A 288,358-nucleotide genomic window follows, 5' to 3' on the forward strand; every position below is an offset into this window, starting at 1 on the left:
TGGAGCAGGTCTGGGTACCAAGCTCGCCTGGGCCAGTCTGGAGCAATGAGGATGACTCGACGGCCCTCCATTCTGATCTTGCGCAGGACTCTGGGCAAGAGAGCTAGAGGGGGAAACACGTAGGACAGACGAAACTGGGACCAGTCTTGAACCAGAGCGTCCGCGGCGAATGCCTGAGGATCGTGGGAGCGAGCCACGTAAACAGGAACTTTGTTGTTGTGACGGGATGCCATTAGGTCCACGTCCGGAGTGCCCCATTTGCGGCAGATTGACAAACACTGCCGGGTGCAGGGACCACTCGCCACTGTCCACGGTTTGACGGCTGAGATAATCTGCCTCCCAGTTTTCCACGCCTGGGATGTGGACTGCGGATATAGTGGACTTGGAGTCCTCCGCCCATTGAAGGATGCGTTGTACCTCCAACATTGCCAGGCGAGCTTTTTTTAATTTTTCTTCGAGGGGGAGCTGTAGTTCTTTTCCAAGGCCTTTGTTACCAGAAAACCTCCTATATTTCCATTGACAGATGAAAGAGGTGAGTGTGGCCTTTTTTTCGTGGATTCAGTTGATGCTTTTATTGGAAAAATTTTTCATAAAATTTTGGATCACATTTATCCAGTGCTTTACGCTGAGCAATTACATCAGGGTTTCAATCTAAAGCGCCGAAGGACATGATTCAAATGAAACCCCCAAGAAAGCGATTCACTATAAGGCAGCAGAGTTAGGGGTACTTTACACGCTGCGACATCGCTAGCAATAGCTAGCGATGTCAAGCGCGATAGCTCCTGCCCTCGTCGCTCGTGCGACATTTGGTGCTCGCTGCCGTAGCGAACATTATCAGCGTCAGACGCACATACCTGGTCAGCGACGTCGCTGTGACCGCCGAACAATCCCTCCCTCAAGGGGGAGGGGCGATCGGAGTCATCGCGACGTCACTGCATCGTCACTAAGCGGCCGGCCAATAGAAGCGAAGGGGCGGAGATGAGCGGAACATCCCGCCCACCTCCTTCCTTCCGCATTGCCGGTGAACGCAGGTAAGGAGATGTTAGTCGATTCCGCGTGATGCCGCAGGAACGACGAACAACATCGTACCGGTGGCAGCAGCGATATTAAGGAAATGAACGACGTGTCAACGATCACCGTTTTGGAACGATTTTGCGATCGTTGATCGTCGCTCATTAGTGTTACACGCTGCGATGTCGCTACCGACGCTGGATGTGCGTCACTAACGACGTGACCCCGACGATATATCGGTAGCGATGTCGCAGCGTGTAAAGTACCCCTTATTCTGGATTCTCTTCAGCGGTGTCTGCCTTCTCAGAAGTGCACAAAACTAACCGAGCGAGCTTGTGTCAGTGTTTAAAATATGGACACCCATGGATTATAGGCCAGAAAAAGGCCAAAATTTACTCCCTATGCTCAAATAAAGTGAATGTTTTATCAGGGTTACGGTTGTTCACAGATTTACAAGTAAACCCCGATGTAAGCACCCAGCATAGAATGCAAGATAAATGTGAATAGAGGCTTACTGCGATCTTTGGGAGGGGCAATGAGCAAATAAACAGTAGGTCAATAATATGTTTTAATTTTTTATGCTGTTCACTATGCGGTATAAGTGATTAGATGACTTTATTCTTCAGGTCAGTGCGGTTAGGTTACAGCGATACCAGATTCACAATCATGGATGAAAGTGTTGACATCCTTCGAATTGTTCTAGAAAAATAAGTATTTCTCCAAGTGGGCAAGACAAAATTGTTGGCACCTCTCCCAAATTGTGAGTAAACAACTTTGTTTCAAGAATGTCATGGCAAACTCATCTGTGGCAAGTAACATGTGTGGGCAATATGAAAGTCTCACCTGAGACCAATCTTTGCATTGTATGTCTGCGTGTGCAACACTTAGGCCTAAGCCACACGGTGAGAAAAACGGTGCGAGTGTAATGCGATAAAACATCGCACTCCACTCGGACCAATTTTAGCCTGTGTGTCAGCACACATGAGCTATTGTTTTCTCGGTTCGATTAGGGCTGAGAAAATAATCGCAGCATGCTGCGATTGTAATGCGACACACTTTCTCTCGCACCCATTCAAATGTATGGGGCGAGAGAAAAATCGCACTGCACTAACTGTACACCGGTGTACCGCGAGTGCAGAGCGAGAATCGCAATAGCCGGCTACGGAGGAGAGAGGGAGAGAAATCCCTCCCTCCCCTCCGCAGCACCGGTCCGCCCCTCCTCAGCGCCAGCCCGCCCCCTGCAGCTGAGGTCCGCTCGCATGACACTCTGCTCTGCTGTACTGCCAGCGTGAGGCCAGTGTCATGCGAGGATCGCACTAGTACCCTGTGTGACCCCGGCCTTAGAACAGAAAGAGGAGAACTGTCAGAGGATTTGAGAACCAAAATTGTAAAAAAAAAAAAAAAAAAAAAAAAAAAGAAGGGAATTTTGTTACTTACCGTAAATTCCTTTTCTTCTAGCTCTTATTGGGAGACCCAGACGATTGGGTGTATAGCACTGCCTCCGGAGGCCACACAAAGCAATTACACTAAAAAGTGTAAGGCCCCTCCCCTTCTGGCTATACACCCCCAGTGGGATCACTGGCTCACCAGTTTTAGTGCAAAAGCAAGAAGGAGGAAAGCCAATAACTGGTTTAAACAATTCACTCCGAGTAACATCGGAGAACTGAAAACCGTTCAACATGAACAACATGTGTACCCGCAAACAAACCAAAAATCCCGAAGGACAACAGGGCGGGTGCTGGGTCTCCCAATAAGAGCTAGAAGAAAAGGAATTTACGGTAAGTAACAAAATTCCCTTCTTCTTCGGCGCTCTATTGGGAGACCCAGACGATTGGGACGTCCAAAAGCTGTCCCTGGGTGGGTAAAGAAATACCTCATGTTAGAGCTGCAAGACAGCCCTCCCCTACGGGGAGGCAACTGCCGCCTGCAGGACTCTTCTACCTAGGCTGGCGTCCGCCGAAGCATAGGTATGCACCTGATAATGTTTGGTGAAAGTGTGCAGACTCGACCAGGTAGCCGCCTGGCACACCTGTTGAGCCGTAGCCTGGTGTCGCAATGCCCAGGACGCACCCACGGCTCTGGTAGAATGGGCCTTTAGCCCTGATGGAACCTGAAGCCCCGCAGAACGGTAGGCTTCAAGAATTGGTTCTTTGATCCATCGAGCCAGGGTGGCCTTAGAAGCCTGCGACCCCTTGCGCTTACCAGCGACAAGGACAAAAAGTGCATCCGAACGGCGCAGGGGCGTTGTGCGGGAAATGTAGATTCTGAGTGCTCTCACCAGATCTAACAAATGTAAATCCTTCTCATACCGATGAACTGCATGAGGACAAAACGAAGGCAAAAAGATATCCTGATTAAGATGAAAAGAGGATACCACCTTCGGGAGAAACTCCTGAATGGGGCGCAGCACTACCTTGTCCTGGTGGAAGACCAGGAAGGGAGCCTTGGAAGACAACGCTGCTAGCTCAGACACTCTCCGAAGAGATGTGATCGCTACCAGAAAAGCCACTTTCTGTGATAGTCTAGAAAGTGAAACCTCCTTCAGAGGCTCGAAGGGCGGCTTCTGGAGGGCAACTAGTACCCTGTTCAGATCCCATGGATCTAACGGCCGCTTGTACGGGGGAACTATATGGCAAACCCCCTGTAGGAACGTGCGCACCTTAGAAAGTCGTGCTAGACGCTTCTGAAAAAAGACGGATAGCGCCGAGACTTGCCCTTTAAGGGAGCCGAGCGACAAACCTTTTTCTAACCCAGATTGGAGGAAAGAAAGAAGGGTAGGTAATGCAAATGGCCAGGGAGACACTCTCTGAGCAGAGCACCAGGATAAGAATATCCTCCACGTTCTGTGGTAGATCTTAGCAGACGTGGGCTTCCTAGCCTGTCTCATGGTGGCAACGACCCCTTGGGATAAGCCTGAAGACGCTAGGATCCAGGACTCAATGGCCACGCAGTCAGGTTGAGGGCCGCAGAATTCCGATGGAAAAACGGCCCTTGGGACAGTAAGTCTGGTCGGTCTGGTAGTGCCCATGGTTGGCCGACCGTGAGATGCCACAGATCCGGATACCACGCCCTCCTCGGCCAGTCTGGAGCGACGAGTATGACGCGGCTGCAGTCGGATCTGATTTTGCGTAGCACTCTGGGCAAGAGTGCCAGAGGTGGAAACACATAAGGGAGCCGGAACTGCGACCAATCTTGCACTAGGGCGTCTGCTGCTAGAGCTCTTTGATCGCGAGACCGTGCCATGAATGTTGGGACCTTGTTGTTGTGCCGGGACGCCATTAGGTCGACGTCTGGCCTTCCCCATCGGCGACAGATTTCCTGAAACACGTCCGGGTGAAGGGACCATTCCCCTGCGTCCATGCCCTGGCGACTGAGGAAGTCTGCTTCCCAGTTTTCTACGCCGGGGATGTGAACTGCGGATATGGTGGAGGCCGTGGCTTCCACCCACATCATAATGCGCCGGACTTCCTGGAAGGCTTGCCGACTGCGAGTCCCTCCTTGGTGATTGATGTATGCCACCGCTGTGGAGTTGTCCGATTGAATTCGGATCTGCTTCCCTTCCAGCCACTGCTGGAAGGCTAGTAGGGCAAGAAACACTGCTCTGATTTCCAGAACATTGATCTGAAGGCTGGACTCCTGCTGAGTCCACGTACCCTGAGCCCTGTGGTGGAGAAACACTGCTCCCCACCCTGACAGACTCGCGTCTGTCGTGACCACCGCCCAGGACGGTGGTAGGAAGGATCTTCCCTGTGATAATTAGGTGGAAAGGAGCCACCACTGCAGAGAGTCCTTGGCCGTCTGGGAAAGGGAGACTTTCCTGTCCAGGGACGTCGACTTCCCGTCCCATTGGCGGAGAATGTCCCATTGAAGTGGACGCAGATGAAACTACGCAAACGGAACCGCCTCTATTGCCGCCACCATCTTCCCGAGGAAGTGCATGAGGCGTCTTAAGGAGTGCGACTGACCTTGAAGGAGAGCCTGCACCCCTGTCTGTAGTGACCGCTGCTTGCTCAGCGGAAGCTTCACTATCGCTGAGAGAGTATGAAACTCCATGCCAAGATACGTTAGTGATTGGGTCGGTGACAGATTTGACTTTGGGAAGTTGATGATCCACCCGAACGCCTGGAGAGTCTCCAGTGCAAAATTCAGGCTGAGTTGGCATGCCTCCTGAGAGGGTGCCTTGACCAGTAGATCGTCCAAGTAAGGGATCACAGAGTGTCCGTGAGAGTGCAAGACTGCTACCACTGCTGCCATGATCTTGGTGAACACCCGGGGGGCTGTCGCCAGACCAAATGGCAGAGCCACGAACTGAAGATGTTCGTCTCCTATCACGAAACGCAGAAAGCGTTGGTGCTCCGTAGCAATCGGCACGTGGAGATAAGCATCTTTGATGTCTATTGATGCTAGGAAATCTCCTTGGGACATTGAGGCAATGACTGAGCGGAGGGATTCCATCCGGAACCGCCTGGCGTTCACATGCTTGTTGAGCAGTTTTAGGTCCAGAACAGGACGGAAGGAGCCGTCCTTTTTTGGAACCACAAAGAGATTGGAGTAAAATCCTCGCCCCCGTTCCAGAGGGGGAACAGGGATCACGACTCCTTCTGCTCTTAGAGAGTCCACCGCCTGCAGCAGGGCATCTGCTCGGTTGGGGTGTGGGGAGGTTCTGAAGAACCGAAGTGGAGGCCGAGAACTGAACTCGATTCTGTACCCGCGAGACAAAATGTCTGTTACCCACCGGTCTTTGACCTGTGACAGCCAAATGTCGCAAAAGCGGGAGAGCCTGCCACCGACCGAGGATGCGGAGGGAGGAGGCCGAAAGTCATGAGGTAGCCGCCTTGGAAGCGGTTCCTCCATTTGCTTTCCTGGGGCGTGAGTGAGCCCGCCAGGAATCTGAGTCCCTTTGGACGAGGAGAATTGGGGCTTGCCCGAGCCTCGAAAGGACCGAAACCTCGACTGCCACTTTTTCTGTTGAGGTTTACTTGCTCTGGGCTGTGGCAAGGAAGAGTCCTTACCCTTGGACTGTTTTATGATTTCAGCCAATGGCTCACCAAACAGTCTGTCTCTAGATAATGGCAAGCTGGTTAAGCATTTTTTGGAACCAGCATCTGCTTTCCAGTCCTTTAACCATAAGGCTCTGCGCAAAACCACAGAATTGGCGGCCGCCATAGAGGTACGGCTCGTAGATTCTAGGACAGCATTGATAGCATAGGTCGCAAACGCAGACATTTGCGAAGTTAGGGACGCCACCTGTGGCACTGCTGGATGCATGATAGCATCCACCTGTGCTAAACCAGCTGAAATAGCTTGTAGTGCCCACACGGCCGCGAATGCTGGAGCAAACGACGCGCCGATAGCTTCATAGACAGATTTCAACCAAAGGTCCATCTGTCTGTCGTTGGCATCTTTAAGTGAAGCGCCATCCTCTACTGCGACTATGGATCTAGCCGCAAGCTTGGAAATTGGGGGATCCACCTTTGGGCACTGGGTCCAGCGTTTGGCCACTTCAGCGGGAAAAGGATAACGGGTATCCTTAGAACGCTTAGAGAAACGCTTGTCTGGATGAGCGTCGTGCTTCTGGATTGATTCTCTGAAGTCAGAGTGGTCCAAAAAAGCACTTAATTTACGCTTGGGATACAGGAAATGGAACTTCTCCTGCTGTGCAGCTGCCTCCTCTGCAGAAGGGGCTGGGGGAGAAATATCCAACAGCCTATTAATTGCCGATATAAGGTCATTAACCATGGCGTCACCATCAGGGGCATCCAGATTGAGAGGGGCCTCAGGATTAGAATCCTGATCACCGTCCTCAGTCTCATCACAGAGAGACTCTTCTCGCTGAGACCCTGAGCAGTGTGATGACGTGGAGGGTCTTTCCCAGCGAGCTCGCTTAGGCTGCCTGGGACTGTCATCTGAGTCAGAGACTTCAGCTTGTGATGCTTGAGACCCCCTTAAAGTACGGATTAGTTCCAACTGAGGGGGACTAGAGAGCATAGCCACAGCAGTGTCCATGGTCTGAGGAACTGGCCTGGCCTGCAAGGTCTCCAGGATTTTTGTCATAGCCTCAGACATTTTATCAGCAAACACTGCAAAGTCTGTCCCCGTCACCGGGGCAGGGTTCACAGGCGTCTCTGCCTGGGCTACCACCACATTAGGCTCTGGCTGACGAAGTGCCACTGGGACTGAACATTGCACACAATGTGAATCATTGGAGCCTGCCGGTAGATCAGCCCCACATGCAGTACAAACAGTGTACACAGCCCGTGCCTTGGCAGCCTTGCGTTTTGCGGATGACATGTTGCTGCCTCCTCAGAGCAGTACAGGGTGTCCAGCCAAGAAGCGACCTTACAGTGCAACTATATATATATATATATGGTACCAAGAAAAAAGTACACTAATATATCACTGAGGCACTAGTGGGGCCAGCACTACTGTGCAGCTTACCGCCCGCTTAGGAGCGGTGTGTGGTCGCCAGAAATCCCTCTAGTCTGGGTCTCCCAGAGCCTGCTGCCTCTCCCCAGCCAGATCGCATGTGTAATGGCTGCCGGCGTCCTTGTGGAGAGGGGGGGCGGGCCCTGGGCGTACACCGACGAAGAGCGGGAAGTCTGCTTCCCCTTGTGCCTAGTGAGAGGGCTGGAGCATGTAAATAAAGCTCCAGCCCTCGGCGCTGCCATTGAGCAGCGTCTCTCCCCTACCCTGATTGACAGGGTGGGGGCGGGAACGAAGCGGCGCTAGGCCGCAGAAGCCGGGGGCTAAAGTTAAAAGCGCCGCCGCCGTAAAAGCGCGGTCGGCGCAAAGCCCCCGGCGCACCACAAGTCGCAGCTGCGCCGCCGCTCCAGGAGCGGTCGGCGCAGCAGTTCCCAACACACCGCGTCACTCAGCAAAGCTGCAGTGACCTAACCCCCAGCGTACAGCGCCACTGTCCCCGGCGCACTACAACGCTCAGCAAGCCCTGAGAGTGTCCGTGCCTGCCGGGGACACAGAGTACCTGAAAGTTGCAGGGCCTTGTCCCTGAACGGCACTCCCGCTCCCAATCCAGCAGGTTCTATGGGTCTGTGGATGGAGCCCGGCCCCAGGGCTTGGGGGCCGGCAAGATCCCACTTCCACAGAGCCCTCCAGGGGATGTGGAAGGAAAACAGCATGTGGGCTCCAGCCTCTGTACCAGCAATAGGTACCTCAACCTTACAAGCACCAACCGCGGGTGAGAAGGGAGCATGCTGGGGGCCCTATATGGGCCCTCTTTTCTTCCATCCGATAGAGCCAGCAGCTACTGCTGACTACAAACAGTGGAGCTATGCGTGGATGTCTGACCTCCTTCGCACAAAGCAGAAAACTGGTGAGCCAGTGATCCCACTGGGGGTGTATAGCCAGAAGGGGAGGGGCCTTACACTTTTTAGTGTAATTGCTTTGTGTGGCCTCCGGAGGCAGTGCTATACACCCAATCGTCTGGGTCTCCCAATAGAGCGCCGAAGAAAAAATCAAATCAAGGTTACATGTTAATCTCTAGTTTATTTGTCCATGGTGCACAACATAATCAAGACGTTTACAACCCATGGCACTGTAGGTATTTCTCTGGACGTGAATGGCAGAGAAAAATTGATGAAATGTTGCAGCGCAGGATAGTCCTGATGGTGGATAAGGAGCCCCAATCAAGTTCTAAAGAAATTCAAGATGTCCTGCAGGCTCAGGGTGCATCGGTGTCAGCACAAACTATGCAGTGACATGTGAAATCCTATGGCAGGAAACCCAAGAGGACACCACTGCTGACAGACTTAAAAAGTTATAATAGTTTGTCAAAATGGATGCAAGCCAAAATCATTCTGGGAAAGTGTCTTATGGACAGATGAGACAAAGATAGAGCATTTTGGTAAAGCCCATCATTCCACTGTTTACCAAAAACTGAATGAGGCCTACAAAGAAAATAACAACAGTACCTACAGTCAAATATGATGAGGCTGAAAGAAGTTTTGCGGTTGTTTTGCTGCCTCTGGCACTGACTGCCTTGACTGTGTGCAAGGCATCATGAAATATGAAGATTACAAAAGGAATTTGGGTCAGAATTCAGTAAATTACATTGCAGGGGTGTAGATCGGGTGGGAGAGGGAGTGTGAAACAGCCGAGGCAACACGCCTGCTTTGAGAGTTAACGTTCGGCCATCACTTACGCCAAGCTCTCGACGGCTATCGTGAGGGCACAGCCATGATTACCATAGAGTCATGGGTCGGAAACACCTTTCCTTCCATGATGTATAAGTACATCAAATGTTGTGAAGTAGTTAATCACTGCGAATGTTCTGCTGTATAGCAGTGGTGGTTGGTCTCCAAAGCAATGAGCTATAACTGTTGATTTCAAGAACTTTATTAAGAAAAAATAGCAAACTTGTTAACATTTTGAAGAACTGACAATACCCATTTATGAAGCTGGGAATAATCTTTTAATATTGTTTTACTCTCCTCGCTCAAGTTTAATGTGCGACATGCATCAGAGTATAGCCATGTATGTCCGAGTAGGTCTATGCCAGTACAGGCTGCTTCGTGATTAGTGCTGTTGCTTTAGCGCTGGGGCCTTGAATTAATATCCCTTCAAGGTCAGTATCTGTATGGAATAAAAGTCTTAATCTGTAAATTTGCTTTGGAGGGAAAAATAAAAACCCTGTAAAAAAGCCCTACAAAACAAATGCCCGATAGCCCTAGCGGAGATAAACCTAATATGCTTACGATGGTGTGATGAGACCTGATACTTGGGTTTTTCAATCTTTTATGCATTTGACTCATGAATGATGACAATGTATAATCATAAATTTAAGCGTTTTATTACATTATTGTGTTACATTAAAATTAATCTGCCACCTACAAGGTGATAAAAGGCACTTGACATTTAGCTCAACCAATTTCTACACAAATTTACAAGAAAAAAAATTATGGCATTTTAAATGACCGTGTACATAAGAAAACAAAACAAAAATGTAATGCACAGAATGACGACAGAAAGAAGAACGAAACAACGGGGAAATAAAAAAAAAATCAAGCAAAACGGCATATGCTGATATTACAATTAGGAAATGGCCAAGTACAGTATGATTTAGTATCATCAATACTACATGGAAAAAGTCATCTGACGTCGAGGTCATCACGATACAGAAAGCAACACCTCGGCCATTAGAGGTACAGAGTGTTCACATGTTGGAGGTTTATATACTAAATAAAACCATAAAAACATATGTTCATTATTGAAAATACCTTATTTTCAGGCTCACATGTAATTTAGAAGTGGATTTCTCACTTTCAAGTAATATTTTCATCATTTGAATGTGCTTTTGAAAATACTTTTATTCTTGCAACTTGAAACTGTATAAATCATAACAAGGTGTATGCCCGTTATGATACATGTAGCCAATGACCAATGCCAGGTTAGGGCTCGTGTTCATGGCCCCTTTGTGCATCTTCCCCATGAGGTTTATGCTTGTATGGAGCCATAATGGTTTGCTGCCCAGTTTGGAAGGAATCTCATATCGGTTTAGCCGCATTAGAGATGTTAAAGTGGAGTATACATTAAATGATATTTGTGACATATCAGACGACAGATTATCTATGCAGCAACCTGTACGATGGACAACACAATGAGCCTAAGGGTATGTTCACATATAGCGGCATTATTGTGGAAAATTTGTGTAGCAATTTCCAAAATATTGCAGATTTGTCTGTTAATTTGACACGGAGTAGCGCAAAATAATAGCTTTATACTCACCTCTTCTGATAACGATAGCCAGGTCCTTTGTACACCCCAGCATACTACAATGAAGGGTTTCCCATGTGTAAGTTGCAAAGCTTGAATTATACCTCTAGAACTTTTATTGGCTTTACTGTTACTGTAATTTGCTGTGAATTTTCTGATTGCAGCTCCAATGCCAAAAAAAAAAATTCAGCAGAATATACCTTATGTGTGAACATACCCAAAACTGCCCAATCTGTGGACCACGAGAAGGAGCGGAGCAGAATAGGTTTCTTGGAAAAGATTCAGGGTAGCTTGTTCTACAAACACTAGGCTTTCAATACCTAAAACACAAGTCCAGTGGGTGGTCCGACTATGCTGGGAAGACTATTAGGCCCTGTGCGCAATAGAAAAAGGATTTTTCTTAAGAAATTTCTTGAGAGTTAAAGATTAGCGCACCTGTGTTCAAGAAACGCACCAAAAACGCATGCGTTTTTGGTGTGTTTTTTCCGCAGGTTGGTCCCTATGTTTTTTTACCATTATCTATGGCAAAAAACGCAGGTACCTGCAGAAAAGAAGTGACATGCACATTCTTTTTCTCAAGAAATTCTGCAGAAAAAATTTTCTTGAAAAAAATGCAGTGTGCACAGCTATTTTTTTCCATAGGTTTTGCTGGGGAATGTCTGCAGAAAGGTTACAATCATTTTCTCAAGAAATTTCTGCAGCAAAACCACGGGTAAAAAACGCAATGTGCGCACAGGGCCTTAACCCGCAATAAAACGGCCCACTGAACCCATATACATAAAATCACCAGGGATTTCAATAAATAAAATACAAGTGTTACTGACCCTTTTCCCATAATGGCTATCATTCAGCTCCACTCCTCTGGTTCTATAACATCCAGTCTGCACATCCGATTCATTTTCAACATGACAGGTTCCCTTTAAAGCCAATTAGCAATAGATGTCTGGTAGAAGCCAGCTACAATAAATGCACCACATTGCACAAATTGACAGTACAGTGTTTCTTCCCTAACCGTTCATTTAATTCCATTCATTCCCCATAGAGTTTTCAGACAAAGTCATTGTGCCGGGTTTAGAAAATGTTAAAACAGCTGCTCAGAAAACAGTAATTCAGAAGGCATTTTCACACATACTACTGACTATTAATATAAAAAAGTACAAGAAAAGACCCTACTAAGTGCACTTGTCTATTTCCCAGTGATGGCTCCCTTACTGCGTGCCCTATGGTGTAGACTTCACCTTCGTTACTTATCTTCACGTCCTGACTAAAAGTTCACTCTGTATAATAGGGACCCTAAAGTTATGAATAAGTTCCCTTTATTAACCCTAAAATTATTGGTTCTGCTGTACAGAACGTGGTTAAAAGAATCTCAACTGGAGCACCCGGGTGACCTGAATAAGCAGAGATGTGTTACAATTGGTCAGATTTCCCTAGAATAATCCTCTGATTTATAATACGCGTGATCTTGAATGGGAAATCTTGAAGGGTTGTCTGCACCCATCTAACAATATCTGTGGAAAAAAAATAGGCTAGTACATTGCCCTCTTCCTGATGGTGAAAGATCTATCATCTGTCTATTGTGGCCGATAAGAATTGACTTAAACTATGGAATAATGCATTTCCCTTTTTTCATGCTATTAAAGTATGGATTGGGGCGCTGACGTTCCTGGGCTTCAATATAAAGCTCTAACACGGTCTCCCCACGTCATTTATAAAAGTGCTGTCTTCTTATCCGGCAAAGGGACTTTGTGGCCCCCACAGGTCCCAGTGTGACCTCTACCTCTGCAATCCATGCATAGAACATTTGCCTGTAACTAATGGTTTATTTAGAAGGGCCCCGTTACGAGCACTGGCAGACTATATACCCAAGTCAACTGACATTCGTTTACCGACCTGATTACAAAGGCTGAAAATTTCTGGTGGGAAGAGAAAGATAGTTATGACGAGCGTTCCATCGTGATCAGCAGAACATCGCCTGATTACATGGGGTGACGTGCTTTTATGGTGGTATAAATGGTCCGATCATCAAGTGAACGCCTGTTGGCTCGTCTAAATCCAGCTCACCTCATGCAGTTAATAGCATTGTGCATGTAAGGTTTCATCCCCATTGTTTTGTCCAACAACTCTAAAATCTGACCTGAAACGACTAAAACATGTACGGAACGTTATCGGACATCTGAGCATTCATATACCATGTCCTAAGAAACGTGTGTGGAGCCAGTTTTGGGATTGTCCTTGATAGGAAGTACACACAATCAATATTAACCGTTGCAAAACCAAGTTTGATAACTAAAAAAAGAAAGAAAAAATGTAGAACAATTGTCAAGTTTGTCTACATTTACAATAATACTACCTGGAATTACCACTTGGAAAAGTCAACTATTGGCTGCTCTCTTCCCCACTATGTTCCAGATTGACACTGGCGGTACAATCCTAGGAAATAGACATCAATGTCTGGTTAAGCTTGACAACGGTGACCCCTAAATAAACTCCATCACTGCATAAAACTGTCCCATTTTGGGGCCTTCCAGTTAATTTTCTAGCAGCATCATGTTCTTCTCTTGATGTCCTGTGTTGCATTTTCCGAGTATTGAGTCCGAACATAATGGTTGTGTCACATTTCTATGATTTCAACAAGCAGACAGGAACACATTGGTAAACAGATCAGAGGACAGATGGTGTTCAACCATCAGCAGATTTCTACCAACAATTCTCAGATCTTACGAGGCACAGAAATTACTCACATTTTATTCTGTAGGAAAGTGAAAATATATTTCTAGGCAATAAGTACCTTGCTCATTAGGCATCAAAATAGCAAAAAACACATGTCCCTTAAAAGTCATCAAAAGTAAAAAGTAATAAAAAGCAGTCTCTGAGATTCTGCTGCCCTGTGGAACCATACTGAATAGTACCGCTTAAAAGGAAAGGAGTCATGTCTAGTGCTGTCCGTGCGAGCCATTTATCTGTTGGGCACTAGGAGGCAATTCTGTGAGATACAAGCAGTCCAAGAAGGCTTTGGATATTTCCGTGATCAAGGACCGGTCAGGAATCGTCTGTGCCATTCCATATATTGCACCCTTAAAAGAAAAGAAACAATGTTCAAGTGAAAATGAGAATTTTCAGATTTCATTCTACTTTGATGCTTAATAACAAGCCCACTCTGACCACTTATGGAACGATTTACAGAATATACAGTTCGGTCCAGAAATATTTGGACAGTGACACAATTTTCGCGAGTTGGGCTCTGCATGCCACCACATTGGATTTGAAATGAAACCTCTACAACAGAATTCAAGTGCAGATTGTAACGTTTAATTTGAAGGTTTGAACAAAAGAAGGGAATTTTGTTTACTTACCGTAAATTCCTTTTCTTCTAGCTCCTATTGGGAGACCCAGACAATTGGGTGTATAGCTTCTGCCTCCGGAGGCCACACAAAGTATTACACTTTAAAAAGTGTAACCCCTCCCCTCTGCTATACACCCTCCCGTGCATCACGGGCTCATCAGTTTTGGTGCCAAAGCAGGAAGGAGGAAACTTATAAATTGGTCTAAGGTAAATTCAATCCGAAGGATGTTCGGAGAACTGAAACCATGAACCAACAGAACAATTCAACATGAACAACATGTGTACACAAAAGAACAACAGCCCGAAGGGAACAGGGGCGGGTGCTGGGTCTCCCAATAGGAGCTAGAAGAAAAGGAATTTACGGTAAGTAAACAAAATTCCCTTCTTTGTCGCTCCATTGGGAGACCCAGACAATTGGGATGTCCAAAAGCAATCCCTGGGTGGGTAAAAGAATACCTCGATAAAAAGAGCCGAAAAACGGCCCCCTCTTACAGGTGGGCAACTGCCACCTGAAGGAGTCGCCTACCTAGGCTGGCATCTGCCGAATCATCGGCATGCACCTGATATTGTTTCGTGAAAGTGTGCAGACTCGACCAGGTAGCCGCCTGACACACCTGCTAAGCCGTAGCCTGGTGTCGCAATGCCCAGGAAGCACCGACGGCTCTGGTAGAATGGGCTTTCAGCCCTGCAGGAATCGGAAGCCCAAAAGAACGGTAGGCTTCAAGAATCGGTTCCTTGATCCACCGAGCCAAGGTTGACTTGAAAACCTGAAATCCCTTACTCTGGCCCGCGATAAGGACAAGAGCGCATCAGACCGGCGCAGGGGCGCCGTGCGAGAAATGTAGAGCCGGAGTGCTCTCACCAGATCTAATAAATGCAAATCCTATTCACATTGGTGAACTGGATGCGGACACAAAAGAGAGTAAGAAGATATCCTGATTGAGATGAAACGGGGATACCTTAGGGAGAAAGTCCGGGACCGGACTTTGCGAAAGGCGAGATAGAGAGATCCCGCATCGGCTCGAAAAGTGACTTCTGAAGAGTCGTCAGCACCCTGTTAAGATCCGAGGGTGCTAACGGACGCTTGTAAGGTGGGACTATGTGGCCAACCCCCTGCAGGAACGTGCGGACCTGCGGAAGTCTGGCTAGACGCTTTTGAAAAAACACGGAAAGCGCCGATACTTGTCCCTTGAGAGAGCCGAGAGACAAGCCCTTGTCCATTCCAGATTGAAGGAAAGAAAGAAAAGTGGGCAAGGCAAACGGCCAGGGAGTAAAACCCTGATCAGAGCACCAGGATAAGAAGATCCTCCAAGTCCTGTGATAGATCTTGGTGGACGTTGGTTTCCTGGCCTGTCTCATGATGTCAATGACATCTGGAGATATCCCTGATGACACTAGGAGCCAGGACTCAATGGCCACCCAGTCAGGTTTAGGGCCGCAGAATTCAGAAGGAAAAATGGCCCTTGAGACAGCAAGTCTGGTCGGTCTGGGAGTGCCCACGGTTGACCCACCGTGAGGTGCCACAGATCCGGGTACCACGATCACCTCGGCCAGTCTGGAGCGACGAGGATGGCGCGGCGACAGTCAGACCCGATCTTGCGTAACACTTTGGGCAGTAGTGCCAGAGGAGGAAATACATAAGGCAGTCGAAACTGCGACCAGTCCTGAACTAGCGCGTCCGCCGCCAGAGCTCTGTGATCCTTGGACCGAGCCATGAATGCCGGGACTTTGTTGTTGTGCCGAGACGCCATTAGATCGACGTCCGGCGTTCCCCAGCGGCAACAGATCTCTAGAAACACGTCCGGGTGAAGAGACCATTCCCCTGCGTCCATGCCCTGGCGACTGAGAAATCTGCTTCCCAGTTTTCTACGCCCGGGATGTGAACTGCGGAGATGGTGGAGGCTGTGGCTTCCGCCCACAGCAGAATCCGCCGAACTTCTCGGAAGGCTTGACGACTGCGTGTGCCGCCCTGGTGGTTGATGTACGCAACCGCCGCGGCGTTGTCCGACTTAATTCGGATCTGCCTGCCCTCCAGCCACCGCTGGAACGCCTTTAGGGCTAGATACACTGCCCTTATCTCCAGAACATTGATCTGAAGGGAGGACTCTGTCGGAGTCCAGGTTCCCTGGGCCGAGTGGTGGAGGAAGACCGCTCCCCACCCTGACAGACTCGTGTCCGTCGTGACCACAGCCCCGGCTGGGGGCCGGAAGGATTTTTCCTTCGCCCAGGAAGTGGAAAGAAGACACCACTGAAGAGAGGTTTTGCTGCAAAGGAAAGAGAGACGTTCTTGTCTAGGGACGTCGACCTCCTGTCCCATTTGCGGTGTCCGATAGAAGCGGACTCAGACGAAACTGCGCAAGGGAACTGCCTCCCTTGCTGCCACCATCTTCCTTAGAAAGTGCATGAGGCGCCTCAAGGGGTGTGACTGGGCCCGAAGGAGAGAGTGCACCCCTGTCTGTAGTGAACGCTGATTATGCAGCGGAAGCTTCACTATCGCTGAGAAAGTATGAAACTCCATCCCGAGGTAAGTCAGTGATTGGGTCGGTGTCAGTTTTGACCTTGGAAATTTGATGATCCACCCGAACCCCTGGAGAGTCTCCAGAGCAATGGTCAGGTTGTGTTGACATGCCACCCAGGAGGGTGTCTTGACTAGAAGATAGTCTAGGTAGGTGATCACCGAGTGGTCCTGAGAGTGTAGGACCGCCACCACTGCTGCCATGACCTTGGTGAAGACCCGTGGGGCTGTTTCCAGGCCTAAGGCAGTGCCCCGAACTGAAGGAGTTCGTCCCCGATGGCGAAACGCAGGAAGCGTTGATGCTCTGGTGCAATTGGCACATGGAGATAAGCATCCCTGATGTCGATTGATGCTAGGAAGTCTCCTTGTGCCATCGAGGCGATGACAAAGCGGAGAGATTCCATCCGGAACCGTCAGGTTCTCACATGTCTGTTGAGCAGTGTGAAGTCCAGAACGGGGCGGAATGATCCGTCCTTTCTTGGTACCACGAACAAGTTGGAGTAAAAACCGCGACTACGTTCTTGAAGGGGAACGGGTAACGCAACTCCTCCTGCCTTCAGAGTGTTCACCGCCTGAAAACGTGCATCAGCTCGCTCGGAGGGCGGAGATGTTGTGAAGAAACGAGTCGGGGGACGAGAACTGAGCTCTATCCTGTAACCGTGAGACAGAATGTCTCTCATCCAACGGTCTTGGACATGTGGAGACCGCTCCCCTGACCTGGACCGCCATGCAGAAGAGTTTCTCTGGCTCTTCTGTGGCCTGTTGGACGATAAGGATGGGGACCTAGCTGAGGGTGCTAAGGTCTCTTTGGTATGGGCTGGGTAAGCACGAGTCCGTTCCTTTGGAATGCTCAATCGATTCATCCAATTGTGCGCCAAACAATCGGTCGCCAGAAAATGGCAAACCGGACAAGAGCTTCTTGGAAGCAGAGTCTGCCTTCCATTCTCGTAGCCACATGGCCCTGCCACCGGATTGGCGGATGCTACCGCTGTACGGCAAGCCGAGTCCAGGACAGCATTCATGGCGTAGGATGAAAATACCGACGCCTGGGACGTCAAAGACGCTAATTGCGGAGCAGAGTATGACCGCATTAATCTCAGACAGAGCAGCTGAGATAGCCTGGAGTGCCCACACTGCTGCAAAGGCTGGGGCAACGGACGCGCCTATGGCTTCATAGATGGATTTCATTAGGAGCTCTGTCTGCCTGTCCGTGGCATTCTTGAGCGTTGAACCGTCAGCCACTGCTACTACGGATCTAGCCGCCCGTCTAGAGACTGGAGGGCCACCTTGGAACACTGAGCCCAACCCTTAACAACGTCAGAGGGGAAGGGATAACGTGTGTTATTAAGGCGTTTAGTAAAACGCTAGTCCGGGAAAGCCCTGTGCTTCTGGACAGCATCTCTGAAGCATTGAGAGCCACGTCCGGACAGAGTCCTGGGCTGCGACCTCCGCCTCATCCTCTAGAGAGTCCTCAAGCTGAGACCCTTGATGAAGTCGGGGAAGATTCTAAGCAAGCCAGCTTAGCTGGTCTGGGACTGCAGTCCGTGCCGGAGTCCCCCACGTAATAACTAGAGGCCCCCCCAGGAGCACGCCGCGTCGCGGACCGAGAGGGGCCTGTGAGCGATCCCGCAGTGCCCGGGGCCTGTGTAAGGGGCCGGTCTGTGCAAGCTTCTAGTATCTTAGCAGACCATATGTCCATAGACTGAGCCCTGGATTGTGAAAGTTCCAACCAGTGCCCCAGGCTCCGGCTGAGCGAGTGCCACATGGCCCAAGCAATGCTCACATTGATCACTGAGTATGTACAGCCGAACTGTGAAAATGCATACAATATTATATATATATATATACATACACACACACAGTTCAGCACTCTAGGTGGCCCAGCCCGATGGTAAGAAGCCACCTGGCTTACCGACCGCTCAAGCAGTGTGTGCTGCTTAAAAACATGGCTGTCGGCGTTTACAGGGGAAGAGGGGGCCGTGGGCGTAACCACAAAAGTGCGGGAATCTGGTGTCCCGGAGTGAAAAGTGAGGGGGGCGGAGGACAGCCAAGTGTGCTCCAGCCCTCACTGTCGGCGTCAGACCGACCGTCCCGCCCCTCCCCCTGACTGGCAGGTCCGGGGGCGGGAGTTTAAGGCACTAGGCCGCAAAAGCCGGGGGCTAAAGTTAAAAACCGCGGCCGGTCAGCAGGCACGGTCGGCGCGGTAGTCCCGTACCAACCCCGCAATCGCTGCCAAGTCTAAGGCCAAGGTGCTCCATGCACCGTCCCCAAGGGGACACTGAGTACCTGTGCGGGGATCTGTGCCATAGAGTGATTAGTGAGGGGGGGGGGGGGGGGGGGGGAGGACAGCCAAGTGTGCTCCAGCCCTCACTGTCGGCGTCCGACCGACCGTCCCGCCCTACCCCCTGACTGGCAGGGCCGGGGGCGGGAGTTTAAGGCACTAGGCCGCAAAAGCCGGGGACTAAAGTTAAAACCGCGGCCGGCAAGCAGGCGCGGTCGGCGCGGTAGTCCCGGCGTCATACCAATCACTGCAGTCGCTGCAGCGTCTGAGGTCCAGGTGCTCTATGCACCGTCCCCAAGGGGACACACAGAGTACCTGTAGATGCAGGGCCCTGTCCCTGATGATACTCAGTCTCCTGTCCGTCAGAATCCCACAGGGGCTGCGGAGGGAGCCCGGTCCCAGTGCCTGGATGACCGGATAGGATCCCACTTCCCCAGAGCCCCTAAGGGATGGGGAAGGAAAACGGCATGTGGCTCCTGCCTGTGTACCCGCAATGGGTACCTCAACCTTAACAACACCGCCGACTTAGTGGGGTGAGAAGGGAGCATGCCGGGGGCCCTGTTAGGGCCCTCTTTTCTTCCATCCGATATAATCAGCAGCTGCTGCTGACTAAAATGGGAGCATGAGTGCATGTGTGCCTCCTTCAACACAAAGCATAAAACTGATGAGCCCGTGATGCACGGGAGGGTGTATAGCAGAGGGGAGGGGTTACACTTTTTAAAGTGTAATACTTTGTGTGGCCTCCGGAGGCAGAAGCTATACACCCAATTGTCTGGGTCTCCCAATGGAGCGACAAATAAATATCTGATAGAAATTGTAGGAATTGTACACATTTCTTTACAAACACTCCACATTTTAGAAGGTCAAAAGTAATTGGACAAATAAACCAAACCCAAACAAAATATTTTTATTTTCAATATTTTGTTGCGAATCCTTTGGAGGCAATCACTGCCTTAAGTCTGGAACCCATGGACATCACCAAATGCTGGGTTTCCTCCTTCTTAATGCTTTGCCAGGCCTTTACAGCCGCAGCCTTCAGGTCTTGCTTGTTTGTGGCTCTTTCCGTCTTAAGTCTGGATTTGAGCAAGTGAAATGCATGCTCAATTGGGTTAAGATCTGGTGATTGACTTGGCCATGGCAGAATGTTCCACTTTTTGCACTCATGAACTCCTGGGTAGCTTTGGCTGGATGCTTGGGGTCATTGTCCATCTGTACTATGAAGCACCGTCCGATCAACTTTGCGGCATTTGGCTGAATCTGGGCTGAAAGTATATCCCGGTACACTTCAGAATTCATCCGGCTACTCTTGTCTGCTGTTATGTCATCAATAAACACAAGTGACCCAGTGCCATTGAAAGCCATGCATGCCCATGCCATCACGTTGCCTCCACCATGTTTTACAGAGGATGTGGTGTGCCTTGGATCATGTGCCGTTCCCTTTCTTCTCCAAACTTTTTTCTTCCCATCATTCTGGTACAGGTTGATCTTTGTCTCATCTGTCCATAGAATACTTTTCCAGAACTGAGCTGGCTTCATGAGGTGTTTTTCAGCAAATTTAATTCTGGCCTGTCTATTTTTGGAATTGATGAATGGTTTGCATCTAGATGTGAACCCTTTGTATTTACTTTCATGGAGTCTTCTCTTTACTGTTGACTTAGAGACAGATACACCTACTTCACTGAGAGTGTTCTGGACTTCAGTTGATGTTGTGAATGGGTTCTTCTTCACCAAAGAAAGTATGCGCCGATCATCCACCACTGTTGTCATCCGTGGACGCCCAGGCCTTTTTGAGTTCCCAAGCTCACCAGTCAATTCCTTTTTTCTCAGAATGTATCCGACTGTTGATTTTGCTACTCCAAGCATGTCTGCTATCTCTCTGATGGATTTTTTCTTTTTTTTCAGCCTCAGGATGTTCTGCTTCACCTCAATTGAGAGTTCCTTAGACCGCATGTTGTCTGGTCACAGCAACAGCTTCCAAATGCAAAACCACACACCTGTAATCAACCCCAGACCTTTTAACTACTTCATTGATTACAGGTTAACGAGGGAGACGCCTTCAGAGTTAATTGCAGCCCTTAGAGTCCCTTGTCCAATTACTTTTGGTCCCTTGAAAAAGAGGAGGCTATGCATTACAGAGCTATGATTCCTAAACCCTTTCTCCGATTTGGATGTGAAAACTCTCATTGCAGCTGGGAGTGTGCACTTTCAGCCCATATTATATATATATAATTGTATTTCTGAACATGTTTTTGTAAACAGCTAAAATAACAAAACTTGTGTCACTGTCCAAATATTTCTAGACCTAACTGTATATCCTCATTAAATGCTTCTTATAATATCAAAAAGTACCGAAATGAAATCAAGTTACCGCTCCAGTGGTTTTGGCTCCTGGATCTTCCATTATCACCGACAAAGATTCTTGAACATCCTTCACAAAGAGTTGGGCTACTCCAGGTTTTGTGTGCAGCAATGTAAGACATATGTGGATACTAAGGAAAGAAATAATGATAATGGTTGTAAATGTCCTACTTACACATACATTTACTAAGCAATTCACACAATTAGGTAAAAATGGTGCTGTAGCTAAAACTATCTAAATGCAAAAAACTTGGGACACTATGTAAAATGTAGAGACCAAGAATGCAATGATTTGGAAATCTCAAAGCCATATTTTATTCACAGATCGGAAGCTGAAAAAGACAGTTTTCTATTTCATGTGAAAAAAATAACTCATTTAGAAATTGATGGCAGAAACATATCTTAAAACAGTTGGGACATTGTTAACAAAAGGCCGGAAAAGTGAATGGTACAATTGTAAAATTGCTGGAGGGTCAATGCTCAGCTGTCACATCACTGTGCATAAAAACAACATGTTAGAGGCAGAGTCTAAGTAGCAAAGATGGTCAGAAATGCGCTAATCTGAACTGGGTCAAAAAATTGTAGACCAATTTCAGAATAATAATAACATATCAAAAGATTCACACAATCCATGTGCACATGCAACATGGCTGACTGTCAATATTGGATGCTTGTGTTCTACGGCTCTCAGGCACTGCATTAAAAACTGGGATGATACAATTGAATCAATAGCAAAATAAAAAAATAAGAAAATATTTCATTAAAAAGAACTGTGGTCAGCAGAAAGGTGGGAGGGGAAAAAGAAAATTATATATATTACATACACCCACACTAATCTATCTCTGGGTGTATGTATATATATATATATATATATATATATATATATATATATATATATATATATATATATATATATATATATATATATATATATATATATATATATATATATATATATATATATATATATAAACACATACATACACACATAGACATACATATATTACACACACTAATATGTATACGCGTCTGTGTGTGTGTGTGTGCAATATATGTATGTATACGCGTGCGTGTGTATATATATATATATATATATATATATATATATATATATATATATATATATATATATATATATATATATATATTATATATACACACACGCGTATACATACATATATTACACACACACACACACGCGTATACATATTAGTGTGTGTAATGAAGGGAATTTTGTTTACTTACCGTAAATTCCTTTTCTTCTAGCTCCAATTGGGAGACCCAGACAATTGGGTGTATAGCTACTGCCTCCGGAGGCCACACAAAGTATTACACTTAAAAGTGTAAGGCCCCTCCCCTTCTGGCTATACACCCTCCCGTGGGATCACGGGCTCCTCAGTTTTAGTGCAAAAGCAAGAAGGAGGAAAGCCAATAACAGGTTTAAAGACAAATTCAATCCGAAGAAACATCGGAGAACTGAAACCATTCAACATGAACAACATGTGTACTCGAAAAAACCAAAAATCCCTAAGAAAACAGGGCGGGTGCTGGGTCTCCCAATTGGAGCTAGAAGAAAAGGAATTTACGGTAAGTAAACAAAATTCCCTTCTTCTTTTTCGCTCCTAATTGGGAGACCCAGACAATTGGGACGTCCAAAAGCAGTCCCTGGGTGGGTAAAAGAATACCTCGTGATAGGGCCGTCAAACAGCCCTGTCCTACAGGTGGGCAACCGCCGCCTGAAGGACTTGTCTACCTAGGCTGGCGTCCGCCGAAGCGTAGGTATGCACCTGATAATGCTTGGTAAAGGTGTGCAGACTCGACCAGGTAGCCGCCTGGCACACCTGCTGAGCCGTAGCCTGGTGCCGTAATGCCCAGGACGCACCCACGGCTCTGGTAGAATGGGCCTTCAGCCCTGAAGGAACCGGAAGCCCCGCAGAACGGTAGGTTTCAAGAATTGGTTCCTTGATCCACCGAGCCAGGGTGGATTTGGAAGCTTGCGATCCTTTACGCTGACCAGCGACAAGGACAAAGAGTGCATCCGAGCGGCGTAAGGGCGCCGTGCGGGAAATGTAGATCCTGAGTGCTCTGACCAGATCCAACAAATGCAAACCTTTCTCAAATTGATGAACTGGATGAGGACACAAGGAAGGTAATGTGACATCCTGATTGAGATGAAAGGGGGATACCACCTTAGGGAGAAACTCAGGAACCGGGCGTAGAACCACCTTGTCCTGGTGAAACACCAGGAAGGGAGATTTGCATGAGAGCGCCGCCAGCTCGGACACTCTCCGAAGAGACGTGACCGCCACTAGAAAAGCCACTTTCTGTGAAAGACGAGAAAGGGAAACATCCTTCATAGGCTCGAAAGGCGGCTTCTGGAGAGCAATTAGAACCTTGTTCAGATCCCAGGGCTCTAACGGCCGCTTGTAAGGAGGGACGATATGACCAACTCCTTGCAGGAACGTGCGCACCTGAGTAAGTCGTGCTAGGCGTTTCTGAAAAAATACAGATAGCGCTGAGACTTGTCCTTTAAGGGAGCTGAGCGACAAACCTTTTTTCAACCCGGATTGCAGGAAGGAAAGAAAAGTAGGCAATGCAAAAGGCCAGGGAGGAACTCCCTGAGCCGCGCACCAAGATAAGAATATCTTCCACGTCCTGTGGTAGATCTTGGCGGAGGATGGTTTTCTAGCCTGCCTCATAGTGGTAATAACATTTCCAGATAATCCTGAAGACGCTAGGATCCAGGACTCAATGGCCACACAGTCAGGTTCAGGGCCGCAGAATTCAGGTGGAAAAACGGCCCTTGAGATAGCAAGTCTGGTCGTTCTGGTAGTGCCCATGGTTGGCCTACCGTGAGGTGCCACAGATCTGGGTACCACGATCTCCTCGGCCAGTCTGGAGCGACGAGGATGGCAGTCGACCCTGATCTTGCGCAGCACTCTGGGTAACAATGCCAGAGGTGGGAACACATAAGGTAGTCGGAATTGCGACCAATCTTGAACTAAGGTGTCTGCCGCCAGAGCTCGGTGATCGTGAGACCGTGCCATGAAAACCGGGACCTTGTTGTTGTACCGTGACGCCATCAGGTCGACGTCCGGCATCCCCCAGCGGCGACAGATCTCCTGAAACACGTCCGGGTGAAGGGACCATTCCCCTGCGTCCATACCCTGGCGACTGAGGAAGTCTGCTTCCCAGTTTTCCACGCCTGGGATGTGAACTGCGGAAATGGTGGAAGCCGTGTCTTCCACCCACGTTAGAATCCGTCGGACTTCCTGGAAGGCTTGCCGACTGCGTGTGCCACCTTGGTGGTTGATGTATGCTACCGCTGTGGAGTTGTCCGACTGAATTCGGACCTGCTTGCCTTCCAGCCACTGCTGGAAGGCTTGTAGGGCAAGATACACTGCTCTGATTTCCAGAACATTGATCTGAAGGGTGGACTCTTGCTGAGTCCACGTACCTTGAGCCCTGTGGTGGAGAAAAACTGCTCCCCACCCTGACAGGCTCGCGTCCGTCGTGACCACCGCCCAGGATGGGGGTAGGAAGGACTTTCCCTTTGACAATGAGGTGGGAAGAAGCCACCACTGAAGAGATTCCTTGGCCGCCTGAGAAAGGGAGACGTTCCTGTCGAGGGACGTCGACTTCCCGTCCCATTGACGGAGAATGTCCCATTGTAGTGGACGCAGATGAACTGCGCGAAAGGGACTGCCTCTATTGCTGCAACCATCTTCCCTAGGAAGTGCATGAGGCGTCTCAAGGGGTGTGACTGGCCTTGAAGGAGAGATTGCACCCCTGTCTGCAGTGAACGCTGTTTGTCCAGCGGAAGCATCACTATCGCTGAGAGAGTATGAAACTCCATGCCAAGGTATGTTATCGATTGGGTCGGGGTGAGATTTGACTTTGAAAAGTTGATGATCCACCCGAAACTCTGGAGAGTCTCCAGCGCAACGTTCAGGCTGTTTTGGCATGCCTCTTGAGAGGGTGCCTTGACAAGTAGATCGTCCAAGTAAGGGATCACAGAGTGACCCTGAGAGTGCAGGACTGCTACTACTGCTGCCATGACCTTGGTGAAGACCCTTGGGGCTGTCGCCAAACCGAAAGGCAGGGCTACGAACTGAAGTTGTTCGTCTCCTATAACGAAGCGTAGAAAACGCTGGTGCTCTGGAGCAATCGGCACGTGGAGATAAGCATCTTTGATGTCTATTGATGCTAGGAAATCTCCTTGAGACATTGAGGCGATGACGGAACGGAGGGATTCCATCCGGAACCAACTGGTTTTCACATACTTGTTGAGCAGTTTTAGGTCCAGAACAGGACGGAAAGACCCGTCCTTTTTTGGCACCACAAACAAATTGGAGTAAAAACCGTGACCTTGTTCCAGAAGAGGAACGGGGGTCACCACTCCTTCCGCTTTTAGAGTGGACACCGCTAGCCGCAGAGCATCGGCTCGGTCGGGAGGTGGAGAAGTTCTGAAGAAGCGAGTTGGAGGACGAGAGCTGAACTCTATCCTGTACCCGTGAGACAATGTCTCTCACCCAACGGTCTGTGACCTGTGGCAGCCAAATGTCGCCAAAGCGGGAGAGCCTGCCACCGACCGAGGATGCGGAGAGAGGAGGCCGAAAGTCATGTGGAAGCCGCCTTGGTAGCGGGTCTTCCGGCTGTCTTTTTTGGCCGTGACTGAGTTCGCCAAGAATCTGAGCTCCTCTGATCCTTTTGAGTCCTTTTGGACGAGGAGAATTGGGACCTGCCTGAGCCTCGAAAGGACCGAAACCCCGACTGTCCTCTCCTCTGTTGGGGTTTATTTTGTCTGGGCTGAGGTAAAGATGAATCTTTACCCTTGGAGTGCTTAATGATTTCATCTAAGCGCTCCCCAAACAGTCGGTCACGAGAAAATGGCAAACTGGTTAAACACTTTTTGGAAGCAGAATCTGCCTTCCATTCTCTTAACCACAAGGCTCTGCGTAAAACTACGGAGTTGGCGGACGCCACTGCCGTACGGCTCGTAGAGTCTAGGACAGCATTGATCGCGTAAGACGCAAATGCAGACATTTGAGAGGTTAAGGGTGCCACCTGCGGAGCAGATGTACGTGTGACCGTGTCCATCTGTGTAAGACCAGCTGAAATAGCTTGGAGTGCCCATACGGCTGCGAATGCTGGAGCAAACGACGCGCCGATAGCTTCATAGATGGATTTCAACCAGAGCTCCATCTGCCTGTCAGTGGCATCTTTAAGTGCCGCCCCATCTTCCACTGCAACTAAGGATCTAGCTGCGAGCCTGGAGATTGGAGGATCCACCTTGGGACACTGGGTCCAGCCCTTGACCACGTCTGGGGGAAAAGGATAACGTGTATCCTTAAGCCGCTTGGAAAAACGCTTATCCGGATAAGCATGGTGTTTCTGGATTGCTTCTCTAAAGTCAGAGTGGTCCAGAAAAACACTTAATTTACGCTTGGGATACCTGAAATGGAATTTCTCCTGCTGTGAAGCTGTCTCCTCCACAGGAGGAGCAGGGGGAGAAATGTCCAACATTTTATTGATGGACGCTATAAGATCATTCACTATGGCGTCACCATCTGGTGTATCCAAATTGAGAGCGGTCTCAGGATCAGAATCCTGATCAGCCATCTCCACCTCATCATACAAAGAGTCCTCCTGCTGGGACCCTGACCAGTGTGATGAAGTCGAGGGCCGCTCATAGCGAGCTCGTTTAGGCTGTCTGGGACTGTCGTCCGAGTCAGAGCCATCACCCTGGGATGCAAGAGACACCCCCGGATCCCGGAGCTGTTGCGACAGAGGGGGACCAGGGAGCAATGAGTTAACAGTGTCCATGGCCTGAGGTACTGGTCTAGACTGCAATGTTTCAAGAATTTTAGTCATAGTCACAGACAATCTGTCAGCAAAGACTGCAAACTCCGTCCCTGTCACCTGAACAGTATTTACAGGAGGTTCTGCCTGGGTCACCTCCAGCAGAGGCCCCGGCCGAGCAAGTGCCACAGGGGCCGAGCACTGCACACAGTGGGGGTCAGTGGAACCTGCCGGTAGAACAGCCCCACAAGCGGTACAAGCAGCATAGAAAGCCTGTGCCTTGGCACCTTTGCTTTTTGCGGTCGACATGCTGTTGTGTCCTCTGAGAATCTAGGAGGGTATATAGCAGAGGATCCCCAGCGACCGTACAGTGCAATATAAAGCTGCAAGCATAAAATACAATATACACTTCGGCACCAGTGGGGTCAGCCCTTGAGGGCAGCTTACCGCCCGCTGAAAAGCGGGTGTGTGGGCACCAGAATCCCGTGTCTGGGTCTCCCAGTCTCCTCTCTCCAGCTCAGACTGCACACAGGAATGGCTGCCGGCGTCCTGTGAAGAGAGGGATCGTGGGCGTGCCTCAAACAAAGTGCGGGAAACTGGCGTCCCACTGTGCCCAGTGTGAGGGCTGGAGTATGCAAAGCAGACTCCAGCCCTCTGCGCTGACATTCTATACAGCGTCCCGCCCTTCCCGACTGGCAGGCCTGGGGGCGGGAACGAAACGAAACTAGGCCGCAGAAAGCCGGGGACTCGAGTAATAAGCGCGGCCGTGATATATGCACGGCCAGCGCGGAAGTCCCCGGCGCACCACAAGTCCCAGCCGCGCCGCAGCGCTGACAACAGTGGCCGCGCGGCAGTTTCAATACGTCCCCTCTCAGCAAGCTGTAGATAGGAATGGCACCAGCGCGCAGCGCTGTTGTCCCCGGCGCACTAACACACCCAGCAATGCTGCAGTGTGCGCGCGGATTGTACGGGGACACAGAGTACCTTGTCGTAGCAGGGCCCTGTCCCTGACGATACTCCGCTCCATATCCAGCAGATTCCCCAGGGGCTGTGGACGGAGCACGGTCTCTGTGCCTGGAGACCGGTAAATCCCACTTCACCCAGAGCCCTAAGGGGGATGGGGGAAGGATGCAGCATGTGGGCTCCAGCCTATTGCCTCCTTCGCACAAAGCATGAAAACTGAGGAGCCCGTGATCCCACGGGAGGGTGTATAGCCAGAAGGGGAGGGGCCTTACACTTTTAAGTGTAATACTTTGTGTGGCCTCCGGAGGCAGTAGCTATACACCCAATTGTCTGGGTCTCCCAATTAGGAGCGAAAAAGAAATATGTATGTATATGTGTGTGTGTGTGTATGTATGTGTTATATGTGTATATATATATATATATATATATATATATATATATATATATATATATATATATATATATATATATATATATATATATATATATATATATATATATATACACACACACACACGCGTATATATACACATACACACACACACGCATGTGTACATGCATATATATACACACACACACACATCATAAAATATGGTAAGGTGTTTGGGGCAGTGTGCAGACATTGGCATAGGATGAACATGATCATGATCACCATGCATGATGATGGCCATTTTGAACAATTATGCTGTGGAACAATTGTGTCATCTCCAATTATTGGCACACTGTTTCTGTGCCTCTCGCTCACTGTACAGTGTCACTTTTTCGCCTGGTGGGGAGTTTTGGTATACTTTTTTTTTTTTTTTTTTAAAGATGTCTTCTGTTTCACCATGCCTTGAATAGCATACATACCAAATTTCAGCCAATTCTGTCCACTGGATCAGTCTGCACACGGCTCCAAACACCTTAGGTTATTTTACGGCCTCCTTGTATATAGGCAGTTTTTCCAAATGGGATTCTTCTAAAGTTTCTTGATTATTGTTTGGTTACATGCTTTGTCAAGGGACATGTTTTATGTTCTAATTAAGTGATCATACATAGACTTTTACCTTGTAATAGGTGTGCTAGGGGTTACAACTATATTGTCAAATATAGCACACCTAATTTTTGTGCCTTTTTAGTTGTTTTTTAGAATTAAATGTCTTTATTATGTGAAAAAAATCTTACATTTTGCAATGAAAAAAAGGTTTTCTTTTAGAATGATTTTTCCTGGATGCCCTCTAAACACACGGTCTTATGTGATCTGTGCCATGGAATTTCTTTTGCAGGTGTTCTGTATTTCAGCGCTGCTCTGTAAATCACTTACCTGGGTGGAAATTGCAGCGTATTCAGATTCCAGCCTTTTGCTGTCAAAGAGTTAGACAATCGATAGATATCGAAAACCTTGGAACCAATAGCGATCACCGACACCTCAGGATTTCCAAATATAAAGATTTCTTTCATTTTTTGCAACCTTGAATTAAAAATAAAGAAAACTATAGTCTGAAAAACATTACACCATATGCCTGCATTCACAGACAATATAGAACAGCAAAAAATTATATAAGGCACATGTAAATTAGACAGATGCCAAAGTAAGGGTCCTTTTCTTATTCGGCAGGCAAAAACAGCTTTCAGGCAAGAAAAGGTTTCAAAAAGTTTTTTTTCTTAAGTTGTGAAGGGAAGTACAATCTGCGGAGCTTTCCTAAAGTGGGAAAAAGGCACGGAGAAAAAAAATAAGTAGTAAATTGAAGGTGTAACATGGTCACTAGTAAACTCCTGGAGAGGAGATGCTTCACTGAGGCTGTCAGGATGGGAACCTGGAGGCATGTTCTAACATGTTATATGTTGTGAGGTTTAATCAGCCATGATAAAGGCTGGGTTTATGAACAGCTAGGGTTTGGTGGGATGGCTGTTCACATATCACCGCCCTAGGGTGTAGTCCAGCAGGTAAAATGAAGGTCTCTGGATTCATGCAGCCTCTATATAGGGAGGTGAGCCGAACTCTAGAGCTGTGTTCATTGTGTTCATACTGAAGGAGCTTAACCTTTTTCTTGAGTGGGCAGACCCTGCAGTTGTATGGACTGTTAAGAGCGGTGTGTTTTCTTTATGCCGGATCGGCTATGTTTGTGTGTTTTAGTTTTTTTTTGTTCTGGATTAAAGAAGTCTTAATAAACCAGTGGAAGATTTAAAGAAAACCATTCCAGTGTCTAACTCGTTAAACTGCCAAGTGAGCCGATCTACCACACAGGCTACAGATAAGTAATGCCAGTGTGGTACATAGCACATACACTGGGAGGTTTCCCAAAGGGTGTACAGTTGAATGTGGCTTGTACGTGGAATGTGAACAGAGCCTAATAAAGTTCCAGTATTAATAGATCATCTTCAATGACAGATCTTACAGTGAATATCCATTGTAGAGGCTTCATGAATAATTGAGCCTTTCCATTACCAAAAAGCTCATTATCCAGTAGTGCATTAGGTTTTAACACCAGTCTGTTCATCAAATATACTCCAAAATATACAGCAGTATATATTTAAGATGTGCCATTTGTACTCGCATTATATATATAAAAACTTGCATTTTCTAAGAAAAAAAAGCAATACCGGAGCATCTTACCACAGTTCCAACTTGGTGCTCTGCCCCAAAATATTCAAATAAATTATCAGCTGGGTGGTACTATTGCCCTCGTCAATGGGATTTGTCCCTAAATTCAATGCCCTTGGTAATTGAGGGATGAAAGCATAAGATTGTAGGGACATACCAAGTAGGTATCCTATTTTTTTCCAGAATGTGAGACTATAGGCAATGTGTAAAGCGCTGCGAAATATGTTGGCGCTATAGAAATAAAGATTTATTATTATTATTATGTACCACAGTATGAATATATACTTGTAGGTATACATCAGGAGCTTTTCAAGGGTATACATTACATCAAAGTTCAAAAAATGATGAACAGGACCTAACAGATTACATTTTAAAACAAAGGAAAAGAAAAATTCAAAAAATTACCACTATGACAATGATAGCTCTCCTACATAATTGCTGTTTTGGTATTTGACATCCCTTGTATACTGGATTTTTTCCATCCAGGTCTCTGACCTTGTTCAGATTGACTCTTTTTGGGGTGTTTCTGGTGATATTTTTTCCCTCCCTTTACTTGTGGGACTACTATTCAGCGATTTTCTAGTATTTGAGCAGCCTTATGTGCCTTGCATGTGGCCATACGTGGGGATTTTTTTCACCCTTCTTGTCATTGTCCTGTCTAAACATTTCTGTACATCATATTCCTTGCATTTTTTTGATACGATTAATAAATTATAACCTTTATTACTCTAGTGCTGCTTTGTGTCATTTTTTGACTTAAAGGTGTATTTATGCATACAGGCAAATATAAAGACGTTCTGGTCCTGTTGTTTTTCATATGCCTATAAAATCCTCAGAATAAAACTGGTTTCAATTTTGGCTACATTCACACCACAATGGGGTAAACATGTGCACTGTTTAGGCCAGGGAAGCTCCCAATGTATAAGCCCCTATTTATGCAATGGATCCCAAGTCTCCTTTTTGCCTTGTGGTCAGTGGTTCACTTATTCCACTATATATACTGGGGCATAAATCAGAGGTATACTTTGGGGAACAGCACGGGTGAATACCCTTAAAGCAAATCGTAACTGCGATAACATGGCCTAAGTCTGTAGAGTCAAGAGTGTACTGGGAGTGAAGAAAACAAATATAAAAAAATCAATCCATGTAATAGAAAAGAAAATGCCTTTTGTGCACAAGTTGACATACTCTTTTATGATGAATCGTGCATTTGAAATAATATTCTTGGTGGCTTCTATATATCCGTCTTCCCCAATGTGCATCATTGTCGCCCAGCAACCAGCTACAATCCCACCAGGCCGAGAGCCGGCTATAGAAGGAGAAGCATACAATCCGCCTGGCCAGTCTGAAGTGACAAAGAACTGGTACTGTCTGTAGTCCTTGTGGCTATACAGTATCACTGAAGACCCTTTAGGAGCATAGCCATACTGGAAAGAAGGCAGAAGAACAATATCAGTTCAGTTACTTTGGGTCTCAGGACCCGAACAATAGGGAGGACTTTTAAGTGGCTATAACTAGTGATGAGCAAGTACTAAGATGCTCAAGTGCTCGGTACTCAAAATGAGCAGGTTGGACTCTTGACTCTAGTACTGAGTATCATAGAAGTTAATAGGAAACTAGAGCATTTTTGTGGACAAGTCTTCTGGAAAAATGCTAACGTTTCCAATTGATGTCCACCATACTACGTACTAGAGTTAAGCCCATCTGAGCAGCCAACCTGCTCGTTTTGAGTACTGAGCATCTTCGTGCTCGCTCATCACTAGCTATAACATAACCAAATACACTTAGAAGTTATATCTATTCAATTTCTAAGAATGCTGTAAAGCATAGTAATCTCTAACCACTATTAGCACAGACCCCAAGACTACATACCCATCACATGATAGGATAAAATATCTGCCTAGCTAAAATGTGGTACGCACTGCATTTATTTATCATACCTTATGAGTGTCGGCTGAGATACTGGTCACTCCTTTGACCCTAAAGTCAAATGGCCTAAGAGGGAAACCAGCTTTTTTCATGAAAACAATGAGAAATCCACCTAAGCAGGCATCCACATGAAACGGGATGTTGTACTTTACTGCCAGCTAAGAAAAACAAAAAACACAACATTAAAAAGGACAAAAAAAGCCTACACATTGACAATTGTAATGGATTTAAAGGGTTATGCCTATCTTAATAGATTGATATTGTTGGATAGTTCTAGAATGAACAAGCACTTTTGCAACATACTGCTTATTAAAAGTTACAGATGTAACTAAGAAATAAACACTTTCCTTTGTTTACAGCTCGTTGCCTCGGAGACTGACCACTGATGCGGTCAAAAGTTTGTGAATGTGGACGCTGGCTAGGATTAGCGAGCAACAGTGCTCTGCGGCCAGCATCAAAAGTATGCTTACAAGCTCGACAGAGAAGAGTTTGTAAGCAGTGCATTTGTTCTGCTGTCTAGCAGTGGTCAGCCTGCTTTGTAACGAGCTGTAGAGTGACTATCTTATGAATGACTGTAAATTTTAATAAACAGTAAATTGGAAGATTATTTTTATTTTCAAGCAATATCTGATAATAACCATTTCTAAAGATGGATATGACAACATTACACCTTCTAGTCGCTGACCTCATTACCACTGCAGAAGAATTTAGAAATTAAGTTCAAAATAGACAGGGAGGGAGAAGGGGAATTGACACTTCTCAAATGCAAGTTCCCGGTGGAAGTTTAATAAAGATTACGTACGTGGTAACAGTATGGCATTGAACAATGCACATTTAGCTTCACTTTATATGCAATGTTGTAATCACATTGAGATTTGGTTGTCAAACTTTCACAAGAAGGGAATTTTGTTACTTACCGTAAATTCCTTTTCTTCTAGCTCTTATTGGGAGACCCAGACGATTGGGGTATAGCTACTGCCCTCTGGAGGCCACACAAAGCACTACATTAAAAGTGCAAGGCCCCTCCCCCTCTGGCTATACCCCCCCCGTGGTATCACGGGTTCTCCAGTTTTAGTGCCAAAGCAAGAAGGAGGAAGCCAATAACTGGTTTAAACAAATTAACTCCGAATAACATCGGAGAACTGAAAAACCGTTCAACATGAACAACATGTGTACCCGCAAACAACAAAAAAACATCCCGAAGGACAACAGGGCGGGTGCTGGGTCTCCCAATAAGAGCTAGAAGAAAAGGAATTTACGGTAAGTAACAAAATTCCCTTCTTCTTCAGCGCTCTATTGGGAGACCCAGACGATTGGGACGTCCAAAAGCTGTCCCTGGGTGGGTAAATAAATACCTCATGTTAGAGCTGCAAAACAGCCCTCCCCTACGGGGGTGTCACTGCCGCCTGCAGGACTCTTCTACCTAAGCTGGCATCCGCCGAAGCATAGGTATGCACCTGATAATGCTTGGTGAAAGTGTGCAGACTGGACCAGGTAGCCGCCTGGCACACCTGTTGAGCCGAAGCCTGGTGACGTAATGCCCAGGACGCACCCACGGCTCTGGTGGAGTGGGCTTTTAGCCCTGAAGGAACCGGAAGCCCCGCAGAACGGTAGGCCTCTAGAATTGGTTCTTTGATCCATCGAGCCAGGGTGGCTTTAGAAGCCTGCAACCCCTTGCGCGGACCAGCGACAAGGACGAAAAGTGCATCGGCACGGCGTATGGGCGCCGTGCGGGAAATGTAGATTCTGAGTGCTCTCACCAGATCTAGCAAACGTAAGGCCTTTTCATACCGGTGAACCGGATGAGGGCAAAAAGAAGGCAAGGAAATATCCTGATTAAGATGAAAAGAGGATACGACCTTAGGAAGAAACTCCGGAATGGGGCGCAGCACAACCTTGTCCTGGTGGAACACCAGGAAGGGAGCCTTAGATGACAGAGCTGCCAGCTCAGACACTCGCCGAAGCGATGTGATCGCAACAAGAAACGCCACTTTCTGCGACAGCCGAGAAAAGGAAACTTCCTTCAGAGGCTCGAAGGGCGGCTTCTGGAGAGCAACTAGTACCCTGTTCAGATCCCATGGATCTAACGGTCGCTTGTACGGGGGCACAATATGACAGACCCCCTGCAGGAACGTGCGCACCTTAGGAAGACGTGCTAGACGCTTCTGAAAAAACACGGATAGTGCCGAAACTTGCCCTTTAAGGGAGCTGAGCGACAAGCCCTTTTCTAACCCCGATTGCAGGAAGGAAAGAAACTTGGGCAATGCAACTGGCCAGGGAGACACTCCCTGAGCAGAGCACCAGGACAAGAAAATCTTCCACGTTCTGTGGTAGATCTTAGCCGAATTCGACTTTCTAGCTTGTCTCATTGTGGCAACGACTCCCTGAGATAATCCAGCAGATGCTAGGATCCAGGACTCAATGGCCACACAGTCAGGTTCAGGGCCGCAGAATTCTGATGGAAAAACGGCCCTTGGGACAGTAAGTCTGGTCGGTCTGGCAGTGACCACGGTCGACCGATCGTGAGATGCCACAGATCCGGATACCACGACCTCCTCGGCCAGTCTGGAGCGACGAGTATGACGCGGCTGCACTCGGATCTGATCTTGCGTAGCACTCTGGGCAAGAGCGCCAGAGGCGGAAACACGTATGGGAGCTGAAACTGCGACCAATCTTGAACCAAGGCGTCTGCCGCCAGAGCTCTTTGATCGCGCGACCTCGCCATGAATGCCGGGACCTTGTTGTTGTGCCGGGATGCCATTAGGTCGACGTCCGGCACTCCCCAGCGGCGACAGATTTCCTGAAACACGTCCGGGTGAAGGGACCATTCCCCTGCGTCCATGCCCTGGCGACTGAGGAAGTCTGCTTCCCAGTTTTCTACGCCTGGGATGTGAACCGCGGATATGGTGGATGCTCTGTCCTCCACCCACATTAGAATGCGCCGGACTTCTTGGAAGGCTTGCCGACTGCGCGTCCCTCCTTGGTGGTTGATGTATGCCACCGCTGTGGAGTTGTCCGATTGGATTCGGATCTGCTTTCCTTCCAGCCACTGTTGGAAGGCCAGTAGAGCAAGATACACTGCTCTGATCTCCAGAACATTGATCTGAAGGGTGGACTCCTGCGGAGTCCACGTCCCCTGAGCCCTGTGGTGGAGAAATACTGCTCCCCACCCTGACAGACTCGCATCTGTCGTGACTACTGCCCAGGATGGGGGCAGGAAGGATCTTCCCTGAGACAATGAGGTGGGAAGGAGCCACCATTGTAGAGAGTCTTTGGCCGTCTGGGAAAGCGAGACTTTCCTGTCCAGGGACGTTGACTTCCCGTCCCATTGGCGGAGAATGTCCCATTGAAGTGGAAGCAGATGAAACTGCGCAAAGGGAACTGCTTCCATGGCTGCCACCATCTTCCCTAGGAAATGCATGAGGCGCCGCAAGGGATGCAACTGGCCCTGCAGAAGAGATTGCACCCCTGTCTGTAGTGACCGCTGCTTGTCCAGCGGAAGCTTCACTATCGCTGCTAGAGTATGAAACTCCATGCCAAGATACGTTAGTGACTGAGTCGGTGATAGGATCGACTTTGGAAAGTTGATGATCCATCCGAAAGACTGTAGAGTCTCCAGCGTAGCATTCAGGCTGTGCTGACATGCCTCCTGAGAGGGAGCTTTGACCAATAAGTCGTCTAGGTAAGGGATCACCGAGTGTCCCTGAGAGTGCAAGACTGCTACCACCGCCGCCATGACCTTGGTGAAGACCCGTGGGGCTGTCGCCAGACCAAATGGAAGAGCTACGAACTGAAAATGGTCGTCTCCTATCACAAAACGTAGAAAACGTTGATGTTCTGTAGCAATTGGCACGTGGAGATAAGCATCTTTGATGTCTATTGAGGCAAGGAAGTCTCCTCTGGACATTGAGGCAATGACAGAGCGGAGGGTTTCCATCCGGAACCTCCTGGCGTGCACATGTTTGTTGAGCCGTTTTAGGTCCAGAACAGGACGGAACGAGCCGTCCTTTTTTGGAACCACAAAGAGATTGGAGTAAAACCCTTGCCCTTGTTCCTGAGGAGGGACTGGGATAACCACTCCTTCCGCTTTTAGGGAATCCACCGCCTGCAGCAGAGCATCTGCTCGGTCTGGACGTGGGGAGGTTCTGAAGAACCGAGCTGGAGGACGAGAATTGAACTCGATTCTGTACCCGCGAGACAAAATGTCCGTCACCCACCGGTCTTTGACCTGTGACATCCAAATGCCGGAAAAGCGGGAGAGCCTGCCCCCGACCGGCGATGCGGAGGGGGGGGGCTGGAAGTCATGAGGTAGCCGCTTTGGAAGCGGTACCTCCATTTGCTTTCTTGGGGCGTGTGTGAGTCCGCCACGAATCTGAGTTTCTTTGCGTCCTCTGAGTCCCTTTGGACGAGGTAAATGGTGTCTTGCCCGAACCTCGAAAGGACTGAAACCTCTGCTGCCACTTTTTCTGCTGAGGTTTGGATGTTCTGGGTTGTGGTAAAGAGGAGTCTTTACCCTTGGACTGCTTAATGATGTCAGCCAATGGCTCGCCAAACAGTCTATCTCTAGACAAAGGCAAACTGGTTAAACATTTTTTGGAACCAGCATCTGCTTTCCAGTCCTTTAACCACAAGGCTCTGCGCAAAACTACCGAATTGGCGGACGCCATTGAGGTGCGACTGGTAGATTCTAGGACCGCATTGATAGCGTAAGACGCAAACGCCGACATCTGCGTGGTAAGGTGCGCCACTTGCGGCACTGCTGGATGCATGATAGCATCCACTTTTGCTAAGCCAGCTGAAATAGCCTGGAGTGCCCATACGGCTGCGAATGCCGGAGCAAACGACGCGCCGATAGCTTCATAGACAGATTTTAACCAAAGGTCCATCTGTCTGTCATTGGCATCTTTAAGTGAAGCGCCATCCTCCACTGCAACTATGGATCTAGCTGCAAGTTTGGAAATCGGGGGGTCTACCTTTGGACACTGGGTCCAGCGCTTGACCACCTCAGGGGGGAAAGGGAAACGCGTATCTTTAGATCGTTTAGAGAAACGCCTTTCTGGGTGAGCGTCGTGCTTCTGGATTGATTCTCTGAAGTCAGAGTGATCTAACAAAGCACTCAATTTACGCTTGGGATAAAGGAAACGAAACTTTTCCTGCTCCGCAGCCGCCTCTTCTGCTGAAGGGGCTGGGGGAGAAATATCCAACAGCCTATTGATGGCTGAGATAAGGTCGTTTACCATGGCATCCCCATCCGGGGTATCCAGGTTGAGAGGGGTTCCAGGAGTGGATTCCTGATCACTCTCATCAGACACATCACAGGGAGACTGATTGCGCTGAGACCCTGAGCAGTGTGAAGACGTCGAGGGTCTTTCCCAGCGAGCTCGCTTAGGGTGGCTGGGGCCATCATCTGAGTCATAATCCTCGGCCTGTGAAGCCGGGGACCCCCCTGTGGGCTGGATACATTCCAAGTAAGGGGGACCTGAGGACAGAGGCCTCGCCGTGCCCAGGGACTGAGCCCCATGCATAGATTGCAAGGTTTCAAGGATTTTTGCCATAGATACAGACATGTTATCTGCAAAAACTGCAAAGTCCGTCCCTGTCACCGGGGCAGAACTTACAAGCGTCTCAGCCTGGGTCGCTACCTCTCCCGACTCCGGCTGGCGAAGCAGCACCGGGTCGGAGCATTGCACACAATGGGGGTCATCGGAGCCTGCTGGTAGATTAGCCCCACATGCAGCACACGCAGTATACACAGCCCTTTTTGCCTTGGCCGCCTTGCGTTTTGAGGATGACATGTTGCTGCTTCCACAGAGTGATCTGGGAGATGCAGCCAGAAGCGCACCTCACAGCGCAAGAAATACAATATCTATATATCTGTACCCAGTACACTAATACACAGTGAGGCACTAGAGGGACCAGCACAGAAAAATCGCTTACCGCCCGCTTAAAAAGCGGGTGTGTGGTCGCCAGATAGCCCCTAGTCCAGGTCTCCCAGAGCCTTGCGTCCTTCCTCCAGCCAGGCATGCATGTAATGGCTGCCGGCGTCTCGAGAGAGGAAGGGGGGCGGGCCCTGGGCGTTCCTGGCCAAGAGCGGGAAGCCTGCTTCCCTCTGTGCCAAGTGAGAGGGCTGGAGCATGTAAAACAGGCTCCAGCCCTCGTCGCTGCTAGCGAACAGCGTCTCTCCCCTACCCTGAATGACAGGGTGGGGGCGGGAACGAAACGGAGCTGCCGGCGTCCTAGGCCCAAAAAGCCGGGGACTAAATTTATAACCGCCGCCGCCGTAAAAGCGCGGACGGCGGATCCCCGGCGCACCACAAGTCACAGCAGCGCCGCCCGGTCCAGAGGGGGTCGGCGCTGCGTTCCCAAACACAAACAATCCCCCAGTAATCTGTAGGGACACTAACTCCACGTTGCGGTCCCCGGCGCACTACAACACCCAGCCAGCCCGGAGTGTGTCTGTGCCTGCCGGGGACACAGAGTACCTGTATGATGCAGGGCCTGTCCCTGATCGTACTCCTGCTCCGAATCCATCAGGTTCTAATGGGTCTGTGGATGGAGCCCGGCGTCAGAGCTGAGAGGCCGGCAGGATCCCACTTCCACAGAGCCCTACCAGGGGATGTGGAAGGAAAACAGCATGTCAGGCTCCAGCCCTGTACCAGCAATAGGTACCTCAACCTTACAACACCATCCAGGGGTGAGAAGGGAGCATGCTGGGGACACTATATGTGTCCTCTTTTCTTCCATCCGAAACAGTCAGCAGCTACTGCTGACTAAAATCTGTGGAGCTATGCATGGAATGTCTGACCTCCTTCGCACACAAAGCTAAAACTGGAGAACCCGTGATACCACGGGGGGGGTATAGCCAGAGGGGGAGGGGCCTTGCACTTTTAATGTAGTGCTTTGTGTGGCCTCCAGAGGGCAGTAGCTATACCCCAATCGTCTGGGTCTCCCAATAGAGCGCTGAAGAAAGATCATTTAGTCCTCGATACAGAAGGAGTACTTACCTTTGCTACCTCTTCTACGGGGTCAATAATGCCATGTGGAAACTGAGGAGCTGAACAAACCAGCATTGCAGTGTTTTTAGAGATTGCTCTTCTCATAGCCTGTAATAAAAAAGGATATGCTACAGATATAAATAGTCTATAAGAAGTCAAGCATATACGATACGTGCAATTTCATCTCCTTCCCTCATCTCCTCTTCCTACAATAGAATACAATATTTCTCCCATGCCTCCTCCATCCATGAACACTGTATCCCAAAATATCAGACCTACCACGGAAACCACAAAAACCTTCAAAAGGGAACTGAAGACCCACCTTTTCCAACAAGCTTTCAACCTGCAGTAACCCACAGTCCACTATACCGCTGCCGGACCAGCTCTACCCTCACATACTGTATCCTCACCATCCCCTGTACTATCTGTTGTAAAATCCAGAAGGAGCTACAATTAGAAATGGGACCAGTCTTCAACAATACCAATAATGAGAACAATGCAGTAAGTGCCACACTTTTAAGCAACAAAAAGATTAAAGGGGTTATCTAGGCTTGTCACAATCTGCAGTCACTCTGTCTGACCAAGCAATATGCAAACCCCTGGCCACATTCTGACTAGACGTCCGCTACCTGAATTGAGAAAGGCCGTGCATGTCTAGTCAGAGACCGGCCGGGTGTGGACATATTGCATACTTGTGGTCACATAACTGCTCAGTCTCGCTGCTGCTACCAGAGAATCCTCAGAGAGTGAAAGTAGACTTTTGTGAAAAGCCTGGACAACCTCTTTAAAGGAGAGATTTGGCACAAATGTAGTCCTGACTTTTCATTTTACAAAGAGTAATAGGATTAAATGGACCTCAGACTTTGCTTAGAATTTCTCCAACACCTCAGCAATACCTCATATGTGGCCGGAAACTACTGTTTGGGCACAGGGCAAGGCTCGGAACAGTTATTTGACTTTTGGTGCAAAAATTTTACAAAAACACCATGTGGTATTTCCAAAGCCTGTGAGCTGCCAAGATTTGAAACTTCACCACTCGAGGAATTTATTTGGCGGTGTGGTGACCATTTTTACCCCACGTGTTCAGGAAATTAATGCACAGTATATTTTAGAAAGTGAAAATTGCAATTTTTCCACAAATATTCCCTTTTTAGTGCCTAATATATTGTGCCCAGCTTGAGCTACTGTGAATAAACCGCTTTAGTTACTACACTGGGCTTCCTGATTTTTAGAAAGGCCATATGTAGGTGACCCTAATGTTTTGCCTAGACATACAACATAGGTAAGGTGTGAGAGAACCATGCGCACGTTAGGCCTTAATTAGTGATTGGCACAGTATAGGCCAACAATTGCAAAAGTTAGGAGGTGAAATAGGAAAGAAACCCCATTTTGGAATTCCATTCCTTGAAGCATTTATCAAAAGGGAATTTGCCATTTTTTAAACTACTGGCAACTCTTGATTGAGAATAGATTGAGAACACCATGATGGTGATGCACATTTCATCACTACCACCACATTGGGGGTAGTGCAATACAGAAAAATGAGGCGACAGGTTCCCTTTATTCCTAAATGTTTTTCAGGGCTCACTGCACAGAAAAAAAACAGTATCAAATTGATTGTTACAGACCCAGCGATGCCAATTCTGCACATTTTATCACAGCCACCATTGGGGGTAGTGCAATATAGAAAAATGACGTGACAGGTTCCCTTTAATCCTAAATATTTTTCAGGGCTCACCGCACAGAATAAACAATACCAAAATTGATTATTACAGACCCGGTGATGACAATTGTGCACATTTTTTGAATTTTTTTTCCTGCTAAAATACACTGAAAAAAAGGCAATTTTTTGTTGTACTTGAGTGTTTCCTCTATCTATATATATCATATATTTTTTTTTTTTTTTTAAATGTGCAGAACTTGAATCTTTAAGTCTATAATACTTTTGAAGAAAGTGTCGTGAATCCGATAGTGCCATGATTTGGTTCAGGTCCCAATCAATTCCTGATCAGGTCTCCTGGACCGGAGTAGCTTGATTTGGGTCCTAGTGGCAATGTGTAGGAATCGTCCTGCTGGTAAAAGAAGCACTGTAAATATATGCCGGCAATGCTCAAAGCCTACCAAGTACCAACATTAATTACTGGCAGCAAGCTGTTAAACATCTTCTATGTTTTTTGGAAATACTGAGTCTTTATGGGTGCCATCTAAATACAAATCTTTTTTAGTCTAACCCTAAATTCATACCTTCACCTGTTCACCGGTACCTACCTATAGAAAACATGTGTTTGGTCATTTGGCATGACAGGATTGCAAGGTTAATCACTACACGGAGTTATAGACCCAAATAATAAATTTTTAAAAGTTGTATATACTTTATAGTATATTCCATTAGGACATATTGGCAGCAGACGTTCAACAGCGGTATTATGTGCACAAGATTGTGCAGATGTCCCTGCTGTTTCTGTGGCCCAAATGCGGTGCGTCCTGCTCAAATGTACTTAAATGGGTAACTAACGTATCTTAATTTTTTTGCTATCTGCAGGAAAGAAGGGAATTTTGTTACTTACCGTAAATTCCTTTTCTTCTAGCTCTTATTGGGAGACCCAGACGATTGGGGTGTATAGCACTGCCTCCGGAGGCCACACAAAGCAATTACACTAAAAAGTGTAAGGCCCCTCCCCTTCTGGCTATACACCCCCAGTGGGATCACTGGCTCACCAGTTTTAGTGCAAAAGCAAGAAGGAGGAAAGCCAATAACTGGTTTAAACAAATTCACTCCGAGTAACATCGGAGAACTGAAAACCGTTCAACATGAACAACATGTGTACCCGCAAACAAACCAAAAATCCCGAAGGACAACAGGGCGGGTGCTGGGTCTCCCAATAAGAGCTAGAAGAAAAGGAATTTACGGTAAGTAACAAAATTCCCTTCTTCGGCGCTCTATTGGGAGACCCAGACGATTGGGACGTCCAAAAGCTGTCCCAGGGTGGGTAAAGAAATACCTCATGTTAGAGCTGCAAGACAGCCCTCCCCTACGGGGAGGCAACTGCCGCCTGCAGGACTCTTCTACCTAGGCTGGCGTCCGCCGAAGCATAGGTATGCACCTGATAATGTTTGGTGAAAGTGTGCAGACTCGACCAGGTAGCTGCCTGGCACACCTGTTGAGCCGTAGCCTGGTGTCGCAATGCCCAGGACGCACCCACGGCTCTGGTAGAATGGGCCTTTAGCCCTGATGGAACCTGAAGCCCCGCAGAACGGTAGGCTTCAAGAATTGGTTCTTTGATCCATCGAGCCAGGGTGGCCTTAGAAGCCTGCGACCCCTTGCGCTTACCAGCGACAAGGACAAAGAGTGCATCCGAACGGCGCAGGGGCGCTGTGCGGGAAATGTAGATTCTGAGTGCTCTCACCAGATCTAACAAATGTAAATCCTTCTCATACCGATGAACTGCATGAGGACAAAACGAAGGCAAAAAGATATCCTGATTAAGATGAAAAGAGGATACCACCTTCGGGAGAAACTCCTGAATGGGGCGCAGCACTACCTTGTCCTGGTGGAAGACCAGGAAGGGAGCCTTGGAAGACAACGCTGCTAGCTCAGACACTCTCCGAAGAGATGTGATCGCTACCAGAAAAGCCACTTTCTGTGATAGTCTAGAAAGTGAAACCTCCTTCAGAGGCTCGAAGGGCGGCTTCTGGAGGGCAACTAGTACCCTGTTCAGATCCCATGGATCTAACGGCCGCTTGTACGGGGGAACTATATGGCAAACCCCCTGTAGGAACGTGCGCACCTTAGGAAGTCGTGCTAGACGCTTCTGAAAAAAGACGGATAGCGCCGAGACTTGCCCTTTAAGGGAGCCGAGCGACAAACCTTTTTCTAACCCAGATTGGAGGAAAGAAAGAAGGGTAGGTAATGCAAATGGCCAGGGAGACACTCTCTGAGCAGAGCACCAGGATAAGAATATCCTCCACGTTCTGTGGTAGATCTTAGCAGACGTGGGCTTCCTAGCCTGTCTCATGGTGGCAACGACCCCTTGGGATAAGCCTGAAGACGCTAGGATCCAGGACTCAATGGCCACGCAGTCAGGTTGAGGGCCGCAGAATTCCGATGGAAAAACGGCCCTTGGGACAGTAAGTCTGGTCGGTCTGGTAGTGCCCACGGTTGGCCGACCGTGAGATGCCACAGATCCGGATACCACGCCCTCCTCGGCCAGTCTGGAGCGACGAGTATGACGCGGCTGCATTCGGATCTGATCTTGCGTAGCACTCTGAGCAAGAGTGCCAGAGGTGGAAACACATAAGGGAGCCGGAACTGCGACCAATCTTGCACTAGGGCGTCTGCCGCCAGCGCTCTTTGATCGCGAGACCGTGCCATGAATGTTGGGACCTTGTTGTTGTGCCGGGACGCCATTAGATCGACGTCCGGCCTTCCCCATCGGTGACAGATTTCCTGAAACACGTCCGGGTGAAGGGACCATTCCCCTGCGTCCATGCCCTGGCGACTGAGGAAGTCTGCTTCCCAGTTTTCTACGCCGGGGATGTGAACTGCGGATATGGTGGAGGCCGTGGCTTCCACCCACATCATAATGCGCCGGACTTCCTGGAAGGCTTGCCGACTGCGAGTCCCTCCTTGGTGATTGATGTATGCCACCGCTGTGGAGTTGTCCGATTGAATTCGGATCTGCTTCCCTTCCAGCCACTGCTGGAAGGCTAGTAGGGCAAGAAACACTGCTCTGATTTCCAGAACATTGATCTGAAGGCTGGACTCCTGCTGAGTCCACGTACCCTGAGCCCTGTGGTGGAGAAACACTGCTCCCCACCCTGACAGACTCGCGTCTGTCGTGACCACCGCCCAGGACGGTGGTAGGAAGGATCTTCCCTGTGATAACGAGGTGGAAAGGAGCCACCACTGCAGAGAGTCCTTGGCCGTCTGGGAAAGGGAGACTTTCCTGTCCAGGGATGTCGACTTCCCGTCCCATTGGCGGAGAATGTCCCATTGAAGTGGACGCAGATGAAACTGCGCAAACGGAACCGCCTCTATTGCCGCCACCATCTTCCCGAGGAAGTGCATGAGGCGTCTTAAGGAGTGCGACTGACCTTGAAGGAGAGCCTGCACCCCTGTCTGTAGTGACCGCTGCTTGCTCAGCGGAAGCTTCACTATCGCTGAGAGAGTATGAAACTCCATGCCAAGATACGTTAGTGATTGGGTCGGTGACAGATTTGACTTTGGGAAGTTGATGATCCACCCGAACGCCTGGAGAGTCTCCAGTGCAAAATTCAGGCTGAGTTGGCATGCCTCCTGAGAGGGTGCCTTGACCAGTAGATCGTCCAAGTAAGGGATCACAGAGTGTCCGTGAGAGTGCAAGACTGCTACCACTGCTGCCATGATCTTGGTGAACACCCGGGGGGGTGTCGCCAGACCAAATGGCAGAGCCACGAACTGAAGATGTTCGTCTCCTATCACGAAGCGCAGAAAGCGTTGGTGCTCCGTAGCAATCGGCACGTGGAGATAAGCATCTTTGATGTCTATTGATGCTAGGAAATCTCCTTGGGACATTGAGGCAATGACTGAGCGGAGGGATTCCATCCGGAACCGCCTGGCGTTCACATGCTTGTTGAGCAGTTTTAGGTCCAGAACAGGACGGAAGGAGCCGTCCTTTTTTGGAACCACAAAGAGATTGGAGTAAAATCCTCGCCCCCGTTCCAGAGGGGGAACAGGGATCACGACTCCTTCTGCTCTTAGAGAGTCCACCGCCTGCAGCAGGGCATCTGCTCGGTTGGGGTGTGGGGAGGTTCTGAAGAACCGAAGTGGAGGCCGAGAACTGAACTCGATTCTGTACCCGCGAGACAAAATGTCTGTTACCCACCGGTCTTTGACCTGTGACAGCCAAATGTCGCAAAAGCGGGAGAGCCTGCCACCGATCGAGGATGCGGAGGGAGGAGGCCGAAAGTCATGAGGTAGCCGCCTTGGAAGCGGTTCCTCCATTTGCTTTCCTGGGGCGTGAGTGAGCCCGCCAGGAATCTGAGCTCCCTTGTCCTTTCTGAGTCCCTTTGGACGAGGAGAATTGGGGTTTGCCCGAGCCTCGAAAGGACCGAAACCTCGACTGCCACTTTTTCTGTTGAGGTTTACTTGCTCTGGGCTGTGGCAAGGAAGAGTCCTTACCCTTGGACTGTTTTATGATTTCAGCCAATGGCTCACCAAACAGTCTGTCCCTAGATAATGGCAAGCTGGTTAAGCATTTTTTGGAACCAGCATCTGCTTTCCAGTCCTTTAACCATAAGGCTCTGCGCAAAACCACAGAATTGGCGGCCGCCATAGAGGTACGGCTCGTAGATTCTAGGACAGCATTGATAGCATAGGTCGCAAACGCAGACATTTGCGAGGTTAGGGACGCCACCTGCGGCACTGCTGGATGCATGATAGCATCCACCTGTGCTAAACCAGCTGAAATAGCTTGTAGTGCCCACACGGCCGCGAATGCTGGAGCAAAGGACGCGCCGATAGCTTCATAGACAGATTTCAACCAAAGGTCCATCTGTCTGTCGTTGGCATCTTTAAGTGAAGCGCCATCCTCTACTGCGACTATGGATCTAGCCGCAAGCTTGGAAATTGGGGGATCCACCTTTGGGCACTGGGTCCAGCGTTTGGCCACTTCAGCGGGAAAAGGATAACGGGTATCCTTAGAACGCTTAGAGAAACGCTTGTCTGGATGAGCGTCGTGCTTCTGGATTGATTCTCTGAAGTCAGAGTGGTCCAAAAAAGCACTTAATTTACGCTTGGGATACAGGAAATGGAACTTCTCCTGCTGTGCAGCTGCCTCCTCTGCAGAAGGGGCTGGGGGAGAAATATCCAACAGCCTATTAATCGCCGATATAAGGTCATTAACCATGGCGTCACCATCAGGGGCATCCAGATTGAGAGGGGCCTCAGGATTAGAATCCTGATCACCGTCCTCAGTCTCATCACAGAGAGATTCTTCTCGCTGAGACCCTGAGCAGTGTGATGACGTGGAGGGTCTTTCCCAGCGAGCTCGCTTAGGCTGCCTGGGACTGTCATCTGAGTCAGAGACTTCAGCTTGTGATGCTTGAGACCCCCTTGAAGTACGGACTAGTTCCAACTGAGGGGGACCAGAGAGCATAGCCACAGCAGTGTCCATGGTCTGAGGAACTGGCCTGGCCTGCAAGGTCTCCAGGATTTTTGTCATAGCCTCAGACATTTTATCAGCAAACACTGCAAAGTCTGTCCCCGTCACCGGTGCAGGGTTCACAGGCGTCTCTGCCTGGGCTACCACCACCATAGGCTCTGGCTGACGAAGTGCCACTGGGACTGAACATTGCACACAATGTGGATCATTGGAGCCTGCCGGTAGATCAGCCCCACATGCAGTACAAACAGTGTACACAGCCCGTGCCTTGGCAGCCTTGCGTTTTGCGGATGACATGTTGCTGCCTCCTCAGAGCAGTACAGGGTGTCCAGCCAAGAAGCGACCTTACAGTGCAACTATATATATATATATATATGGTACCAAGAAAAAAGTACACTAATATATCCCTGAGGCACTAGTGGGGCCAGCACTACTGTGCAGCTTACCGCCCGCTTAGGAGCGGTGTGTGGTCGCCAGAAATCCCTCTAGTCTGGGTCTCCCAGAGCCTGCTGCCTCTCCCCAGCCAGATCGCATGTGTAATGGCTGCCGGCGTCCTTGTGGAGAGGGGGGGCGGGCCCTGGGCGTACACCGACGAAGAGCGGGAAGTCTGCTTCCCCTTGTGCCTAGTGAGAGGGCTGGAGCATGTAAATAAGGCTCCAGCCCTCGGCGCTGCCATTGAGCAGCGTCTCTCCCCTACCCTGATTGACAGGGTGGGGGCGGGAACGAAGCGGCGCTAGGCCGCAGAAGCCGGGGGCTAAAGTTAAAAGCGCCGCCGCCGTAAAAGCGCGGTCGGCGCAAAGCCCCCGGCGCACCACAAGTCGCAGCTGCGCCGCCGCTCCAGGAGCGGTCGGCGCAGTAGTTCCCAACACACAACGTCACTCAGCAAAGCTGCAGTGACCTAACCCCCAGCGTACAGCGCCACTGTCCCCGGCGCACTACAACGCTCAGCAAGCCCTGAGCGTGTCCGTGCCTGCCGGGGACACAGAGTACCTGACAGTTGCAGGGCCTTGTCCCTGAATGGCACTCCCGCTCCCAATCCAGCAGGTTCTATGGGTCTGTGGATGGAGCCCGGCCCCAGGGCTTGGGGGCCGGCAAGATCCCACTTCCACAGAGCCCTCCAGGGGATGTGGAAGGAAAACAGCATGTGGGCTCCAGCCTCTGTACCAGCAATAGGTACCTCAACCTTACAAGCACCAACCGCGGGTGAGAAGGGAGCATGCTGGGGGCCCTATATGGGCCCTCTTTTCTTCCATCCGATAGAGCCAGCAGCTACTGCTGACTACAAACAGTGGAGCTATGCGTGGATGTCTGACCTCCTTCGCACAAAGCCGAAAACTGGTGAGCCAGTGATCCCACTGGGGGTGTATAGCCAGAAGGGGAGGGGCCTTACTTTTTAGTGTAATTGCTTTGTGTGGCCTCCGGAGGCAGTGCTATACACCCCAATCGTCTGGGTCTCCCAATAGAGCGCCGAAGAAAGAAAGTTTGAAAAATACTCTATAATAAATAGTATACCTTAACATCCACTCTCATTGTTTTCTTATCCAGAGGAATGTGAACCATCTTCATTCCAAAATAACTTGCGGCTTTGTCAAATGCTGCGTGTGCGCTCACCGGGGCCACTCTACAATAAACAATGCTGCAGGGTTACACTTGTACAGACATAAAAACCAGGTAATGAGAACAAATGTGATAATAAAAAGCCCCACCTGAAATTAAAAGGGGATGTTTGCTTTTTTTCCCCAAGCAAAAAATAAAAATAAAAAAGCCCTAGAAGCCATGTCCTGTGACCAGCAGCTGTGTAACTGCAGCTCACACCCGTTCACATGTGACCAGCAGCTGTGTAGCTGCAGCTCACACCCGGTCACATGGCCATAGGAGGAGGATCTTTTGGCACAAAAAGTTATAACTTGTAATACGGAATCTTATAAATGGCTGCTCCTTCTATAACTAGGAATCCAGTGGGCAGTCCGACTTAAGTAAATGACAGCCGTCTCTGTATGAACACTTATACTGGGATGATAGGAGGTCGCCCACTGGACTCCTAAGATTAGAAGAAATGATGTAAATCAATAAAATACAAGTTCTACTGAGCCATTCTCCACAAAACTGTACATCAACCTCATAGGTAATGGAATGGAGGATAGGCGTTAGAACTCAATCAGGTGAGCAGCATCTCACCCCCTAACTACCAGATCACCCTATGGGCAATTGACTTTTTTTTCCGATTTTCTTACAGCGAGCTTATAATCTTTTCTTCTACAACCCACCACTCATATATAGGACAGCACATGACCGTTTTGCTTTGGCACTATGGCTGTATGTCATTAGTGCGAGGTCGCGTCTACCTTCTCCGCATTTCTATGTCAAAAGATAGTTCCTTTTTAGGAGAAGTCATCAAATGGGTCGGTGAATGGCTTCTAAATGTAAGCATCAACCAGTAATTACATTTTATTTTTCTAGCTTCTATAATTACAGTTGTCTTTCTTCGAAGCTTCTACATTCACTACAATCAAGGAGTTGCTGCTATTCTGTACTGCTAGACGGAATCAGCCTATTCTTCAGGACACAACAAGCAGTCTTCTAAGTCATACAAACCTGCCACTGCCATGGATATGCGCAGTCTCTCGTGTGGGAAAGTGTTATACACTTTGAACACCAGGTGGTGCCATTCTCTATATATAAAAGTTCTGAAATTATTTTTCCTACTATGATTTTTCTAAAAGTCAAAAACCTGGCACTGAAATAGGGGTATGTAGACTTTTTATATCCACTGTATTTTATATCAAATTCAATGTCACCCAAAATTTGTATAAATCTATTAGGAAACAAAATGAAATCATGTTGAGGAGGAAAATAGAAAATTAAAATAATGCAGTTCATAAGTTGTGAGCACCTTATAATTGGGGATGTGGTTGTGTTCAGACTTAACTACATTTAAACTCATAGTAAATAGCAATAAGTAGACAGCTGCCATTATTTACAGCGATACGGATTAACCTCATATGAAAGGTTAGCTGTTCTACTAATATTTTACTGACATTTTACAGCAAAAGCCATGGTCTGTAAACAGCTTGCAACACAGTACAATTTTTTTCTCCAAGGCATTAGATATAGAACAGAACACTCCGAAGACCGTAATCTAGAAGTGGCTTAAACATGGCACAAACCGTAACATTACACAGAACTGGACGCCCTTCAAATATCGAGGAAAAGGCAAGAAAATTGGTCCTGGTGGTTGCCAAAAGTTCTAGAGTAAAATTAATTGAGCTGCAGGAATTCCCATCAGAGTGTATTCTTCTAATGTCTGGCCAGGGGGTATGGTGGCAGAACAGAAGTCTTTTCTTACAAAAGGAAAACATCCAAGCCCGGCTAGGTTTTGCCAAAACCTACATCAAAATCTGTCTAAAGCATGTGGGAAACCGTGTTATGGTCTGAAGACACCAAAGTTGAACTTTTTGGCCAGATTTCCCAAAAATATATTTGGCACAAAGCCAACACTGCTCATTAGCAAAAGAAAACTATACCCCAAGTAAAACATGTTGGAGGTACATTATGCTTTGGGTTATTTTTCGTCATTTGGAACTAGGGCTTTAGTCAAAGAAGACTAAATTATGAACAGTTGCAAAGATCAGTCAATTTTCCATAAAACCTTTAGGCCTCTGCTAAAAAAGCTGAAGATCAATTTTATCTTTCAGCATGACAACGGGCCTAAGCATACCTCCATGACCCAGCCAAAGCCCAGACCTGAATCTGATTGAAACTCTGTGGGTGACCTGAAGAACGCGCTGTACACAGGAGATTCCTTCCCAGATTTGGAGCTACTGTTATGAAGAGTGGGCAAAGATTGCAAGTTCTACATGTGTCTTGCAAATAGACTCATACCCAGATAAACTGAATGCGATCAAATTCAAAGGGTAGTTTGAGGGTAATTTATGCAACCACATTACTTTAGTACTTTATTTTTTCCACCCAAAAGATATCAGTGTATTTTTCAATTAAGGTCAGTTAATGACACTTCTTGAAATTATTATTTTTCTTTTTTTACATGACAAAAATCTGGCATTTTAACACAAAGGCTCTCCCTGGGTTATGGACTAGATTCTGTAGGCTTGTTTTTAAAGGGAACCAGTCATGAAATTTTTCTATATTAAAATTGCCCCAAATGTCTTGTTAGTGATGGTAGGTGCAGCCCTCACAGGGTTCTCAAAAAAGGTTCACAGTATTTATTTAAATAAAAACACTTAGGCTATGTGCCCACGCTACAGGATTTACCGCGGATTTACCGCGGATTTTGCCGCGGATTTACCGCGGATTTGCCGAAAATCTGCAGCAGCAGCACTTCCAAGCCATTTCAATGGCATTTTGGAAATGCTGTGCCCATGCTGCGGATTTTTCCGCGGCGGATTTGCCGCGGATTTTGATCCGGAAAAATCTGCAGCATGTCAATTGTTTGGTGCAGATTTGGTGCGGATTTTTGGCTTTGAATGGGGGAAAAAAAAAAAAAAAAATCCGCATCAAAATCCGCGGCAAATCCGCGGTAAATCCGCGGCAAATCCGCGGGTGCGGATTTGCCGCGAAAGTCGCGGATTTTCAGGCAAAAAAATCCGCAGGGACATTCTAGCGTGGGCACATAGCCTTATTCATTAGGTGACTGCATCTCAGACATTCTCTTGGTCACCAGGGTGGCACTTTGTAGTGATTCAGTCACGGTTCAAAGTATTGACGCCCCCCCAGTCTGATTGCTGTGACTGGCCTGACATCACAGTTAATCTACTACCGGTAGTAAATCCCACGTTTACACACTGCCCATCAGCATCCTAGCCATGCGCACTGAATCTGGCTGGGTGTCTGCAGCTTTATTTCATATCGGCGCAGGCTCTGGAGCATGTGCACATATTAGATGAACCGGGGACATACACCAAGATTCAGGGAGCATGCCCAAAGTGCATTCCCGGCAATCAGACTGATGGGCATGCATAATTTGAAGGGGACCATGAATGAAACGCTACAAAGTGCCACCCCGATGATGACCGAAAGACGTGTTCTGTGGTGAATTCACCTAATGATAGAAAGTGTTCATTTTAGATATATACTGGGAACTTTTGATTGAGAACACCGTGTACGTTATGCACATTGGATCACTAACAAGACATTGGAGGCAGTTTAGTATAGAGAAATGACATAACAGGTTCCCTTTAAGTTGAATTTGTATACAAGTTGGAATAGGTGCAGGGCCAGTAAAAAAAAAAAAAAAAAAAAAACTGCAATTGATCAGTTTTCTGGCTGCCCCGTTGCTCGACGTCCGGTCCTTTTCTTTTTGCTGTCACTCGCCATTCTTGCAGCCTCTACTCAATAGACCAGGCCTTACAGCCGCATGGTAACAATGTAACGACCTTATGATGCTGACTGACCTGTGTGGCCAAAAGTCCTGGTCTATGGTGAAGAGAGGACCAGACAATGAGCAGCAACGCAGCCGTAGAGGTATTGGGTCTTTTTTTTTTATATCTTATGTTTGTATTTAGTCATATGCAAGTAACATTTTAAAAAAAAAAACAAAAAAAAAAAAAAACACAAACACCCCTTCTTTCCACAGTTTAAGACCCCCTTCTGTGTCTCCGGTACATGTTTGGACCGTTTCCTCATGTGCCAGAGACACGGGCACACGTAGACTCATTAAAATCAATGGGTCTGCGCTCACGTCCGTGTTTTCCCATGCAGTGTGCTCCACACGTAGACATGTCAGTTTTTCTCCGACATCACGGGTATCACACAGACCGCACACAGACCGCACTGTTCTGATCCCTGTGACATGCACCGGAGAAAACACACGTGCCTGTGAAATAAAAGGAATTTCTTTACTCGTCTTCTCCAGCCCTGCTGTCTCTGCCGCTGCCGTCACTCGCTTCCGACCCCCGCTCACTATGCTCATCGCACATTCACTCCACTGTGGCCGGAAGCTGCAGCAGCGGGGAGACAGCAGGACTGGAGACTGAAGATCAGCACCACGCACATCAACGCCAGGGACAGGTGAGCAGAAAGTTCCCGTTCTCTGTGTGTTATCACGAATAGCACACAGAGAAAACACGTGTGCCATAAACACGGCACATTTGGAGGGCAATACGCAACTTTAACACATCCGTGAAAGCGTGCGTGATTTTCAAGGACGTGTGAAAGAGGCCCAAGAAATATACATGTGTCCTCTGATGACTGTATGGCACTGGGATTTCTAGTAGAAGACCGATACATACATCTCTGGGTACTTGATTCCCTTTTCATACGCCAGATCTCTGTAGGCTTTGCAGGCCATCAAGATGCTTTCTGTTCCTCCAGATGTCATCTGGCAATAAAATAGACAATATTTAAAAGTTACTGTTGATCCACTGAGGCAAGGACAATGATAATTCAACAACGAATGAGGCTCTAAAAGGGAGAAAGACTGGGAAAACAATAGAAAACTGGAAAAAAAAAAATAATCAATTCCATCCATTGGTTTTCATTGCTAGCCATGGGGTTGAGTTTCAGCATTTCCTCACTATGTAGGTATCGGGCTGACAGTCCTGCTGGGGGCACGGATAGCCGATATTTGTTAGAGACCAGACCCAACATGCTAAAACAAAACCTGAGACAATGCATATATGTTAAGTTCCTAGTGGCCTCAGAATAAAAGCAGGATCCACCTCCTAAAAATCTCATGTGAAAAAGTGTAAAGGTAGCAAATGTGGTCATAGAACTCAAAGATTTCCAAATGTCTGCACGAGTGTTGCTCAATACACAGCGGCTGTCATACATTGTGTAACGTCACTGCACAGCTGTGTCTGACTGCCCGAGTGTCCTCAGATCACTACAAAAAAAGCCTGCCATGACCTTCACAGACACACAAGCTCAACACCAGAAAACGATCCTGCACAAGTGCAACACAGCTTATCACCTTGATTTCTCTGGTTTTCTTCTAATTTTTCTCCTTCGCCCTTTGAGAAGGTCTTCAGAAATAAGATACAGAAAAAGCTGGAGTTGCAGCTGGCATTTTAGGAATCGAGATTTAAGTTTCAGGGTGGAAAATCTCGATAAGCAGAGGTCATCTACCAAACTTCACATTCCCATGGTTTACATTTTTTGGTGATGGTTTTTAATCCCTGTTTATAAATGGTTTATTACAAAGAAAAATAGAAATCTTGCAATCTTCATGCAGGACACTAGGTTATTTTTCAAGGGGGGGTGGGGGGGATTTTAACTTGCGTACTATGTAACCATGATGGTCAGACCTCGACCCTGTCTTTTGTATGAAAGCATCTAGTGAGCATGTGCAAAGGTCATTGTGAAGGGAGCAGGGTGAGGAGTGACAGCTAAATAACCAATATAATCCAGTTCAACCCTTCCAAAGTCGATCCAATCAGTGGGGAAGCTCGGAGAATACATCACTGCATGGTGCTCACATAAGCATATCCAAGAGGGGGAGGACATCCAGCATGCAAGATAGATTACAATGGAAAATCTTTACTCATAAGCCATTAAGACAAAGTGGTCTACATACTGTGCAAAAAAACAAGATAAAAACCCTGCATAGAAAACAATTTGTTTCATACACAATAGTGTGCTTCGTCCTGGTATATGATAAGTGGACAGAGATGGCTGCCTTCTATATTTGTTTGCTCACAGATGGGCGGTGCAGGGACAGGTGATATATATGTAATTTACTACCAAGCACCTGGGATAATTCACATACATTCAGGATATAACGTAATCATAAAAACATAAAACACTGACAGACATTAGAAAATAATAAAAATCAATAATCATACATACTTTGCAACCTTCCAAAAGATCCTATGGGCTTACATTTATTTAAAGGGAAGCAGTCACCAGGTTTTCACCGTATCAAAGAGGACCGGCACCTGTGAGCCCTGTTACCGCACACTAGAATACTGTATATATGTCACCAATGCACTCTGCAGGGCACAATAGCTTTTATTATACTTAGACGATGCAGTCCAGTCCGATAGGAGTCTCTAGTCTTTATGTGGCGCCTACGCTCTTGTGATCGCCGTCCTCCTTGCCTGCTCCGTTTGGATGAAACATCCCATGCACAGGCATATTTCTCTCTGCCTTACAAAGGCTAGAGCAAAGTATCGTAGTGTGAATGAGCCAGCGTTCTTTGGCCTGCGCATTACTGTACTTTGCTCTGGCCTCAGCAGGTCAGACAGAAGTGCGCCTGCACAGGAGCGCTATGGAGGACACGGTGTAAATGACGTAGGATGCATCATCCACACGAAGCAGGGAAAGAGGGCGGCGATCGCAAGAAGAGAGGAAGCCGGATCGAGACCAGAGATGCCCATTGGGCCGGGTCGCACTTTCTAAGTAAAATAAAGGCTATTTTTTGTGCCTTGCAGAGAGGATTGGTGACATACAGTATTCTAGTGTGCTGTAACAGAGGGATAACAGGTGCTGGTCGTACTTTATATGGGGAAAACGTGACAACAGGTTCCCTTAAAACAGTAGATTACAAAAGCCTCTATATGGTGGAGAGATGGTTCTCCATCTCCTCCACAGATATCTGAATACATTAAACAGCATAACTAATAAATAGTGACTGGAGAATAGTGAAATATTTGGATTATTCGTCTCGAATATTTTGCACTATTTGTCACGAAAAACAAATCTACAAATGGGAAACTTGAATAATTTTCAGGCGGAGCCTCTCAGGACGTCTGGCAGAGCTGCAAAAATGATGAAATGTACGGAAAAGTGCTGAAATTGAATTAGAACAATATGGGGAAGATGCCTGGATGCATCTCTGACACTCAGGTCACTTTTGGGAAAATTATTATAAGAGTATTAAGCCACTTTGACATGCAGTTCCGCACTTATTTGTGATAACCGACGCAGGTAAAGTAGACAGCTGTGGGCTGCAGTCTCCAGCAGTGTGCTTTATCTTGGCTTGTTATCAAAAATAGAGTCTCCCCACAACGTTTAATTAAATAAAAATTTAAAATTAATTAAAAATAAAGAAAAAATAAAAATTACGTGGGTTCCTGCTCATTTTTTTTTTTTTTTATAACCAGACAAGATAAAGTTGACAGCTGGGGACTGATTATTCTCAGGCTGGGAGGGTCAATGGAATATTGGGCACTCCTCAGCCTAAAAACAGCAGCCCACAGCCACCCCACAACTGGCACATCATGGAATTACGTTAGATCTGCAAGTCGGCAAGAGTGTTTTTGGGGCTAATAAATTGGTGAAAGTGTGTGTTTTTTTTTTTTTTTTAATTATTATTATAATTATTATTTCAAATAAGGGATCTCCATTACCAACCATGGGCTTGATGGCAGCTGTGATTATTCACAAATCAGAGCTGATATCAACCCCATAAAACCCAGATTGCCACTGTACCAGGGCAATAGGGAGGAGACGGAAGTGTAAAATGTTTGGATGCATTTAATGCTTGTACAATATCGTACAGGTGTTCTCCAATTCTAGTTTCTGCTTGTAGATCCCATGTATTTTAAATTGCATTTTTTGCACTCAAAGTACAGAACATGATTGTTGCAGTTTGAAAAAAAATCTCTACTAGAAAACATTCTGCTGCCATCATGAATAGAAAAATAGTGTGGGGTTTTTTTTTTATTTTTTTTAAGCATGTGAACAAATCTTACATTAGGTGAAGGACACACTGGTAGAAACCCATTACCAATAGGCAAGTATTCCCATATTCAGCACTTTTCTAGAGGCTACCCTATTGCCACTTTTCAGAATTGAATCCAATCTATCATCACCTCTTAAAGGGAACCGGTCACCATTTTTTTGGCCTATAAGCTGCAGCCACCACCACCGGGCTCTTATATACAGCATTCTAACATGCTGTATATAAGAGCCCAGGCCGGGGGTTTAACATAAACACTTTATACTACTTACCTAATGGTCGCGCGGTGGGCCTTATGGGTGTCTCCGTTGTCCGGTGCCGCCTCTTTTGGCCATCTTTGTTCTCCTCTAGCCGCGGTGCATGACAGGTCCGACGTCATACACATTCGCCGGCATTCAGGTCCTGAGCAGGCACACTTTGCAGGGCAGATCAAAGTATTGTAGTGCGCCTGCGCAGGATCAGCGAGTGTGTATGACGTAGCCGTGTCATGCACACAGGCTTTAGAAAGAGTATGAAGATGGCCGAAAGAGGAGAATTTTCTATAGCAATTAATTTGTGATTAATTGTATAGAGATTTGCAATCATCATTTTCAGTAGAAACATCCAAGGAGTCCACGGTTAACTTTAAATAAGGAATTTATGTATCATTATTGATTTTCATTATTTTCTAATATCTGACAGTGTTTATTATTGGTACATTATATTCTGAATATATGTGAATTATCCCAGGTGCTTGGTAACATGTAATTACGCATGATATATAAGGCTACTTATCATACACCAGGACTAAGAAAAGTATTGCATTGGAATCACACTGGTCTCTACAGAGGGTTTTTATCTCACTTTTTGGCAAAGTATGAAGACCACTGTCTCATGAAGACTTTACATTTTAATCCATCTTGGAAGCTGGATGTCCACGCCTCTTGGATATACCAAGGTACTTGAGGGATAATCAGTGTCAAACTATTTCCTCTTCGAGGCCTGAGACTGGTCAATATTCATGAGAAAATACAAAATACTTTACTTACGGCTCCACAGGTCTCGGGGCCACCATTGAAAAGGTTACAGGCCATTCTGACTATTTCTGCTTCCATTTTACGCACACCAGGGAAAACATCAGGATGTAGAGGGTTGCTCCATGCAAATTCTCCATATACCTGCACAAAGTACAGAAAAGGTTTCATTTATGAGAATCCAACTTTGTGGATAAACCATGTCACAAACCATTAAGGAAGCAGGGCATGAAGAAGAAGTCATCAGCTGCACCCCTCACTGTGTGTGATAAAAATCAGATTCATGTATTATACAAATATGAATACAAGGGGTGCAGAATGCGCAATGGGGGACCCTCTGATCAATCAAAATGGCATATATATGTGAGAGTGCAATATGATCATAATTGTTAATACTACATTAGTAGAATAGGAAATTGACTTTTAAAAAACAGGCCGTCCTCAGACTATAGGAAAACAATGTCCATGCTCAGAACGCCGGTTACTGAATAGCCATGTATTATATACTCCTCCATTCATTTAATACATTTTCGTTGCAGCTTCCATACATTGATATTACTGGTCGTATTTGCCATAAGAAAGGGTAAAGAGCAACAGCAAACAAATATTTTCATCTTTACATGTTGCATTTTGCCTATTTTTGATATGTTTTGTAAGCCTGCCTCCTACAACAAGGTTATGTCACTCAGATGGGTTTCTGGAGTAAAGTTATGGCTACAGGTTGGGCCTAAAGCCTGTTTTACACGTTGCAATTTGGCATACGATATCGTATGCGATTTGCAACGCCCCCATCGTATGTGTGGCACATTCAATTTGTTGAACGTGCCGCACAAACGATTAACCCCGTCACACGTACTTACCCGTCCATACGACCTCTATGTGGGCGGCGAACATACACTTCCTGGAGTGGTAGGGACGTTCGCCGTCACATCGACGTCACGCGGCAGCCGGCCAATAGAAGCGGAGGGGCGGAGATGAGCGGGAGGTAAACATCCCGCCCACCTCATTCTTTCCGCATTGCCGGCTGGAGCCGCGGGACGCAGGTAAGATCTGTTCAATGTTCCTGGGGTGTCACACACTGCGATGTGTGCTGCCTCGGGAACATTGAACAACCCGACATGCAATTCGTCAGGATTCAACGACGTGTATGCGATGAACGTTTTAACGTTCAATCGCACGTAGTAGTCACAGTAACAGTAAGCTACAATGTACCTTACGATGCCGGATGTGCGTCACTTACGACGTGACCCCGCCGACACATCATAAGATATATTGTACCGTGTAAAGCGGGCTTAAGAAAGTCCTAGACGAGATATGGGATCAAAAACATTTGTCCATGAAGAGTCAAATTTAGAATGGTACTATTGATATAAAAAAAAATTATATATATATATATATATATATATATATATATATATATAGGTCAAGGAGTCAGACGTGATTCGTTCTCGGATTAACGATGGTAAAGTCATATGCGATTTGTAATCAACTAACAAAAGTGTAAGAGGTTTGGATATTTTACAACTGTTGTGCCACGTGCATAGTGGTGTTAGTGACATGACACCATGCAGGCCTGCCCTGTGCCCGTACCATCTGGCTGTTCCTTTATACAGGGTAAAGCTACCTCTAGAACGGCGTATTTCTGACCATAAACGAGTGCCCCTCACCCATACACAGATCAGTCACCTATCCTTTATTGGCCTGTTCACATGAGAAAATACAAACTGTATCGGAACAGAAGGACAGCCAATAAACGTTCTGAAGGTATATTGTCGGCCATCCCATTTACACGCGGTTATTGCTGCCGATAAGGATGCCTGCATTAACAATCCAATTAGTCGGGCATTTTATGCAATTGTCAGCTGATGAGAGGTATGATAAAAATGATCAATTATCAGCAGATGAATGTTCATGGTCATCAGCTGTGGTCAGTGGACCATGACCCCTTTTCCCACCCGGCCTGTGTTCCCCTTCATACATAGCTAAGGATGATTGACCTCGGGGAGATCAACATCCAACACCGCAGAGACACCATCACGTATTTCTCAACGCAGTGACACTAGAACAAGGCCCCCTGGGAAAATATGCAAAACAAGAATGCTACGGAGACACTATCACATGTTTCATGTTTCTCAACGCTGGCAGGAAACTAGCCAGGTCTTTCACCGGGAAGGAACAACCACGGGAAGGGCAGTCTCCAGTCAAGGAAACTGCCTATACCAAACATGGTGTCCATCCACAGACAGCTGTGATGCTGTCTCCGTGGTGTTGGATGTTGATCTCCCCGAGGTCAACCATCCTTACCTATGTAGTCTACTACTAGGCATTGCTCCCACTAGCCAGTTTCCTACTCCACACTGATGAGGGGCAAATACCCCGAAACAGCTGTCTGTGGATGGATACCATGTTTGGCATAGGTGGATTCCTTGACTGGAGACTGCCCTTCCCGAAGTTGTTCCTTCCCGGTGAAAGACCTGGCTAGTTTCCTGCCAGCGTTGAGAAAAATGTGATGGTGCCTCCGCGGCATTCTTGTGTTCACCTTCATGACCAGGCCAAATTTTACAATTCTGACCAGTGTCCCTTTATGAGGTTATACCTCTGGAACGTTCAGCGGATCCCGGTGAATCAGAGACTGTTTTTCTCGTGACATATTGTACTTCCTGTTAGTGGCAAGTTTAGGATGGTATTTTTTGTATTTGTGACAATATCACAAGTTTGATGAAAATTTTGTAATTGCCAAACTTTTAATTTTTATGCCTTTAACTCCTTCCCGGCAGGCGATTTTCCGTTTTCGTTTTAAGCTCCATTTCTTCTAAGGCGGGCTTTACACGTAGTTTCCGACATCGCAGCTTGTAAACCTTAGGAGCGATGATCACTGATTGCAAAAACGTCAAAAATCGTTGATCGGTGACATGTCGCTCCTTTTCATATCGCTGCTGCTGCTCGTACGATGTTGTTTGTCGTTCCTGCAGCACCACACATCGCTGTGTGTGACACCGCAGGAACGACAAACATCTCCTCACCCGCCTCCACCGACAATGCGGAAGGGAGAAGGTGGGCGGGATGTTATGTCCCGCTCATCTCCGCCCCTCCGTTTCTATTGGCCGGCTAGTGACGTCGCGGTGACGCCGGACGCACCTACGTCTTGAAGGAGGGATTGTTCGGCAGTCACAGCGACGTCGCCGACCAGGTATGTGCGCGTGAAGCTGCCATACCGATAATGTTCGCTACGGCAGCAATCACCATATATCGCATGTGCGACGGGGGCGGGTGCTATCACGCTCGACATCGCTAGCAATTGCTAGTGATGTCGCAATGTGTAAAGCCCGCCTAAGAGCTATACCTTTTTATAGAAATATGAGGGCTTATTTTTTGTGGGACGTGTTGTACTTTTGAATGACACCATTCATTCTGCCCCATATTGCACTTATTTTTTGAGCCTTGAGCTGACTGTTTTAATTATACAATTTATTTAAGAGATGTGAGGTTTTCATCGCCTGTTATTGCATTAAAATGCAATGTTGTAAAGACGAAAAAATCATGATCGCGTCAGAGCTGCCGAAGCCAGCAGGGAATAGCAAAATCCCTGGCGAACCAAGTTAGATCGTACCTGTTACCTGCACGTCTGGTGATCGGATCAGCAGACATGTGCGGGGAATAACGACGAGCCTGCATTAAAGGGACAGACACAGCCAAGAATCTATATATATGTCCTAGTTGTGAAGAGGTTAAACCAGAGAGTTATGTCACATAAAATAGTTAAAAGGGAAGCAGTCTCTAGGTTTTTGCTCCCCCATCTGAGAGCAGCATAATGTAGAGAGAGACCCTGATTCCAGCGATGTGTCACTTACTGAGCTGCTTGCTGTCATTTTGATAAAATCAATGTTTTCTCTAATGCAGATCTAGCAGTTATACAGAGCTCATGAATATGCTGGACTACCTGTCAGCATGCCAAGTAGTCCTCTAATGATAATCTACTGCTGATTAATCAATGATTTTATGAACATTACACTAAGCAGCCCAGTAAGTGATACGCCACTGGAATCAGGATCTCTGCCCCCACATTATGCTGCTCTTAGATTAGGTGGCAAAAACCTGGTGACAGATTCCCTTTAATATATAACTAAAATTTAAAATTCCACTTGTCTAATCCAAACCACCATATCGTGTGGGGGGGGGGGGGGGGGGGAAGGGGGGAGTCGCTGGGACCCGCCTGTATGACTAGTCAATAGTGCGGCTCGGTCCCCAGCAGCTATTAGAGGTGCATTTTCCTCTGAAACGTGGCAGAGTTTCAGAATGACGTATACATGGCTGTGATGGTAGAGACAGTGGCTGGTACAGGTTGCTCACGGTTTGGCATCAGCTGACAGGTTGACTATAAAGACACGATTGCGGAACTTTTCATCCAATGCAAATTTATTAAAATATACTTTGTTTGTGAAACAACTACTTTTAGTAACAAGAGGAGGGAGAAACAAGAAACAAAAAGCACAGCACACATTGTACTTGTGCGTATCTACCTTCACAAGAAGCTGGGTAAGCCGCTCATCTCCACTATAAACCGTTCCAGACACTTTGCCTTTTTCCCACGATACCTCTCCTGAAACAGAAAATGGAAGCGGTCATCACACGTCCTGCACAACACACAGCAAGCGTAAAACTGCAACATTACAGCATATGCCCAATATAACAGCCATGACCCTCACTAAGGAGGTAGTAAAGGGGCTGTCTGATCTAAATCCACAGGTCTGCATTGAGCGACGCTGGTAGTGGGTACACACATCGCATACTCGAGGCCACGTCACTGCCATTCCAGATTCAGACACTGGTGAATAAATCAGAGTGACGGCAAACGTATAGATTTATACTGGACAATCCCTTTAAAAAGGAAGAAGTGGCTCTAATACATCTAGAATGAAGGGCCCGCTGGTCAGTTGGCACGAGGCATATTTTATCACTACATGCCTGCAGTTTTCTAGCGCTCAGGCCAAATGCCATTATGTTCTGCATCATCTCCTATTTAGTGCTGCACTGTGTGAGACTGGGGCGCTGCTCAGGGGAATTAATGGAAATCTGTCACCAGGTTTTTTGCTTCCTAATCGGAGAGCAGCATAAGGCTATGTGCGCACAGTGCATTTTTCGCGCATTTTTTGGGTGCGTTTTTGGCCTCAAAACTGCATGACTTTGCTTCCCCAGCAAAGTCTATGAGTTTTCATTTTTGCTGTCCGCACACAACTTTTTTTTTTAAGCTGCGTTTTTGAGCTTGAAAAAGAAAAAAAAAAAAAAAAAAAAAAAAAAAAAAATGGACATGTCAATTCTTTCCTGCGTTTTTCGTCCATGCAATGCATTGGAAAAACGCAGCAAAACGCAGAGATCAAAAACGCAGCAAAACGCAGCCAAAAATGCACCAAATCGCAGTAAAAACACATGCGTTTTTTGACGCATTTTTTCGACGCAAGTGCGTTTTTATCGGCCAAAAACACACAAAAACGCAGCGTCAAAAAAACGCAGCATGCGCACATAGCCTTAATGTAGGGGATGATATCCTGATTACAGCTGTGTGTCACTTATAGGGCTGTTTTTTGTAGTTTTGATAAAAGCAATTATCAGGAAATTATTGCTAAATGACTAGTAAACCTGCTGCCAGGTGGTCCTCCATACTCCTGAACGGTTCATAACCCCACCACTGATTGTCAGCTTTCTGCCAATGCACAGTATACACGGAAAGCTGCCAATCCGTGGTGGGGACGAGGTTATGAACAGTTCAGCATCCAGAGAATGGGTAAATCTGCTGCAGATAAAACGAGTAAGCAGCTCAGTAAGTGTTCTATCCCTGGAATCAGGGTATCTGCCCCTATATCATACTGCTCGTAGATTACATAGCAAAAACCTGTGACAGATTTCCATCAATTCCACTGAGCAGCGTGCCAGTCTCACACAGTGCAGCATTAAGTAGGAGATGATGCATTAAAATATGGCATTTGGCCCGAGCTCTAGAAAGCTGCAGGAATGCCCTGGTAAAATATGCCTTGTGCCAACTGACCAGTGGGCCCTTCAATCAGATGCATTAGAGCCACTTTTTAGCTCCATTATCAGTAGCATCTCTATTACAGTAGATATACTTTATAAAGTGTCACAAATACAACTATAGAATATTACAGTGTCCACAAATGTATCTGTGATAAAATATACTGCAGATTTCTTCCCAATACTAGAAAGTGTCGTTGTATAACATGTTCTGTCAGCTACAAGACACCGCCATGTCCGGATGGCACAATCCCGCTTTCTCTCACACTGCACTATTCTGCATGTACTTTCTAGCTTTTGTCTATGGCCAGATGGTGCGGTGGCTGCACAGTGGCACCGTGCCAAAGCTCTGCCCACTCGTGTGGCAGATGGCCATTGCAGTGGGCGGCCACATGAAGGCGGCTGCATCGCCCGGCAGTGCCCGAAGGCAGCCATGGTCAGAATAAGCTAACCGGCAGCTAGATAACAGCAGGATGTGCTGGCAGAAAAACTGTGTAAAATACTTTTCTTATGCGTTTCTCCAATTCATTTGCAAGGGTGAAAAACGCTGTAAAAACGCTGAAAGAATTGACCTGCTACAGATCCGAACGTGCAAGGAAGAACTATTCACGTTCCTAGGATAGGAAAATGCTGCGTTTTTCACGGCAGAAAAGCAACGTGTATACATAGCCTTAGCAGAGTTCACACAAGCACCTAAATCATCAGCTACTTTTTTTTTTTTCCTCTGGATCAGAATTGTCATCAGTATGCAATCCATTCGGAATGTGTTGCCCAACAAAGCAGAGAGTGCAGCACCAGAGATCCACAAAAAAGCCAAACCGCTAAGGCTGCTTTCACACATCCAGCTTTTGCAATGCGGCACAATCCGGCACTTTGCAGGAAAACCGCAACCGTTTTTTTTTTTTGCTGCCGGTTGCGTTTTTCCTGCATAGACTTTAATTAGTGCCGCATTGTGCCGCATGGGCTTGCGTTCGGTCCGGTTTTTGCCGCATGCGGCAGATTTAGCCGATGCGGCAGCCGGATGGAACGTTCCCTGGCACGTTTTTTGCTCTGGCAAAAAAAACCGCATCGCGCCGCATCCGGCCGATGCGGCGCTTTTCCCAATGCATCCCTATGGATGCCGGATGCGGCGCGATGCGGTAAAAACCGCATCCGGCCGCCGCATGCGGTTTTTGCCACTGCGCATGCTCAGTAGCATGCCGCAAGCGGCAAAAACCAGACCGGCCGCATGTAAAAAACTTATGCAAAGGATGCGGTGTTTTCACCACATCCGTTGCATAGGCTTCACAGCCGGATTGAGCCGCAGAGCTCAAGCCGGATGTGGGAAAGTAGCCTAAAGCAACTAGCCGGGATAGAGAACTAGGAATGATCACAGGGGATGCCAACCAAAAAGTCCGAGGAAGCAATCGCTCACTAATAGGAATTAGAAGAGGGGCGCTCACCCTAGGTAGTGACAATCCTTTATTTTATTTGGATGAAAGGAACAGCGGAGTATGCGTGAAGCAAGGACGGCTGCAGTTTCACTCTTAAGAGTAGTGCTTCTACGGGTCCACCATAGTGAACCCGTAGAAGCACTACTCTAAGTGCGTCAGCCGTCGTCCTTGCGTCCCGCATACTCAGCTGTTCCTATCGTCCAAATTCTAAGCGCGAAACAGCAGCCGCTGTCCTTGCTTCCCACTGTTCTTTTCGTCCAAATGAAATAAAGGATTGTTTGTCACTACGTAGGGCGAGTGCCCCTCTTCTTCCTATTTATGAGCATTCGGCATGTGTGTTTACACATCAGCTATTAGAATGTCATTGAATATCTAGTGGTGTCATCATGGCCTCACAGAGGGCACAATCATGGCAAAACTGCATGTATACAATCCCACATAGCTGTTTCATGTGTGCCAAGACAATTTTCACATGTAGTTTTACATTTTTTACTCCTGCATGAAAAAAAAACAAAAAACTAGATTATACCAAGAAAACTGTTGACAAAATTAGCTGCATTAATGTTACTTTTTTTTGCCACTTACCAATTATAATATATATATATATAATTATAATATCTCAAATAGGGATACTAAAACTGTAGTAATAATGCAAAACAATATATTGACAAGCTGTGTTTTTCTAAAAACCACCTGGGGAGAGGGGAAAATAGAAGCACGCTAATGAGCGAGCTACCATTGCTCAGTACTCGCAAAACATGCTTGAGTTCCCCATCGACTTTTATTATACTCTTGTACTAGAGTCGCGCCTATCAAAGCCCCAACTGCTCGTTATGAGTACAGAGTCCCTGGGCATGGTAGTGCCCGCTCATCACTAGTTACGAGTGCCGAGCCCCCGGGCATAGTAGTGCTCGCTCATTACTAGTTACGAGTACCGAGCCCCCAGGCATAGTAGTGCTTGCTCATCACTAGTTACGAGTACCGAGCCCCCAGGCATAGTAGTGCTTGCTCATCACTAGTTACGAGTACCGAGCCCCCAGGCATAGTAGCGCTCGCTCATCACTAGTTACGAGTACCGAGCCCCCGGGCATAGTAGTGCTCGCTCATCACTAGTTACGAGTACCGAGCCCCCAGGCATAGTAGTGCTCGCTCATCACTAGTTACGAGTACCGAGCCCCCAGGCATAGTAGTGCTCGCTCATCACTAGTTACGAGTACCGAGCCCCCAGGCATAGTAGTGCTTGCTCATCACTAGTTACGAGTACCGAGCCCCCGGGCATAGTAGTGCTCGCTCATCACTAGTTACGAGTGCCGAGCCCCCAGGCATAGTAGTGCTTGCTCATCACTAGTTACGAGTACCGAGCCCCCAGGCATAGTAGTGCTCGCTCATCACTAGTTACGAGTACCGAGCCCCCAGGCATAGTAGTGCTCGCTCATCACTAGTTACGAGTACCGAGCCCCCAGGCATAGTAGTGCTTGCTCATCACTAGTTACGAGTACCGAGCCCCCAGGCATAGTAGTGCTCGCTCATCACTAGTTACGAGTACCGAGCCCCCAGGCATAGTAGTGCTCGCTCATCACTAGTTACGAGTACCGAGCCCCCAGGCATAGTAGTGCTCACTCATCACTAGTTACGAGTACCGAGCCCCCAGGCATAGTAGTGCTCACTCACGTACTGTAAGAATTACATTTTTTTTTTTTTAAATCTCATTCATTAAATTTCATTAAAGCGCTCATGAAAAATACAAGGTATGAGCAAGCTGTTATAATGCAAATTATTAACTCTGATGCTTTCACATATTGGGCCCTTTAAACGAATTTGTCACAGCAGAATTTTGCTATTTAATCTAAGAAAAAGCATAAATGTAGGGGCAGAGACCCCGATTCCTGAGATAGATCATTTATCAGGCTGGGAGCTGTAATTTCAATACAATCAATGTTTTATCAGCTAAAGGTTATCACTACAGGACTAGGTCTCATGTGCAGGGCAGTCAGGCTAATATGTATAACCCACCCCTTACACTGATTGGCAGCTTGCTGACAATGCACAGTGTGCATAGGAAATGGTCAATCAGTGGTATGGGCAGGTTATGGAGCAGAAGCATACTAACCACTACTACATCTACAGTAGAGCAATCAGGGATTTATCAAATCTGCCCCAAGTAATCCATTAAGTGACACATTGCTGCATCAGGGTCTCTATAACTACATCATGCTGCGCTCAGATTGCACAGCAAAAACCTGATTACATTCCCTTTAAATCCTTGAAACCACAAAATTTGATCTGGATCAACCGTAGTCTCATTTTATATACAAATATTCTGTCTCATGTCCTGGACGTTATACCTAGAGTAGAGTATTCTTTCAACTTCTCCATCACTTTGTCTTGCTTCAGTCCATTGCGCGGGAGAGTCTTCACAAAGCTGATTCCATCTTTGGCCTTTAGCAGTCGATGAGCCATTTCATCCAAAGCCTTATCCAGTTCCTTCTGGATCTGTGAAAATAAAGTGTAGACATGAGACTCCTGCCTGTAATAGACATGGTTGACCCGTTCAATCATCCTAGCGCTCCAGCTTATAAATGGAGTAATGCAGATCTAAACTTTTACACGCACCGTAAATATACAGGCTACAATTTACCTTACCCGTTCACAATGACCATCCAACAGTCTATGCGGGTCATGTGCGAACCAGTTAATACGAGGGGCTGCTGATAAGTCTTTGGCTTTGTAATTTTTTTGTTTCTATGGTAACAAATGTTACATCACATGAAAGCCTTGTGTATCTAATATAGGTTTTCAAAATGTTTGTGTTTGTTGCTTGAGTAATAAAATTCTTGCTTCTGCAAGGAAAGTCCACGAAGGATATTCATGGTGATATGTCGCAGACATTGGGGGATCAATGCCCTTCATATTCCACAGTTAATAACTGGGTTGCCAAATTTAAAACAGGCCACTTCAGCACCAATGATGAGTAACGTCCTGTACGACCGAGAGTGGTTGTTGTTGTTGTTCCGGAGATCGTCGATGCTGTGCACAACCTCATAGTGGAGAATCGACAAATTTCAGCCAAAACAATAGCAGACATCATGGAGATTTCCTGTGAATGTGTTTGTGTCATTATCCTTGAACATTTGAACATGAGGAAGCTATCTGCAAAGTGGCTCCACAAATGTTTGACGACAGATCAGAAAAGCACGAGAGTGAAAACTTCCCGGTCCATTTGTCAGCGTTTCCAGACTGATCGGAACTTCCTAGATCGACTGGTCACTTCCTAGATGAGATTGTTTTGTATGACCCTGAAAACAAGGAGTAGTCAAGAGTGGAGGTCCAGTCGTTCTCCTCATCCAAAAGTTCAGGGTGAAAAAATCAGCCACTAAGGTGATGGCACCTGTGTTCTGGGATAAGGAGGGCGTGCGGATAGTGAACTACCTTCAAAAGGGTTCTATTATCAATGCAAGGTATTACACTGAACTTTTGGACCAACTAAAGGCAGTTCTGAAGGCCAAAAAACGCAGCAAGCTGTCCAAAGGAATCTTGTTCCTGCAAGACAATGCCTCCACTCACACTGCAGAAGTGACCACCGCAAAACTGGCAGAGCTATAGACTGAGCCCTCGTGGGCAGGGTCCTCTCTCCTCCTATACCAGTCTGTTATATACTGTTAATGATTGTTGTATGTATACCCTCTTTCACTGTAAAGCACCATGGAATAAATGGCGCTATAAAAATAAATATAATAATAACAATAATAATAGCTTGACATTTAGCTGGTTGACCACCCACCTTATTCATCAGATCTAGCTCCCTCCGACTATAATCTGTTTTCAGACCAGAAGAAACACCTCAAGGGTACCACATTTCACACCATTTCTAATGCCATGGCTTCTACGGATGCCTGTTTTGAAGCACAACCGTAATCCTTTTTGCTAGGTTTACAGAACTTGGAATACTGATGTAAGAAGTGTGTTGACATCAGTGCAGAGTATGTGGAATAAATGTAAAGTTTCATCATCCTCTTGTTTCTTTCTGGGTAAAGCCAAAGACTTAGCAGCTCCTCGTATTACTACCTGGTAATAGCACACATCTTAAAATGAAAATTTCTGCAAATCATTTTAAATCTTTTTTTTTTTTTTGTCTACAGCACCCATTGAGAAGATTGTGCCCCGGGACCAGGGCTGTGGAGTTGGAGTGTCCATTTGGGTGGAGTTGGAGTCGATATAGACTCCTAAAATACAGTTGAAATCAGAAGTTTCCATCCACTATCTATAAAGACACATCTGCAGGTTTTTCTCACTATCTGACATGAAATCAGAATAAACCTTTCCCATTTTAGGTCAGTTAGGAGCCAAAATTGTTTATATTTTCTAAATGTCAGAATAATGAGAGAAAGACTGTTTTAATGCATTTTTATTACTTTCTGCAAAGTCAAAAATGTCCATCCACTTTATTATTTGGTACCATTACCCTTACACTGTATGACTTGGGTGAAACATTTTAGATAACCTTCCACAAGCTTCTTACAATAGTTGGTAGGAATTTGGGCCCATTCCTCCTGACAGAACTGGTGTAACTGAGCCATGTTTGTAGGTCACTTTGCTCACAGTGGCCTTTACAGCTTTGCCCATAAATTTTCAATAGGATTGAGATCAGGGCTTTGTGATGGCCACTCCAAATTCAAACTCCATTGATTTTGTTATCGTTAAGCTACTTTGTAACCAGTTTGGCAGTATGCTTCGCGTCATTGTTTATTTGGAAGACCCATTTCCGCCCAAGCTTTAAATTCCTGGCTGATGTGTTGAGATGTGGCTTCAGTATTGCCACATAATCCTCTTTCCTCATGATGCCATCTATTTTGTGAACTGCACCAGTGCCTCCTACATCAATACTTCCCCACAACATCATGCTTCCACCTCAGTGTTTCACAGTTGGCATGGTGTTCTTAGGCTTCAACTTTTTTTGTCCAAACGTAACAATTGTCATTATGACCAAACAGTTCAATTTTAGTTTTGTCAGACCACAGGACAGGTCTCCAAAACTTAAGGTGTTTGTTTCTTTGTGCATTTGCAAATATTAATCTGGCATTTTTTTCGTTTCTTTTGGAGGAATGGCTTCTTACTGGCAGAGTGACCTTTTAGGTCATGTTGATATAGTACTTGTTTCACTGTGGATAACACAATCTTACCAGCTTCTGCCAGCATCTTCACAAGGTCTTTTACTTTTGTTCTTGGGTTGATATGCACATGTCTGACCAAAGCACATTTATCTCTGGTACACAAAACCTGTCTGTCTCCTTCCTGAGGGGTATGATGGCTGGACATTTCCATCTTGTTTCTACTTGCGTATATTTGTTTGTACAAATAAACGAGGCACCTTCAAGTATCTGCATGCAAGGATGAACCAGTCTTGTGCAAGTCCACAATTCTCTTCCTGAGATCTTGGCTGATTTCTTTTGACTTTCCCATGATTCTACACAATGAAGCAGTGTGTGTCAGGTGTGCATTAAATACATCCACAGGTGTCTCTCTAATTAAGAATCTTCCAAACACATGGCATCATCATATGGGCTGTCCCATGTTTAGGCTTAGTACTCAGTGTATGTTAACTTTTGACATTGAAATTAGAAAAAAAAAGCCTTAAAATATTCTGTCTCTCCTTAAGGCCCCGTCACACTAAGCAACATCGCTAGCAACATCGCTGCTAACGAACAACTTTTGTGACGTTGCTAGCGATGTTGCTGTGTGTGACATCCAGCAACAACCTGGCCCCTGCTGTGAGGTCGTTGGTTGTTGCTGAATGTCCTGGGCCATTTTTTAATTGTTGCTGTCCCGCTGTGAAGCACAGATCGCTGTGTGTGACAGCGAGACAGCAACAACTAAATGTGCAGGCAGCAGGAGCCGGCTTCTGCGGAGGCTGGTAACCACAGTAAACATCGGGTAACCAAGAAGCCCTGTCCTTGGTTACCCGATATTTACCTTCGTTACCAGCCTCCGCCGCTCTCACTGTCAGTGCCGGCTCCTGCTCTGTGCACATGTAGCTGCAGGACACATCGGGTTAATTAACCCGATGTGTGCTGTAACTAGGAGAGCAAGGAGCCAGCGCTAAGCAGTGTGCGCTGCTCCCTGCTCTGTGCACATGTAGCTGCAGTACACATCGGGTAATTAACCCCATGTGTGCTGTAGCTAGGAGAGCAGGGAGCCAGCGCTAAGCGGTGTGCGCTGCTCCCTGCTCATGTAGCTGCAGCATACATCGGGTAATTAACCCGATGTGTGCTGTACTAGGAGAGCAGGGAGCCAGCGCTCAGTGTGCGCTGCTCCCTGCTCTCTGCACGTGTAGCTGCGTGAGCTGGTAACCAAGGTAAATATCGGGTTGGTTACCCGATATTTACCTTAGTTACCAAGCGCAGCATCTTCCACGCGGCGCTGGGGGCTGGTCACTGGTTGCTGGTGAGCTCACCAGCAACTTGTGTAGCCACGCTCCAGCGATCCCTGCCAGGTCAGGTTGCTGGTGGGATCGCTGGAGCGTCGCAGTGTGACATCTCACCAGCAACCTCCTAGCAACTTACCAGCGATCCCTATGGTTGTTGGGATCGCTGGTAAGTTGTTTAGTGTGACTGGACCTTTATTCTGGCATTTGGCAAATATAAATAATTTTGGTACCTAATTGACCTAAAATGAGAAAGGTTTATTCTGATTTCACATCAGATAGTGAAAAAAACCTGCAGATGTGTCTATTTAGATAGTGTGTAAACATCTGGTTTCAACTGTATATAATAAATTGGGTACAGCGGTTCAATGCAGTATGTGATGAATATTTTTTCATAAGAATTTGGGAAAGTTATGATTTATAGAATATATGTCTGTTCTATTCCTGATCAAAGAATCTTGGCTTTTAGTTGAGATGAATCTGTGCTGCACTTCAGCCACATAAAATATGTAGTGATGTTACCATTTTAGGCCCCCTTCACACGTCCGTGAAAAACACGCACGTGTGTTATGGGCCGTTTTTCGGGTCCGTGTCCCGTTTTTGTGTCCGTTTTTATGGTCCGTGTGGCACCTGTGTGAATTGCGTATGCTAGCCGTGTTTGTGTGCAGAACGTCCGTGTGTGCGTGTGGAATTAACGTGTATGTGTACGTGTAATGTCCGTGTGTAATGTCCGTGTGTGTGATGCACAATGTCGTTTATAAATGTCGGCTGACAGCAGACAGAGTTGCGCGATGAGAATGAACTCGGGTGAACTTCACCCGACTTCATCCTCATACCGCGGCTCTGTCTGTGTCGAGTACTGATTAGCGGTCACCTGTGAAGGATTCACCGGTGACCGCTAATCCCCCGAGTGACTGAAGTGTCCCCCCCTCTCTCATACTCACCGATCCCCGATCACCGGCTCTGCACGGCATTCACACTGCTGCGGCGGCTTTTACTATTTTGAAAAAGCCGGCCGCTCATTAAACAATCTCCTATTCCCTGCTTTCCCCGCCCACCGGCGCCTATGATTGGTTACAGTGAGACACGCCCCCACGCTGAGTGACAGGTGTCACACTGCACCCAATCACAGCAGCCGGTGGGCGTGTCTATACTGTGCAGTAAAATAAATAAATAAATTAAAAAAAAACGGCGTGCGGTCCCCCCCAATTTTAATGCCAGCCAGATAAAGCCATACGGCTGAAGGCTGGTATTCTCAGGATGGGGAGCTCCACGTTATGGGGAGCCCCCCACCCTAACAATATCAGTCAGCAGCCGCCCAGAATTGCCGCATACATTATATGCGACAGTTCTGGGACAGTACCCGGCTCTTCCCGATTTGCCCTGGTGCCGTTGGCAAATCGGGGTAATAAGGAGTTATTGGCAGCCCATAGCTGCCAATAAGTCCTAGATTAATCATGTCAGGCGTCTATGAGACACCCTCCATGATTAATCTGTAAGTTACAGTAAATAAACACACACACACCAGAAAAAATCCTTTATTAGAAATAAAAACACACACACATTCCCTGGTTCACCACTTTAATCATCCCCGAAAAAGCCCTCCATGTCCGGCGTCCTCCAGGATGCTCCAGCGTCGCATCCAGCGCTGCTGCATGGAGGTGACAGGAGCTGCAGAAGACACCACCGCTCCGGTCACCTCCACGCAGCTAATGAAGACAGCCGCGCGATCAGCTGAGCTGTCACAGAGGTTACCCGCTGTCACTGGATACAGCGGGTAACCTCTGTGACAGCTCAGCTGATCGCGCGGCTGTCTTCATTAGCTGCGTGGAGGTGACCGGAGCGGTGGTGTCTTCTGCAGCTCCTGTCACCTCCATGCAGCAGCGCTGGATGCGACGCTGGAGCATCCTGGAGGACGCCGGACATGGAGGGCTTTTTCGGGGATGATTAAAGTGGTGAACCAGGGAATGTGTGTGTGTTTTTATTTCTAATAAAGGATTTTTTCTGGTGTGTGTGTGTTTATTTACTGTAACTTACAGATTAATCATGGAGGGTGTCTCATAGACGCCTGACATGATTAATCTAGGACTTATTGGCAGCTATGGGCTGCCAATAACTCCTTATTACCCCGATTTGCCAACGGCACCAGGGCAAATCGGGAAGAGCCGGGTACTGTCCCAGAACTGTCGCATATAATGTATGCGGCAATTCTGGGCGGCTGCTGACTGATATTGTTAGGGTGGGGGGCTCCCCATAACGTGGAGCTCCCCATCCTGAGAATACCAGCCTTCAGCCGTATGGCTTTATCTGGCTGGCATTAAAATTGGGGGGGACCGCACGCCGTTTTTTTTTAATTATTTATTTATTTATTTTACTGCACAGTATAGACACGCCCACCGGCTGCTGTGATTGGGTGCAGTGTGACACCTGTCACTCAGCGTGGGGGCGTGTCTCACTGTAACCAATCATAGGCGCCGGTGGGCGGGGAAAGCAGGGAATACGAGATTGTTTAATGGGCGGCCGGCTTTTTCAAAATAGTAAAAGCCGCCGCAGCAGTGTGAATGCCGTGCAGCGCTGCGCCGGAGATCGGGGAACGGTAAGTATGAGAGAGGGGGGGAAACTGACCGACAGACTGTGAGAGAGGGACAGACAGACAGAGAGACCGACAGAGAGACTGACCGACGGACTCAGGGAGATTGACGGACATACACAGAAATAGAAAGAATAGCCGACATCACTAGAAATAAAAACACCAAACGGACACGGACTATAGGTATATGCATACGTGTTTACTAACGTGTGTGCACATACCCATAGACTTTCATTGTGTCCACGTGTGCGTGCTCCGTGCAGATAACGGACATGCATCCGTGCCAAACGCAAACACATACGGATCACGGACACGCACACACGGACATAATGAAATAACGGACGTGTGACCACAATCATAGATTAACATTGGTGCACGTTTGGCCGTGTCTCCGGTATATACGGAAACGGACCAAACACGCACGTGTATCACGGACGTGTGAAGGGGGCCTTATACAGTAAATTTATCACAAACATGAGTCAAGTATGAAGGAGTCGTACTCGGGGAAATTGAGGAGTCGGAGGTTTGGCTTACCGACTCCACAGCCCTGCCCAGGACACAGTCTGCTCCTACGTTCCTATTGCTTTCCATCTGTAATCCACTTCTTGCTAAAATACGTTAGTGAGAATTATTGGACAGACTGGAGACAGAATGACCTTACAGGGCCTCCTTGTAATGTAACTTGGAGGCACATAGGTGTGCATAGTAGACAGAATAAACACCATTTGCAAAGTAGCTTTATATTTCACTTTATATACATCGGACACAAACCCAGATTTGACTGCAGACGTGTACATGACCTATAATAAGACTATCGGAGGAGACTTTCTTCAGAGTTGTTTGAATTCTCTGCTGAATTATGGTGGAGATAAAGGATACTTTGTTACACTTATCTTATCGGTCTATTAGGACACTGGTCATCTGAGGAGGTTTATAGGCATGTGTGGGTTCAAAGTCTACAGTTCAGTTTAGAGATCATGGACCCCATTTGCGTTTTTTTTTTTTTTTTTTTTCTAGTGATGTTGCCTTTTCCTGTGAAGATATTCAAAAAGGTGCACATGGCTCATGAATTTGTGCAAAATAAAAAAAATGCCCTTTTAAATTTTGTTTCTTGCAACTTTTTAGAGCAAAAATAAATAATGTTCCAATGTTACAAAATTTGTGCAAAAATTGCAGACACATTCTTTCTGGGGGAAAGAACGTTTGTGCAAAAATGTTGTCCCTTTTTAAAAAGTTGAAGAGTCAGTTGAAAACCTCCAAAAAGTGATTTAGTATGTAATGTCAGATGCAGTGTGTGTGTGATTGTGTCGGATGCAGTGTGTGTGTGTGTGTGTGTGTGTGTGTGTGTGTGTGTGTGTGTGTGTGTGTGTGTGTGTGTGTGTGTGTGTGTGTGTGTGTGTGTGTGTATATATAGTGTCAGATGCAGTGTGTGTGTGTCAGATGCAGTGTGTAATATATATATATATATATATATATATATATATATATATATATATATATATATATATATATATATATATATATATATACACACACACACACACATTATATATAATTGCCTTATTCTGTCTGTCTGTCATGCTCCGAAATTGTGTCCTTACCATGACACAAAGCTGATTGGCCGCTGGGCTCGCCATGGCCCCGCCCCCCCACACGGATTGGCCTCTCGCCCCGGCTCTCTGCAGGCCCCGCCCCCCTCACGCAATGCACGCTCGCTCTGGCCCAACTGACACGGAGCTCCGATTCCCAGGTGCGTACACACACACACATCAGATCACACTCACTCTCACACACACCTCACACATCACAACATGCTGGGATATCGCTTGCTTCTACACCGGCTCCGTCAGGATCCCGGCAGCGCCAGACATAACCTTGCGATGCTGGGATCTTGACGGAGGCCGTGAAAGCTCCCTTAGGTCCCTTAGTTACCCGATGTGTATCATAGTTACCAGTGTACACCGGCTCACACTCACTCTCACACACACCTCACACACACCTCACATCAAGGTCCTGCAGCTGCGGAACATACACACATAACAGCACACACACACACACACACATCAGATCACACATCAAATCGCATCCACATACTCACAACATCCTAGGATATCGCTTGCTTCTCGGCGGCGATACTGTGCTGTTGTGAGCTTCCAGGACCAGCCGGGGGATCACATGGCCAGAAGCATGTGATATCCCCGGATGTTGTGAGTATCAGCGCGTATGTGCAATATCGTCAGTGTGTGTGTCTTTGTGTGTGAGTGTATGCGATCGGGTGGGGGTGTGTGGGTGTGTGTGAGTGTATGCGATCGGGTGTGTGTGAGTGTATGCGATCGGGTGTGTGTGAGTGTATGCGATCGGGTGTGTGTGAGTGTATGCGATCGGGTGGGTGTGAGTGTATGCGATCGGGTGGGTGTGTGTGAGTGTATGCGATCGGATCTGTGAGTGTCGGCAGAGGAGCACGGCGTGCTGGAGGAGGCTGAGAGGACAGAGGCTGATCCTGGTGAAGGCTGGGATGGGGAGGCTGATGCTGGGGACAGAGAGGCTGATGCTGGAGACAGAGAGGCTGATGCTGGAGACAGAGAGGCTGATGCTGGAGACAGAGAGGCTGATGCTGGAGACAGAGAGGCTGATGCTGGAGACAGAGAGGCTGATGCTGGAGACAGAGAGGCTGATGCTGGAGACAGAGAGGCTGATGCTGGAGACAGAGAGGCTGATGCTGGAGACAGAGAGGCTGATGCTGGGGACAGAGAGGCTGATGCTGGGGACAGAGAGGCTGATGCTGGGGACAGAGAGGCTGATGCTGGGGACAGAGAGGCTGATGCTGGGGACAGAGAGGCTGATGCTGGGGACAGAGAGGCTGATGCTGGGGACAGAGAGGCTGATGCTGGGGACAGAGAGGCTGATGCTGGGGACAGAGAGGCTGATGCTGGGGACAGAGAGGCTGATGCTGGGGACAGAGAGGCTGATGCTGGGGACAGAGAGGCTGATGCTGGGGACAGAGAGGCTGATGCTGGGGACAGAGAGGCTGATGCTGGGGACAGAGAGGCTGATGCTGGGGACAGAGAGGCTGATGCTGGGGACAGAGAGGCTGATGCTGGGGACAGAGAGGCTGATGCTGGGGACAGAGAGGCTGATGCTGGGGACAGAGAGGCTGATGCTGGGGACAGAGAGGCTGATGCTGGGGACAGAGAGGCTGATGCTGGGGACAGAGAGGCTGATGCTGGGGACAGAGAGGCTGATGCTGGGGACAGAGAGGCTGATGCTGGGGACAGAGAGGCTGATGCTGGGGACAGAGAGGCTGATGCTGGGGACAGAGAGGCTGATGCTGGGGACAGAGAGGCTGATGCTGGGGACAGAGAGGCTGATGCTGGAGACAGAGAGGCTGATGCTGGAGACAGAGAGGCTGATGCTGGAGACAGAGAGGCTGATGCTGGAGACAGAGAGGCTGATGCTGGAGACAGAGAGGCTGATGCTGGAGACAGAGAGGCTGATGCTGGAGACAGAGAGGCTGATGCTGGAGACAGAGAGGCTGATGCTGGAGACAGAGAGGCTGATGCTGGAGACAGAGAGGCTGATGCTGGAGACAGAGAGGCTGATGCTGGAGACAGAGAGGCTGATGCTGGAGACAGAGAGGCTGATGCTGGAGACAGAGAGGCTGATGCTGGAGACAGAGAGGCTGATGCTGGAGACAGAGAGGCTGATGCTGGAGACAGAGAGGCTGATGCTGGAGACAGAGAGGCTGATGCTGGAGACAGAGAGGCTGATGCTGGCGCAGCATGGCGGATGGAGCACGCTTGGGAGTGCGCAGCATGGCGGATGGAGCACGTTTGGGAGTGCGCAGCATGGCGGATGGAGCACGTTTGGGAGTGCGCAGCATGGCGGATGGAGCACGTTTGGGAGTGCGCAGCATGGCGGATGGAGCACGTTTGGGAGTGCGCAGCATGGCGGATGGAGCACGTTTGGGAGTGCGCAGCATGGCGGATGGAGCACGTTTGGGAGTGCGCAGCATGGCGGATGGAGCACGTTTGGGAGTGCGCAGCATGGCGGATGGAGCACGTTTGGGAGTGCGCAGCATGGCGGATGGAGCACGTTTGGGAGTGCGCAGCATGGCGGATGGAGCACGTTTGGGAGTGCGCAGCATGGCGGATGGAGCACGTTTGGGAGTGCGCAGCATGGCGGATGGAGCACGTTTGGAAATGTGCAGCATGGCGGATGGAGCACGTTTGGGAGTGCGCAGCATGGGGGATGCAGCACGATGGGGAGTGCGCAGCATGGAGGATGCAGCACGTTTGGGAGTGCGCAGCATGGCGGATGGACCACGTTTGGGAGTGCGCAGCATGGCGGATGGACCACGTTTGGGAGTGCGCAGCATGGCGGATGGAGCACGATGGGGAGTGCGCAGCATGGCGGATGGAGCACGATGGGGAGTGCGCAGCATGGCGGATGGAGCACGTTTGGGAGTGCGAGCACGATGGGGAGTGCGCAGCATGGCGGATGGAGCACGATGGGGAGTGCGCTGCATGGGGGATGGAGCACGATGGGGAGTGCGCAGCATGGCGGATGGAGCACGATGGGGAGTGCGCAGCATGGCGGATGGAGCACGATGGGGAGTGCGCAGCATGGCGGATGGAGCACGTTTGGGAGTGCGCAGCATGGCGGATGGAGCACGTTTGGGAGTGCGCAGCATGGCGGATGGAGCACGTTTGGGAGTGCGCAGCATGGCGGATGGAGCACGTTTGGGAGTGCGCAGCATGGCGGATGGAGCACGTTTGGGAGTGCGCAGCATGGCGGATGGAGCACGTTTGGGAGTGCGCAGCATGGCGGATGGAGCACGTTTGGGAGTGCGCAGCATGGCGGATGGAGCACGTTTGGGAGTGCGCAGCATGGCGGATGGAGCACGTTTGGGAGTGCGCAGCATGGCGGATGGAGCACGTTTGGGAGTGCGCAGCATGGCGGATGGAGCACGTTTGGGAGTGCGCAGCATGGCGGATGGAGCACGTTTGGGAGTGCGCAGCATGGCGGATGGAGCACGTTTGGAAATGCGCAGCATGGCGGATGGAGCACGTTTGGGAGTGCGCAGCATGGGGGATGCAGCACGATGGGGAGTGCGGAGTATGGCGGATGGAGTACTTTGGGAGTGCGCAGCATGGAGGATGCAGCACGATGGGGAGTGCGGAGTATGGCGGATGGACCACGTTTGGGAGTGCGCAGCATGGCGGATGGAGCACGTTTGGGAGTGCGCAGCATGGCGGATGGAGCACGTTTGGGAGTGCGCAGCATGGCGGATGGAGCACGTTTGGGAGTGCGCAGGATGGGAGATGGAGCACGATGGGGGGTGCGCAGCATAGGGGATAGAGCACGTTTGGGAGTGCGCAGCATGGCGGATGGAGCACGATGGGGAGTGCGCAGCATGGCGGATGGAGCACGATGGGGAGTGCGCAGCATGGGAGATGGAGCACGATGGGGAGTGCGCAGCATGGGGGATGGAGCACGATGGGGAGTGCGCTGCATGGCGGATGGAGCACGATGGGGAGTGCGCTGCATGGCGGATGGAGCACGTTTGGGAGTGCGCAGCATGGCGGATGGAGCACATTTGGGAGTGCGCAGGATGGGAGATGGAGCACGATGGGGGGTGCGCAGCATACGGGATGGAGCACGATGGGGAGTGCGCTGCATGGGGGATGGAGCACGATGGGGAGTGCACACCTCCCCCCAACACACACACACACGCGCACTGCACAACACACCACAACACACACACACACACACACACACACACACAACTGCCCTACACAGACACCCACACACACAGACAACGCTGCACACACAAATATACGCACATACCGCACAACACGCACATTGCATAAAACATACCTCCCCCCAAAACACACAAACTGCGCAACACACACACAACGCTACAGACACACAGCGCTCCACAAACAACGCAACACACGAACAACACCGCTCTCACCCCCCATCACACCCAGACAACACCCAGAACATGTACAGCGCCCTACACAAACACTTGGTAACTACACACAACATCTATATCTATATAACAAAAATCATACATGAACTACACAATACGTAAATTCTAGAATACCCGATGCGTAGAATCGGGCCACCTTCTAGTATATATATATATATATATATATTATATATATATTATATATATATTTATATATATATATATAGTGTCAGATGCAGTGTGTGTGTGTGTGTGTGTGTGTGTGTGTGTGTGTGTGTGTATGTATGTATGTATGTATGTATGTATGTATGTGTGTGTGTGTGTTTGTTGCCTGGTGCGGTGTATGTAAATTGGAAGCAAAAAGGAGAGAATAAATTGTAGCAATCTATGAGAAAAGGTAAATATTCTCCAAGTAAGCAATTCTCCATTATTTAGGTGCAGAATAGTTAAATAGTAGTACCATATGTACACATCTCTTACTTTACTCAGAAACATGCATTCTACAGGTTTTTAGATCTTTTGCTTCTTAATCATGTGTAGCTAGTCCATGGACAGTTATATGATGCCCAAAGACAAGAGGCAGTCATGGCTTTGGCTTTATATATGGATGGAGGTGCTGGGAATCCTGCATCATAGAACATTCCATATACCACCTTAGCAAGGAGGTGAAGATAAGTCTAGAAGCCCACCTGGGCACCAATATATGGGAAACCAGTATAACAACAAAAGGTATTAAGATGCCCATTCAGATTTAAGGAAAGTCAGGCGGACCACCGATCTCAGAGACTGGACTACTATCCAATGTGTCATTACAGATGATGCAGGGGAAAAGAAACACGGAGCATGTTCAATTTCAATGTGCCAAATCAGTGGTTCCTATAGGAGATAAGCCGTGCACAAAGTAGTCACCCCCATTGGGTGTGCAGGATGAAAGGATGTATAGTAACTATCTCCAGTGTATGGGCATCTTCAGAGATAAAGGAAGCATAAAGAAATAGAGGAATTCACACTAACAAAACAATGAAGCAGAACGTCCACGAATACCCCTAACACATTGCAGAGGAATCTGAGTGCACTGTACTCATACAGCCGCTGTCAGTAACAATGACCTGGAGTAAACTCTGAGCAGGGAACGAGACACGAGAACGGACGGAGCGTCCCGTGATCATGAAGTCACCAGTGTCCTGTACAGTGAGATTGATGGGGTGAGATTACAATGCAGCTTCCTATTCTTACCATAGAGCGGCTGCACCGTGGCCTAAAATAATCCTGAAGACTCCGCTTATCAATCTACTTACAAGATACAAGGAGAATTTCAGCTCCACTGTACTTACTTTTGAACCGATAATGGGCAATCTTCTGACCAGGCGGAAAAACTGTTTCTTACATCGAGACTTTAGACCTGTAAGAAGGAATTCACAGAGAACACTTATGTCTGAACGCCATGGGTAGGGATAAAGCAAGACAAATACATCAGGAAGGGATTTAAAGAGAACCAAGAAGCAGCAGATTCTGTCTGGAGGAACTGCACATACATCCAACATGCCAAGTAACATACATAGACTTTACATAGCTCCTGCAGCTGGCGGCAGTCTCGCCCATACACCCGCTATGCCGCTATGCAGAGCGCTTCTGTGCTCTAGGACAGAGCCGCAGCCAGAAGTCTCTACCGGTGGCTTATCTCAGAGAACGGAAGGATCAGCGGTATAGAATTGGACAATCTGGCTGCTCATCTCCCTGATAGGAAAAGGCTTAAGGCCATGTTCACACGCTGCTTTATTGCTGCAGCAAAACCTGCTCTCTTGGCAGTAAAAAAAAAAAAAAAAGCTTTCAAAAGCAGGCTTTGCTGTGCTTTTTGGTGTGTCAGTTCTCTACAGTACATGTTTAAAGTTAGTTTAATTCATAAAGAAAAATGAAAAAAAAGCAGAGAAAAAAAATGCAAAAAAAATCCCCCTAACAAAAAAAAAAAAAAAAGCTGTGTTTTTGCACTCCTGGTTTTCAATGGTGTTGACAAAATTAACATCACACTTCATGCAGCAGTTTTCTAGTTCACTTAGGAAAAAAAAAAAAAAAAAAAAATTGTGTGGATGAGGTTTGTGAAATCTCGTTGGTTTTGCTGGTACTGTAAAATACAGCTTCTAAATTGCATAAAACTCTTGAAAAAAAACATGCAAAAAACACTGAAAAAAGGCAAGGTGTGAACATAGTCTAAGACCCCATATATTTAGACAATCCCCCGAACCTCTTGATATATTAGTAGTTTCAACCAATCTTAATTTAAAGTGCTCCAATCACCAGGATTTTCCAATATAACCTAAAGCCAGTGCTATACTGGCACTATCCGGCTGATTCTATACATACCTTTAGTTGTCAGCTGGGATGTATAGTTTTTGAACCACAAGCAAGTAAAGTTTGCAAAATGAACAGTTTTTTGATTGACAGCAGCTGCAGATCAGCTAATAGCTGGGGAGGGATTTGATAGATAAGGGGAGGATGGACAGGCAGAGCGGCGGGAATCTATTATTTATGCCAATTCCATTATAGAAGGTTGTGGCTATAAATCATGGTGACTAGAAGGACCTCTGCTGATGTCATACCCATGTGCCCAGAAGGGGCGGTGCCTCAGCCATCAAAAATAATGTTGTTTCCTGGTATTAGCTATGTTGGCTAAGGTCCCACCCCTTCTGGTCACATGGGTATGACGTCAGCAAGGTCCTTCTAGCCACCATGATTTATAGCCACAACCATTAGTAAAACACTTCTATAATGGAATTAGGGGGATTATGTACGGGCAGGGGGTGGGAATCCTTATCAAATCCCACCCCAGCTATTGGCAGCTGCTGTCAAAAAAAAAAAAAAAACTGTTAATTTTACAAGCTTTACTTGCTAATGTTTCAAAACCTATACATCCGAGCTGCCCACTAAAGGCATGTATAGAATCAGCATGATAGTGCCAGTATAGCACTGGCTTCAGGTTATATAGGAAACTCCTGGTGATTTCTGCGCTTTAATGTGTAAGGTGGCCTGGAGGATTTATATTGAAAACCGGTAACCAAAAAGTGTACTCAATATGGCAGCTCATCCTAAACTTAGTATGTAATCAAGTAAAAAAAGGAAACTACTGGCAGCATGTACCATCTGCAACTAAAATGGGCCAAGTCTACTGATAATTATATATTAAATAAAAAGAAGAATCCAATGCTTTGCTATGGACTGAATAAAAAGTAACATGGTGGTGGTCAACACACCAGAATGTAAACACAGCAAAAAGGCAATAAAAGAACACAAATGAAATGGTAACATAAGTGATAATGGAGGCTACAGAGCAGCGGAGGTCACATTCTACACAAGTAGCAGGACGTGTAGATCCTGTGCGGCTTTATGCAGTCAGCCGCCACTGGCTGGGCCCATTCATTATTCAGAGCCTGGGCTGAACACAGCCACATAATGCAGATATCACAGGTGGCTGCTGAGAGGTCTCTGAAGTAGAGGAACAGGGCGGACATTTCCTCTTTGTTAATACAAAGGTTATAAAACAATAAGTCTCCAGGAGATAACAAGTCCCCACACAGGCGCTGAATAAATAGTCCATCAACTACTGCTCACTGCAGGCCTTGCATGCAATTATTCTTAAAGGAATTGTCCAGGTTTGAGGCGCAAGTGACCGCGGTCTTCTGAATCTGCACATAGCGCGCTGTGCTTCTTCCAGACACCTTCCGACTAAACTGTATCTCGCTCAATTCACAGGTATAGAGCGAGGACGCGCACATCTAGATAGCACGTGACCGAGTGTACGTAAATCACATTGTTACGGTCACACGTCCACCTGCTCCCGACACTGCGCGCTGTGAAGATTCACACAGACTGCAGACTTGCACCGCCAGCCTGGACAACCCCTTATTTATTCATTGCTCATCCTCATTCACAGGTGAATTTTGTTTCATTTCTCGCTCAGAAGTGGCAAGTGGTAACCCCCCGACTGCCCCAAAAGCCACCTGTAGAGATCAATGGTAGAGTAAAGGTGCATTTAGTGTGCAAAATCATTGAGAATGAGAAATGAACAATAATATGGGCACTTGTTTCTCGAGAATCAGGCAGGCTCAACATGCTGACGATCACCTGATAAATGAGCAAAAGGCTTGCTCGTCAGGTGAAACGAGCGTACGATCTGCATAAGAGATTATCATTTTTAGCAGCGCATCGTCCTGTGTAAACCAAACTCATGCTGCTGAGAATGGCAGCTTATGTGCAGCAAGCAATTGACAATCAGGACAATCAGTGCACGCCTGAATTTTGCCGGTTGATAATAACTTAAAGGAAACCTGTCAGTTCAAATATACACCCAGAACCATGAGCCGCTCTGTGCATATTACTAATCCCTGCCTAACCGCCCCTGTATACACTAGCATAGATAAAGAGAGCTTTAGAAAAAGTATTTCTAAAGATCTTTTATCGTATGCTAATGAGTGAGGGGGACTAGTCCCAAGGGTGTTGCTTCCCTGGCTAGTCAACTCTTGTAGCATCTTAGTACACCCCTGGGGGTGTGCTAACATGCTAATGAATGTGCAGCGTCAGAGGATGATCTCACTCACTCCGCTGCCAACTCACTCCGCTGCCAACGCCGCGACTAGCAATGGAAGAAAAGCTCAGGGGACTCGTCCCCACACTCATTAGAATACGATAAAAGATCTTTAGAAATACTTTTTCTAAAGATCTCTTTATCTATGCTAGTGTATACAGGGACAGTTAGACAGGGATTAGCAATATACATTCAAGCACCGCTCATGGTTCTGGGTGCATATTCCACCTGACAGGTTCCCTTTAACGCTGTGCATCGCGCAGTGTAAACAGATTCTTCATCCCTCTCTTTTTACTTCTTGTAAAATCACTTTATACATAGTTTGTCTTTTTTTTTTTTTTTCAACTATACTATGTCCATCAACTTCAAACAACAAAGAGACAAATCAGAAGGAGCGAAAAAAAATTTTTGTTAAAGGGAATCTGTCAGCAGGTTTTTGCTATGTAAGCTTAGGTCAGCATGCTGCAAGGTTAAAAAACAAAAAGCAACTGTGCTTCTCTTATCAGTGTGTGTGCAATTGTTTATGTAAACTAAGCGGTTTATTACCGTGTGATTATCATTACAAGAGTAGAATCTAATGCACACTGCAGTTGAACACACTCCCTGCTGTGACTGACACCTCACAATGCTCAATCTTTATTGAGAGCCTGGTGCGTGTCGGGGGCAGTTCTGCTGTGTTCCTGAATCTAAATGCTATGATTGTTTCAGAACGGCTTCAGCCAGTAATCTATGTAATACATCATTGGATTCATAATCTGCTTGTCTATATTATGCTGCTGACAAAAACATGCTGACAGATTCCCTTTAAGTCCAGAAAGTCCCACTAGTCTATGCTCCCAATTCTCAGCACTACTACTGAGCTGCAATACAATGGCACAAATAAACCTGCCAGCAAAAAGTAAACTTATTATCCTGGTCGCCTGTTTATATGGATGTAGTCAATTTTTTTTAGCTGGAAATTCACTTTGGGCTTGATGGGCTGTACAGAATTGTGATTTTATTGTGCATATACTATATTTACTGCAGTAATAAAAATATCCTTCTGAATAAGGTCAAAGAACAACAGAAGTTAACTTTTTTCAAAATTTAGACATTCATTTTTTGTTATTAATAACTAAGACTATAAATACTTACTCTCCCGCTGAAATATGAAGTTGTAAACCCATACGGTCACCATTGTAGATGCGAATGTCAGCATGATCAGATGGCATGGTTCAAGATGTTTGAAGGAATCATTTACAAAGCTTCGAATGTCGAGCACATATTGTACAGCAATTTCTTTATAATCCATTAAAGTTTTCTGAGGAAAAAAAGAAAGAAAAGGAAAAGCATAAAACAGCTAGAAATGAGCACATGGAAATAAAACATCCTCTGCATTCCTTTCCCCAGTCTACACAGTAAAGCACCATCACTGGTCTTAAAAATCAGAATAATCGTGGGGCCACAATATACTATTACATAAAAGATTTGGATGAAATGTATTAAAGGGAATCTGTCACCAGGTTTTTGCTCCCCCATCTTAGAGCACCATAATGTAGAGACAGAGACCCTGATTCCAGCGATGTGTCACTTTCTGAGTTGCTTGCTGTCATTTTGATCAAATCAATGTTTTTTTCTGCTGCAGATATAGCAGTTATACAGAGCTCATGAATATCTGGTCTACCTGCAGCATGCCAAGTATTGCTCTAATGATAATCTCCTGCTGATTAAACGGTGATTTTAGCAAAACTACACTAAGCAGCTCAGTGACAGATCGCTGGAATCAGGATCTCTACCCCTACGTTATGCTGATCTCAGATTAGGTGTCAAAAACCCGGTGACAGATTCCCTTTAACAGATGAGGCCTACAGAAAAACTTGGTTACTTATTAATACATTTGTGAAGGTAGATGGCTTATAAAAACGGTGGCCTACATGATGGGAAAACTAGATGAAGGTAAAGAGCCGTTATGGAAGTCAAAAGCCTCATAAAAAAGTAGATAAGAGAATGTGATCTACTACATAATAGAGATTTCAGGTGACCATTACTATCAAGAACGCCTTTCTGGATTTATAAAACTTTATCCAAGCTCCTGTCACATAATCTATCTCCAGATGAGATCATAGGTATGCAAAAACAAAAAACCACAAAAGTCTACATATAAGAGGCCACAAACAAGTCCGAGAACAGTTTTCAATCCAAGACGCAGTAATGCCAAAGCTCGAAGTGTGGCAAAATGGACAGAGGAACTGCAAACAGGTAGAAGAGAATACAAGGACAAAGGTGAGGTGCTCAAGAACAAAAAGCCTTTAATAGCCTCATGGCTCCGGTGTTACACAGCTCGGTGACAGACACGAGTGTCCACTCCATAACGTATTCTATTGATTTGAACAATGAAGCTTGGAGGACAGAACCACTAAAACAAGTGTCACCCGGTGGCTGAAAGGTCTACAGTAGCCCAACATAGTGAAGGCTCTGATCAGGCCGTGGGCTCAGGATGGAGACGTCACTAGCATTTACCAGGGAATAGGCTGTGCGATTTATGCCGCTGTATAGGCCCAAAGTCACCCATTGGTAGCCTAAGGCCCTAATCAATTAATTGACCCCAGATATACACAGAATGGATGTTATGATGGATACCTAAGGGTGTTTGCACACTGAATTTAAAGGGATGGTTCACTGTTTAGTTTTCCAAGCCACATCGATATAATGTTGTAAAGCAAGGCTCATCTCAAATACCTTGTGTTGACAATAGTGTCTGTAAGTGGGGCTATTGTCCGCTCATCCCCATGGCACGACCCTCGGGCTTCATGACCTCTGATGTCTGGTGATGTCATGTATTTACCTGACACCACTGAGGCGGCCCCAGTCTCTGTGAGTGACATGGCTGTGGGTTTCACCGCTCATCACAGCCCAGCATCTCTCGGCTTGCAGTGCTCTGCAGTGAAGGAGAGAGCAGGGAGACGCTGGGCCGTGACGCTGGGCCGTGACGCTGGGCCGTGACGCTGGGCCGTGACGCTGGGCCGTGACGCTGGGCCGTGACGAGCAGTGAAACGTCACCCATAGCCTAGTCACTCACAGAGATAGATGTCAGTGGTGTCAGGTCAAGTGGAAGTTGACGTGACATCACTGGATATTGGAGGTCATGCGATGAAGGTGACCGGACTGCAATAGTGCCGCTCACAGGCACTATTGTCAACACAAGGCATTTGAGAGAAGACTTGTTTCTCAACGTTATATTGATGTGGACAGTAATGCTAACTGGTGAATGACGCCTTTAAGGAAATTTTTGAGTAGAAACACTCTCCAAATCCTCCTGAAAAATGACTTGCAGTGGAGTATGTAGCACAGGTTCTGGTGACCGGCTCCTCAGACTCCCTGCAATCCCATACAATGAGACAGGCACATGACAAGTTTTGTCTACCGCACCTTTAGCCTAAAGAACATCCGATCTTCATTTCTTAGAATAAGCAAAAAGATAAAACCTCAAAATGAGAACAACACGGCCTGTGCTGTGCACTACTTCCTGGCACACACGAGCGCAGTCTCACCGCACACACGCCCGATGATACTTCTACTGGTACACTGGCACCAAGCCATGACACGACAACTGCCAACAGTTGCTATACGATATTTGTAAGACTTGTGATTTCATCTTATCTTGTGCAACAACAAGTAAATCCCAACGCTCAGGAAGGTAAAGGTGATCGGGAGATGAAGAGCAGCACTGATCAGTGTGCAGAGCGGCCGTGTTCTGCTCCATACATTGGTCAGACTCTACAGCCATAACCGATATGTGCTGATCGGTAATCTCCTATTGATTACCTATCCCACAGATAGCACATCAACACAAGTCCTGGACAACACCTTTAATTGGATGCATTTTCAGTAGGAACCGCAGGTGCAGGTGTCTAGGTCCTGGCCACAGCTCTGTACACAAGAATATTCCGTAACGCATATCTCCAATGGAAAGCTATATAAAGTGACGTACTGTAAAAACATGCAATTCCTCGATTGTTTTTTGGGTTTTTCATCTTAGGCTGCATGCCCAAGATCAGTGTTCACAGTGTTTTGGATGCAGTGTGCCTTCGCTGCGTCCATAATTATGCGTTGTGCATTATAAGCACAGTGGATGGGATTTCTAATAATCTCCTGCTCACTGCTTGTTTTTCCTGCAGCGTAAACTGAGATGTGGTGCAGCTTCCAGAGCAGCAGCATGTCAATTCTTTGCTGTGGAGACGTAAGTGTTCTCAGCGGGGAAAACACACCGAGAGACAGCAGCGCACCAAACCCTGGTCATGGGCACAAGCAGCTGTGATCTCCTGCGGAGGAGACTAGCAGCCCCGCAGGTCAGGACTCGCCGCGTTAATGATGCAGTGGGTCCAGATAGTGTGTACATACCCTAAAACATTCATTGTACAGTAAACCTGACCTAACAGGCAGCACCTGAGCCCACTCAACACACCCTTCATGACTGATGTATAGAGAGCATGAAACACACACACACAAGCATCGGATGCGATATGCTAATGACCCCCTGTGAGCGTGAGCCGAGTGTCATGCGACTGTGATCCGATCTTGCGATCGGGTCACAACTGTGAAGCTGAGGGCGGACGCTGCAGAGGAGAGGGAGAGGTTAATCCCCCCCCTCCCAATTGTCAGCCTGTGCGTATATCGCACTGCACAAGGATAATATCCGAGTACAGTCCAAGGTATCTCTCGCACCTATTCACTTGAATGGGTGCGAGTGATACGGCTGTAGCAGACAATTGCAGTGTGCTGCCGCTTCTCTTACATCCAGAATCTGGATGAGATAAAAGCTGCCCAACTGCTCTCCTTCATTGACTGAAATTGGTCAGAGTGCAATGCAAGATTTTCTCGCATTGCACTCATCCGATGATTTTCACGCTCGTGTGAGCGTATCCTTAAAGTCCCGTCACACACAGAGATAAATCTTTGGCAGATCTGTGGTTGCTGTGAAATCATGGACATATTGTTCCATTTGTACACAGCCACAAACCTGGCACTGATTGTCCACAATTTCACTGCAACCACAGATTTATCTCTGTGCGAGGGCCATTAGGCTATGCGCACACAGTGCATTTTTATCACTTTATGCGTTGAGTGCCGATTTGTCACAAAACTGCATGCAAAGCCTTATTCAAGCAAAGTCAATGAGAATTCTGAAGTTTGTGTGCATATTGCTTTTTTTTCCCCTTGCAGATGAAAATTCTTGGAAAACACATGGTAAAAACGCATGCAAAATTACACTTACCAGTCCCCCAAACAACTACAGCTGGCAAGTGCCGAGGGTGGATGGGCTCTCCCACAGAGATCTTCATCGCTGTCAGGTCCCTCGTTATTCCGCTCACACATACACACACATTGGGTCCAGTATACACACAAACAGTCGCAGTAACACTCGTCTCTCACTTAGGCCATGTGCCCACGGGAGTTTTTTGCTGCGGAGTTTGCCGCGGAAAACCTGCAGATTTTTCTGGATTTTCCAGATAAATCCGCAGGTTCTAGCATGTACAGGCACTCCCCATGTTACCCTATGGGACATGGGGAGTGTCTGTGTCCACACTGCGGAAAGTGCGGCTGTGGAATCTCCTGCGGAGATCCCTCAGCCGCACCTAACTGCATGTCAATTATTCATGCGGATTTACTTGCGGAGATCCCGGCCCTCCGCTATGGCGATAGAGGCTGGGACGTCCGCAGGTAAATTGCGTGAAAGTCCGCATGTTTCCCGCAGGTATTCCGCTGGAAACTCGCAGCTAAAAATAGATGCTGATGCCGGCGGGCAGCTGCGGGAAACATGTGGCCGTACCTGCGAATATATCTGCAGGTACAAACTCCCGTGGGCACATGGCCTAAGGCTATGTGTGCACGTGTGTGCGTTTTGCACCGCAGCGTTTAAGTCACTGCCTGTGCGTTTCACAACGCAGCTTTTTCCAAGTTTGCATACTGCATAATTCATGCGTTCTGGATGCTGCCTCTCCCATAGACAGAGTGGAGAAAGCATCCAGAACAAAAGAATTGACATGTTGCTTTTTACAACGCAGCATTTTGGCAGCATGCAAAACGCTGCGTTATAAAACGCAACGCGCGGATGGAATTTGCACATAGATTGTGCAGGGGGCGCAGGACGCATGCTTTCACGTTGCAGTCCTAGACGCAGCGTAAATGCATGAAATTACGCAACGTGCGCACATGCCCTACCTCTGCGCAAGTGATACTGCTTCCCACCAGCAGAGGGAGCGACTGTTGTGGAACGCAGAAGAACCAGACAGCAACGCAGATCTGCATGTGGGAGGAGCCCATTCTTGTGCCCGCTCTACATGGACAGGGTTTGGTAAATGCGATTCTCCTGGGGACGATCTGCCTTCCCAAGGGGATAAACTTTGCTGTGTTTCCCCAACAATAAGATATACTCCAAAAATAAGCCTTATTAGTTTTTGCCCCAAAAAATGTGCTAAGACTTGTCTTGTTTTCAGGGAAACATAGTACTCACCATTCACACAGAGCCGTAATGTCACCCAAAGTCTGTACAAATCCATTGAGAAACAAACTGAAATCATGTGGAGTGGGGGAAATAAAAATAAAACCTAAAACAATGCGGTTGCACAAGTTTGTACAACCTTTTATAATTGGCTAATTGTGAACACAACAAAATCTCCAACATTAGGGATAAAACTGCTTCATGAAAACCAAGGAACAAACCAGACAGGACAGTGATAAAGTTGTGGAGAAGAGAAAAGCAGGGTTAAGTACAGTCCATCATCCAAAAATGGAAGGTGTATGGCACAACTGCAAACCTACGAAGACATGGTTGTCCACCTAAACTGGCATCCCAAGCAAGGTACGCACTAATTAGAGAAGGAGCCAAGAGGTCCTTGGTCACTATGGAGGAGCTGCAGAAATCCATAACTCAGCTGGAAGAATCTGTCCACAGGACAATTATTAGGGCTCGCTCACACCACCGTATAACACAGATGAGTGCTATCCGTTGTTTCATTGGAGAACACTCGCTCTAATGTTATACCATGGGGCACTGCCGATCAGCAGGGGTTTTTTCTCATGAAAAAAACATTGCCGCATGCTGCGATTGGCAGTATATCTTGGTCGGCGTGCACTCAATCATGTCATCCGATATATGTTGGAACAAACATGGGAGAATCTCTCCATCTTCACCTCACCCGTGATCTGATACTCGCATGAGGGAGAATCAGAGCACAGTATAATGACACTTGGTTCACGCTCACAGCAAAGGATGAGCCAAGTGTCATAAGCATATGGCATCTAATTCTCTAGCATTGGATGTTATACGCCAGTGTGACCCTGGCCAAAAGGCCCTGTTACACGCAGTGACGTATCTAACGATACATCGCCGGTGTCACAGATTCCGTGACGCACATCCGGCATCGTTAGCGACATCGTTGCGTGTGACACCAACGAGCGGCCGTTAACGATGGAAAATACTTACCATATCGTCCATCGTTTACACGTCGTTCATTTTCAAAAAATCGTTGCTGTTGCAGGTTGTTTGTCGTTCCCGAGGCAGCATACAACGCTATGTGAGACACTTCGGGAACGACAAGCTACAGCTTACCTGTGGCCGCCGGCAATGAGGAAGGTGGGCGGGATGTTACGGCCGCTCATCTCCGCCCCTCCGCTTCTATATTGGGCGGCCGCTTAGAGGCGCCGCACAAACCGCCCCCTTAGAAAGGAGGCGGTTCGTCGGCCACAGCAACGTCGCTAGGCAAGTAAGTCTGTGTGACGGCTCCTAACGATATTGTGCGCCACGGGCAGCGATTTGCCAGTGACGCACAAACGACGGGGGCGGATACGCTAGCGATATCGCTGCGTGTAAAGCCCCCTTTAGTTGTATAATCCACAAATCTGGCCATTTCGGAAGAGTGGCAAGAAGAAAGCCATTTTTTTTAGAGCAAATCATAAGAAGATTTGTTTGTAGTTTGCAAAAAGCCCTATAGGGGACATAGCTAGAATCTGGAAGAAGATGGTATTGTCAGATGAAAACAAAGTAGAACTTTTGGGTTAAATGCAAAACACTATGTGTGGCAAAATACTAACACTGTACATCACCCTGAAAACACCATCCCCACCGTCAAACATGGTGGTGACAGCATCATGATGGAGGGGGTCTTTTCTTCAGCAGGGACAGGGAAGCTAGTCATAATTCATGGGAAGATGGATAAAGCTAAATATAGGGCAATACTGGAGGAAAACTTGTTAGAGGCTGCAAAACATTTGAGAGTGGGGTGTAGGTTCCAACAGGGAAACTATGCTAAGCAAACAGCAAGAGCTACAAAAGAATGGTCTTGATCAAAGCATATTCATGTGTGTGAATGGCCCAGTCACAGTCTAGACCTAAAGCCCATTGAAAATCTGTGACAAGACTTAAAAAAATTGCTATTCACAAACTGTATCCATCCATGTTTCTAGGCTACAGCTATTTTACAAATAATAATTAGCAAAAATTTCAGACATGAGACGTGGAAAGCTGGTAGAGCCATACCAAAAAAGACTTGCAGTGACCGGTGGTCCTACAAAGTATTGACTCGGGCCTGAGTAAAAATGCAGATTTATATATTTTAAAATATGTATCATTTCCCTTACTTTGTGTTGGTATCCTTCATAACATCCCAGTAAAATACATATAAGTTTGTGGATGTATAGTGAAGAAAATGTGGAAAAGTAGAAAGGGTGAGATGTGACGTCACTGGCCGAGTCTGGGAGAAATGTGAGTAGGACCCGTTCTGAGTCTGGAGGACCAGAGACGCCGACTGCCTATACACTGATGTGTACAGATCAAAAAATATTTGCATGCAAAAAAATCCCCTTCTTTGCTTCAGGCCAAATCAGCAAATGGGACTTTCTGCGGGACTGACGGTTTTCTGAGTCACAAAATGATGATTTGAAAGGTTTTGAGCCTGACGGCTGCAGCTTTGAGGAGAGGGAGGAGGTGGAGGCAGAGCGGTCATGTAACCACAGCTCAGGAGGAAGTTCTGGGCTACAAGGCACGAACATGACCTGACACTTCTGTACAGGGCTTACAGGAACCTGAGGAAGGGCTCATCATAGCTCCAGAACATAAGGCTTTTGATAGGTTTATCTAGAGAGGTTGAGCGATTCCATATATTTACAACCCAGACCGACAGTGTGGTAAGCAGAGCAGATAAGAGCACAAAGGTCATGAACTTCGACCAAGGTTCACAGTTCAGATGTGGAAGTGATATCCGGATTTATCAGCACCTTTATACTGCAGGTGTATAATCTGATCGCTGTACACAGGGGAGCTGATAAGGAAACATGCTACCCACAGACAGAGCGCTGGAAGACCCCAGACTACAGCCAACATACTGACATACACAACGTGTGCAGCGATCAGAAAATAGCAACTCCTAAAGGACACATTATCAGCTATCTGTAGTGTAGGACGGGCGATACCTCTAGACCTGCTGGGACCCGCACTGATCTGCAGGGCACTGTTATCCCTATTAGTATGGAGGGCACTGCGCACAATTGCCCTGTGCTCCATTCATTCTCTAAGGGGCTACCTAGTGCGGTGTTCTATTTTTTCCAACTGTGCCACAGAGAATGAATGGAGCGGGGTTTGGGGGTCCAACACGCTGCACCATCTTGTGACAGGGATAAACGTTTCCTGCTCTGCAGAGCCGTGAGTCCCGGTGGTGGGACACCCACTCACCACCACATTATTACTTCTACCAGGACTCTTACAAGTTTTCAAAGTAAGAACGCCAGCCTCTTCAGGTCTATTTAATAATGTCTGCAGTTTGGATTGTGAAATCATAGAATGGTAGAGTTGGAAGGGACCTCAAGGGCCATCGGGTCTAACCCCTGCGAGTGCAGGCTTTCCTAAATCATCCCAGCTATATGTTCATCCAGCTCCCGCAATCTACTTGTATTCATAAGTCACTTTTCTTACAGTTCTCGAGAGATGGAAGAACCTACCTAGGAGGGATCCCATCTATTATACGTTATAAAGAAGAGAACTTTCCAGCTCACCTCCCATATACTTGTTCAGGAGTAAATTTACAAGGATCCAGCACGGAACTCCTCAGGCGCAAAAAGCTCACAGTGTAGGCAAGAATACAGAATCCAGCGGATCCAGGTATGGGTAAATTCATTAAAACTCACTGTTTATTGTTCCATTAAAACATTTTTTCAAGGTCACAGAAATTCCACAGTGTTACAGATTGAGTCATCTGATGCATTTCGACATAACTTGTAGTTCTATTGTCTTATTCATGGATGTTATCCATCCATGAATCAGACACATCCATGAATAAGACAGTATAACTACAAGTTATGTCGAAACGCGTCAGCGACTATCTGTAACGCTGTGGAACCTTGAAAAAAATGTTTTAATGGAAAAATAAACAGTGAGTTTTAATGAATTTCCCCATACCTGGATCCGCTGGATTTTGTATTCTTGCTCCATTATACCTCCTGCCTCTCCCCAATAGATGATGTCAGGTGTCAGAAGCAGGAGTCTGGCATCGGCCCTCCTAGAGAACATTGGAAGCTGGACTGAGCGATAGTTCCTATGTATTCGGGGGGTAAGAGAAGAGAAGTCAGGCAGCAGTTATCTGATGTGTATGGCCAGCTTCAATTGTTAAGGTCCAATGATAAAGAGAAGACCTCGCATCAGCTCATGTAGGTGCTCAGGAGACAGGACAGGACGTGTGGTTCACCCCCACATGCTACCTGGACTCCTACTACCATAACCAGGGACCCTTATCCAGACTATAACCAGTGGAGTCTCAGTCAGGTAGTTACCTGGACCAGCACCTATCTGCCACATCATCATCCATTTCTTTGACCAATTGTGGCTCCTCTCTCCTTTTGGCTTCCACATATTACCCCAGGAATCACCACATTCCTCAGGCTATCTCAGACTCCCGACCACGTCAGAGACGTGTCCACACACAGAAGACTATTGAGATATCGGTTCTGACGTAATCCTGTATATCTGTGCATGACTGTGAACCATCATATTGTCGCTTAGACACAATGACTGGATCTGATGTGTTTTCAAAACAGAGCAATTCGAAATTGAATATCACACATACCTCGATGAACGCAATAATCCAGCATTTGGTACGTCCCTACAATTAACAATTAACTATGGTATCCTGGTGCGATTTTTTCTAACACGACCAACTCCATTATACTATAGGTCAAGCAATAGTGTCCTACACATATTCACCCACTCTGTGTCCTGTTATCCTTAAGCCTGTCCGACCTGAAGAAGGCCAAACCGGCCGAAACGTTGTTACTGGCGGACTTTGTACAGCACTTATTGCACATTTTTTTTTCACCACAAAAGAAAAAGAAAAGGATTTTTTACATCAATTCTACGCTCTTGTTTTTGTGTGTCTCCATGGGTGATAGTGTGCCGGAGTTCTCGTACAGTCAATTGTTAAGGTCAACTGATAGAAGAGAAACCAAAGAGACATACACTGGATTAATAATGGCCAAAGAGCGGCATCAAAAGATAAAAGTAAGGGAAAGCGCGTCCCGCCGGACAGCTGGCCACCTCGTGCGCCCCCCGCCGGACAGCTGGCCACCCCGCGTGCCCCCCGCCGGACAGCTGGCCACCCCGCGTGCCCCCCGCCGGACAGCCGGCCACCCCGCGTGCCCCCCGCCGGACAGCTGGCCACCCCGCGCTTCTGGCCTTGCAGCACAGGCTTGTCTTCATGCCATGTGTCACAGATACCCGAGATCAGGGAAAGTAACTCTAAGGGCAGTGACCTGCACTTTTCATGCCCATTGCCCTTCCATGCAGGGATCGGAGCAGCCAAGGAGAGATCAGCTTTTAGGTCCAGAAATGGAAGCTCTGGGCAGAAAGTCCTCTTGTGTGAGGCCCACACACCGCGCTGCTGGCCTTGTGGTCATTTCGGAGCAGCAGGGCCAGTTCTTCATACAGAAGCCATTATTAGGAGGCATCACAATGTCCGCACGGCTGCGCAGGCAGTGTCACCCCCATACACCGCATTCTCACAGACCCGTCACCATGACTAGACTCGAATAAATCAGGGATCCCAAAACATCCCGTCTACTGCAGCTCAGCACAGCGGAAAAACCTGCTGGGTTACTGTGCGCACAAGGGGACAAGAGTGAGGAGAGGGGAGCCCCGAGGAGCAGAAACGTGCGGACCCCCATCCTGCCCCGGGGTACCCACCTCTATGATGGTGCAGTCACTTTTAGAAAGGTCTCCCTTCTGATTACAACTTCCCCATTACAGTGAAGGAAATCAGAAATCCTCCATAGGAAACAATGAGAAGAACCCAGCTGATGGAGCTCAGAGGACGTCCCTGCCCCCACTGTGCTGCCAGCCTGCTGGAGTACTACATGTCCCAGCACACACGCCGGGGGTCTGGCACTACACCTCACTAATAGCATTGTGTGACCCCCTTTAACACTTCCCAACTGCACTGAAACTACAACTCCCAGCATGCCCTAAAGCTATTCACGACAGCAGCAGAATCCCCGATCGTTGCTTTGCGGTGTAAGCACTGGCTGGAATGTGCGCTCACCTGTAAGTCCATGTCGGCACGTCAGTCAGGACGCAGGAGGGCGACAGGGCAGGACAACGTCTTCCTCTCTCCGCCGGCCGCTCTCCTCCCCTGATTTAAAGCTCTGCTGCTCATTGCCGACCGGCTCCTCCAGCTCCTCCTGCCTCCCGCCCCTCTCCGCCTTCACAGCCGGCCGGAAATGGCGTGTCAGCCTCCTCCTGCCCTTGTCTCACGCTTAGAAACGACGCCATCTCACATAGCAACGGCGTAAGGCGTAAGGCAGGGGTTATTAACGGCTGCAGGTTGTAGCGACATCTAGTGCTGGAGCGACGGCGGTGCAGGCCCAAGCGCTGCCTACGAGTGGTGACACCGCAGCCGCACGTCTGTGCAGAGGTATCGGACACGGAGCATCTCCATAGTAACCAATTCCCAATCCCCGGAAGAGGGCAGAGAATACAAGTCCCATAGTAATGTACAGTGTGACGGCTGCTTCTGGGGCCAATAGGTGGATATATATATATATATATATATATATATATATATATATATATATATATATATATATATATACAGGGGCGTAACTAGAGTTTGATGGGCCCCGGTGCAAAGTTCGGACCTGGGCCCCCCCTCCACGTACATCGACATTTAGGGTACAGGATAATGACACTGACACTCGGGGTACAGGATAATGACACTGACACTCGGGGTACAGGATAATGATGCTGACACTTGGCTCTTTCCCTCAGCACCCAGATTTCCCATGATCTGAAATCCCTCTATCAGCACCCAGCTTTCCTATTTTCTGATATCCATCTTGTCCTCGGCACACTGCTTCCCCATGCTCTGCTATACAGCTTTCCCTCAGCACCCAGATTTCCCATATCAGAGCATGGGAAAGCTGGGTGCTGAGACATGATGTATAGCAGAGCATGGGAAAGCTGGGTGCTGAGAGAAGATGTATAGCAGAGCATGGGAAAGCTGGGTGCTGAGGGAAAGAGCCTTTTTCCCTCAGCACAAAACATTCCCATCCCCTGCTTGTATCTTTGTCCCCCCTTGTATATAGTTCTCCAAATACAATAATGGCACCCACATAGCCTTCCATATAGTATAAAGGGTCCCACATAACCCTTCATATATTAGAATACACTTCCATAGTCCTCCATGTATTATAATGCATTTCCCATAGTTCTCCATGCATTATAATTCACCCCATAGTACTCAATATATAATACTGCACCACATAGTCCTCCATATATTATAATTCACCCCATAGTCCTCCATATATTATAATGCACCCGCATAATCCTCCATGTATAAAGTAGCCCTCCAATTATTATAATGAATTTCTCATAGTTCTCCATATATTATAATTCACCCCATAGTTCTCCATATATTATACTGCACCACATAGTCCCCAATGTTTTATAATGCACCCCCATAGTCCATGTATAAGGTAGCCTCCATAGTCCTCCATATATTATAATGTAGCCCCCATAGTCCTATATGTATTATAACGCAACCCCATAAAACTTCATATTGCATTATGCAGCCCCATACTCCTCCATGCATAAGGCACCCCTATATTCCATGTATAAGGTGTCCTTCATTTTGTATTATGCAGCCCTCCCAGACCTCCATATATAATTATGCAGCCAGCCTCTCCAGGCCTCCATGTATAATAATGCAGCCAGCCTCCTCAGGCCTCCATGTATTATGTAGCATCCAGCTTCTCCAGGCCTCCATGTATAACAATGCACCCAGCCTCCTCAGGCCTCCATGTATAATATAGCACCCAGTCTCTCCAGACCACCTCCATGTATAACAATGCACCCAGCCTCCTCAGGCCTCCATGTATAATGCAGTATCTCCAGGCCTCCATGTATAATGCAGTATCTCCAGGCCTCCATGTATAATAATGCAGCCACCCCAGACCTCCATATATAATGCAGCCTCCCCAGACCTCCATATATAATGCAGCCTCCCCAGACCTCCATATATAATGCAGCCTCCCCAGACCTCCATGTATAAAGCAGCCTCTACAGGCCTCCATGTATAAAGCAGCCTCTCCAGGCCTCCATATATAATGCAGCCTCCTCAGACCTCCATGTATAAAGCAGCCTCTCCAGGCCTCCATGTATAATAATGCAGCTACCCCAGACCTCCACATATAATGCAGCCTCCTCAGACCTCCATGTATAAAGCAGCCTCTCCAGGCTTCCATGTACAATAATGCAGCTTCCCCAGAACTGCCTTCCCAAGCCTCTGGCCACCGTTTACTCACTTATATTAAAAAAAAAACAAGTACTCACCTTCTCTCTTCCTTCCACCGCTGCTGTCCTCCCCGCTGCTCGTTCTCCCGGTGCTGCGGTCGGCGTCCTCCTGTCCTGCACTCTGTGCACTCAGCACAGCAGTCGCTCGGGAGTGACGTCATCGCACAGGGGGAGAATGGTGATGCATAGTGAGGCACCGGCCGCGCTATGCTTCATCATTACTGTGCGCGGTGACGGGGGAGACACCGTAGCCGCTGACACCAGGTAGGGGGCCCCGGTGCCGCCGCTGACATCAGGCAGGGGGGCCCGGTGTCGGCGGCGGCAGTGGGTCAAATAGCGGCCGCGAGGTCTGTGACAGATCAGCGCAGCTCCTCTCACACTGACAGGAGCTGGCTGCTGATCTGCCTGACGGCCGCCGGGTCCCTAACCTCCCGGGCCCGGTCGCGATCGCGACCGCTGCGACCGCGGTAGTTACGCCACTGTATATATATATATATATAGCGCCGATACTAGGAATTTCAGGGCCCCATACTGGCAACATTTCCTGGCCCCCTTGAGACTCCACCCAGTCTCCCCCCAGCTCCTCCTCCACCCGATATTTCACTCAAAAATTAAGGTCATGTGCGCACGGTGCGTTTTTGTCTTGTGTTTTGGTTGCATTTTAAACTGCTCCGTGTCAATGCCAAAATGCATGCATTGTGCTCCCCAGCAAAGTCTATGAGAAGTCAGAATTTCCATCCCCATGTGGCTTTTTTTCGTCAGTGCTTTGTTTGACAAATATTTGTCGAAATCATTTACTAAAAGTCTCTTCTTCATTGCGTTTTGTGAACATTTTCCACCCATTGAAATGAATGAGATGTTTCAACACCAAAATGTTTCGCTGTGCGTTTACACTGCATTTTTGTTGTATTTTGAATCCGTTTTTGTCAACAAAAACGCAGGTCTCTCGGTCTCTCTCTGTCGGTCTCACTCTCTCTGTCGGTCTCTCCATCGGTCTCTCCTCCCCTTTCTCTCTCTCCTTCATACTCACCAATCACCAGCGTGGCTGTCATACTGCTTCGCGGCCGTTCATTTGGCTTATCTCATATTCACTGCTTCCCCCGCCCACCGGTGCCTATGATTAGTTGCAGTCAGACACACCCCCATGCTGAGTGACAGCTGTCTCACTGCAACCAATCACAGCCGACGTGCAGTACAATAAAAAAATAAATAATTTAAAAAAACTGGCATGTGGTCCCCCCAATTTTCATACCAGCCAAGATAAAGTCTCACAGCTAGGGGAGACTTACGTTATTGGGAGCCCCCCAGCCTTAAAATAGCCATCAGCCACCCGGAATTGCCCGATCCATTAGATGCGAGAGTCCCCGGACTCTACCCGGCTCATCCCGACTGCCCTGGTGCGGTGGCAATCAGGCTAATAAGGAGTTAATTGCAGCCCATAGCTGCCACTAAGTCCAAATGGAGGGTCTGCACGCCTAGAAAATGGGGGATACGTTCCCTGAACGTGCCCCCCATATTCTAGAAGGTCCAGAATCGCCGCGGGACTTTCACAATGGATTACAGCAGGGACCCGATTTTTTTTTTTTTTCAATAAATTGGCCAAAGAGGGAATGTTTTTGGGGAGTGTTTATTCAAATAAATTTTTTTTTGTTGTCAATTTTTTTTTTATTACTGTCAATTAGTTATGTCTGGTATCAAATAGACGCCGTGACATCACTAATTGCTGGGCTTGATGCCAGGTGACATTACACATCTGGTATCAACCCCATTTATTACCCCGTTTGCCACCGCACCAGGGCGCGGGATGAGCTGGGGCGAAGCGCCAGGATTGGCGCATCTAATGGATGCGCCACTTCTGGGGCAGTTGCGGCCTGCTATTTTTAGGCTGGGAAGAGTCCAATAACCATGGCTCTTCCCACCCTGAGAATACCAGACCCCAGCTGTCAGCTTCACCTTGGCTGGTGATCTAATTTGGGGGGACCCTATGTTTGTTTTTGTTTTTTTATTTATTTATTTATTTATAAATAATTAAAAAAAAACAGCTTGGGGAGCCCTCCAAATTGATTACCAGCCAAGGTGAAGCTGTCAGCTGTGGTTTGCAGGCTACAGCTGTCTGCTTTACCCTAGCTGGCTATCAAAAATAGGGGGGACCCCACGTCATTTATTTTAATTATTTTTTTTCTTTTTGGGCTAAATACAAGGCTAGGCACCCTTTAGTGCCACATGAAAGGCACTAAAGGGAGCCAGCTTAGAATATGCAGGGGGTGGGACGTTATATATGTTTGACTTCTATCCATTCATCCATTGTAGCATTTTAGGCTATGTGCCCACAATCAGGGTTTGCAGCGTTTTGAGCGCAGAGTGTTTTCCCTGCGTCCATAACGCTGTGTTGTGCAGTAGAAGCACAGTGGAAGGATTTTTAGAAATCCCATGCCCACTGTGCTTCTTTTCTCCGCAGCATAAACCGACCTGTGGCGCAGCTTCCCGAGCCTCAGCATGTCAATTTATGCTGCGGAGACTAGAGTGCTCTCTGCAGGTAGAATAGAGCTAAAGTCCACAGCAGCCTGAACCCAAATCGTGGGCATGGGCAGCTGCGTTCTCCCATGGACAACACTCACATCTCTGCAGGAAGGCTGGCACTGTGTACTAGACGCCGTGTCGCTGGATCATGGCCACATAGCCTAACAGTGAGAAATTTGTTGCACAGCAACATTTTTGTGAAGTACCTGTGGATTCAAAATGCTTACTATACTCCTAAATAAAATCCTTGAGGGGTCCAGTTTCCAAAATGGAGTCACTTGTGGGGGGTTTCTAATGTACAGTTAGGTCCAGAAATATTTGGACAGTGACACAATTTTCGCGAGTTGGGCTCTGCATGCCACCACATTGGATTTGAAATGAAACCTCTACAACAGAAATCAAGTGCAGATTGTAACGTTTAATTTGAAGGTTTGAACAAAAATATCTGATAGAAATTGTAGGAATTGTACACATTTCTTTACAAACACTCCACATTTTAGGAGGTCAAAAGTAATTGGACAAATAAACCAAACCCAAACAAAATATTTTTATTTTCAATATTTTGTTGCGAATCCTTTGGAGGCAATCACTGCCTTAAGTCTGGAACCCATAGATATCACCAAACGCTGGGTTTCCTCCTTCTTAATGCTTTGCCAGGCCTTTACAGCCGCAGCCTTCAGGTCTTGCTTGTTTGTGGGTCTTTCCGTCTTAAGTCTGGATTTGAGCAAGTGAAATGCATGCTCAATTGGGTTAAGATCTGGTGATTGACTTGGCCATTGCAGAATGTTCCACTTTTTTGAACTCATGAACTCCTGGGTAGCTTTGGCTGTATGCTTGGGGTCATTGTCCATCTGTACTATGAAGCGCCGTCCGATCAACTTTGCGGCATTTGGCTGAATCTGGGCTGAAAGTATATCCCGGTACACTTCAGAATTCATCCGGCTACTCTTGTCTGCTGTTATGTCATCAATAAACACAAGTGACCCAGTGACATTGAAAGCCATGCATGCCCATGCCATCATGTTGCCTCCACCATGTTTTACAGAGGATGTGGTGTGCCTTGGATCATGTGCCGTTCCCTTTCTTCTCCAAACTTTTTTCTTCCCATCATTCTGGTACAGGTTGATCTTTGTCTCATCTGTCCATAGAATACTTTTCCAGAACTGAGCTGGCTTCATGAGGTGTTTTTCAGCAAATTTAACTCTGGCCTGTCTATTTTTGGAATTGATGAATGGTTTGCATCTAGATGTGAACCCTTTGTATTTACTTTCATGGAGTCTTCTCTTTACTGTTGACTTAGAGACAGATACACCTACTTCACTGAGAGTGTTCTGGACTTCAGTTGATGTTGTGAACGGGTTCTTCTTCACCAAAGAAAGTATGCGGCGATCATCCACCACTGTTATCATCCGTGGACGCCCAGGCCTTTTTGAGTTCCCAAGCTCACCAGTCAATTCCTTTTTTCTCAGAATGTACCCGACTGTTGATTTTGCTACTCCAAGCATGTCTGCTATCTCTCTGATGGATTTTTTCTTTTTTTTCAGCCTCAGGATGTTCTGCTTCACCTCAATTGAGAGTTCCTTAGACCGCATGTTGTCTGGTCACAGTAACAGCTTCCAAATGCAAAACCACACACCTGTAATCAACCCCAGACCTTTTAACTACTTCATTGATTACAGGTTAACGAGGGAGACGCCTTCAGAGTTAATTGCAGCCCTTAGAGTCCCTTGTCCAATTACTTTTGGTCCCTTGAAAAAGAGGAGGCTATGCATTACAGAGCTATGATTCCTAAACCCTTTCTCCGATTTGGATGTGAAAACTCTCATATTGCAGCTGGGAGTGTGCACTTTCAGCCCATATTATATATATAATTGTATTTCTGAACATGTTTTTGTAAACAGCTAAAATAACAAAACTTGTGTCACTGTCCAAATATTTCTGGACCTAACTGTATAGGTGCCCAAGAGGCCCTGCTAATGTGACAGGGTGCGCGCAATTTATTTCAACTTTTCCAAAATTCAAATGGTGCTCCTTCCATTCCAAGCTCTCCCATTAATCCAAACAGAGGATTTTGGCCACATATGGGGTATCCCTGCGCTCACAAGAAATTGGATAACAACCTGTGGGGTCCACGATTTGTTGTTGCCTCTTGAAAAAGTGAGGAATGTGATGCTAAAGAAACATTTTTGTGAAAAAAATGAAAATTTTCAATATGGCAACCTAAGCTTATCAAATTCTGTGAAGTATTCGTGGATTCAAAATGCTCAATATACACCTAGATAAAAGCCTTGAGGTGTCTTGTTTCCAGAATGGGGTCACTTGTGGGGGACCTCCACTGTTTAGGCAATTTAGGGGCTTTCCAAATGCGACATAGCGTCCACTAATTATTCCAGCCAAATGTTCAGTCAAATAGCACTTTTTCCCTTCCGAGCCCTGCTGTGCACCCAAACAGTTGATTTCCACCACACATAAGGTATCAGCATACTCAGGAGAAATTGCACAATAAATTTTATGCTCCTTTTTTTCCTTTTACTCTTGTTAAAAAAAAAAGCTATGTGGTTGAAGTAACAATTTTGTGGTAAAAATGTATTTTTTTTATTTTCACAGCTCAACATTATAAACGTCTGTGAAGCACCTGGGGGTTCAGGGTACTCACCAAACATCTAGATAAATTCCTTGAGGGGTCTATTTTCCAGAATGGGGTCACTTGTGGGGGACATCCACTGCTTAGGCACCTCAGGGGCTCTCCTAATGCAACATGGTGTCCGCTATTGATTCCAGCCAATTTTGCAGTCAAATTGCACTCCTTCCCTTCCAAGACCTGCCGTGTGCCCAAACAGTTGATTTCCACCACATATAAAATATCACCAAACTCAGGAGAAATTGCACAATAAATTTCATGGTGATTTTTTTTCCTGTTACCCTTGTGAAAAAAAGCTACCTGGTTGAAGTAACAATTTTGTGGTAAAATTTTATTTTTTTATTTTCATGGCTCAACGTTATAAACTTCTGTGAAGCACCTGGGGGTTCAGGGTACTCACCAAACATCTAGATAAATTCCTTGAAAAGGCCTAGTTTCCAATATGGGGTCACTTGTGGTGTTTTTTTGCTGTTTGTGTACCTTAGGGGTCCTCCAAATGCAACATGGTGCCCGCAATCTTTTTCAGCCAAATTTCCTTTCCAAAATTCAAATATTGCTCCTTTCGTTCCAAGCCCTCCCGTTTGTCCATACAAAGGTTTCAGACCACATGTGAGGTATCACCGCGCTCATAAAAAAGTGGGTAACAAACATTTGGGTCAAATTTTTGGAATTACCTCTTGAAAAAGTGAGAGAATTGATGCTAAAGCAACATTTTTGAGAAAAAAATGACAATTTTCAATATGACAACGTAACGTTATCAAAATCTGTGAAGTACCTGTGGGTCCAAAATGCTCACTATACCCCTCGATAGAAGCCTTAAGGGGTCTAGTTTCCAAAATGGGGTCACTTGGGTTCCTGCTGTTTAGGTACCTTAGGGGATCTGTAAATGCAACATGGTGCCCGCAATCTGTTTCAGCCAACTTTGCTTTCCAAAATTCAAATATTGCTCCTTTCATTCCAAGCCCTCCCATTTACCCAAACAAAGGTTGCTGACCACATGTGGGGTATCGGCGCGCTCATAAGAAAGTGGGTAACAAAGTGTGATGTCCAATGTTTGGTGTTACCTCTTGAAAAAGTAAGAAAATTAGTGCTAAAGCAACATTTTTAGGTAAAATGTAAATTTTTATTTTTTTTCATTCCACATTACTTTAGTTCCTGTGAAGCACCTGAAGGGTTAATAAACTTCTTGGATGTGGTTTTGAGTACCTTGAGGGGTGCAGGTTTTAGAATTGTGTCACTTTTGGGTATTTTCTGTCACCTAGGCCTCTCAAAGTCACTTCAAATGGGATGTGGTCCCTAAAGAAATGGTTTTGTAAATTTTGTTGAAAAAATGGGAAATTGCTGATGAACTTTGAACCCTTCTAACTTCCTAACCCCAAAAAATTTTGTTTGAAAAATGGCGCTGATCTAAAGTAGACAAGTGGGAAATGTTATTTATTAACTATTTTGTGTGACATAACTCTCTGGTTTATGGGCATAAAAATTAAAAGTTTGAAAATTGCAAAATTTTTAATTTTTTTGTCAAATTTCAGATTTTTTCACAAATAAAATAAAAAAAATCATCCTAAATTTACCTCTAACATGAAGCCCAATATGTCACGAAAAAACAGTCTCAGAATCACCAGGATCCATTGAAGTGTTCCAGAGTTATAACCTTATAAAGTGACACTGGTCAAAATTGCAAAAAATGGCCTGGGCATTAAGTACAAAACTGGCTTCGTCCTTAAGGGGTTAAAGGGAAGGTATCGTCAAAAAAAAAATAATAATAACTGAAAAAAATGTAAAGTTATAATGTTTAAATGTTTGTTTAAATATTATTATTTTTTTTTTAATTGTGCAAAATATAAAAAAAAAATTAAAAAGTTTGATATTTTCCATTGTTAAACACTAGGGGGAGCAGCTTCTGAAATCCTACTGAATTTCCACTGTATAAAAAGCTCAGATTACAGCCTGCCGTAAAGTGGGCGGAGTCTGCTCTCCTGTGTGTGATGTCGCCTCCCCCCTCCTAATCTGAGTGTTTACAACAGATAACAGAGAATGACATGTAGGGACACAGTGCACAGCCATTTTCATGGTGACTAGTGATGAGCGAGCATGCTTGTAACTACTCGGTACTCGCACGAGTATCACTGTACTCGGGCTGCTCGGCGGGGTACCGAGTAATTTTGCAATACTCGTGCTTTACTCGTGGTCTTCATCCCTGCATGTTGGCGCTCTTTTGAGAGCCAGCCCTCATGCAGGGATTGGCTGGCAGACCACTGCAATGCCACAGCCCTGTTAGTTGTGGAATTGCAGTGATTGGCCGGCCTGCACAGCGTGACCGAGCCTTTATACCGGCCGGCGCGCTGTGCTCTGTACACAGCCATCTCATATTCCCTGCTTTCCACGCCCACAGGCGCCTATGATTGGTTGCAGTGAGACACGCCCCCACGCTGAGTGACAGGTGTCACACTGCACCCAATCACAGCAGCCGGTGGGCGTGTCTATACTGTGCAGTAAAATAAATAAATAAATAATTAAAAAAACGGCGTGCGGTTCCCCCCAATTTTAATACCAGCCAGATAAAGCCATACAGCTGAAGGCTGGTATTCTCAGGATGGGGAGCTCCACGTTATGGGGAGCCCCCCACCCTAACAATATCAGTCAGCAGCTGGCCAGAATTGCCGCATACATTATATGCGACAATTCTGGGGCTGTACCCGGCTCTTCCCGATTTACCCTGGTGCGTTGGCAAATCGGGGTAATAAGGAGTTATTGGAAGCCCATAGCTGCCAATAAGTCCTAGATTAATCATGTCATGCGTCTATGAGACACCCTCCATGATTAATCTGTAAGTTACAGTAAATAAACCCACACACCCGAAAAAATCCTTTATTAGAAATAAAAAACACACACATATACCCTGGTTCACCACTTTAATCAGCCCGAAAAAGCCCTCCTTGTCCGGCGTACTCCAGGATGATCCAGCGTCGCATCCTGCGCTGCTGCATGGAGGTGACCGGAGCTGCAGAAGACACCGCCGCTCCGGTCACCTCCACACAGCAAATGAACACAGCCGCGCGATCAGCTGCTGTCACTGAGGTTACCCGCTGTCACCGCTGCATCCACCGGTGGCCGCGGGTAACCTCAGTGACAGCAGCTGATCGCGCGGCTGTGTTCATTTGCTGTGTGGAGGTGACCGGAGCGGCTGTGTGTGCTGCGGCTCCGGTCACCTCCATGCAGCAGCGCTGGATGCGACGCTGGATCATCCTGGATTACGCCGGACATGGAGGGCTTTTTCGGGCTGATTAAAGTGGTGAACCAGGGTATATGTGTGTGTTTTTATTTCTAATAAAGGATTTTTTCTGGTGTGTGTGTGTGTTTATTTACTGTAACTTACAGATTAATCATGGAGGGTGTCTCATAGACGCCTGACATGATTAATCTAGGGTTTAGTGGCAGCTATGGGCTGCCAATAACTCCTTATTACCCCGATTTGCCAACGCACCAGGGCAAATCGGGAAGAGCCGGGTACAGTCCCAGAACTGTCGCATATAATGTATGCGGCAATTCTGGGCGGCTGTTGGCTGATATTGTTAGGGTGGGGGGCTCCCCATAACGTGGAGCTCCCCATCCTGAGAATACCAGCCTTCAGCCGTATGGCTTTATCTGACTGGTTTTAAAAATGGGGGGAACCGCACGCCGTTTTTTTAAATTATTTATTAATTTTAATTATTAATTTTAATTATTTATTAAATAATTAAAAAAAACGGCGTGCGGTTCCCCCCATTTTTAAAACCAGCCAGATAAAGCCATACGGCTGAAGGCTGGTATTCTCAGGATGGGGAGCTCCACGTTATGGGGAGCCCCCCACCCTAACAATATCAGCCAACAGCTGCCCAGAATTGCCGCATACATTATATGCGACAGTTCTGGGACTGTACCCGGCTCTTCCCGATTTACCCTGGTGCGTTGGCAAATCGGGGTAATAAGGAGTTAATGGCAGCCCATAGCTGCCACTAAATCCTAGATTAATCATGTCAGGCGTCTCCCCGAGATTCCTTCCATGATTAATCTGTAAATTACAGTTAAAAAACACACACACCCGAAAAATCCTTTATTAGAAATAAAAAACACTAACAAAGTCCCTCATTACCAATTTATTAACCCCGACAAACCCTCCATGTCCGGCGTACTCCACGGACTCCGGCGTCGCGTCCAGCTCTGCTGCATGGAAGTGACAGGAGCTGCAGAAGACACCGCCGCTCCGGTCACCTCCACGCAGCTAATGAAGACAGCCGTGCGATCAGCTGAGCTGTCACTGAGGTTACCCGCTGTCACTGGATCCAGTGACGGCGGGTAACCTCAGTGACAGCTCAGCTGATCGCGCTACTCACCTCATTTGCTGCGTGGAAGTGACCGGAGCGGCGGTGTCTTCTGCGGCTCCGGTCACCTCCATGCAGCAGCGCTGGAAGCGACGCTGGAACATCCTGGATGACGCCGGACATGGAGGGCTTTTTGGGGCTGATTAAAGTGGTGAACCAGGGAATGTGTGTGTGTTTTTTATTTCTAATAAAGGATTTTTTCGGGTGTGTGTGTTTATTTACTGTAACTTACAGATTAATCATGGAGGGTGTCTCATAGACGCCTGACATGATTAATCTAGGATTTAGTGGCAGCTATGGGCTGCCATTAACTCCTTATTACCCCGATTTGCCAAAGCACCAGGGCAAATCGGGAAGAGCCGGGTACAGCCCCAGAACTGTCGCATATAATGTATGCGGCAATTCTGGGCGGCTGCTGACTGATATTGTTAGGCTGGGGGGCTCCCCATAACGTGGAGCTCCCCATCCTGAGAATACCAGCCTTCAGCCGTATGGCTTTATCTGGCTGGCATTAAAATGGGGGGGACCGCACGCCGTTTTTTTTTAATTATTTATTAATTTATTTTACTGCACAGTATAGACACGCCCACCGGCTGCTGTGATTGGGTGCAGTGTGACACCTGTCACTCAGCGTGGGGGCGTGTCTCACTGCAACCAATCATAGGCACCGGTGGGCGGGGAAAGCAGGGAATAGGAGATTGTTTAATGAGCGGCCGGCTTTTTCAAAATAGTAAAAGCCGCCGGTCACCTCCACGCAGCTAATGAAGGGAATAGCGCGATCAGCTGCTGTCAGTCAGGTAACTCCCGGCCACCGCTGGATCCAGCGGTGCCGCGATTAACCTCAGTGACAGCAGCTGATCGCTATACTCACCTCAGTTGGTGCATGGAGCTGACTGGAGCGGCGGTGAGTAGCGCGATCAGCTGAGCTGTCACTGAGGTTACCCGCGGCCACCGCTGCATCCACCGCTGGATCCAGGTAACCTCAGTGACAGCTCAGCTGATCGCGCTACTCATCTCATTAGCTGCGTGGAGGTGACCGGAGCGGCGGTGTCTTCTGCAGCTCCTGTCACTTCCATGCAGCAGAGCTGGACGCGACGCTGGAGGACTGTGGAGTACGCCGGACATGGAGGGTTTGTCGGGGTTAATAAATTGGTAATGAGGGACTTTGTTAGTGTTTTTTATTTCTAATAAAGGATTTTTCGGGTGTGTGTGTTTTTTAACTGTAATTTACAGATTAATCATGGAAGGAATCTCGGGGAGACGCCTGACATGATTAATCTAGGATTTAGTGGCAGCTATGGGCTGCCATTAACTCCTTATTACCCCGATTTGCCAACGCACCAGGGTAAATCGGGAAGAGCCGGGTACAGCCCCAGAACTGTCGCATATAATGTATGCGGCAATTCTGGGCGGCTGCTGACTGATATTGTTAGGGTGGGGGGCTCCCCATAACGTGGAGCTCCCCATCCTGAGAATACCAGCCTTCAGCCGTATGGCTTTATCTGGCTGGTATTAAAATTGGGGGGACCGCATGCCGTTTTTTTTAATTATTTAATTATTTATTTCACTGCACAGTATACACACACCGGCTGCTGTGATTGGTTGCAGTGAGACAGCTGTCACTCAGTGTGGGAGCGTGTCTCACTGCAACCAATCATAGGCGCCGAAAAGCAGGACAGCAGGGAATAGGAGATTGATTAATGAGCGGCCGGCTTTTTCAAAAGAGGAAAAGCCACCGGAGTTTGAACAGCTGTGCAGCGCCGCGGCAGTGATCGGGGAACGGTAAGTAAGAGAGAGGGGGGGGAACTGACCGACAGACTGTGAGAGGGGGACAGACAAGACAGAGAGAGACAGACCGACGGACTGAGGGAGATAGAATAAAAAAAAAAAAATGACCGACATCGCTAGTAAAAAGCACAAAACGTGCGTTTTGGACATCGGAGTGCCACACAAGGTTTTCATGTAAAATCTTTCATGTATTAATCTCAAAAAGTAACATACACCAGCTCTATCTCACTATTGAGTATGTGCCCTTAACATTTCCGCCATGAAAATTCATTTTGGTGTCATTTTGGAAGGTTTTCTGGTGAGTCCGTAAAAATGGCGTAAAACTCGGACAAAATTGTTCACATCTGTGACTTTTGAGTGATAAATGCTTCAAGGGGTCTTCCCCATGCTGATGCCATGTCATTTGAGCACTCTTCTGAGACTTTTGTGACATTTTTAGGGTTTCTCCATGCTGCCGGGGGGTCATTTCACAAAAATACTCGGGTCTCCCATAGGATAACATTGGGCTCGGTGCTCGGGCCGAGTACACGAGTATCTTGGGAGGCTCGGCCCGAGCTTCGAGCACCCGAGCTTTTTAGTACTCGCTCATCACTAATGGTGACCAGAAATGCCTAAAGTGTCACCAAGGACAGCATGAGTATCACATAGGATAGGATTAGATACACAGCTCAGCAGACAATATCACAGGAGAGGATTAGATACACAGCTCAGCAGACAGCATCACCCAGGACAGGATTAGATACACGGCTCAGCAGACAGTATCACAGAGGATAGGATTAGATACACAGCTCAGCAGACAGTAATACACAGTAGAGGATTAGATACACAGCTCAGCAGACAGTATCACACAGGAGAGGATTAGATACACGGCTCAGCAGACAGCATCACCCAGGACAGGATTAGATACACAGCTCAGCAGACAGTATCACACAGGATAGGATTAGATACACAGCTCAGCAGACAGTATCACACAGGAGAGGATTAGATACACAGCTCAGCAGACAGTATCACACAGGAGAGGATTAGATACACGGCTCAGCAGACAGCAACACCCAGGACAGGATTAGATACACGGCTCAGCAGACAGTATCACACAGGATAGGATTAGATACACAGCTCAGTAGACAGTATCACACAGGAGAGGATTAGATACACAGCTCAGCAGACAGTGTCACACAGGATAGGATTCGATACACAGCTCAGCAGACAGTATCACACAGGATAAGATTAGATACACAGCTCAGCAGACAGTATCACACAGGATAGGATTAGATACACAGCTCAGCAGACAGTATCACACAGGATAGGATTAGATACACAGCTCAGCAGACAGTATCACACAGGATAGAATTAGATACACGGCTCAGCAGACAGCATCACCCAGGAGAGGATTAGATACACGGCTCAGCAGACAGTATCACACAGGACAGGATTAGATACACGGCTCAGCAGACAGTATCACACAGGAGAGGATTAGATACACGGCTCAGCAGATAGCATCACCCAGGACAGGATTAGATACACGGCTCAGCAGACAGTATCACAGATGATAGGATTAGATACACAGCTCAGCAGATAGTATCACACAGGATAGGATTAGATGCACAACCCTGCAGACAGTATCACCGGTACACACACAGGTACTCACATGCAGTGGCGCGCGCGTGCACACACACACACAATCACCCCTGATGGGGACCTTGTGCCAACCACATACAATCACCCCTGATGGGGACCTTGTGCCACACACACACACACACACACACACACACACACACACACACCTTTCACATCATTCCTCTCTGTGACCTCCGGAGGGCACTCCAGGCAGCTGTGCTGCATGCCATCCTCCCCTGCGTCCAGCCGACATTTCACACATCCGATCGCATACACTCACACATCCGATCGCATACACTCACACATCCGATCGCATACACTCACACATCCGATCGCATACACTCACACATCCGATCACATACACTCACACACACTCACGATATCGCACATACCTGTACAATCGCGTGCACACACACACACACAGCAGCGGCGGACAGAGCTGGGGGAGCTGCGGCAGCGGGCAGAGCGGGGACTTGGGAGAACGGAGGGAGGGGGGTGTCATTGGAGACGGTAACGGCGGCGGCAGTAGCTGGGGCAGAGCAGGGGCTGGGGAGAACGGAAGGATGGAATGTCATCGGAGACAGTAAGGAGGGGAGGAAAGGGGAGTCGGCCCGTACTCACACATCCCGGCGGTTGACAGGTGTAAAGTGGAGCAAACAGCACACGCTGTGAGCTCCACAATAATGGCACTAAACTCCTCCCTCTTGTGTTCTGGACAGCCCAGGGGGTGCGTCCACGTCACAGCAGACGCCCACTGTAACGTATGGCAAGGGGTCGGAGCCCGACTATCAGAGTCTATGGACAGGGGCTGCCATAAAGGAAGGAGTTACTGTCGTTACACACAAGGCAAATCCAGCATGGCAGCCCCCAGTGCCTCCAGTAAAATAAGAATTACATAAAAACTAAATAAGCTGCGATTTTCATTTTGTATTAGAAATACTTGATTTCATAATCACTATTTTTAATACAAAAATAAAAAACCGCGATACCTTCCCTTTAAGGATTTATAGCAATGAGAAATGACACAGGAAAAAAGTATTGAACACACTTAGTGAAATTCATTTAAAGGGGTTATCTGGCTTATTTTGTTTATTTTTTTATTTCACTATTGGGCTACATAGGGGCATGTAGGTAGATAGCAACTACCTACCTGCCCTGCTGTCAGCCCCTCTCCCCCTGTTCAGAGTGGTCATGTGACCACTCCTGCTGGCATTTTACTACTTCCTGTGATGTCACATCGACAGGGGCAGGAGCTTGTTGACGGGCATCACAGCCGACGCCATGTTGCCGCCCTGTTGCCGACCATGTACTGCACAACGCAGTCCCCGCCCCCTCTCATCCTCCCTTGCACCCTCCCCACATTCTGTACTTTCCCCCACCCCCTGTGCACTGCTATCTTCTCCCCTGCCCTGTATGTGTCGGGGCCTTGGACAATCAGGGTGTCCACACGCTGTCAGGGACACCATCAGCGCTGTTTGCCCAACGGTGTCCCCAGCCCATTATGATGTAACTGTTTCCCCTCTCCCCCGTGCACTATATCCCTGCACTATGTGATGAGCGCAGCATTCTGAGGCCAGGAGCTTTTTGAATACTACCGGGAACAGAGACCAGGGGCATCACCTGAAACTAGCGGTCAGCACTTATCTCTGCATCGCTTGGACACCGCTCAGCTGTAAGGACGCTGCGCTCATCACAGTGTACGGGAGAGAACAGAGAGCACGGGGTGAGAGACTGCACAGGGGGAGAGGAGACAGCGCTGGGGGGCAGCAGAGACAGCACAGGGGGAGAAGAGAGATCACAGGGTTGAGAAGAGACAATCAAAAAGACTGCTGGAACACCATTGCAAATGTGATCAGAGTGCTAGCTACAAAATACACAATTTATATAAAGTGAAAGCTGCACATTAAATTCAGAGAAATATGAATAAGCATAACTGCTCTATGATATATAAAGAAATGAAAAACACAATTAGCCATATGAAAAATTAGAAAAATTGAAAATGTGACATTGCATGACTGCTAAGGATTATTTGAAAAAAAAAGGGATATTTTGCTAATGTATTGATCAATTCATTACTGCCCGACAACCACTTCCCGGTAACCTCTTTTTTATGGGGTCCCTGACCAAATGTTACCACTATATGTGGTTAAAACCTACTTGTGCGTATGGGTACCTAACCAAATAACCAAATGTACCTTTATGTGCGGTTAAAACCTACTTGTGTATGGGAAGCCAGGGACCTGGCTATATAGGAAATTGAATAAACATGTATTTTTTAGCTAGCACCCTGTTCACATTTGCAGTGGTGTTCCAGCAGTCTTTTTGATTGTTATGCAGTTTTTTCTTTTTGGGAACCCAGACCCGCCCTTCAGCCATGTTTATTCCAAAACAGCCCCACTGAAAAAGAGCACCACACCATTATGTTCCCACCTCTAAAATTCCCTGTTGGTATGGTCTTTTTTGGGTGATATGCAGTGGCTTTTGGCCTCCAAACATGGGTTGTATTATGGCATCCAAAGAGTTCAATTTTGTTCTCATCTGACCAGTCTTTATTCTCCTAGTATTTGACAGGCTTGTCTAAATGTTGTTGAGGAAACTTTAAACATACTTGAACATGCTTTTTGTTCAGCAAAGGAGTCTTGCGTGGTGTGTGTGCAGACAGACCGTGAAGGTTAAGTGCATTACTTATTGTTTTCTTTGAAACAATTGTACTTGCTGATTCCAGGTCTTTGTGTTACTCTCCACATGTGATCCTTGGCTCTTGGACAACTCGTCTAATTATTTTAACTCCTTTGTCTGAGATCTTGAGAGGAGCACCTGGTTTTGGCTGATTTTTGGTGAAATAATGTTCTTTCCACTTACGGATTATGGCCCTAACAGTGCTCACTGCAACAATAAGGCTGTGAAGGTCTTGTGACAGCTCACTGGGTTTACCCATCATGAGATGTTTCTTGTGTGGCATTTTGGTAATGAGATCTTTTTATAGGCCATCAATTGAACCAGCTGATACTATTTTTCACTAAGTGGTAGTATTGCTTTCTAATTACTGATAAATTTCATCTGGTGTCATGACTTTCTACCTTTTTGTACCTCTCTTTCCTTTTCTTTAGGTGCTCAATACTTTTTCACTGTGTCATTTCTCATTCTTACACTTTACAAAATTTATAGATATCTGTGGTTTAATTTCTTTCGCTGTGTGGATTGGATGGGTTGACATCTGGTGAGAAATTTCTGTCAATATCATCTTTAGAAATATATATGCTCAGAAAATTGGTGATGGGTCCAGTAGTTATTTCACCCGCTATATATATATATATATATATATATATATATATAATATATATATACTGTATATATACATATATATATATATATATATATATATATACATATATTGTTAATCTTATTTTTTCCTCAGAAGTGTGATAGTATTCAAAATTATGTATTGTTAATCTACACTTAATAGCCATATACTGATCTTTAGAAGCATCCAGTACTATGATCTGTACAGTAATTATATTACTGCATTTGTAATGCTGGTTAGTTAGATGAAATAATCATACAATTATCCATTCAATCAAAATGAATGTGTCTTTAATTAAAAAATCCCCTACTGTGAGCGCGGCCGTCTCATCCGTCACTCTCTTTGATGTATTCATACATTGCTGGCATAGATGAAATGTAGGATTATATTAATGTAAAGAAAGATCTGCAACATCAAAGAAATAATCCTCTTGAGATGAGATGCTAAATACAATCTGATACACTAATGTCATATATTTATTTATATACCCATATTCTTATAATAGTAAGTAATTGCATAATTTCCATCGGCAGGGGCCTAAATACTAATGTCCTCAGAATGTAGGGTCACAGCACTAGTTAAAGGGGTTTTCTTGGATTACAATATTGGTGGCCAATACTTTATAGAGGTCATCAGTAACAGACTGGTAGGGGGGCGGATTGCCCTTTGTTGCTTTACCATACAGATTTCAGCTCTGTCCCAGACAGACCCAGTGCCAAAGATAGGTGGCATTGCCTGGTAAACAATGAAGGAAACTCTGTGCTCTCTGGAACTGTTGGATGATTGTGATGGTGACAAGAGTCAGATCCCACCAGTCTGATATTGATGACCTATCCTTTTCAAAAAGTTCTTTACTTTTATAGCTTCCCAAAAAATCTTTTAAAAGGGTATTTCACCTCTCCGATGGAGAGGTGAAATAGGTTAAAGCAACTGGAACCCAACCAATCACCAGAATGGCAGACCTCTGTCCCCCCCAACCCAAAGACACCAATCAGAAGGAGTTTGAATGGCTCAGTGTTGGATCGTGTACCCTGCCAGCCCACTTAAAGTGTATTGCACTGACTGAAGGAGCTGAGCGGACACCAGGATGAACCATAACATTAAATGAACCTACCTCTTTAAACGGACATCTTTAATACAGGGATCAATATTTATTACATTCAATATCGTGCCAAGATGTCGTGTCAGATTAAGAACAGGGATGGTAAAAGCTTTCTTGATGCCAAAAAATGGTGTGTGGGCACCTCTCTGAGCTTTATATACTGATTCCCTCTTCAGTATTGATCGGTTATGGTCTGTCCCGGTAGCCAAAGCTTGTTTTCATCTTTCTATTCCTTAAACTGCTTCGTTTTTTTAATGGAGCCTAGGGGCTGTCTATTTTACCTTTGGCTTACATCATTCTTGGATATCTAAAATTTGCTTCACTGCTAAACCCAGGGCCTCATGTAACAAAAAAAAAAAACTAATCCAGACAGAACCTGGTGTAATTGTGGATAGTAAGTAAATGATCCTTGTATGTTTGCAATGCAGGTTAGAAACATTATCAGATTTGTTACTCTGATGTCTGTTCCACTTTTTGTTTGCACTGATTGAAGTAGGTGATGACGCAGAAGCTTGAAATCTTGAAGTGTTGCTTCCTGTGAAGTCTCACCGGAGCCTGGGAGCTTTGCCAACTGTCTTGTGTGTTTGGAATTCTCCCCTATTTCCGGAAGATTTTTGGATGTTTTGGGCCACACAATAATATCCATAGGTATCAAGATAAACTAAAATCATTAGTCTAGGTACACATGTTATGGATTTTGTTCCGATTTTATGTGCATATTTTTTTTTTGTAAAGTCTGCAGCATTTTTGCAGCACTAAAGTGGATACGTTTTAAAGTGAACTTGACAGTAGATACATGTTGCCCATGGATTGGGCAGAACCTATCGTACAATGCCTGCATGATCTCAGCCAGGTATGTTTTACTCTGAAATGCTGTATTGTTTCAGAGAAAAACATACTTTAAAAGCAACCAGTTACCGAGCTGCACTGGAGACTAGTCGGACTGGAGGGTTCTTCCCACCCGGAGAGACCTGTCAATCCAAGAACAACAAATTATTGGCCCAATCACAGTAGTGCTAACTCTAGAATCCAGAAAAACCAATGAAGTAACCAGAGTAAATAGCAAGAATAAAATCAAATAATTTTATTGAAAGCATTATTTTTTAAAAGACATTTTTTTAAAAAAACATTATATGAATATATAGAACGATAAAGGGGATGTCTGCCAAAAAAACACCATTCCAATCACTGCTTCACTTCACGTATGTGTGTAACACAGATGAACCACTGATATTCACTTATAAATGTGCAACAAAAAAGAGGGGAATTAAATAACATGCTCCACGCAAGAAAATCTCCCATAAGGTATTGCACTATCCCAGAGAAAGTTATTGCACAGCCCCAGGAAACATGAACAAACAGCGGTTTAGAAAACCTCAGAATGACAATAAATAAATTAATATTGCACTCTCCCATCAATACAGCAAAAATTCACAAACCAGTACATGTTATAGAGCTCATTTCAGATGTGACTTCCTTGTGGACAGAAATTATGTTAAAGATAAGGATGAAAGTTCACTTGCCCACATAAACAAAGATAAGAATGCCCAGAGGGAATATATAAATAAGAGGGTAGTGATAACACAATTCATAAAGAGATAATCCTGTCCAAAAAGAAGTACTGGGTAGAAAAATGCATGGAGAGAATACCAGCCAAGGATAGATGCAGAAAGGAGAGAGCAGGATACACAAGCAGTCAATATAGAGCAGATGCCTGACTGCCAAATACCATACTGGAAGTGGATGGAAAGGACAAATACCCTGACGGCCGTTTCGCCTAGGGCTTCTTCGTGACCCTTGTGTTATCACTACCCTGGAGCATGTTATTTAATCCCCCTCTTTTTTGATGCACATTTATAAGTGAATATGAGTGGTTCATCTGTGTTACATACATACGTGAAGTGAAGCAGTGATTGGAATGGTGGTTTTTTGGCAGACATCCCCTTTATCGTTCTATATATTCATATAATGTTTTTCTAAAAAAATGTCTTTTAAAAAATAATACTTTCAATAAAATTATTTGATTTTATTTTTGCTATTTACTCTGGTTACTTCATTGGTTTTTCTGTCAATCCAAGGCAGTGGGCGGGGAGAAGCTTTTAAAGTATGTTTTCCTCTGCATCGTTTCAGAGTCAAACATACCTAGCTGAGATCATACAGCCCCAATCTGATACAGGGTGCCCGTGGTTTAGGCTGCTGGTATCAGACATTAGGCTGCCTGTAACTTAAATGGGTTGTCTGAATTAGGTTAAGCACACATGGCAAGAAAAACGGAGCACGTGGAATGCAATAAAAAAAAATAGCATTCCACCCGCACCCATGTTACTCTATGGGGCATCTCTCATTAGCAATTTTTTCTCTGCCCTAATCGGACTGAGAAAACAATTGCAGCATACTGCGGGTGGAATTCGATTCATTTTCACTCACATCCATACAAGTCTATGGGTGCAAGAGAAACATCGCATTGCACTCACATTACACCAGTGTAATGCAAGTGCAGTGCGATATATGCATCAGCTGACAATGGAGGAGATGGGGAGATTACTACCTCCCTCTCCTCCGCAGAGCCCACCCCCTTCCTCCGAGGCTGTGCTGTGATCACAGGATCGCAGCACAGTGACGAGACAATCGCATGACACTCGGCTTATACTCCAGTAGAGCCGGAGCTGAGTGTCAATGCGATTCAATCTCATTAATGACCATGTGGCCACAGCCTTAAAGGGTACCTCCAGTTTTACAAGAACATAACTAGGACTCTGCAGTGTAATAATTTTTCTAAACTAATCTACAGTATTGGCAATTTTTTCTGATAACCCATGGTCCGGCCAACCAAAAGTCGGTGCTGCTGACTGCACTAAATTAATCAGCGACCTGCGTGTCTCTCTCAGATACTGTCTCCAGTGCAGGAGCGAGCGTTATAGTATTATACAGCACTGATTCCTGCAATAAAGACAGTATCTGAGAGACACGCAGGACAAAGCCAAGAAGGTATCCAAGGAGCCGGAGAAGGACGCTGCTTGTGTAGTACAGCCAACAGCATAGAGCTTGGGGAATATGTGCTGTGGGTTTATCATTAAAAAACAGTAATTAAGATTTAGAAAAATGATTACACTGCAGAGTCCTGCACTTGCATCATGTTCTTGTGAAATTCGAGTTATGCTTTAACAACTGATGTCCCATCCAATGGATATGTTGTCAATATGAGATTGTGGGGGATTGAAACCTGACATCCCCAGTAATTAGATGAAATATTCTTCGGGAGTGGCCAGAAGTAAGTAATTTTTGGGGTAAAATACATACAAGAGAATCAGAGTAGTTCTGCAGCAGGTGACAATCACCACTACACAATGAATATTGTGTATTGACGATCTGTTCAGAATGTTTATATCTGGCTGAGACTGAATCTTATTACAGCTGAGTGTAAGAGGTGCCGGGAGCCGAACCCATATAATTTCGATTTAGATGACCTTTTTGAAGGATAGGTCTTATAAAATTCATTTATACCTTTAGGGCTAGCACACACAGCGAGTAATACGTAGCGAGTGGAATGCGATAAAAAAATCGCATTCCACTCGGACCAATATAACTCTATGGGGCAGCTCTCATGAGCAATTTTTTTTTCAGTCTTAATCGGACCGAGAAAACAATCACATCATGCTGCGGGTGGAATGCGATCCTGTTTCACTCGTACCCATTCAAGTCTATAGGGGAGAGAGAAATATCGCATTGCACTCGCATTACAACGGAGTGCAGTGCGATTCTCACATCAACCGGCAATGGAGGGGATAGGGTGATAAATCCCTCCCTCTCCTCCGCAGTGCTGACCCTCCCCTCCGCAGCGCTGGCCCTCCCCTCCGCAGCTGTGGTCTGATCGCAGGATCGAACCACAGTCGCATGACACTCAGCTCCGGCTGTGCTCCAAGTGTGAGCCGAGTGTCATACGAGGTCTGGCACTAATCCCTTTGTGGCCTCAGCCTTAAGGACCGAGTCACAATGGCATATATTCTGTCATGTGAGATAATCGGATGGATTATGCTAATCACTGCTGCGAGTATGAGCCGAGTGTCATTTACTGTGCTCCCATTCTCTCACATGCGGGAATAGGAGCACAGGTGAGGAGAAGATGGAGAACGTAATCTCTCCAGCTTCTCCATTGCTTGTCTCATGTATATCGGATTGAGTGCAGTCTGATGTTTCATATGCATCCATACACTTGTATGGGTGCACGTGATCCCATGATCAAATCACGTGATCCAGTCGCAGCACGGTGCAATTTTTTTCTTATGCAGCATCCATAGAATAACATTGGAGTGAGTGCCTTTCAATAAACCATCAGCTAGCAAACATCCAGGGGTGTGAGTGAGCCCTTAGGGATGTTCCTGACAAGTAGGAGAACACTTAAGGAGTTTTCACACTGTGTTTAAGAGATCCAGTCTCACATGCTTAAAAATTTGGAAAATTTCCCTGCACAAAAGGAGAACAAGCATTTCTGGATTTTTAACATTTTTTCTAAGAAATAAATAGTAACTTACTGTGGATGCCACTTCCAAATCACATGATTTTCAAGCAACTTTCATATTGAGGGGGGAAAAGTTGCTCAATAAAAAATACATCAAAAAACAGAAAACAGTGAAGCTGATATGAGGTGAATTAATGAACAATGCATGGTCAATATGATTTTAAGCTCACCCATGTGTTATTGGTGACCAAGACATTGGAGCCAATGAGATAAGTATGACCAGAGGGGTTAAGTAATGCTCCTAAATTCTGTGTAAAAAATTATCTGCCTCTCTGGGCACACAGTTATGCTGGAGAGGAGGAATGGGGTTTTCTGTTCATCTGAGAGCCCCAGATGTGGATCTGAAGTGGATGAAACTATGAAAGGTTCCCTTTGTTTTGTGATCAGTTGAGGTCTATTTCTTGTGATCATACATTAATGGGGTATTGCATAAAACATGTGTGTCATTACATTTCTAGTTTATTCAACTTTTTTATTTACTTGATGTCTGATTTCCAGCTTCAGACCCTGGTCACAGGTCCTTGTAGGTCATCTTCTGGTTTTTGCCTAACATGGTTTGTGATTTGAGCTGGGTGTGAAGGTGGCTGCCTTAATGTTTATTTCAATAGCCAATCCAACTCCCCTTTTCTGTCTATATATGATAAATATCAGGGTTTAGTTATTAAAATTGGCATTCAGCCAGCCCCCTCCACATATAGTCATGTAGTGACACCTGATAATCAGGCTAGTGATGAGTGAGCTCTATCAAGCTCGGGTGCTCGGTACTCGGTTATAGCAGTTAGATGCTCGAATGGGCGTGACTCGAGTACCCGGTAATAATATAAGTTAATGGGGTACTCAAGCATTTTTCCGTAAAATCTTCCGGAGAAATATTTGAGTCCTCCACTTATGTTCATTATACTTGGGTGCTCAAGTGTCGCCCATCCGAGCATCCAACTGCTCTTAACGAGTACAGAGCACCCGAGCATGGTACTGATCAGTCAACACAAATTGCACACAAACTGAAGAGCACTTGCGAGAACCAGAGCTCGCGGCTGAAGATCAGGGCACCTTTTAGACATCGAGTATATCAGGAAACTGTAGTAACTTAAGCAGCTTTAATTTTTTTTATTAACAACTCACTTTAATGTCCACACCACAGGATAACCCTTTTACAGAAGCAATATAAAACCTAATCCTAAACTTTATTTACACAGGGAGTTTCTGGTTTTTCATGTGGATAGAGATGCAGGATGGGGTTAAATAAACCAGAAACATCTCAGTAGGTAATTTATTGGAAAACAATATTGTATTGTTTTTTGGAAGTGTATACACAGTAACACAGTAAACATTTATACCATTCACTAAGCAGGTTTTACAAGGTGTGCGCCCAGCACCTCCCACTGATGGCTCATGCCAAAAGCAAACCTGTTATTAGAAGACACTGTGGCAATCCTTTTGTAGAAGAGTGAGGACCTCTCATGTTTTGCAAATAGGGCTGGTCTGTCTGTGATACTTATTTTAAGTAATATGTTACATGGTCATGATTTATTTATTTATTTATTTTTTTTTTTTAAATCTCCATTATTGGGCATTTTCTAGTGTACAATATAGTTCCTGACTTCTTGATTCTTTAACTGAAACATTCTATGCAGTTAAAATGAATTGACTTCTTTTCCCATTTGGCAAAGGTAACCAAAGGTAACTATAGTCTATCAGATGGTGTTGAATGGGAAAACCGGAAGGGACACGGCCAATACACTTAAGATAGTTATCGGCTAGACAATGTTTTGGCCAATTATTTGACTGGAAGCCATCTCAGTTTGCTCTCCCATACACAGGAGCCCATGCTTGACCGAACGCTCCTGTGTTCTCTATGGGCGAGCCACCACCAGACATGTCTTGGGGAGAACAAAAAGCTTGGCAATTTGATATCAGACACGTCAAATGGATATCTTCCATGACAATAAGTTATCTAGGACCCAGTAATAGTTGTGGAGGGATTTTACAGTGTCTTGAAAAAGAATTCATACCCTATGACCTTTTCATAGTTTGTCATGTTGCGCACACAAATGTAAATGTATTTTATTGTGATTTTATGCAATATACCAACACTAAGTAACAAGAATTTTTGAGGTTTATAGGAATTGATACATGGTTTTCTAAATAATTTAAACATGTAAATCTGAAAAGTTGATGTGCATTTTTATTCATCCCCCTGAGTGAATACCTTGTAGGACTACCTTTTGTTGCAGTTACTGCTGCAAGTCTTTTGAGTTATGTCTCTACATGCTTTGGACATCTAGAGGCTGTCATTAAGGCCTAAGACACATGGCATGAAAATCGGACCGAGTGGAATGCGATAAAACATCGCATTCCACTCGGACCAATATTAAGCTATTTGTCAGCACCCATAAACGATTATTTATCTCGGCCCCAATCAGACCGAGAAAACAATCGCAGCATGCTGCAACTGTAATGCGAGACTCTTTCTCTCGCACCCATTCAAGTCTATGGGCGAGAGAAAGATCGCACTGCACTCGTAGTACACCGGTGTCACGCGAGTGCAGGACGAGCATGGCAATAGCCGGCTACGGAAGAGAGAGGGAGATAAATCCCTCCCTCTCCTCCTCCGTGCCGGCCAGCCCTTCCTCAGCACTGGCCCGCTCCTCCTCAGTTCCGGCCCGCCCCCCGCAGTTGAGGATCGCATTAGTCCCCATGTGGCCCCGGCCTTCTGTCCATTCTTTGCAAATTAGCTCTACGTCAGTGAGCTTAGATAGAGAGCACCTCTGAACAGAAATTTTCAAGTCGTGTCACAGATTCTCAATGCTATTTAGGTCTGGACTGTGACTTGGCCATTCACACTCATGAATATGATTTGATCTAAACTATTCCATTGTAGCTCTGGCAGAATGTTTTGGTGTCGTTGTTCTGTTGGAAGGTGAACCTATGCCCAGTCTCAAGTCTTTTACAGCCTCTAACAGATTATCCTCTAGAATTGCCCTGTATTTAGCTGCATCCATTTTCCCATCAACTCTGACCAGTTTCCCTGTTTCTGCTGAAGAAAATCATCCTTACAGCATGATGCTGCCACGACAATGTTTGATGGTGGGGATGGTGTTTTCAGGGTGATGTGCAGTTAGTTTTCTGCCACATATAGCATTTTGCATTTAGCTCGAAAAGTTCTACGTTGGTCTCATGTGACCGGAGCACTTTCTTTTACATACTAGCTGTGTCCTCTACATGGTCTCCTTATGGCTTGCTTTCAAAAATGGCTTTCTTCTTGTCACTATTCTATAAAGGCCAGATTTGTGGAGTATATGACTAATAGTTGTCTTATGGACAGATTGCCTCACCTTAGCTGTGAATTTCTGCAGCATTTCCAGTGACAGTGGGCCTCTTGGCTGCTTCTCTAATTTGTGCTCTCCTTGCTTTGGAAGTCAGTTTAGGTGGACAGCCATGTCTTGATAGGTTTGCAGTAATACAATACTCCTTCCATGTTTGGATGATTAACTGAGCAGTATGTCACATAAAATCACAATGATATATATACATTCAAGTTTGTTGGTATAACATGAAAAAATGTGGAAAGGTTCACAGGTTATGAATACTTTTTCAAGGCACTGTATTTGCACAAACCTACCATATTGATCTGTCTAATAATACATGACTTCCAGATTGGCTTCATGGCTAAAGAGTAATATGCTTGAAGAAAAATAGGAGGTGCTCTGTGACTGCCCCTAGGCCCCCGTGACCCAGCCTGACCCCAATTACGTTTTTATAGTTGGAATTCTGTGTTTTTCTATGGACCACCATGATTTCTGTGCACACTCCCACAATCCAATGTTTAATCTGAATATTTTGTTATCATAAAAAGATAAACTGAAATATTTGCTACCCTGTTTTTGAATTTTTTTTGACAGAAGCTGTCATGGAGGCTCTATAAAAAACGACAACCCCCTGATTATAAAGATTTATGACTGTCACTCCCTGTGTCTATAAGGAAGTGAGGAGTCTAATTTGCAAATGAGCCACTCAGATAAGATCTTTCTGTAGAAATACATTGGAAAAGCCAAGTGTGGAAGCTACTGGAAATGAGTGTGACGCCCCTGGACTATCAGGTCGTCACAGGGTATTGCACTATCTTCCCTCCCGTGCAATATCCACCTCCTTCTTGGTTATGAGTCCCTAACTACATGGTGTTGCCTACATCAGCTAATTAAATCCTAGGTACACTCTGCACCACACCCACCAAGCACACCAGTGGACGGCCTGAGTGGAATAGGGTCGCCCTCTTGGGGGGTTGGTTAGGGGAGGTCAGGAGAGTGGAGAAGTGTGTTGGAAGTGAAGGAGAGAGGAGGTCAGGAGCAGGGCTCCTAGGAAGCTATCTAGGTAGTGTGACGCCCTGGCAAAACCAGGTAGTCACAGATAGGCCCCCCCATAACACCATCCCTCACTTAGGAAACACACAGCCGACCTGAAATCCTAGTCACCCCCCCTTAGGGAAAGACAGACACACCAGTGGGCGTGACCAGGCGGTTGGACACACCCACCCAGGGGTCTAAACCCGGGGTACGAAAACAAACAGTCTAATCTAGAGTTCAAGTTGAGAGGAGTGTGGGCTGGAGCTAGGTGTAGCACACCCCGAAACTTGGCGTCATGAACAGGATACTTACCCATCCACTTACCTTGGTGACTCGTTGAGAAATTTTCAGAAGTCGCCATTTTTGCCACCATTTTTAGGCGCAAAAAACTGCAGCCCAGTGTCTTCTTCCCCGAGAAAAGAGCGCGAAAGCCGAAGCCCCGCCCCTTGGGAACACGGCCGGAATGTGAACCCCAAGGTCATAAAACAAAACTAACAAGCCACATGAAGGAGTGCCGGCAAAAGACCGAGGGGGAGAAGCGGGAAGATTTCGGCGCCAAATATGGACGGCGGTGCAGCGCCCGTCGCTGGAGAGGCGGCGCCCGTAAGTGAAGCAGTTGGTGAGGAAGCTGCAGCTCCCGTTCCGGTCGCAAGAGCGGTGGACCCCTGGACTCCGGTAGTGACTCCCGTGTAGCAGCTGGCGGTGACCCGCCTACCACAGGAAGAATGTCGGCTCTGGCAGTCCGCCCGGCCGCAACGGGAATGGCGCCCCGCCTAGAAGACCCCTTAGCCGCCAGCTCAGAATCGGAGGAGACGGATGAGAGCAGCCCCGGTGTCGACGCTTCAGTAGCTGCGTATATCCTGCGATGTGGTGGGAATAGATACCGAATGGCTCTATCGACCCGTACGTACCATGTGCTGGAGGCGTACGAGGCTGAGGCAGAGTCCACCTCCGAGGATGAGGTCCCGTTTGCCGTCGGGGGTGTGATAGTGCCAATCTGCCGGCACTGCGAGCTGTGTGGGCACTTTACCAGTATGTGCCCCGGGAATGCCCGGCCTTGAAGGGGCCGAAGCCCGCCAAAAGTTTTAAAGTTTGAACTTGCTGCCTGTCACCCCTGTTGAACGTCCTCATGTTCCCCGGAGGGGGCCATCTGCACAGCAGGTGGGGATTGGCAGGCAGTTGAAAAGTTACAAAGCCACAGCACTCCGTTATTGTTGAACGTCTTCATCCCTGCAAGTTACAAGTGAAGAGACCATCTGGGGTCGGAGCTCCAGGTGGAGGATGGAGCCCGTTCCGGAGGAGCAGTCGTACCCGCACCGTCGGCAGCTGAAGACGGAGTCTTTTGGACAGTGCTGCCTGTGAGCGAAGATGGCATTGAGGACTCTTGCTGTCCGGTGGTGGTCCGGGGAAAAGCTGCAAGAGGAGGCTGTTCCGTCAGCGGAGTTTAAGTGTTACAATTGACCAACCTTCTCACCAGCCGCAGTCTCTGGAGAGGCTGATTGGAGGATGGGCTTGCGGTAGAGTCGGCCGAGGCCCTGTCACCAGCAAAACCTGTGACTAACTTCCGGGTCAGGGGTTCCCTGGATGTGGGGCCCTTGAAAAAGCACTGCCGGGTAAGGAACATTTTACCTGGTCCGTTTGGGCAACACCCGGACCTACCCTGGACTTGGGCAAGGGGTGCCAGCCTGTGTTTTAGAGGTGGCATCAGGGCTAGGTTGTTTTGGGTGGGTGAGGTGAGAAGGACCCGGTCCATCCTGTCCCGGTTTTATTGTGCAACGTTTAAGAAAAATGCCTCCCGTAAGGGAAGAAACCACATATGCTTGAATGTAAATATGTTAACATACGTGTATTGGGTTTTACCCCCTTTTTCATCTTTTTCAGTTCCTGTTCAATAAATGTTGGTGGTTGGACAGCCCGCGGACGGTCTGTATTAAATCAAGGGGCAATGTGACACTCTGGCAAAACCAGGTAGCCACAGATAGACCCCCCCATAACACCATCCCTCACTTAGGAAACACACGGCCGACCTGAAACCCTAGACACCCCCCTTAGGGAAAGACAGACACACCAGTGGGTGTGACCAGGCGGTTGAACACACCCACCCAGGAGTCTAGACAGGAAAACAAACAGTCTAATCTAGAGTTCAAGTTGAGAGGGGTGTGGGCAGGAGCTAGGTGTAGCTCCAGCAGAGGAGGTTCAAGTTGAACGGTACCAGGGTTGGAGCCCTGGTGCCTCTGGCTAGGTGGCAGACGGTGGTCTCTGTCAGCAGGAGACGGGAAGACGACTTGGCAGAACCGAGGTGGACCGGGACAGGGTTGTAGCCCGCCAGTACCGACACGTGGAACCGACCCGGAAACCGGAGCACACAGGGGGGTACTCGGACCCTGAAGCCAGAACCGGAAACCAGGGGCCTGGTTAATTAACCGATTGAGGCCAGGACTAGAGGTCCTGTCCCACCCAAAGTCCCTCATAGAAGACAACAGCCCACCGATAGGGATAAGAGGTCACCGCCAGGGCCCATAGATCCCGCGGGCCAGTGTCTGCGGGCATGGCTCCTTAGCCCAAATCCAGCCGGGAGCGGACTACTGAGTTCCAGACTAGGAAGTCCATCTTACATAAAGTCAGTGCAGAGGAAAAAGATAGAGACCACCAGCCCGAGTGGGGGATCCGAATGCAACCGGCCGCGCCGCCAGCCACCAGCACCTTGGTTTACCAGAGACTCGTGTGATTTATTGACTGTGAGTAATCAAGCATCCCCTTGCCGTCACTATACCCTGCACCAGACACTGGGTCCCGGGGCGACCATCCCTTCCCACGGAGGGGTTAACATCTAGACAGACCCAGAACTTGGGGAGGGGTTCAAAGGTGGTTGGAACTTTCCCTTGTGGGGATTGCACGGTGTGCCAATTCATAGTTGCAGGAAACCAATTCCTTCTACCTATTCCTCCTGGGCAGGTTTCCTGTCGGTCGTATTACAATTGCCGGTCGAAGAATGTGGTCTATGTGTTGAAATGTGATTGCCCTAAACTCTATGTGGCTCAAACCACCCAGGAGCTACGACGCAGACTACAGCAACACATATCCAATATCAACACAGCAAAAGAGGATCTGAGAAAGGGTAAGACCGTGTCATCTGTGGCTATGCACTTTCTCACATATCATGGTGGTCGTACCAGAAGTCTCAAAGTCCTTGTGGTTGATGCTGTCAATCAGGCCATCAGGGGGGGTGATGTGGTCAAGGAGTTGCTACGAAGGGAATCAAAATGGATTTACACACTCAACAGCCTTGCACCACATGTCATCAATGAGGAAATTTTGTTCAATGGTTTCTATGAAACCTTCTAATCTTTGTTTGTCCATTATTGTTTCAGGTTCATCCCCTCTGGCTGTGGATACTCCTTTTTCCTCCCGCCGCCCCCCCCTCCATCTTTGTTTACTGTGGTGCTGTCCCGATCACCGACCACAAGGACGTGTTTATGACCAGTGGCATTTTCCTCTCCAGATGCTGCATTGAATGGAGTACTACCCTTGGCCTGGGAATGATTAATCAAACTTTGATCCAATTTCTTGAAGAATTTCAAAAGACTGCACATCAAGCCACCATGGTCGCCTTTTGAATGGCTCATTTGCTCTACTCACAGGACTTTTTTGCTGTCGCCTACCAATGTCTATTGGTGCCCTGCATCTCTGTGTATAATGGATGCGCCATTTGCAGGATTTTAATGGGGTACCTCCCTTTTTTCCACTCTCAGCATGTACCAGTGTGGTACACTCCTAAAATATTGTAGCCTGCCTTATTTTTCTCCCAACAGGTTGTACAAAATACAAAAAACAAAAAAACAGCAGAAAGCAAAAATTAATTTAATTAAAAATTATTATTATTATTTTTTTTCCCCTGTTGCCCACTAATGTCTATTGGTGCCGTGCCCTGCATCTCTGTCCATAATGGATGCGCCATTTGCAGGATCTTAATGGGGTACCTCCGTTCTTTCACTCTCAGCATGTACCAGTGCCAGTACCAATTTTTTTTTTTTTTTCGTGATCAACCTTTTTTCCCTCTCTTGGGTCTCCAAATACACTCTGCTGCAATATGCCTGAATCTATATATACCATATACCTAACTTCATGGGCGTGAAATTTGTGAGAAAAATTTGTGTGTTTTTTGTAGGGGCCCCTCCATTTTGGAAGTTGTGCGTTTGTTGTGACTCTGAATGGGATCATTGATATATGACAATTTCTGGTGCATCCACTTACCAACACAGTGTTTACTGCTTGTGATCATTCAAATAAGGTTATGTGAAACCTGATATGCTGCCTGCATGGCATTACCTATTTCTGACACATGTGCAGACTATATACTGTTGTAGTTATTTTTATTCGGCATTTGTCTTTAGTCTGCTCATGAGTCCTAACATTAGCGTATCCCTTTATACAAGTCAGCCCTCTGTTCCCACAGACACCGCTCTTTATTGAGAACCTTCATCCCCCCCCCTTTTTTCGGCCGGCCATGACGAGCGCTCCCCATACTTTCCACGCATGCGTTTGACCGTGGGCCTAAACGCATGCGTGGTTTGTTTCAGCGTTGTTGGTATTTGTTAGCAACGCTCTTTCACTTCTTTCTGTTTCTAGATTGCATGCTGGGTCCTACCTCCTTGCTGCTCACACAGGTGATTCATATTGTCTATTTAACATTTTACCCTTTAAATAGTACACACATATGTCTTAGTGGTGTTAATGTCTGCCCTTGAGAAAGATACCAAGAGGTAGCGATACGCGTGGGGCCACCCATATCTGGTCCACCACCCTTCCTTTGCCCTGCCCCGGATGGTTTTTTAGCATTTTTTGCTGCACCCTCCTTGAGGTTTTGGTCATCCTGAGGGATTTTCCTTAGTTGCTCTCTGGGCTTTTCTTTATTACTTTAGCCCGCTTGCTTGATTATCTAAAACCTGTTTGAAATGCCTGCTGGGTGTCCTGCTCAGGTCTTTGTGAATTTGTGAACTGTACAATTTTTGATCTTGTTCATTTATTTTCTGCTGCTCACTTTGCCATGGGCCAGCCAGTTAAAGGAGTTGTCCGACATTAGCGTAACAAAAATGTTTGAGTTTATCTGTGCTGTATTGTCATATAAATCACACCTACATTGTTATTTTCTGTCTTCTAACTTTTGTTCCTCTTGAATTATACCTTTATTCTCTGCAGCTTCTTGTTTACATTCAGATCCAGCAAACATGACCACTTCCTGTGCAAAACCTCAGTCAGAGCTGTCACCGCCCAGCCTCAGTGTCCAGCCCCACCCCAGTGTCCAGCCTCGCCCCCTGCCCGCCCCCTGCACACACAGTCCCTGTCAGTATATTCTTCCCCAGCACCTGACCTGGTATCACTACAGCATTGCAAATAACAGCCTCACATCGGGGTCTGCACCGCACACATATGTCTCTGCACACGCACACACATGGCTCTGCACCGTACACATGGCTCTGCACACGCATGGCTCTGCACCGTACACATGGCTCTGCACCGTACACATGGCTCTGCACCGTACACATGGCTCTGCACCGTACACATGGCTCTGCACCGTACACATGGCTCTGCACACGCATGGCTCTGCACCGTACACATGGCTCTGCACCGTACACACATGGCTCTGCACCGTACACATGGCTCTGCACCGTACACATGGCTCTGCACCGTACACACATGGCTCTGCACCGTACACATGGCTCTGCACCGTACACACATGGCTCTGCACCGTACACACATGGCTCTGCACCGTACACATGGCTCTGCACCGTACACATGGCTCTGCACATGCATGGCTCTGCACCGTACACATGGCTCTGCACCGTACACACATGGCTCTGCACCGTACACATGGCTCTGCACACGCATGGCTCTGCACTGTACACGCACACACATGGCTCTGCACACGCACACACATGGCTCTGCAACCCCCCCATCCCCATTGGGAACACATGTGGAGTACATACTCACCCGTCCTCGGTCCCCGCCGCTCCTGCACGTTCGTCCGCTGTCTGTGCTCTCTTCAGCACAGTAGTGACGTCACTGCTGTGCTGCAGAGCGCACAGACAGCGGGAGGGACAGTGACTTCTCATCAGCACATTCAAATGTACCGGCATCGGTGATCTGTGATGCCGGTATATTTGAATGTGCGATCCTGGGCAGGGGGCCCGGTGCTGGAGCTGACACTACGGCAGCTGCCGCCAGGCCCCGCCCCCAAATCACGGACCCCACAGCAGTGCAGGGGGAGGTGTGGGAGGGTGCAGGGAAGGGGGGCGGTGACTCCTCGCACTGTAGTCGCCCAGCAGGGAGGTGACATGCTGCTCCACATTTGCATGTCAACATGGCCCTGCCCATGTAGACGTGCAAAGACCGGAAGCAGCAAAATCGCGGCAGGAGCGGTCACATGACCGCTCTGAGCCGGGGGAGAGGGGGCTGACAGCGGGGCAGGTAAGTGGTCTCTATCTACTTACCTGCCCCAATGTAGCCCAATAGGGAAATAAAAAAAAAAAGTCAAAGAAGCCGGATAACCCCTTTAATTTCATTTGAGTACCTGTGGGATCCTCGGCATAAGCTGCTATTCTATTTTGTGGAAATTCCTGTCCTTGTGGCATAAATATAGGGGCATTTCAGGGTTTGTTCAATATTGACTACAGTCTATTGGCATTGGACCAAGAATATACATTTTTCAATGTGGGTATCTCTCAAGTGCATTAGTGCTTTTAATTGATTTTAGATGCCCGTATTTGTCTGTGTGTATTCGTTCATCGGTATTTTTTCACTTTCACTATGTGTTTTTATGTGTGTTCTATTGACAATAAAATATTGATGATTCTTAATAATACTTCATAAGGGGTGATCCCATTTTTTAGGTATGTCTTTTTCTTGTTCTTGCCAACATCTAGCTGCCACTACATCTCCCCCGGGTGCCCCATAACAGCAGCGGTGGTGTCCCAACTCACCACACACCGTGGGTGGCGTCACAAACTTAATACGGCTTAGCCTGTACATCTACGTCCCCCCATTTATTCGGCGTGTCCGCGAGACCCCCGGGTCCGGAGGCCCTCGAGCCACCACCCCAGAAGGCCCGGATCCGAGCGGCTGCTGGCACGGGGGCGGCACAGTAGCAGGCGGTGGTCTGGGCCTATAGGAGCTGGACCCCTGGTCGCAGGGGATCGTGGCAGGGGGCACGAAACTGTCGAGGAGGACAACCGGCGGCCTTGCACCATCACCGAGTCCCGGGGAATTCCCCTTGCCTGTGAAGGGTTCTAACTCCTGGCTGCCCCATTCCATCACCCCCGGGTACTCCCAACTGCAGTGGTGGTACTCCAAATTACCACATACCACGGGTGGCGTCACAAACTCTAACACAATCCCCTGTAAATACCCTCTTCATTTGAGTGGCTGCACGACCCCTGGGTCCGGAGACCCCTTGAGCCACCGCGGATCCGTATCCGAGCAGCCCGGCTGCTGACACTGGGGCGGCACATGAACAACTACAAAAACCTACGACCTAAAACGACGAAAAGATTAATAAATTATGTATAAGCAAAAAAAGATAATTTGTTATGAAATATTTAAACTACTCCATATTAGAGAACAGTTTGATTAGAATAACAGCAAAAACTGGAAACTTTTGACCTGACAGATCCTATTCCTATGTGCAATTTTTTTCACAGCGTTTTTTTTTCCACAAGTGTTGCACCAAATACACAATATCTCTAGTGATTCTTGAATTTTTTGCTGTCTTTTTCTGTATTTTCCCTTTTTTTTATACGTTTTTGGTACAGATTTGATGCAGAGTTTTGAATGCGTTTTTAGTACCAAAACGCTAGGAATTTGCAATTAAAAAAGTAATTTTGGTCTTTACATACAATGTTTTTAAGCAAGCTTATTTTTTTTGCAATTTGTGTTGCTGTCATTGAATAGATCTCCTCCTTTTCAGTTCTAGAGGATGAATATTTGTCCTGGTCACGTCATGACAACATAGGTGTAGTGATGGCAGGAGTTAAATCGGATACTGGCTCCGAACTGTTCCCTGTGTAATCATCACATGGTCAGTACAGATTCTCACCCACTGGAGATAAATAATATAGGTTTGCGTTGACTGACAAGAAATAAAGTGGCATGTAAAAGTTTGCATCCCTGGTCAAAATTACTGTTGTTGTGAACAGTTAAGCAAAATGAAATGATCTCTAAAAGGCATAAATTTAAAAATGACACATTTCCCCTGTATTGTAGACAAAAAAAAACCTTTTACATTTTAAATTTAATTAAAAAAGGAAACTGCGGCGATGCAAAAGTTTGGACACCCTGCATAGTTAGTATCTAATAGCACCCTCTTTGGCAACTATCACAGCTTGAAAATGCTTTTTGTAGCCAGTCAAGAGTCTTTCAACTCTTGTTTGAGGGATGTTCTTCCTTAAAGTCTTCCAGTTCTGCGAGATTCCTGGCTCGTCTTGCATGCACTGCACTTTTGAGGTCTAGCCACACATTTTCAATGATATTCAGATCAGGGGACTGTGAGGGCCGTTGCAATACCTGCAGCTTGCGCCTCTTGAGGTAGTCTATTTTGGATTTTGACCTGTGTTTGTTATCCATTTGTAGACACCATCCTCTTCAACTTCAGCTTTTTTACACCTGGTGTTATATTTTATGATGCAGTAAAGGGTTCGGTGGTAGATGGGAGTTATATTTCTCCCAGCATGTGCCTTTTGCACTATTGAGAAGCAGAGAAAAGGTTAATTCCTGGCCTGGGTCTTCTCTGTTAGTTCAGGTTTTAAGGCAACGCTCAATGTGCACAGGTGCATGATTAGCACAGCATAAATATTCAGCCAGACCTGAGTGTGTGGGTGGTTGGGCTGGAAAACTAATGCAGTCTATCTGTTGCAAAAGAAAAAAAAATATCTAAATGGACTGGTATGTCCTAGAATTTTTTTCAGTGCTGGATGCCAAGCAGGACTTTTTCCTTTATGTTCCTGTTTTGAAGTAAGACTGTACACTTATGTTTTTGTGAATAGTGTGAATAAATCACTGACCCCTTTTTGAAGTGTAAACCTGTGTGTGCCTCTTTAATGCGTCCCTCCCATCACCTGAATCCCTACAGTTTATCAAGTATTTGTTGAAATTTCATGAATCCATTCTTCCATCTAGACCGAGAAATGTTTCCAGTGCCGTTGGCTGCAACACAACTACAAATCATGATTGATCCAGCCCCATGTTTAATGGCTGGGGAGATGTTCGCTTCCAGCAGAGTGAAGGCAGATAGCCGTAACGTACATGACTGAGGCAGTGATAGATCCAGGAAAGGGTTAAGGAGTAAGGGATGGGGTTTTTACCTAAGGAATGTGGTGGGGGGTCAGCGAGCAGGAGGAGAGACGGGGGGCAGGGGCCATATAAGAAATAGGTCCCATGTTAAGGTGTCATTCCTTTGTCCTGAACTCAAAGACTGAACCAGCAGTATGGATGCCTTGCTGAGGAGGGTTCAGGCTGCGGCTTTGACGTGTAGGCCCGAATGGATTCAGGCCCAGCTAGACGAATTGCTGAAGAGTGCCCGGGATACAGCATCTGTCCCTTCTGAACTTTCTGAACATCAAACTCTAAGAAGATCAAGACCTCCAGAGAGACTAACTTCTGAAATGGCCAATAGGACTCACAATAGGATCATAAGTCCTTCTGTTACTTCTAGGAAAAGAGCAAAGCGCAGCACGGCCTCTGATCCTTCTTACAAACCAGGAAGGAAACTACAGTACCAGAAGAACAAGGGACAGAGAAAAGAGCCAGACCATCTAACCAGAGAGACACTAAGAAGTCCAAGGAGAAAGTCCAGCTCTACTGATGTGCCAGCCAGAGAAGCAGCCACACAAGCTACAACTGACGTGACGACAGCCCACCATGAATCCTTAGAACTTCCTCAACAAACTTTGCTTCATTCTAGAGGACATCATACGGCCTCACCCCAGGAACTGAACCAACACGGGGGGATGGGCTTAGGACACACAACATTTCCGGATCCGGGTTCTCATTACACGAGGAGTGGTAGGAATCCAAAAAGACAACTGCGCAAAAGTACTTTAACCAGACAAAGACTTCATCGGCCGGCTCAGGAGTGGAGTCAGGCAATAAATCTATAGCTACAAGACTCAGCAGAGATTCCAGACAATGACTATGACACAGATAACGACTCCCCACTAGAGGGCAGCAGCACGCAGCACTTCAATAATGGAGGGGCTGTAGAGACTATAACTAATACGTCACGGACGGCTGGTCAACCTAGGACGCAGCCAGGTAATGATGAGAACAATTTTTCTTGTCCTATATCTAGTGTAACAACACCTGTAATAAGTCCAGTGGGCGCAGTTGGGGGTACAGTTCCCGGCAATGTAGGATGGGATCTTAATTCAGTAGTACAGCAATTAGTGTCAGGGGTTAAGGAGGCTTTGAGTCAGTCTAGCTTACCCATTACTTCTCCTATTGCTGCATGGTGTGGAAATGGTCGCCGGACATCGGAGGTGGTAAGTCAGTCGTGTGCTGATCCAGAGACACAGGAGGACGCAGTAAATTCACAAGGGGTTACATTATCTGATGCAGCAAAAGGAGAATTATATGTATGTTTTGAGGGTCCTCTAGGAATTCATTTGAAACAGGAGGTTAGGGAGAAGATTTGGGCCGACGAATATGTGGAAATATTTTCATTATTGCCCTTAGAAAAATATAACTTGGATAGAGTAAGGTTTGATGAGAGGAAAAGAGAGGAACAAGAAAGACGGTATTGTCTCATCCCCCAAACATTTAGCAATTGGTTCCAGGCCTTTGCCATATTAGCAAGTGTAATAGGCCAAAAAACTCCTGAACATTGCTCTGCCTTATTTTGTTACATGAATTCTATCGGGGAGGCGCACCGTGTGTATGGAGGTTTAGCATGGCTGCGCTATGATGAGCAGTTTCGCCAACGAAAGGCTGGTCGCCAAGGGATTCGTTGGGATCACAAAGATATTGGTTTATGGATGCGTCTCATGACAGCGCCACGTGGGGTTAATCAGCCCTTTCAGGGCTATGTCGGCAGATCATCAGCAATCGGATTGTCGGCAGCAAACAGAAAAGGTTGCTGCTGGCAGTTCAATGATAGCCAGTGCAGATTCGGAAACACATGCAGGTACAAACATGAATGCACCTTCTGTAGTGGAAACCATAGCCTATCAAAATGCTTTAAACGAAATAAAACCCCAACAGCAGAGATTAACCAAAAAGGGGGAAACCCCAATTAGACTCGGGGAGATGGTCGGCTATCTAAGCAGGTACCCAGATAGAAAAGCAGCACAATTGCTGGGGGAGGGTTTCTCAGAAGGTTTTAAGATCCCATCTACTTCAGGCCCATTAACCTGTTCTCGTAACCTTGCTTCAGCTTATACATATTCTCACATTGTCTCCACAAAACTAAACAAAGAAATTGACCTGGGCCGCATGGCAGGCCCATTCCCCAAAATGCCAATAGAAAACTTAAGGGTCTCTCCATTGGGAGTGGTCCCAAAGAAGGAACCCAATAAGTTTAGGCTGATCCATCATCTGTCCTTCCCTCATGGAAGCTCAGTTAATGATGGAATCGATCAGGAACTTTGCACAGTCTCGTATACTTCATTTGATACAGCGATTGCATGGGTTCAGAAGTACGGCAGAGGAGCTTTAATGGCAAAAACAGACATTGAAGCTGCCTTTAGACTCTTACCAGTCCATCCAGAAAGCTTCCATCTCTTGGGTTGTCAGTGGCAGGGAATGTTTTATGTAGACTTGTGTTTTACCCATGGGCTGCTCCATCTCATGCTCCTTGTTTGAATCATTTAGTACATTTTTGGAGTCGGTAGTAAAGAAGGAAGCCGGCGTGCGTTCTGTCCTGCATTATCTAGATGATTTCCTATGTATTGGTCCACCAAAGTCATTTGTTTGTGCTTCATTATTGGCAGCGATTCAGTCGGTTTTTAAGTGTTTTGGAGTACCGTTAGCATCAGATAAAACAGAAGGCCCGTCTACACTTATCAAGTTTTTAGGAATTTTGATTGACAGTGAGGCCATGGAGTGCAGATTACCGGATGACAAAGTCAGTGATCTGCTGGAGGCAGTCAGAGAAGCTAGATCTCACCGTAAGATCAGATTAAAGGATCTACAATCGCTGTTAGGAAAAATGAACTTTGCGTGTCGCATTATTCCAATGGGTAGAGTTTTTTGTAGGCGCCTAGCTGCAGCTACCTCAGGCATAACCTTTCCACATCACTTTGTGCGGCTGGCTAGAACATTAAAGGACGATCTGGCGGTATGGGAACAGTTCTTAATGGAGTTTAATGGGAGGTCATTGTGGATCAGACCACCGGTTTCAAATTTTGATCTAGACATCCACACTGATGCAGCGGGGTCAACTGGTTTTGGTGCATATTGTTCTGGACAGTGGTGTGCAGATAGGTGGCCAGAGAGTTGGAGAAACAATGGGTTAACACGAAACTTAGTCCTCCTTGAATTGTTCCCCATAGTGGTTGCTTGTGAAATTTGGTGCAATATTTTCCAAAACCGAAAAGTGGGATTTCATTGTGATAACTTGGGAGTTGTAGAAGTCATCAACAAACAATCAGCTTCTTCCCTGCCTGTTGTTACGTTGCTGCGTCATCTAGTGCTGCGCTGTTTAAAGTCAAATTGTCAGATTACAGCTGTGCATGTCCCCGGTGTTTGCAATTCTGTGGCTGATGCTCTGTCTCGTTTTCAGTGGGACAGATTCCGTTCGTTAGCCCCGATGGCAGAGGTACAAGGCAAGAAGTGTCCGGATTTTCTGTGGTCACTGCCAGTGACACCGCATACGCTCTGATAGAACGGTCTGTGGGTGTAAGCACATGGCAGAGGTACCAGTCAGCATGGAGGGAATGGGAAGACTTGTGTGCTCTAGTGGGACATGATGCCAGGTTACATGATAATGTTTCCTTGTTGTTATTTTACATTAGCAGGGCCTTTGTAGACGGTACTTCATTGTCCAGTATTGATAGTAAAATGTCTGGATTAGCTTTTTGGTTTTAAGTTGCATGACTTCACTGATTACACAAAGCATTTTTTAGTTAAGCAGGCCCTAAAGGGTTACAGGAAAAGTTGTAAGAAGACCAGAGATAAACGGCGTCCGATTTCTTTCCAGTTATTGCAGCAGATACTGAGTGTACTAGGCCGAGTCTGTAGCAGTCCGTTTGAAGTGTTACTCTTTAGTTGTGCATTCACACTGGCCTTTTTTGGAGCTTTTAGAATCAGCGAGTTAGTGTCGAGTAGCTCCACCAGAAGTGGGGGTCTACAAGCCGAGGACATACATCAGTACACAGACAGATTGGAATGTTTTCTGGCAAAGTCAAAAACTGATCAACAGGGTAGAGGAAAATGGATCACATTGTTTCCTTTAAGCGGTTCCAGGGCCTGCCCGGTCATCTGTTTTAGAAACTATGTCTCAAGAAGGCCAAATATCCAAGGTTCATTACTAATTCATGAGGATTGTAAGTCATTGTCACAATTTCAATTCACAGCAGTTCTTAAAAAATGCCTGACAATATTGGGAGAGTCTCCAAACGCATTCACGTCACACTCATTTAGGATAGGAGCAGCCACAGAAGCTGCTAGATGGGGCTTAGGGCCTGACATAGTTAAAAAAATCGGGAGATGGGAATCGAGCAGATTTAAGAGTTACATTAGATTACATTTATTATAAATGGCGTACATGTGTATATATATATGTGTACATTTTGGTAATCTTATAGTAGTTGTGTCTTCATTTAGACAATTGTGTGATAATTGTGTTTTGTTTTTTGTTTTAGCTGAACAGCAATGCCTGGTTTGGATCATGGGACATTCATTTGTTTTTTGGGGGGCCTTACGTGCAGCAGTCAGGCCTAATGGTAAACAGTTGGGGTTGCCCAGTTCCTTGGCACGGGTGACATGGATAGGAAAGAGGGGAATGCAGTGGCATCAGCTGTTAAAAGAAATCCAGTATCATGTGGAGTTCTACCGCCCCCCGGACGTCTTACTTATCCATTTAGGTGGTAATGATTTAGCAATAAGAACATCAAGACATTTAGTTAGGAACATAAAGCTCGATATGTTGAATTTATGGAGGTCTTACCCAGAAACAGTGGTGGTCTGGTCGGATATAGTAGCTAGACAAATGTGGAGAACAGCGCGATCAGTGGCTCGCATCAATAATACAAGGATAAAGGTTAATAAAAAAATAACAAAATTTGTGTTGGAAAACGGAGGGGTGGCCATACGTCACCAGATGCTTGAAAATACAAAGGAACATTTTTGGAGAGATGATAAGGTACATCTTAATGACATTGGCATTGATATATGGATGTTGGGAATACAAGAAGGAGTAGAACGAGCCATTAAGTTGTGGAGGAACTCACTCTTGTAAGGTGTCACAAGAGCGAGTCTTGGCGGGATGTGGTTGTTTAAACCCCCTCTTTGTTGGTTGGAGAATTATGTTTTTAATGGGGTCCCTGGGCCAGAGCTCAGCGGACAGTGGAATATGGGTCCCTGGGGAGGAGCTCAGTGGACAGTGGAATAGATGGGTCCCTGGGGAGGAGCTCAGCGGACACAAGGAAAATGATCAAGGGGTATACCCAGATTCCCCCTTGAGCTAGGTGTACACGGCGGAGGGGGATATGGGGCTGGGATTTATAACAACCACATCTCTGGGCTGATAATCTTGTTTTTTCTTGTTGATGTTTTTTCTTATAAAAAATAAAGGGCTGCTGTGGCCAAAATTTTAATCCATGTCACGCAGTGTGTGGTGTCTTATTTATTAGGTTACCAGGAGCGCAATTCACTAGTCCATCAGTCAAGCAGAGTGAAGGCAGATAGCCGTAACGTACATGACTGAGGCAGTGATAGATCCAGGAAAGGGTTAAGGAGTAAGGGATGGGGTTTTTACCTAAGGAATGTGGTGGGGGGTCAGCGAGCAGGAGGAGAGACGGGGGGTAGGGGGGGGGGCAGGGGCCATATAAGAAATAGGTCCCATGTTAAGGTGTCATTCCTTTGTCCTGAACTCAAAGACTGAACCAGCAGTTGTCCCACCCACCCTCCCTATAATAAAGGGAAATGTATCAATATCAGGACTTTGCAACACTGTCAATATTCTAACAATGTTTTGGTATTCAACATCATCGGTATTTTATCAACATTATTAGTATTGTATCAATTGTTATCAGTAATGTATCCAAATTGTCAATGTCATATCAACATATTAATATTGTATTAACATTTTAATATTGTATGTTACAGCAGCATTTGGCGGCGGGATGTGGTTGTTTAAACCCCCTCTTTGTTGGTTGGAGAATTATGTTTTTAATGGGGTCCCTGGGCCAGAGCTCAGCGGACAGTGGAATATGGGTCCCTGGGGAGGAGCTCAGTGGACAGTGGAATAGATGGGTCCCTGGGGAGGAGCTCAGCGGACACAAGGAAAATGATCAAGGGGTATACCGAGATTCCCCCTTGAGCTAGGTGTACACGGCGGAGGGGGATATGGGGCTGGGATTTATAACAACTACATCTCTGGGCTGATAATCTTGTTTTTTCTTGTTGATGTTTTTTCTTATAAAAAATAAAGGGCTGCTGTGGCCAAAATTTTAATCCATGTCACGCAGTGTGTGGTGTCTTATTTATTAGGTTACCAGGAGCGCAATTCACTAGTCCATCAGTCATGAAATTTTAGCCCTTTTTTCTCTACACATACCTTTGATCATTGTGGCCAAAGAGTTCTATGTTAACCTCCTCGGTCTACAGGACTTGTTTCCAAGATGCATAAGGCTTGTTTAGATGTTATTTTGCATGCTTCCAAGGTTGAATTTGATGGTGAGGGTGCAGTAGAGGTTGTTTTCTGACGACTCTTCCAAGAAAGCCATATTTGTTCAGGTTTCTCCGAACAGTAGAACGATGTACCACAACTCCAGAGTCTGGTAAATCTTCCTGAATGTGTTTTGCAGTCAAGTAGGGATTCTGCTTTGCCTCTCTAGCAATCCTACGAGTAGCTCTCACAGGAATTTGCTTGGTCTTCCAGACCTTTATCTTGACCTTCAATGTTCCTGTTAATTGCCACCTCTTAAGGCCCAGTCACACTAAACAACATCGCTAGCAACATCGCTAGCAACATCGCTGCTAACGAACAACTTTTGTGACGTAACAGCGATGTTGCTAGTGATGTTGCTGTGTGTGACATCCAGCAACAACCCGGCCCCTGCTGAGAGGTCGTTGGTTGTTGCTGAATGTCCTGGGCCATTTTTTAGTTGTTGCTCTCCCGCTGTGAAGCGCACATCACTGTGTGTGACAGCGACAGAGCAACAACTAAATGTGCAGGCAGCAGGAGCCGGCTTCTGCGGACGCTGGTAACCACAGTAAACATCGGGTAACCAAGAAGCCCTTACCTTGGTTACCCGATATTTACCTTCCTTACCAGCATCCGCCGCTCTCAGCTGTCAGTGCCGGCTCCTGCTCTGTGCACATGTAGCTGCAGTACACATCGGGAAATTAACCCCATGTGTACTGTAGCTAGGAGAGCAGGGAGCCAGCGCTAAGCAGTGTGCGCGGCTCCCTGCTCTCTGCACATGTAGCTGCAGTACACATTGGGTAATTAACCCCATGTGTACTGTAGCTAGGAGAGCATGGAGCCAGCGCTAAGCGGTGTGCGCTGGTAACCAAGGTAAATATCGGGTTGGTTACCCGATATTTACCTTAGTTACCAAGCGCAGCATCGCTTCCACGCGGCGCTGCTGGCTGGGGGCTGGTCACTGGTTGCTGGTGAGCTCACCAGCAACTCGTGTAGCCACACTCCAGCGATCCCTGCTAGGTCAGGTTGCTGGTGGGATCGCTGGAGCGTCGCAGTGTGACATCTCACCAGCAACCTCCTAGCAACTTACCAGCGATCCCTATCAGGTTGGGATCGCTGGTAAGTTGTTTAGTGTGACTGGGCCTTTAATTACATTTTGAACTGAGGAAAAGTCAACTTGAAAATACTTTGCTATCTCCTTATAGTCTTCTCCTGCTTTGTGGGCCTCCACCATTTTAATTTTTAGATTTCTAGGTAGCTGCTTAGAAGAACCCATGACTGCTGTTTTTTTTGGCACAAGGTTAGAAGAGGCTGAGTTTTTTTCAAGCTGTGAAATTTGCATCACCTGGTCTTTCCTAACAATGATAATGAGCAAGCCATAACCCTAGCAGGATAATGAACCACTTCATCCCCGGGCGATTTTCCATTTTTCGTTTGTTTTTTTTTTTTTTTTTGCTCCCCATCTTCCGAGAGCTGTAATTGATTATATATTTTGATAGATCGGGTGTTTCTGAACGCGATAATACCAAATGTGTGTATATATTTTGAAATTTTTAACCCTTTAATTTATAATGGCGTGAATGGGGGGTGATTTGAACTTTTAGGGGTTTTTTTCAATTCTTTAAAAGTTTTTTTTAATTTTACTAGTCCTCCTAGGGTACTATAAGGATCATTATTCTGATTGTTCGTTCATTTCTCCTGAGCAGAGCAGCATCGCTCTGATCAAGAGAAATGCTGAGTTCTTGTTACAGCCAGAGCTGTGTTGGCTGTAACAGGAACTACGTCATGATAGCGACAGGAGTCAATGATCCCGTGCTACCATGACAACTAACGGCTCCCCATGATCGCATCACGGGGCCTCCAATGGAGGCGGGTAAAGGAGCTTTCCCCGCTGCGACGCTTTACATCAGGCTGTCACATTTTGACAGCGCGATTTAACAGGCACAGGTGAATTTTTCTTTTTTTAATTTTTCAAATGTAAAACATGAAAATATATGGGGGGTTTTGCCTAAAATACAAAGGAAATATGTAATCTTTAACTTTATGCAGTTATGCAGTAATTTTGACCAGGGTTGCCCAAACTTTTAAATGCCACTGTATGTGAAGAATCACAACATAGTATTTCATATAATAAAGATATAGTATATTGTTAGATAATGAATAATCTTTATTTGCAGACACCAGAATATGACTTTTTTCCTTTCCTTTAATTATTATTTAGGTTATACAGAAAATAAGACTTTGCTTGTATGAACTTGTGTCTCCAAATAAAGAACACATCAGACATGCTTGGAGGGGCACTTTTTGCTATTGCAGGTAGAGTATCTATTTAGCTTTACTTACAGTAATTAACAGCTAAGACTTCAAAAATCATAACTATGCAATACCTGCAATGCCAAAGGAGGGCACCACAAGCCAGATGAATAATCTTGTTACAACACTGGATTCATTGCAGAACATTACCTCCGCAATGTCTCCAAATATCTCTAAAAGGGTCTATAAATGGGACACTAACCAATACAACCCATGACAGTTCCAGGAGGGATTTGTCCGGTCGTTGATTCCTCTATTACTCCCCATTACCCCCTACCTTGTATAATTAACACACAGACACTGCTTATGACTTGGTTGAATTGGCCACAGCAGCCCTTTATTGCCTATTGTTTACACACTAACACAAGGGGGCGCCGTCCAACGGGCGTCCCCAACATTTAACAATAGGTAATACCATAATAATACAGTACGTAATCCAATACGTAACCCTGGGTAGGGCCGGTCCAGAAACCACCTTCCACCACCAAAACATGATCCCTGGCCGCAACACACACTGGGCCGGAGATGAGGTATTAATCACCTACAGATCAATACTCCAACCTTGCAGGACCTCATGCCTGCAAGATCCTTGTAACCGGAGCCACTATATCCTACAAGTGACTCTCCAATCAAATAACATTATCCGTTAAACCGCCTCTGGACCAGACCTAACCCCCGCCATAAGTCCGGTCCAGAAGCCATACTCCACCACCAGAACACAATCCCTGGCCGCAACACACCGATCCAGAGATACGAGGCATTAATCACCTACAGATCAATACCCCAACCTTGCAGGACCCCATGCCTGCAAGATCCCTGTAACCAACACCACTGTATTCCGCAAGTGACTCCTCCATCAAATAATATTATCCAGTAAACCGCCTCTGGACCAAACCTACTCCTGCCGCAAATCCGGTTCAGAAGCCATATTCCACCATCAGAACACGATCCCTGGCCGCAACACACCGACCCAGAGATACGAGGCATTAATCACCTACGGATCAATACTCCAACCTTGCAGGACCCCATGCCTGCAAGATCCCTGTAACCGAAGCCACTGTATATATATATTCCCCCACCAGAACACGATCCGCGGCCGCAACACACCGACCCAGAGATCTGAGGTATTAATTACCTACGGATTAAACCCCCAAGTTGCATCAATTATAAACTGAGCCTCAAATCCGACACCTTAAGTCCCCTTTACACACTGAGACTTTCTAGCGATCATGCTGCACAGCGGGAAACAAAGGACCAAAGAAAGATCCTGAACGATTTGTAGCGATCAGCAACTTCACAGCAGGGGCCAGGTCGCTGATGTGTTTCACACACTGCAATGTCGCTAGGGAGGTCGCTATACCGTCACAAAACCGGTGACGTTATAGCGATGTCGTTTGCAATGTTGCAGTGTGTAAAGCCACCTTTACTCTTCACCCCCAACCCCATGTCATCCCCGGCCGCAAACCTCCAGCCCAGAGATATGAGGCATCAATAACCTACGGATCAATCCCCCATGTGCATAACAGTAACTGTGACCTCAACACTTAAATCCTGTTAGCGACTTTAATGTAACAACATCCCCGGCTGCAACCAGCCCAGAGATACGGATCAAAACCCCCATGCCGTGCAGAACCCCGTGCCTGCACTGCGCTTGGATCCAGAACCAGAAACCCAACTAGTGACTCCTCCTGTGATTACCATGTCACCAAAAGGATCACTGACCATAACAACGATCCCATATATATATATATATATATCTATATGAGGTAATACTCACCAAAGGAGTAATCCCTTACCCCGACAAAAAAAAACCCTGTGCTTCCGAGTACCTGTAACCTGAGCCACTGTACCCACCTATGACTCCCTGGCAACCATCAACTCTTTAATATATAACCCTTGGCAACAACCCTGACCCATATATGAGGCATTGATCACCAACGGAGCAATACCTCCTCCCTGCAGACAACCTTGTACCTGCAACTCACCAGTAACCGGAGCCACTGTACCTTCCCCAATGGCTCTCCATCCAGACACCAGTAACCATTAGAGCTCCTCTGGACCTACCTCGCTGCTGTGACAAAGGACATACACAGTATTCATATTGACCATTCACATATACATCATATAAATAAACCATTACTCCCACTTTGCCAACCAACGTATTCACCCCACTTACAATAATCCCCAAATAACAGTATACATCACAATCCACAAAGAAATACTCTTTCCTTTTTCCTGTTTTGTTCTTTGGTTTTTTTTTGTTTTTTTTTTCTATATACAACACACTTTCCCCAATCCTTTCTTTTCACACTATTATTATTTTTTTTTTATTTTTATTTTTTACATAAAGCCTCTTTAAAAGTTACTAATTATACATGCATATAAACATAACAATACACAATAGAAGGGAGGGTGGGTGGGAAGCTGTCGTCCAGGAAGTGCAAGAGAAGGTAACTGGCTCCCACCTCCTCCTATATATCCATGCAGCTCCTCCTTTTCCTCCCACCATACTCCCCTCCCTAACCAATCATCATCTTCTTCCACCTTCCTATGATATCACCATTTAACCCCATAAACTCCCTACCCTCCAGACTGTCATGTCGCCCCTACACCCTATGGGTTCCATGGCTTTCTTGACAGTTTCAGGAGGGATTTGTCCGGTCGTTGATTCCTGTATTACTCCCCATTTCCCCCTACCTTGTATAATTAACACACCGACACTGCTTATGACTTGGTTGAATTGGCCACAGCAGCCCTTTACTACCTTCCACCACCAAAACATGATCCCTGGCCGCAACACACACCGGGCCGGAGATGAGGTATTAATCACCTACGGATCAATACTCCAACCTTGCAGGACCTCATGCCTGCAAGATCCCTGTAACCGGAGCCACTATATCCTACAAGTAACTCTCCAATCAAATAACATCCGTTAAACCGCCTCTGGACCAGACCTATCCCCGCCACAGGACAGGCCACGTGACACCTTGCGTGGCCTGGACCCCCACACACCCAAAGGTTGCTTCTCTAACCTGCAAGCCGAAACCAACCGTTAAACCCTTCCATCCATCAACTTAAGCTCTGGGCCTCCCATATGCACCAGCCAACGTTACCAGCTCACCTTACCGCACTACCATCATCCTTGGTGACCGCACATGCCACCTCAAATCTCTTCGAACCTACCCGTATCCCAATTTATTCATTCTTTTTTTTTTTTTTTTTTTTTTTTTAAATCGCCCTTCAATACGGGCCACGACACCATGGCCACCCCATAACAAGGCCACCACCATGTATCAATCACCCCTGATACCACGACTCGGTACCCAAAACAACATACAGGAATCCACCTCATTCCTTTCCACACCATCCTACTTATAAGCCAGTACCACCCCGTAGTACTAAACCACTTTTAAGTAACCCTGTCTCCTCCTCAACAGAGACCCAGCCCTATCACTGGCTCCCTCGGACGGCCACTCAGGCACACCCCGACACACCGTGCCACGAGCTCCCAAACCATGCCTGGATCACTGTTATGCCCCACCGGCATCAGTTAAACCAAGTAACTGCAACACTGACAGTACCATCGGCCTACCCATTACTGACCAAATAAACTACCATACCGTCACCCCGCCCCTCCTCCTGTCTCCAGCTGAATTCAACTGCAACTGGGGTTAATATATTCCAAACAGGATCACACTTACACTGCCTACGTACACTGGTCACCTCGTACCCTGAACCAGGTTCCCCCCCGGGAAACGGCTAAAGTGACCCCCACGTGGCAATAATTCTGATCTATAACCTCCAAATTTCCCGAAACGTCGTCCTAGCAGCCTAACCAAGAGGCGAGGGAATAAACCGCCCTCGGCCTTCCCCCAGACTCATAACACATGCATTAGACATACCACTCCCTAGAGCAATAAATCACTACCGGTCTCCCCTGACCGATGTAGCCCGTCATCCAAACCCTCTGAAAACAACAAGGCTCAATCTGCCATACCCAGAAAAGTTCTAAGACCTTCCCACGTACTCAACCACCACACTATTGGACAACCATCATCCGAATTTGGGCCCCTTTAACTTTCCAGGAAGCCCACCCGACCTAACGGAACCATGTCCACCAAAGTTAACACGCCTACAAAACCACCACACAATCACAACCCTCGCCCTGCACCCATGGCTGAAGCAAAGATGCAGAAGCATTACTTTCAATCCCCAAGGTCCCCAACAACCTCTCCAAACAATAATTTGCGTCCCACTTCCTTCCGCAAACCACACCAACAACAAGTTGCCTGCACTACAAAGTACACCATAAAATTGCCCCCCATACCACTATCCTGATAACACCATATCCAAACATATTGTTCCTAAAGGAAACCTTGTAACACACAACCCCCTGCGAGCCCTCATATCAGAGGTCCAAACCCAACTTGCATCGCCCCCCATCCTCACGGGTATACGAGGAATGCCATCATTACATCTGCAGCCCCCCATTGCTGATTACCGAGTTCAACCGCCCAAAGCTGCCCACCACCTACAGGAACCCCAATTCAGGCCCGCCGGGCCCTCAGTCCCCCCAGCACCAAACTCCATAATGGGATAATAAGAGAACTAACCACAAAGTAGCCACTAGGCTACCATCCACCAACTTAATCCATCCAGCGCCCAGGACCAAGCCATACTGCCCTCGAACTAACGATACCCCAAACTGTACCAAACACGCCGCACCCAAGATGCGGTTCCAAACCCACAAGAAAAAACCATGACACCAACCAACGCCTCACCAGCTCCCACAATTCCGCTCTCCTTACTCCACTTATCCACAGAAACCCTAACGCCATACCGGAGTCCTGCCCTCACACTCATCACTCACAAAATCCCCCGAAAACTCCCCGCACACTCCGAACTGCGGGACCTCTTTGCCTAGTAACCTCGGCCGGCATAATCCAACCAATTTGAACTACCATGCAGAATAAGATTCCTCATAAAACCCGACCAATGAACCTTCAAATAAATGCTCCGTCTCCCCTGCTTGCGCAAGCCGAGATCATCAGCATCCGTAACCAATCCTCAATGACCTAAAATTGCATCCCCCACCCTGAACTGTGACCACCGGCCTGACACCACATGCACCCCCATGGCTATACAGCCATTGCACCTGTGAAGCCCCACAGGTGTAGTGTCGGTGCATTACCTTCAGGGACTCCACTCGGCTGGATCTTGTCACAGGTAGGAGATCTTCTTTTTGTCGTGACGCCACTCTCAAAATTGCGGTCAGTGGGGACCGCCACTGCAGATTAAGGGATGCCTGGGGCTGATGGTGGGTGCAGTTAGTTGTAATAGCCTCCTGAGAGTGAGGCAAGCCCCAGGGCCCTGTGTAGGCGCGTAGTACCACAAGGCGCAGAATAACTCCACACACGCAGAGTGTCTTTCAGGGTTTTTACTCACTTCGGATGGCAGGGTGAGTAACCCGGGCGTAGCTGGGATGAACCAGGCGGGAACCAGGTATCCTTCAGGCTGACTTCTGATGGTGACTACCAACTCGCCTTCCTTAGCCCTTGGTGGTTTGGGGTAACCCCGACTTTTAGTCCCTATGGGGGTCACCCAGGGAAGTTGCTGAAGCCTCTCTCCCCTTCGTTTGCCGTGTGCTTGTTGCCTGGGCCAGATCACTCCAGCTTCTTGCCTCCTGTGAACTGTGGGCCCTAACTGTGGCTACGTGGCTGCGGCTTTTAGGTGTTGTGGTGTGGGCTTTGAGGGCCCCACACCGGCAGGTTTAGCAGGGAAAGGTGGATCTATCCCCGCTCCGGGATCTGCCGCCCGTTTGGGCCTGGTACTCCCTAGCAGTCTCCTTACTTCCCACTCTGTGCTCTCTCTCTAGCTGGAGATGGGTTTCGGGTAGCACTCCTAGGTGACCGTTCTCCCCCGTCGGTAGCCACTGCGCGGACGCTGTCAGACTGCAACAGCTCCAGGGGAAGGGGTCAGCTCTCCTCGGAGCTCCCTGGACTCTGCTCTGAACCGGCTCACATCTGGGACCTTCACTGCTGCTCCTGTCAGAGCTTCACTTTCCTGCTCCTCACTCCTCCACACTCTGCTGCAGACTCTTTACTCCTCCTTCTCTTTTCCCTTTTGTGCCTGCCTACGCCACCTAGCAACCAGACTCTCTTACCACACCCCTTGAGAGGAGATGGAGGCTTTTGGCCCCCTCCACTATTCCAGTGGAGGTGAAGGCTTTTCCCCCTCCTGGGATCCCCAGGGGTCCTCTCATAGGTACATGTGTGAGACCTGATCACTATGCGCCTGTGTAGTCACACCTCGGTCAGCCTTCTGGATTACCTGTATTGTACTGTCCCCAGCATGGGTGCAGTACTCAGTGGTGCCTGACCAGGTCAGGGGCGCCACACACCACCTCGTCCCTAACTCTGGCCCGGCCTCTACTACATGACCCAAACCCCCCGAGGCCCAAGTCTCACACCCAACTGCAGCTCAGCGTCCCCTCGGAACCGCCGCCCCATTGTCCTCTGTCATCCATCTGTCCGAATGTTACTGACATCCTGATGTCCTTCTCCCTCCCCGCCGTCCACTTCCATCTTGGATACGTGAGGCAGCTCCGCCACGCCTCCCCCACCACGGCCACCCATGCAAGCCGCCGCGTGGGCATAGTCATCTTCCGCTCCGTTGCTTGTCCCGCGGTGACAGCCCCAGGAGACCGTCCTGTCCCCCGTGCCGCCACCCCGGGTCTCGACGTCTTGCGACTGCGCCCCTCCCCCTCGCCAATTGCCAGGGAGGGGGGGCTCCACACCCGACCTCACTGACGCCCGGCTCTGGACCGCAGCCGTCGCCGTTCCCGGCCCTCCAGGGTCACCGAAGGCCTCCTGTCACCGGGTGCTCCCTCCCCAAGGGAGACCGCCGCTACCGGGGTGCTGCACGATCGACGTACATGACCAGGCGGTCCCTCAGAGTTCCCACCGTCAGGCTCACTCACCGCCACCAGGGACCGGCACACCCGACCTTCTCCTGGCACCCGATCTCCTGCCGTTCGCAGCCCTGCGGTCCCCCCGCCGACTGCGAGGGGTTCTGCTGGCCTCACTCTGCCGCCGGACGCGCTCCCAGCCAGGAGCCGCCGCAGTCACTCCTACTCCAGCCGGAGGCCCGGGACCGGAAGTAGGCCCCCGTGTTGGCCACTCTCACCTCCCGGTCGTCGCGGCCGGAACGCAGATTCCTTCCGCCAGCCGGAGCAGCCGCCAGATTCTGATGCTGCTCGGCCCGCCGCGGAGGGTCCCCGGAGGGGCTCTGACATCACCTCCTCGCCCCCCCCTGCGCCCGGGGAATACCTGCGGGGGGGGCCGTAACCGCCACCCGCTGCTACTGGGGGAGCGAGGGGAAGGCGCCAACGGGTAAGCCCGGCAGCCCTGATGTGGGACTGCACTGCCAGGGGCCCGTGCGCCGCTACAGCTGATCACCTGGAGATCCTCTCTGCAATCCCTGTTCCGTTCAAGCTGCAGATCTGCAATGTCCGGATCCATCAGGCTGGATGTCATGATGGAGGTTCCCCAGCCCGTCCAAGCTGCAGATCTGCGATGTCCGGATCCATCAGGCTGGATGTCATGATGGAGGTTCCCCAGCCCATCCAAGCTGTCGTCCAGGAAGTGCAAGAGAAGGTAACTGGCTCCCACCTCCTCCTATATATCCATGCAGCTCCTCCTTTTCCTCCCACCATACTCCCCTCCCTAACCAATCATCATCTTCTTCCACCTTCCTATGATATCACCATTTAACCCCATAAACTCCCTACCCTCCAGACTGTCATGTCGCCCCTACACCCTATGGGTTCCATGGCTTTCTTGAATTAAAGTGGAAGAAAGCAATCAGTTTTCTCAAAATTTTATAAAACCCCATTTATTGGGAACGTATTGCATTATCTTTACTATTTATAACTATAACTAGATGCATGTTGTTATTTGTTGCTGTTTTTATTTCAAGATATAACATCAAAATAAAAATGTGTCATCGATGTGGTCAAAACCGCACACTGTTGTTACAGATGCTGAAATTTTCAAATGGATTGGAAAAAATGTAGTATAAAATGATTTATTGCTAGTTTGCAAAACCACACAGCCATCATTTAATATTCAGTTTTTAATAAATCATATGAAAATGATGATGATTTGTGTAATCTTGTGGCTGTGTCTAAAGGTACCGTCACACAAAGCGACACTCCAGCGATCCCACCAGCAACCTGACCTGGCAGGGATCGCTGGAGCGTCGCTACACAGGTTGCTGGTGAGCTGTCACACAGGCAGATCTCACCAGCAACCAGTGACCAGCCCCCAGCCAGCAGCGACGCGTGGAAGCGATGCTGCGCTTGGTAACTAAGGTAAATATCGGGTAACCAACCCGATATTTACCTTGGTTACCAGCGCACACCGCTTAGCGCTGGCTCCCTGCACTCCTAGCCAGAGTACAGTACACATCGGGTTAATTACCCAATGTGTAGTCTGGCTATGTGTGAAGTGAGCAGGGAGCTGGCACTGACAGCGTGAGAGCGGCGGACGCTGGTAACGAAGGTAAATATCGGGTAACCAAGGAAAGGGCTTCTTGGTTACCCGATATTTACATTGGTTACCAGCGTCCGCAGAAGCCGGCTCCTGCTGCCTGCACATTCAGTTGTTGCTCTCTCGCTGTCACACACAGCGATGTGTGTTTCACAGCGGGAAAGCAACAACTAAAAAATGGTCCAGGACATTCAGCAACAACCAGCGACCTCACAGCAAGGGCCAGGTTGTTGCTGGATGTCACACACAGCAACATCGCTAGCAAGTCGTGCCTCAGCAGCGATGTTGCTAGCGATGTTGCTTAGTTGATGTGGCCTTTAGCCAAGCATGAACTGAATGATGGCCACTATGTGGGACCATGCCCTTTAATTGTGTGCAAATTAAGTGACATTAGCTCTTAAGACCATCAATACAGGTAAGATAAAAGTTCATTTTCACCTTGTCCGCTGAATCAAAACACCAATCAGAAATGTTGGAAGAAGAGAAGCCCTGAGAAGGTTCTTCTTGATGCCACCAACCAATCATTTAACCAACTAATGATAGGTAGTCGCTGATCTATGTTTAAAGCCCTCGATGCATACTAGACAGCTGTTTGCCTAACACTCATCTCTCTCAAGTCCCCCATGAATAGGATCACTCGTTCGTCTGAGTGTCCATATGTTGTTTGAGAGCCGATGCCAGAGTACTGTAGCGGTGACTTATTTCCCAAAAAAATAAAAGGATTGAGCATTGGAAATCCAACGTACCAAATCCTTCTTGCTCCCAATACAATCTGGAGGGCTGCAAACACAGACCATCATACAGATATTGGAAGGTTCAGCCTCCTTGACCATTATGTGCTTTAAAGAGATATTACACCGTGTGCAGAATTATTAGGCAAGTTGTATTTTAGAGATTTTTTTTTATTATTGCTCAACAACTATGTTCTCAATCAACCCGAAAGACTCATAAATATCAAAGCTTAATATTTTTGGAAGTTGGAGTGTTTTTTTTTTAGATTTGGCTATCTTAGGCCTGCAACACACATCCGTGCCGCCGGTTCGTGTTTGGGACTTTTTTTCATGTACCGGCGGCATGAACACATGTGCACCAATGTTACCCTATGGTAACAGGCACACACACGTAAAGCCACACGGAACGTGTGTCCGTGTGGTTTGTACGTGTGTGCGTTATTTTAACACGGATGACATGTTCGCGTTTTACCGGTATCATGCAGACACGGACCCGCTAAAGTCAATGGGTCCGTGTCTGCACGTACGTGACACAGACGTGTGTTTTCCGTACGGTCCGTGTGTTTTTTTTTTTTTTTTTTGTAAATGGTGAAACGGCTCAAGACACACAGACTGCACACGGACATGCCACGTACGTATCTCACGCATACACGGACATTCAACACGCACGCACAGCAAGCATACGCCATCACACTCATGTCACATGAAACGGACATCCAAAACGGAACACTGACCCGAAAAACGGACCGTGAGACACGAACGTGTTTTTTGCGGACGTGTGTTTCAGGCCTAAGGAGGATATCTGTTTTTGCAGGTAACTCTTACTGTGCAGAATTATTAGGCAACTTAATAAAAACCAAATATTTTCCCATCTCACATGTTTATTTTTACCAGGTAAACCAAAATAACGGCTCAAAATTTAGAAATAAACATTTCTGACATGCAAAAACAAAACCCAAAATAATTAGTGGCCAATATAGCCACCTTTCTTTCTCATGACACTCAACAGCCTACCATCCATAGATTCTGTCAGTTGCTTGATCTGTTTACTATCAACATTGCGTGCAGCAGCCACCACAGCCTCCCAGACACTGTTCCGAGACGTGTACTGTTTTCCCTCCCTGTAGATCTTACATTTTATGAGGGACCACAGGTTCTCTATGGGGTTCAGATCAGGTGAACAAGGAGGCCATGTCATTATTTTTTCATCTTTTAGACCTTTACTGGCCAGCCACGCTGTAGAGTAGTTGGATGCATGTGATGGAGCATTGTCCTGCATGAAAATCATGTTTTTCTTGAACGATTCCGATTTCTTCTTGTACCACTGCTTGAAGAAGTTGTCTTCCAGAAACTGGCAGTAGGTCTGGGAGTTGAGCTTCACTCCATCCTCAACCCGAAAAGGTCCCAAAAAATCCATCTTTGAGGATACCAGCCCATACCAGTACCCCACCCCCACCTTGCTGGCGTCTGAGTCGGAGTGGAGCTCTCTGCCCTTTACTGATCCAGCCTCTGGCCCATCCATCTGGCCCATCAAGAGTCACTCTCATTTCATCAGTCCATAAAACCTTTGAAAAATCAGTCTTAAGATATTTCTTGGCGCAGTCTTGACGTTTTATCTTATGTTTCTTGTTCAAAGGTGGTCGTTTTTCAGCCTTCCTTACCTTGGCCATGTCCCTGAGTATGGCACACCTTGTGCTTTTTGATACTCCAGTAACGTTGCAGCTCGGAAATATGTCCAAATTGGTGGGAAATGGCATCTTGGCAGCTTCACGCTTGATTTTCCTTAATTCATGGGCGGTTATTTTGCGCCTTTTTGCACAACACGCTTCCTGCAACCCTGTTGGCTATTTGCCATGAAACGCTTGATTGTTCTGTGATCACGCTTCAAAATTTTGGCAATATCAAGACTGCTGCATCCCTCTGCAAGACATCTCACAATTTTGGACTTTTCAGAGCCCGTCAAATCTCTCTTCTGACCCATTTTGCCAAAGGAAATGAAGTTTCCTAATAATTACGCACACCTTATATAGGGTGTTGATGTCATTACACCACAGCCCTCCTCATTACAGAGATTCACATCACCTGATTTACTTAATTGGTAGTTGGCTCTCAAGCCTATACAGCTTGGAGTAAGACAGCATTTATAAAAAGTATAATGTGATCAAAATACTCATTTGCCTAATAATTCTGCACACAGTATATGCACAGAGTCCCATCTGTGGACCACTTGGTATAGGAGAAGGAGAAGCTGAGCAGAATGATGTATGGGTTTGTAGGAAATCATTAAGCATAACTTATTACTCATTGAAATCCCTGTGTTTGTATGTATAAGAGTCCAGCGAGTGGTCGTACTAGTGATTGACAGCTATTGCTGCATGCCTAGTCCTACAGGGAAGAGTATCAATCACAGAGTATGATCGCTCACTGGACTTATATGCTTATAAACCAGGGGTGTACTACCAATGGCAACAGACCATATGGCAGCTGAGATTCGAGGGGGCCCAGTTCCATCGCCAACAATGGGCCCCCTGTCATTGCACTTCCAACTATATCGATATCATGGATACAGATACAGTTGAGAGCAATGATCAAAGAGGGAGCACACCGCTCCCTCCTCCATCACTCTTCCTCGGCATCTGAGATCTGATGTTGCAGCGCAGCAAGTGTGATGACGTCACTACTGGACACCCACTATGCTGAGATATACAAGAGCTGCAGAACACACACCACTGCACAGACCGGAGCAGCGAAGAAAAGAGGAGAGGTAAATATTTATTTAGTTATTTTCTTTAAATCAGTAAACTGGTGGCTAATGGTCCTAAAACTATATGGATGACTATGGGATGTGCATTATACTGTTTGGAGGACTATGCGAGTGCATTCTAATATATGGAAGACTTTGGGGGTGCATGATAATAAATAGAGAACCATGTTGTGCATTACAATATATGCAGGACTATGGGGAATGCATTATACTATATGGAGTACTATTGTGGTGCGTTATAATATATGGAGGACTATGGTATACATTATATAAGGAGGACTATGGGGTGTATTATACTATATGGAGGATTATGGGGGGCATTATATTATATGGAGGACTATTTAGAGCCCATTATAGCGTCGCGGGCAGAGGAGGGGACGCGGCGCTCTCCCACTGCTCGGGTCCAGCCGCTGCTGCTGCGGCTGCTGCTCGGTGGTGGCTCGAGCGGTGGGCCGGATCCCGGGGACTCAAGCGGCGTTCCTCGCCCGTGAGTGAAAAGGGGAGTTTGATTGTGGGGATTAGATATTGTCCGTGACGCCACCCACGGTTGTGGTGAGATTGGTGACACCACCGCTGCTCTGGACGGGGATCCCGGGAGCGATGACAGGGAGCAGCTTGAATGTTAGTCCTCCCCTCCGTGGGTAGGGGGATTGGTTGTCCCGGGGCCCGGTGAGGGAGTAGGGATTGATGACAGGTGGGTTACGGGGCCTGGTGAGGTGCAGGGTCGCGGGGGCAGCGCTGTGCCGCACGGCACGGTGGTACTCACTCAGCCAATGATAAACACAAAGTCTCCGGTCAAACAAACGGCTGGATGGACGGGTCCCACAGGCGGCTGCAGTGTTTCTCCTCCTGGCAGGTTGATGGTGACTGCTTTCCCTGCACCTGTGTAGTGTGTACGGTTCCGATGGGTTCCCACCGGTAACCCGCTCCCCAGCTTGAAGGATGCTGAAGGAGCCCCTTTTGCCCGCAGGCTCTGTCCCTGGGAAATTTAGCCTTGGCGGTGACTGTTTCCCTCTCTCAGTTGGACTGTTGCCTTCTGTCGGGACTTGGCTGCTGAGAAACCCATGAGGTTCCCTTCGCTAACGGATTTGACAAATTCACAGCGACTACTAGCCTTGTCAGGGTCCGTAAGCCCCTGCCGGATGGTGCTGGCTTCTCTTTGCGTACCGGTCCGGTACCGCCGGGCCACCGCCTGTCCACGGTCCTTACGGCTTGCTCCAATAGGCCACTCCTGCAGACGATCACCACCGTCTGCCAACCTTGCTGTTCTGTCCGGGCCACACACCCAGACCACTTTCTGTCTGCTCCTTTTCCACTTCAATCTCCAACTCTAACTCTCTCTTTTTCCCGCCTCCAGGACTGTGAACTCCTCGGTGGGCGGGATCAACCACCTGGCCCACCCCCTGGTGTGGACATCAGCCCCTGGAGGAAGGCAACAAGGGTTTTTGTCTGACTTTGGTGTGCCTGACCGGGAGTGTGGAGTGTGTTGGTGTAGTACCTGTGACGACCTGGCTTGTCCAGGGTGCCACAATAGCATATAGAGGACTATGGGAGTGCCTTACACTATATGGAAGGCAATGTGAGGCCAATTATACTATATGGAGGACTATGGAGTGCATTATAATACTATATGAAAGACAACATAGGGCCCATTATTCTACATGGAGAACTATCGGATGCATTATACTATATAGAAGGCAATGTGGGGCCCATTATACTATACGGAGGACTATAAAAAGCCCATTATACTATATGGAGGACTATAGGGGTGCATAATAGTAATCCGGGTCGGACGGATCCGGATCGGGTTGCCGCCGAAGTACGGATCCGATCCGGAATCCGCGGCTATGTAAATGAATGGGGAGCCGGATCCGGGACGAGAGAGAGAGAGACTTTATGGAGGGCTATTTGAGGGTCGTTATGCTGTATGCAAGCAATTATACAGTGTGAAGATTTGTGTGTAGTCAATCATACTACTGTGTGGGGGCCTTTATACTGTTTGGAGGGCTTGTGGAGCCCATTTTACAGTGTGAAGAGGTGTAGGGGCCATTATACGCATGGAGGGCTGTGTGGGAGTCACAGTTGGGGATTATACTGTGTTTAGGTCACCATACTTTGCTGGGGTAGTTGAGGGTTGGTAAAGTAGGGTCACCACACTGCGCATGTGCATCGTACCGTGGGGGAATTTACTGTGGGAGTATCATACAGTGTTTCTGAGGCACTTTTGTTGGCATCATACTTTATAGATGGAATGAAAGGGGAATCTAGGGGTGTCCATTGGAGAAAAATTACTTTGTAGGGCTGCAAAGTGAAATCTATTCATAGGTGACCCAGCCGAGTATTAATTCATTACATTTTTTAAGTGGGGAAAATTAGAACTTCTGCTATGGGGCCCCATGTTTTCTATGTACTCCCCTGCTATGAACACTAGTGAATTAATACAATACAAGTTTCCTACAAACTCCTCGGACAATTATCAGTCTGATCAGCTCCTCCTGCTCTATCACATCCAGCATGCACATTAGTTAAAATCTTCAACATGACGGGTTCCCTTTTACATGTACCCGAGCCTGTAGACTTTGTATACAAGTACTTTCTTGATTTATGCAAAGTGATTCTGTGGTTTTTCTGCTCTTATCTTGCATGTTCAGTACATAGATGTGTAAGCTGATTATAGCTTCAAATTAGAGGTTCAGATTCTAGCGCATTGAATCCCCACAGCTCAAATTACAAAGTAAGCGATGCAGAAGTATAACCTGGCCAAATGTTCTCACTAGTGTACAGTATGCTTATATTTTTAGGGTATTAAATTGCATTCGAATTTGTAAAGCGATTTCTACATTTTACAGCTTTCTTTGTGGCAGCTGCATCATCTGAGATTTTATTTGCCGATTGTCCGGATACATACACTCATTTTTGTTTCCATGGTACATGCCGGTTTTTGGTATCAGAATGGACAGCCTCTTGCATGTAAGTATATATAAAAGGTGATAAAGTATAAATTCAGTGTTTGCCGTTTCTGACCCTCATTGAGATGCCTACAGTGGATGTGATACACACTGCTGTCACAATACACAGAGAGCAACCCTTTCACATATTATTATGTTATGGTAAGTGGCTTATTCCTTTAATGCTGTGGACACAGGAGTAGAGATGAGTCAACTCGAAAAAGTTTGGTTGGCGGGTTCAGCCAAACATTAGATAAAGTTTTGTTTGACATCCAGACTTCACCTGAACACCATTGGAAGTGTCATGATTGTCTCCCTGTTTTTAGAGACTAGTAACAACTTTCAGACTGGAGCCTCTCATCTCCATCTGGCTGTCTACATTTAAATGTGGTTTTGTTTCTTTTTGCACTGAAATGGTTAATGTCAGTTTTGCTGTTAGCAGCTTTTTCAGCAGTCCCTACCTGAGTGATTCAGCTGCAGTAGCTTTGTAGTCATGCCCTTTAGGTATAAATAGAGGTGTTACCCAGCAATCCTTGTTGAAGACACAAATCCATTTTTATACTGGCCCACTTGGTGGAAGGAGCTGAGTTGGAGCATTCCAGAAGCTGTAGGTTATCCTTTTGTATTGCAGGTTTTTCCCCTGTTTGTCTCCCCTACTCTCTTGTGTTATTAATGCAGTGTTTAGTGAACCTCTCACTAGTCAGGACATCTATAGAGTTTCCCAGGGTCTCAGGGTGTTGCACGGCGACAGTTTCAGAGACTGTACAGGGGCTGGCTAGGCAATTAGACAGTTACAGGTGAGAATAGGAGGTGTCCATCTACCGACTCACTAGCACCAGGGCCTACCATTGTTATTGTGTCCCCTGTGTCTCTCCCCCTAATTAGGGTGTTGTTTTGGTGTTTTTTTCGTTGTGCATCAGGATCCTTTTGGTCTGAATGCTCTCATCAAGCTTGAAAGCGTGACATTATCTTCAGCCTGTGTTACTATGGCTCAGGGTGCAGCACTTGCACATGTAGTGCAGACTCTGTGGTGATAAGGGTCATTATATCAGGGCTTGTCCACTAAAACCTAAGCCAAGTCTATCTGGCAATAAGCCACGTCCTCCTGGTCGGGTGGAGGGACACGAACAGGCCGTGTACATCTCCATTTATATGTCTTAATTCACCATTACAGAAGAGGTGGTTATTTGCAGAAAAACTGAGACTATCTTTGTGCTGGTGGACAGTGGAGCCAGTACCATTTTGGTGGATTCTTGCTCTGCTCAGACTCAGTGTCTGATTTGTAGTGCACTGACAAGATCCATTCCCATTCAGGCTATCGACTCAGCTCTGCTCTGCCAGACAAAGTTCACCCATACTATGCCTAATATCAACCTGCGAGTGGGCTCGGTGCATAATTAACGTCTGTCCTGTTATGTCTTGGAGTGTTTGCCCACTCCCATCATGTTGGGTCTTTCCTGGTTAAGGAGACATAACCCTTTGATTGGCCGGCAGTCAGGGGAAATAGTCAGTTTATGTGAAACTAAGTGCCTGTGTGCTACCATCTCTGCGGTACTCATTAAAAACTCGCCACCTTGTCCACCAGTAATCACCACTAAGGTGTCTAAAAAAAATGAAGTAAACATGCGCTACCCCCACCTAAGGGGAAGAGTAGGCCACACTGCGGCCTCAACAGAGATGATTGGGGGAGGGTAGTCATTCCCACTAAGTATGTGGTACCGAAACAAAAGTTGTTGGATGGATTGAAAGACTGTTCTGTTGTTGGTTCTGCCAGGAGTTTTTTCTCATCTACCCTGTGCATGAAAATAAAAGTCCAGGTCCGGACCTGTGTAAGAATGAATTTGTAAGGTTGTACACTAAGAACACTAGGTGTAAGTGTGAGTCTGGGACTCTAGGCTCAAGGTTTATCAGTCCCTTTAGGGTAGCTAATATTCTTAATCCTATGGCTGTACGGCTGGAGCTACCTCCAGCACTTAACACCTGTAGTGCTTGCTCCTGGTCCCAGCGTGGTAGCTCCACATGTCCCTGCTCTCAGGCCCTGGCGGGAGCATTCCCCCTCTCACCTGCCCAGTTCCAGCATGGCTTCCTCGCGCACCCTTGCTCCCAGGCTCCGTCAGGGGCTTCCTCCTTCCCACCTGCCCAGCAGCTCCGTAGACTCCTCTCCTGCCCCGGGGTCTGCTGCGGTCTCCTCATCCTTTCAGGCCACGCACACTTCTTCTGTATCTGCCCGTAGGATGCACGCCCCCTTTCTTAAAGGGCCAGCGTCCCATTACCCGGAAGCTGTTCCAGAGATCACCTATTATCCGAAAGGTATTTAAGCCCACCTTCCCTGACAGGAGGCACCGGAGCAATATTGCTTATAGTGCATTGCTAGTTGTCAGGTCCCTGTGCGTTACTGTGTTGCATCCTAGCACCAGTCGTCTATTCCTAACCTCTGTCTCGTCTTAGTGCCATCCCTGCTGTGACGCCACATCTGAGCCATCCCTGCTGTGATGCCACACCTGAGCCATCCCTGCTGTGATGTCACACCTGAACCATCCCTGCTGTGACGACACATCGTAAGCCAACACCACAGTGCCATATCGTCTCAGTCTTCACCTCTGTGCACACCTGCCATGGACAATAAGAGACTGTACACGCCTGTAGAGACTACCACCTCCGGTACCTGGCTGCCGTGGATGTAGGCCTTCTATTGGAGCACCACACTATCCCTGTATAGCGGTTCACTGCTGGTTGCTTCTTCAGGGGAGTCTGATGCATGATCCAGTGGGTCCACCCCCGGATGGTTATTACCCCTTGGTGACCATAACAACACCCATCACATAGTCCACAGGTCCTTGCTCCAGAAATATGTGTTGCCTCCTACGAGTAACCTGGAGGGACCTGTTCACATTTGAGGTGAACGATATTGCCAGTCTTGAGAGTTTGGAGGCCTCTCATTAAAGGGGGAACTGTCACGGTCGTCTTCCTGTTTTTGGAGACTAGTGACAGCTTTCGGACTGTAGCCCCTCATCTTCATCTGGCTATCTACATTTAAATGTGGTTTTGTTTCTTTTTGCACTGAAATGGTTGATGTCAGTTTTGCTGTTAGCAGCTTTTTCAGCAGTCCCTAGCTGAGTGCTTCAGCTGCAGTAGCTTTGTAGTCATACCTTTCAGGTTTAAATAAAGGTGTTACTCAGTCCTTGCTGAAGATGTCAATCCATTGTATATTGGCCCCATGGTGGAAGGAGCTAAGTTGGAGTCTTCCAGAAGCTGATCTTTATCCTTTTATATTGCAGTTTTTCCCCTGTTTGTCTCCCCCACCCTCTTGTATTATTAGTAAGGTGGTGGGTTTAGTGAACTTCACCTGCTTCTCACTAGTCAGGGCATATATAGGGTTTCTCAGCGTCTCAGGGTGCTGCTCGGCGACAGTTGCGGAGCTGTATAAGGACTGGCTAGGTGATTAGAGACGGCTACAGGTGAGGATAGGAGGTATCCATCTTCCCTCCCACTAGCGGCAATGCCCACCATTGTTCTTGTGTTTCCGGTGTCTCCCCCCTGTTTTGTGGTGTTTTTTTTTTTTTTTTGCTTTGCATCAGGCTTCTTTTGGTGTGAACGTGCTCGCCACACTTGAAACTGTGACAGGAAGTGACTAATTGGGCAATTCGGGTCTCCGCCCACATGCAGCCAGCCATAAACACTTCTGGGGGCAGTTGGGTGGGGTTTTTCCATTTTTTTTTGCTTGGTGCACACTACATCCGAACACGCTGTTGTTACCCCCAGTGCAAGCCATTCAGACACAGCAAGAAGCTCACACTGGGCTGAGGACCTAGTGTACCCAAGCACAGCGATATACACGCGAGTGGTTTGCAAACGTAAAGCACCTGAACTCCAAACCCAGACTCTGTTTTTTTTTTCTATAGTCTGTGTTTGGCACTAACACCAAACACCGAACTTTGGGTTAGCTCATCTCTACACAGGAGTAGAGATGAGCGGATCTGTGGAAATTTGGGTTCGGCGGGTTCAACCCAACGATACATAAAGTTGAGTTCTGGACCCGAACTTGGCCTGAACCCCACTGGAAGTCACTGATTGGGCAGTTCGGGTCTCCGCCCACATGTACACGGAAGCAGAACACTTCCAGGAGAGGGCTGGTGTTTTTTTTCATGTTATTATTTATTTATTTTTACACACTACATTCGATTATGCTGTTTTTACCCCTGGTAATAACCATTTAAACACTACAAGCGGCTCACACTGGGAGAGAACCAAGCATTCCCAAACACATCGATGCTCGATCGAGTGACGTTCATACCTAAAGACCCGAACTCTGATTTTGTTTCTTGTAACGTCTGTATTCGATACGAACACAGAACTTTACTGTTCGGTCCGCTCATCTCTACGCAGGATCTTGCTATATATTATAGGTTTTTGCTGTATAATGCAGCTGACACCCCTTTGATGATGAGTCCAATGCAGCCTGTGGCATATAAGCTGTTATGCTGGGTTTACACACTGAGACTTTCTAGCGATCCAACCTGCGATCTCAACCTAGCCGGGATCGCTACAAAGTCTCTGGTGAGCTGTCAAACAGGCAGACCTGGCCAACGACCTAACAGCGATCCGGACCTGCAAAGCGACTAGCTGGTCGTTGGGGACAGCAGGTGAACTTCACCCGACTTCATTTAATGCCGCGCGGCTCTGTGTGCCGTGTAAATAAATAAATAATTAAAAAATCCGGCGTGCGGTCCCCCCCTATTTTAATACCAGCCAGATAAAGCCATACGGCTGCAGGCTGGTATTCTCAGGATGGGGAGCCCTACGTTATGGGGAGCCCCCCAGCCTAACAATATCAGCCAGCAGACGCCCAGAATTGCCGCATACATTAGATGCGACAGTTCTGGGACTGTACCCGGCTCTTCCCGATTTCCCCTGGTGCGTTGGCAAATCGGGGTAATAAGGAGTTATTGGCAGCCAATAGCTGCCAATAAGTCCTAGATTAATCATGTCAGGCGTCTCCCCGAGATTCCTTCCATGATTAATCTGTAAGTGACAGTAAATAAACACACACACACACCCGAAAAAATCCTTTATTAGAAATTAAAAACACAAACACATTCCCTCATTACCAATTTATTACCCACAACAAAGCCCTCCTTGTCCGGCGCAATCCACGGTCCTCCAACGTCGCATCCAGCTCTGCTGCATGCAGGTGACAGGAGCAGCAGAAGACACAGCCGCTCCTGTCACCTGCACGCAGCTAATGAAGAGAGCCGTGTGATCGGCTGAGCTGTCACTGAGGTTACCTGGATCCAGCGGTGGATGCAGCGGTGGCCGCGGGTAACCTCAGTGACAGCTCAGCTGATCGCGCTACTCACCTAATTTGCTGCGTGGAGCTGACCGGAGCGGCGGTGAGTAGCGCGATCAGCTGAGCTGTCACTGAGGTTACCCTCGGCCACCGCTGGATCCAGGTAACCTCAGTGACAGCTCAGCCGATCACACGGCTCTCTTCATTAGCTGCGTGCAGGTGACAGGAGCGGCTGTGTCTTCTGCTGCTCCTGTCACCTGCATGCAGCAGAGCTGGAAGCGACGCTGGAGGTCCGTGGATTACGCCGGACAAGGAGGGCTTTGTTGTGGATAATAAATTGGTAATGAGGGAATTTGTTAGTGTTTTTTATTTCTAATAAAGGATTTTTCGGGTGTGTGTGTTTTTTAACTGTAATTTACAGATTAATCATGGACGGTATCTCGGGGAGACGCCTGACATGATTAATCTAGGACTTATTGGCAGCTATGGGCTGCCAATAACTCCTTATTACCCCGATTTGCCAACGCACCAGGGCAAATCGGGAAGAGCCGGGTACAGTCCCAGAACTGTCGCATCTAATGTATGCGGCAATTCTGGGCGGCTGCTGGCTGATATTGTTAGGCTGGGGGGCTCCCCATAACGTGGAGCTCCCCATCCTGAGAATACCAGCCTTTAGCCGTATGGCTTTATCTGGCTGGTATTAAAATTGGGGGGACCTCACGCCGGATTTTTTAATTATTTATTTATTTATTTTACTGCACAGTATAGACACGCCCACCGGCTGCTGTGATTGGGTGCAGTGACACAGCTGTCACTCAGCGTGTGGGCGTGTCTCACTGCAACCAATCATATTTGCCGGTGGGCGGGGAAAAGCAGGGAATACGAGATTGTTTAATGAGCGGCCGGCTTTTTCAAAAAAGGAAAAGCCGCTGGAGCAGAGTGAACGCCGTGCAGCGCCGCGCCGGGGATCGGTGAGTATGAGAGAGGGGGGGGGACACTTCAGTCACTCGGGGGATTAGCGGTCACCGGTGAATCCTTCACCGGTGACCGCTAATCAGGACGCTACACAGACAGAGCCGCGGAGTCGCTGTAAAGTCCCCTTTACACACTGAAACTTGCTAGCGATGCATGCTGCACAGCGGGAAACAAAGGACCTAGGAATGGTCCTGAACGATTTGTAGCGATCACAACTTCACAGCAGGGGCCAGGTTGCAGATAGGTTTCACACACTGCAATGTCGCTGGGGAGGTCGCTGTAACGTCACAAAACCGGTGACGTTACAGCGATGTCGTTTGCGATGTTGCAGTGTGTAAACCCAGCTTTAGACAGTGGGAGGTAGCTTCCTTTATCACTCCACTTGCACCCCAGTTGCTGGGTGCTAATATCTTACCGTGGAAGCTGATGTATCATATTGCCCCTCATATCTGCTTTGTGCATGAACCTACTAGGATCTGCAGTAATGTATTGACAGGAAATAATATACTACATACGCTACAGAAGTTTTCTGGTGCCTTATATCAAATGTTCAAGTCTCTTACTGAATTAGATAAAAACAAAAGTTTGTTTTTTAAAAAAACAGAATAGAAAATGAAAAGAAAAACCATCAATCAAAACCTTTTTCCATTACAAAGTCCATTATTATGAGTTTTGAGTAAGGTTTATGACATTTTTGTTACTAGATTTTATACAAATGTATTGATCTACTGTATGTTTTTATTCACTCTTTCGGTTGTAGATTTTATTTGCTTTCCTCTGATGCCAAATTTTGAAGAGTTTTGTTCACCATACTATGTTCTCAAAACATCAAGCAGTGTCCACCAGATTTCTGGGCAGCGTTTACATAGCTTGTAGTTGTGCATACATTCAAAGGAGTACTTTGCACGCTGTGACATCGCTAGCCGATGATAGCGATGCCGAGCGCGATAGTACCCGCCCTCGTCGCACATGTGATATCTTGTGATAGCTGCCGTAGCGAACATTATCGCTACGGCAGCTTCACACGCACTTACCTGTCCTGCGACGTCGCTCTGGCCGGCGACCCGCCTCCTTCCTAAGGGGGCAGGTCGTGCGGCGTCACAGAGACGTCACACGGCAGGCGGCCAATAGAAGCGGAGGGGCGGAAATGAGCAGGACGTAAACATCCCGCCCACCTCCTTCCTTCCACATAGCCGGTGGAGGCAGGTAAGGAGATGTTCCTCGCTCCTACGGCTTCATACACAGCGATGTGTGCTGCCGCAGGAACGAGGAACTACATCGTACCTGTCACTGCAGCGAAATTATGAAAATGGCCGACACTACACAGATCACCGATTTACGACACTTTTGCGATCGTTTATCGGTGCATCTAGGCTTTACACGTTGCGACGTCGTTACTGGCGCCGGATGTGCTTCACTTTCGATTTGACCCCGACGAGATCGCAGTAGCGATGTCACAATGTGCAAAGTACCCCTAAGACTTTTGCCATTGTTATGTCAATCTCAGCCAGCTCCATTCTCTTTTTATAAAGTGGGTGGAGCTCAGGTAGAAGGGTCATGGCCAAACGCTGACAATAATTTTTGATAATTTACTCCACAATACTGGCACAGTTTACAGTAGAAATGTATTGCAGCCCCTGACTGGAGTAAAATTCTTGGCAGTGGCGCACAAACATTGAAATATGCACCAAATTCATTAGGACATGTCGTAGAAATTAATATTATGTAACTTATTCAAGTGCTTACTTTATCAAGATTGACATATAAAATGTCAGTCTTGATGAATTGGGGCCTATGTGAGGTTTGTAAAAAGTTGTTATAAATTTAAAAAGAATTTCACTCCTTCACTCCCCCCCACCAGCTATTTTCTGTTTTCGATTTTTCCTTCCCTTCTTCCAAGAGCCATAACTTTTATATTTTTCCAGAAATATAGTCATATGAGGACTTGTTCGTTGCGGGCGGAATGAGTTGTACTTTTGAATAACTCCATTGATTTGGTGATATATTGTACTGGAGAACGGGGAAAAAATTCCAAGTGCGGTGAAATTGCAAAAAAAGTGCAATTTCACAATATTATTGTTTTTTTTTTTATTTACCATGTTCACTATATGGTAAAATGTACCTAGCATTATGATTCTCCAGGTCAGTGCCAATTCATAGATACCAAACATTTATAGTTTTATTTTAAGTGGTGAAAAACAAAATCAGAAATTGGTCAAAAGAAAATAATAGTGCTATTTTTCAGGATCTAGGGCTGTGTGAGGGCTTATTTTTTGCGTCTCGAGCTGACATTTTTAAAAATACCATTTTGTGTAGATGGGAGGTTTTGATTGCTTGTTATTGCATTTTATTGCGGCAACTAAAAAAACTAAATTCTGGCATTTTGATGTTTTTCTTGCTACATCTTCTACAGATTAATTTATTTGATATTTTGATATTTTGATAGATCGGGCATTTGTGAACATAGCAATGCCAAATATATGTTTTTTTATTGTTTTATTTTCAAGACAGCAAAAGGGGAGTAATTTGAACTTGTGTTTTTTTATTTTTTCATATTTTTCAAAACTTTTTTTTACTTTTTATTAATTTTTTCTAGTCCCCTTAGGGGATTTAAAGCTCACAGTGTCCTATTGCTTCTGCTTTTCAGAGTGGTGCTTCAGCATCACTCTGAACAGCAGAAAAGCTGATCTCCTGTGAATGCTGGCCCTTTACCGACATTCACAGGAACTTTGTCATGGCAGTGACCGAGGTCATCAGTTGACCCCTGGCTATTATGACAACCCATTGGTGTCCCGTGATCATGTCACAGGGCTTCCAATGGTGGTGGAGAACAGTGCACTTCCCGCCGGAGTGTGTTAAATCCCACTGTCCAAGATTGACAGCGGGATTCAAATAGGAAACAGACATAGGTGGATCCACCGGCACCTGTTAGCTGCACATGTCGGCTCATCAGATACGCCGACATGTTAGGGTAAAAATAGGGGCTCATCGCTAGGCACGTCCAAGGTCGTAAAGAGGTTAAAAAAACCAGCAACATATCTTTGGGTATCACATTAGTAATAACCCAAACTATTACAATTTATTACATTATTTTTTCAACTTGTTGAGTGCTATAAAAAAACAAAAAATTAACAACATCAGATTTTACTATTTATTTATTGTTCCCCATTCCTGAAAAGAAAAACTGAAAAAAAATGATCAAAAAAGTCAAATGTATGCCAATATTGTATCAATGAGAAAAACACATGCTGCAATAAATAAGTGCTCATAAAGCTATGTTGATGTTATTAAGGAGTTAAGAGGGCTTTACACGTTGCGACATTGCTAGCGATGTTGCGTGCGATAGCACCCTACCCCGTCGGTGGCACGATATGTGGTGATCGCTGCCGTAGCGAACATTGTCGCTACGGCAGCGTCACATGCACATACCTGTGCAGCGACGTCGCTGTGACGGCCAAACAATCCCTCCCTCAAGGGGGAGGTGCGTTCGGCGTCACAGCGACGTCACCGCGACGGCACTAAGCGGCCGGCCAATAGAAGCGGAGGGGCAGAGATGAGCGGGACGTAACATCCTGCCCACTTCCTTCCTTCCTCATTGCTGGTGGACGCAGGTAAGGAGATGTTCTTCGCTCCCGCTGTGTCACACACAGCGATGTGTGCTGCCGCAGGAGTGACGAACAACATCGTACCTGCTGCAGCAACGATATTAAGGAAATGAGCGACGTGACATCGAGCAACGTTTTTTCACATTTTTGTGCTCGTTGATCGTCGCTCATTTGTTTTACACGCCGCAATGTCGGTAACGGCGCCGGAAGTGCGTAGTGTGTAAAGCCCCCTTAAATAGTAAACTATTGCCACAATTCAGTGTAATAAACTAATTATACCCCCTCCCCCCTCTCCAACACCTAAGGGTCCAGGTTTGTGTTTTCGCTGCTGTCCCATTCTCTGCAGCACTGACGTCACATTGACAGCAATACAGCCAATTACTGAGCTAACCTGGGGATAATAATTTATGGAAACCATAACTTTACTAGCACATTAGATTTGTATTAAATATTAATCCTGACTTATTTTTGGATACTGCTCTATATATTTTTTTTAGATGTTTCAAAGGCTATATTGGCAATAGATGCCAGCAAATGGATTTGTTGCAGTTGACGGCTGGTGACCCTCGCTCCATTTTAGTTGTGGCATTTGTGGCTCTACCTACATTGATGGGCTCCATATGCCTTGCTGTTTAGTAAGTATTTTTTTCAGATTTTAATCTTTTGTAACGCGCCAGACCATTGACTTATCACTATATGAAGATTTCTTGCTAATGTAGCTGTGCATTCTAAGGGAAATTAAGCAAAACCAAAGTAATTCACATCCAACGACAGTCGTTTTGTAACAAGATGTTTGTTTTATGGTTTTATGTTCCACCAACAGTGAGCTTTTTCTTCAAGTTTTGTCTATGAGGACACATTATTTTAAAGAATTTGCACAAATTTCTTATCTATAAACTTATTTCCACTTTATTACCATTCTTTTATATACTATGGAATGAAGGTGCATCCTTCTGGTCCTTGACATGACTCCCCATATTATAGTGATATGCTGGACGTTTTCCAAGTGATAAGACCATCAGCACTTGCTCTAAGGCTGGAGTCACACTTGCGATTAACTCGCACGAGTACAATGCGAGAAAATCTCGCATTGCACTCGGACCAATGTTAATCAATGAGGCAGCTCTGATCTGCTATTTTTTTTTCTCAGTCCAAATCGGACTGAGAAAAAAAATCGCAGCATGCTGCGTTTTGTAGAGTTTCACGTGCGAGTTACTCCAATGCAAGTCTATGGGTGCGTGATAAACAACAGATGTCACACTGACGGCACTCACACCATCCTAGTGACATGCGTTTTTCTAAATACATTTATCGCATGTTGCAGAAAACACTGGAAATGAGTGAGGTCTGCAATGTCGGTCAATCTCTATCTCTGTCAGTCGGTCTCTCTCTCTCTCTGTCTGTCGGTCTCTCTCTCTCTCTGTCGGTCTATCCCTCTCCCCCCTCTCTCATTCTCACCGATCCCCGATCACCAGCACAGCACTGCACAGCTGTCACAAAGCTCCGGCGGCTTTTTCGCTTTTGAAAAATCCGGCCGCTTATTATTCCATCTAGTATTCACTGCTTTCCCCGCCCACCAGCACCTATGATTGGTTGCAGTCAGACACGCCCCCACGTTGAGTGACAGCTGTCTCACTGTCACTGCAACCAATCACAGCTGCCAGTGGGTGGGTCTATATCATGCAGTACAATAAATAAATAAATCATTTTAAAAAAAATGGCGTGCGGTCTCCCTAATTTTCATACCAGCCAGGGTAAAGCCATATGCCTGGAGGCTGGTATTGTCAGGATGGGGAGCGCCACATTATGGGGAGCCCCCCACCCTAAAAATATCAGCCAGCAGCAGCCCGGAATTGCAGCATCCATTAGATGCGCCAGTCCCGGGACTCTACCCGGCTCATCCCGAATTGCCCTGGTGTGGTGGCAATCGAGGTAATAAGGAGTTAATGGCAGCAGCCCATAGCTGCCACTAAGGGGCACTTTGCACACTACGACATCGCAGCTGCGATATCGGTGGGGTCAAATCCAAAGTGACGCACATCTGGCGTCGCAGTCGATATCGTAGTGTGTAAATCCTTTTTGATACGATTAAGGAGCGCAAAAAAGTCCAAATCATATCATCGGTGTAGCGTTGGTCTTACCATAATTTCGGAAGGACCGATGTTATGATGTTGTTTCTCGTTCCTGCGGCAGCACACATCGCTGTGTGTGAAGCCGCAGGAGCGAGGAACATCACCTTACCTGCGTCCTGCGGCTCACGCCGGCTATGCGGAAGGACGGAGGTGGGCGGGATGTTTACGTCCCGCTCAGCTCCGCCCCTCCGCTTCTATTGGCCGCTTGCCGTGTGACGTTGCTATGACGCCGCACGACCCGCCCCCTTAATAAGGAGGCGTATCGCCGGCCAGCGCGACGTCGCAGGGCAGGTGAGTGCATGTGAAGCTGCCGTAGCGATAATGTTCGCTACGGCAGCTATCACCAAGATATCGCAGCTGCGACGGGAGCGGGGACTATAGTGCTCGGCATCGCAAGCATCAGCTTGCGATGTCGTAGTGTGCAAAGTGCCCCTTAGTCCTAGGTTAATCTAGGCAGGCGTCTCCCTGAGATACCTTCCATGATTAACCTGTAAGTTAAAGAAAATAAAGACATACACCCAAAAATCCTTTATTTGAAATAAATGACAAAAAAAACCACACTCTTTCACCACTTTATTAATCCCCAAATACCCATCCAGGTCCAACGTAATCGCCAGAGGTCCCACGACACATACAGCTCTGCTACATCAAAAGCTGACAGAGAGCGGTAACAGACCACTTCCGCTCTCTGTGAGGTCCCCGCAGCAATTGAAGTGAGTCGCGCTATCAGCGATGACGTCACTCAGGTTACCCGCGGCCACAGATCTCAGCTGGAGGACTTCATCTGTGGCCGCGGGTAACCTCAGTGACGGCACAGCTGATAGTACAGATCACTGTCACTCAGGGGATTTGCGGTCACCGGTGAGTCCTTCACCGGTGACCGAAAATCAGGCCATAACACACAGACAGAGCCGCGGGCTGACAATGAAGTCTGGTGAAGTTCATCCGACTTCATTCTGATCCCGAGGCTCTGTCTGTGTCTACTGTCATCTGCCATTCAGCTCTGCTACATGGCTCTGTCTGTGTCTGCTGTCAATGGCCATGTAGCAGAGCTGAATGGCAGATGACATAGTTGCTGAGAATAAAAACGGATCCCATATGGATCACACACGGATTGCACATGGACTACAATCATGAGAAAAATCACAGAATCGCATTGCAGTTGCATTGCACACGGATCAACACTCGGACAGAGCTCATGCAACTTTCTAGCATGAGAATCAGTCCGATTTTTCAATCGCAAGTGTGACTCAAGCCTTACAAAGAGGCAGCAGGAGGAGGCTTTGCTTGGTTCACCTAAGAGAAGAGTTGACAGTGCACAGGTAAAGAGTTTCTGTAAGCCTATATACAGCCAATCAGAGTCTATAAGGCATAGTGATTCTTGCTTCTACACTTTTCCATATGATCTAAACATTGTAACATACAATATTGGATACAATTTTACAACAATATCCCCACCTAGAAGTATTACATTTAGGGGAAAAATGGCAGGCAAGGGGAAGTAATGAAGCTGTATCAAACCAAGAAGTAAAAATCAGAGGCAGTATGGTAAGGGAAGTGGGTAGTCAAAAAAAATGAGCCTAGGTCAAAAAGGGGAGGTAAACCAACTATACGGAACATCCCTGAAACCAGACAAGCTAGGCTATAACCCGAGTCAGGGACTGACTGCTGGAGTTTTAAATAGGAAGGAAACCTGCCCCTGGCTTCAGCAGAGAACTAATTGAAATTACAGAAGAAACAGGTTGAAAGGACACAAATCTCAGCAGTCACTAAACAACACTTGCACTCTTGCAATCCCTAACAAAGATAAGCCACCAAATATTCCTGGTTATTGATGGAATGGTATTATTAATCCTGGGGTGAACCGTGAGTGCTAATTCTTGGATTTCCCATAGAATTCAAAGACGAAAAGACGATGGTGGAAATACTTTTTGGATATGAGTATTGTCAGGGGTTAATTGTTTAGCTCTACGGATCTGCTACACTAGGTCAGGGAGCAACAACTATACTCTCATCTAATATAGGAATAGGTTCAGAGTCCTCTATTTGGGATGAACAGAAACATTGGGACAGAACATTAGCTTTAATGCTTTTAGTACCAGGTCTAAGGGTATGTGCGCACGTTGCTTTTTACCTGCTTTTTACCTGCTTTTTTGCTGCTTTTTCTTCTGCGCTGTTTAATGCCAAAATGGATGTGTTCTTCTATTCAAGCAAAGTCTATGGGAATTTGGGTTTCTTGTTCACACTATGTTGTTCAAAATGCTGCCTTTTTGTGGCAGAACTTTGGTCAAAAACTCAGCTTTGCAGTGCAAAACCCAAATGGCAAAAACAATTGACATGTTGCTTCTTTGAAAAGCTGAGTTTTTGACCAAAGTTCTGCCTCAAAAAGGCAGCATTTTGAACAACATAGTGTGAACAAGAAACCCAAATTCCCATAGACTTTGCTTGAATAGAAGAACACATCCATTTTGGCATTAAACAGCGCAGAAGAAAAAGCAGCAAAAAAGCAGGTAAAAAGCAGGTAAAAAGCAACGTGCGCACATACCCTCAATGTCAAAATAAACCTAGAGAAGAATAAGGCCCTTCTAACATGCTGATTCAAGATTTATAAGGTTTGGCTCCTTCGAGGAAGTGGCACTATTCTTCGAAGGCCCACTTGATTGCCAACAGTTCATGATTGCTGATATCAGAATTCTTTGCGGTAGAAGAAAATTTTTGTGAAAATAAGGCACATGGATGGAGAAGAGTCAGAGACAGTGTAGATTGTGAGAACACCATTCTAAAGGCCCCGTCACACTAAGCAACATCGCTAGCAACATCGCTGCTAACGAACAACTTTTGTGACGTAGCAGCGATGTTGCTAGTGATGTCGCTGTGTGTGACATCCAGCAACAACCTGGCCCCTGCTGTGAGGTCGCTGGTTGTTGCTGAATGTCCTGGGCCATTTTTTAGTTGTTGCTCTCCCGCTGTGAAGCACACATCACTGTGTGTGACAGTGACAGAGCAACAACTAAATGTGCAGGCAGCAGGAGCCGGCTTCTGCGGAGGCTGGTAACCATAGTAAACATCGGGTAACCAAGAAGCCCTGTCCTTGGTTACCCGATATTTACCTTTGTTACCAGCCTCCGCCGCTCTCACTGTCAGTGCCGGCTCCTGCTCTGTGCACATGTAGCTGCAGGACACATCGGGTTAATTAACCCGATGTGTGCTGTAGCTAGGAGAGCAGGGAGCCAGCGCTAAGCATTGTGCGCTGATCCCTGCTCTGTGCACATTTAGCTGCAGTACACATCGGGTAATTAACCCGATGTGTGCTGTAACTAGGAGAGCAAGGAGCCAGCGCTAAGCGGTGTGCGCTGCTCCCTGCTCTGTGCAGCTGCACCCTGTACTCTATACCCTATATATGTACCCTGTGCAGCTGCACCCGGTGGGCGCTGCTCCCTGCTCTGTGCACATTTAGCTGCAGCACACATCGGGTAATTAACCCGATGTGTGTTGTAACTAGGAGAGCAGGGAGCCAGCACTCAGTGTGCGCTGCTCTCTGCACGTGTAGCTGCGTGCGCTGGTAACCAAGGTAAATATCGGGTTGGTTACCCGATATTTACCTTAGTTACCAAGCGCAGCATCTTCCACGCGGCGCTGGGGGCTGGTCACTGGTTGCTGGTGAGCTCACCAGCAACTCGTGTAGCGACGCTCCAGCGATCCCTGCCAGGTCAGGTTGCTGGTGGGATCGCTGGAGCGTCGCAGTGTGACATCTCACCAGCAACCTCCTAGCAACTTACCAGCGATCCCTATCGTTGTTGGGATCGCTGGTAAGTTGTTTAGTGTGACTGGACCTTAAGGCTGCTTTCACACTACGTTTTTTTAACATGCCTCGTGAACATTTTTTGCTGCAAAAGCAAATCCTGTTTTTGCAAAGAGAAACGCTTGTGTTATTTTACAGGATCCTGTCACTTGAAGTTTATGGGCAGGCATTGGAGTCATGTGATGGGGAGTGAGGGGAACTGAACCTGACAGAGTGGAAATTCAGACGCAGCAGGGGGCAAAAGAGAGAGGAGAGGGAGAGAGGAGGAGAGAGGAGAAGAGAGAGAAGAGAGGAAAAGAGAGAGAGGAGGGGGAGAGAGAGAGGAGAGGAGAGAGGAAAAGAGAGGAGAGAGAGAGGAAGGGAAAGGAAAAGAGAGAGAGGAGAGAGAGGAGAAGAGAGACAGGAGAGAGAGGAGGAGAGAGGAGAAGAGAGAGGAAAGAAAGGAGGAGGAGAGAGGAGAAGAGAGAGAGGAGAGAGAGGAAAGAGAGAGAGAGGAGGAGGAGAGAGAGAGAGGAGGAGAGAGAGAGGAGATAGAGGAGAGAGGAGAGGTTAAGAGAGAGAAGAGTGGTGTGGCGAGGGAAGAGGAGAGAGGAGAAGAGGAGAGAGAGAGGAGGAGAGAGGAGAAGAGAGTAGAGAGGCAAAGAGAGGAGAGAGAAGAGGAGAGAGGGAGAGAAGGAGAGAGAGGGAGAGAGCGAAAGAGAGGAGAGAGAGAAAGAGAGAGGAGAGGGAGAGAGAGAGAGTGAGATGAGAGAGGAGGAGGAGAAGAGAGTAGAGAGGCAAAGAGAGGAGAGAGAAGAGGATAGAGGGAGAGAGGAGAGAGAGAGAAGAGAGAGAGAGAGAGACTGTGATCACGCCAGGCTGGTTTCTGGCCAAGCAGGATCCTGTTTATCAGCATACCACCGTTCACATGCGTTTGCGTGCTGTATAGTCAGGATCCAGCGACTTGCAGTATTTGGATGCAGCTCAAAAACGCTACAAGTAGCGTTTTTGAAAAAAGTAAAAAAAACTGCAAGTCACTGGATCCTGACTAAACCGCACGCAAACGCATGTGAACGCATGTTGACGCGAGTCCATTGCAAATGCATTGAAATGAAAATGCATTTGCACTGGATCCGTTTTTGCGTTAAAAAAACGTTCAGGACGCATGTTATAAAAACGTAGTGTGAAAGCAGGCTAACTCCCATCTCAGACTTCTTCTACCACAACAGGATTGTCTAAGTCAGGCTGGACCAACACTTCAGAGTCAGATGAAAATAGTTTCTTTAACTCCAAGAAAGTCTTGTTTGGCTTAGGTTTCCAGCAAACCATACTAGCCCCCTTCTTAGTCAAATCAGGTAATGAATTAGCCATCTTAGAATTTTTTTCAAATAAATTTACGATAATAATTGGCAATCCCAAGAAAGCATTTCAAGGCCTTGGCCTTAGGAAGCTAACCCCTTGGATCTGGAAATTACATTTTTCACCAATAACAAATTATCTCAAAGTCTTTTGAGTACATGCATGTGGTACATGGGATTCATAATTGGAAGAAAAAAACAAGATGTCATTGAAATAGACAACCACATATTGACCACTTATCTCTCTGAATAAATCAAACTTCAATGTTTATTGGTGTCCATGTTAAAAAACACAAGCATGGGATAAAAGGATCTTATGCATTTCAAGCGTACACTTATTTCTGATTAAGAGTGCAGTGTACGCTTGAAATGTGTAATATGCGGTTATCCCATGCTTGGGTTTTTAATATGAATATCATTAAACACTGAAGTTTTATTTTTTTAGCACTTTGACTTTGCATTTCCTGTTGGTCGGCAGGCGGAAGAAGGCACATTGCACTTTATGAAAAAAGTTTCATTATATAAGTACAGACCACAATGTTTGCTCCTTACCTTTGTTTGTTATATCTCTGAATATGTTATTATTAACACAATTTTGAAAAAAAATGCTGGGGTGTTTAGAAGCACAAAATACATCACAAGATACTCATAGTGCCCTTCAGGTGTGTTAAAGGGAATCTGTCAGCAAGTTTTTGCTATGTAAGCTTAGGACAGCATGCTGTGAGAGTTAAAAAAAACAACTGTGTTTCTCTTATCAGTGTGTGTGCTGTTTACGTAAACTAAAAGATTTATTACCCTGTGATTACCATTATAGGAATAGAAACTCACTTGCATGCCAGTCCTACATGTCCCCTGGTATAATTGACACCTCACAGTCAATGCACATTCTCTATCGAGATCCTGGTGTGAGCAGAGGGCAGCTCTCAGCCGGGCTGTGTTCCTGAATCTAAATTCTTATATTACTGACTGAAACCGTTCTGAAACAATTAATGTGATTCAGAATCTCCTTTCCTGCATTATGTTGCTGTCAGAGAGGTAGGAAAAATCTGCTCACAGATTCCCTTTAAATGTCATCTTCCACTCATCTCCTTCTCACACCAAGATCAAGTTTAATAAGCCATTGGGTTCCCAAGAGCTAATTATGGAGTTCAGTTCAGGGATGAGTGGCAGAGGATACTGATTCTTGTCACTGATTTTGTTATGTTCCAATAGTCAATATAAGGTCTTATGCCGACGTCACACGGTACGATATATCGGGCGATATGTCGGCGGGGTCACGTCGTAAGTGACGCACATCGGGCATCGTTTGATATATAGTAGCGTGTGGCAGCTATGAGCGACGGTGAACGAGCAAAAATACTTACCTTATCGTTGCGCGTTGACACGTCGCTCATTTTCAAAAAGTCATCCTTCATCTGTGCACCGGTTGTTCATCGTTGCTGAGGCAGCACACATCACTCCGTGTGACACCCCGGGAACGACGAACACAGCTTACCTGCGGCTGCCGGCAATGCGGAAGGAAGAAGGTGGGCGGAATGTTTATATCCCGCTCATCTCCGCCTCTCCGCTTCTATTGGGTGGCCGCTGTGTGACGTCGCTGTGACGCCGAATGTCCCACCCCCTTCAGGAAGTGGATGTTCGCCGCCCACAGCGAGGTCATTCAGGAGGTAAGTACATGTGACAGGGGGTTAACGACTTTGTGTGAGACGGGCAACTAATTGCCCGTGACGCACAAACGACGGGGGCGGGTATGATCGCTCGTGCGATCGCACGATAGATCGTACTGTGTGACGCCGGCATTAGACCAACATCTTTTTTATTGCCAAAAAATGAAGCCTGACTCCAATGGTGACATGAATCCAGTTTGCAGACTGTCTGCTATATAATCTTTCATGGCCTGACATTCTGAGCCAGAAAGATTATATATTTTACAATTGGGAAGAATGGAATTGGGTACAGTATAAGATCAACAGGACAATCATAAGCTCTCTCTGTTTTCAAATTCGGACATGGAAAAGAAATATCAGAAATGTTTTCAAATGGGAGGTATACCACTGTATATGATTTTTGACAGATTCACAGATAAGGACATAGATTTCTTCTGACACTCAAGACTCCAATTTACAATATCACCTAAGTGCAACCATTAACAGGTTTATGAATACATAACCAAGGCATGTCACAGCCGTGGATAAAGTTACTGGAACAATAAATTATATGGGTTCACTATATAGGGTGCCAATCAGTGGGGACAAACTTCACCACACCATAGGCGAGAAGTGTATTACCTATGGCAATGACTTTCATGGGAATGCATAATTTAAGTAATGGTAGATAAACTTTTTTTTGCTACTTTGACATCAACAAAATTGGCTCCTGAATTGCAATCAATAAAGACGTCAAGCTACATGTTTTTGTCAAGATAAGATAAACAGAGTTTAATGCTTAATTATTACCAAAGGGTAATTACCCAGTCAGTCTGAGTCAGTCTGGTGTTCTCGTCTGCGATCCCGCATGTGTTGATATAGCCAGAGTGCCAGGGACATGGCTGTGTATAGGGAGGCAGGTGCAGAACACTGATCCCCAAAAATCTTTTTATCTAGTCCAATAGTCCAATATGGAGTAGACAGGGTCAGATTAAGGTTGGTGGGGACCCCTGGGTGGAAAATCTGGTGTAACGGGGGCAGGGGGCACCTCAGGGGGTGTAGTCGGGTCCCCTCGCCTTGTGGGCCGCAGGCTGAACCCCGGCCCGGCCGTTACTTGCAAAACAGGTGTGTTGTTGGGGCAGAGTGTGGATGCATGGGGCCCATTCATGACAGCGTTCTTTCTCAGCTCTCCAGCTCCTTTTTCACTTTCAGGAAAGAGACAATTGCAGGCAGAGGATAAACCAAACACCGATTTATTAAACAAAGCTTCCATCTTTTTGTTTGCAGCAGGTTTACTTTAGTACGTTACAAGTTACAAGTCCTCTTCTACAAAAACGGTTTCCTTTTTCTCTACGGGCACTTTCCTTTGCCTGCAGGGGACATACGTTAACCCCCTAGTAGCTGCGCTCTAACCCGGATTTACTGTAGGGCAGATCCAGCACACACTACCGGCTCTGGATAAGTTCTCACCTCTCCACTTCTTTGTCAGGGCACTAACCTTCGCCTGCAGGGGCCACTTGTTATCCCCCTGATAGCTGCACTCCACTCTAGTACACACCACCGTCTCCGGACTAGTCCCAACTCTTCCACCGTTTCTCATGGGTTTCCTCTGCTTTCTAGCCAAGAGTACTCACTCAGGCTGACTGCCTCGTCTCACTCCCACACTCTGCCCCGTCACCTCAGACCGAGCTTGCTCGCCTCTCACATCTCACAGCACACTGCCCTGCATTCAGAGCCCAACCCCCCTTCTCTTCCCTCCTAGGCTGCCCTGCCCCTTCCTTCCCTGTCACTGTTACCAGGGGAACCACTCACTACACTGGCACCTAGGGGGGGAAGAACCGTACATAACACATAACATTGTACAATGTGCCACCATACTCCTGTGGCGTCTTCAGGGGGGGAAAAACGTCTTCTCCACACTAGGGGTCCGTCCACCCCTTACATTCCTCCCCTCTTTAACCTCAGCCTCCTGGCGAGGTTCGGCACCTGCAAGACAACGCATATGGAAAACACACACACGTTTCTTCAGCAGTATTCTTTTTCTTTCTTATCAATAAAAAAAAAACATTTTAAAACTAACGTATCAAAGCACACCAGATTGGCACACAAGTTTGGTGCCCGGAGTCCCTCCAGGGAAGCTCCCGGTCTTAGTCGCACATCTGCCCGTAGGCCCTCCTCAGGTGCTCCCGGTCTTAGCTGACCTTCTGCCCGGAGGCTATTTCCAAGCGCTCCCGGTCTTTGGGTGGGCAGAAAACAACAAGACACCAAGATTCCTTCTTAACAGTCACGGAAGGAGTCCACGCACAGTTCTGCATTAAGCTCCTCCCGGGTTCAGTACTTTTAACGTTACTGTAACTGGAAACATTCACCGGCTTTCAACAGTACCGGTTTTCAACGGCAAACAAATCACTCTCTTCCGGATGATTACCTCTGGTTCTGGGATATCTTGCCAGTACAGGGCCTTAACTCCTGAGGGGGGCAGAGGGCCTACCTTAATAGACGCGGGTGCCTCCGGAATCTGTACGGATGCTCCTGGTGGCCCGCTCCCCAGAGTCAGCCGGGACTTGTAGGTGGCCCGGACTTCCGTCGTCGTTTCCCCGGTAACGGCATCCCATGAGGTAAAAAACGTGACCTTCGCTGGTTTCTCCAAGACTCCAGTCACGGCCGGTATCATGCTTGCCGGCAACGTGATGGTGGGTAACTCTCCCACCGAGCTCTCCATCGGACGTCCTCTTCTGCGTCCTACGGGCACCAGCGCTCCCGCTACGGCTTGCTTGTCTGTCCTGGCCTCCATTTTGTGTAGCACAGGTAACTGGAACTGTTGCTTCTGCTGCTGGGATTGCAATGGCGCCGGGGAAGGTGGAGGCGGTTCTTCTTTTCCCGCTTTAGCACACACTCCGCCCCCGGCTTCACCCACCAGGTCTGCATAGCGTTGGTGACGCCTTTTCTTTCTTGCGGCGCCGCCCACGTCTCTAGACCTCTGCAGCTTCTTGGGGCAAGTACCTCCCCTCTTTGGGTGGCGCACTCCGGGCTTCTTCCTCCCAGGCAAGCCCAGCGCTTTTCGTTTGGCGCCAACTTTTTGCGCCTCTGCTGAGTCCATGAGGACAGCCGCCATTTTGCCGCCATCTTGTGGCCCGTTCAGCACGCCAGGCACCACTTGATCTTCCTCACAGTCTCTGGTCGTGGTTTCTTGCATGCAGGCTTCATCCTGCCGACTACGCCAGTTTGTAACGGGGGCAGGGGGCACCTCAGGGGGTGTAGTCGGGTCCCCTCGCCTTGTGGGCCGCAGGCTGAACCCCGGCCCGGCCGTTACTTGCAAAACAGGTGTGTTGTTGGGGCAGAGTGTGGATGCATGGGGCCCATTCATGACAGCGTTCTTTCTCAGCTCTCCAGCTCCTTTTTCACTTTCAGGAAAGAGACAATTGCAGGCAGAGGATAAACCAAACACCGATTTATTAAACAAAGCTTCCATCTTTTTGTTTGCAGCAGGTTTACTTTAGTACGTTACAAGTTACAAGTCCTCTTCTACAAAAACGGTTTCCTTTTTCTCTACGGGCACTTTCCTTTGCCTGCAGGGGACATACGTTAACCCCCTAGTAGCTGCGCTCTAACCCGGATTTACTGTAGGGCAGATCCAGCACACACTACCGGCTCTGGATAAGTTCTCACCTCTCCACTTCTTTGTCAGGGCACTAACCTTCGCCTGCAGGGGCCACTTGTTATCCCCCTGATAGCTGCACTCCACTCTAGTACACACCACCGTCTCCGGACTAGTCCCAACTCTTCCACCGTTTCTCATGGGTTTCCTCTGCTTTCTAGCCAAGAGTACTCACTCAGGCTGACTGCCTCGTCTCACTCCCACACTCTGCCCCGTCACCTCAGACCGAGCTTGCTCGCCTCTCACATCTCACAGCACACTGCCCTGCATTCAGAGCCCAACCCCCCTTCTCTTCCCTCCTAGGCTGCCCTGCCCCTTCCTTCCCTGTCACTGTTACCAGGGGAACCACTCACTACACTGGCACCTAGGGGGGGAAGAACCGTACATAACACATAACATTGTACAATGTGCCACCATACTCCTGTGGCGTCTTCAGGGGGGGAAAAACGTCTTCTCCACACTAGGGGTCCGTCCACCCCTTACATTCCTCCCCTCTTTAACCTCAGCCTCCTGGCGAGGTTCGGCACCTGCAAGACAACGCATATGGAAAACACACACACGTTTCTTCAGCAGTATTCTTTTTCTTTCTTATCAATAAAAAAAAAACATTTTAAAACTAACGTATCAAAGCACACCAGATTGGCACACAAGTTTGGTGCCCGGAGTCCCTCCAGGGAAGCTCCCGGTCTTAGTCGCACATCTGCCCGTAGGCCCTCCTCAGGTGCTCCCGGTCTTAGCTGACCTTCTGCCCGGAGGCTATTTCCAAGCGCTCCCGGTCTTTGGGTGGGCAGAAAACAACAAGACACCAAGATTCCTTCTTAACAGTCACGGAAGGAGTCCACGCACAGTTCTGCATTAAGCTCCTCCCGGGTTCAGTACTTTTAACGTTACTGTAACTGGAAACATTCACCGGCTTTCAACAGTACCGGTTTTCAACGGCAAACAAATCACTCTCTTCCGGATGATTACCTCTGGTTCTGGGATATCTTGCCAGTACAGGGCCTTAACTCCTGAGGGGGGCAGAGGGCCTACCTTAATAGACGCGGGTGCCTCCGGAATCTGTACGGATGCTCCTGGTGGCCCGCTCCCCAGAGTCAGCCGGGACTTGTAGGTGGCCCGGACTTCCGTCGTCGTTTCCCCGGTAACGGCATCCCATGAGGTAAAAAACGTGACCTTCGCTGGTTTCTCCAAGACTCCAGTCACGGCCGGTATCATGCTTGCCGGCAACGTGATGGTGGGTAACTCTCCCACCGAGCTCTCCATCGGACGTCCTCTTCTGCGTCCTACGGGCACCAGCGCTCCCGCTACGGCTTGCTTGTCTGTCCTGGCCTCCATTTTGTGTAGCACAGGTAACTGGAACTGTTGCTTCTGCTGCTGGGATTGCAATGGCGCCGGGGAAGGTGGAGGCGGTTCTTCTTTTCCCGCTTTAGCACACACTCCGCCCCCGGCTTCACCCACCAGGTCTGCATAGCGTTGGTGACGCCTTTTCTTTCTTGCGGCGCCGCCCACGTCTCTAGACCTCTGCAGCTTCTTGGGGCAAGTACCTCCCCTCTTTGGGTGGCGCACTCCGGGCTTCTTCCTCCCAGGCAAGCCCAGCGCTTTTCGTTTGGCGCCAACTTTTTGCGCCTCTGCTGAGTCCATGAGGACAGCCGCCATTTTGCCGCCATCTTGTGGCCCGTTCAGCACGCCAGGCACCACTTGATCTTCCTCACAGTCTCTGGTCGTGGTTTCTTGCATGCAGGCTTCATCCTGCCGACTACGCCAGTTTGTAACGGGGGCAGGGGGCACCTCAGGGGGTGTAGTCGGGTCCCCTCGCCTTGTGGGCCGCAGGCTGAACCCCGGCCCGGCCGTTACTTGCAAAACAGGTGTGTTGTTGGGGCAGAGTGTGGATGCATGGGGCCCATTCATGACAGCGTTCTTTCTCAGCTCTCCAGCTCCTTTTTCACTTTCAGGAAAGAGACAATTGCAGGCAGAGGATAAACCAAACACCGATTTATTAAACAAAGCTTCCATCTTTTTGTTTGCAGCAGGTTTACTTTAGTACGTTACAAGTTACAAGTCCTCTTCTACAAAAACGGTTTCCTTTTTCTCTACGGGCACTTTCCTTTGCCTGCAGGGGACATACGTTAACCCCCTAGTAGCTGCGCTCTAACCCGGATTTACTGTAGGGCAGATCCAGCACACACTACCGGCTCTGGATAAGTTCTCACCTCTCCACTTCTTTGTCAGGGCACTAACCTTCGCCTGCAGGGGCCACTTGTTATCCCCCTGATAGCTGCACTCCACTCTAGTACACACCACCGTCTCCGGACTAGTCCCAACTCTTCCACCGTTTCTCATGGGTTTCCTCTGCTTTCTAGCCAAGAGTACTCACTCAGGCTGACTGCCTCGTCTCACTCCCACACTCTGCCCCGTCACCTCAGACCGAGCTTGCTCGCCTCTCACATCTCACAGCACACTGCCCTGCATTCAGAGCCCAACCCCCCTTCTCTTCCCTCCTAGGCTGCCCTGCCCCTTCCTTCCCTGTCACTGTTACCAGGGGAACCACTCACTACACTGGCACCTAGGGGGGGAAGAACCGTACATAACACATAACATTGTACAATGTGCCACCATACTCCTGTGGCGTCTTCAGGGGGGGAAAAACGTCTTCTCCACACTAGGGGTCCGTCCACCCCTTACACTGGTGGGGGCCCAATAACGTCAGCGCTCAGGCAGCCAACCACAGCACACCCACTAGTCACGCGCAGAATGAGGATCTGAGAGTTGTATTGAGTTGAGACCTCTGGCGCACTCCATGAAACATTGGCGCAGCCGGCAGGTAACAAATCACAGGAGACCAACAGGAGCGGCTGAGATAGAAGTCTCCTGAATGTGAGTATGACACAGAGTTCAGGGGACATAAATTTAAAGCATCCCTCCAGCAACATACACTCTCCATATTCCCTCAGCATCATACACCCCACAAATCACACCACATGGGAACCTCCAGCATTGTACGACTAAAAACTCCCCAGCAAGCATCGCCTCCAGCATTGTACCCCTCAAATGCCGCCCCACCAGCATCGTACCCCGTCAAATCCCCACAGCATGTTACACCCCCCAAATCCCACCACAGGCATCCCCCTCAGCATTGTACACCCCCTTAATCCTCCCTGCTTATGAAGCAGGGAGGATTTAGGGGGTTTACAATGCTGAGGGGGATGCCTGTGGTGGGATTTGGGGGGTGTAAAATGCTGTGGGGATTTGATGGGGTACCTCTCCAAATCCCATCACTGGCAAATCCCCAGCATTGTACATCACTCCAAATCCCACTGCAAACACCCCCTCAAATACCACAGGAGGAATCCTCCCCAGCATCGTACACCTCATAAAAATGCCACTACAGGCATCCCCCACAGCATTACACCCCCCTCAAATCCCCCCCATCCACTAGAGGCACCCCCACAGCATCATACACCCTCCCCCCAAATCCCACTGCAGACATCCCCCCAACGTTGTACACCGCCCAAATCCCGCCGCAAGCATTCCCCCAGCATTGTACACCACCCAGATCTTGCCACAGGCATCCCCCCAGTGTCATACACCACCCAAATCTCGCCACAGCCATTCCCCCCAGTGTCATACACCGCCCAAATCTCGCTGCAAGCATTCCCCCAGCATCGTACACCTCCCCAAATCCTAGTGCAAGCATCGAACCAGCATTGTACATCCCCTGCAAATCCTATCACAGGCAAACCCCCAGCATTGTACACCACTCCAAATCCCACTACAAGCATTCCCCCATCATACACCCCCCAAATCCCCAGCATTGTACACCAACCATATCCCACAATCATTTTACACCCCCTGCAAATCCCACCAGAGGAGCCCCCAGCGGCATCACATCAGCCCCCCCACCCCATCAGAGGAGCCCCCTGCAGCATAGCATCAGCCCCCCACCCCACCAGAGTAACCCCCAGCAGCATCGCATCAGCTCCCCACCCCACCAGAGGAGCCCCCAGCGGCATCGGATTAGCCCCCCACCCCATCAGAGGAACCCCCAATGGCATCAGATCAGCCCTCCATCAGAGGAACCCTCAGCAGCATCGCATCAGCCCCCCTACCCCACCAGAGGAGCCCCCAGCCTGGAAAATATTCCTGCATGCATTTCTGACTCACATATGGTTTCTGGGAATAAGGATGTCACAGTAGTATGCCATTTTTGCAGATGCACAAGAACATTTACCAAACCTAACCAAAATTGCATTTTACAGGCCAAAAAGGTTAGGAAACAATTTTTCCTGCATAATCACTTGTATAAACGGGAGGAAAAAAATATCCCTTTTAGCGTTTATTCACACGTAGTGGGGGTTTTTTTTTTGTTTTTTTTTTTACTTTACAACTGGGAGGGCCCTGACATACATTTTGCAGGTACCTCTGTCATACATAATTTCTATTTAGCTATTCCCCAGTATTTTACAATTATTGTGGAAACAGGAACGGTGCGTTTAGTGTATCAGGCAGCAGTAAATGCTAGAGTACTGCTTTATAACTATTTGCCAAGGCCACTAACAACGTATTAATGTGGCTGATGTGGACGGATGGCACAAGTCAAGCTGGGAACCCCTAAATATTGTGGCAACAGGAATGGTGTGTTTAGTGTATCAGGCAGCAGTAAATGCTAGAGTACTGCTTTGTAACTATTTGCAAAGGCCAAGCAAAGGTCAAGCTGTGAACCCCTAAATATTGTGGAAAACAGAACGGTGTGTTTAGTGTATCAGGCAGCAGTAAATGCTAGAGTACTGCTTTATAACTATTTGCAAAGGCCACTAGCAACATATTAATGTGGCTGATGTGGACACCACAAGCCAGGCTGTGAACCCCTAAATATTGTGGAAACAGGTCATGATTCCCTACCTAATCCACAATGTCTCCCTCCCTGCTATGACCTTGTTCAGTGGTTTCAGCTCTTAAAAGAGCTATTGTATTTTGGATAGTACTATGAAGGTAGTAACACGCTGCTTTAAACTCTGTTCCTGCTCCAAAATCTGTCCCTCCGTACGCTACACTGATCTTTACACTGCAGGTAGCCCTGAAAAGGGCTTTTTGTGTTATTAGTAAGCCTACACTCTCCCTAGCAGCTGCTCGCTCTATCCCATTTACATATACAACGCTGACTTTGGATGCAATGTGCACAAAATGGCAGCGGAAAGGCTTTGACGCTGCACTGCCAGCCAATCACAGTAATCCCACAACTAGCACAGCATTACTGTGATTGGTTAAGAAGCCCAGCATGTTTAGTGTCTGCAAATCAGGTGCCAAAACAGCTGGGCGGGACATATGAATATAGTGAGGAGAAAACACAAAAACTCGCAATATAACGAATACCCGAATACCGTACTATTCTGCGAATAACGAATAGTAACGAATATACTTGCTCACCACTAATTATTACTAGAGGACTAGTAAACCTGGTTTCATGTAGTCCTTCATATTCATGAGCTCTGTATAACCCCCATCACTGATTGACAGCTTTTTGCCGTTGCACAATGTACGTGGCAATCTACCAATCAGTGATGTGGGGATTATACAGACCTCTGCATTTGGAGAACTAGTAGATTTGAAGCAAATGAAACAGTGATTTTATCAAAATGACAGCATACAGCCCAGTAGGTGACACATCGCTGACAGCACGGTATTCTATTCATTCTGAGTACACATAATTTTACTAGCCTGCCTAAACAGGTCAGTAAACAACTACAAATCAGTATGTACACACATGGTCAAAATTGTTGGTACTCCTTGTTTAATGACAGAAAAACCCACTATGGTCACAGAAATAACTTGAATCTGACAAAAGTAATAGCAAATAAAATATCTATGAAAATGAACAAATGAAAATTAGACATTGCTTTTCAACCATGCTTCCACAGAATTAAAAAAAAAAATAAAACTCATGAAACAGGCCTGGATAGAAATCATGGTACCCCTGAAAATAATGTGACAAAAGGGACATGTTAAATCAAGGTATGTCTACTAATTAGCATCACAAGAGTGTAGACACAGTGGGCCTGTCTTTAGGGCTACAGATACTCCTTGTGCTGTTTGATGACATGGGGTGTACCACACTCAACATGGACCTGAGTAAGCAAAGGAAAGAGTTGTCTCAGGAGATTAGAAAGAAAATTATAGCCAAGCATGTTAAAGGTAAAGGTTATAACAGCATCTCCAAGCAGCTTGATGTTCCTGTGACTAGAGTTGCGCATATCCAGAAATTTAAGATCCATGGGACTGTAGCCAATACCCTGGACGTGGTCGCAGGAGGAAAATTAATGACAAATCAAAGAGACGGATAATATGAATGGTAACAAAAGAGCTCAGAAAAACTTCTAAAGCTCAAGGAACATCAGTGTCGGATTGCACCATCCGTCATTGTGGATTTTTCTTTCAATAATCGAAGGGTACCAACAATTTTGACCACGTGTGTATGACACGCCCGCGCCACGGCCGTGGGGCACCCATTACTGGGCTGTGATTCTTTTCCTGGGACGCCGCGGTGGAGAGGTCCGGTTCTGTGACCCCGGCGGTGTCGTTTTATAAATATGAAGGGGATGATGACAGTTTATTCGTGACGCCACCTGTGGTATGTGGCAAGTTAGGTGCGGGTCTGCTGCAGGATAGGTGACCTCTGGGGCAGATGGTAATGCAGCTGAGATAGTGCAGCTGTCCACAGGCAGAGCTGGGCCCCATGGCAGATGGGGTAGTAGTAGGTGATTGCAGGGGTTGCAGGGCCAGAGACGCAGGTGAATAACGGAGCGACACAAGGATCCAGTCTCAAGGTTTTTACTCAGTGTAGCAGGTTCCAAGATAACACGACGTCAGTGGCCACCTTTGGAGTGCTGGGTTTCACTGTGAAGGGCTCCAGCCAATCCCAGGTAGTTCGGAGGTCGAGTCCGGTGCACCCTTCTTATGTGAACCTTCCCTGATCGCCTTCCTGCTTTGCGTCCTCATACACAGAGGTCTGAGTTGGTGTCCGCAGACCCTTTTGGGTGAAACTCTATCCCTTGGCCCTATGTGGTCCCCTTCCAGTGGATTCATGTGCGAATGTGGCCTTGGTGCTTGCAGTCACCTCAGCCTCTAGTTTTATTAGCAGAGTACGTAGGTTCTTCTCCTCTACCCAAGGGCCATTCACCGATCTGCGGCCTAGTCCCTCCACTCTGTTGCTGTATGTGGAACAGGGCCACGGGAGTATGGCATACTTTCCTTGGTCCCTAGGACACCTTCTGTCTTGTGCCCAGGCTGAGCTGCACCAGCTCCAGGCCACAGGTCTTCACTCCCCCACTGCTCCTTCTTGACTCTCTCACACTACCCTACAGTGTGTCCCTACTCCTTAGACGCCACCCCCCAGCCTGGCTTCGGGTTCAACATGCCCTTACCATGTCTGATGAGGTGTTGCTGAGTGAGAGGGTTGTGTTTTGTGTGAACCTGTGGATTAACTCTTCCATACCCAGGATAGAATACCACACCTCTGCATGAGGTGCAGTACGTCTGTGGCGATTTAAGCCTCAGGGGTGCCACACTCCCCCATAGCAAATCTCAGACATAAACAATGTTACAATAGAGCGATCTGACATAGCTACATCTCATCAGATGTTAAAGACATAACAATATAATGCAAAATAGAGTTACAGGACACACAGATAACATAGAGACGCTGCATACTTCATATCAAACTTCATGTTTATCGGAGATATGAGGTCTGGATGTCCCCGGAGGGTTACTGCATCTGCGCATGGAAGCTGCCTGGATTGCTCTGGGAACAACTATAAAGCCTGAACGATACTATCAGAGGAGACCTGTGACGTCATCTAGACATGAATGGGAGTGTGATAATTGGATTGGCCTTTGGGAGTCATGTGGTCTACTTGCAAAGAACTTTGGGTACTGGATCTCCATGACAACGATGCTATCCAGGAATGCTGCCACGATTTACATATGTATGCAGCGTCTCTATGTTATCTGTGTGTCCTGTAGCTCTATTTTGCATTATATTGTTATGTCTTTAACATCTGATGAGATGTAGCTATGTCAGATCTCTATATTGTAACATTGTTTATGTCTGAGATTAATTTGCATATGGGTGTGTGTGATTGATTTTAATTGGTTTACATGTAATTGACATTTGTATAAATATTAGACAGCTGAGATCTAATGCTATGCTTGACAAAGACAAACTTATGTTGAAACGTTGCATGTTTACTGCACTTTGATGGAATAAAGAAAGAAAAGAATCTTCACTCAGGAGGACGTTGTCATTCTTTTTTTTACATGGTATGTGGAATCAAGTAATCCCTTGATACTGGACGGGCGTCCCAACACCGCCGGATTGTGTGCTACACAGGCGGCCATTGACTATTGGTGCTGCAGTCTGCTGTGTTTCTAATCCTGACACACAACTAACAGTAGCCGTGGGGCGTGCCTACGATGACCTAGACGCCTCGACAAAGCCGGAGAACTAAAAAATCTCACAGAAAGAAATATAAGAAAGCTAATCTGCTTCGGAGTAGTCCCCAAAAATAGATAGATAGCCCCCCACATGTAAAGGCTACGGTGATATAGAAAAATACAATACAAAGCCAGAAAAGACAGATTTCAGCAAATGTGAGGCCCAAACTATCTTTATAGGAGAGGATAGGAAAGAGCAACTGTCTGCAGCCGTAAAAACCCTAATATATACCAGCACTACTGATATGGAAAAATCCTGAGGTCACACTTCCTGTCCCCTACTGTACCAGCATTCAAATGTTACTGGGATCCAAAAACACTAATACAGATGAGAGACTGAATTAATACCAAGCATGACCAACACAAACCTTGCAGAATCATGGAGCTAAGTATACAGACACTCCCAGCAGGGAATGATCCCATTTGTACCACGAACTCCACACAGACAAAATAGGAATCATGCATTAGTATCAAAGCAGAAAAAGCAACAAGAAAGTGGAAAACAACAGCAGAGGTACAAAGACCACTTATCTGAGAGTAGTTCTGGAAGTGAGCAGAGCTGGTTACAGAATGTCCTTAAGACACAGAAGCAATTGACCACCGGCAAGTAACAAGAGAAAGCTACTAAGTTAAATAGCCCAATCTGACCCTGATTACCAGTCCTCTGCAGGTGTGTCACTTTCATTACACACATCAACTGCACTGCCAGCACTGACCACAAGAGGGAGCCCCAAACTGGAAAAAGTATTCACAACTCAAAGAACACCCATGCTCATCAAAACTGAAAGACAATTGCTCTCCTGCAAGAAAACAGACTTTAAGCAAAACAAAAAGAAATACAAACACCCTTAGGTGTGGATCAGGCAATAAAGCAAATAACTTGCAAATTATCTGGAATGGGACAGGCACAGGATAAATGGAAGGACAACACCAAGCCAATTCACAGACTGAGGAACAAGAACAATAACTGGCCCCAGCCAGCAGATACTGCTCTACTATATAACCCAGGCTGATCTGCAATTAAGCTTCCCAAACTCCCAATTAACTCTCACACCTGTTGAGGCACAGTCAGCTTCACCCCCAGTTCTGCCCACCAGAGGGAGCTCCAAACCATCACCCCCTCGGATGACAGTCACAACACACGGGAGTATTGTGCACTTCCCGTGGTCCCTAAGACCCCTTCTGTCTTGTGCCTGGGCCAAGCTGCACCAGCTTCAGGCCACAGGTCTTCACTCCTCCACTGCTCCTTCTCGACTCTCTCACACTACACTACAGTGTCCCCCCACTCCTTAGACTTCATTACCCGGCCTGGCTTCAGGTTCAATTCACCCTTACCATGTCTGCTGAGGTGTTGCTGAGTGAGAGTGTTGTGTTTTGTGTGAACCGGTGGACATCTTCCATACCCAGGATGGAATACCACACCTCTGAATGAGGTGCAGTACCTCTGTGGCGACTGAAGCCTCAGGGGTGACACATGTGTTTAGTCAATTGTTTAACATGCTGCATCAGCTTATTTAAAGGGGCCATTAGTTCATACTCAAATATAGCCTGTGTCATGGCAAATTTGATGCACAGTTAATTATTAAAAACATTATAAATGAGGATTTCAAAACTCATTTGCACTAAAAAAAAAAAAGTCAGAGTGCATGTTGCTTTGGAAATAGAAAGATTAAATATGCAACAAAATATACACAGAATTTGCAGACTTATTTTGCTTTATAAGTTACCCAAGTTTCTTCTGCCATATTTATATTAAATTTGACAATGGAATTAAAGCACAACTTCTTCAGTTTTTATTTTAATTCAAACTCTGGAAAGATGCTTTAAATCTACAGTAAGTCCTGTACTCCCTGGTCTTATACTCACGCTCCAGCGTCTTCATATGTTATCAACACCACTCTTGTCAGTTTCCGGCAGTTTGTGACCTGCTAGCTGTTGGAGTCTTTCATGGAGTGCGCCGGAGATCACTTTTCAATACAAGTCTATGAGAGCCTCATTCTGGCCTCATTCTGGCTCTCAGAGAGTTGTATAGGTAAAAGGTGAAAAAGCCAAATGGTGAGTATAGGATTGAGTAAATACGGTATTTTCAGTTTTTTCCCCATATACTTCTGTTAACGACGGATTGTGACTGATGGCCCTCCGTTGCATCCGTCGGGTGGAAGCAACGCAGAATTTAACGTTTTTTCTGTGCGACATAAAAACTGACAGCGACGGATGCGTTGGCATATGTCGTGTGTTATAATGGAAGCCTATGGGCGGCAGAATCCGGCGGAATCCATCAAATTACGTATTCCAGTGACGGTTCCATCTTTTAGCAACTGAACATGCTCAGATATGTAAATTCCTTTCTGGTTAGAAAATATCTCTCTGTCTGTCGATGTTGGTCTCTCTCTCTCTTTCTGTCGGTCTGTCTGTCTCTCCCTCTCACCCCCTCTCTCATACTCAGTGATCACCGATCACCGGCACAGTGCGGCGCTGCACAGCTGTCACACTGTGGCAGTTTCTCCTGCTTTTGAAAATGCCGGCTGCTCATTATTCCATCTCGAATTCACTGCTTCCCCTGCTCACCAGCACCTATGATTGTTTGCAGTCAGACGAACCCCCACGCTGAGTGACAGCTGTCTCACTGCCACCAATCACAGCTGCCGGTGGGTGGGTCTATATCTTGCAGTAAAATAATTAAATAATTAAAAAAACGGCGTGCGGTCAGCCCCAATTTTGATACTAGCCAAGGTAAAGCCACTCGGCTGAGGGCTGGTATTCTCAGGATGGGGAGCCTCACATTATGGGGAGCCCCCAAGCCTAAAAATATCCACACGCGGTCCCACAACCCACGGAAGCTGACAGGAGCGGCCGTAAAGCACCACCGCTCGCTGTGAGCTCCACGGCGCAACTGAACATGCTATCAGCAGTGACATCGCTCAGGTTACCCGCGGCCACAGGTGGATTCTCTTTGCCAGGTATAAACTGCTTTTTAAATGGATCTGTCCCATCAGTTGTACCACAATCTCCAACGCATCCGTCATGTCAGTCACAAAACGGATTGTAACTGATGGATAAAGACGGAAGTGTGAAAGCAACCTTAGCTATAAAGTGCCACTACAATGCTGAAACCCACCCACCCACCTCTCCCACTGAAGTGGTGCTTTAAATGCATAACTAGATATAGAAACCTATAGGCAGTTATGGTCATAATGTTACAGCTCTGTAGAACAAGAAACCTCAATTCAGTAGTGTGCATAATTCCTAACATTTGTGCTAATTTTACTAACAATATTGATTAATTTATGTAAATGACCACACAAAATCTTTTATAGCTTATGTAGGAGAGAGGCATTTAGCAAGCTTACACTTCTGAAGACTGTTGATGTCCATGGTAAGTTTTTACTAAGCAATTAGATTCTTAGCATAAAGCTAGATAGTGCTATGATTTTTTTCCTTAGGGTATTTTCACAGTTTTTGACACATTGTTGGCATTGATTTCACACCAAATTCACATAAAAAAAAACTTGCAACAAGCTTATCATTCACTTGAAAGGTTAAACATGACTGTACTGCACATTTCACACATGACCAGGGAGTACCAAAAACAGAAACAAGGCAGATTTATTTCAAACACTACATAACAAAAAGAGACATAAAAATCAATGTCGAAGGCCTCTTTCAAACATCTGTGTCTCCGGTACGTGTGACGTTCGTTTTCACATGTATCGGAGACACTGAGACACATATACCCATTAAAATCAATGGCTTTGAGCAAACGTGCGTGTTTCCACATGGACCATATGTCCGTGTGCTCCACATGAAGACATGTCTGTTTTTCTCTGGCAGCACGGGGGTCACACGGACCGCACAGTTGTGATCCGTGTGACATCAGTGTGACACGTACCGGAGAAAACAACGTTTCTATGAAATAAATCCAATGAATTTCTGCACGCACCTTCTCCAGCACTGCTGTCTCTGCCACTGCAGTCACTTGCTTCCGACCCCCGCTCATTATGCTCATCGCATATGCAATACACAAAGGACCGGAGGCAGAAGAAGCGCCGGAGACAGTTGCACCATTGACAGGTAAGTAAAGAAATTCATACTGTCCATGTGCTATGCGGATGTCACACGGATAGCACACTGACAGCAGATGCTGAACACACACACGGACACAGATACACCAAGGACCGCGCAAAACGTGTGTGTTTTGCACGGATGTGTGATAGAGGCCTAAAACACATGTAAAATAACAAACTCAAAAATGCAATGGAAAAAATGCAAGTAATCTAATTTATGTATCCTGCACAAATGCTGCAGAAAATCTGCAACATCAAATACTCACCTAATACTCATTGTGGGAAAGTATCCTTTAAGTATGAGCACACAAGTATTTACATCAGATTTTATTACAGCAAAACTAGAGTGTCTTTCACCAAATATTAAATTATTTCACTGACTTTCCGAACTTGGGGTTAAAATTTAAATTTTATTCAGTATACACCATGTGCAGAATTATTAGGCAAGTTGTATTTTAGAGGATTTTTTTTATTATTGATCAACAACTATGTTCTCAATCAACCCATAAGACCTATAAATATCAAAGCCTAATATTTTTGGAAGTTGAAGTGTTTTTTTTTAGATTTGGCTATCTTAGAAGGATATCTGTTTTTGCAGGTAACTATTACTGTGCAGAATTATTAGGCAACTTAATAAAAACCAAATATATTCCTATCTCACTTGTTTATTTTCACCAGCTAAACCAATATAACTGCACAAAATTTAGAAATAAACATTTCTGACATGCAAAAACAAAACCCAAATAACTTAATGACCAATAAACAGTAACCTTTCTTTATGATGACACTCAACAGCCCACCATCCATAGATTCTGTCAGTTGCTTGATCTGTTTACGATCAACATTGCGTGAAGCAGCCACCACAGCCTCCCAGACTCTGTTCCGAGAGGTGTAATGTTTTCCCTCCCTGTAGATATCACATTTTATGAGGAACCACAGGTTCTCTATGGGGTTCAGAGCAGGTGATCATGGGGCCAATGTCATTATTTTTTCATCTTTAGACCTTTACTGGCCAGCCACGCTGTGTAGTAGTTGGATGCATGTGATGGAGCATTGTCCTGCATGAAAATCATGTTTTTCTTGAACGATACTGACGTCTTCCTTTACCACTGCTTGAAGAAGTTGTCTTCCAGAAACTGGCAGTAGGTCTGGGAGTTGAGCTTCACTCCATCCTCAACCCGAAAAGGTCCCACAAGTTCATCTTTAATGATACCAGCCCATACCAGTACCCCACCTCCACCTTGCTGGCGTCTGAGTCGGAGTGGAGCCCTCTGCCCCTTACTGATCCAGCCTCTGGCCCATCCATCTGGCCCATCAAGAGTCAATCTCATTTCATCAGTCCATAAAACCTTTGAAAAATCAGTCTTAAGATATTTCTTGGCCCAGTCTTGACGTTTTATCTTATGTTTCTTGTTCAAAGGTGGTCGATTTTCAGCCTTCCTTACCTTGGCCATGTCCCTGAGTATGGCACACCTTGTGTTTTTTGATACTCCAGTAACGTTGCAACTCTGAAATATGGCCAAATTGGTGGCAAATGGCATCTTGGCAGCTTCACGCTTGATTTTGCTCAATTCATGGGCAGGTATTTTGCACTTTTTTTTTCCCAACACGCTTCTTGCCACCCTGTTGGCTATTTGCCATGAAACGCTTGATTGTTCGGTGATCATGCTTCAAACGTTTGGCAATTTCAAGACTGCTGCATCCCTCTGCAAGACATCTCACAATTTTAGACTTTTCAGAGCCCTTCAAATCTCTCTTCTTACCCATTTTCCCAAAGAGAAGGAAGTTGCCTAACAATTAAGCACACCTTATATAGGGTGTTGATGTCATTACACCACACCCCTCCTTATTACAGAGATGCACATCACCTGATTTACTAAATTGGTAGTTGGCTCTCAAGCCTATAAGGCTTGGAATAGGACAACATGTATAAAAAGTATCATGTGATCAAAATATGCATTTGCCTAGTAATTCTGCACAAAGTGTATTAAAATTGTTTCCTATATTGCCCAGTTATTGGCACCAATAATATGAAAAAATGTGAATGTAAAGTCCAAAGTGTTTCTCCAAAACAAACCCACTGAAATACTGTACGGGCTAATATAGTATATGGTGCATTTTCTATCAAAGACTGTCATTAAATAATAGCATAGATAAAATAAGTATGTGCTGCACTGATCCTTGTACTGCGGAGATAGAATCGCAGAACAAATCCCTACATAACCAATGAGCATGTTCTGTGATAACTCATATATGTAATTAGTATTCACTAGAAACCCCCTAGGTGCTCAAAAATTAGAAATGTTCAAGATATGCTCATGCAACTGAGACAATGTTTTCTATATAACAAAGTTGGTAGGGACCAAATAGATTTTATGGTTTCAGCCGCATATGACATCAACTGCAGGAACCATTACTAGTCCCCCAAGTTTGGGAATAGATGGCAGTACGATGTATAAATACTGTGCACACTTTATTCATTTAATGTGCACCTCTAATGATAATGCTGCTGTCATTGCTGCCAGTCCTCCTGGAGCTTGCTGAGGACTGCATGATAACAGCACATCGCAACTGATATAAATTCAGTATGTAGAGCGGTGGATCAAATGACCTAAAGTGCTCGTGCTTATCTGCAAGGTGCGTTCCCTACGCATTTCATCTGTACTGCTGATGGCTGCCTAGACTCATCAGGGATGTATGACAGCTTGTGTTATAGTGTATTAATAGATATAATTTATTTTACAATAACTTTCATGCATGATAGCTAGGCGCATGTGAAACGCCCACTTCGGGGCTTGCAGGGCTAAATCCTGCTTTAAATGTTACGATTTCGCATACGATATTGAATGCGATCATAACCGCCACCATCGTATGTGCGGCACGTTCAATTTGTTGAATGTGCCACACCAATGATTAACCCCTGTCACACGTACTTATCCGTCCATACGACCTCGATGTGGGCGGCGAACGTCCACTTCCTGGAGTGGGAGGGACGTTCGGTGTCACAGCAACGTCACACGGCAGCCGGCCAATAGAAGCAGAGGGGCGGAGATGAGCGGGACGTAAACATCCCGCCCACCTCCTTCCTTCCGCATTATCGGCAGGAGCCGCGGACGCAGGTAAGCTGTCGTTCAATGTTCCCGGGGTATCACACACTGCGATGTGTGCTGCCTCGGGAACATTGCACAACCACACGTTCAATCTTTGAGGAATAAATGACGTGTATGCGATGAACGGATTTTCGTTCAATCGCAATTGCACAGAGGTTTTACACACTACAATCATACTTACGATGCCAGATGTGCGTCACTTACGACGTGACCCCGCCGGCACATCGGAAGATTTATTGTAGCGTGTAAAGCGCCCTTTAGGCCGCTTTCACACTTGCGTTCAGCGCAATCCGCCACTATAGAGAATAGCGCAGTCCGTTAACGCACTGCGCTATTCTCCATAGACTTGTATTGACGATGCACTGTAACGCAAGTGTCTGCGTTTCATCCGCTGGACGACGCTGTGTCGTTATTTTGACACAGCGTCGAGCGGAGGTAACGGTACATGTAGCGTTTTTTGGGTCGTTAAAATAATGCACCTTGACGGATTCCATTGGAATCCGCCAAGGTGTCTAATGATTGTCTATGGTGGCGGATTCTGCCGCTATGTGCTAAGCGGCGGAATCAGTCAGCGGATTCCGTCACGTTCTACTGATCATGCTCAGCATGCCCAGCAGAACGATCTAAATCATTTAAAATCACTTCTGGTCTCTCTCCCCCCTCTCACCCTCTCTCTCATACTCACCGATCACAGGCGCGATGCTGCACAGTTGTCACAAAGCTCCGGCGGCTTTTCCTCTTTTGAAAATGCCGGCCGCTCATTATTCCATCTAGTATTCACTTCTTCCCCTGCCCACCGACACCTATGATTGGTTGTAGTCAGACCCGCCCCCACGCTCAGTGACAGCTGTCTCACTGCAACCAATCACACCCACCCACCGGTGGGCAGGTCTATATCGTGCAGTACAATAAATAAATAAATAATTAAAAAAAACGGTGTGCGGTCCCCCCTAATTTTGATACCAGCCAAGGTAAAGCCACACGTCTGAAGGCTGGTATTCTCAGGATGGGGAGCCCCACGTTATGGGGAACCGCCCAGCCTAAAAATATCAGCCAGCAGCCGCCCAGAATTGCCGCATCCATTAGATTAGCTGCCACTAAGTCCTAGGTTAATCATGGCAGGCGTCTATGAGACACCCACAATGATTAACCTCTAAGTGAAAGTAAATAAACACATACACCCGAAAAAATACTTTATTTTGAATAGAAGATAAAAAAAACACCCTCTTTCACCACTTTATTACCCCTCCAGGTCCGACGTAATCCACGAGGTCCCACGACGCATCCAGCTCTGCTACATGAAGCTGACAGGAGCGACCCTAGAACACCGCCACTCTCTGTCAGCTCCATGCAGCAACTGAACGGAGTAGTGATGTGTCAGTTGCGAATGATCTGACACAAAGATCCGGCTTCCTGCTGTGACTGACAGGAGCCGGATCCCCAGTCAGAGCCACTAAATTTTCTAAAAGGCTCTTTTCGCTGCTGAAACCCCGCCCACCTGTGGCTAAACCCCGCCCCCTCAACAATTTAATTGGTCCCTTGTAAGTGGGTGGGGTTTAGCCGCAGTTGGGCGGGGTTACAGCGGCGTTACTATAATCTTAAATATGTGTTCACCTGGGGTGAACACATATTTAATAGGGAGCCAAGAACCATCCGAATGAGCCGGGTCTTTTTGGTGAGCGGAGCCATGAGAACCGGATCACCAAAAAGAGCCAGACTGCCCATCACTAGAAGGGAGTCGCGCTGTCAGCGGGGACGTCACTGAGGTAGTGTGTGCGGTGATGATCGGTGCGGTAGTGCCGGTGTGTTTGCGGTGATGAGTGCAGTAGTACCTGCGTGTGTGCGGTGATGATGGGTGCGGTAGTGCCTGCGTGTGTGCAGCGATGATGAGTGCGGTAGTGCCTGTGTATGTGCGGGGATGATGAGAGCGGTACTGCCAGTGTGTGCGGTGGTGATGAGTGTGGTAGTGCCGCGGTGTGTGGGGTGGTGATGGGTGCGGTAGTGCCTGCGTGTGTACGGGGATAATGAGTGCAGTAGTGCCTGCGTGTGTGCCGTGATGATGGGAGCGGTAGTGCCTGCGTGTGTGCAGTGATAATGGGGGCGGTACTGCCTGTTTGTGCGGTGATGATGATGGGGGTGGTAGTGCTGGGGTGTGTGCGGTGATGATGATGGGGGCCGTACTGCCGGTGTGTGCGGTGATGATGAGTAGCCCCCAGCTGTGCACGTTATCTTGGCTGTGTATAAAAAAAAAGGAACCGCATGTGGCTTTTTCTTTTAATTCTTGAAATAAATTATTTTGAAAACCGGCTTGCGGTCCCCCCAATTTTGATACTCAGCCATGATAAAGCCTACAGCTGGAAGCTGGTATTCTCAGGCTGGGGAGGCCAATGGTTATTGCCCCCCAGGATAAAAATAGCAACCTGCGCAGTCTCCCAGGATTGTCGGATCTATTAGATGCGACAACCCTGGAAATTTACCTGACTCATTTCGCTTACCCTGGTGCGGTGGCAGTCGGAGTAATAAAGGGTTGATAACAGCTCACAGCTGCCACTAAGCCCTAGATTAGTAATGGGAGGAGTCTATGAGATCCCCAATTACTTATCTGTAAGTGAAAAAGAAATAAACCCAACCACCAAAAAAATCCTTTATTTGAAATAAAATACAAAAAGCACACCCTCTTTCACCCATTTATTAACCCCCAAAACACCCAGGTCCGTCGTAATTCACATGAGGTTCCATGACGATTTTGGCTCTGCTACGTCTGAAGTGACAGCACGCAGACATAGAGCAGGACTGCCCGCTGTGAGCTTCAGGCAGAAAGTAAGCTGTGCGATGAGCAGTGACATCACTCAGTTTATTTGCGGTTACATCTGGCGGTTCCCATGGTCCTCCACCTGTGACCGCAAGTAACCTTACCACAGGTGACATTGAACTGATTTTTCAGTCGTTTTTGAAGGATACTCATTAAACAAACTCCTAAAAAAACTGTGCACAAATGTATACCCAAACAGGATTCCTTCAAATATTACATATATCTATAAATTACAAAATTGATCTAATTTATGGGAACCAACCAAATTTACTTTTCAATACAGTTATTGTCTCAATTCTGGCACAATTGCTTTAATGAATCAGGGCCTTATGTCTTGGCATATAGTTCTGTTTTTGGGGATAGTTGTGCTTTTTTTTTCTTATATCTCAGACAACTCTACAGTAGATATGGCAGGGTTTTTTTGCAATTTTCTCACAGACTTCCCTAGTTATTATTATTATTATTTTATTATTATTATTTATTATAGAGCACCTTTATTTCCATGGTGCTGTACATGAGAAGGGGTTACATAAAAAATACATATACAAATTACAGTAGACAGACTAGTACAGAGGGAAGAGGGCCCTGCTCTTTTTGGGCTTACATTCTATAGGCTTTTGGGGAGGAGACAGTAGGTGGGGTGTAGATTGGGTGGCAGCTCCGCACGGTGGTCGGGCGCACAACAAACAATGCATGTTAGAAAACTTACAAAATACAATATATAGCAGAGATGCTTGTAAAAGATGCATGAAATTCATGTTGTATAAAACACTGAAGAATCAGAGTCTGTGTGAAGGAGTTTAATGATATATTGAAAGATTTGTGTTTAGTGCTGTGGAAGCTCTGTTTTATTTAGGTTTCTTTTCTTTAGATGTTTAAATCCGAGAGAGAAGATTTTCCACCAAACATGTCAATAAACAAAAAGAAGACCGAAGAGCTTTACTTCATTTGTTATGTTTAATCCACACAATATTTTATATCTGTATATGTAATAAAAAAAATTGCACTGATTAAGTTCACTATTTATCATTGTATATTATTGATGTGTCAACAAGACGAGTAGTATCCATTACAAAACTCCAAATGAGAAATTGATGCTTATAGTTAGAGATGAGCGAACCCAAACTGAAATGTTCGGGGCTTGTAATGAACTTTAGGTGTACGGGTCTCAGATTCGAACACAGACTAAGGCCTCTTTCACACGTACGTGCCTCCGGTACGTGTTTGGCAGTTTTCTCACGTACCGGAGACACGTACACACGTGGACCTATGTATTCCTAATGTTTTGGACACACGTAAGTATTTTCGAACGCAACGTGTGTCCGTTCTGTACTTACGTGTGTCCGTGTGTTTCTCACGCCGACATGTCCGTTTTTCTCTGGCATCACGGGTGTCACACGTAACGCAAACGTGTCACACGTAACACACACGGACCACACGGTTGTGTTCTGTGTGACACGCACCGGAGAAAAGACATGTGTATGCGAGAAAAAAAAAAAAAAACATTACTCACCTTCTCCAGCCCTACTGTCTCTGCCGCTTCTGTCACTTGCTGCCGACTGCCGCTCATTATGCTCATTGAATATTCACTTCACTGCGGCCGGAAGCTACAGTAGCGGGGAGTCGGCAGGACCGGAGACCGAAGATCAGTACCCTGGACAGCGACGCCAGGGACAGGTGAGTAGAAAGTTCCCGTTCTCCATGTGTTATCACGGATAACACACGGAGAACACACGTGTGCCATACACACACATACCGAGGTCAATAGGCACCTCTGACACGTCCGTGAAAAACGTGCATGTTTTTCAGGGACGTGTGAAAGAGGCCTAAGGTTGTGTACTACCCCGGTGTTGGTCGGGTTGCTCGGATCCAGTATCGTGGTGGCTCGAGGAGGCCCACACATGACTCGGCGGACACTTGGATCCTTGAAAGGGGGGTATTTATAGGGGATAAGTTTGTGACGCCACCTGTGGGTTGCAGTAATAGGAGTACCGCCGCTGCTGTAGGGAGTACCGGGGCAGATGGAGTGAAGCAGCCTGATGTTAGTCCCTCCACAGGTAGGGATGGCCCCGGGCTCAGGGGGGTTGTTGTTGATGGTGATTAGTTGGGAGCGCAGGGTGCAGGGGGAGTGAGGTACTCATTGTGGGTAGTCGTGGTGCAGGATGAGGATTACAAAGCAGACATACACACTGCAGATAAACCAAGTTCTCTGTATGTCACAGTTGCTACAGGGGAGCCCGTCCAGGTGTCCGCTCCCACCGGTGTCACTTGATGGTCCTGGAGCCCACCTCCGTGCAGAATTTTAGTGTCTGTCTGTGGCCCCTCGGCTTGAAGCGGTTAGGGCCCCGCTACCCTTGTAAAGTGTAGCTGTGCTCTTGGAGCTGGCATTTTGGACTTCAGTGGGCTGCTTGTAGCTGGAAAACCCTGTCCCCCGTGTTGTGCTAATGCCCCCAATCTCTGAGCTCTGTGGAAAGGTCCATGAAGGTTTCCTCTCTCTGCAGGTTAATTGCCAGGACGTTGAATCGGCTCCTGACCTAGGGTCCCGTACCCCGCCGTGCTCAGTACCGGTCAGTTTCTTTTGGGTTATCCGGTGCCGACAGTCCTCCTAGACTATGTCCGTCGCACCCTTTCCAATGTCACTGCCACTGGTCCCCGACTCCTCTGATCTCGGACCACCGACTGCAACCCAACCACGGTCTAGCTCACAATCCCCAGCCCCTCTCTCCTCGAGGGCTCTTATTTCGCTCTCCTCTACTACTCGACTGAACTCGAACTGACTCACTTGCCTCCCACAAGTCTGTCTGACCCCTAGGTGGGTGACCCTATTCCAGCTAGACCAACCCACTGGTGTTTTCTGACAGGTCATGATGTGAGGTGTTTATTGGAATTTGTGGTGCTGTTGTTAATGATGGCGCCACAGCTGGACTTACACGAGCGTATGAAGAAACGGTCCCATTCTCCTCACTTGTCATTTGCGTGCTCTCGGTGTGCTCTCAGTGTGCGCTCAGTATGCTTTTTCTCAGCAGCTATTAGTTATTTACAATCATTTACAGGAGCATTTACAGTGTTCTGTGCTACATGATAGTAATGTATCCATAAAAACGGACGTCACTAGGATGGTCCGTGTGCCATCCATTTTTTCTCGCACCCATTGACTTGTATTGGCGAGTCTCGGACATTTTCAGCAGAAAATCGCAACATGTTGTGACTTTTTTCGCATCCAGAATCTGGATGAGAAAAAAGCTGAACAACTGCTCTGCCTTATTGACTAACATTGGTCCGAGTGCAATGCGAGATTTTCTCGCATTGCACTGGTTTGATTCATACACCACACTAAAAGAAAAAGTCTGTGTCCAAGTTTGGGTAATGGTTGTATGTTAACAAAGTTTGTTGAAAGCCAATCAACAAGCTTTGCTGCATGAAGAGGTTGCCTGTCCACTGCTGTGAACAACAAGGATAACAAAAAATAATTTGAAGTGGTCTGCTGCCTATTTTTGATAGCCAGCACAGGTAAAATTGGATTAAGTGCGGAAACACACATACACAGATATTTCACCTGCTCCACACAAGTACCCCCCAAGGATGATATCTAAAAAAGGTGATATTGGATGATGATCGATGATTTGCACCTTTATAGGGCAATACCAGGATAAGCCAGGGTGAGTTGACATGGAACGGGGGTGCCAAGCTAAGTTAGGGTGTCGTTCCCCCCCGTTGTGAGGTAGGGGGCCAGCGCTTGGGTATTAATAGGGCTACTTCAGCCAACAACCCTGTTTGGTATCTGTGGTTAAAGTTTTAAATGTTTTTTGGCCTCTACATTTAATCGCTCTGTGATAATTTGGTCCCTATTTTTTAGTTTATACTTATAACAGTATAATAATAGTCAATATCAGGAGACTTGTAATAAAGCCTGATATGAGAAAGATTAATAAAACAGTATAAAAAAATGCCTGCTACGAAAATATCACAATGCTACATATTAGAACAGCCTTACCAATAACAGCCTGACGCGTTTCGCCGTGGCTTTCTCTCATACACGCCCTTGGAGAAAGCCACAGCGACAGGGTGTTATTGGTAAGGCTGTTCTAATTAGTAGCACTGTGATATTTTCCTAGCAGGCATTTTTTTTATACCGTTTTATTAATCTTTCTCATATCTGGCTTTATTACAAGTCTCCTGATATTGACTATTATTATACTGTTATAAGTATATATTTGCCTATACAATACCATCTTGTTTCAGTTGCGCTGCTACCCCTTTAGCCTGTGTCTATTCTTTGTGAATGATCCCCTATTTCTTGTTACATTTTTTTGTGACCCCTTTTTTTGGCATTTGATATTTTGTCATAATTTTGTCATAATTTATTTGGTGTCATAAATCACAGTTTGTCATTCTGACTACTAATGTATGATATTCTCTTGATATGGAATGTTGTTGACAAACTGATGACTTTATTGTGCCATGGGGCATATTTGATTGGTATATCTTTCACATCTTCTGCTGTACTATTGTTTTAAACAATTTTTAACAATAAAGATGATTTTGCAATAAATTTGTTTGAGTCCTTTCAGGGTAGTATTTGTAGGTTTAACATTGGTAACATGTAGAAGAGACCTGGGATCACACTTCGATCGCAACATTTAAGATCTGATAGAGAGCATGTCCAGAAGTATTCAGGCAGCGTTGAAAGCCAAAGTTGGATTTTCAAAATACTAACAAAATAATAAAAATTAAAATATAGATTTTCTGGAGCAAAACAGTAACATTGCAGTGACATGACAATAATCTGCATAACTAATCATGTGCTAAATAGTTGCAAGTCAAATGTATGTATGACATAGCCAAGCTGATTGTCCATAAAATTAAGGTAGTCATCTCACATTCAAAGATGTAGTAGATATGAGATATGGAGCCTGAAAGTCAAACGTTCAAAACATTGTTACCCTTTTGCTTATTATAGCATTCTAAAAGGTTGTATATGTAGGAAGTAGGCGAACAGCACCCTCTCCTACAAAGACAGTGTTAGTGTAAATTGCATGTTCCTGCAAGTATATTGTCTGCTCTAATGTATATGGAGAATGTAGAAGAGCCAAACGGTCATGTAGTAGCAAAAAGGTATATGACTATGTATTGTAAATACTGTGTAAAATCTATAGAGAATCTAGGTCCCTTGTGCTTTGTTAGGTAGAGGGTGTGGTACTAATAAGTGGTACTAGGGAAACAAGCAGCAGGAGGAGGATGGGAGGAGTAGTTAGTAAGGCTGCTTTCACACTACGTTTTTTTAACATCCGTCATGAACGTGTTTTTAACGCAAAAACGGATCCAGTGCAAATGCGTTTTAATTTCAATGCATTTGCAATGGACTCGCGTCAACATGCGTTCACCTGTGTTTGCGTGCGTTATAGTAAGGATCCAGCGACTTGCAGTTTTTTAACTTTTTTAAAAAACGCTACTTGTAGCGTTTTTGAGCTGCGTCCAAATACTGCAAATTGCTGGATCCTGACTAAACAGCATGCAAACGCATGTGAACGCTGGCATGCTGATAGACAGGATCCTGCTTGCTCTACTGAGCATGCACAGAAACCAGCCTCGGGTGATCAGTCTCTCTCTCCACCTCCCCCTCCCTCTCTCTCCACCTCCCTCCCTCCCTCCCCCACCCTCTCTCTCCACTCTCCCCTGCCTGAGAGCGGAGGACGCTTGTAACCAAGGTAAACATCGGGTAACCGCGGTCTTAGTTACCCGATGTTTATCTTGGTTACGTGTGCAGGGAATTCCTAGCAGCTGCAGGCGCTCGTAACCAATGTAAATATTGGGTATCCAAGCAAGTTACCCAATGTTTACATTGGTTACAAGACTCCACAGCTGTCAGAAGCCAGTCTTTCACGTTCAGTTCCCCTCACTCCCGATCACATGACTCCAATGCCCGCCCATAAACTTAAAGTGACAGGATCCTGCAAAATAATACATGCGTTTACATGCGTTTTTTTGCTGTAAAAGCAGGATCTGCTTTTGCAGCAAAAAAACGTTCATGACGCATGTTAAAAAAACGTAGTGTGAAAGCAGCCTTAGCCATAGGAGTCATAGAGGGAACACAGGAAGAGCAATCAGATGGTTACCAAGGAGATGAGACAGGAGGGAGGAGAGAAGCAGAAGGTTTAGAATGTGTGTAGGAAGTAATTAGGTAGCTAAGCGGCAGGAGCTGAAGGATAAAGCAGGGCCAAGTGCTAGGACCTGCATAGCAAGGGTGGTACCCCCCAGGTGCCAAGACCTCACCCAGCGAACGGGCAGTATATTGACCTCGGACCGGTTGGCTGTTGGGACTCAGAGACCCCAGCAGGACGTCGTACTGGACAGGAGCGGCTGCACGCCCAGACGGGGGCACGAGTGAGATATGGTAGCTGCACAGAAGAGATTTCGGGGGAAGAGTTTCAAGGGACTTAGCTGCTGGAGGACAGTACCCAGGGCAAGTTTGCCTGAAGCAGAGTTTTTCCCCCGAGGTTAGTTGGAAGCAGCACGAGCGGTACTACGGACCTGAAGTATGGATTCAGACCATGCCACAATAAAGGAGTTCCAACTGTTTTATACTAGAGACTGTCATGTGCTTATTGCTGCCCTCCCCCCATTTAAGACGAGGAAACAGCAAGGAGAAATGGGGGCAATCCCAAAGATAATGGCTGATGCCTACCGTCCAAATGGGAGCCGCACACGCCCATTCACAATATCTGTCATCACCGGTCTCCCTTCTTCATATACACAGTATATGTCTCCAAGCCAATTTGTATAACATAAAAGAGACCTTTATTTATACTCATAAATAGTTTTCTCTGGTCTTTATCTAGTGCTTCCTCTCTGGTTGCTATCACTGTGCTCTTTCTAGCTTCATTTCGATGACGCGTCATATACCATACACACAGTCTCCCCCATTGTGTTCCTTACACAGTCATACTTCTCTCTGTCCTGTCGAGGGCAAAGCAAATAATTGTAATGCGCATGTGTGGGGAAATGTCTAAGAGCGCCCGTGCATGCACACTGCAATAATTTTGCTCTGCCCTCAGTAGGACAGAGAGAAGTGTACATGCGCAGGAGCGCAATGTGGAAGACTGTATGAATGGCATAGAGCCCGTCATCCTAATTAAACAGGGAAAGAGGATGGCGATAGTAAGAAGAGAGGAGGCACCGGATCAAGACCAGTGATGCCCATCGGACCAGACCACCCCGTAGGTGAGTATACTAAAATACCTATTTTACATTATGCAGATCAGCTTGGAAAACGTATATACAGACATATAGAATGCTGTATATCTAAATATATAATTGCCTTATTCTGTTTGTCTGTCTGTCTTGCTCCAAAATGACGTCATTACAGTGACAACCGTCACATTGGCCTCTTGGCCCAGCTCTGCCCCCCGCACGTATTGGTCGCTTGGCCCTGCCCCCGCACGTATTAGCCACTCGGCCCCGCCTTCGCACACATTGGCCGCTCGGCCCCGCACTCCGCACACACTGGCCACTTGGCCCCGCCCCCTCACACATTGGCCACTCCTCCCCGCCCCCTGCACACATTGCCCGCTCGGCCCCGCCCCCCGCAAACCCCCTACACACATTGACCGCTCGGCCCCACCCCCGCAAACATCGTCTGCTTGGCCCCGCCCCTGCACATATTGGTCACTCGGCCCCGCCCCCCGCACAAATTATTTGCTCGGCCTTGCCCCCCACACACATTGGCCGCTCGACCCCACCCTCCGCACACAATGGCCGCTCGGCCCTGCCCCCGCACACATTGTCTGCTTGGCCTCGCCTCCCGCACACATTGGCCGCTCGGCCCCACCCCCGCACACATTGGCTGCTCGGCCCCGCACACATTGGCTGCTCGGCCCCGCCCCCTGCACACATTGGGCACCTATACACCTCCCCCCAGGACTACTCAACCTATTAGACACCTCCCCCAGGACTACTCCACCTATTAGACACCTCCTCCCAGGACTACTCCTATTAGACACCTCCCCCCAGGACTACTCCTCTTATACTCCTCTCCCCCTAGGACTACTCCTCCTATTATACTCCTCTCCCCCCAGGACTACTCCTCCTATTATACTCCTCTCCCCCCAGGACTACTCCTCCTATTATCCTCCTCTCCCCCAGGACTACTCCTCCTGTTATACTCCTCTTCCCCCAGGACTACTCCTCCTATTATACTCCTCTCCCAGTAGGACTACTCCTCCTTTTATACTCCTCTCCCCCCAGGACTACTCCTCCTATTATACTCCTCTCCCCCCAGGACTACTCCTCCTATTATCCTCCTCTCCCCCCAGGACTACTCCTCCTGTTATACTCCTCTCCCCCCAGGACTACTCCTCCTATTATACTCCTCTCCCCCTAGGACTACTCCTCCTATTATCCTCCTTTCCCCCAGGACTGCTCCTCCTGTTATACTCCTCTCCCCCCAGGACTACTCCTCATATTATACTCCTCTCCCCCTAGGACTACTCCTCCTATTATCCTCATTCTCCCCCCAGGACTACTCCTCCTGTTATACTCCTCTCCCCCCAGGACTACTCCTCCTATTATCCTCCTCTCCCCCCAGGACTACTCCCCCTATTATCCTCCTCTCCCCCCAGGACTACTTCTCCTATTATATGTGAAGCCCCACCGGTGCTGTATCGGTGCATACCTTCAGGGACTCCACGTAGCTGGATCTGGTCACAGGTAGGAGATCTTCGGTTTTGATCGTGACGCCACTCTCAGTATTGCGGTCAGTGGGGACCGCCACTGCAGGTTAGGGGACGCCTGGGGCTGATGGTGGGTGCAGTCGGATGTAGTAGCCTCCTGAGAGTGAGGCAAGCCCCAGGGCCCTGTGTAGGTTTGTAGTACCACAAGTCGCAGAATGACTCACACAGGCAGAACTGTCTTTCAAGGGCTTTACTCACATTTGATGGCAGGGTGAGTAGCCCGGGCGTAGCTGGGATGAACCAGATGGGAACCAGGTATCCTTCAGGCTGACTTTATGAGGGTGACTACTGACTCGCCTTCCTTAGCCCTTGGTGGTTTGGGGTGACCCCGACTTTGAGTCCCTATGGGGGTCACCCAGGGAAGATGCTGCAGCCTCTCTCCCCCTTTTGTTTGCCGTTTGCTTGTTCCCCGGACCAGGCCACTCCAGCTTCTTGCCTCCTGTGACCTATGGGCCCTCACTGCGGTTACGTGGCTGCGGCTTTTGTGGTGTTGTGGTGTGGGCTTTGAGAGCCCCACACCGGCAGGTTTAGCAGAAGAAAGCTGGATCTATCTTTGCTTCGGGATCTGCCGCCCGGTTGGGCCTGGTGCTCTCTAGCAGTCTCCTTACTTCCCACTCCGTGCTTTCTCTCTAGCTGAAGCTGGCTTTCAGGTAGCACTCCTAGTTGACCGTTCTCCCCCGTCAGTAGCCACTGCGCGGGCGCTGTTAGACAGCAACAGCCCCACAGGTCTGCTCCTCACTGAGCCCTATGGAGTTCTCTTCTAACTGACTCACTGCCCCTCCTCTCCTGTTCTTGCCTACGCCACCTAGCAACCAGATTCTCTTACCACACCCCTTGAGAGGAGATGGAGGCTTTTGGCCCCCTCCACTATTCCAGTGAAGGTCAAGGCTTTTCCCCCTCCTGGGATCCCCAGGGGTCCTCTCATGGGTACATGTGTGAGAGCTGATTACTATGCGCCTGTGTTCCACACCCCGGTCAGCCTTCTGGATTACCTGTATTGTACTGTCCCCAGCATGGGTGCAGTACTCAGTGGTGCCTGACTAGGTCAGGGGCGCCACATTCCCCCTTAGTTATCACCAGCACGTCCTCGGGCTGCAAGACAACATTTTAAAATGCATAAAACATTAAAACATGTAAAACATTTTTAAAAGCACCAGGTACCATACATCACCACCCTCCACCCACAAGTCCGTTAACCCACCCAAAACCCTTTCACGTTGGCCGCGGCTTCAGCCACTTCTGGCAGGATGTAGAGGCGGCTTTCATGGTCTGGTGGTCTTCAGGGTATACCTGGCCTGGTGGATCCGCGCCTTCAGCCTCTTCTGGCAGGATGCAGAGGCGGCCTCCACAGTTGGTGCTGACCAGGTACCCTCTTTGTGGTGGTGAGCCAAGGCCCCATAAACAGGCGTGCTCTCTGGTTGCAGGTGAGCCAAGGCCCTATATACGGACGGGCTCCTCCTGGTTGCAGACGAGCCAAGCCCCTAAACAGGCTGACTCTGGTGGCGGTGGTGCCCTCTGGTGTAACTATTTACACTGCGAGAGTTTGTGGCTATAGCCAGTTCATAGCCTTAAGGTTTATGGTTTTTCTCACAATAGTTTTTGTGGGCACATTACTTAAACTTGGGAACGTTGCAAAACAAACTGGTCAAAACTTTAACTTCTGTACTTCTTACTTTACTTTACTTTACTCCTCTTTACCAGGGCTTGAGCCTGTATGGCGGCGGCACCTGCTGCTTTCCTGCTCTTTATCGTCGTCTGTGGTCGTTTCATCTGTAGGTTCCTTGTCTTTTCTCTCTTGATCTTCATCTGTGTCTTTATCTCTGTCTTTTCTTTCTTGTAGCATGGGGTGGCTGTAAGGTTTGCTGGTACATAGTGCTACGTCAAGCGCGTACAGTCCTCTTTCGCCTTCATGCATAGTGAATTGTACTGAATCCCCCATCTTTAGGTTTCTGCCAGGGTGTCCTCTAGGCAGATGAGCGCTCACATCTCTTCTGTTGACAAATATCCCTTCTTTGATACCAGGGGCTACAATAAAGCCGTATCCGCTTCTCAAATTGAAATCCTCCACTACTCCTCTGCAAAGGGGTCCTCTGACCTGGGCTCTGGACCTTCTCAGTAACCTTTTCTCCTGTAGGTCTCTGGCTGCAACTTCTCTCTGCTCTGGAGACTGTGGTGCAGGGGACAGCGTTGTTCTATTGCGACGCCTTGTCTTGCGGGCTGAACTCTGCGTGGTACAGCTTGCAAACTCCCAGGTGAGACTTTTAGGCAGATCTTCGTCAGCGGACGGTGTCAGGTCTTCCTCATCCCAGCGAGAATAAGGCAACATCTCCGGCTCTGAGTATAGATCCACTGCTGGTGGCTCCGGAGTCAGCTCCTCAGCTTCCTGGCCTCCTCTCCCCCTTAGTTCTTCGCTGCACTCTGGTTGTGGCAGTGCTGGGGATGGGCTTTCTTCAGCTGGTCTGGGCGGTGGACTCTCTGGCGCGGCTGCAGGGGTTACCTGAATCTCCTTGGGGGTATGCGGAGGGAGCAGATACCGATCCACTATCTCTTGTGGGAACTGGGCCTCTAGGTCAGCCTTCAGCTTCCAGTATTCGGGGTCCTCTCCTATCAGGGTCTTCCTAGCAGGGACCTCTCTGGACTGGGGAGCGGTGTCTGCTCTGGCCTTGCAGGCCGGGGTAAACGATGAGGTAATCTCTTCTTGGCGGGCCGCGCCTGGCATGGCGGCGGCCTGGTCTTGGCGGGCCGCGCCCTGGCTGGCGGCGGCCTGGTCTTGGCGGGCCGCGCCCTGGATGGCGGCGGCCTGGTCTTGGCGGGCCGCGCCCTGGCTGGCGGCGGCCTGGATCTGTGTCGCTGTTGCAGGGGGCTCTGTGCAGGCTGGGCTGGACGTCGCTGCAGCAGTCTGGGCTTGGCGGGCCGCGCCTGGCGTGGCTGCGGCCTGGTTCAGCACCTCACTTGCGGCGCGGACGAGCGTTGCTGCGGCGGTGGGGTCTCGGCGGGCCGGGCCTAGCAGGGCTGCGGCCTGGGTCAGCGTTACGCCTGCGACGCGGATGAGGGTCGCGGTGGCAGCTGGTTCTTTGCGGGCCGGACTGGGCGTTGCTGCAGGGACCGGGTCTTGGTGGGCCGAGCAGGGCATCGCTGCGGCGGCCGGGGCTTGGCGGGCCGCGCCTGGCGTGGCTGCGGCCTGCTTCAGCGTCGCCGCACCGGACGCCTCTTCGGGGACCGCGGGCGTGGCAGCAGGGGTCGGGGCACTTGCGCTGGCCGGGGCATCACTCGACTCACCCACCGGTGGCAGCATCGGGGTCTGCGTCATCGCCGTCCTGTCTGGCACTCGGCGCGCGGCTCTCCTTTCATAGGCCCGAACCGCGGCAGCCATCTCCAGCAGTTCCATTCGTTCTTCTCTAATCTGCTCCACGACCCGGTTCTCCAGTCGGTCGCAGAACTGGGCCAGCTCCCGATACCACCAGGCAGCGGAGCCCGGTTCTGGATTTCTGCCGTCAGACGCCATTTCTTCTGCGCCCTCTTCTGCACGACTCTCCAGCTGTGGACTCGCCGTTGCCTCTGATAGCAAGCTGTTCAGTTTCTGCTCTGCCTCTTTCAGCAGCTCCTCTCCCAGCAGCAGGCTTGTGGCTCTCTTTCCTTCCCGACGTCTCTGGACGCTTCCACTCTCATAGCTGGCAAGGTCAGAACTCTGCAGGGGATCTCTGGGTAGCCACACCTCTTCGTGGGCGGTAACTTCTCCCAGCGCGGGCTGCTGTTGTTTTTCAGCGCGCTTTTCATGGTGGCAATATGGCGGCGCTTCCAATTTTTCAAGCGGACCGCCCAGGCACATGGTCACCTGTCTGGACAGGTCTAGTCCTTATCCTGTTCGTGACGCCAGATGTGAAGCCCCACCGGTGCTGTATCGGTGCATACCTTCAGAGACTCCACGTAGCTGGATCTGGTCACAGGTAGGAGATCTTCGGTTTTGATCGTGACGCCACTCTCAGTATTGCGGTCAGTGGGGACCGCCACTGCAGGTTAGGGGACGCCTGGGGCTGATGGTGGGTGCAGTCGGATGTAGTAGCCTCCTGAGAGTGAGGCAAGCCCCAGGGCCCTGTGTAGGTTTGTAGTACCACAAGTCGCAGAATGACTCACACAGGCAGAACTGTCTTTCAAGGGCTTTACTCACATTTGATGGCAGGGTGAGTAGCCCGGGCGTAGCTGGGATGAACCAGATGGGAACCAGGTATCCTTCAGGCTGACTTTATGAGGGTGACTACTGACTCGCCTTCCTTAGCCCTTGGTGGTTTGGGGTGACCCCGACTTTGAGTCCCTATGGGGGTCACCCAGGGAAGATGCTGCAGCCTCTCTCCCCCTTTTGTTTGCCGTTTGCTTGTTCCCCGGACCAGGCCACTCCAGCTTCTTGCCTCCTGTGACCTATGGGCCCTCACTGCGGTTACGTGGCTGCGGCTTTTGTGGTGTTGTGGTGTGGGCTTTGAGAGCCCCACACCGGCAGGTTTAGCAGAAGAAAGCTGGATCTATCTTTGCTTCGGGATCTGCCGCCCGGTTGGGCCTGGTGCTCTCTAGCAGTCTCCTTACTTCCCACTCCGTGCTTTCTCTCTAGCTGAAGCTGGCTTTCAGGTAGCACTCCTAGTTGACCGTTCTCCCCCGTCAGTAGCCACTGCGCGGGCGCTGTTAGACAGCAACAGCCCCACAGGTCTGCTCCTCACTGAGCCCTATGGAGTTCTCTTCTAACTGACTCACTGCCCCTCCTCTCCTGTTCTTGCCTACGCCACCTAGCAACCAGATTCTCTTACCACACCCCTTGAGAGGAGATGGAGGCTTTTGGCCCCCTCCACTATTCCAGTGAAGGTCAAGGCTTTTCCCCCTCCTGGGATCCCCAGGGGTCCTCTCATGGGTACATGTGTGAGAGCTGATTACTATGCGCCTGTGTTCCACACCCCGGTCAGCCTTCTGGATTACCTGTATTGTACTGTCCCCAGCATGGGTGCAGTACTCAGTGGTGCCTGACTAGGTCAGGGGCGCCACATATACTCCTCAACTCCAGGACTACTCCTCCTATTATACTCCTCTCCCCCCAGGACTACTCCTCCTAATATACTCCTCTCCCCCCAGGACTATTCCTCCCATTATACTCCTCTCTCCCCAGGACTACTCCTCCCATTTTACTCCTCACCTCCAGGACTACAACTCCTATTATACTCCTCACTTCCAGGACTACTCCTCCTATTATACTCCTCACCTCCAGGACTACTCCTCCTATTATACTCCTCTCTCCCCAGGACCACTCCTCCTATTATACTCCGCTCCCCCCAGAACTACTCCTCCTATTATACTCCTCTCCCCCCAGGACTACTCCTCCTATTATACTCCTCTCTCCCCAGGACTACTCTCTGAGGAGTGTGCAGCATGGGGGGGATGAAGCACAATGGGGGGGTACGCAGCATGGAGGGGGATGAAGCACGATGGGGGGTGCGCAGCATGGGGGGATGAAGCACGATAGGGGTGTGCAGCATGGGGGATGGAGCATGATGGGGGTGCGCAACATGGAGGATGGAGCGCGATGGGGGGTGTGCAGCATGGGGGATGGAGCACGATGGGGGTGCACACCTCCCCCCAAAACACACACACACACCGCCACACATGCACCGTACAACACACTACACACACACTGGGAACCACAGACACCGCCCTACACAGACTCCCACATACACAGACAACGCCGCACACACACAATATCCAACACACAAACACCGCGACACACAAATATACGCACACACCGCGCAACACACACACACTGCACAAAACATACCTCCCCCCAAAACACACACATGCACCCCACACACACACACCCACACAAACCGCGCAACACACAGCACCATACACACAATGCTGCAGACACACAGCGCTCCACAAACAACGCAACACACACAACGCAACACACAAACAGCACCGCTCTCACACACCCCCACACCCAGACAACACCCAGAACATTTACAGCGCCCTACACAAACACTTGGCAACTACACACAACAACATCTATATATATAACAAAATCATACATTAACTACACAATAAATTCTAGAATACCCGATGCGTTAGAATCAGGCCACCATCTAGTAAGAGCATAAACGTGGTGGCTTTACTTTATAAGGGGAAAACATAGTGACAGGTTCCCTTTATTATCTTGCTCCAGTAAAGGTTCTTATGTACTCACTATTATGCATTGCCATAAAACTCTATCCTTTACAGGACATGAAGGTAAATAGAGGATTTTTTCAAAATGCTGTAACACAACTTCAAAAAATGACTAGAGTTGAGCGCGGTTCGCGGTTCGTGGTTCTCCAGTTCGCGGTTCGAGTGATTTTGGGGGCTGTTCTAGATCGAACTAGAACTCGAGCTTTTTGCTTTTTGCTTTTTTCTAGTTACGTTCGAGAACGGTTCTAGCAGCAAAAAGCCAAGCTAATTACTAGCTGGCTTTCGGCTCTAATAGTGTAAGTCACTCTGTGACACACTATTATGAAATTTCAGCGTATAGTGTGTGGGAACAGCGCATTCAGATCACTGCTGCTGGGATAATGGCAATCGCCATTTTTTTTTTCCTTGTCTTCCTTCCCTAAGCGCGCGCGTGTAGTGGGGCGGGCCAGCATGTCAGCCAATCCCAGACACACACAGCCAAGTGGACTTTTAGCCAGAGAAGCAACGGCATGTGTGATAGGATGTCCATGTCACATGTCCCTGCATTATAAATACGGGCATCTGCCCGTCTGGACGCCATTATCTGCCTTCTGCGTCTGGGTGTCAGTCACCGCTGGCGTAGCTCCGGTCTCCGATACTGCTGTGTACGCTCTATACACAGCGCTATACAGAATAGGGATAGTAGTTTCTTTCAGCTCTTGTAAGGGCTAATTACAGCAGGCTCAGAGCCATAGGTGACAGTCAGGTCCGTGGAAACAGATTTTAACAGCTACACAAGATAACAGTGTCTGTGTAGCTAAGGTCAGGGACTTCCTCGCTGCATTTCCCCATTAGGAGGGATATAAAGTCAGGCTTCCTTTCCTCTACCCAGACCCACAACCCTGCCACTGTACCCTCCTGCCCTTTGTGCCTGCATTGCACACTCAAACTCATTCTTACTAAGCCATTATACTAGCAAACACTGAGGAAACTTAGTGGCATCCTAAAAGTGGTTGTTGGACTTCCATTAGTGTCCCACTAGTGCAAATCTATTTGCAGCACCTCTGCATTGCACACTCAAGCTCATTGTTACTAAGCCATTATACTAGCAAACACTGAGTGAACTTAGTGGCATCCAAAAAGTGGCTGTTGGACTTCCATTAGTGTCCCACTAGTGCAAATCTATTTGCAGAACCTCTGCATTGCACACTCAAACTCATTGTTACTACGACATTATACTAGCAAACACTGAGTAAACTTAGTGGCATCCTAAAAGTGGCTGTTGGACTTCCATTATTGTCCCACTGGTGCAAAGCTATTTGCAGCACCACTGCATTGCACACTCAAGCTCATTGTTACTAAGCCATTATACTAGCAAACACTGAGTAAACTTAGTGGCATCCTAAAAGTGGCTGTTGGACTTCCATTAGTGTCCCACTAGTGCAAATCTATTTGCAGCACCTCTGCATTGCACACTCAAACTCATTGTTACTAAGCCATTATACTAGCAAACACTGAGGAAACTTAGTGGCATCCTAAAAGTGGCTGTTGGACTTCCATTAGTGTCCCACTAGTGCAAATCTATTTGCAGCACCTCTGCATTGCACACTCAAACTCATTGTTACTAAGCCATTATACTAGCAAACAGTGAGTAAACTTAGTGGCATCCTAAAAGTGGCTGTTGTACTCCATTTCTGCCCCAATGGTGCCAAGCTATTTCTAGCACCTCTGCATTACACCCTCCTGCTCTGTTTTTAATAAGCTATAATAATAGCAAAAAATGCTGCCAGTTAGTGGCATCCAAAAAGTGGCTGTTGTACTCCATTTGTGCCCCAATGGTGCCAAGCTATTTCTAGCACCTGAGCATGACACCCTCCTGCTCTGTTTTTAATAAACTATAATAATAGCAAAAAATGCTGCCAGTTAGTGGCATCCAAAAAGTGGCTGTTGTACTCCATTTGTGCCCCAATGGTGCCAAGCTATTTCCAGCACCTCTGCATTACACCCTCCTGCTCTGTGTTTAATAAGCTATAATAATAGCAAAAAATGCTGCAAGTTAGTGGCATACAATAAGTGGCTGTTGTACTCCATTTGTGCCCCACTGGTGCCAAGCTATTTCTAGCACCTCTGCATTACACCCTCATGCACATTTTGCAACAATATTTTTATAGCAAACTCAGGGAATTCCTTGCTGCATTTCATCATTAGGAGGGATAGAAAGTGAGGCTTCCTTTACTGTCCTGGTACACACAGAACACGGCCACTGTACCCACCTGCCCACTTTTGCCACGCTATTTAATTTGCCCAAAGAGCTGACACTTTTTCTGCCATCCTAAAATTGTCTGGAATACTAAGTTAGTGTTCCTTTGCTGCCAAGCAAGGTACAACATATGTGCATTCTACAGTCCTTTCCATTTCTGGAACGCAATTATTAACTGCAGGTAGTCCAGCCAATCTGTTACGAAAGTGCAGGTGTGGATATAATGTTGCCTTCATCCAATGGTGGTTCTCTCGATGTCTGACAGCTCAACAATACCATCTGTTTCCACTTCCAAAACAAGTGACGACCTGCCAATCACACTCCCGCTTACGGGTAAAGGGGTGGAAGTTCATCATGAAAAAGCATTTGTGACTGCTGTCCCCACAGTCACAGAAGATGAATAGCACGCAGATGCACTTGATGGGGCAGGCGGTGGTTGCACAGCCCCGATAGGTCGCATTGTATCATAGTGAAATTCCCTTTGCGACTTATCCTTCATTTTAAGTCTTGTATTTGATGGGATCCGTAGTATGCAGCAAAACCACGCAACATGAAAAGCACTGTTTGCAGTTGGGTTTATAAATGATTCTTTCACTTTCCCAAAACAAACAATAAAAACCATGCATTAAATTGAAATAATAAAATAATCTATTCAGTTGCCTACTGCTTGCTAAGCCCTCTGCGTAGCAGCAGTAATTGTGTGTTTGTGTGTGTGTGCGAAGACAACTTACTAGTGGTGCATCACAAGAGCTTCCCAGTTATCTACCTAAACATAGACAAAACACATCACCCACCCTGAATACCCTTGTTAGCTGAAGCCTCACAGATAAGGCAGATGATAATAGTGTGAATGCAAACCATACAGCTCTGCAACACAGTCATGTAAATCTTGAAAAGCAACATTCAATGCAAACATGTGTCATTGTCCCTCTATGATTTAAACTGTACGTGACAATTTGACAGTGCAGAGGCAGCAAGTGTGATTGTCTATATAGTCGTCCTACCCAGAACAGATATGTGTTTTCATAATAAAACAAAGTGTTGCGTGCACGAATTACTGTCTGGGCACAGCCTACCGTACCCGGGTAATGTGATGTCCAGTTGCCATAAATACAGACTTTACGCTCCTATCATGGTTAACAGTATAGACAGCACCGGAAGAATGTTGGTCTGTGGCACAGGATGCTGCTCACTGGCGTTACGGTACTCCTCACCAAACTCCAAAATGACTCCCCTCACAATTGAACGAAGTGTTTCCGCGGTTGTTCCTTCCTGTGTGCCGATTTACCCCAGCCGCAGCTTAACTCCAGTGTTTCGCCAACTGAGTATGCTCTGCCTGACTGTGTCATTCCTGAGGCAAAGTCTTACCAAGAGTGGCATCACGAAAATACATATAAAGAAGCAACCTAAGTGTGACCAGACTCTTCCTCCACGTGGAGTCCCTGAAGGTAATGCACCAACACAACACCTGTGGGGCTTCACACTGACTGAGAAAAGCCTCTTTGCACAGGTACTTGCACTACGTGCCGGGTCTAAGTCCTGTGTTGTGCCTAGACAGCATGCTGAAGCGGATAGTCTTTTTTTCAGAAACTGTATTTCATGCTACTGAGCATGCTCAAGCACTTACTGCATCAGAGGCTAGGTCTGGTAATGAACTCTTTGGCCCTGCCCCTGATGTGGGGGGCCCATATAGACCACAGGGCATCAGGTGTCCGGACAATTTGGCCAGACCACTCCCAACAGGCTTTCAGAGGGCCGCCCCTATGACTTGTCCCCTCATTGTTGTTGGTCAGACGATGACTGTTGAGGTGTTTTGGTTGTGGCAGCCATGAGGTCATCATTCAAGTGGCAGTTCAAAATAGGACGCTAGTTATGCCACTCATGACGTGTCACTCTGCTTTTGTCTCCAGGAGGTGCATTGTGGTCCACCCTGGTTTCGGGCGGACCCAGGTTATAAAAGGGGATGGAGCCAAGAAGAAGGTGCCCAGTCTTCTATTATGCTCCGAAAGAGCACACCTCCATGTGTTGAACGAATTGCGGCTTTAGGCCAGAGGTAGGCAGGGATAGGTCATCGATGCAGGCCACCACCACAGTTGGTAACGCAGAACGTTTAAGAACAGCTCCTGTCCTACCAGTCCTGCTAGTGCAGCCCAGTGGCATAAACAGACCTGCTGCTGATGCGCCTGCTGTCCACAGGTGTGTCCCCTACGCACACGGACAGCGTACCCAATGGCCCCTGTGTTGTTAACAGGGAGTTCCGGGGCTGGGTGGTCGTGTGGATCCTGTCACACTAACAAGGCTCCCAGTCTCCAAATCCGAGTGGCGTCTAACTCAGTTCAGACTACTATTTGTTTGAGAGTCAACCTGCTCTGTATCCTCCACCTAACCTTCCAGTTGCCAACCTCTCCTTTTCAATCTTTGAGCACGGTGGACACCGAATGGCAATTGGGATATCTACCTTTCTCTTCCTTTTCTTCTTAATATTTTTTATATAGTTTCAACTCAGTTTGTATATGACCAAAAATGCAACTCTGCAGAGACACCGTACTCAACGCCGTCTCAGCACAGCAGCCAGCCCTCGGTTCCTCAGATGTGGACAAGTAAGACCATTTCCTCCTATCGATGAAAAAGCATTGAGATTCACTCTGTGCACCACTGGTGTTTAGTGGAAAAGCAGATGTAAGATTGCGTAACACCTTCTGCTGATACTCCTGCATACGTGCGTCCCTTTCTATGGCAGGAGTTATTTCGCAAAATGTTGTGTTGTACCGGGGATCTAACAGTGTGGCAACCCAGTAGTCAGCATGACTTAGAATTCGTACAATCCGAGGGTCATGTTGTAGGTAGTGCAGCAAGAAGGCGCTCATGTGTCTTGAGAATCCAGGAGGACCAAGTCCTTGGTGTGTTGGTGGCGGAGAGGTGAGAATCGTGCCTCGTCCCTCTGTCCTCTCCCCACAACCTTGCACATCCAAAATGTGAGCAAGCTCTCACTAATCTGCTGAGTCTTCCATGCCCATCGCCAGTTCGTCCTCCATTTCTTCCTGGGCTCCTGCACCTTTCTCAACTGTTTTGCTGATACTATGCTCCCTTGATAATCCCTCTCCCCCACCGTACCATGACTGCCGCCAAGGTGCCGCTGACCATCTGAACCTTGTAGATCTTGTTATCCCTTCCGCATATGACTCCTCCAGTACTTCCTCCCTTCCTCTTGGACCAACACCTGACTCCGAATAATACTTACAGTGTGCTCCATCATGTAGATGACCAAAATTGTCACGCTGAGAATGTCATCGCCAGTGTTAAACATCTGCGTCGACATTTGTAAACTGTGTAGAACGGTGCATGTGTCCTTGATCTGACACCACTCCAGCAAAGTGATCTGCACCACCTCTGGATCAAGTTAGCCCAGGGTATATGTCATAACGTATTTCAGCTGGGCTCTGTGGTGCTGCCACAGATGCTGCAACATGTGCAGATTAAAATTCCTGCGTGTCGGAACATCGCATTTCTGACGTTTAACCACCAGACCTTAAGACTTCAGGAGCGATGAAAGTTGTTGAGCTACTGGGTGCGAACGATGGAAGTGAGCACATAGTGAGTGTGCCCGCTGTACAAGGCCATGTAGGCCGGGATGTTGTTTGAAAAATTGCTGAAGAATCAGATTAAACACGTGAGCCATACAAGTCACGTGTGTCACATTGGCCTGACGAAGGCACGCTGCCATGTTTGCATCATTGCCGCACACGGCTGTTAAGTCACCACCGTAGTCCGCTACGTCAATTTGTACTCCTGTCGCAAGGTGACAACGTGTTCCTTTCGTGCATAGTGCTGATGATGGGAGAGGAGTCGACGCCAGCGGTGCAGGTGGACGCAGGTTATGCTCACCCACTGGGATACGTTACCTTGACAGATGCAGAACCAATGGCTGAATGCAGGTGGTGGGTATCTCACAGATGAAGTACCATCATTCAGCTAGAACCAATGGGAAGACACAACACCCTTTTTTAGGCCCCTCCTGTCTGAAGACCACTGCCAGACATAGCTATGAACCTCTGGTTACTGTTACCCCCAGTTTAGTTTTATGAGTTTGTGTGATTGTTACCTGACTACTTTTCCTGCTTGATGTTTAGGTACCTCGTTGGCCGATTTGCATTTCACGTCTGCTTGTTTTTTGATTAAGTCCTGTCCCTCCCATTCTGTTCCTCTTCCTCAATTAATGTTTTGACCCTGCATGACTACTATTCTCTGGAACTGCAGCCTTCCACAGGTATTAATCAAGTTGGGCCCTGTGTCATTCAACATCACTGTATAGGGATTAAAGGGTTTCAGGGTTCTGGGGGTCCAGCTTGGTGAGTGGGTTCCCTCTAGCCTATCCTTTACAGCCCGTCTGAGTGTGTCAATTCAGGCAGGCGTTACACCGTGCCCTTGACAGAAGGACATGTAGGCCGGGATAGTGTTTTACAAAATTTCTGGAGATTCGAATTCAACACGTGAGCCATACAAGGCACGTGTGTCACATTGCCCTGAAGAAGGGCCGCAGACTGTTTAGCATCATTGTTGCACCCGGCATTCCCTGGCTGCTGGTTGAGTGGTGACAACCATTGATGAAACTCGGTCTCACTCTACAGAGCTAACCGTCCAGAACTCCTCAGCGGTGTCTCACATTTCCCCTACATTTCAAAGTAAACATTTGACCGCCTGATGGCCTTGAGCTCTGCTGCCAGCATAGTAAGGAGGTGTGTGGCATTCCTTGGGCGCAGTTACAAGGAAGGGTGGCCTGACCACACAGGGTTTGGGCTGAGGAGCAGGAACAACACGAGGTTGATGAGGCAGAAGCAGTGGAGGAACTTGTACATACAGAGGAATGATTGAAACACACAACTCGTGGGGACGGAAAGACTTGTACAGCAGACACTTCTATCACCATAGTTACCACAGTGCTCAGTCAGCGACATGTAACGCCCCTGTACATGCTTACTGTTCCAAGTATCTGTGGTGAAATGCACCCTGTCACACACAGAGTTTCTCAAGGAAGCGGTGATGTTGTGTGCGACCTGCTGTGTTAGCGCGGGCACCCCTTTCTTGGAGAAGGAGTGGCAAATGGCCATCGGCTCTTGGGGCACTGCAATGGGCATAAGGTCTCGAAAATCCTCGGTGACAAAAGGGTGTAAAGGCAGCCTTTTTGTAGCCAACAAGTTTGAGATGCTGAAACAAAACCTCTTAGGCATGTCATGCACTTCGAAAATCATGTAAAAAACAGCGAGGGGACTCCAACCACAGTCTCCCTCGTTGCCACTTGACTGGCATCAGTTGATGCCCCTTTTCAAAATGTGAAAGATGCTTTGCATGAAGCACTCTCAAAAATACGCATGCCTTTCGCCTCCCCTGGATGACCCAGGGGAAGAAAAGTCCTCTGAGAGCCATGACTTGTTCATTTTGGTTCTTTTAGAAACACAGCGAGGGGACTCCAACCACAGTCTCCCTCGTTTCCACTAATTGGACCACACACACCCCACTTGACTGGCATCAGTTGATGCCCCTTTTCAAAATGAAAAAGATGCTTTGCATGAAGCACTCTCAAAAATACACGTGCCTTTCACCTCCCCTGGCTGACCCAGGGGAAGAAAAGTCCTCTGAGAGCCATGACTTGTTCATCTTGGTTCTTTTAGAAACACAGCGAGGGGACTCCAACCACAGTCTCCCTCGTTGCCACTAATTGGGCCACACACACCCAACTTGACTGGCATCAGTTGATGCCCCTTTTCAAAATGAAAAAGATGCTTTGTATGAAGCACTCTCAAAAATACGCGTGCCTTTCGCCTCCCCTAGATGACCCAGGAGAAGAAAAGTCCTCTGAGAGCCATGTCCACATTGTCAGTGGACAGACGCGTGTGCTTATCTGCCAGCAGACCCCCAGCAGCACTGAAGACAGGTTCCGATAGAACGCTGGCTGCAGGACACGACAAGATCCCCAAGGCGTACGTGGCGAGCTCAGGCAATTTATCCAGATTGGAAGCCTAAAATGAGCAGGGCTCAAGTTGCACAGTAATGGCATCGATGTTTCCTTGCATATAATCATATATCTGTGTCTCCTCCTCTTTTTCCTTGTCCAGCTCTTTTGTTTTCGCATGAGTATAATGTCCTTGTCACTTTCCCATGTGTTTGTGTTGTGTTGTGAGTTGTTTGTCACCTTTTGGACACCTTTGAGGGTGTTTTCTAGGTGTTTTTATGTGTTTGTGATTGCCTGCCATTGTTTTCTATGGGGTTCGAGCGGTTTGCCGAACCGGTTCGCCGAACCGAACTCGAACGAGACCTCCATTCGGCGAACCGAACTCGAGCCGAACCACGGCCGGTTCGCTCATCTCTAAAAATGACCTCAATATAGCTCAGTGATTTCTATGTTTGACTCAATGATACTTTTCTTGAGAAAACATTTGTCATTTTCTAAAAGTTGAGCTCTATGATAAAGCAGTCTGCTTTGGAAGGGAAGAGTCAGTGTCATGTGCGCACTCCGCTTGTGGTAAAGAGTAAGTCATTAAACAACTACTGTTTGGCATGTCATTCTATACAAAGAAGCAAGTTCAGGTATGTCAGCATTGTGATAAATGTCTAAATAAGAAGTTAAGCGTACTGGAAAAAGGTTAAGATTTTATTGATGCAGAACTACATTCAGATTGAAATCCAACCCTGTTTAAAGGAACACTACATAGAAGAAAAACCAAAAAGTTAAATTTATTCCACCATTTTTTATTTTTACCTTCCTTTTTCCTTTTTGACTACTTATTTTACAAAAAAAATGATAAATAGATACACTATATACAAAAATTAGACATCAGTGTCCTCGTCTTCACAATTTTGAGTCTGGCTACAAGACGTCTAGCCGCAGTAGAGGCCATGGGTCCATCCATCAGGTCTATTAAAAGTCATTCTCATCTCATCAGTCTATGAAACCCTTGAAAAATATATTCTTCAGATATTTCTTGGACCAGTCTTGATGTTTCAACCTTTGTGCTTTGTTCAGTGGGGTTAGGTTCCATCCTTCCATACCTCTCCACTCTGATCTGTGCACCCATGTGATCGCAAGGGCCCGATTGTTGCCATGGTTACTTAAGGTCGCTAGGATGACCTGTGGGTCACCAAGCTATAGAAAACTTCCGGGATCATGTCAAGAGCATTATCCCAGAAGCTTAGGTCAGTGCTGGTGCATTGCAATGCATTATACCAGTGATCAGGGGAATAAAAAGTAATGTCCCATATAGGGCTAAGTAGAAAAGTAAAAAACAAAGTTGTAAAAATATTTTTTTAAAAATCAGAAAATAAAGAACAAAAAAACTTTTAAAAAAAAGTTTCAATAAAAAATTATATTTATGTAAAAAAATAAAACAACCCGATCTATAAAATATCCACATAGTTAACCCTTTCAATGAACAGTGTAAAAAAAGTAGCAAAAACTATGTTTTTTCATCATACATACAGCTGACAAAAAAGTGAAATAAAATGTAATCACAAAAATCATAAATTAATAAGAATGTTACTGGTAAAAACATCATCTTGTCCTGCAAAACACAAGCTGCAATACAGCTGCATCAGCAAAAAAATAAAAAAAGTTAGAGCTCTCAGAGTACAGCGATGCAAATCAATTTGTTTTTCTAAAAATTGTTTTTATGATGTAAAAGTGGCAACACATAAAAAACTATCTAAATGTGGTATCGCTGTAGTCGTACTGATATGAACGATAACGCTGTCTCATCACTTTTACGACACAATGAACGGCATAAAAAAAAATTCCTGATTTGCTGTTTCTTCTTGATTCTGCCACAGAAAAAGCAGAATAGAAAATGACTAAAAAAAATATGTAGCCCAAAATGATACCAATAAAAACTCCAACACATTCTGCAAAAAACAAGCCCTCACATGATTCTGTTGGCAGAAAAATAAAAAAAACTATAGCCTTCACAATTCAGTGATGCAAAAAACCTTTATTTTGTAAAAAAGCATTTTTTTATTGTGATAGGTTATGGCCCCTGAGCCACTGAGGGCACTACTAAGAACTGCATCCTCACGGTGATGCAGGGCCTACCCCAGGGATCTGGAACGCCAGTGCCAGCAACACTTAGACACACAAAAATCTTAGTTACCACTCCACACCAGGGGTAATTGGTTAGTCGGACACAAGAGGATGGCCACCTAGAGGGTGTAGCCAGACCAGGGAACTTTACAACCTGGTGGGAGGGGACAGCAGTCAATCTAGAGAAGTCAGTGTAAAGAAGTCAGTAGTAGTAGTGGAAGTGGGAAGACGTACCTAGAGCTGGGTCGTGTAACAGTGACCCGGGGGCACAAGAGAGTGGTCGCCAGGGCAGGTACACAAGAGTACTGCTGGGACCAGAGCACTGACGGGGCACAGGTCCCTAGGTCAGGAGACAGTTTGAGACGGCCTGGCAAATACCTGCATAGTGAGGGGACCTTCATGGACCTCACTGACCCACAGATCCGGGGGACCAGCAGTAAAGCAAGGATCAGGATTCGGGACACAGACCAGCCCTAACAGGTCCACACTGCCCACTGTATGGACAAGGAGACTGCCACACAAAAAGGGACAGTCGGGCCCTCAAACCACTCTATGCTACAGGGACCAACCACACTGAGGGTGGCAGGTACAAAGCAACCGAGTCATTAACTGGCACTGGAACTACAGGGACCTAAACCAGCCGTCCAAGGGTCAAGCGTGAGTAGACACTGTTAACTTCAACCCACGGTGTGGCCTCCCTTATTACTCCATCATACATCTCCCAGGTTCAGCCCTACCTGCGGAGGCCCGACCACCAAAGCTGCCATTACAACCAACCCTGAGGATAACCAACTTAGCAGCGGCGGTTCCCCACATATTAACCGCAACCCGCAGGTGGCGTCACACAAATGACTTTATTCTTCCCTGTAAATACTCCCCATTAAAAAGCACCCAGGGCATGGGACCGGGCAACGGCCACCAAAGTGACATTCCCCAGTTATCCACTGCCCAGGACCAAGTTCCCCATTCCCTGGGTGACACAATAGTAGCCAAACCTAAAAAAACAACATAAACCTGGTATCACTGTAATCTTACTTACTTGATGAACAAAACCGCCTAATCACTTATACCACATGATATAGGGTGTAAAAAATAAATGCATAAAGCCAATTCTTCAGCTGCTGTTGATTTGTTCATTCTTACTCCCAAAGATTATAGTACAGCCCTGCTCATTTTTATCCTGCTCTTTACGCTGAGAGCATACAGTGGGAACTACGTGTTTATCTCTGAAAATCATGTTTCAGGTAAAATTCCCAATGGAAAATTCACTGTAATAAGACAGAGAGGGCCACTTTGAACTTCTATCTGGCCTGTTGTCCATCTTTTTAAGCGTCTTTTTAGGCATACACAAAAGCGCGGTAATCAACAATTTTGTTCACCTTTGAAAAGACTGACACCTTGAAACACAGGTCAATTGGAGTCTGGAGTAACTCTGATGCCTCATTATAGTGAATGGATCCATCGGCAGTTTCATCTAAATCATGTATTTTGGAGCTATAGATGAAAACCCTGATGTAAGTGCTCAGGATAAATGTGAACTGATCCAAAATGTTCTGTACCCTAATCTGACACTAAATAGCATTCAACTCAACCATCAAAAACACAAGTTCCCACTCAGCTGCAAAATCTGTTAATGGAAATATTGGGGGCTTCCATGTTATCATATTAAACCAAACCATGTTCCAGGTTTGGTTCTACATTTTGAAATTCTGTAAAGCACCTGGGGGTTCAAAGTGCTCACCAAACATCTAGATAAATTCCTTGAGGGGTCTAGTGTCCAAAATACGGTTACTTGTGGGGGTTTCACTGTATAGACACCTCAGGAGTATTGCCAATGTAACATGGCACCTGCAAACCATTTCAACTAAATGTGACCTCAAATAGGACGCTCCTTCCCTTACATAGTTACATAGTTACTGAGGTTGAAAAAAGACCTAGGTCCATCTAGTTCAACCTTTCTCCACCAGTTCTACATTTGGTCACTAAGTCATTTATAACCAACAATGTTTTGTGTACTGAGGAAATCATCCAGCCCTTTTTTAAAAGCTGTTATAGTATCTGCCATTACTACCTCTTATGGTAGGGCATTGCACAGTCTGACTGCTCTAACTGTAAAGAACCCTTTCCTATTTAGCTGTCTGAATCGCTTTTCTTCCACTCGCAGTGAGTGCCCCCTGGTCCTTAGTATTGTCTTTGGAAGAAATGTGCCTCAAACAGTAGATTTCTACCACATAGGAGTATTGGCTAACTCAGAAAAGATTGCACAACAAATTATAGGGTGCATTATCTCCTGTTACCCTTGTGAAAAAGAAAGATTTTTGGTTAAAGCAACAGTTTTGTAGTAAAAATGTATGTTTTAATCTTTACGGCTCAATTCTATGAAGTACATGGGTTTTCAAGGTTCTTACAAACATCTAGATAAATTCCTTAAGGGGTCTAGTTTCCAAATGGGATCACTTTTGGGGGAGCTCCACTGCTTAGACATTTCAAGGGCTCTCCAAACCCAACATGGCATTCACTATCTATTCCAGACAATTTTGCACTCTAAAATTCAAATGGCATTCCTTCCTTTCCAGCCCTGCCGTGTGCACAACCACTAGATTTCCATCACACTGGGAGTATTGATGCACTCAGGAGAAACTGCACAACAAATTTTATCATGCATTTTCTCGTTGCCGTTTTGAAAATGCAAAATTTGGGGCTAAAATAACATTTTTGTTGGAAACAGTACAATTTTCATTTTTTCCTTCCACATTGCTTTAGTTCCTGTGAAGCACCTAAAGTGTTAATAAACTTCTTGGATATGGTTTTGAACAGTTTGAGGGGTGCAGATTTTAGAATGGTGTCAGTTTTGAGTATTTTCTGTCACCTAGGCCTCTCTAAGTCACTTTAAATGTGATATGGTCCCTAATAAAATGGTTTGTAAATTTTGTTGGAAACGGGAGAGATTACTGATAAACTTTGAACCCTTCTAACTACCTAACCCCCAAAAATTATTTTAAAACTTGTGCTAATGTAAAGTAGACATGTGGGAAATGTTATTTATTAACTATTTTGCGTGGCATAACTCTCTGGTTTTAAGGCATAAAAATGAAAAGTTGAAAATTGCTACATTTTCACAATTTTCACCAAATTTGCAATTTTTCCACAAAAATACCATTCTAAATTTACCACTATCATGAAGTCCAATATGTCATGAAAAAACATTCTCAGAATCACGGGGATCCGTTGAAGTGTTCCAGAGTTATAACCTCATAAAGTGACACTGGTGAGAATTGGAAAAAATGGCCTGGTCATGAAGGTGAAAACAGGCTATGGGGTGAAGGGGTTAATGCCTCCTCAGTACCCTCTTGCTTTAATTTTCTATACACTTTTGTCATTTATTGCACCCCTTAAGCGGGCTTTACATGCTACGACATCGCTCAAGTGATCTCGTTGGGGTCACGGAATTTTTTGACGCACATCCGGTCGCTTTAGCGATGCCGTTGCGTGTGACACCTATGAGCGATTTTGCATTATCGCAAAAACATGCAAAATTGCTCAGCAGTGACATGGGGGTCCATTCTCAAATATCGTTACTGCAGCAGTAATGAAGTTGTTCCTCGTTCCTGCGGCAGCACACATCGCTCCGTGTGACACCGCAGGAACGAGGAAGCTCTCCTTACCTGCCTCCCGGCCACAATGCGGAAGGATGGAGGTGAGCGGGATGTTCGTCCCGCTCATCTCCGCTCCTCCGCTTCTATTGGGCGGCGGTTCAGTGACGCTGCTGTGATGTTGCTGTGATGCTGAACGAACCGCCCCCTTAGAAAGGAGGCGGTTTGCTGGTCACAGTGACGTCGCAGGGAAGGTAAGTAGTGTGATGGGTCCGGGCGATGTTGTGCGACACGGGCAGAGATTTGCCCGTGTCGCACAACCGATGGGGGCTGGTACGGACGCTGGCGATATCGGTACTAATATCGCAGTGTGCAAAGCGGCCTTTAGGCCCTGTGCGCACTGGAAAACAGAATTTTCTTAAGAAAATTCCGCAGGGTCTGAAAGATTACCGCACCTGCGGTAAAAAACTGCGGTAAACCTCAGCCGAAAACCGCATGCGGTTTGCCGTGGTTTTACCACGGTATTGTTCATGGTATTGCCGCGGTTTTGCCGCGTGCGGGTTGGTACATGTGTTTTAATGAATTCAATGCAATAAAGCACATTGAAAAAAAAAAAGTCATTTCCTTCTGAGATAGACAGTAGATAGATAAATAGACAGATTGAAGAATAGATAGCGGGATAGATAGATAGATAGAGTCCCTGTGAGCACACGCTGCATTTCTCCCGAGCGATAATGTGTTGTTCACATTACCGGCCGTGGGAAATGACCTGTAATTACCTCTCTGCAGTCTGTCTCGTTGCGAGGCTGCATTCAGTAGTGTGTCAGTCGCGGCTGGATGCAAGCATCGCAGGACGTGGATTACGCCGGAGCTGTGTGTTTGGGAGGAGTTAATAACGGGGTGAAACAGGGGCTTTTTTGTGTTTTATTGAAAATAAAGGATTTTTCGGTGTGTGTGTTTTTTTCACTTTACTTACAGGTTGATCATGTCAGCTGTCACATAGACGCTGCCACGATCAAGCCTGGAATTAGTGGCGGTGATCCGCCGCCATTAACTCCTTATATTACCCTGATTGCCACTGCATCACGGCAACAGGAAAAGCCAGGGACACTCCGGTACTGCTGCATAATGGATGTGACAGTCCCGTGGCAGCTGCGGGCTGATATTCTTGGCTGCGGGGGGCATTAACCCTGGCCCTCGCCCTCCCCAGCCTGAGAATACCGGGCCACCACTGTGTGTTTACCTTGGCTGGAAGGTAAAAATACAGCGGAGCCCACGTGGTTTTTTTTCTATATGTACGTTTTATTTGTATGTGTATTCTATATGTCTGTGGGGGAGTGTGATCTGTGTGTATTCTATGTCTGTGTCTGTGATATGTGTGTGTTTACTCTTTGCTCCGCTTCCTCTTCCTGACATTATGACATCACTTCCCGCAAACCGCAGGGCAGCGATGAACATTATGTCCCGAAACCGCGAAATACCGAAGGGAATAACGCAGGAAAACGCAATGAACCGCACAGAATTTTCTGCCTGCGTTATTCCCTGTGGGATTTCATGATTACATTGCAGTCAATAGAGTGAAATCCCGCAGCAACGTGCGGAAAAGAAGTGACATGCAATTGTTTTTGCTGTGGGAATCCGGCAGCAAAACATGCAGCTGTCAAAATCCGCATAGTGCGCACAGCATTTTTTTACCCATAGGTTTTGCTGGTGAATCACTGCAGAGATATTATGAACATAACATGAAGCGAAACATGCAGCAAAACCGCAGGAAATCCGCGGCAAAAACCGGGAAGTGCGCACAGGGCCTTACAGCTCTATTTAGCTATAGTGGTTTCCTCCTATTTGTCGCTTATTTCCATATGGTATATATTGTGCAGACGTGCTATTCAGGATGCTTATAAAAATGTTCCATTTGCTTTGTGTCCTTTTATTTCTCAGGACATTGTCACAATTTATGGCACTAAGTTCATCTCTTATGAGCTGGGAATTGCCGTCCTGAAATTGTAATTAAGTATATGTGACACCCCTGGACTAACAGGTTGCCACAGGGTAATGCGCAAACTTCCCTCCCGTGAAGTATTCCGCCTCCCTCTTGGTTCTGTGTCCCTACTTAAGTGGTGTTGCCTCCATCAGCGAATCAAAACCCTAGAAACACCCTGCACCACGCCCACCTAACACACCAGTGGACCACCTGAGAGGAATAGAGTCGCCCACCTGAGGGAGGGGGTTAGGCAGGGGACGTGAGGAAGTGTAGTCAGTTGAGTGGAGTTGAGTTGAGGAGAGTGAGAGGAGGAGGAGAACGAGAGTAGCCCTTGAGCTGAGAGGAGCTCAGAGGAGGTAGGGAGTAGGATTCCCAAAGCAACGGCCTAGGTTGAGATGGTGGTCTGGGCCTAGAAGGAGTCGAACTCCTGGTCGCAGGGGACCGTGGCAAGGTGCTCGGGCTCACCGAGGAGGACGGCTGGCAGCCTTTCCCTATCACCGGTCCGGGACCGAAGGCATGACGGGGTACACGGGCCCTAGGTCAGGGAGTAGCTTTAGGCAACTTGACAATTCACCTGAGGAGAACGGAGCCTTCATAATCCGTTCCCACCCGCTCCAAAATCGGGTCATTAGCGCAATGAGGGGAATAGGTCTTTCCAACCAAAAACTGTCGAGAAAATTCCAAACGTGAGCCCTGAGAGCAAGCTCCCTCACTTAGCCATAGTGGGTAGCGGGGCCCGGCTAGTTCCAAGCTACCAGGCCATCAAGTTGAAGTCTAAACTAAGTGCCAGGAGGCAGGTCACGGACCACCAGGCAGCACCACTTGGGGACAGGACCCGGACGAGCTCCCCTCAGCGGCAGCGGTACCTAGAGACTTGGCTTACCTGGTTGTCATTGTCTGATTATAGACTGAGTAGTACGAGAGTGACCCCTTCATCCCCACGGCACTTCCCACCTTTCATCGGAGTCCCGGGGCATCCCCCTACCCGTGGAGGGTTCCAACACCTTCCTGCCCCATTCCATCATCCCCTGGTACTCCCAACAGCAGCGGTGGTACTCCTAATTACCACAGACCATGGGTGGCGTCACAAACTATAACTCCCCTGTAAATATCCCCCTTTTTCATTTGAGTTGCCGCACGACCCCTGGGTCCAGAGACCCTCGATCCACAGCGAACCCGGATCTGAGCAGCTCGGCTGCTTCCACGGGGTCGGTATATACATGAAAAGCTATTATTTTGGGATCACTACTACTCAAGTGACCCCCAACCCATATCTATATATATAATTGCCTTATTCTGTCTGTCTCTCTTGCTCCAAAATTGTGTCACGTGACAGTGTCATCGTAAGTGTCATAAAAGTGACAACTGTCGGATTGGCCGCTGGGCTCGGCCTGCCCCCCCCCTACGGATTGGCCGCTCTGGGCTCGGCCTGGCTCCGCCCCCCACGGATTGGCCGCTCGCGTCGGCCTGGCCCCGCCCCCCACATGGATTAGCCGCTTTCCCCGGACCTCCGCACGCATCGCCCGCTCCAGCGTACACCGGCTCCCGGTACACATGTGCAGGGAGCCGGCATACGCTGCGGTCAATAATGAAGTGTCATGCAGTGGTGAAAGAGTTAAAGACACTGCAAGACACTTCATTATAGGCAGCGGGCACCCCCAGAAGAGAGAAGACACAAGAAAGAAGACCCCGCAGTCATACTCACAAGACGCCGACCGGGAGCAGGTGAGCGCATCAAGGTCCTGCAGCGGCGGAACACATACACACACACACGCACACACACACACATAAGAACAGACACACACACATCAGATCACACTCACTCACTCTCACACACACCTCACACACACATCAGATCGCATCCACACACAACAACATCCAGTGATATTGCTTACTTCTCAGCGGCGATACTGTGCATGCAGTGACCTTCCAGGACCTGCCGGAGGATCACATGGCCGGAAGCATGTGGTATCTCGGGATGTTGTGAGTGTGTGAGCGCGTATGTGCAATATCGTCAGTGTGTGTGTGAGTGTATGCGATCGGGTGTGTGCGTGTAGGCGATCGGGTGTGTGCGTGTGTTCTGATGTGTGAGTGTATGCGATCGGATCTGTGAGTGTCGGCAGAGGAGCACGGCGTGCAGCACAGCTGCTGGGACTGCCCACCGAAGGGCACAGGGAGAAGTGGGGTGTGAGTGTATGCATTCAGATGTGTGCGTGTATACTGTCTGATGTGTGACTGTGGAGCACGATGGGGAGTGTGCAGCATGTGGGATGGAGCACGATGGGGGGTGTGCAGCATGGGGGATAGAGCACGATGGGGGGTGTGCAGCATGTGGGATGGAGCACGATGGGGAGTGTGCAGCATGGGGGATGGAGCACGATGGGGAGTGCGCAGCATGGGGGATGGAGCACGATGGGGAGTGTGCAGCATGGGGGATGGAGCACGATGGGGGGTGCGCAGCATGGGGGATGGAGCACGATGGGGGTGCACAGCATGGGGGATGGAGCACGTTGGGGAGTGCGCAGCATGGGGGATGGAGCACGATGGGGAGTGCACAGCATGGGGGATGGAGCACGATGGGAGTGCACAGCATGGGGGATGGAGCACGATGGGGGGTGTGCAGCATGGGGGATGGAGCACGATGGGGGATAGAGCACGATGGGGGGTGCGCAGCATGGGGGATGGAGCACGATGGGTGGTGCGCAGCATGGGGGATGGAGCACGATGGGGGGTGCGCAGAATGGAGGATGGAGCACGATGGGGATGCGCAGCATGGGGGATGGAGCACGATGGGGAGTGAGCAGCATGGGGGATGGAGCACGATGGGGGTGCGCAGCATGGGGGATGGAGCACGATGGGGGGTGCGCAGCATGGGGGATGGAGCACAATGGGGCGTGCGCAGCATGGGGGATGGAGCACGATGGGGGTGCACACCTCCCCCCAAAACACACACACAGCACCACAAGCGCACCGCACAACACATCACACACACACTGGGAACCACAAACACCGCCCTACACAGACAACGCCACACACACAAAAACACCCAACACACAAACACCGCGGCATACACAAATATACGCACATACCGCGCAACACACACACTGCACAAAACATACCTCCCCCAAAACACACACACGCACTCCACACCCACACAAACCGCGCAACACACACAGCACCACACACACAGAACGCTGTAGACACACAGCGCTCCACAAACAACGCAACACACACAACGCAACACACATACAACACTGCTCTCACACACACCCCCACCCAGACAACACCCAGAACATTTACAGTGCCCTACACAAACACTGGTAACTACACACAACAACATCAATGTATATAACAAAAATCATACATTAACTACACAATAAATTCTAGAATACCCGATGCGTTAGAATCGGGCCACCTTCTAGTATTTAATATGTGGTCCTGCCTACTGGTTAATATTACGTTTAACAGTGCCCCCCCTCCCTCTTCTTGGTTCCTGAAGCAGTTGTGAAAAGTAAATTATCTTTCATTCTTCTCAAAAACCTGTTTCCTATCCTGGACCTGCAGATTTCTGCTCCCAATTTATTTCAGGGTAGTTGAAGTCCCCCATAATAATTACTTCTCCCTTATTCGCTGTCTCATCTATTTTCTTTATGATATTTTCTGCTGCTTCCATTATATTTGGAGACTTCTAACAAACGCCTATCAGTACTTTATTATTCTTTCTCCTTCCCCTTCTCTCCACCTATAGGGACTCTACATTTTCTTTTTTTTTGTAAATTCTTTATTTAAGATGTTTCTTAATATTACAGAAATGAAATTGCAACAACAAATAAGCATAAACATGTATTTTTCAGATGAAAGGAAAGAGAAAAGGAAAGGAAAGAGGGAGAGATGGGGACGTGAGGTTGGTGTAAAGTAAAGAGAGGACAAGGGGTTGGGAATGTAGAGGGGGTAGGGGAAGGGGAAAAAGGTGAGATTCCCACCTATTTCTAACAAGGTGTCTGGTTACTAGGATTTATATATATGAAAGTATGAAAAGGCTTTGTTTTCAGAGGTGTGTATGAACAACGTGTTTGTTTTGCTTAACTGTCTATTCGGTTTCTGAGCTAATGTGTTATCTGTGGATGAGAAAATTTGTCAAGAGATTTTAGTTAGCTTTTGGTATCTGTCCCATTTGTCCCAAGATTCTAAAAGCTTTGCATTTTTCCTAGTGTAATGCAATCGGGCTTTTTCATGTACGCTTATAAGATTTGATTCATTGAACCACTCGGTTAGACTCGGTGCGTCACCTTCTTTCCAGTGTCTGGCTATTAGAAGTTTTGCTGCATTTATGAGATGAGGTATTATTGAGAGTTTGTTTAGGTGTTCCTTTTGTGGATCTAGATTGAGGATAATAAAGTTTGGGTTGAAAGGGAGTTTGGTCTTGAGAGCATTTTCTATGTGAATTTTAATGGAATCCCAATATTTTGCTATTTTTGGGCAATGATACCAAATGTGTGAAGGGGTGCCAGTCATTTGATTACATCTCCAGCAGTGTGGTGACAAGGAGTTGTCAATTTTGTAGAGAATGTCTGGGGTTTTATACCACCGGGAGATAATTTTATAGTTGAGTTCTTGATATCTAGATGCGGTTGATAGGTTGTGGGCGTTGTTGAAGATCATTTGAATTTCACTAGGGTTGAAGGTGGTGTTTAGTTCCATTTCCCATCTATTAATGTAAGAAGGTTTTTCCGAAGTGTTATATAGTAGCTTGTATATTTTTGAGATTAGCCTATTCTTCCCTTGAGCATGTAGTAGAAATTCTTGTTGGGGGGACGGGTTTGAAGGGGAAATATCTGGGATGTGATATGAAGCTAGGTCTCTAATGATGGCTAGGTCTTTATCTTTTAAATCTATTGGATTAAAGATGGATTTTAGCTCTTGTATAGTTAATGGTTCATGGTTATGGATTATCTCTGACAGTGTTATGTTGCAGAGATTTTTTGATGTCCTAATTTTGTTTTTTAGGAGTCTAAATTTTTGCGGGATTACATGTAAAATGGGGGTGGCTCTGCAAATATTCGGAATTAGATCTAGTTTTTTATTAAATTTGTGCCAAAGCTTAAGTGTTACTTTGGTAAAAGGGTTCAGTATGTCTTTATATTTGAATCTGTTGTGAGGGGTTGGCCATAGAAAATGTGATAGGTCTCCTTTTAAGTTGCTGATTTCCAAGGTAGTCCACAGTTTTCTAGGGGGGTTTGTCCTCATCTCCATGAGTCTGGCTATGTGTGTGGCTAGCCAATAGCATTCAAAATCTGGGAGTCCTGTACCTCCTTTAGATTTAGGAGCAGTCAGTATAGTGTACTTTAGTCTATGGCTCTTTTTAAGCCATATAAAATTTGAGATCATGTTTTTCAATTTGCTGAAGAAATGTTGTGGGATATCTGAAGGGATTACTTGTAGAAGATATAAGATTTTTGGCAGAATGATCATCTTGATTAAATTGGTTCTCCCAAACCACGAGATTGGTAAACTGCTCCAAGCGGAAATGTCGGCTTCTATTTTGTGAAAAAGTGGCTTGAGATTCAGATCGTATAGTTGAGACAGGGAGTTGCTAATTCTTACGCCTAGGTGGGTGATGGAATTGCTAATACTGAAAGGGGATGATTCTGATACAGTTTTCCATATTTTGGGGGGAATGTTAATGTTTCATAAATGGGATTTTGAAAAATTTATTTTGAAGTTGGAGACTTCACTATATAACTTGAAATCTGCGGTAAGGGCCTTAATTGAATTTGAAGGGTTCGTTAAAATGAAAAGTATGTCATCTGCAAATGCCGCGGATTTGTATTCTATTTGGTTGCATTTCAGGCCTGAGATCTTGGGATTTTGTCTTATTTTCTGGAGAAAGGTTTCTATTGTTAGAATAAATAGAAGTGGTGAAAGGGGACAGCCCTGTCTGGTTCCATTTTTTATGTTAAAACTAGAGGAGAGTTCATTGTTTATTTTTAGCTTTGCGGTTGGGATGGTATAAAGTGCCAGGATTTTGTCAATGAATAAGGGTGGGAAGCCAAATTTTTTTAAAGTTTGTTCGATAAATAGCCAATTGACGCGGTCGAAAGCTTTTTCTGCATCTGAGGTGATGATTGCAGTTTCAATATTGTTATGTTTTGCATATTGAATGGCATTTAGTGTTTTAATTACATTATCTTTTGCTTCTCTCTCTTTTGTAAATCCCACTTGTTCTAGGTTTATAAGATCAGGTATTATGTTTTGCATTCTTTTTGCTATGATTTTGGCATACAGTTTTACGTCATTGTTACTCAGCGAAATTGGTCTATAGCTTCCGCAAAGGGATGGATCTTTTCCTTCTTTTGGGATTAGAGTTATGTGAGCTGTTAGGGCTTCTTTATTGAATGGGTTATTCTTGTTTATATAGTTAAAATAGTTTGTCATATGTGGAACTAGTTCTGTTTTAAAAATTTTGTAGTACTCAATTGAAAAACCATCCGGGCCTGGACTTTTCCCTCCCGGAGTTGAGTTTATGGATGATTCTACTTCTTGGGAGGATATTGGGATCGTTAGATTTTGTGCTTGTTGGGTTGTGAGTTTAGGTAATTTCAGGTCTTTTAGGAAAGTTTTTATGAGTTTTGTTTTCCCCTCTTGAGACTCTTGTGCTGTTGTGAGGTTGTATAAGTTGGAGTAGTATGAAGAGAAAATATTAGCAATGTCTTCTGTTTTGTGATGTACTTTGTCATTTGTATTTTTAATTTTTGTGATATATGTTGTATTTATTTGTTTTTTAATCATGTTTGCTAAATTACGTCCACTTTTGTTGGAGTAAAGGTAGGATCGAAACCTTGCATAGTTAAGGTATTTTTCGCTTTTTTGATTTAAAAGAGCTCTGAGCTCAGATCTTAGCTTGAATAAGTCCTTCTGTAATGAAGGGTTTTGATTTGTTTTATGTTGTCCTTCTAAGTTTTTTATTTGGTCTAGAAGGGAAATTGTTGTTTTTTCTCTTTCTTTTTTGGTTCTAGTGCCGAGTTCTATTAAAGTACCTCGTAGAACTGCTTTGTGAGCTTCCCAAACGTTAGGGTCACATATGTTATTGAAGCAATTTTCTCTAAAGTAGTTTTGGATGGACGTTCTTATGTAGTCTTGAGAAGTTTTGTTTTTTATTAAACTGTTATTGAGTTTCCAATTGAGTGGGCATCTTCTGCCTTGTGAAAGCTTTATGTTTAAAAGTAGGGGGGCATGATCAGAAAGTAATATTATATCATAATGTATTTTTTCAACATTGCTTAGAAGTTGATGGGATATGAATAGATAATCTATTCTGGAGTATTTCTTATGGACTTGTGAGTAATAAGAGTAATCTTTGGTTGAGGGGTATGAGATCCTCCAGCTGTCGACCAGAAGTAATTCTGTGAGGGATTTTTAATGAAATTTACTGTTTTAATTGGGATCGTTGAATGTCCATCTGAGGTGTCTGATGGAGGGTGTAGAGGGATATTGAAGTCACCTCCTAATATTATATTCCCTTCTGAAAAAAGATGCAGAGTGTTGAATATTTTCTTAAAGAAGGGCAGTTGGTTAGTATTTGGGGCGTAGATGTTTATGATTGTGTATAAGGAGTTGTATAGTTGGCATTTCAAGAAGATGAACCTGCCGTCTGGATCATAAATGACGTCTTTGAGGTTAAAGGGTATCTTTTTATGGATAATAATCGAGACCCCTTTATTTTTCTTGATTGGGGAATTGGCATTAAACCATCTAGTGTAGACCTTATTTTTTGTTACTGGTGTGTACGTCTTCTTGAAGTGAGTCTCCTGGAGAAGAGCGATATCTATTTGGTGTTTGTTAAGATAGCTCAGTATTTGTGATCTTTTTTGGGGGATGTTCATGCCTTTAACATTGAACGTTATAAAGTTAAGATTAGCCATAGTTACCATGAAATAATTGATAATTTATCTTTGAAATTTGGGTAGGTATCTGGGAAGGGTGAAAAAGATTTAGTATAGGGTAGAGTGTGAGATATTTGAGTCTCTTAGCCATAGCCTTGAGACGTTGTGGATTTCTCAAATTGAGAAATGAAAAAACAAAGAAAATTTGCAGCTGGAAGGGATAGGGTAAGCCAAGCCAATCCCTTCCAGTGTAATCTGCAATAGTGGATTTTCTGGTCCGTGGGGGCGTGGACCTAGGATGTAGTACTTTTAGACAGTATATGTACTTGACACTTTCAGTGAAGTGAACTAGGGGGCACTATCTCCCAGCTAAGTCTTATCAGTAAATGTAATGTAAGAGGGTGAGATAACAAGTCAGTTATAAATGATAAATAATAACCAATTAAAGCAAACATTCCATATTTGTATAGTTACAACCAATGGTCTTCGGTTCTGTTGCTTGAACGATGAGGATAGAGGTCATGAGCGTCCAAGAGAGTTCTTTGTAGAATTGTGATTTGATTGAACGATATGCACAAATCACAGGCAGATAGAAAGAGGACTAAGTCCCGATGTCTCTATTTCAACAAATTTAATGTCTTTAGAACAGGAACTGAATTGGGAACATACGCAATCATGTGGTAAACTTAGACAAAACTACGACTTCTCTCCAATTCTCTCCTCCTCCCCCGAACGAAAACGTTGGGTGGAAGGTTAACAGAGGGAGAGGAGGGAGAGAGAGAGAGGAAAAAAAAAATAGGATTTTTTTTTTTTATATGAATATCTTTTCTTTTCCGTTTCTCATCAGGGTATTTCTTAATCTTGAATGATGAGGTCAGGTATATAAAGGTATTGGAGAGTCATCATCCATTTTCATCTTGTTCCCCTTGTCTTTTTCTTGGAGTCTTCTTTGGCCCCTGATTCAGTTTTCTCACTTTACTTGCTCTGGGTGGTGGTGTTGTGGTCCATTTGTCACGTTTAGGTAGTGCAGGCAAGTGAAGGAAATCTTCAGCGGAGGTCCAATCTGGTATCTTTATATGCATTAAGTCCAACTTATTGAGGACAAAGGGAAGATCGTCTGGAGTTCTGATTATTAGATTTTTGTTGTCAAAGGTGATGGCTAAACCAAAAGGAAACATCCATCTGTAAATTATATTTTTTTCTCTCAGTGTTTTTGTTAAGGGCTGTAATTGTCTTCTCAGATCTAAAGTAAGCTTTGAAAGGTCCTGATAGATTTGTATTTCTGTCTCTTCATATTCAATCTTGCGGGTGTATCTCGCTTTTTGGTAGATTTGTTCCTTTATTTTAAAGCTTTGTAAACAACATAGAACATCCCTTGGTTTATCCCAGTTTGCTGTTTTGGGTTTGTAAACTCTGTGGGCTCTTTCTAACCCTATGTCAATGGTTTCTTCTTTGCCAAGTAGAGTATTAAATATCTGTGTAAGGGCTGTGTGAATGTCTTTGTCTTCTACTGATTCTGGTAATCCTCGAATTCGAAGGTTATTCCTTCTGGACCTGTTCTCGAGATCATCTATGTGAAGTTTTTGCAAGAAGATCTCTTTTTGATTGTCGATCAGGATTTCTGTCACTCTCTCTGAGTGCGTTGTAATTTGGTCAAAGTCGTTTTCAAGGGTATGAACTCTTGTATAGATCTGTTTTATGTCGCTTTTAAGTTCAGCCATCTCTTCTTTTATGGTCTGCGTGAATTCCTTAAATAGGTTTCTGATGCAGTTTGCTGTAGGAAGGGCTTTGATATGTTCCATGAGATTGGCATTTCCGCTTAGTGTCTCTTCATCCTCATCACTGTCTGACAGTGTGAAGTTGGTGGTTGGTGCTTGTCTGGATTTTTGTGCTGACATCTCTTGGGTGTGTTGTTTTTTAGATTTATCCCCTTCCTGGTTCTTCTTTGGAGTTTTCAGGGTTTTGCTTGGCTCGTCAAATTGTAATTTGTAGTTTTTCCCCATTTTCTAGACCTGGTCTTAATAGAACTTTGCTGGGAGAAAGTAGGTTGGGTTAACGCATTTGGAGTAAGCTTGTCCTCTTTTTTTTTTTTTTCCTTTCCCCTTTTAACTTTCTATATCTCAGCTGCTGCAGCCCTTTTCTTATCCTGACCACTAGATGTCACTGTTCACCACTGTTGCACATTGTTCTTGCACCTTATACTGGAGCTTCTGTTTGTTGTATGCTTAGAATCGTCAGCTCTAGCTGTACTTTTTATATATCAATGTATAACCTAGAGGGGTTTCATGTCCAGCCACTTATGTTTTGCTGCATTAACATGGGGTGAGCAGCATCTGCGATCCAGCAACAGGCAGCTTGGGATGAGTTAAATTTCCCCTGTGCTGGTTTTTTATTGTCCAGATGAGCACGGGGGAGGGAAGCAGGCTGCTCTGGTCTTGGTGCTGTCCTAGGAACTTAACCCCTTACAGTTCAGTCTCCTCTCCCTGAGCCTTTCCCTCCTCTCTGTAAACCCCAGTACAGGAGTGGATCCCAGGCCAGTGTCTCTGTTCCTGTTTTCCAGGTACTTCTGCTGATTGATGGTGTAGCTATCTGCTGTGCTCTGCTATCAGCAGTCTCTCTCCCTCTCCTCACAGCGTTACAAATGGTGGTGCAGGGTGAACTTGGGGCCCCACTCTCTCAGGTTGCAACCCAATCCAGGAGCAATTAGGTGATATTTATCCTTGGGCGCAGGTCTCCTCTCCTCCAGAGCCCCTCTCTCTAGCTCCAGCCAAGAGAAATGAAGGGGGGAGGGAGGTTGGAGTGGTGCAGGTGCTGTGCCTCTTTGCTGGATTCTAATGGCAGCTGCTCCCATACATCTAGCAAGCCCTCTCTCTTCTGGCTTTCTCCCTCAGTCCCTGCAGGCAGTGGGGCAGGAGGGAGCTTGGAGCAATGCTTCTTCTGTCAGTAAATCACAGTGCTGCTGCACCCTCCTAGTCTCTGGGGACTGGTAGTTGTATGGTTGGTATGGCTGCTACTTTAGGCCCTGGCTTCAGCACTGTAATCAGGCCACTACTCACTCAGTCTCCACAACGCTCCAAAGTTGTTTTCCTGGGCTCCACAGCAGATGTAGGGAGATGGATTTTGTTTTGGGGCCACTTTTTCTTAAGGATCGGCGTTGGATGTCACTAGATTACAAATTGAGATGCAGGAGCTCCTCCATGTGCATCCTTCTTCTTCCCCAGCTAAGCCACGCCCCTCGGACTCTACATTTTCATTAGCCTCACTTATATCAAAATGTATGATCGGTTTTAGAGACGATTTTACATATAAACACACACCTCCCCCTCGCTTATTTGTATGGTCATTCCTGAGCAAACTATATCCCTGTAAATTAACAGCCCACTCATAACTCTCATCCAGCCACATTTCTGTTACACCCATCTTATCATAATTTTATCCACCAATATTAATTCTAATTCCACCATCTTGTTGGTGAGGCTTATGGCATTAATGTACATGCATTTATGTTTTTCTCTGTACCTCTTGCTTAGTATCTTGACTGTCCTCACCCCTCCCTACCTGCCACCCCCAATTTCATTACTTATGTCCAGGTCACTATTCTTTCCCTCCTGTACAATAAATGTCCTCTCCCTAAATCCCTAGTTTAAACACTACTTTAAACACTCCTTCAACCTTCCAGCCATTTTTTTTCTCCCAGCACAGCTGCCACCTCTCCTTTGAGGTGCAGCCCATCCCTAGCATACAGTGCCTACAAGTAGTATTAAACCCCCTGCAGATTTAGCAGGTTTGATAAGATGCAAATAAGTTAGAGCCTGCAAACTTCAAACAAGAGCAGGATTTATTAACAGATGCATAAATCTTACAAACCAACAAGTTATGTTGCTCAGTTAAATTTTAATACATTTTCAACATAAAAGTGTGGGTCAATTATTATTCAACCCCTAGGTTTAATATTTTGTGGAATAACCCTTGTTTGCAATTACAGCTAATATTCGTCTTTTATAAGACCTGATCAAGCCGGCACAGGTCTCTGGAGTTTTCTTGGCCCACTCCTCCATGCAGATCTTCTCCAAGTTATCTAGGTTCTTTGGGTGTCTCATGTGGACTTTAATCTTGAGCTCCTTCCACAAGTTTTCAATTGGGTTAAGGTCAGGAGACTGACTAGGCCACTGCAACACCTTGATTTTTTCCCTCTTGAACCAGGCCTTGGTTTTCTTGGCTGTGTGCTTTGGGTCGTTGTCTTGTTGGAAGATGAAATGACGACCCATCTTAAGATACTTGATGGAGGAGCGGAGGTTCTTGGCCAAAATCTCCAGGTAGGTCGTGCTATCCATCTTCCCATGGATGTGGACCAGATGGCCAGGCCCCTTGGCTGAGAAACAGCCCCACAGCATGATGCTGCCACCACCATGCTTGACTGTAGGGATGGTATTCTTGGGGTTGTATGCAGTGCCATCCAGTCTCCAAACGTCACGTGTGTGGTTGGCACCAAAGATCTCGATCTTGGTCTCATCAGACCAGAGAACCTTGAACCAGTCTGTCTCAGAGTCCTCCAAGTGATCATGAGCAAACTGTAGACGAGCCTTGACATGACGCTTTGAAAGTAAAGGTACCTTACGGGCTCGTCTGGAACGGAGGCCATTGCGGTGGAGTACGTTACTTATGGTATTGACTGAAACCAATGTCCCAACTGCCATGAGATCTTCCCGGAGCTCCTTCCTTGTTGTCCTTGGGTTAGCCTTGACTCTTCGGACAAGCCTGGCCTCGGCACGGGTGGAAACTTTCAAAGGCTGTCCAGGCCGTGGAAGGCTAACAGTAGTTCCATAAGCTTTCCACTTCCGGATGTTGCTCCCAACAGTGGAGACAGGTAGGCTCAACTCCTTGGAAAGGGTTTTGTACCCCTTGCCAGCCTTGTGACCCTCCACGATCTTGTCTCTGATGGCCTTGGAATGCTCCTTTGTCTTTCCCATGTTGACCAAGTATGAGTGCTGTTCACAAGTTTGGGGAGGGTCTTAATTAGTCAGAAAAGGCTGGAAAAAGAGATAATTAACCCAAACATGTGAAGCTCATTGTTCTTTGTGCCTGAAATACTTCTTAATACTTTAGGGGAACCAAACAGAATTCTTGTGGTTTGAGGGGTTGAATAATAAATGACCCTCTGAATAAACTTTTCACAATTTAAAAAAAAATAAAAAAAGAAATAACATTCTTTTTTGCTGCAGTGCATTTCACACATCCAAACTGATCTACAGTCCAAATGTCACAATGCCAAGTTAATTCTGAATGTGTAAACCTGCTAAATCTGCAGGGGGTTGAATACTACTTGTAGGCACTGTAGATGCTTTAGCCCACAGAGAAGACAGACCCAGTTTTCCAGAAACCCCAAACCCTCCTTCCTAAATCAATTTCTGAGCCACTTATTTACTTCCCTAATCTCCAACTGCCTCTGTAGCATGGCACGTGGAACAGGCAGTATTACAGAAAATACCACCTTTGAGGTTCTTACTTTTAGCTTACAGCCTAATTCATTGAAATCATCTTTAAGGACATTCTACCTACCTAACTTTGTCATTTGTGTCAGTGTGCACCATGACCACTGAGTCCTGACCAGCTCCTCCCAATAATCTGTCAACCCAATCAGCGATGTGTCGAACTCGAGCGCCAGGAAGACAACACACTGTTTAGCAATCCTAGTCTGTGTGACAGATTGCCTTTTCTGTTCCCCTGAAAATGGAGTCACCCACTAGTATTTAATGTCTCATCAGGGGCATATACTGTGGTAAATCATATAAAGAATAGTGATGAGCGAGAACTAAAAAGCTCGGGTGCTCGAAGCTCGGGCCGAGCCTCCCAAGATACTCGTGTACTCGGGCCGAGCAACGAGCCCAATGTTATCCTATGGGAGACCCGAGTATTTTTGTGAAATGACCCCCCGGCAGCATGGAGAAACCCTAAAAATGTCACAAAAGTCTCAGAAGAGTGCTCAAATGACATGGCAACAGCATGGGGAAGACCCCTTGAAGCATTTATCACTGAAAAGTCACAGCTGTGAACAATTTTGTCCGCGTTTTACGCCATTTTTACGGACTCACCAGAAAACCTTCCAAAATGACCCCAAAATGATTTTTCATGGCGGAAATGTTAAGGGCACATACCCAATAGTGAGATAGAGCTGGTGTATGTTACTTTTTGAGATTAATACATGAAAGATTTTACGTGAAAACATTGTGTGGCACTCCGATGTCCCTGAGAAGAGACGTACATGAAGGCCTCTTGAGTCTAATGTGCCCATTTTGAGGAAGTGAGTCTTTGTAGTATTTTCCTTTGCCAGGGCAGTCCAAAATTGTGAGGTTCACCAATGCCCCTGCATACAGACGTGCATGAGGGCCTGTAAACCTGAAGTGCCCATTGTAAGGAAGTGGGTCTATTGTAGTATAGCCCTTAGGCAGGGCAGCCAAAAATTGGGAGGCTCCACGTTGTCCCTGGATAGAGACGTGCATGAGGGCCTGTAAACCTGAAGTGCCCATTGGAAGGAAGTGGGTCTATTGTAGTATAGCCCTTAGGCAGGGCAGCCAAAAATTGGGAGGCTCCACGTTGTCCCTGGATAGAGACGTGCATGAGGGCCTGTAAACCTGAAGTGCCCATTGGAAGGAAGTGGGTCTATTGTAGTATAGCCCTTAGGCAGGGCAGCCAAAAATTGGGAGGCTCCACGTTGTCCCTGGATAGAGACGTGCATGAGGGCCTGTAAACCTGAAGTGCCCATTGTCAGGAAGTGGGTGTATTATAGTATAGCCCTTAGGCAGGGCAGCCACAAATTGGGAGGCTCCACATTGTCCCTGGATAGAAACGTGCATGATGGCCTGTAAACCTGAAGTGCCCATTGTCAGGAAGTGGGTGTATTATAGTATAGCCCTTAGGCAGGGCAGCCAAAAATTGGGAGGCTCCACGTTGTCCCTGGATAGAGACCTGTTAGGTTCTTAGTGCCTCCGTGCTTGCATTTAAAAACCGCACGTGTGTGCCTGTTGGTGGCAGCTTTCCGCTGCATTTGTGTGAGTTTTGCAAAAACTTGGATATAACGCACAAGTCTAGTGAATACACATCAGCACAGCATTGCAAAATGCGCAAGGGCGTTGTCAACGAACAAGGAAGTGGACGTGATGGTGGTGCAGGCAGAGACCGAGGTTGTGTGCAAGCTCTAATTTCGCCACAACAAAGGGCCACATCTAGTCGCTCGCACGTCCTGTCCCAAATTCTTGGGGACCGCAGCAGTACACCGCTCTTGAACCAAGACCAGTGTCAACAGGTTGTTAGTTGGATAGCGGATAATGCTTCCAGTCAGATTGGCACCACCACAAACACTCTGTCTTCCACACGGTCAAGTGTCAGTAGCCGTGATACTGCACCGCACATTTCAGAACCTGATCCTCCTTCCTACCACCAGGCCGAGTACACGTCCACGGACATTACTGATCCCACACTTGGACACTCGGAAGAGCTGTTCGTTCACGTTTCCATTCACAAATTCTGGCCTCTCGCCAGCTCCTGTTGAAGTGGGCCATGACGAGATTGTATGTACAGATGCCCAAATATTTGAGCAGCCACGTTCTCACGAAGTTGGCAACGTGTCTCAACAAGGGGTGGACGATGATGAGACACAATTGTCAGGAAGTCAGGAGGAGGAGCAGGGTGCAGAAGAGGAAGACGACGTGGTGGATGATCCAGTAACTGACCCAACCTGGCAGGAGGATATGCAGAGCGAGGACAGCAGTGCACAGGGGGAGGGAGGCGTAGCATCCCAACAGGCAGTAAGAAGCAGAGTGGTGGCCCCAGGCAGACGTCAGGCAACTGTTCCCCGGAACAACACGACACAAGGTGCCTGTACAAATGTTAGGTCTTCCCGAGTCTGGCTGTAATACTATTGTATGTATTGAGGATTTCGATTGCGTTAGGGCAATGACAACCAGAGACGAGTTCTTGGTGCAAGACGTTTATAATATGCAACCAGCAAATATGTAAATAAACGGAACAAAAACACAGTAGAACATAAATACAGGAAATACCTTCCAGGGACGGAGCGAAAGGGAATTCCCGGGACCGCGCACCGGACTCCCCCAGGGAGACCACCAAGAGCGAACCCCTATACAGGGACTGTCTGGCAATCACCCCAGAAGCCCTAAATGCGCAGCAGCTGGGACACAAAAGGGCAATAGGTAAGTCCAAAAATGTCCGTACATGATGTGAGTCCAGAGTAGTATTAAACGGAAGGAACCGGGCAGAAGTGCCGACCAAAGACGGCAAACGGAGTCCGGGCACAGCTAGATGATACCAGATGAAGTCCAGAGTCGGTGTCGGTTGTTTTCCAAGAGGATCCGAATAACAATCAGGAACCAAAAGCAGCAGGGCAGGAGCACACAGGAAGCAGTATACTCAGGCACTGGACTAAGCTTTAGGGGCGGCTTTTAAACAGATGGACAGGAAGTAGGGCAACAGAACAGAAAACTCCATGTTAACAAAGGGCAAGCTCTTTCAAAAGAAAACTGGAAAACCCGGAACTCTGACACTGGCAGTTTTTTAAGTTGGCTCCAGATGATTCTAAAAAGGCCATTTGCAACACCTGCCATGCCAGCATCAGCAGGGGTACCAAAACTAGCAGCCTGACCACCACCAGCATGATCAGGCACATGTCAGCCAAGCACCCGACTTTGTGGGAAGTACAACAGAGTCGAGGAGCAGTGCTTGCTGATGTCACTGCTACGTCTTCGCTGGTTGTGCATGCGAGCCAATCCCCTGTCCATGCTGCCTGCGAACAAGCCTCCTCCGGCCATGCACCTGCAGTTACCCACGCAGAAATAACACCATCATCAAGCACGCCCTTGTCCCAGCGCAGCGTTCAGTTATCCATTCAGCAAACCTTTGAACGCAGGTGCAAATACACTGCCAACGCCCCACATGCCACACTTCTAAATGCTAACTTTTCGCGACTGCTTGCGCTGGAAATGTTGCCTTTTAGGCTGGTTGAGACAGAAGCATTCCACGACCTGATGGTTGCAGCTGTCCCACGTTACTCGGTCCACAGCCGCCACTATTTCTCCCGGTGTGCCGTCCCCGCATTGCATAACCACGTGTCACAAAACATCACACGTGCCCTGAACAACGCTGTTTCAGCCAAAGTCCACCTAACCACAGACACGTGGACAAGTGCATGTGGGCAAGGCCGCTACATCTCGTTGACGTCACACTGGGTTAATAATGTGCAAGCTGGGACCCAGTCTGAGCGAGGGACGGAACACGTCCTTCACACACCAAGTTTTGCAGGCCCTACCTCAGTCAGGGTTTCACACACACTCTACAGCTCCGGAATGTCATGCTCCTCAGCCTCCTCCTCCTCCTGCGCATCCTGATCCACTTTACCCTCCACACCAGTCCCAAGCTGGAAGTGTCGCGGGCGGAGGAGGGGACGGTGCGCTCTCCCACTGCTCGGGTCCGGCTGACGCTGCTCTATGGCTGCTGCTGCTCGTTGGCTCGAGCGATGGCCGAATCCCGGGGACTCGAGCGGCGCTACTCGCCCGTGAGTGAAAAGGGGTGGTTTGGGTTTTGGGGATATTGTCCGTGACGCCACCCACGGTTGTGGTGATTGTGTGGACACCACCGCTGCTCTGGACGGGGATCCCAGGAGCCTGTGACAGGGAGCAGCTTTGTTGTTATTTCTCCCCTCCGTGGGTAGGGGGGTTGGTTGTCCCGGGGCCTGGTGATGGGCTAGAGATGGATGACAGGCGGGTTGCGGGGCCTGATGAGGTGCAGGGTCGCAGGGGCAGCGCTGTGCCGCACGGCACGGAGGTACTCACTCAGCCCAATGATGATGACACAGTTCACGGTAAAACAAGTGGCTGGATGGACGGGTCCCTCGGACGGCTGCGGTTGTTCCTCCCTGCAGGTTAGTGATGACTGTCTCTCCCTGCACCTAAGTTAAGTGTTGGTAGTGATGGTTTCCCAACGGTAACCCGCTCCCCGACCTGGATATGGGCCGGAGGAGCCCCTTTAGCCCACAGGCGCTGGCCCTGGGAGACGGTTGCCCTTGGCGGTGGCGGTGTCTCCCCTTCACGGTTGGACGGTTGCCTTCTATCTGGACTTGGCTGTTTGGAAACCCTGAGGTCCCCTTCACTAACGGATTTGGCAAATTCACGGCGACACCAAGCCTTGCCGGGATCCGAAAGTCCTCTGCCAATGGTGCTGGCTTCTCTTTGTATACCGGTCCGGTACGGCCGGGTCACCACCCGTCCACGGTCCTTATGGCAGACTCCAATCGGCCTCCACTGCAGACGGTCACCACATCCTGCCAACCTTGCTGTCCTGTCCGGGCCACACACCCAGACCAACTTCAGGCTCTTTGCTGTCACTTTTCTCCTCTCTACTACTTTCCTCCTTCCACTTCCTTAGCTTAACTCTCACTGCCTGTGTTTTCCCTCCTCCTCGGTGGGTGGAGACCAACCGCCTGGCTCCACACCCTGGTGTGGACAACAGCCCCTGGGGAAGGCAACAAGGATTTTGTGTTTTGACTATGATATGCCTGCAGGGAGTGTGGGGTGTTTAAGTGTTGTGCTCTGTGGCCCCTGGCTTGTCCAGGGCGACACAGAAGCACTGCAGCACTGCCTCGGCGAAGCGGCAACAGGCAGTGCTGAAGCTAATCTGCATAGGTGACAAACCCCACAATGCAGAAGAGGTGTGGACAGCTCTGAAACAGCAGGCAGATCACTGGCTCACAACTCTGAACCTAAAGCCAGGAAAGGTCGTGTGTGACAATGGCCGGAACCTGGTGGCGGCTTTGAGGCGAGGCCAGCTGACACATGTTCCATGCGTGGCCCATGTGCTCAACCTCGTGGTTCAGCGGTTTCTAAAGTCATACTCAGAGCTGTCTGATCTGCTGGTAAAAGTTCGCCGCCTGTCTGCACATTTTCGAAAGTCACCTACTGCTTCAGCCGGCCTTGCCTGCTTAAGACGCCGTTTGCATCTTCCGGCACACAGACTGGTGTGTGATGTCCCCACGCGTTGGAATTCAACTCTGCACAAGTTGGTCAGGATATGTGAGCAGAAGAGGGCAGTTGTTGAGTACCTGCATCACCTAAGCCGTCGGGAAATGGGTCAAACTCCACACATAACACCTGAGGAGTGGAGATGGATGTCCGACCTATGCACCATCCGCCAAAACTTTGAGGACTCCACCAAGATGGTGAGCGGCGATGACGACATTATTAGCGTCACCATACCGCTTCTCTGCCTTCTAAAATGGTCTCTGCTCAAAAAACAACCATGATGCATTGCAGGCGGAGCGCGATGAGTTTGAGCAACAAACAGTAGTGGGTGTGGGTGATAACACACAGCCCAGCCTCGTCTCATCACAACGTGCAGTGGAGGACTATGACGAGGAGGAGGATGAAGACATGGAGCAACTCTCTGGCCAAATTGAGGATATGACATGCAGTCATATCCTCGGTTCAGCGTGGCTGGCCAGAGGACAGGGTAGATGATGAGGAGGAGGAGGACAGCATGTTCAGTCATCGTGTTGGTCAGGATACTGAAGTGATGGCTGTTAAGAGTCTGGCACACATGGTAAGCTGCCTGTCTCGTGACCCTCGCGTTAAGAACATCTTGGCCGACAATCATTACTGGTTGGTAACACTGTTAGACCCACGCTAAAAGGAGAACTTTATGTCTCTTATTCCCGAGGCGGAGAGGTCAGGCAAAATGCAGCAGTTCCAGAAGGCCATAGTCACGGAAGTAGGCAAAGCATTCCCCTCACAAAACGCTAGCGGCATAGGTCAGGAATCAGTGGACAACCAAGGCGTACAGCCGAGAGGGGCACAAGTCCAATCCGCCAGAGGTAGGGGAACAGTCTTTAAGATGTGGGACAGTTTTCTCAGCCCCTCACATACCACAGCCCCTGAGGTGAGGGGTAGTGCCACAAGAAATCCTAAGTTTGGCCAGATGCTCAAGGAGTACCTTGCAGATCAAACAACTGTACTCCGACATTCCTCTGTGCCTTACAATTAATGTGTATCCAAGCTGGACACGTGGCATGAATTGGTTCTCTACGCCTTGGAAGTCCTGGCCTGCCCTGCCGCTAGCGTTTTGTCAGAGCGTGTTTTTAGTGCCGCAGGTGGAATCATTACAGATAAACGCACCCGCCTGCCAACTGAAAATGCTGACAGGCTGACTCTGATCAAGATGAACAAGGGTTGGATTTGGCCAGACTTCACCACACACCACCAGCAAATGACAGCGGAATTTAAAGTTTGTAACGGGAATTTGCCATGTACCTCCACTCACCCATGGTAACACACTTCTGGACTTTGGCTAATCGCTGGACTGCTCCTCCTTCTCCTCATGCGCCATCATGGTGACCGTTACAATAGTTAAGCCGTTGTTTCAGGTATACCCCCAGTGGTAAATTTTTTCGCCCATTCTTTCTGAATGGGCATTACAACGACAGGAGACCCGCTCCTTTGCAATGGGAACAATGTTTTGAGGCCCTCATGCACATCTCTATCCAGGGACAATGTGGAGCCTCCAAATTTTTGGCTGCCCTGCCTAAGGGCTATACTACAATAGACCCACTTCCTTACAATGGGCACTTCATGTTTACAGGCCATCATGCACGTCTCTATCCAGGGACAATATGGAGCCTGACGCTGCCAACGACTGCCACACACGTGCTGTTTTTAAATGCATGCACGGACGCAATAAGAACCTAACTGGTTTTTAGGAGCGACAATTACTGAGAAGTCTGACACTATCAGACACTGCTGACTGACGTGTATTATATACTAGACTTGTGCGTTATATAATAGTTTGTGCAAAACGCGCACCTGTACGCTGCCACCGACAGACACACACGTGCTGTTTTTAAATGCAAGCACGGACGCAATAAGAACCTAACTGGTTTTTAGGAGCGACAATTACTGAGAAGTCTGACACTATCAGACACTGCTGACTGACGTGTATTATACACTAGACTTGTGCGTTATATAATAGTTTGTGCAAAACGTGCACCTGTACGCTGCCACCGACAGACACACACGTGCGGTTTTTAAATGCAAGCACGGACGCAATAAGAACCTAACTGGTTTTTAGGAGCGACAATTACTGAGAAGTCTGACACTATCAGACACTGCTGACTGACGTGTATTATACACTAGACTTGTGCGTTATATAATAGTTTGTGCAAAACGTGCACCTGTACGCTGCCACCGACAGACACACACGTGCGGTTTTTAAATGCAAGCACGGACGCAATAAGAACCTAACTGGTTTTTAGGAGCGACAATTACTGAGAAGTCTGACACTATCAGACACTGCTGACTGACGTGTATTATACACTAGACTTGTGCGTTATATAATAGTTTGTGCAAAACGTGCACCTGTACGCTGCCACCGACAGACACACACGTGCTGTTTTTAAATGCAAGCACGGACGCAATAAGAACCTAACTGGTTTTTAGGAGCGACAATTACTGAGAAGTCTGACACTATCAGACACTGCTGACTGACGTGTATTATACACTAGACTTGTGCGTTATATAATAGTTTGTGAAAAACGCACACAAGTGCACCTGTACGCTGCCACCGACAGGCACACACGTGCTGTTTTTAAATGCAAGCACGGACGCAATAAGAACCTAACTGGTTTTTAGGAGCGACAATTACTGAGAAGTCTGACACTATCAGACACTGCTGACTGACGTGTATTATACACTAGACTTGTGCGTTATATAATAGTTTGTGCAAAACGTGCACCTGTACGCTGCCACCGACAGACACACACGTGCGGTTTTTAAATGCAAGCACGGACGCAATAAGAACCTAACTGGTTTTTAGGAGCGACAATTACTGAGAAGTCTGACACTATCAGACACTGCTGACTGACGTGTATTATACACTAGACTTGTGCGTTATATAATAGTTTGTGCAAAACGTGCACCTGTACGCTGCCACCGACAGGCACACACGTGCGGTTTTTAAATGCAAGCACGGACGCAATAAGAACCTAACAGGTTTTTAGGAGCGACAATTACTGAGAAGTCTGACACTATCAGCCACTGCTGACTGACGTGTATTATTCACTAGACTTGTGCGTTATATAATAGTTTGTGCAAAACGTGCACCTGTACGCTGCCACCGACAGACACACACGTGCTGTTTTTAAATGCAAGCACGGACGCAATAAGAACCTAACTGGTTTTTAGGAGCGACAATTACTGAGAAGTCTGACACTATCAGACACTGCTGACTGACGTGTATTATACACTAGACTTGTGCGTTATATAATAGTTTGTGAAAAACGCACACAAGTGCACCTGTACGCTGCCACCAACAGGCACACACGTGCTGTTTTTAAATGCAAGCACGGACGCAATAAGAACCTAACTGGTTTTTAGGAGCGACAATTACTGAGAAGTCTGACACTATCAGACACTGCTGACTGACGTGTATTATACACTAGACTTGTGCGTTATATAATAGTTTGTGCAAAACGTGCACCTGTACGCTGCCACCGACAGACACACACGTGCGGTTTTTAAATGCAAGCACGGACGCAATAAGAACCTAACTGGTTTTTAGGAGCGACAATTACTGAGAAGTCTGACACTATCAGACACTGCTGACTGACGTGTATTATACACTAGACTTGTGCGTTATATAATAGTTTGTGCAAAACGTGCACCTGTACGCTGCCACCGACAGGCACACACGTGCTGTTTTTAAATGCAAGCACGGACGCAATAAGAACCTAACTGGTTTTTAGGAGCGACAATTACTGAGAAGTCTGACACTATCAGACACTGCTGACTGACGTGTATTATACACTAGACTTGTGCGTTATATAATAGTTTGTGAAAAACGCACACAAGTGCACCTGTACGCTGCCACCGACAGGCACACACGTGCTGTTTTTAAATGCAAGCACGGACGCAATAAGAACCTAACTGGTTTTTAGGAGCGACAATTACTGAGAAGTCTGACACTATCAGACACTGCTGACTGACGTGTATTATACACTAGACTTGTACGTTATATAATAGTTTGTGCAAAACGTGCACCTGTACGCTGCCACCGACAGACACACACGTGCGGTTTTTAAATGCAAGCACGGACGCAATAAGAACCTAACTGGTTTTTAGGAGCGACAATTACTGAGAAGTCTGACACTATCAGACACTGCTGACTGACGTGTATTATACACTAGACTTGTGCGTTATATAATAGTTTGTGAAAAACGCACACAAGTGCACCTGTACGCTGCCACCGACAGGCACACACGTGCTGTTTTTAAATGCAAGCACGGACGCAATAAGAACCTAACTGGTTTTTAGGAGCGACAATTACTGAGAAGTCTGACACTATCAGACACTGCTGACTGACGTGTATTATACACTAGACTTGTGCGTTATATAATAGTTTGTGCAAAACGTGCACCTGTACGCTGCCACCGACAGACACACACGTGCTGTTTTTAAATGCAAGCATGGACGCAATAAGAACCTAACTGGTTTTTAGGAGCGACAATTACTGAGAAGTCTGACACTATCAGACACTGCTGACTGACGTGTATTATACACTAGACTTGTGCGTTATATAATAGTTTGTGCAAAACGTGCACCTGTACGCTGCCACCGACAGGCACACACGTGCGGTTTTTAAATGCAAGCACGGACGCAATAAGAACCTAACAGGTTTTTAGGAGCGACAATTACTGAGAAGTCTGACACTATCAGCCACTGCTGACTGACGTGTATTATTCACTAGACTTGTGCGTTATATAATAGTTTGTGCAAAACGTGCACCTGTACGCTGCCACCGACAGACACACACGTGCTGTTTTTAAATGCAAGCACGGACGCAATAAGAACCTAACTGGTTTTTAGGAGCGACAATTACTGAGAAGTCTGACACTATCAGACACTGCTGACTGACGTGTATTATACACTAGACTTGTGCGTTATATAATAGTTTGTGAAAAACGCACACAAGTGCACCTGTACGCTGCCACCGACAGGCACACACGTGCGGTTTTTAAATGCAAGCACGGACGCAATAAGAACCTAACTGGTTTTTAGGAGCGACAATTACTGAGAAGTCTGACACTATCTGGACTGTTTTAGACTGTGTACACCAGCCCCAGATATGATGAAGGCTGGTATACGGTCACCACTAGGAATGGCTATATACCCTGCCTGCCTGCCTGCCTGTATACTGCTACAATAGTCCTGACAAGGACTCTTCTGGTCACTAGCCTGTATTCCGACCTGGCTATACCCTGCCTGTATATAGCAACAATAGTCCTGAGAAGGACTCTGCTACTGTACTCCGACCTGGCTATACCCTGCCTGCCTGTATACAACTAGAATAGTCCTGAGAAGGACTTCTGGTCACACTGTTTGCAGCCCTGCTCCGGAACTAACTATAAAGGGCCGCAAAGCTTTCCCTGAATCAGCGACACTCTCCCTGCACTCACTGTCTGGATGGCTGTGAGCAGAGCACAGCGCGCCGGCCGGTATAAAGGCTCGGTCACGCTGTGCAGGCCGGCCAATCACTGCAATTCCACAACTAACAGGGCTGTGGCATTGCAGTGGTCTGCCAGCCAATCCCTGCATGAGGGCTGGCTCTCAAAAGAGCGCCAACATGCAGGGATGAAGACCACGAGTACAGCACGAGTATCGCGAGATTACTCGGTCCCCGCCGAGCAGCCCGAGTACAGCGATACTTGTGCGAGTACCGAGTAGTTACAAGCATGCTCGCTCATCACTAATAAAGAACAATGCTGAGGTCAGAGGTAGTGTACACAGCAGAAGGTCTCTCAGGTAGTATTAAAACTGTAGTCTTCCATTGTATTTTAGCTGCATTGTTCTGTATGTATATCTTTGACAAGCATAATCCAAATGGACATTTAGCCAAACATAAAACCTGTTGTCCACTGATTGTAATGAAAGGGTTACATTTACCTTTTTAAAAAATTGAAAGTAATCCTTTCAGCATAGCGTCTCTTTGACATTTTAGCGTCCTCCTCACTTCTTGCCCCCACTTGTGTTTTCGTGTTTATGAACATGATATCAGGTAATAAAGTTCCAAGCAATTAATGTCAAGCTTAATAAAAGGTCAAACTAACTATTCCCAGATCTGGACATCGAAATCACTCAGATCAAGCTGTTGTGTGCACAAAGATCAAATGTCTGGACGGCTGCAAAGCATTTACTACATGCAAAGGCACTGCACATTAATCTGAACAAAAGAGGAGATTACTACTACTGTACATAGAGTTTAGCATTTCTATCGACATGTGCCAATAACGTAATGCATACTGCTGCTGGGAGATCCACACAGGTCACACTTTTTTCTTTTCCATACATATGCCTACGGAATCACTTGACATAATAATTGGCACTACATCAGGGCTGATAACAGTCAGACCAGTCAACTACAATAGTGGTCCATACCTTACAACAGCTCCAAATATATTCTGACATTTGGAAAGCTGCCTTGGGAGGTTGGTGGCATGTCCAATGTCATTTATGTCTGTCCTTAGGATACACTTAGGCTATGTGCGCACGTTGCGTTTTTTCCCACGGAAACGCTGCATTTTGAACTGCAGCGTAACTGCATGCGTTCAGCTTCCCCAGCAAAGTCTATGAGAAAGCCGAAAAATCAATGCACACGCTGCGTTTCTAAACGCAGCGTTTTGGATGCCCAAAATCGCTGCAGGAAAAAAAGCAGCATGTCACTTCTTTTGTGCATTGTAGCTGCATTCTCCACCCATTGAAATCAATGATGTGGGTCAGAACGCAACCAAAATGCACTTGGACTGCATTTTTGTTGCGTTCCGCATGCTTTAAACGCAAGTCTTTTCAGTCTCTCTCTGTCAATGTCGGTTAATCTCTGTCTGTGGATGTCGGTGAATCTCCCTCTGTCTGTTGGTCAGTCGGTCTCTTTCTCTGTCAGTTGGTCGCTCTGTCTGTCTCTCTCTCTCTCTGTTGGTCGGTCTCTGTCTGTCTGTCCCTCTCTCTGTCCGTCGGTCAGTCTCCCCCCCCTCTCTCATACTCACCGTTCCCCGATCACCGGCGCGGCGCTGCACGGCGTTCACACTGCTCCGGCGGCTTTTCCTCTTTTGAAAATGCCGGCCGCTCATTATTCAATCTCGTATTCCCTGCTTTCCCCGCCCACCAGCGCCTATGATTGGTTGCAGTCAGACACGCCCCCACGCTGAGTGACAGCTGTCTCACTGCAACTAATCACAGCCGCAGGTGGGCGGGTCTATATCATGCAGTAAAATAAAAAAATAAATAATTAAAAAAAAACGACGTGCGGTCCCCCCAAATTTTGATACCAGCCAAGATAAAGCCACACGGCTGAAGGCTTATATTCTCAGGATGGGGAACGCCACGTTATGGGGAGCCTTCCAGCCTAACAATATCAGCCAGGAGCCGCCCGGAATTGCCGCATCCATTACATGCGACAGTCCCGGGACTTTACCCGGCTCATCCCGAATTGCCCTGGTGCGGTTGCAATCGGGGTAATAAGGGGTTAATAGCAGCAGCTCATAGCTGCCACTAAGTCCTATGTTAATCATGACAGGCGTCTCCCCGAGATACCTTCCATGATTAACCTGTAAGTGAAAGTAAATGAACACATACTCCCGAAAAAATCATTTATATGGAATAAAGCCAGCTTTACACCTTACAATTAGGTGTGCGATCTCGTATGCGATGTGACACGCCCAGGTCGCATATGCGATTGAATGAGATTGCATGTAGGTCATTCATTTGCTGTCACACGTGCGTTAGTAGTCTATGTTAAATTGATCAATTTTGTGTGCGATCCTTTAGATCATGTGTTCTGTGACGTATGCATTGGGCACCCTTTTTTTTTTTTTATTTATTGACTTGCCAAGCGTGTGTAATGTGTAGAGAGGCGTTTTTACTATGTCATCTGCCATTCAGCTCTGCTACATGGCCGCTAACAGCAGGCACAGACAGCCATGTAGCAGAGCTGAATGGCAGATGACAGCAGACACAGACAGAGCCGCACTGTCAGAATGAACTCGGGTGAACTTCACCCGACTTCATTGTCATGCTGCGGCTCTGTCTGTGCCGCGTCCTGATTAGCGGTCACCTGTGAAGGATTCACCGGTGACCGCTAATCTCCTAAGTGACTGAAGTTAGCAGCCCTCTCTCATATACTCACTGATCCCCGATCCCCGGCGCTGCACGGCTGTTATAAAAACTCCGGCGGCTTTTACTGTTTTGAAAAAGCCGGCCGCCCATTAAACAATCTCGTATTCCCTGCTTTCCCCGCCCACCGGCGCCTATGATTGGTTACAGTGAGACACGCCCCCACGCTGAGTGACAGGTGTCACACTGCACCCAATCACAGCAGCCGGTGGGCGTGTCTATACTGTGTAGTGAAATAAATAATTAAATAATTAAAAAAAACGGCGTGCGGTCCCCCCCAATTTTAAAACCAGCCAGATAAAGCCATACGGCTGAAGGCTGGTATTCTCAGGATGGGGAGCTCCACGTTATGGGGAGCCCCCCAGCCTAACAATATCAGCCAACAGCCGCCCAGAATTGCCGCATACATTAGATGCGACAGTTCTGGGACTGTACCCGGCTCTTCCCGATTTGCCCTGGTGCGTTGGCAAATCGGGGTAATAAGGAGTTATTGGCAGCCCATAGCTGCCAATAAGTCCTAGATTAATCATGTCAGGCATCTATGAGACACCCTCCATGATTAATCTGTAAATTACAGTAAATAAACACACACACCCGAAAAAAATCCTTTATTAGAAATAAAAAACACAAACATATACCCTGGTTCACCACTTTAATCAGCCCCAAAAAGCCCTCCATGTCCGGCGTAATCCAGGATGATGCAGCGTCGCTTCCAGCGCTGCTGCATGGAGGTGACCGGAGCTGCAGAATACACCGCCGCTCCGGTCACCTCCACGCAGGTAATGAAGACAGCCGTGCGATCGGCTGAGCTGTCACTGAGGTTACCCGCTGTCACTGGATCCAGCGGTGGCCGCGGGCAACCTCAGTGACAGCTCAGCTGATCGCGATACTCACCTCAGTTGCTGCGTGGAGGTGATAGGAGCGGCGGTGAGTAGCGCGATCAGCTGAGCTGTCACTGAGGTTACCCGCGGCCACCGCTGGATCCAGTGACAGCGGGTAACCTCAGTGACAGCAGCTGATCGCGCGGCTGTCTTCATTTGCTGTGTGGAGGTGACCGGAGCGGCGGTGTGTGCTGCAGCTCCGGTCACCTCCATGCAGCAGCGCTGGAAGCGACGCTGCATCATCCTGGATTACGCCGGACAAGGAGGGCTTTTTGGGGCTGATTAAAGTGGTGAACCAGGGTATATGTTTGTGTTTTTTATTTCTAATAAAGGATTGTTCGGGTGTGTGTGTTTATTTACTGTCACTTACAGATTAATCATGGAGGGTGTCTCATAGACGCCTGACATGATTAATCTAGGACTTATTGGCAGCTATGGGCTGCCAATAACTCCTTATTACCCCGATTTGCCAACGCACCAGGGCAAATCGGGAAGAGCCGGGTACAGTCCCAGAACTGTCGCATCTAATGTATGCGGCAATTCTGGGCGGCTGTTGGCTGATATTGTTAGGCTGGGGGGCTCCCCATAACGTGGAGCTCCCCATCCTGAGAATACCAGCCTTCAGCCGTATGGCTTTATCTGGCTGGTTTTAAAATTGGGGGGGACCGCACGCCGGTTTTTTTAATTATTTAATTATTTATTTCACTGCACCGTATAGACACGCCCACCGGCTGCTGTGATTGGGTGCAGCGTGACACACTGTAACCAATCATAGGCATCGGTGGGCGGGGAAAGCAGGGAATACGAGATTGTTTAATGGGCGGCCGGCTTTTTCAAAACAGTAAAAGCCGCCGGAGCAGTGTGAACGCCGTGCAGAGCCGGGCCGGAGATCGGGGATCGGTGAGTATATGAGAGAGGGGGTAAGAGGGATAGACTGACATGGACAGAGAGAGAGGGACAGAGATAGTGACGGACTGACAGAGATTAGTGAATGACAGACATTGTGAGCGCTTCAGAACGCAGCTTTTCAGCTGCGCTCTGAAGCAGACCTTTTTTAAGCTGCGGTGCAGAGCGCACACCTGTGCACATAGCATCAGACACCAAAATCGTATGAGGGATGTCACACGTTACAATTGACTAGGTTCATACAACAAAACGTCCAATGTATGAGGAATAAACGACGTGTATGCGATCACCGTATTTTCGTTCAATCTTGATTGCACGTAGGTTTCACACGCAAATACGTCACGAACGATGCAGGATGTGCGTCACTTACAACTTGACGCCCGACGACGGATTGAAAGATCTATTGAAGCGTGTAAACCAGGCTTAAAAGACAAAAAAACACCCTCTTTCACCACTTTATTAAAATCCCCAAATACCCATCCAGGTCCGGCGTAATCCAGAGGTCCTGCGACGCATCCAGCTCTGCTACATGAAGTTGACAGGAGCGGCAGTTGAACACCGCCGCCCCTGTGAGCTCCACGCAACAACTGAAGTGAATTGCGCTGTCAGCGGGGACGTCACTGAGGTAATGCCGGTCTGTGTGCGGTGATGATGAGGGCTGTAGTGTCGGGATGTGTGCGGGGATGTCGGCGGTAATGTCGGGATATGTGCGGGGATGTCGGCGGTAATGTCGGGATGTGTGCGGGGATGTCGGCGGTAATGTCAGGATGTGTGCGGGGATGTCGGGATGTGTGCGGGGATGTCAGCGGTAATGTTGGGTTGTGTGCGGGGATGTCGGCGGTAATGTCGGGATGTGTGCGGGGATGTCGGCGGTAATGTCAGGATGTGTGCGGGGATGTCGGGATGTGTGCGGGGATGTCAGCGGTAATGTCGGGTTGTGTGCGGGGATGTCGGCGGTAATGTCGGGATGTGTGCGGGGATGTCGGCGGTAATGTCAGGATGTGTGCGGGGATGTCGGGATGTGTGCGGGGATGGCGGTAATGTCGGGTTGTGTGCGGGGATGTCGGCGGTAATGTCGGGATGTGTGCAGGAATGTAGGCGGTAATGTCAGGATGTGTGCGGGAATGTCGGCGGTAATATCGGGGTGTGTGCGGGAATGTCGGGTTGTGTGCGGGGATATGGGCGGTAATGTCATTATGTGGGCGGGGATGTCAGCGGTAATGTCGGGGTGTGTGCGGGGATGTCAGGATGTGTGCGGGGATGTCGGCGGTAATGTCAGGATGTGTGCCGGGATGTCGGCGGTAATGCTGGTGTGTGTGCGGGGATGTCGGCGGTAATATCGGGGTGTGTGCGGGAATGTCGGGTTGTGTGCGGGGAGGTCGGCAGTAATGTCAGGATGTGTGCGGGAATGTCGGGTTGTGTGCGGGGATGTCGGGATGTGTGCGGTGGATGTCGGGATGTGTGCGGTGAAGATGATAATTGGGATGCCACACACAGACAGAGCCGCGGGATGCAATGAAGTTGGGTGCAGTTCACCCAAATTCATTCTCATCGTGCGATTCTGTCTGTGTCTGCTATCATCGGGCATGTAGCAGAGCTGAATTGCCCCTGTGAGCTCCACGCAACAACTGAAGTGAATTGCGCTGTCAGCGGGGACGTCACTGAGGTAATGCCGGTCTGTGTGCGGTGATGATGAGGGCTGTAGTGTCGGGATGTGTGCGGGGATGTCGGCGGTAATGTCGGGATGTGTGCGGGGATGTCGGCGGTAATGTCGGGATGTGTGCGGGGATGTCGGCGGTAATGTCAGGATGTGTGCGGGAATGTCGGGATGTGTGCGGGGATGTCGGCGGTAATGTCGGGTTGTGTGCGGGGATGTCAGCGGTAATGTCGGGATGTGTGCGGGGATGTCGGCGGTAATGTCAGGATGTGTGCGGGGATGTCGGGATGTGTGCGGGGATGGCGGTAATGTCGGGTTGTGTGCGGGGATGTCGGCGGTAATGTCGGGATGTGTGCAGGAATGTAGGCGGTAATGTCAGGATGTGTGCGGGAATGTCGGCGGTAATATCGGGGTGTGTGCGGGAATGTCGGGTTGTGTGCGGGGATGTGGGCGGTAATGTCATTATGTGGGCGGGGATGTCAGCAGTAATGTCGGGGTGTGTGCGGGGATATCAGGATGTGTGCGGGGATGTCGGCGGTAATGTCAGGATGTGTGCCGGGATGTCGGCGGTAATGCCGGTGTGTGTGCGGGGATGTCGGCGGTAATATCGGGGTGTGTGCGGGAATGTCGGGTTGTGTGCGGGGAGGTCGGCAGTAATGTCAGGATGTGTGCGGGAATGTCGGGTTGTGTGCGGGGATGTCGGCGGTAATGTCGGGGTGTGTGTGGGATGTTGGCGGTAATGTCGGGATGTGTGTGGGGATGTAGGCGGTAATGTCGGGGTGTGTGCGGGGATGTCGGGATGTGTGCGGGGATGTCGGGATGTGTGCGGTGAAGATGATAATTGGGATGCCAAACACAGACAGAGCCGCGGGATGACAATGAAGTCGGGTGCAGTTCACCCGAATTCATTCTCATCGTGCGATTCTGTCTGTGTCTGCTATCATCGGGCATGTAGCAGAGCTGAATTGCTGGGGGAACGCACTGTCAAAAATGCATCCAAAACACATGGAAAACGCATGGAAAAAGCATCCAAAATGCATGCATTGTGGATGCATTTTATTTTATAAACGCAGTGTCCAGTCTGCCAGAGGGTGTGTTCTTTTCTGCACTGCAGAGAACGCAACGTGCGCACATAGCCTTAAAGTTGAAGATAAGGGTGGCAAAGAGACCCATCAACTTCCTGCTTCACCATTCATCCTGTGTCCTGTCTGGCAACTGAGGCACGGCACAGCAGGCACCATGACATTACAAAAGTTTGCTTGCATGCACCATGCTACACACAGCAGAGACTAGAGGAGATTGCAAGTCTTATTATAAGATAGTTGTTATGCTCGCAGGGCGAGCACTGTATTAGGCTACTTTCACACATCCGGTTTTTGCTCTGCGGCACAATACGGCACTCTGCAGAAAAACCGCAACCGTTTTTTTTGCCGCCGGTTACGTTTTTTTTTTGCATAGACTTACATTAGTGCCGTATTGTGCCGCATGGGCTTGTGTTCGGTCCGGTTTTTGCCGCATGCGGCACATTTAGCCGATGCCGCGGCCGGATGGAACGTTGCCTGCAACGTTTTTTGCTCCGGCAAACAAAAACGCATCGCGCTGCATCCGGCCGCTACGGCGCATTTTCAATGCATGCCTATGGACGCCGGATGCGGCGCGATGCGGAAAAAAACGCATCCGGCCGCCGCATGCGGTTTCTTCCACTGCGCATGCTCAGTAGCGTGCCGCAACTGGAAAAAAACGGACCGGCCACATGTAAAAACTTATGCAAAGGATGCGGTGTTTTCGCCGCATCCGTTGCATAGGTTTCACAGCCGGATTGAGCCGCAGTGCTCAAACCGGATGTGTGAAAGTAGCCTTAGTGGGTCCACTGCACCGAAGGTACCGTTCACTTGCCTGGGGGAGCAAACTGGACCAGCTGCCGAGTCTTCACTACTGCCACTAACGGTGGTAGCAGGTACACACACTGGTAAGCAGCCGGCAGAGGGCATCACACTAAAAGGGTATCATATTGTGTGTGGAGGAATCACAGTGTGGTGGGAATGCACTCTGGGGACATTTTATAGCGGGATATGCACTTTGGGATACTGTGTGGGAAATGTTCTATAAAGACATCATAATTAGGGATGATCGAATACCCTAATATTCGCTTCACCGAATATCCGGCGAATACCACGCCGATATTCGACTATTCGCGAATATTCGACCCCAATATAAGTCTATGGGAAACCAGAATAATTTTACGTTGGACCCAACGGTGACCTGTGGTGACTGAGGGAAAGGCTGAAATGGATAGTAAAAGGCTGAAACAGTATGGGCACAGCCTGTAGAAGGTGCCTGACTGCATTTCTGGTGTCTTTCAATATCGTGCTCAGAGCAGCACGCGGCATTTACGCAGTCACCAGAACAGCTCCCAAACCAAAATAAAAGAGGGGAAATTGTTAAGAAACAGTTTCTAGTGCCTAATCACTATAATAAAATGTCTACTCAAGCCCCGACCTCCAAAAAAAAAACACTTTAGCATATGTTCACACGTTTCATTTTACATTTTTTCTTCTTTTTCGATTAGAAAGGGCTGTAACTTATACATTATATTGGTGTCTGTCTCACACCTTCTTTTTTGGGACATATTTGACAGCACTTTAAAAGGTCAGTTACAATGTGCCCGTTGGGATGTTGACCTTGCCGTCCTCCTCCTCCACCAGCACCACCGGCTCCAGTAGCCCTCTACTCAAATGTAGGAAGGGCCACTGGCTATCCTCAAATCTCAGACTTCTTAGAGCTCTCAGGTGGGCCCTGTAACATACATTGGGGAGGGATGGCAGTCATTTGAAGTGTTCTGCGTACCCTATATCATTAGTGTGAAAGTTGGAATACGTACTCCATAACACTTTACAGTGCTATTGCCAATGTGGCCATTTGGATGTTGGCCTTGCCCTCCTCCACCTAGTTCTCCTCCTCATCCACCAACACCACTGGCTAAAGTGGCCCTCTATTCAAATTCTATTCAAATGATTCAGTAATGTATGTTTTATGGACAAATGAATGCCACGCTGGGACATCGAAGCTGATGTTGTTGATGATGATTGCATCTGACCAAAAGCAGGTTGGGAGCAGGAGGCATCATTGGCTGCTTCCTAGACCGCAGATTGTGAAGCATTTTATACACATTATATTGGGCATCAATGGATGTCCAAATCAAAGGAGTAACACCATTATTCAGTAAAAAAACAATCTTTATTTAAACATATATTTAAAATATTTTAGCATAAGGGTACCGAATAAAAGAGAGGCACGGACAGAAATAGTGATTACATCCCTATATTTGTCAAACGTCAGTCAATGAGATGTTTGCACCAAAAAACAGGTGAATTTAAATAGATCAAATATCACATGTTCTAGTGGACCGAAAACAGACTCTGCGATTTTTGTCTGCGTTTTGTGTCAATACTGCAAATATTCTCTAATGCACAGTTCCCCCATAAATAATTTGTACTCATGAGAATAAATAAAGTAAAAGAGTATATGGGTTTTCTTGAAACATAGGAAATGCAGTTTTAGGTTTTTAGGCACGCTCCTCGAGAAAGCCATTTGCGAAACACGTGTCGGAGTGTGAGGGTCACGGCAGGGCACCATTATTCAGGTGATGTACTCTTGTGATATCATTGTGATAATATAATGTTGGGCGTTAGCCTATCTTCAATGAGTCTCAATGTCTGTGGAGGTATTCAGGCTCTGCGATAATGGCTGTATGGTTTATTTGAAACCTAAAACTGCATTTCCTATGTTTCAAGAGAACCCATATACTCTTTTACTTTATTTATTCTCATGAGTACAAACATCATGAAGCACAGCATCAGAAGGTACTCCCAACAGCTTTTTTTTAAAAAAAATTGGTAGGATAAGCAACAGGGCATAATATGCCAAGGAGTTAAAAAAAATTCTGAGTCCACAGGGGGCCATGTGTAACACCCTGTGGAGCTCAGAATCAATAAAGAACACAAATAGAGACTGTCTGACCAATTGTTATAGACAGTGTAGCCTCGACAGTGGTTGTGTCTGTGCATAATGTACAAAGGCTTGAAAAATATTGCCCTGGGTGATTGGGCCGATCAATTAAATCGCAGCAGCATAACAAGTTAGATTAAGTCATGTGGTCTCATTAGATGATAGAAAACAAAATAGTTTTGAATGAGAAACAATGGAACTTATTTGAACTTAAGAAACACAATTTTTGGGGCAATACTTATTATTGGGTCTTGTTAACAGGCGGCCTGAGATACTCTGGGGCAATCCATCTATGGTTTATTTTGATCATCGTCAAACTGTCTGCACTTTTCGTGGATAGTTGTGTGTGAGTATCTGTTTATTATTGACCCCGCTGAGTTGAAAACATGCACAACACACTCGCAGCAGAGCAAGCTAGCACTTCCAAAGCGTATAAGGCGAGGTCTGTTCAAGTGTTGAGCTTGGAAAACCAATAGTTAAAAGGATCAGTAGACTCTGAAAGCACGGTCACCTACATAGTCCCTCACCATCTTACTTAAGTGTTCCCTCTTTGACATAGTTCCCCCCACTGGTATCTGGTTCTGAGTTGACGGTTTGTGGAAAATGGACCAGTTTTGGCACATTAGTCCTCCACCTGTGTTGCTCTTAGGGCTGGTTCACACTAAGCGACAGCGACAACGAGGTCGCTGTTACGTCACCATTTTCTGTGACGTAACAGCGACCTTGTAAGTCACTGTTATGATCGCTGCTTAGCTGTCAAACACAGCAGCCGAAGCAGCGATCATAACCGCGAGAGCAGGGAGCCGCGAACACTGCTTAGCGCTGGCTCCCTGCTCTCCTAGCTACAGTACACATCGGGTTAATTAACCCGATGTGTACTGCAGCTACATGTGCAGAGAGCCGGAGGCGGCAGCACAGGCAGCGTGAGAGCTGCGGAGGCTGGTAACTAAGGTAAATATCGGGTAACCACCTTGGTTACCCGATGTTTACCCTGGTTACAGCTTACCACAGCTGCCAGATGCTGGCTCCTGCTCCCTGCTCGCTTCATTTCGTCGCTCTCTCGCTGTCACACACAGTGATCTGTGTGTCACAGCGGGAGAGCGCCTTTGAAGAAAACGAACCAGGGCTGTGTGTAACGAGCAGCGATCTCGCAGCAGGGGCCAGATCGCTGCTCAGTGTCACACACAGCGAGATCGCTAATGAGGTCACTTTTGCGTCACCAAAACCGTGCCACAGCAGCGATTTCGGTAGTGATCTCGCTATGTGTGAAGCACCCCTTACTGTGCGTAGCCCTTTCTTGTAATCCTGTTGCATGAGATAACACGCTACCTCTGACGCCAGCATTATCTGAGGGTAAACGTTTCATCAACTCTTCCACTACAGCCCTCTTGAATGTTTCCGTAGTACAATCCTTATTTGCCTTGACAAGTAGCAAAGCGAATTTGTCTTTGTAGCGTGGGTCAAGGAAGATACATAGCCAGTATTTGTTGTGTGCCAAAATTTGGAGCAGCCAACAGTCATGAGAAGGGCAGTGTGACATGAACTGTGCCATGTGTCCCAGACTCCGAACTGGAAACCTTTGTGTGTCACTGCTAAGAAAACATTCTGTCTCCCTAAACCTCCGCTCCTCCTCAGTCTGTCTTTTCTCCTCCTGCTCCTCCTCAAGCCATCCATGCTGAACAGCCCTGAAGCTTGGGTTGTCAATCCCTTGGTTACCAACTTCAAAGCATTCCTGTTCTTCATCATCCTCCTCATCCTCATGATGCTGACCAAAAGGGGTCTGAGCCTGTTGGCCGAGGTTGGGCGGATTACTAGCAACCATTGTGAAGTCTGGATCCACAGACACCTTGAGTGCATTAACACTTTGGTCAGTCAGACCATCTAGAGAGCGTTTCAATAAACAAATCAGTGGAATAGTAATGCTGATAAGAGCATCATCACTGCTCACAATATTGGTACAGTAATCAAAATTCTCTAGCACCTGACAAATGTCTGCAATCCACACCCACTCGGCAGTACTTATGTCTGGCAGCTGTGTCTGATGGGCATGTTCCAGCTGGAATTGGGATACTGCCCTCTGCTGCTCATGGATCCTGGCCAACATATGATAGGTTGAATTCCATCTCGTAGGGAGGTCACATATTAGTCTGAGACGAGGCAAGTGTAAGCACTGCTGCAGCACTGCCAGGCCAGCAAAAGAGGGAGATGACTTGCGGAAATGGGCGCTAATACGTCGTACCTTGGTAAGTAGGCCTGGTATCCCAGGGTATTTTTTGAGAAAGTGCTGAACTACTAAATTTACAACGTGGGCCATATAAGGAATGTGTACAAGCTTTCCAAGCTTTAAAGCCGCCACCAGATTACGACCATTATCGCACACTGCCATCCCTGGACGGAGGTTCAATGATTCAAGCCACTCATCTGTCTGCTCAGTTATTGCTTTCAAAAGCTCAGGTGCCATGTGCGATTTGTCACCGATACAGATGAGCTTCAGTAGAGCGTGTTGCCGCTTAGCCGAGGCAGTGCTCCAGAGATCCCAGCTGGAGAATGATGTCGACGGTGGGACACCAGCGGATGTTGAGGAGGATGCACAGGAGCCAGATGAAGAGTAGGAGGAGGAGGCTACTGAAACTGTGATTGAAGTGGGGCCTGCTATTCTGAGTGTGGGAATTATATGGGATGTTGCCAGCTCAGATTCTGTACCAGCCGCCACCAGGTTCACCCAGTGTGCCGTCAGTAAGATGTAGATCCCTGTCCACTTCTGCTTGTCCACGTGTCTGTGGTTAAGTGGACCTTCCCTGTTATGGCGTTGGTGAGAGCCCGTTTGATGTTTACAGACACGAGATTGTGGAGCGCGGGGACGGCACAACGTGAAAAATAGTGGCGGCTAGGCACAGAGTAACGATGTTCTAACACCGCCAAAAGGTCGCAGAAAGCCTCTGTTCCCACAAGCCGATTCGGCAACATCTCAAGGGCTATCAATCGTGCAATGTGAGCAGTGATCGTTTGTGCCCTTGGGTGCATATTTTTGCTTCTTTTCGAAGGTCTGTGTTATGGACAACTGAACGGAACCCTGGGACACCGAAGCGGATGTGGGCATTGATGATTGAGTTTGGCCAACATCAGGTTGGGAGAAGGAGGCATCAGCGCCACCTTCTTGCACACCAGTTTGGGAAGCAGGCAGCCCAGGGAAAGTGGCAGAGTTTTGAGTCTGGAAATCGTGTTTTTCACCTAGAGCTTTCAACCAACTAGTGGTGTGCTTGGCTAGCATATGGTTTCTCATGGTGGAGGTGCCCAAGCTGGCTTCTGCCTCTGCTAAGCTTGGTCTGACAGATTTGACAAATGGCAACTGTTTGGTCTGAAGCACTCTTGGAAAAAAATTCACGCATAATCGAAGCATGGATCATTGGACTCTGAAATGGCACAGGTGGTGCACAGACCCTTGGACTCTGAGATGGCACAGGTGGTGCACAGACCCTTGGACTCTGAGTTGGCACAGGTGGTGCATGGACTCTTGGACTTTGAGATGCCACACGTGGTGGTGTCATGTGCACAGTTGATTGACCTCTGGCAGTGGTTGAAACCCTATCTCTTATAGCCTTTTTGCGAACTATCGGCACGTGCTCCTCTGCACTGCTGCTCTCGCAATCCATGCCACCCGTCCATGTTGGATCTGTCACCTCACCATCGACCAGGTCGTCTTCAAATTCCTGAAGGTCAACATCTTTGGTAATGGAGGATTCAGGCTAACCTGAGGGCAACTGTGTCTCATCATCCTCCAACACTTCCACCTGATTGCCCAGCATGTCATGGCCAACAACATGGCTTTCTTCTGGCCTTGGGTGCTCAAAGATCTGTGCATCACTGCACACCATGGCCTCACCTGCATTGGTGGTGTTGCGCGGTGAGAGGCAAGAAAGGTCAAAGGGTCCAGTAAACAGTTCCTCAGAGTAACCTGCTTTGGAGTCATGTTTCCTTAGAATACTGATGTTGTGAGGAATGAGGACAAGGCTGAGGATTCGATGGGCCAGCCTCTAGGCTACTCAAGTCTGTCTGTGTGGACCCTTAGGATTTGCTACTCGACAAGTAACTGGAGGCATTTTCTTCTAGCCAACTCATTACCTGTTTGCACTGTTCAGGGTGCAAGAGTGGACAAGAAAATTGGGATAGCAAGGCAGAGGTAGATAAAGCAGGAACCTTTTTCTTTGGCTTGGTCACACTGCTTGGGCGACCACCACTGTCACTACCACCTCGTCCACAGCCCTTACCGCCTCTTTCTCCCATTTTTTAGGTTTGATTATTTCAAGGTGAATACTGTAATGTGACCTTTTCTATAGCTAGTGCAACGACACTGATGCCGGGTTGTTAAACCTGTGTTAATAGTTTCCCATGATAGCTGTTTCTGTAAGTCTAAAAACCGCAAGGTACCTTTATTGGACAAAGTATCACCTGGAGGAATCGACAAAGATGTTGTGAATGTCTTTCAGCCCAAAAGAAAACAGGGTTTGACACCACTTTTATTTTAGTATTGATTTTTGGCACTCAGACTGTGTTTTACTAAGAGCAGGGCACTATGTAGGTTTTGTAAGATATGAAGCCGCCACCAGTATGCTAGGTTGCTGCTAGTAATGTATTGGCCTTCATGCAGAAGTAGAGCCACTGACACTGAGTATTAATTAAAAGTTTGGTAACACTGACACTGTGTTTTAAAAGGAGCAGGACACTATGTAGTTTCTGTAAGATATGAAGCCGCCACCAGTTTGCTAGGTTGCTGCTAGTAAGGTATTAGCCTTTAGGCAAAAGTAGAGCCACTGACACCGAGTATTAATTAAAATTTGGTAACACTGACACTGTATTTTAATAAAAGCAGGACACTATGTAGGTTCTGTAAGATATGAAGCCGCCAAAAGTATGCTAGGTTGCTGCTAGTAATGTATTGGCCTTCAGGCAGAAGTAGAGCCACTGACACTGAGTATTAATTAAAATTTCTGACACTGTGTGTTAATTGCAGCAGGCCACTATCTAAGTTCTGTAAGATATGAAGCCACCACCATGATGCTATATATTATGGTATTTGGCTTCAGGCAGAACTACAGGCTGTGACAGCAATTTTTTTTTTTTTCTAAACTTACATTATTTTTTTAGCAGTAGGTTACTGGCTAACAGGCACTACACTACACCTGAACCCGTTGTTTTGTCAATTTTGGGATCTTTTTTAGGAAGTTGTAATACCTATTCCTAGTAGAACACACAAAAGGGATGTAGCAGTGCTGGGATTGTTGATTATTAGTAGCAGATGTCAGGACAGCTTTAAATCTCTCCCTGCCTGTGAAAAAGCTCTCCCTATATTAGGCTTAAAACACACTTCCGCATAAAAAACGTACGTGTCTCATGTTCCGTTTTTCGAGTCCGTGTTCCGTTTTTTATGGCCGTTTCTCTGGTACATATGACATCCGTGTGATGGCGTATGCTTGCCGTGTGTGCGTGTTGAATGGCTGTGTATGCATACGTGGAATGTCCGTGTGGAATGTCCGTGTGTGATGCATGTTGATACATGTCGGCTCACAGCAGACAGAGTTGTGCAATGAGAATGAACTTGGGTGAACTTCACCCGACTTCATTGTCATACCGCGGCTCTGTCTGGGGTGTTTCGTACTGATTAGCGGTCACCCGTGATGGAATCACCGGTGACCGCTACTCCCCTGAGTGACTGAAGTGAGCAGCGCGATTTGTGCTGCCGTCACTCAGACTACCTGCGGCCAGCTGGAGTCCTCCCCCCGAGACTTGTGACTTCATCGCTGTCACTCGGGCGACTTGCTGTCACAGGTGGAGGATCCAGCGGTGGCCGCGAGAAACCTCAGTGACAGCACAGCTGATCGCACTACTCACTTCAGTTGCTGCGTGGAGCTGACAGGAGCGGCGGTGTTCTTCTGCAGCTCCTGTCACCTTCATGTAGCAGAGCTGGAAGCGACGCGGGACCTCCATGACATGGATGGGTTTTTGGGGCTTAATAAAGTGGTGAACAAGGGTATTTGTTAGTGTTTTTTATTGCAAATAAAGGATTTTTCGTTGTGTGTGTTTATTAAGTTTAAATTACAGGTTAATCATTGGGGGTGTCTCATAGACGCCTGCAATGATTAATCTAGGACTTAGTGGCAGCTATGGGTTGCTGCCATTAACTCCTTATTACCCTGATTGCCAACGCACCAGGGCAAATCGGGAAGAGCCGGGTAAAGTTCCAGAACTATCGCATCTAATGGATGCGGCAATTCTGGGCGGCTGCTGGCTGATATTTTTAGGCTGCGGGGCTCCCCATAGCGTGGAGCTCCCCATCCTGAGAATACCAGCCAGCCTACAGCCGTATGGCTTTACCCTGGCTGGTATCAAAATTGCTATGGACCCATTGACTTTAGCGGGTCTATGCCTGCGTGCTGACCGCCAAAAACGGACATGTTGGCCGTGTGGGAAAGCGCACACAAGTACTAACCACACGGATTCCATGTAATTTTACGTGTGTGTGCTATCTACCATAGGGCAACATTGGTCAACGTGTCTCCTAGTGATGCAGTATCGCTCATAAATCGTGAGTCATGTACTCGTTGCTAGGTTTCATAAAATCGTTTATGAAACATGGCGCCAGTTGTTCATTGTTCCTGTGGCAGCACACATCGCTCCGTGTGACACCACGGGAACGATGAACATCGCTTACCTGCGTCCCGCGGCACCAGCCAGCTATGTGGAAGGAAGGAGGTGGGCGGGATGTTTACATCCCGCTCATCTCTGCCCCTCTGCCTCTATTGGCTGCCTGCCTTGTGACGTCGCTGTGACGCTGAATGTCCCTCCCACTCCAGGAAGTGGATGTTCGCCGCCCTCAGCGGCGTCGCACGGGAGGTAAGTACGTGTGACGGGGGGTTTACGACTTTGTGCGCCACGGGCAGTCAATTACCCATGACACACAAATGACGGGGGCGGGTACGATCGATCGTGAAATCTCACGATTGGTTGTCCCGTGTAAAGCAGGCTTTACACACTGCAGTAACAGACCGTATGCAGCACTAATAAGAGGATTTTTTTTTGGGCCAGTTTAAAACAAGAACGGCTTTCACCTAACAAAGCAATGCACTAACACTGACCCTATAGCTGGTTCTGCGATTTCTACAGCTGTTAGCAGATAATGCACACTATCTTCAGCCCTTACAAGGGCTATTTAGGATTTTGCAGCAGGAGCGCTATATCAAACAACGCACTGCACTGTCCCTATACCTGGTTCTACGATTTACACAGCTGCTAGCAGCTAATGCAAAATATCTTCAGCCCTTACAAGGACTATTATTAGTTCACTGTATAAACGCTCTCCCGCACACAGTACAGTCTATCTGCACCGCCAGCTCAGGAATGAATGCGTGCACAAAATGGCGGCAGCCTTATAGAGCCCCTATGACACTGTGAGGCCAAGCCAATCTCAGTAACACCACAACAAAGATGGCTGCGGCGTTACTGTGAGGGCAAGCAACATCAGATGTGTTCCTTGGCTGGAAAAAGGCGGCAGTAAGTCTTAAATGAAAATGAAAGTATCGAAGCAAATACCATATTAGCCGTCGGATAGCAAATACCTCGAATACCCCATTATCTGTCGGTTACCGAGTAGTGGCGAATACATTTGCTTATCCCCAATCAAAATGTATATTTGGGGAGACTTTCTTACAGTTTCAAGAAAAATGGCAGTTTGGCAGCATCAACTTAAAAAAATACTTAAATGGACCTCTCTCAAGTTAAAGGTCTAGAGAAAGTTGTCTGTGTAGGCCAGTGCAAGGTGGTAAGAATGTTGTACAATAATTGACTATACATCTTAGCATCTACATGTGCACATTCTTTGCTTGTGCTATCCTTACTTCATTTTGCATACTGTTTGGGAGATACTCTGTGGAACTGTAGCGCCCCACGGGGCAGGTGCATTAACCTACTCGTTGCCGGGCCATCGACTGTCGCGGTCACGAGCGGCATAGTCCGGCTCTGTTGCCCCGAGGCGTACATAAGATGGCTAGGGAGGACGTTGGGGGAGTAGTGAGGTGAATGTCATGACGCCACCTGTGGTATGCGGCCAGGGAATGGGCCGCCTCTGCTGTCGCTGTTCTCCGGGGCAGATGGTAGTAGCAGCTATCGATGGTATCGCTCCCCACAGGTGGACTGGGCCCCGGGGAGGATGATGAGGGGAGTAGTAATGGTGGCTCAGAGCGGCAATACCGGTAAAAAAGATTCAGAGTCTATAGCTGCAGTTCCAGGTTGTCTACTCCCTTTTAGTGCTGTGCCGCTCACCCGGGTAATACCAGTCACTTGCTATGATGGGCTCCGTCGAACCTGAACCTGTTAGAGATCAGTTCGGTTTCGGTGTTCGGTGGGTTTCCTCCTTGTAATGCCTGTCTATGGATCCCCTGGCTTGAAGTTACCATGGAACCTTGGGTTTCACGAGTAATACTCTTGTCTCTATATGCAGGTGCAGCGGTTCCGATATGGGATCCGGCTTGATGTGAGAACCCAGATCCTCTCTGGCACTGTGCTGTCGAGCACTGTGTGGTCAGGGAAGCTTGAAACTTTCCCCGTCCAGGCAGATTCTGGAAAACCAGTGTGAAGCATGATCTTCCCTAGGGTCCTGCCGCCCTGCAAGGCGTCGATTCCGTTGGGAGCAGGTTCACTCTCCCTACGGCAATCGTGTGAACTTCTCCTCCTTCCCACCCTCCCTTCCTCTCCTGCTGGAGAACTCCCTAACTGTTGTGTTGGCTCCTGACTCCCCCTGCTGGCTGCACCTCCCCCCTCCCAGGTCCTAAGCTAGTGGGACTGGGACCTCTGTTGAGGGCATCCTGTAAATGCCACTCTGTCGGCGACCCCTTTATTACCCTACCCTAGCCCAGTCCCCAGTGGGAACAGGGCAAACTGGTGTGTATTTGAGTGTGAAATGTGGTGAAACCATGACTGACCTCTCCAGAATCCGAGTTTAGCATTACACCCAAATTTGAGTGCAATACTCTGTGGCGACTGAAGCCTCATGGGCACTATAGAACTATCATACTGTTTGTTTGGTACCACTATTTAGGCATCAAACTATGTGTGGGTCATGAAAATATGTTCACATTGTGTGGGAATGCTAAGGGGCTTTACTATTTCTTTGTGAGCACACAGAAAAGACTACTCGATGTTAGGGTTGTGCCTTACTTCTAAAACAATTGCTGCCACATGAGCTATCTCCCTGGTATAGTTATCTGTTTGAAATGCAGAAAAAGCTAGTGTGACGCCCTGGGCAAGCCAGGGGTCACAGGTCATCACACCACCACACCCTACATCCCAGTAGGAACACCAAAGCTACCAAAATCCTTGTTGCCTTCCTCCAGGGGCTGATGTTTACACCAGGGGGTGGGCCAGGCGGTTGGCTCCGCCCACCGAGGAGTACACAGCCCTGGAGGCGGGAGAACCAGGCAGTTAGCTCAGGCAGAGCTTGAGTGAGGAACAGAGATAGGGTTTGGACAAGATGGAGTAAACAGTGAGTTGAAGTTCTGTTAGGGGAGGAAAGTGGAAGGAAGTGGTAGAGGAGCTAAGTGAAAGTGAAGTAGTAGTGGAGCAAAGAAGAAAAGAGTAAAAGTGAGAGTAGAAAGGCCTGAAGTTGGTCCGGCTAAGTGCAGGACAGTGTCAGCAAGGTCAGCAACGGCGGTGATTGTCTGGAGGGGGACTGCTCGGAGGTTGCTGGAAGGACTGCGGATGGGTAGTGGCCCGGCGGTCTGGAGCAGTATACAAAGAACAGTCAGCACCAGGGCATGGGCCTCTCGGACCCCGGCAAGGCTAGGAGTCGCCATAATTTGCCAAATCCGTCAGTGAAGGGGACGTCTGTCTCCAAACAACCAAGTCCCGATTGAAGGCAACAGTCCGACCATTAAGGAGGAACACCGCCACCGCCAGGGCACCAGTTCCTCGGGGCCAGCGTCTGCGGGCAAAGTAGGGCTCCTCCGGCCCATATCCAAGCCGGGGAGTGGGTTACCGGTGGGAACCCATCGCTACCAACACAGAAACATTAGGTGCAGGTCAAAGGGACATCACCGTCACCTACTGGGAGAGCAAGTGCAGTCGTCCGTGGGAACCGTCTTTCCAGCTGTGTGGTTTACCGAAAAACTGTGTCAACGTCTCAGGCTGAGTGAGTACCACAGTGCCGCAAGGCACAGCGCTGCCCCCGCGTCCCTGCGCCCACCAAGCCCTGCATCTCCCGCCTCCTCACTGGGCCCCGGGAGCACCAACCCCTACCCACGGAGGGGCAACACAACAACTGGCTGCTCCACATCATCACTCCCGGGATCCCCATACAGAGCAGCGGTGGTGTCAACAAATCACCACAACTGTGGGTGGCGTCACGGACAATATACTTTATCCCAAAAACCCAATCCCCTTTCACTCACGGGCGAGGAGCGCCGCTCGAGACCCCCGGGATCCGGCCCACCGCTCGAGCCACCACTGAGCAGCAGCAGCCGGACCCGAGCAGAGGGGTGAGCGCAGTGCTGACACCCTCCTCCCCGCCCGCGACACTAGGTGTGGGGAGTAGGTTATAACTCGCTGGGACAATGTGTGCAGACTTCATGGCTCCTCCATGTGATGCGCATCATGTCTATTGGCACATGCGAAGAGAGCCTTACCCTCGTGATGCACCCTGTGTTTGTTGCCATGGTTACAGCTATGCTCTGGGTTTTGCCATGCACATCACATTCTGCAGCATAGACATACATGACGTCACTCTGGTAGCTGGCTCCAATACCATCCCCTATTGGCTGATGCTTGTGTGACGCCCTGGCAAATCCAGGTAGTCACTGATAGGCCTTCGTATAACACCCTCCCTCACTTAGCTAACACACAGCCGACCTGAAACATTAGTCATCCCCCCCCTTACGGAAAGATAGGCACACCAGTGGGCGGGACCAGGTGGTTGGGAACGCCCACCTAAGACTCTAGACAGCCCAGGGTGAGAAAACAAACAGATTAAGTTGTAGTTCGAGTTGAGAGGAGTGAGCTGGGGCTAGGTGTAGTCCTAGCAGGAGGAGAAGCTCGAGTTGAACGGTGCCAGGGTTGGGGCCCTCGTGCCTTTGGCTAGGTGGCAGACGGTGATCTCCATCAGCAGGAGACGGGAAGACAGCTCGGCAGATCCGAGGTGGACCGGGACAGGGTTGTAGCACGCCGGTACCGACACGGAGAACTGACCCGGAAACCAGAGCACAGAGAGGGTGCTTGGACCCTGAAGCCAGGAGCGAAACCAGCGGCCTAGCTAATTAACCGATTGAGGACAGGATTATAGGTCCTGTCCCACCCAAAGACCCTAAAGAAGACAACAGCCCACCGATAGGGATAAGGCCACCGCCAGGGCCCATAGATCCCACGGGCCAGTGTCTGGGGGTACGGCTCTTAGGCCACAGCCAGCTGGGAGCGGACTCCTGCAGAGGGAAAAGGACAGCGACCACCAGCCCAGGTGGGGGACCTGAATGCAACCGCCTACGGCGGCCGGCCACCAGCACCTTGGTTTACCAAAAGACTCATGTGATTCATTTGCTGTGAGTAACCAAACATCCCCTCGCACGTCCGGGCGCACTGGCCCTTGCCATCGCTATACCCTGCACGAAGACACTGGGTCCCGGGGCAACTATCCCTACCCATGGAGGGGTTAACATCCAGCTGCAACTACATCTCCCCCGGGAGCCCGGCAACAGCAGCGGTGGTGTGCCACTTCACCACACACCGTGGGTGGCATCATGAACTTAAAACGGCCTAGCCCGTACATCTACCCCCCCTTTTATTCGGCGTGTCCGCATGACCCCCGGGTCCGGAGGATCCCTCGAGCCACAGACACACACAGCGGGTCCGGACCCGAGCAGCGGCGGGTGCTGGCACGGGGGCGGCACACTTGAACAGGCATGCCTTTTTTTGGGATGGTCTACGCACTATATATTTTGTGAATCACTAGTGGGCTTTACCTTCAAGGGCACATATGGGTGGGAACAGTCCTCTCATGAGTCTCTCAGCTGTTATATATTAGGCATCATTGCTCTGACATGCTCAGTCTCCAGGTGGAGTCAGTCTACGGCTGTATTCTAAACCTGTAGTTTTTCCTCTATGTCCTGAAAGGGGTATATAAACTGGTCAGTTTCATTAGTAGTGTGACGCCCTAGACTAGCCAGGTTGTCACAGGTAGTCCCATACACCCCCCCCCCCCTTAGTAAGGTGACAGCAGCCAAACTACAAAACCCTTGTCACCTCCCTCCGGGTTTGATGTTCACACCAGGGGGGCGGAGCCAGGTGGTTGGCTCTGCCCACTGAGGAGTTCACAGGCCTGGAGGCGGGAAAAACAGTAGAGTCTAGATTAGCTTTGACTGTGAAGTGGAGTGGAATGAAGTTCAAGGGCAGACCTGTGCCTAGGTCTGCCATAGTCTACAACAGGTGTCTGGGTTGGAGCCCAGTCACCTCTGGCAAGGAGGCCGACGGTGGTGGCCACCTGCGGGAGCTGGAATTACAGCCGGTGGAACTGTAGGGATCGGGGACGGGCGGTGGCCCGCCGATACCGAACCGGGGAACCGATTGGAAACTGGAGCACCAGGAGGGGTACTCAGACCCAGTACGAGGCCCAGAAACAACCGGGCTGAGTCAAATCAACTGATTGAGGACTGGACTTTAGAACCTTTCCCACATAAGACCCGACTGAAGACAACAGCCCAACCATAGGGGTAAAGCCACTGCCCAGGCATAGAGACCCGAGGGGCCAGCGTCTGCGGGCAAAGAGGGCTCTCCCGACACATATCAAACCGGGCAGTGGACTACCGTTGCTCAGGCATAGGAGTCGTGATTTCTACCTAAGTGAGGTGCAGGAGAAAGGTGGAAACCACCAACCTGTTAAGGGGAAAACTGCAGCCGGCTGCGGGCACCGTTCACCATCTTGTTTAGTTTACCAGAGACTCCAGCGTGTTTGTCATAGTGAGTACAACAGTGTCTTCGGGCCGCGCACCGCGCCGCATCACACCGACACCCCAGCATGCATCCATCCCCTCGCCTCAGCACCTCCCTTGGGCCCCCGGGACCATCATCCCCCCTACCCACGGAGGGGGTCAACACCAAGTTGCACAACACCATCCCCGGGAGCCTAGTCAACGGCAGCGGTGGTGTCCATCCATTCACCACAACCTGTGGGTGGCGTTACGAACTTAAATCCCCTGCAAACCACCGCGGCTCCGGCCGTGGACCTCCCCACCGAAGTCCCTACGTGTAGCGCCAACCCCCTTTTAGAGCAACGTGACCCCCGGGTCCGTGAAGAGCTCGAGCCACCCACCGACGAGCACGGATCCGAGCGGCTCAGCAGCCGGCCGAGCCCCGGGGCGGTACAGTGGTATCCACCTCATCTTGGGACATCTATGTTTCACTGAGTCCTCCTGATGAACCTGAAATGCAGGAGAAACGTGTTGAGGCTGCACTATAGAGATTCACTTCTTAAGGAAAGTCCTTTTTTTCTATTTGTACTTGCTTGACCTTTATCTTTGTAGGATGCTCAGTTTTTTCTTTATACATCTGATAGTTTATACTCATTGGAGTTATGTTTTGCTGTTCCTGAGTATTGTGTATATGTGTATTGAATATATTAAATTCCATTAATATTGTGCTTTCTGATAGTATGGTTATTTAACCTGTTTTGGTTAAGGTTGTTGTTTGTGGATATTTTTGTACCGGCAGTCTTTAGTTTAGGGACTCTATCAGGGATTTCAAGGGGGAGTCGAGGATGAGCGCCACATGCGTTTAGGGTGCCAACCTCCGCCATCAGGTAGGATCAGCCCTTAGGTGTAGCATCAGGGCCTTGCAGGTGTTGATTGAAGCTTATAGCATGTCAAACAATTTTTCACCTACTCCCAATGCCTAACTTTTTCTGCATTTGTACCGTTTTATGGAGGTTTTTGTAAGGTATACCCACTTACTGTGGTTTTTAATGCATTTCTTATAAATAGTATATTTTAGGAATTTTTTAATTTGTTAATTTATTCATTAGGATTCATTAGGATTCCTCCTGTTATTATAAAATTGTTAGCTATCTGTTTCAAAGCACCATTAATTTTGGGGTGCGGTACATATGAAGAGGGTTTAACAACAGGAAGATGAAAAATCGACCGCAAACAGCTGCTATGCCAAACAATTTCTTTTTTATTCAAGCGTTCTTTTCATCGGTGCAGATAAAAATGCGGGAGGTGACTAGGATGCGAGTCCCTCCAAAGGACGACGGCCGTTTCGTCTGTAAGCCAGACTTCTACGGGTCCACGTCGGGGAATGGCCGCACGCACCTTATAAAGGGGAGTGCATCCAGGCCACATCACCGCACATTAAAAACAGAGGAATGCACACATGATAGTGATTAACATAAGTGCAGACAACACATCCCATTTAAAACATGGTCATACAATCAATGTGACACACATTTCAAAAACAAACATGAAAACAGGGGGAAAAAAAAAATAAAAAAAATAAATAAGGTGCGTGCGGCCATTCCCCGACGTGGACCCGTAGAAGTCTGGCTTACAGACGAAACGGCCGTCGTCCTTTGGAGGGACTCGCATCCTAGTCACCTCCCGCATTTTTATCTGCACCGATGAAAAGAACGCTTGAATAAAAAAGAAATTGTTTGGCATAGCAGCTGTTTGCGGTCGATTTTTCATCTTCCTGTTGTTGGATCTCCTAGCTGCTCAATACCGACCAGCACGCTGCGCCTGCAAACCAGCGCTACATGGCAGTCATCAGCACGTGAGCCACTGAACTTGGAGGTAATCTGAGGGCAGGCGGTGCAGGACTTGTTCACTTGTTGCTACAGTATATGAAGAGGGTTTACTTATATATAATACATACAGTGCAGTGCAAAAGAGTTTGGCAGGCATAGAGAAAATGCTGCAAAGTAAGCATATTGTCAAAAGTAGAGCTCCTATCAGCTTATTTATTTATCAATTAACAGCATGCAAAGTAAAGAACAAAATATCAATCTGAATCAAATTAGTTTTTTCATGTGACCACCTTGTGCCTTCTAAAGAGCATCAAACCACCAAGTCTGCACACAGTTTTGAAGGAATTTGGCAGGAAGGCTTTTCCAAACCATTTTAGAGAACTAACAAAAAAAAGTCACTTAAGGAGCCACATTTGGAGATTGCTGCTTGGAAGTTTGTTTAGTGTCTCCCCATCCTTTATTCCCTTTTTGCTTTGCCTCACTAATCCTTTACTTTTACACCATCCTGAACTCTGGTTTGCATTGTATAATTGCTGCTTCTTTATCTTTGTCTGTCTTTTCCACTTTGTGTCTTTATCCTCAAGTGGAACTTGTGTTCCTGCTGCCCTGCATACTAGTCAAGGTTGTGCTCAGGGAAAGACAGCCATACCGGCATCCCTGTATTGTCTTGCTTCCTGCTCCAGGTGGGCATGCTGGTGCAATCACCCTCCTGGCTGCTCGGCAGTGGCGTCAACCGTGTTCCTCCTGCTAACTTCTAGGGCCTGCGCACATTGCAGAGGTCTCCTGTGAGCGCACTTAGGGTATGCGCGCTCACCTCTCTTCTCTTAAAAAGCCAGCATACCCTAATTCTGAAGTGGTTCTCAGCCTATAGGGGGTGCCTGAGCAACATGGTCTTACTGCTACAGACCCACTGTTACTAGTTGTCAGGTTTCATTCCAGATCCCAATATCCTGTGTCCATTATTTGTGCACTTACTACAGACCAGTCTTTAATCTCCCCTTCATCTCCAAACTATTGGAACGCTTGGCCAACTCCCGTTTAATCCTCTGTCAGACAATTCTTTCCTTGACCTTCTACAATCCGGTTTCCGCTCCTTGCATTCTACTGAAACTGCTCTTACTAAACTCTAATGATCTACTAACAGCTAAATATAATGCGGGCGTCACAAGGGACGATCTATCGTGCGATCGCACGAGCAATCGTACCCGCCCCCGTCGTTTGTGCATCATGGGCAATTAGTTGCCTGTGGCGCACAAAGTCATTAACCCCCTGTCACATGCACTTACCTCCTGGACGACCTCCTTGTGGGCAGCGAACATCCTCTTCCTGAAGGGGGAGGGATGTTCAGCGTCACAGCGGCCGGCCAATAGCAGAGGAGGGGCGGAGATGAGCGGGACGTAAACATCCCACCCACTTCCTTCATTCCGCATTGCCGGAGGGACGCAGCTAAGCTGTGTTCATCATTCCCAGGGTGTCACATGGAGAAATGTGTGCTGCCCCGAGAACGTTGAACAACCGGTGCACAGAAGAAGAAACGATTTTTCGAAAATGAGCAACGTGTTAACGAGCAACAATAAGGTGAGTATTTTTGCTCGTTAACCGTCGCTTGTAGCTGTTGCATGCTACGATATATCAAACGATGCCGGATGTGCGTCACTTACGACGTGGCCCCGCCGACATATCGCCCGATATATCGTACCGTGTGACATCCGCATTATGGTCACTACTCCCTGCTGATTCTCCTGGATCTCTCTGCTGCATTTGATACTGTGGATAACCAGCTCCTCCTCACTATGCTCCACTCTATTGGGCTTAAGGACACCGTTCTTTCTTCGTTCTCCTCTTACCTCTCTGACCGCTCATTCACTGTATCTTTTGCCGGCTCCTCTTCCTCTCCCCTTCCCCTTACGGTCGGGGTTCCTCATTGTTCAGTCCTAGGCCCCCTCCTTTTCTCTCTATACACTGCCCCTATTTGACAAATGATCAGCAGATTTGGTTTCCAGTACCATCTCTATGCTGATGACACCCAACTGTACACATCTTCTCCTGACATCATCCCTGCATTATTACAAAATACTACCGATTGTCTGTCTGCCATCTCTAACATCATATCCTCCCTCTATCTAAAACTGAACCTGTCAAAAACTGAACTTCTCATGTTTCCTCCCTCCCCCAACCTTCTGAAACCCAATATTACCATTTCTGTGTGTGGTTCTACCATTACGCCCCAGCAGCACACCCGCTGTCTTGGGGTTATATTTGACTCCGATCTCTCCTTCACTCCCCATATTCGTTCACTTGCTTGTTCATATCAATTCCACCTCAAAAACATCTCTAGCATTCATCCTTTTCTTACCGTTGACTCTGCAAAAACTCTTACCATCACTCTCATTCATTCTCGTCTGGATTATTGTAATCCTTTACTAATTGGTCTCCTGTTACTAAACTCTCCCCTCTCCAATCCATTCTCAATGCTGCAGCCAGGATCATTTTCCTCTCCAACAGCTTCACTGATGCCTCTGCTCTGTGCCAGTCATTGCACTGGTTGCCTATTCACTCCAGAATCCAACATAAACTTATCACTCTCACCCACAAAGCTCTCCATGGTTCAGCACCACCCATCTTCTCCATCATCTCTATCACCCCACCCGTTTCCTCCGCTCTGCTAATGACCTAAGTCTGACATCCTCAACAATTCAAACCTCTTACTCCCGTCTTCAAGATTTCCCAGGAGCTGCGCCTATGCTCTGGAAAACACTACCAAGAACAATCCTATTAATTCCCAACATTCACACCTTTAAGTGGGCCCTAAAAACGCATTTCTTCAGACTAGCCTATCACCTCACTACCCTAATCTAATCTAGTCCCCTTCTGCCATTCATAAAATTTACTTCCAATTCTTGTCTCCTGTAGCTTCTGATTCCATTCCTCTCCAAGTACTTTTTTACACTGTGTACCTGTATAAATTCTGGCTGGCGACCGGTCCATGCAGTTGGTTTTGAATCCCCTATTAAATCGATGGCTGGACCACATATGTCAAGCTTTCTCCCCTCATTCACCTTTTCTGCCTACCCTATTTCCTCATAGACTGTAAGCTTACGAGCAGGGCCCTCACTCCTCTTGGTATCTTAATTTTATTATTTTGTATTGTCTCATATTGTCTGTACATGTCCCCTCTGAATTATAAAGTGCTGCGGAATATGTTGGCGCTATAGAAAGAAAAATTATTATTATTATTATTACCTCTTCCTACTTATCCATACCTGCTCTACACGCTGTACCTGCTATACCTTCTACACTTGACAAAACTGCTGCACCTGCAGTACTTGCCATATCTACTGTACATGCCGTATCCTTTGTACCTGCTACTTCAGCCCTATCTGTAGTACCCTCTGCATCGGCCTTAGCCAGCTATCCAGTCTGACCAGCCATCCATTCTGCACCTGAGCTCATCCCTACATCCTTGACCCCTGGAGTCAGCTACCACACTACCATGATATTATCTGAAGTGGCACCTGGAGGCTACTTTCCAGCGCAAGCCTAATCTCACCATCAGAGGCTGTAGTGAAGATGAGGTAGTCCCTTAGCTACTCTTCTCCTGGTTGAGCCGGTACTGTGGTGAAGACTGGGTAGGAACTTAGTGATAAAAAAATAAAGTAAAAATAAAGAAAAAAAAATATAGCAAGCGTCCTATACTTACCAGTCTCCGGCATGGCTGTACCTGCTACTGTGGCCCCAAAAACACCCTGCAGGTCCGACGTAATCCACATGAGGTCCCACAGTGATTCCTGCTCTGCTACATCTGAAGTTCCCAGCAAGTTCCATAGAACATAACTGCTCGTTGTAAGATTCAGGCAATGACTGAGTAAGCCACGCGATGAACAGTGACGTCACTCAGGCTATTTGCGGTCACAGGTGGAGGCTCGTGGGAACCTCGGGCTGTGACCACAAATCACAACAGTGATGTCACCAATCATTACGTGGCTCACTCAGTCTCTGCCTGAACCTCACAGAGGGCAAGCATGTTCTATGGCATGCGCTGTGAGTTTCAGATGTAGAAGGGCTGAATCGACGTGGGACCTTGTGTGGATTACGTTGGACCTGCAGGGGTGTTTGGGGCATTAATAAAGTCGTGAAAGAGTGTTATTTTGGTATTTTATTTAAAATAAAGGATTTTTTTGGTGTTTGTGTTTATTTACCCTAACTTACAGATTAGTAATGGTGGGTGTCTCATAGATGCTCCCATTACTAATCTAGGGCTTAGTGGCAGCTGTGGGCTGCCATTAACCCTTTATATTAACTCAATTTCCACTGCACCAGGGCAATCGGGAAGAGCCGGGTAAAGTGCTGGGATTGTCGCGTCAAATGGATGCTACAATCCTGGGTGGCTTCAGGCTGCTATTTTTAGGCTGGGGGGCACCCAATAAACATGGATCTCCCCAGTCTGAGAATAGCAGTCCCCAGCTGTCCAGCTGTATCATGGCTGGATATCAAAATTGGGTGTATGCACACTTTTTTTAAATTATTTATTCAAATATTAATAATAATAATAATAATAATAATAATAATAAAAAAAACAGCATAGGGCCCCTCTTATTTTGATACAAAGCCAAGAAAAGCGCAGAGCTGGGGGCTGCAGCCTGTAGCTGTAGGCTTTATATGTGCTGGGTATCATAATATGAAGGGCCCCTATGACAATTTTTTCTTTATTTTTACTGTACGATAGACCCGCAGACCGCGTCTGTGATTGGAAGCGTCAGACAGGCTGTCACACAGGCTGGGGGAGCTGTCTGACTGTAACTTACCACAGACAGATGGCGGTGGGTGGGGAAAGCAGTGAATATGAAATGAAGGTAATGAGCTGCCTTGGCAGCAGGAGCGTACAACCATACAAGTGATTCGGTAAGTATGAAGTGCCTGCTCCAATCCCCCTATCCTTTCCACCTGTGGCGCCCCAGAGGCACCAGTCACCAAAGAGTATTGCACCTCATTTAAGGTGATATTCGCCTCGGGTAAGGAGGGGGTTAATCACCGGTATTCCACATTCACACTTTACATGCAGCTTAGGAGCCTTCTCACAGGGGGGAGGGCTCAGGGTAGATAGGGGGGTGGCCATCACGAGGCATGGGACTTCCCCGGTCACTGAAGCCAGCCACCTGGGGGGCGGGTTCCACGTGGGGTAGAAGTAGGAGCAAACTCACACAATCTTCAGTCAGTCTACATTATGTTACTGAACAACACCCACCATATAAAGGCCAATACAATAAATTGCAAAATAATGCCACCATTCCATGACCAAATATCACCACATAGAGTCTGAATATAACCACCGTCCTGTTACTGAGCAAAGGCCACTGCACCAAGACCAGTGGGTTCACACCACAAATCCCCAAAGAATCTGCAATATGTGATCTTGGCCTAAAGTAGCGATGTCCTTCTTCGTGCACCTCACCCCACACAATATAAATTTTCACAACTATCTCCCCCATTTAATGGTAATGATTATGACCCTCTTTATAGCCTTTGGATTCATAGTCAAACTCTGTAAAGTACAGGGATAATACACACACACACACACACACACACAGAGTGATGGAACAGGGGCAACACACACTCACACAGTGATGGCACAGCACAGGCGCAACACACGCAGTGATGGCACAGCACAGAGGCAACACACAAAGTGATGGCCCAGCACAGGGGCAACACACACACAGTGATGGCACAGCAGCACAGGGGCAACACACACAGTGATGGCACAGCACAGAGCAACACACACACAGTGATGGCACAGCACAGGGCAACACACACACAGTGATGGCACAGCACAGGGACAACACACACACAGTGATGGCGCAACACAAGGGCAACACACACACACACACAGTGATGGCACAGCAGCACAGGGGCAACACACACACACACAGTGATGGCACGGGGCAACACACACAGTGATGGCACAGCACAGGGACAGCACACACACAGTATTGGCACAGGGGCAACAAACACGCACAGAGTGATGGCACAGCACAGGGCAGTTTTCTGTAGTGTTACCGACATTTGTACATTATAATACCTGCTCCTGTGCTGTGAGAGGTGATGATAGTGGCTCAGGCCTCCCTGCTGCACTTCCTGTTTGTCTTCCTGGCTGCTCCTCCTGTCCTCTGCTTTTTCTTTCTATTCTTTCTGTTCTCCACTTCTCACTGTTTTTTCTGCTCTCTGTTTGCTTTTCTCTCTTTTTTGTGGTCTCCATTCCTCTTCACCCCTGCACTCTTTTCCTTTTCATCATTTCATTCTCCTGCAGCTGTACTGAACAAGCCCCGCCCCCTCTCCTGATTGGCTGTTCTCCTCCTGGCATCTCTCACTAGGAGAAGTTGCTGCCTGGCCACTCCCTCCTCTTCAGCACAGGCCATGCAGAGTGTGCAGTGTGGGCGTGTCTGAATTTCTGCATTGTCCAGTCTGCAGCTATACAAACAGTGCCGGCTCCAAGCGGCGTTAATCATCTGCTTGGTGACAGCCCCAGGGGCATGATGCATGAAAGTGAAAACGCGTTTCATGGTATGCAATCTTCAGGGGAGTCCAAAAATGTTCAAAGGAAACTGCCATGTTTAGTTCACATATGGCAGTGTATTTCCACAATTGCCCAAATACACTGTGAAAACAAGGGGTTCAAAAGTAAGCTCAAAGCATGGGTAGCAAATGAATATACAGTTAGGTCCAGAAATATTTGGACAGTGACACAATTTTCGCGAGTTGGGCTCTGCATGCCACCACATTGGATTTGAAATGAAACCTCTACAACAGAATTCAAGTGCAGATTGTAACGTTTAATTTGAAGGTTTGAACAAAAATATCTGATAGAAATTGTAGGAATTGTACACATTTCTTTACAAACACTCCACATTTTAGGAGGTCAAAAGTAATTGGACAAATAAACCAAACCCAAACAAAATATTTTTATTTTCAATATTTTGTTGCGAATCCTTTGGAGGCAATCACTGCCTTAAGTCTGGAACCCATGGACATCACCAAACGCTGGGTTTCCTCCTGATTAAATGCTTTGCCAGGCCTTTTACAGCCGCAGCCTTCAGGTCTTGCTTGTTTGTGGGTCTTTAAGTCTTAAGTCTGGATTTGAGCAAGTGAAATGCATGCTCAATTGGGTTAAGATCTGGTGATTGACTTGGCCATTGCAGAATGTTCCACTTTTTTGCACTCATGAACTCCTGGGTAGCTTTGGCTGTATGCTTGGGGTCATTGTCCATCTGTACTATGAAGCGCCATCCGATCAACTTTGTGGCATTTGGCTGAATCTGGGCTGAAAGTATATCCCGGTACACTTCAGAATTCATCCGGCTACTCTTGTCTGCTGTTATGTCATCAATAAACACAAGTGACCCAGTGCCATTGAAAGCCATGCATGCCCATGCCATCACGTTGCCTCCACCATGTTTTACAGAGGATGTGGTGTGCCTTGGATCATGTGCCGTTCCCTTTCTTCTCCAAACTTTTTTCTTCCCATCATTCTGGTACAGGTTGATCTTTGTCTCATCTGTCCATAGAATACTTTTCCAGAACTGAGCTGGCTTCATGAGGTGTTTTTCAGCAAATTTAACTCTGGCCTGTCTATTTTTGTAATTGATGAATGGTTTGCATCTAGATGTGAACCCTTTGTATTTACTTTCATGGAGTCTTCTCTTTACTGTTGACTTAGAGACAGATACACCTACTTCACTGAGAGTGTTCTGGACTTCAGTTGATGTTGTGAACGGGTTCTTCTTCACCAAAGAAAGTATGCGGCGATCATCCACCACTGTTGTCATCCGTGGACGCCCAGGCCTTTTTGAGTTCCCAAGCTCACCAGTCAATTCCTTTTTTCTCAGAATGTACCCGACTGTTGATTTTGCTACTCCAAGCATGTCTTCTATCTCTCTGATGGATTTTTTCTTTTTTTTCAGCCTCAGAATGTTCTGCTTCACCTCAATTGAGAGTTCCTTAGGCGGGCTTTGCACGTTGCAACATCGGTAACAATGTGTTACCGATGCTGCAGCGATAGTCCCGCCCCCGTCGCACGTTCGATATATAGTGAAAGCTGCCGTAGCGATTATTATCGCTACGGCAGCTTTACACGCACATACCTGCCGTGCGACGTCCCTCTGGCCGGCGACCCGCCTCCTTCCTTAGGGGGCGGGTCGTGCGGCGTCACAGTGACGTCACACGGCAGGCGGCCAATTGAAGTGGAGGGGCGGAGATGAGCAGGATGTAAACATCCCGCCCACCTCCGTCCTTCTCATTGCAGCCGGGAGGCAGGTAAGGTGAAGTTCCTCGCTCCTGCGGCTTCACACACAGCGATGTGTGCGGCCGCAGGAACGAGGAACTACATCGTACCTGTCGCTCCCCCGGCATTATGGAAATGTCGGAGGCTGCAGCGATGATACGATGACGACGATTTTGCGCTCGTTCATCGTATCATCCAGGATTTACACACTACGACATCGCAAGTGACGCCGGATGTGCGTCACTTTCGATTTGACCCCACCGACATCGCACCTGCGATGTCGTAGTGTGCAAAGCCCGCCTTAGACCGCATGTTGTCTGGTCACAGTAACAGCTTCCAAATGCAAAACCACACACCTGTAATCAACCCCAGACCTTTTAACTACTTCATTGATTACAGGTTAACGAGGGAGACGCCTTCAGAGTTAATTGCAGCCCTTAGAGTCCCTTGTCCAATTACTTTTGGTCCCTTGAAAAAGAGGAGGCTATGCATTACAGAGCTATGATTCCTAAACCCTTTCTCCGATTTGGAT

At 47.2% G+C, this 288,358-nt stretch overlaps 2 protein-coding genes across 3 annotated transcripts; one reads left to right on the top strand and one right to left on the bottom strand.

The window, feature by feature from the left end:
- Positions 1-9,800: 9,800 nt before the first annotated feature.
- On the bottom strand, positions 9,801-97,065 carry SGPL1 (sphingosine-1-phosphate lyase 1). The gene is made up of 14 exons (XM_075348976.1): positions 96,890-97,065; positions 85,461-85,626; positions 81,082-81,149; positions 67,111-67,258; positions 61,826-61,905; positions 57,321-57,449; positions 52,904-52,992; positions 48,168-48,276; positions 39,523-39,621; positions 32,530-32,676; positions 31,778-32,016; positions 29,309-29,455; positions 21,251-21,371; positions 9,801-13,817 (listed from the first exon to the last, which is right to left on the bottom strand). Exons 1-14 carry the CDS (start codon positions 96,899-96,901, stop codon positions 13,677-13,679), a joined length of 1,695 nt encoding a protein of 564 aa, XP_075205091.1. The 5' UTR covers positions 96,902-97,065; the 3' UTR covers positions 9,801-13,676.
- An 80-nt stretch (positions 97,066-97,145) lies between these two features.
- Positions 97,146-200,408, top strand: LOC142309807 (protransforming growth factor alpha-like). Of its 2 annotated transcripts, none has more exons than XM_075347262.1 (6): positions 97,146-97,261; positions 143,414-143,508; positions 158,399-158,519; positions 168,862-168,999; positions 192,744-192,802; positions 200,284-200,408. In XM_075347262.1, the coding sequence occupies exons 2-6, from the start codon at positions 143,442-143,444 to the stop codon at positions 200,289-200,291; spliced, it is 393 nt and encodes a 130-aa protein (XP_075203377.1). In that variant the 5' UTR covers positions 97,146-97,261; positions 143,414-143,441; the 3' UTR covers positions 200,292-200,408. The 2 variants fall into 2 exon arrangements, with proteins under 2 accessions (XP_075203377.1, XP_075203379.1); XM_075347264.1 differs by lacking the exon at positions 97,146-97,261 and adding an exon at positions 133,336-133,410.
- The last annotated feature ends 87,950 nt before the right edge of the window (positions 200,409-288,358 follow it).

The sequence above is a fragment of the Anomaloglossus baeobatrachus genome, chromosome 5, assembly GCF_048569485.1.
Source record: "Anomaloglossus baeobatrachus isolate aAnoBae1 chromosome 5, aAnoBae1.hap1, whole genome shotgun sequence".
NCBI classification, from domain to species: domain Eukaryota; kingdom Metazoa; phylum Chordata; class Amphibia; order Anura; family Aromobatidae; genus Anomaloglossus; species Anomaloglossus baeobatrachus.

Coding starts and splice junctions, on each gene's coding strand:
- SGPL1 (XM_075348976.1), bottom strand. Junction 57,450..61,825: donor TTACCCAGCTTCTTGTGAAG/GTAGATACGCAC, acceptor TACTTTGTGCAG/GTATATGGAGAATTTGCATG. Junction 13,818..21,250: donor GAGCCAAAACCACTGGAGCG/GTAACTTGATTT, acceptor TTTTCTTTTAAG/GGTGCAATATATGGAATGGC.
- LOC142309807 (XM_075347262.1), top strand. CDS start 143,442: ATGAACTTGTGTCTCCAAATAAAGAACACATCAGACATGCTTGGAGGG. Junction 158,520..168,861: donor GAATGGACAGCCTCTTGCAT/GTAAGTATATAT, acceptor TATTTTTTTTAG/ATGTTTCAAAGGCTATATTG. Junction 169,000..192,743: donor TCCATATGCCTTGCTGTTTA/GTAAGTATTTTT, acceptor AATCTTTTATAG/CTTATGTAGGAGAGAGGCAT.